The following is a 262,678-nucleotide window of genomic DNA, read 5'->3' on the forward strand; positions in this document are numbered from 1 at the left end:
TGTAACGATATCAGATATAATATACTATTTTAAATATCTAATAAAACTATATATGTTAAAAAGAAAATATTTATAACATTCATGCCAAATTTCATACCTGACTGTTATTTTATAACACACTAAAAAAAGAGTTTGGGGCATATTGTATATTCAGTAGTTGGTTCCTTAATAATGCCTTATGATTTAATTGTATGGTTATCACAAGCCAGTAATTTTATAAACTCAACATTATTAGGAATACAAAAAAATATTACCGAGAGGTAAACGATAAGAAGTAGTGAGTGTGTCATTATAGGCGTTTGATATAAAATATATTGTATTTATTGTATTATGAATATAAGGATCTTTTTTCGCGTAAATACTAAAAATAATAATGTTCAGAGGTGTGGATTTTTCCACTGATAGATCTGGATTTTAAAATTTTAATAGTACTATTATAGTATATACAGTATATGTAAATTTATAAATATACTGCGGCCCTATTAAAAAAAATTTCTTTAAAAAATACTTAAATTTAAAAATACGCTTAAAATTGCAGTTTTAAGTATAATTTAAATGTAAGTTTTTATACTTAAATTGCAATTTTAAATATATTTTAAGTGTATTTAAAATTTAAGTATAATTTAGATCTACAGTCGGACCTCTACTGTTGTTTTGGGGAAAATATATCGGTATGTCAAATTATCGTTACATAACCGTCATCAGTGAATCATTCTTGCCAGCATTATGTAAACTCCGGATAGCTAATATATTAAAATTTCATGTGATTTGGACGGAACCTTTATGTTAACTCCGGCCAAATTCATAGTGTTGACCCGAATTAATACCAGTGTAACCTAAAGTATCGGTACATCTTACTATGTATTAATTATAAAGGGGCAAAGAAAAGTATCGGTACATGTTACATCGTGAAACCATATATAATATCGGTATAACGAGATTTTTTTATTAATTGTGAAACGGGACATAGAAAATTTATCGGTACAGGCAATTATCGGTACATAGGATATCGGTACATAGAGGTCTGACTGTATTTTAAAGCATTTTAAATATATTTCTTTTTTGTAAGGATACGGTAAAAGAAAGGCTGTTGGTCAATTGCTCACAGTTTATGAGTAAATGAGAGAGGTGATTTGAGCGGACAATCCATTAGATCTAACATATTTAGACACTGCTGTTGAGACTTCAAATTGTTCGAAGGTAATTTTAATATTTTTTTTTTCTTTAAGGATCCTCTTTATGTGTGAAATTGTTGAAATAATACTTAGTAGTTTGTGTAGATCATTCCTTTTTGGACAATAGGCGGCATTACGTAATTCTGGCCCGGAAGAGTCTGTTTTTGCTCTTAGCTAACTATCCTATATTAAATGCAACAGAAATAACAATTACTCAGTTTGATTATTTAACTACTCTTAAATTTACTTAAAATCCTAAATAAATTTTACCAACAATTTATTGTTTGAAGTTTGTTAAATTATTTTTTCTTTTTTTTTCGATCGGTAGAGGCGCACTATATGCAAATCTTTGACAAGATTAAAAGACACATAATTGCGAGAAATAACTATGAACCCGTTCTATATACCGACCACCTATATCCATTGTATTAGATTTATTATCCAGAAACCGAAGGCCCGATATACGATTTTAATTGCCTGATACAATTATAAAATCACGTGATACCTGATGCTATTGTGCATGTCCTATGAGCACTAGATGTGTTTTTCACGTATGTTATTGATCACTCATCCAATTTCTATTGCATTTCTTGATCAAATGTTCAAGTTATTGGTTTTTTTGTTCTTATTCACGTATGAAATTACATAAAAATCTGCATTTAAATCATTCTTACCATCGAAGTTACGATGAAGTTTTTAATCAAAGTTCCTTATTTGCGCAAACGTAAAATAGGACGCAATAAAAATATATAAATTTGAATTATACCATAACTGTTACAAATCGGCGTGAAGCAGTTGTATATCGCATCTTTTAGCTTTCTTTTTTAGTTGAATTTTTAACATTTTTTTACTTTATTTATAGTCTTATAAAAGACAAGTAATCGTAAGATAAATTTATGATTTTATTTATTTATTGCATAATGATAATAATGATAATAATATAATAGATAACAAAATATTCAATAAAGACTAATTCCCTTTTCTTCTAGAAATTGAATTGCCTTATTGTTATCATTTAAAGCAGCCTTTCTTAACCATTTAATTCCCTCATTTTCGTTCTTTTGAATCTTCAATTTTCCTTTATAATAAATATCACCTAAATTAAATTGTGCGAAATTATTATTTCCTTCAGCAGCTTTAGTGATATACTTTATAAATGTATTTTTGTTATCCTTTTCAGCCAGAACATTTTTAAGAGTAAAAGCATAAAATAATTGAGCATCAGGATGTCCCTCATCAGCAGCTTCTTTAAGTAATTCTCTTCCCTCTTCACGTTCTTTTATACCATCAAGAAATCCGTCCCATAAATAACGACCTTTCCAATATTTTGCTGTAATATTCTCATTTGCTGCATGATATTCAAAACATTCCCACGCTTTTTGATGTTCATGCATTTTATAAGCTTGTATACCCTCATCTAATGGAATTATTTGAACTATTGGACTAATATCTTCATCTGGTAATACCAAATCATAGATTTCTTTTGATCCATCTAAATCCAAGGTTTTATCATCAAGTAAAGCTGGCATATTCTTATCAAACATATAACTAATGGAATTATATAGTCCGTCTAGCATATCAAATGCTTTCAAAAAAGAAATGCGTTCTTGTGGATTATTCTTCCAAACTAGATATAAAAAAAAAGTTAATAAAAGTATTTTATTATATATTATAAAGTCCCGGATGAAAATAATACTTACTGTTAATTATAATTTCTTTATAATTTTCTTGGAGTTTGGAAATTTCTGGAGTGGAATCTCCAAATTTAATTATTTCTCTACCACCTTTAATCACAAAGTCCTTAATTTCGTCTACCCTCAAACTACCATATGGAATTTTTTCAAAAGCAAGTTCCCAAAGCAGAATACCAAAACTAAAAATTTCACATTGTGTTGTATATTTTGCCATAAAGCTGATTAATTTCTCAGGAGCTAACCAACGCACGGCTTCATTATCTTCTTCCTTCAACGTAGTGGTGTTCCCAAAAGTATAACGCGCCAACTTAAAATTATAAATTTTAGGTTCTAGACTTTCTGTTATCAAGATATTTTCACATCTCAGGTCATGATGTAAAATTTCAGCATTTTGTAAAAATAAAAGCCCACGACAAATGTTAAGAGCAAATCGAACCTTATAATGCCATTGAATATCCTTTTTTTCGTATAGTTCTTTCAAAGTTCCATAATGGGCCCATTCAAAAACTCGGACATTATCATCGTCAATTTTTGAGACACCATAAAACCTAAGAATATGTTTGCATTCAGATAATTTTATTAAAATTTCAAGATGCCCTTGCACTTTTGTATCATCTTCGGTCGTTGAATTTGATTTACATGCTACTTCTTGTCCTCTATAAATTCTTTTCACTACATAATTAGGATGTTTTCCACGTTTGTCATCAGATTTTCCTCGTAAGGGGAGTTCTAGATATTTTGAATCAATCTTATTTGCGCCATGAAATGTTTTATCATCAATATGTTTCTTAATATACATTACTTCTTCATAAACTTTGTCAACTTTATTGTCCACTGATTTGAGGTATTTATCAAATTCGATAAAAATTTCCGCTAAAGCTTCTTCATCATCCCTTCTTCGTTCTTCATTATCAACTGTCACAGCAAAATGTAAATCATTCATTGTATTATCATACTTTTCCGTAAGTTTTATGAATTTTTCTTTAACAGAAATTGCTTTTACATATTTTCTAAAACCGTGATATTTTGAAATTTCCTTAGTATATTTTTCAATTTCTTCTAAAACATAAATAAATTTATAAAAAGCATTATAATATGATTCATTACGTAATTCCTTTTCATTTTTTTTTTTTCTAACTTTTAATAACTCCATAGGAACACGAGTTATTTCCACTCGTTCTGCTAGAGCATTGCAGACTTTTTTGTTATATTCTGCCGCTTCACAAATTTCTATTATTTTCGTAATTAAGCTTGAAGCCGTTTGAATTAATGGAATGTATGGACCTATTGCATCTCCTACGATACCGACAGCGTCTTTAACATTATTCATGATGGAAATACTTATAGAAAAATATATATATAATTGAAGAAATTATCTAAAAAGCAGGTATATAAAATAAAAGCCGGCTTTTATTTTTCAAAAAAAAAAAAAATTTTAAAAAAAAAGCGGTTCCACAAACTTTTTCGCCCTAATTTTAAGCGAATATACTTTTCCTTATAAGTCAATCTAGTCACAAAGAAGTTTATTATTTCATTAAAAAAGCGGTTCCACAGACTTTTTCGTCGTTGTGAACCCTGATTTGAGCGAATACACTTATCCTTAAAAGTCTCATGTTTTAATGAATTTTTATTGAATAAGGATATATTTGGTCAAGGGGCGTCCAATAAATTTATGATGATTAAGGATCGGGTACCGGGTACATTTGTAAGATGCAATTGGGAATGATCTTACCACGGTGCGCTGTTAACTATGTAAATCAAAACTATATCAAGTCGCCTAAGATTTTTAATATTTTAGAGTCTAAATTTGATAGACGAAATTTTAATAATAAATTACTACAAAAAAACAGCACATTTTTTTTTAGATGCACAGGTCGAACAATTTCTTCTTTCTCAAATATTTTCACATTTATTAGCTTCTTCAAACTATCTTTACAAAATTACGAAGCTATTTTTTACATTTACTGGCAAATTATTTTTCAATTGGAATTTTAAGTAGTTTTTCTTTTTTGAGGTCTGATTTTTTTTAAGTATTTTATTATTAACACACAAAATGGCCTCGTAACTTTGCTAATAAAGTCATGTTCTTAATCTAATATGCTTTTTTTCTCAAAGTACAGAATAGTTAAAGCCACACATCTAATTGGATGTGAAATATAATACAATGTGTACTTACAAATCATATAAACATCGTTTTCAATTAAAGGAACGAAACAGTCAAAACTCTATTTGTCGTCAGTTAAAAATTTCAAAAGAAAATTTGGCAAGTTAAAGGAAGTGCGAAAACAAAAAAATGAGTCACTTCGGAAAATTCAGCCTCAGCTATTTGGGCCTGATATCGCTTCAATTCTTATGCTTTGCTAAATTAAAAATATTTTTTATATTTAAATTAACATTATTAAATTTAATTATAATATTTGCATTGATAAATTCATTATTGTAACATTGAAATTTTTAACTCATTGTTATTATTAAAAAACCTTAATTAATAATTTTTATTAGAGAAAATTTATTCATCGCACGTGCGATGACATCGCTACCCCATTTTATTTATCACGTGATAAATCCAATTAAAATATAGCACGATTATTGTGTTACAATAAATATAAACAATTTTATAGCTTCGTCGATAGTTTTTTTTCTAACACTCTTTTTAAATAAAAAAAACAACCTGTTTTTTTGCTTAAAAACGCGTTAAAGTTGCTTCTTAACATTTAAAAATACTTTTATGTACTAGTAAAGTAGCTCAAAAACTTTAATTGTTCAATTATCATAAAGAAATTGGGTTACACGGCTCAAGCAGTGATTCGTGAAACATGGAAAATGATAACACTCCACAGGTTAGTCAATTGCGCACATTTTTTTTTTGTGAAATACTACTGAAATACTATTGAAAGTGCTTAAAAAAAATTAATTTGGGGTAAACGGCATATGGTATAGAGTTTTAATAGTGTTAATTTCTTAACAATTAACATCAATAGCATTATTTATTAGTTAGATAGCGTTAAATGTACATTATTTATTAGTTAGGTGACGTTAAATAGCGTTAGATATATATTAATTAACGTCACAAAGCATTATATTATTGCGCATTAATTTATTGGTATTAAATAGCATTACTTTAATGTGCTTAACAGCTAACTTATTTATTAATCTATTAAATAGCAAGAAATTGAAACTGAAGTTGAAATTCCCGTAGAAATTATTCTTGGTTCAGAATTAGAAAGTCTTGACTCTACAAATTATCCTTCATTAACACATCCTATAGAATTATCTGTTAATTCAAAATTTAGTTCGTGGGAAATTGCTGAACATTATCTAAAGGAATATGGAAGGCAAAAGGGATTTGTAGTTAATAAATACCGAGTTGAATATATTCAATTATCAAACTCAACTGTTCAAATTCCCAGAAGAAGAACATTTGCTTGTGAATATGCTGGAAAGTACAAACCTAACTATAAGTCTAAGCAAATTGATCAACAACGTAATAAAGGGTCAAAAAAAACTGATTGTAAATGGCGGGTTCACTTGAGTAAAACTATAAATAATAATTTCATTCATGTAACGTCTATCCATCTTGAACACAACCACAAAATACTTGCTGATAATACACAATTTGCTACAACATTCCGAAAATTTAATCAATCTATAATGAATGAAATTGAACATGCAGTTATACATGGACGTTGTGATGCATATACTATAAGAAATCTATTACAACCATTATTTCCTGACCAGCTTTTTCTTACACAAGATCTTTCAAATGCAATTCAAAAAATTAAACGTGAAAAAAAAATAGCTGGAACAGATGCTTCTCATTTGTTAAAATTTCTCCTTGAACGACAAAAAGAAGAACCTATGATGTTTGTTCAACCTTTAATAAATGCGGATAGTGATAGACTGTGTGGTATATTTTGGATGACGGAAAATCAAATTATTTTGTGGACGCGTTATTCAGATGTTATTTTACACGATAATACCTCTAGAACTAATAGATATAACTGTCCATTATCTCTATTTATACTTGTTGATAATGATGGTAAATCACGTTTAGGAGCACAAGCTTTTTTAAATGATGAAACTCAGGAAAGTTATGAGTGGATTTTACAACAAACGCTAAATGCAACAGGAATTGAACCAAAAGTTATAATCACTGATATGGATCCTGCAATGGATGTGGCATGTCAAACTACGTACAAAAATGCGTATCACATACATTGCATTTGGCATATGACCCAAAATTTACCTAAACGTCTCAAAAATAAACTTGGTGCTGCAGATTTTAAGATATTTTTTCATGATTTTTGGAAAACTCGCAATTCACTATGTGCAGAGGTTTTTGAACAACGATTTCAAGCTTTATTAAATAACTTTCCCAGTGGCAGTGATTATTTACATGACCCAATATATTCAACACGCCATTCATGGGCACGAGCATTTACAAACAGAATATTTACAGCTGGTATACAGTCAACACAGCGTGTGGAGTCAATAAATGCCATTATTCATAAAGTTGTTAATTCTAGCTCTACAATGGCAGAAGTAGCTGAGGCATTAGATTCTCGAATGCAAAAAGAAGAAATAAACAAGAATTTTATAGCATGGAAATACAAATCAACAATATATCATCAGCCATTTGTTGTGGAAAATTTTTTTAGTAACGTTAATAATATAGTTCAAAAATATTTTTCACCAAGAATTGTTGGGGAAATACATAAACAAATGTGCGAATCAATAATTTACAAATGTGAAAAACTAGATATTAAAGATGCATTTGAGTTTATTGAGGATCAACTGGTGAGTAAAAAATTAAAATTATAGTAGAATGATATAATAAATGTTTAACTAGTACTATTATGTATATATTTTTAGGATCAAAATGAAATTCCCGAAAATCAAGAAAGCCAAGGAACGTCAAATGATCAAGAAGAAACCAATAATATTGAAGATTATTACGATTTTCGCCAGACATACTTAAAATCATTGTTAAATTCAGTACCAAAAGAAATGATTAAAGAAGTATGGCGTATCATTCCATATATGGTGCCAAGTTCATATCAGCATATTATTATTCTTAACGATGGAACCCATTTATGTACATGCTTGTTATTGGTTTCATATGGAATTATTTGTCGTCATTATTTTAAATTAATGATTGAAAATCCAAACGCATTATTCCATATAATGCTAATGCCAACAAGATGGCTTCGGATGACGCTTGGAATCACATTGACTCTATTTTTAATGAAGCTTTTATCGGAACATCATCTAAAAATTTAAAGCCAATTCATGATGATAATATTGATCAAAGGATTTATCTTAATCCTAGGCATATTAATCACGTTCAAGAAGTAGAAATTCGTTATTATACACAAAAAAAAGTAGATTATGGTCGAATTATGGGACATTTTAAGAAAGCACTAAACTATTCATTTGATAATAACGATCAAAAAAATTTAGATGATATTATACTAGCTTACATTGCGGAAAAAGAAACTATTATGACTCAATTAGAAAGGGGAAATGTTCTTAAAGACAATAATACAAATAATCAATTAAAGTTGTCTGATGGTCGTACATATGATGTAGATGATATTGGAAATCCATTAAAACGTCAAGGAAAAGGGAGACCTGCTACTAAGCGATTAAAAGCTTGTAATGAACAAAAAAATAAGGCGAGTACGACACAAAAATCACAAAAAGAGAATGTACTATATGAAGAAAATATTGAAAATTCAAATGGGCGTAAATGTGGTTTGTGTCATAAAATGGGTCATTATGCTCCCAAGTGTCCCAATAAGAAAAACGTATAATATTTTAACAATTAAATAAAGTAATAATTTTTACTGTGTATAAATAATAATTTTTTAGTACATGTAAGCTAATTTATTAAGAGTTGAACAATATACAAATACAATTCTGAATTTCTAATATTTAAACTAACCTATAAAGGATATAATCCCACGAAAATCCTTATCATAAAACACTATTCATACCCTTCGTTGATTTATAAAATAGTGTGTTGAATTTCATTTTGTTTATTTCTGTATAAGCAAGGCTGTACGTCTAATCTTTACATTATGTTAATATCTAAATAAAAATTGGGCATTAGTTTGCGAGTTCAGAATTTCATTGCAAATGCACAACCACGACTAAAATATTCATACTTGTTTGTATAAATACCTCTTTCTATACTCCTCTTTCAAACACTTCGGATGCAATAAAAGGTGGCTTATCTATTATATGTGGTCGCACAGATCTGTTGTGCATTTATTCCAAAATAAATCTCAAAAATATCAAGTGTTTCCTGATGAAAAGTTTTGCCATTATCATATAAAAGAAAAGCAAAAACTAATTCTTTAAATTGAAGTATAAAAACGTATATACTTTTAATAAAAAAAAAGAATTTGTTTGATTGCTACTTGATTAAACTAATGAATTATATAAGAAAAATGATTAAAATCCAAGTTAATTTAAGTTATTAAAATTGATGAATAAAGAGAAATTTTACCTTCTTAAGCCACTGAAAAACACATCTAGATTCTTTAAAAGCAAAATCCATTAAAGATATTTGACAGAATTGCGTATCTTAGGAAATTCTTGCTATTTAATAGATTAATAAATAAGTTAGCTGTTGAGCACAATAAAGTAATACTATTTAACACCAATAAACTAATGCGCAATAATATAATGCTTTGTGACGTTAATTAATATACATCTAACGCTATTTAACGTCACCTAACTAATAAATAATGTACATTTAACGCTATCTAACATCACCTAACTAATAAATAATGCTATTGACGTTAATTGTTAAGAAATTAACGCTATTAAAACTCCAAATTAATTTTTTTAAGCACTTTCAATAGTATTTCAGTAGTATTTCACAAAAAAAAAATGTGCGCAATTGACTAACCTGTGGAGTGTTATCATTTTCCATGTTTCACGAATCACTGCTTGAGCCGTGTAACCCAATTTCTTTATGATAATTGAACAATTAAAGTTTTTGAACTACTTTACTAGTACATAAAAGTATTTTTAAATGTTAAGAAGCAACTTTAACGCGTTTTTAAGCAAAAAAACAGGTTGTTTTTTTTATTTAAAAAGAGTGTTAGAAAAAAAAACTATCGACGAAGCTATAAAATTGTTTATATTTATTGTAACACAATAATCGTGCTATATTTTAATTGGATTTATCACGTGATAAATAAAATGGGGGGTAGCGATGTCATCGCACGTGCGATGAATAAATTTTCTCTTTTTATTATATAACTTGATATAGTTTGATTTACAGCACGTCACCACCTCGTGTCTAAAGCGTGGTTCGATCACGTGACCAAATTAACCAGTACAATTTTGATTGGTTTATTTTTGTGGCTGAAGCAAGATTATTTTAACATAAATTTTGGAAATTTTTTTAATCGAATCAATGAAAAATTACATAAAATATAGAAATTTTATTTGATTATATATCCTGGTAAAAAAATTTTTATTGATTCATTTTTCTAATTTTCATGCCATCTGATTATTTAAAACAGGTTCTATACAATTTTTTAATTCTCTAATAAATGTACCAGTTTGTTCTATATTACCTGTCTCTTCTACTCTCCAATACATATCACGAACTCTTTCCATTAATTCACTTACAGCTAACCGTCTGTTCTCTGTTGCTTTTTCAGCTTCAGTCATCCTAGGCACCTCCAAATCAACCAACCCACGAGAAATATATATGTCAAATCCAGCTTCATCAAACATTCGCTGAAATTTCTCCCATACATCAGATGTTAAGAGTTTTGTAACGCCATACGCATGTTCATGGAATATATGATGGCAAGGTAATAAGTACCGATGAAAAAACAAGCAATAACAATGTAAAGAGGTAAGACCTGGTGCTGATTTTCCTTTTTCCATTCATGCACAAAACTCACTAATGAGCATTTGTTAAACAGGAAACGGAAATTTGTGAATTTCTTGAAGAATATCATCATCAACACCAACAGCTGAAATTCTTTTAACACGAAATTCATAAGCAACATGCTCTGAGTCAGAACATTTTTTCTTATCAAGTTCGACTATCTTATGACATGCACCTATTGGAATTTTGATTAGATGTAGTTATGAAAATCATAAACAAAAATATATACCAATTAAACCATGTTGCGGGGAGGTTAGACTCTTTAATTCACTGTGATACGACTCTAAGGCATTTGTTGAGGTCACCTGTAAAAGAAGAGGAAAATGTTGTCGTGCCCAGAGTGCCCACTGATGTATATTTTTTGTGTAATTTCTAGTGATGTAATTTTTGATGGTCGTAATTGAGCATTCATTGATAGCTTGTTGGACAAGATCTTCACAGCCGATCTTAGTTCTTTTGTGCATAGCATGAATCATCTTTTGTCGCATTTTTTTATCATAAATTTTATTCATCCAGGTTCGCATGATATGTACTGTGCAAAAAATAACATCACAATCTTGTTCACCATTTTTAAGACCCGGAAAAGCCATCCTGATGCTATTAGATTCTATGTTACTTTGGTCAGAGAGAAAATATCTTGGGCTCCAGTGGCGTGCAAATCGTCTAACAATTTTTAAACCTTCCGCGATGGTAACACTATCTTCCTTACTTACAAAGACAACATTCCAACACCCATAATAATCACGAATATATAAGGTGAATAAGCGGCAATCATACCTATTAGTTTTGTGTGTGGAGTCTATAAGAGTTAACCAGCCATGTTGCTCAAGATTTTTGAGCTGTTTGGGATGCATGAAAACAAAACCATAGGTAGATAGGTGGGAGATTTCATAATACTCGACCAAATATTCTTGATTTTTTAAGAAAAAAATAGAATCCTGGATATCTAACTTTAGATCAGAATTACCAACAAGATGTGCATCAAGAGCCCACGTACTTTATACTTGATATTTGTAACTTCCTTCCGTCTCAATTCTTTTACACTTTCTCCTAAATCCAACTTTTCAGTTGCGTATTCCTTCACTGCATTAACAATTTCTGGTGGTCGATAATTCTTTATGGCTTCTTGCATAACTAAATTCTGAACAGTCTGTGAGCGCTTAAGCTTTTCACTCTCCTCCAAAGTATGTGAATGATCAGGCGAGTCTTTAAATCGTTCTATTAGTACTTTCTGTTCAGAAGCATAACGGTAAACTTTGATTTTTGCGAAACACAAGTTAGCCGATCTGATTTTTGTTACACGACGTTTTTCCTGTGAAATTTCCTCCTTTCGAGTACTTGATTTCTTAGGTTTATTAAATCGACAAATAAAAACTTCCCACAAATTACCATTAACATTATTTTTATGGCTAAAATTAGTCCATATATTTGATACAAGAGGCCACCACTCTTTATCAAATTCTTCTATTGAAAGCTCAAGTGGTTGTTCAACATTAAAAAGAAGATTACGCTTTTGATTAGGGGTTGGAGCTTCAGATACGGGTATGTTTATTATATTAGAAGCAAACGGCGTCATTGATTATTTTTAGTGGGTTAATAATAAACGAAAGTGTTTTTAAAAAAAATTTTCAAAGAAAAAAAAAACTAAAGGAAAGAAGTCTATATTAAATTTATTTCGTTAATAAATATTCGCTAGCAAATGTAATATAGGTGAGATTTTTTTTCTTAGACTTTCTGTCATTTAATAGCAAAAAACATGGAAGTCTTTAGCAACTACATAGAGAGGACCCCGGATAATTATAATAAAGGTCATATGCAAAAAAAGTATATAATTTTGCGTTTTTAATGGAAAGGTCATATGAAAAAACGGGTATTTTAAGAAAATGTTACATGCCAAAATAGAGTACCACCAAATTAGGTCACAGTAAAAAAAGTATATAATTTTAGACAAAATTTTAAGGTCACATGTAATTTTTCTAATAAAAGCGTATATTTTAGGATTATCATATGCAGTGTTACATCAATTTTCAATATAATTATATAAATAACGAGAAAAATCCATCTTTTACTTTGTGATAAATTTACCGCAATGTAATAAATTTATCAAATTTACTTTATATTATCCATGATAAACTTACCAGGAATTCAATATGTTTTACCATTTATTACTTTTAAAATGTTAAGACACATACGCGTCTTAACTTTATCTTTTACGTTATTATATATCAATATCAACACAAAATGAATAGTAAAAATCTTGAACAACTTTTAAACATTAATAAATTTCTCTCTACAACTCCTCCTCCTAATATTCATTCTGTTCAAGATTATGTTTCAACTATTAATATATCCGGTATCTTTTCTATTACTTTTGACACTCCTCACGAAACTCTTCCTCCATTAACAAATATTGATAATACTGCTGAAAAAATCCTCCATTTGCAATATCCACATTTAACTTCTGCAGCTGTATTTTCTAATGGAGATTGTTTATTAAATTCTATATCTCTAATTTTTAATGCAAACCAAATGTTAGCATTACAATTTAGACTAGCTATGGTTGTAGAATTGATGAAATTTTCAAATTTTTATCTTAGTCAAAAAATTTTTGAACAAGATTATTATTTTTCCGATATAGCTTTAAATTCAGCCAAAAATTCAGATATGCCGACTACATATAATAAAGAAAGAGAATATATTAGTGAAATTGCTTATATATCTAAGCCACATCAGTTTTGTTCAATTATCGGATTATATGGCTTAGCATCAGTAATTCAAAGACCGATAATGTCAATATATCCTCCAACTGTTTCTCAACTAATTAGTTCATTGTATAATAAATTAATTGAACCACGAATTAAAGCTTATGATGAACCTATTATGATAATGTGGACACCATCAAGTGGAAAGTGGAATATTAATGATCCTTTACCACAAACAGATCATTTTGTTCCAATCTTCAAAAGAAATTCACCACCTTCACCTGATCAAAAATATTGATATTGAAATGCGTGATGTTCAATCTGATGAAAATGAAAATATACCTTTCAATATTCTTGAATCAGAAAAATGTATGAGTGATGGTTCTGATATAGTGGAATTTAACTCAAATGTTGATGATAATGATGGTGAATCATCATCATCATCGTATACTACTAATAATGAAAAAAATGTTAGGAAAAAGCAAACGCGAAATAGTCAAAAGCGAATAACGAAACTTGATCATATTAAAGTAAGTATCAGAATTCAAGATAATTAATCTATTCATAGTTAATTTATGATGCTAATAATTATTCAATTTTTTTTTATTAATTAGGATAAAAGATTACAAAATCATCCGAAAGTTAATAAGATTATTACTCGCAATGAAGTTCAATGTAAATGTGGAAAGATAATCAGATTGCATCGAGCTTATAATTCAAGAAATTTAGAAAAACATAGTAAAACTAGTAACTGTTTATTAACAGAAGGAATACGTCCACTCACAAGTTATTTTGTAAATTCTACAAAATCTCACCAAATTTCATGTATTGGATTGAGAGACGAGAAGCACTTAGAATATTTACAAAGAATTGGTGGAATTATACATTATGGTGGTGCACCACGTGTTGAAGTATTGGCAAAAGAATTATTTCCAATAAAATTTGACAAAAATTTTAGTTGGAAAAGGTTGACAAATAATGAAAAAATCAAATTAGAGAATGAGTTAGTTGCAAGGGCAAAATGGCGCAACGATTTTAATTCTAATTGTATTCGAAGTGTAAAATGTAAAATTACAACAACAAACAAAGGAAGAATTTGTAAAAAATGTATGAAGTTAAATAGTAACAAAATTTTAATGGTATTTATTAAAATTATAAATAATGAAAATTATTAAATTTAATTTTATATTAATTACATTACATATTATATTATTAGAATGCAATTGAACGGCCAATTCCAAAAATAGAGAATCGAAAATTTACACCAAAATTTATAATTAAAAAAAATCCGATCTTCAAATACTTAAATGACTCTAATCTGAATGAACTTTATTATTCAGTAGATTCAAAGCAAGACTCATTTTGGCCAATATTAGCAGAAAAAGGACGGCAAGGAGTATTCAAAAATAAAAAAGTTTTTGAAGGACTTTGTAAAGTTATGCTGGAAATAGCTAATCGTGAACAAAATAATAAAGGAAATCAAAATTTGCAATATACCGAAAACTTTGCAAATTTTACAACTATTTTGGCATCATTGGGAACAAGAGGATATGAACTGTTTAAGTAAAATTTAGCTGGACGTACACTTCGTAATATTAGGTAATTGTGCTTATTTTTGCAAATATAATACAATTTTATTCTGTATTATCATCTAACAATGTTTTATTATAAGATTACATCATGCACAATCAGACGATGCAATTATTAATACAGAACTTTGTTATGAGAATATGGTGCGATTTAAAAAATTTGCCGATTCATTAAATTACAATGGCCCAGTTGCTGCTATGACAGATAACACTAAATTAAAAGAACGTCTTAGTTATTCAGCAACTTTAGGCTGTGTTATTGGATCAACTTTATCAACTTCAGAAACAAAAGCATCAAATTATAAAGAAATCATTGCAATTATTGCCCTATAAAAAATATATATACAGTTAGTATACTGTATTTTCGTATTTTGTGAACAGTATATTTATAGTATTATTACCGTATAATTACAGTATTTTCACATACTGTATATATTCGGTATTCTGCACACCGTATCATATATACGGTTTGCATACAGTATATTTTTCCAGTTTCACCCGTATGTTTTATACTTGTAAACAGTAGAAAAACTGTATGTTTTATACTAATAAACAGTATATTGTTTTATATTTTATATTGCGAACAGTATACTTTTCCAGGATAAACTGTATATTTTATACTGATAAACAGTACTTTTTCCAGTTTAAACTGCATATTTTGTACTGATAAATAGTATATATTATTCAATTAAATCGTATATTTTATATTTGCAAACAGAATTTAAAATGCATTTATAATCAATAAAATTTTTATTAAATAATATTAAATATACAAATATATTTTTATAAATAATATAAATAAAAAACTAGTATAAAATAATATACTATTTGTAAAAAAAATAATATTAGCAAAATATAAACAAAAAAAAAGAAATTTAATTAGTAATATTATCATTATTTTAAATATAAAAAAGGAATAATAAAAGGTTAGTAAAAAAAAAAAAAATTTAATTAGTAATATTATCATTATTTTAAATATAAAAAAGAAATAATAAAAAGTTAGTAATATTATTAATATATTAGTTAGATATAAAAAAGTAATAAAACGATAGTAGTAATGTTAATAATATATTAAAAAAATTAAATAAAATACATAAAAGTAAAAAAAAATATAATTAATATATGTTAACATATAATATTAATATAAAAATAAAAACATAAAACGGTGTACATATAGTTGTTTAATTAATATTGTTAAAATTCACCATTACAATTCCAGAGAGATATTAGTGAAAGTAATTGTTAATTGATATACGTGCATATCACTTTTTGTATAATTAGTAGTTTGGTACAAATATATATATTATATATTATCAAAATAAGTTTTTTATTTAATTTTTATTATTATATGTTAAAATAATTTTGGTATTCATTTTTATTGTCTTTTTTTTTCTAAAAAAAAAGAAGAGAAAAGAATATTTTTAAAAAAATAAACAAAAAATAAACAATAACGTGTTATTAATGCATGTGATCAGCGATCAGCTGAATTTTAATTGGTTAAATGTAGAAATGCGAAAATTAAAAAGCAGAAGTATTTTTTTTAAAATTTAAATCATACAGATTGTTTTTAAAGTTTAATTAGTAATTTAAAAGTTCTTTTTTTTAATAAGAAAATTTGTAAAAATTTTTCTTAATACTGCTTAATTTTTAAATTAAAGCCTTAATACTAAATTAGCTAAATTAGAATTAAGAAAAATTTGTGAGAATTTTCTTTGATACTGCTTAATTTTTAAATTAAAGCTTTAATATTAAATTAGTTAAATTAGAATTAAGCAGTATTAAGAAAAATTCGCAAGAATTTTCCTTGATACTGCTTAATTTTTAAATTAAAGCCTTAATACTACTAAATTAGTTAAATTAGAATTAACATATGGACTGATTTATGGAATTAAGTTTTTATATTCAAAAAACTAACTTTATTAAGAAAATGCTAATACAATTTACATGAAAATGATAGATTCACACCGCTGATATAAATAAAATTGATTTGATTATATTATTTTTTGATTTTTTTAATAATATCATTAAAATTAAAAAATTTAAATATAATTGTCATGACAAAATATTGAATAACTTAACGTGTATGTGTGCTAGACGAATGAATTTTATATTCATTAGAAAGAGGTAATCAAGAGCTATCCATAAACCAAATATCACATGAATTGGATCACAAGTTGCTGAATAATTACGTTCAATATATTTATTTTTAACCTTTGACTTTGATCGTTAATATCTTCACATCTAGTAATTCGATTTGAATAATCTTTTTTCGTTCAGGTAGAGTAGATTCTGGGCTTTCATATGAATATAAATATATGTGTTTAGCATACATATACGCCGAGATATTAACGATTTTGTTAATTGAATAAAACTCTGACACAAAAATTTTTAAAATTATAATTCTTACCAAAAGATGATCTTTACAGGTATTATTGGGCTCTTTTTACTTTACTTAACAAGTTTTTATTTGCCATTTCTGTTTTAAATTGAATAAATTAATAAAATCAATTTTAAAAAGTAATTAACAAGTAGAATAAAATTAGTATAGTAAAAAACAAAAAAAAACATCTCAAAAACTCTAAATCATAACTCACATTTTTATTTTGTATATATTTTTACTAAAAAAAAGAAGGAAATAAGGTTAAAAATAAATGAAAAAAGATTTTTCTTATTAATAAAAATTATTAATATTTGTTTTCTTACTTACTGATTAAAAAAAACCTGCTATATATGCCTATAAACTTTTCTAAGTCACCTAACAACAAAAATCTGATTGAAAAGTGATTGAAAAGTGATTGAAAAAGAAAGTAGTTGCCATTGTTATTTTTGAATAAACGTTAAAAATTTTTTTTATTTTTTGATAGATTTAGATCATCTGATTATGTAACACATACAATTTAAGCTTGTGAAACATAATTCTTGTTAAAATGTGCAAATCTTTATGTTTGGCTAATTTCACGAATTGGCAGATATAAGCAGTATTAAGAAAAATTCGCAAGAATTTTCCTTGATACTGCTTAATTTTTAAATCAAAGCCTTAATACTAAATTAGTTAAATTAAAATTAAGCACAATAAGCAGTATTAAGAAAAATTCGCAAGAATTTTCCTTGATACTGCTTAATTTTTAAATTAAAGCCTTAATACTAAATTAGTTAAATTAGAATTAAGCAGTATTAAGAAAAATTCGCAAGAATTTTCCTTGATACTGCTTAATTTTTAAATTAAAGCCTTAATACTAAATTAGTTAAATTAGAATTAAGCAGTATTAAGAAAAATTCGCAAAGAATTTTCCTTGATACTGCTTAATTTTTAAATTAAAGCCTTAATACTAAATTAGTTAAATTAGAATTAAGCACAATAAGCAGTATTAAGAAAAATTCGCAAGAATTTTCCTTGATACTGCTTAATTTTTAAATTAAAGCCTTAATACTAAATTAGTTAAATTAGAATTAAGCAGTATTAAGAAAAATTCGCAAGAATTTTCCTTGATACTGCTTAATTTTTAAATTAAAACCTTAATACTAAATTAATTAAATTAGAATTAAGTAGTATTAAGAAAAATTCATGAGAATTTTCCTTAATACTGCTTAATTTTTAAATTATAATTTATAAAAATGATTCATAATTGAGTTTTGAATTTAGTATTATCAATCGGACTTTGAACTTAAAAATTAAACAGTATTAACAAAAATTCTTGTGAATTTTTTAATAATTGTGATTTTACATCAGTGAATTTTTGGGTAGTACATATTAGCAGATACTAGTATTGTTTGATGCTTTAAAGTGTAGAAAAACTTACTCTATCACACGTCAAATAAATAAAAAATTGGCTGATTTTAGCTATATTTGTCCGATTTGTGACTTTTTACAGCTGTATTACCAATTCTTAACCACATTTTTCAGTTTTTTCACTATACAAAAAAATTGTATATACATTATGAAATATATATTTTTATAAAAAATTATATTGTAATATTGAATTAAAATTTAAAAAATATTTTATTAAGCAATATTAAATAAAAAACTAATCTTAAATAATTAAATTTTAAACAAAATATATTAAGAATATAAATTTACTTGTAATTTAATGTAATACGCACAATTATAAAAAATTAATAACTCCACAAATATTAACTGTACCTTCATTAAAATAAATATTCAAGTAGATTCTAAGCTGCTGAACAATTTTTAATTAATAAAAGAAGTCGATTTACTTTGGCTAAAGTGCTTAAAATACGCTCTGAAGTAACAAAATGGAAAAAATAAAATTCGTAAATGAGTACCGTTGTGAAAATCGTGAATAACTCATCAAGTATTAACTGTACCTTCGTAAAAATTAATATCCAAGTAGATTTTGACCTGCTGAACAACATTCAATTAATAAAAGAAGTCGATTTACTTTGACTAAAGTGCTCAAAATACGCTCTGAAGTGACAAAACGGAAAAAAATAAAATTCGTAAATAAGTACTGTTGTGAAAATCGTGAATAACTCATCAAGTATTAACTGTACCTTCGTAAAATTAATATCCAAGTAGATTTTGACATGCTAAACAACTTTCAATTAATAAAAGAAGTCGATTTACTTTGACTAAAGTGCTCAAAATACGCTCTGAAGTGACAAAACGGAAAAAAATAAAATTCGTAAATGAGTACCATTGTGAAAATCGTGAATAACTCATCAAGTATTAACTGTACCTTCGTGAAAATTAATATTCAAGTAGATTTTGACATGCTAAACAACTTTCAATTAATAAAAGAAGTCGATTTACTTTGACTAAAGTGCTCAAAATACGCTCTGAAGTGACAAAACGAAAAAAAATAAAATTCGTAAATGAGTACCATTGTGAAAATCGTGAATAACTCATCAAGTATTAACTGTACCTTCGTGAAAATTAATATTCAAGTAGATTTTGACATGCTAAACAACTTTCAATTAATATAAGAAGTTGGTTTACTATGGATAAAGTGCTCAAAATACGCTCTGAAGTGACAAAATGAAAAAAATAAAAGTCGGGAATGAGTACTGTTGTGAAAATTGTAAATAACTCATCAAGTATTAACTGTACCTTCGTGAAAATTAATATTCAAGTAGATTTTAATCTGCCGAACAACTTACAATTAACATAAGAAGTTGATTTACTTTGGCTAAAAATCTCAAAATACGCTCTGAAGGTAAAAAAATTTGTAACTTAATACTACTGTATAATATAAAAAATGTAAATAATTCCAAAAATATTAACTGTACTTTTATGATCTTAACAGTTTTAAACTTACTAAACTACTTTTAATTAAAAGAATAAGATTTACTTCAGCCAAAATGCTCAAACCATACTTTGAAATATATGTAAAAAAAATATAATATTTGTTTATATTTTAAATTATGAGTTATTTAATTTAAATGTATTTATATTTAAGAAAAAAAATATTTTAATTCTATTTTATAAAGTATTTAAAAAGTATTTTAGTAAAGTTTTTAAGGCAAAAAAAATAATTATAACTGAAATAAAAAAAAAAATCTAAGTTAATAAATAAATATTAAACCGTAATACATAATCACATGTTATATATTAAAATCGAAAAATTCTATTACAAATAACCAAAAATCGGCAATTTCATGTTAAAAATCAGAAATATTATATTAAAATCAGAAATATTTATTAAAATCGGAAATATTATATTAAAATTACCAAAAAATCAGACAGCCATATTAAAAAGGGCAAAAATCTGATTTTTATTTATTTGACCTGTGTATATCTGTAGAAAATACGTTATAAACGTATGAATTTTAATATACTGTAGAATAATACGTATACCGTATCCTTTATTTACAATATTTTTGTGAACCGTATACAAAATACTGATATACAGTAGAAATGATATACGTTATAGACGTATGAATTTAATATACCGTATCACACAGTATGTTTACTGTATACTTTATTGTATTTTTTACTAAGCACATTTTGCGAACAGTATACATTATACTGATATGCCGTATGTAAAAATGCAAACTGTATCAAAAATACGTATATACAGTATAAAAACCGTATACATATTTTTTATAGGGTAATAATAATACTTACTAATGATTCTGCCAAACTGATAAATATTTTAAAAGTTTGGGGAGCAAGAAAATTTTTTTTTATATCTATAATATTTGGATAAATTTTTTGAATGTGTTCAATATGATTTTTCCACATATGAAGAAAAAAATAAGCTAACATCGCCATTCGTAATCTTTCATTATGTGAAATTGTACGACTTTGATATGCATCAATCAATTCACCTAAAAAAGTAAATTTCGATTAAAATTATAAACAATTATATATAAATAAATAATATATTTACCAATTATAAAAAGATAAATAAATAAACCATCTTTACTATGATCTTGTGATTTATTTTGATTATACACTTGTTTTAAGAATGATGAACAAAAAATCCGGTATGCAGCACCGTCATCTTGACGATCTGCATTTTCTACATCACGCTTGTATAATACACTATCAGGCATTTTACTAAGCATAAGTATTTGATCATATCTTGCAGTTACAGTTCCTAATGTAAGTAATCGAGCACCAGAGAATAATGCATTTCTACCACTTTTTTTCCCATGTTTGGAATCTTGAATGCGAATTATTGGGCCAATATTAGGAAAAACTGGACACATAAACTTAATATTATATAGCTTATCTTCGAAAATAATTTTTTCTGTAGTTAATGTATTAATTAGCATTGATTGCGAATTAAATTCATTTGCTGCTCCATCTGATCCAAAAGAAATAATATTAATTTTCAATTGTGCTGCGTATTCTAGAATTTTTTGATGATATGTAAGAATGTCTGCAGCTTTTTCTTTATTGTTATTTGGAATTAAACCAATAACTATTGGTGGGATTTTGGGTAAAGGAATTTAAAATAAAAAAATAGAAATCAATGTTTTATTTAACTTAAAATATAATTGAAAAAAATATTAATAATAAATACTTGGAGCAAATAAACTCGAACTTGTTTTGCTATAGCATTTTTGACCTTTATTTTATCAATAATTGCAATGATTTCTTTATAATTTGATGCTTTTGTTTCTGAAGTTGATAAAGTTGATCCAATAACACAGCCTAAAGTTGCTGAATAACTAAGACGTTCTTTTAATTTAGTGTTATCTGTCATAGCAGCAACTGGGCCATTGTAATTTAATGAATCGGCAAATCTTTTAAATCGCACTATATTCTCATAACAAAGTTCTGTATTAATAATTGCATCGTCTGATTGTGCATGATGTAATCTTATAATAAAACATTGTTAGATGATAATACAGAATAAAATTGTATTATATTTGCAAAAATAAGCACAATTACCTAATATTACGAAGTGTACGTCCAGCTAAATTTTACTTAAACAGTTCATATCCTCTTGTTCCCAATGATGCCAAAATAGTTGTAAAATTTGCAAAGTTTTCGGTATATTGCAAATTTTGATTTCCTTTATTATTTTGTTCACGATTAGCTATTTCCAGCATAACTTTACAAAGTCCTTCAAAAACTTTTTTATTTTTGAATACTCCTTGCCGTCCTTTTTCTGCTAATATTGGCCAAAATGAGTCTTGCTTTGAATCTACTGAATAATAAAGTTCATTCAGATTAGAGTCATTTAAGTATTTGAAGATCGGATTTTTTTTAATTATAAATTTTGGTGTAAATTTTCGATTCTCTATTTTTGGAATTGGCCGTTCAATTGCATTCTAATAATATAATATGTAATGTAATTAATATAAAATTAAATTTAATAATTTTCATTATTTATAATTTTAATAAATACCATTAAAATTTTGTTACTATTTAACTTCATACATTTTTTACAAATTCTTCCTTTGTTTGTTGTTGTAATTTTACATTTTACACTTCGAATACAATTAGAATTAAAATCGTTGCGCCATTTTGCCCTTGCAACTAACTCATTCTCTAATTTGATTTTTTCATTATTTGTCAACCTTTTCCAACTAAAATTTTTGTCAAATTTTATTGGAAATAATTCTTTTGCTAATACTTCAACACGTGGTGCACCACCATAATGTATAATTCCACCAATTCTTTGTAAATATTCTAAGTGCTTCTCGTCTCTCAATCCAATACATGAAATTTGGTGAGATTTTGTAGAATTTACAAAATAACTTGTGAGTGGACGTATTCCTTCTGTTAATAAACAGTTACTAGTTTTACTATGTTTTTCTAAATTTCTTGAATTATAAGCTCGATGCAATCTGATTATCTTTCCACATTTACATTGAACTTCATTGCGAGTAATAATCTTATTAACTTTCGGATGATTTTGTAATCTTTTATCCTAATTAATAAAAAAAAATTGAATAATTATTAGCATCATAAATTAACTATGAATAGATTAATTATCTTGAATTCTGATACTTACTTTAATATGATCAAGTTTCGTTATTCGCTTTTGACTATTTCGCGTTTGCTTTTTCCTAACATTTTTTTCATTATTAGTAGTATACGATGATGATGATGATGATTCACCATCATTATCATCAACATTTGAGTTAAATTCCACTATATCAGAACCATCACTCATACATTTTTCTGATTCAAGAATATTGAAAGGTATATTTTCATTTTCATCAGATTGAACATCACGCATTTCAATATCAATATTTTGATCAGGTGAAGGTGGTGAATTTCTTTTGAAGATTGGAACAAAATGATCTGTTTGTGGTAAAGGATCATTAATATTCCACTTTCCACTTGATGGTGTCCACATTATCATAATAGGTTCATCATAAGCTTTAATTCGTGGTTCAATTAATTTATTATACAATGAACTAATTAGTTGAGAAACAGTTGGAGGATATATTGACATTATCGGTCTTTGAATTACTGATGCTAAGCCATATAATCCGATAATTGAACAAAACTGATGTGGCTTAGATATATAAGCAATTTCACTAATATATTCTCTTTCTTTATTATATGTAGTCGGCATATCTGAATTTTTGGCTGAATTTAAAGCTATATCGGAAAAATAATAATCTTGTTCAAAAATTTTTTGACTAAGATAAAAATTTGAAAATTTCATCAATTCTACAACCATAGCTAGTCTAAATTGTAATGCTAACATTTGGTTTGCATTAAAAATTAGAGATATAGAATTTAATAAACAATCTCCATTAGAAAATACAGCTGCAGAAGTTAAATGTGGATATTGCAAATGGAGGATTTTTTCAGCAGTATTATCAATATTTGTTAATGGAGGAAGAGTTTCGTGAGGAGTGTCAAAAGTAATAGAAAAGATACCGGATATATTAATAGTTGAAACATAATCTTGAACAGAATGAATATTAGGAGGAGGAGTTGTAGAGAGAAATTTATTAATGTTTAAAAGTTGTTCAAGATTTTTACTATTCATTTTGTGTTGATATTGATATATAATAACGTAAAAGATAAAGTTAAGACGCGTATGTGTCTTAACATTTTAAAAGTAATAAATGGTAAAACATATTGAATTCCTGGTAAGTTTATCATGGATAATATAAAGTAAATTTGATAAATTTATTACATTGCGGTAAATTTATCACAAAGTAAAAGATGGATTTTTCTCGTTATTTATATAATTATATTGAAAATTGATGTAACACTGCATATGATAATCCTAAAATATACGCTTTTATTAGAAAAATTACATGTGACCTTAAAATTTTGTCTAAAATTATATACTTTTTTTACTGTGACCTAATTTGGTGGTACTCTATTTTGGCATGTAACATTTTCTTAAAATACCCGTTTTTTCATATGACCTTTCCATTAAAAACGCAAAATTATATACTTTTTTTGCATATGACCTTTATTATAATTATACGGGGTCCTGAATTAGTATTATTGTATATAAAATTTAAAATTATAAGACAAATTATTAAATTCAATATTCATATATTATTGAATAATTTATTGCTGGGTAAAAAAAAATATTGGCCAAGGATCGTACCCATAGACTTTAATTTTACTTTTCACCGCTTAAAAAGCTTAATCCGGATAAATTAACGCTGTTAATGCTATCGGCAATATTATCATATATTAAAAACCTGCATATTTCTTTCTAATCGATTGACTATGAATCTATGATTATAAATCTATAAACCAAGAAATGAGGTGAGGTAATCATACATAGTAGTTTGTAGTATTTTGTGGATAGTCGTGATTTCGTGGTTTTAGGTGATTTTAAAAAATTACAGTATTACTTGTTATACTTTTATTATTGTTATCTAAGTAGAGCTTTCCTTGAACGGATAGTATCCTATAATTAATTCGGATTATCCTAATAATAGGATAACGGATATCTCTATAAAGTTCACAAGTGGATAAAGGATTATCGGATTATCTTTGGATAATTTAATGAAATAATAATCACAAATTACAGTTTTCGTGTCATGCATCCCTAAAAATCTGGAAATAGTGTCTGATACTTTTTTTTGTTTCATTTTATTTCGTTTCTTATTTCGTTATATTAACTTTTCTTTTTTTTCTTTAGTTTCGTTCCCTAACCGACATTAAAATTTGGAAACATTAGCCCTGTTCATTTCTGTTCTGTTCTGTTCTGTTCCGATTTTTACCAAAGTTTTTAGCCAATCAAATTCATTTAAAAATCGGAACAACAACCGGAACAACGGATTAAAAAAATTGATGATCCGAGTGTTCCGAAATTTGAAAATGCAATACATGCTTTAATATGGTTGGCTAGAAATAAACGGAACAGATTGAACCCGATTTTTCTACTCAATTTATGCCTTTTTTTAATTGGCTAAAATTAATTACACTAAAATCGGAAAAGAACAGAACAGAACAGAAATGAACAGGGCTATTAGCTGGTAGGTTTCTTTGAATTCTTCTTTTGGTTTGTCTAATTTCATTGCGAGAGTATTCTACAAAATACGTAATCATACCAAAACTAACGCTTAAACCTCGAGTGTAAGTTTTCATTTAATACTTCAGGAGCTGTATAATACATATCTCTAAACTTCAATACTCCCAACTTCTCCACATATTCATATTGAAATTAATAATGTACGCTGTTCGTTGAAATTAATATATTCCCTGTATGAAAATCGCGATGGACCATCTGTTTTCGATAAATTTCTTTAAAACTTTGAATAATTAGTCCGAAGTGTAACGAAGGACTACGCGTACGTAATGTCCCGGCAAAAGTGTCATTCTTGATATATAAAAATAAAATAAGTATATGTCTATCAAGAATCATACTATAAACATGTCGAGACTCGAGAATGATATTTTTGCTTCGCACGTGACATTGTGCAACAAAAAAATAACGGATTCCGTTTCCTAGTTTAATTCGTGATTCGCGTAACAATCAGAGAAATTTTACGAAATTACTATTCAATTTAGGGGAAAAAATAAAAAAGTTATTTGCGATTATATCATTTTACAGTGATTCAATTTCGATGAACATTTTTTTGTCGTGTAGCTCTCTACGCCTTCTATAAAATAAAAAAAAGATCGTCGAAATTGGACCAATAGAATGTGAGATAATCGCAAAATCAATTTTTTCCGGAGCATGTCGGATTCGAAATTACGATCTTTTTTTTATTTTATAGAAGGCGTAGAGAGCTACACGACATAAAACTTTCGTCGAGATTGAATCACTGAATCACGAGATAATCGCAAAAAACGGTTTTATTTTCTCCCCCAAATTTGAATAGTAATTTTCTCCGATTGTTACGCGAATCACGAATTAAATAATGTATTTTATTTGGTTTTATATTCCATCTTCTTTCCGTAAAAGGCTCATATTTCCAGAATTATAATCTTCACAATTGAGTCTACAGGAAGCGTGGTATTAGTAGATACTATATAATTATGCTAAATTTACCAAATACTACAGTATGATGAGTATGATGATGAAAAAATTAATTATTATAGTACTTTGATTATTTATCAATTTGTAAAAAGGTTACTTAATTATAATTATGTACTAGTGTAACCAGATTCAATCTACTAGTGAATAATTAATAAATTATCGTTCTTTATTTAAAATTTGTATGGAGCGTATGATAGCGAAGGACGCGCATAGGACATATAACCAATTATGAACCAACAATTTATTTTAACCACTTTCAAAAGTATTTGATCATACTAAATAGTATGACACGATATTTGTTAGGGTATTCAAAAATTCGAGGAGTATACTCTACAAGAAATAGAGTTTTTGCAGTTCGTAGTTTTGCTAAATCACACTTTATATAACTCAGCTAGGTATATAGAATGTATGTAAAAGTGTAAAAGGAATGTTTAAAAGGTAACTAAATTTAACAAATTTTTATAAATAGTAATATCTTTTGAATTATATCAGTAATGATTTTAAAGCAACTTTTTATCCATATATATACTGAATAATATACTGTATGATTGAAGTTATACCGTAAATATATGATTATAAATCAGTCATGTACCGCATCTTTTATTAGCCCCTTTAAATTTCCAACATTTCGAACTTATTTTATGGAAGATTTAGAGTTCTATATGAAAGATTAAGAGAAGAAAAAAATCATGAGAATGAAATATATAAATTTATTTACTGTAATAACTATATATATATAATGATAATAAATGATAAGTTTAACATATTCTTATTCCTCTTTTTTCTAGAAATCGAATTGCATTATTGTTATCATTAAAAGCAGCCTTTCTTAACCATTTAATTCCTTCATCTTCGTTCTTTGGGATATTTAATTTTCCATTATAATATATATCACCTAAATTATATTGTGCAATATTATTATTTCCTTCAGCAGATTTAGTGATATACTTCATAAATGTATCTATGTTATTATTTTCAGGCAGAACCCTTACAAAAGTAAAAGCATAAAATAACTGAGCATCATGATGTCCTTCATCAGCAGCTTCTTTAAGTAATTCCTTACCCTCTTCACGACTTTTTATACCGTCATGAAATCCTTCCCACAAATAACGACCCTTCCAACATTTTGCTGTTGTATTACCATTTTCTGCATGATATTCAAAACATTTCCACGCCTTTTGATAATCTCTTGCCCTATGAGCTTTTATACCTTCATCTAATGGAATTATTGGAACTACTGGATCAATAAAATCATCTAGTGGTTCAAAATCATCTGGTAATACAAATTCGTCGTTTGCTTTTGATCCATCTAAATCTAATGTATTTTCATCAAGCAAAGCTGGTATACTCTCATCAAACATATAACTGATGGAATTATATAATTCTTCTAGCATGTCCAATGCTTTCAAAAAAGAAATACGTTCTTGTGGATTATTCTTCCAAACTAGATATATAAAGAAGATAATGAAAGTATCCTTTAATTTTACTTGTATAATATAGGATTGCTGATGAAAACTTATACTTACTGTCATTTATAATTTTTTTATAATCTTCTTGGATTTTTTTAGGAGTAGAATCTCCAAATTTAATTCTTTCTCTGCCACCTTTAATTACAAAATCTCTAATTTTGTCTACTTCCAAACTTCTATATGGAATTTTTTCAAAAGCAAGTTCCCAAAGTAGAACACCAAAACTAAAAATTTCACATTGTGTCGTATATTTTGATTTATAGTTGATTAATTTCTCAGGAGCTAGCCAACGCACAGCATCATTAGTCGTCTCCTTTATTGTAGTGGTGTTCCCAAAGGCATAACGGGACAACTTAAAATTATAAATTTTAGGTTCCAAACTTTCTGTCATCAAGATATTTTCACATCTAAGGTCATGATGCAAAATTTCAGCTTTTTGTAAAAATATAAGCCCACGACATATTTTAAGAGAAATTTGGACCTTATAATGCCATTGAATATCCTTTTTTTCGTATAACTCTTTCAAAGTTCCACGATGAGCCCATTCAAAAACCCGAACATTATCATCGTCAATCTTTGAGACACCATAAAATCTAAGAATATGATTACATTCAGATAATTTTATTAAAATTTCAAGATGCCCTTGCACTTTTGCGGTCGTTGAAATTGATTTACATGCTACTTCTTGTCCCCTATAAATTCTTTTCACTACATAATTAGGATGTTTTCCACGTTTGTCATCAAATTTTCCTCGTAAAGGGAGTTCTAGATATTTTGAATCAATCCTATTTGCGCCATGAAATGTTTTATCGTAAAGATGTTTCTTAATATACTTTATTTCATCATAAATATTATCAACTTTGTCACCCATCGCTCTAAGATATTTGTCAAATTCGGCAAGATCTTTCGATAAAGCTTCTTCATCATTCTTTCTTCGTTCTTCATTAGCAACTACCAAAGTAAAATTTAAATCTTTCATTGCATTATCATAACCATCTGTAAGTCTCGTAAATTTTTCCTCAACGAAAGTTGCTTTTGTATATTTTCTAAAGCAGTGAATTTTCGAAATATCCTTTGTATATTCTTTGATTTCTTTTAAAACATATATAAATTTATGACAAGCATCATAATATGATTCATTACGTAATTCCTTTTCATTTTTTTGTTTTCTGAGTTGTAATGACTTCAAAGAAGCACGAGTTATTTTCACTCGTTCTGCTAGAACATCACAAATATTTCTGTTGTATTCTGCTGCTTCACAACTTTCTATAATTTCCATAATTAAGATTGAAGCTGTTTGAATTAAAGGAATATATGGACCTTTATCATCATCTATGGTAGTTAATGAAAGAATTGTTTTTCTGTACTTCTCTGCTTCTTCGAATTGTTTTCTAATTTCATAATGTTGTTTTGTACTAACTTTTATAACTCTTTTAAAATCTGATTCACCATCCAAATATGAATAACACAATAAATTAATTAATTCTTCTATTTCATTAACATTTGGTCTAATATCCGGATTTAAATCCAAGCACTTTTCCATTAAATCAATGTAACGTTTTGGTGCTTTTGGTCCAATTATTTCTGGTTTAATTCCATCACGAGGGTTGTTTCCAGTTACTACATAATACATAATCATACCAAAACTATATATATCTGCCGCTTGAGTGTAGGATTTTCCACTTAATACTTCAGGAGCTGTATAACGTATATCTCCATAAATTTTCGTCTCATCAGTATTTCCAACTTCTCCACATGATCCCATATTTGAAATAATTATATTAAAATTATCTACACTGTTCGTTGAAATTAACATATTTCCCGTATGAAAATCACGATGGATCATCTGTTTTTGATGGATTTCCTTAAGGCTTTGGATGATGTAAAATAATATGCGTATTTTATTTGGCCAATTAAAATCTTTATAATTATGATTCACCCAATCATTTAAATTTTCACCTGCTATACTTTCAAGAACCATAATATAATCTTTTGTTTTAGGATCTTGAGATATCCCATATATATTAAGGATGAAATTAGAATTCATTATTAAATATGCTTTAGCCTGTTAAGACATAAAATAATCATTATTGTGTTAAAAATGGTAACAAAAATTCGCAAAGTTTTATACCTCATTTAGAAATTCATCATTAATATCTTTCGAGTTATATAATGACTTTAAAGAGACTTCTTTATCTGATTGTCTAGTTAATTTCTTTTTAACAATACTGTAACTTAATGGGCCATCCTTCCATTTTGCTGAATAAATTGTCGAAAAATCATCTTTGATAATATCATAAAATTGGTTATATGGTATCCATTCAAATATTATATTACTCAAATCATTAATTTTTAATTGCGCCTCTCGAATAAAACGATCAATTTTTTCATTATTACTCGTCCAATTTGTGAAATTATTTTCTAAATCATTTACTTGACATAATTCACACCATTTATATTGTGCATCTACGTAATTATTATTACATTTTACACATTTTTCACAATATTCATACTGAAGAACCATAATATAATCTTTTGTATTAGGATTTTGAGATATTCCATATATCTTAAAATTATCATCAATATAATCGATTGAATATGTTGAAACCTATTAAAAAAAAATAAAAAGTGTTATCATTAGAATAAAAAAAAATAAAAAGAAAATTTAAATTTGGCAACGTAGCGCTATGACGCTGTTATGAATTTATTATTAAGCGGTTAGGATCAGGATTAAAATCTATGAAATTTTTACGGAGAATCGTTACTTGTCGCCCATTTATATATCATACCAGAACTATAGCGCCATGGTGCCAAATTACAAAACTCAAAAGAAAAATTACTCTAAAAAATTACTCAAATTCATAAATTTCATACCTCATTTAGAAAATCACTAGCCAGGTTTTGTGAATTATATAAACATTTTAAAGCAACTTTTTTATCTGATTCTCTCGTCCAACCAACCATATATTCATAATATAATGGACCATCTTTCCATATTGCTAAACATATTGTAGTAAGACCACCTTTGCCTATTTCATTAAACTGATCGTATGGTATCCATTCAAACACTATAGTACATGGATTATTAATTTTTAATTGCATTTTTTGAATATAATTATCAATTTCTTCATTTCCACTGAGGTGGATTGTAAAGTTTTTTTTTAAATAATTTATATGACATGAATTACACCATTTATATTCTGTATTCGAATATAATTTACCACATTTTTTACAACATTTTCCAAAATATTCATTATGAAGAACCATAATATAATCTTTCGTATCAGGATTTTGAGATATTCCGTATATTTTAAGAATATTATCTAAATTATTAATAGAATATGTTTTGATCTATTAAATTTAAAAATTATCAAATTATTATTAAATCTATATAATTAAAATAATCATAAAAAGAAAAAGATTACGTACCTCGCTTAATAATTCGTTAATATTATTTTGTGAGTTATGTAAACATTTTAAGACGACCTTTTTCTCAGATACTCTCGTTAATTCTTTTTTAAAATAACTATAACTTAATGGACCATTCTTCCATATTGCTGAATTTACTGTAACGAAATCACTTTTTCCTATTTCTTTGATATTATCAAATTGATCATATGGAATCCATTCAAATAATATATCATTTGGGTCATTGACTTTTAATCGTATTTCTTGAAACAAATCAACAATTTTTTCGTTCTCGTTCGTAAAAGTTTCTAAATATTTTGTTTGACATGTTTTACACCATTCATACTCTGCATTTAGAATATTTGTATATTGGCCCACACATTTTTCACATTTTCTATTATAATTTCGGGAAGACATTATACTTTTGAAGTTCTATTTTATAAAAAAAAATAATTTATCTGAAGATCGGAAAAATTATGGCCCGTAAAAAATATCTTGATATACCCGTGATACAAATGTACAAATATTTATGCAATTTATGTTACGCGGCGAAAAAAAAAAATTTCGTAAACGATTTTTTATAATTATGAACGAAAACTCAGTTGAAGATGGTCAAGAATCCAAAAACAAAGTGTTGGATAATGGAAAAATCGTAGAGTCAGTAGCAACAGAGGTTTTTGAAACCGAATCAAAAATTTTATCACTTATAGGAGAAGTTACCAAAAAATATGATGAAATGGTAGAAATAGGTCAAACGGTTGAACATAATAAAGAAATCCATGAGTTGTTAAGCAAAGTGGAAAAAGCTAACATGGCTTTTAGTAATTTGAGAATTCATAATAAAAAGAATACAAAATATTTTTCAGAGGAAAATTATACTAATTTACATAGATTAGTCGAAATTATTGATAAAATACGTGAATTTATTGCAGAAATTTCAAAAGGTTATAAAGCTGAAATTTTTAGAAATTTAAATAATGAATTTGATACTACCGTTCAACTTCTAAAGTTGGATTTAGAAGTACCATTTTCAAATTATTTGCCACGTATTAAAGAAGTGAATTTTTTACCACTAGTAAGAGAAGTTACCAATATATACAACGAAATAATAGAAGTTTATCAAACAGCTCAATATAATAAAAAAACATGTTGGTCGATGATGAAAAGAGTAGAAATAGCTGATATAGCATTAAGAAATTTAAGGGATAATAGAAGAGAAAATTCAAAATATTTTTCACAAGAAAACTATATCAATTTACGTAGATTAATTATTGTAATTGATAAAATACGTAAATTTATCACAGAAATTTCTCAATTGAAAGGTTATCAGAATTATATCCAATCTAGAAAAAATATTGAGGAAACTTTTGAAGATTTAAATAAAGAATTTAATTCTGTCGTTCATCTTTTGAAATTTTTTTCTTTACCTACTGATGTACCATTTTGTGTTGGAATGGAAACTGCGTCTAAAGTTGAAGTATTATTTACAAGTTTTTTACCACTTATAGGAGAAGTGAGCAAATTGCATAATGAAATAGATGAAATTTATAAGACGGCTCAATATAATAGAAAAACATGTGAAGCAATGTTAGAAAGAGTAAAAATAGCCGATACAGCTGTAAATAATTTAAAAATTCGAAATTTAGAATTTTTTTCAAAAAAAAATTTTATTAATTTCCGTAACTTAGTTACAGTTATTGGGGAAATACGCCAATTTCTTGCAGAAATTTCTCAATTAAAAGGTTCATATAGAAAATATGTTCGTGCTAAAGATGTTCAAGAAAAATTTAGTAACTTAAATGATGAATTTGAAACTGCTATTCGACTTCTGCGATTTTTTTTAATTATTGGTTTTAATGCGCGTGCCGACGATAAGAAGATTAAAGCTGATATTGAAGGGGTAAATTTTAACATATCCAAATTCTTTCATTTCTTTTAAAAAGATTACTTACTATTGCTCAAAAAAAAAAATATTTATATATATAGGAATGGATTAGAAAGAAAATAAAAGATGAAGATATTCATTATTTTGAATATAGCGAATTTAATGACATTGAAGAAATTGGTAAAGGGGGGTTTGGTATCGTAAATAGTGCGGTAACTAATGATGGAATGCGAGTTGCACTTAAAAGCCTTATCGAAAAGAAAACTTCAAAAATCGAAGAGGATGATATTAAAAAGTTTGTAAATGAAGTAAGTAAATCAATTTCAGCATAGGAGGTTAACGTATTATATAAGTTAAAATTTAACATATTATGCTCATTTTATTCTTTATTCAGTTAAAACTTGTTCGTATGGTTCATTTTCATCCTAATATCAATCGTTTCCTTGGAATAGCAAAAGGTTTGCGATAAAGATTTAGTTGGATAATTAAATGATCTACATTTGAACTAATAATTAATTACGTTAATATTTAATGAATAGATGATATTGGGAATTATATTATGGTATTGGAATTTGCCAATGAAGGAAATTTAAGAGATTATTTGATGCGGAAGAAAAATTCATTAGAATGGAAGGATAAAGTTCATATGGCATTGGATATTACTTGTGGATTAAAATGTTTACACGCCCAAGATATAATCCATAGAGATTTGGTAATCCAATATTTATTTTTAAAATGCATTGTTTTAAGTGTTGTTTCTTTTAATAATATTAATAATTATCTTTATAGCACTCAAAAAACATATTAGTGAATAATGGTAGATTATTAATTGCAGACTTTGGATTATCTAAACAATTAATAGAAGTTACATCCAGCTCAGTGACTAATAGGACGGGAATGGTTGAATATATTGAACCACAATGTTATAGGAGCGTTAATTATATAAGAGATAAAAGATCCGATATTTATAGTTTAGGCGTTTTGTTTTGGGAAATTACAAGTGGTCGTCCTCCTTTTTTCAATCGGGATGACCCAAATTCCTTTGCATTATGTCATCACATTGGTATTGGCCATAGAGAAGATCCAATTGAAGGTACACCTTTAGAGTATCAACAACTTTATCAAAAATGTTGGGACGGTAATCCAGAGTTGAGACCTGACATTGATCAAGTTTATGAAGAAATTTTGAGTCAATTTAATGCTAACGATACTAACCATACCGATAAACAACATTTAGTAACACCTCATGATAATAATTATTCAAGTATACGATCAGGCCAGTCAGGGCTCTTTATAGATGACTTTATAGACGAAGTTTAAATAAATTGATTATATTAATTACTTATTCGAATAAAAATATTAAAATAAATATTTATTCATATATTATTAGTGAGAGTATCAACAATAATCAACTAATAAGATGGCGGGAAAAAAAATGATGTATTAATTACAATTGCACCAGCAGAAACATTTTAACGTGAAAAAAGATAATATAATATATATATAAAAAATCAATCATCATATAAATTGATTTAACTTATTAAATATGCAGAAATTCTTACGACAGAATAATTTTACTTCATTAGTAATAATATACGATTATTGATATATAAAAATTAAAAATTTTTCAAAAAAATTTTATTTATAAATAAATCAAATTTTTTTATTTATTATTTTTGTGCTTGAAGCCGACAATACACAATTATGATAACGTGTATTTTTTTCATTAAAATAGCTGTTGTCCCGGTTTTTCGTTTCATATTATATTGATATCTTAGAAAATATGAAACAAGAATGGACTGGCCAGATCTTGTTGTAAGGTTAACAATGATTTATTTTCTTTATATACTAAATGTTTGTAGCTATAAAAAATACATTACATATAATGAATCATTTATTTAATAGCTCGTAGAAATTTCGCGCTATCGTGTAATGTCTTTGCCAATTGCGCTAGCAGAAATGCTCGAAATTAATTATATAAAGGAGTAAAGGAGGAAATTTCCAAAAAAAAAAATAAACTTGCTATAAGGCTTTTAAAGTCTTAAATATTCACCTATATGATATGTTTGTTATTGAGTAAATAATTGTGTTACACTGTTATGATTGATTTATCTGATTTCAATATATGAATGAACCATTAGAATTTGATCCATTGTAAGAAAATATAAAAAAAATTGTAAAAGGAATGATAAAATAGTTTCTATAATTCAGGAAATTTTTTTATAAATTTAGTAATTTTATTATATAATATGTAATATAATTGTTCAATCAATTGCTTCATCACAAATATAAAAAAGTCAATTTTAAGAGAATTTTTAATAATAATAAATTTTATTCTTTTTTTTATTTTATAAACTGCTTATTTTTGCTTTTAGTTGGGCAATTCAGCTTCATTATCTTTTATTAGTATGCGTAACGCTTTATTAAAATTTGCGTCTTGTAAGTTGTAAACCGTTCAGGTAAATAAATTACATCACGTGACATGTACATGAAAACAACTACCCCAACGGCACCCAGAAAATTCTTCGAACTCGGCCGGCGTTATGCACTGACACGTGATCGAAGAATTTAGGATGTGATGAATAAAACGTGACAAATAGAATTTCATCTACTTGAAAAAATCTAAGTCCCTCAGATAAATATAAACAGTGAAATTCGGACAGGGTGTGACGATGTGAATAAAAACAGATCACGTGATCGAAGAATTTTTCTGGTGCTGTTGGGTTATATCATGAAAACGAACTTTACCTTCCAATTAGCTCGGGTTGGCTTCCGGCTCCTCCGGAAATCGATGGTAGGCTTAAGTTGGGTTGTATTACTTAGGTTTTATTACTTAGGAATCATGCTCATTTGAATATCCCCCGCCGGCTTCACATAAAATAAAATAAAATAAATAAAACGAACTTTACCTAGGGTGGTTTGCTAGCTACACGTGATTCGGAAACTGATTTCCAGTTACATTTAATTGCAAATCGATTATAAATCAATTTTTTTACCTTTTTACCTTTTCATCAATATCTCGTCAGACACGTCACTGTAAACCCCTTTCTTATCTTTCTTATTTCATTAATGTCAAACCATGAAAATAGAACTTGTAAAGGATGTCATGTTCGTCAAAGCTATGAAAATTTTCTAAATGATAAAGGTGTTGCTTTAAAAAAATGTTTGCACTGCTGAGATAAACTTAAAATTGCTCGTTTAAAAAAAAAGTACTGAACAATCTGACACAATAATTAATTATTCAGATATTACTGAAACTATATACAACCAATTTCTCTAAATGTTACTAATGAACATTATGATATGAAGGTGAAATGTGGAGTTAAATCTTGATCTTGATATTGAATTATCATCTTTTCTGCAATAACACTTATTTCGGAAGGTGATAGATACTCATGGGTTTATCGGAATAAAAGTAAAAAAAGACTCTCTTCATTGCAATTGTCAAATTGAGCTTGGAAAACGGCAAGTAAAGCATCCTATATTAGATAAACAAAGAGACACATCTACCTATTTAGAACAGTACGCTAGGGTGGTTATGAAAACGTAACACCAACAATTTTATAATTAAAAGCTTTTGTCCTATCGAGATCACGTTGGCGATGTAATCATCACGCCAAATATGTACTCAACGCCGATATAAGTCCTACGACAGGACCATTATGAACAAACCTTATCAAAAATCGACCGTCCTAAAAGTGTAAGAAGCAACCGTTTAGGTGTGGAATACACTATCATAATCGAACGTCTCGATACGAAGAACAAGAAAAAAATGGACATTTACCAATGGAGACAAGTCAGACAATCCGAAACCCTTCAATTTTTATAAAGTATACAAAAATTTTAAATTTGATATTGTTAGATCACAAGCTCAAATCTCAAGATGGAACCATATTTCTCGACTCCATTGAACGCGACCAAGAAATTCCCCCTGAACCCAATAGTTCACTGTCCAGTACCCGAAAATCGTTTGATTTTAATAAAAATTCAACACCTTCCCCTTAAAATCTTAGCCATCATCCTCCTTTATCACCTGAGCAGAAATTGGCAAAAAAACGTGAGAAAAACCGACGTAGACGACAATTGAAAATTGCTCGTCGGAAAGAAGAAGGACGCTTACGACAACAAACAACCGTGATCGTAAGAAAGACCCGGCATACATTCAAGAGAAAAAGACTAAATACCTTGAACGACGCGCCAAACGAGAAGCTAAAGAGCTGCTCGTGAACGACAAGAAGCCGGCACAGCACGTCGCTTTGCCAATGAGCAAAACAACAGGAAGCTATATTACAACGACAAAGCGCTACGTATTCAACAAATGAATACGATACACCTCAACGCACTCCGTCGGTTAAAGATGTCGATGAAGACCTAATGGCCGACCATACCAATGATCAGGACCTTTAACGTCGACATCAACTACTTCGTCATCAACACCACTATACCTTCAAATACTTTTTCCACAAGTATTTTAACAACACCCGTTACTAACATCAACGTTTTAGCGATGTTTATTCCAACATGCAATCCAGGTACGAATTTCTCCTCAACAAGAAAGACGCTAAATTTCTTTCACGCAACAACGTTTTTATCAAGCGCTCTCCACCAACGAGTGAGAGCACTAATAACCGCAAACACTCAGATCCAGAGGTAGAAGGTCGGTTTCATCGTTGATCTTCGCTTTTAAGAGGACGAGTGGTTACCAGCTCCCTTCTCCCCTCCATGAATAGACCACCTTTCATTAGGACAATACCATTGTCTTCTACCAATGGTAGACTGGTATGGCTGAGTCATTTGAAACGGTCAATGACTTGGTTCCTAGTTATTCCTGCGGCGAAGTCCACTTGGAACGTTGCCAGATGGTCCAAGAGGTCCTGTAAGATGCATCCTGGTACCCGTATGGGACATAAAGATGTCAGTGGGGGCATCTACCACCTATGGTGGTCTACCAGTTTGTATGAAGCCTTAGATACATTGCGGTCGATCTTAACCTAAGGCGTTGTAGACTGGAAGCCTAGACAACCAGTAGGTTAGGATGGTAGATATAAGGTGGTACCAGTAATATACTGGGCCACCCTATATCTCAACGAAGGGTGATCTCCTTTGAGGGGAACGCGTCTGTTAACTTTAGTTAGTTTTTCTTTACTATGTAATTTTTACCTCTAGTGGTTCTTCTACACAAAGTTAGTTCAGATCTCATCCTAATAAAATAAAATAAAAATTTTACTCCAGCGTGACCGGTGACATTTAAAGGATGTGAAAAAAATAATTTGGGGAGGTAAAATTGCAAAAAAATCCCTCAGATAAAGAAAACTCGGTGGGCGTGATGCCGGTGATGAATCATTTAGGTCACATGGGGTAGAAAATTTGTGGGAAGTGATGAAAACGTAAACTAGATGCAAGGTCTAATTGGTCGATAAGTATATCTGAAATGCTTAGACATACGCTACGCTTCGGACAATAAAAGCACGTTCATATATAAAAACAAATATTATCTACAATTCTATACTCAATATAAAACATTAGATAGGTAAAAAGAAATACATCGTAGTGAAAAATGGCTCATATAAATTATTCCTTGTCTCTAAACTCTAGTCCTCCAACCATTCTTCTCCACTTCTCTTTCTTTGCCATTTCGCCTTCTCTTCTCTTCTCCCTTCTTGATAAATTTTGTTTTCACTTTTCTTTTGTTTCCACTCCCAGAACTTCACGCATCATTTTCGCAAATTTCTCCGCAAAGCCCTTTCCGTCCGACTACCAAATGTTGGTTTTATATAATCATCTTTATCATATTATATGATTTAGGATTACTTATTCCGTTTTCCGTACTAATGATGTGCGATTAAATTAGATGGGTAATGTTAAAAAAAAGCTGATATGGCTTAAAATTAAGAACGAGAAAAAAAGAAGAAAAAAATATTTATACTTTGGATCATTATACAGTTGCTGCGGACTTAACAATGGTTTCCGTTCTCTGGTGTATAACAATTTCTTTGGCTCTGTTCTTAAAATAAAAAAAAAATTATCACTATTGCTAACCTTAAAAGACTTGTTAAGAAAGCATCATTATTTTATATATATGTATCTTATTATGCTCTCACGTGTACTTACTTTTTCAAGTTTGACAAACAATCTTTTCGTACCATTACTAATTAATTAAATTAGCACTATTCCCAAGTCTGTTACAGCATTAATCAAATTGCTCAAGTGTTTCTACTATTACTATAACTTCCCATGGTATTTCCATGTTGATAGGCCTTAGGATTCAACATTATGAGTCGAATTTATGATTACTGTCACTAATAATCCAGGAGATTAATCTCACCCCTTGCCACAACTCTTCAGTTCTTCTTTCAAACCGGACCTATTGCCCAATACTTTCGTACTATCTTTAACTTCCTTGTTAGACAATATACTTACATAATTACATTCATTACCTTACTGTAAATTTAAACATGGAAAAAAAAAGGAGAGGGAATTGAAGGTGGTCCCGACATTCAAAGATCAGTTAACTATCTTTTAACATCCTCAGGAACTCCTTGAGCCTTTATTGTGCAGCCTCTATCTTTAGATTCCACCTTAGACTCACCACGAACGAAAATTATTGATGTAACGCGTTTGGTGTTAACCTTCACACTCTTTAGTTTAAATACATTGTCCCACGACTTATCACATAATCGTTGCCAACTATGCAAGTCGTCGTAAGCTTATGGAGATTTACTTCCATAATGGTATTGCATCTGATAGCTTTACAAGTCATGCTTTTAAGTAAACAGTCGCTTAGTATCCGCATGAGTCGATAGTTATGATAATGAGGCTAATTATTAAAGTTCAGAGATAATTGCAAATTTGCAATACATTTTGATTTTTGGATAGTGATTCGGAGTGAGGATACCGATGCGGAATAGACTCTTTAATAACGTCTTACAATAATTTTCCTTCCAAGTTTATAGGCAGTTAACTAATCTAGTCAGTAAAATTTCATTCATTACGTAAGTAAATATGAAACAGAATCTGTGATGACACATTTATAATTCCATTATAATGGTGAAAATCTGATTGTATGCAAACTTTTATTGGCGAGAACATACTAGTTGGGCCGGATCAATTAAAAAGTTTTAATCAATTTTATTAGTCATGTGACTGTTAGACAACTTGTTATGGGTTTATATTTCAATTAATCAAAAATTTTGATTTTTTGATTTTTTTTCTCCGTCTTATGTTATTTTAAATAAATCTTTTATCCTTATTCCAATTTCATTAATGCTGTTTACAAAAAATAATTTTTCTTTAAATCATTTTTCAATTTTTGCCATTAAATTGCCATAATGTTGTGAAGCCTTATGTTTGAGAAGTATGAGAACCATAATAAATATGTCTGCAGTTGAATTATCGAATTTCCCATTCACACTTGGTTTTAACGATTCATACTTTACATATATTGTTCACCATTTTTTTCACTGAAGATATGACATTTTGCTTTGAAGTTTCTTAATAATTTAAATTCCGGAAAAATTAGTATGATGTAGTAAAAGTTTTTATCTTGCAAACTATATTGGGAATATCAAAGTTATTGCTCGAGATTATATACTCGAATTTTACTAATTAATTTTTAACATTTTGAACTTTAAGACGAAGCAGTTGAACAAAATAATAATAATAATAATAAAAATAATAATAATAAATAAAAAATTATGAATAAGTTTTTTATTTAAATATCTTTATAATAACAATAAATTTAATAACTAATATCAACCATACCCAACTTTTCTCATGAACAGCACATGACGCATTTAGACAGGAATTAGCTTTAATTTGTTTCAGCATACGTTTTAATATTCCTCTTCGGGGTTGCAATTCCTTATAGTTTGATATTGATCAAAAGACTTATTATTTGTGATTGTGAGTTCCATAATATTTTCATGACGAGAATATAAAGAATGGATAGGTTTGTAAAAGAACTTTTATGTTAACCAGAGCATTAGATTAGTATAACCTATTCAATAATTACTATTCCTGATGCTTCTAGTAATTTAATCGCATTGTTGTTATTTTGTAAAGCAGCCTTTCTTAACCATTTAATTCCCCTATTTTCGTCCTTTGGAATATTCAATTTTCCTTTATAATATATATCACCCAAATTATATTGTGCAATATCATTATTTCCTTCGGCAGCTTTAGTGAGATAATCTATAAATGTGTTTATGTTATCATCTTCACTCAGAACCTTATTAAAAGTAAAAGCATAGCATAATTGAGCGTCAGAATTTCCTTTATCGGCAGCTTCTTTAAGTAATTCTCTACCCTCTTCACGTTCTTTTATACCATCATGAAGTCCTTCCCATAAATAATGACCCTTCCAAAATTTTGCTACGATATTCTCATTTGCCGCGTGATATTCAAAATAATTCCATGCTTTTTGATGGTCACCTGCCCTATAAGCTAATATACCTTCGTCTAACGCTGATAATACTAAATCATCGTCGCTTGCTTTTGATCCATCTAAATCTGACGCATTTTTATCAATTAAAGCTGACACAAAAGTATGTCTGAGGGAATCATTTAATCCATCTAGCATGTCCAATGCTTCCAAAAAAGAGATACGTTCTTGTGGGTCTTGCTTCCAAGCTAACAAAAAAAAATTAATGATGTTTACTTACAATTATGCACTCCTTTAGTAATTATAAAAATTGAAGAAACGTGTATAATTACCGCCACTTATAATTCTTTTATAATCTTCTTGGAGTTTAGAAATTTCAGGAGTAGAATCTCCAAATTTAATTATTTCCCTACCACCTTTAATCACAAAGTCTCTAATTTCGTCTACTTTCAAACTTCTGTACGGAATTTTCTCAAAAGCAAGTTCCCAAAGTAGAATACCAAAACTAAACATTTCACATTGTGCCGTATATCTTGACTTGAAGCCGATTAATTTTTCAGGAGCTAACCAACGCACGGCTTCATTATCTTCTTCCTTCAACGTAGTGGTGTTCCCACTATAATAACGCGCCAACTTAAAATTATAAATTTTAGGTTCTAAACTTTCTGTCATCAAGATATTTTCACATCTAAGGTCATGATGTAAAATTTCAGCTTTTTGTAAAAATATAAGCCCACGACAAATGTTAAGAGCAATTTGAGCCTTATAATGCCATTGAATATCCTTTGTTTCGTATAGTTCTTTCAAAGTTCCACGATGTGCCCATTCAAAAACCCATATATTAATATCATCAATTTTTGATACACCATAAAATCTAAGTATATGTTTACACTCAGATATCTTCGTTAAAATTTCAAGTTGCCTTTGCACCTTTGTATCTTCTTCGGTCGTTGAATTTGATTTACATGCTACTTCCTGTCCATTAAGAATTCTTCTCATTACAACATTAGGATATTTTCCACGTGTGTCATTGGGCTTTCCTTGTACAGGAAGTATTAGATCTCTTGAATCAATCTTATTTGTTTGAAAAGTTTTAGTGTCAATATGTTTCTTAATTAATTCTTCATAAAATGTGCCGCCTACCGCTTCAAGAAATTTATCAAATTCGCCAAGATCCGATAAAGCTTCATCATCATCTCTTCTTCGCTCTTCATTATCAACTATCACATCAAAATGTAAATCTTTCATTGCATTATCATATTTTTCTGTAAGACTTATAAAATTTTCTTTAATATAAGTTGTTTTTACATATTTTTCAAGACCGCGAATTCGTGAAACATTCTCAGTAAATTTTTCTATTTCTTCTAAAACACAAATAAATTTATAAAAAGCATTATAATATAATTCATTACGTAATTCCTTTTCATTTTTTTTTTTTAACTTTAAATACCTCCATAGAAACACGAGTTATTTCCGCTCGTTCTGCTAGAGCAAAGCAGACTTTTTTGTTACATTCTGCCTTTTCATAATTTTTTATTATTTTCGTAATTAAACTTGAAGCCTCAAGAATTAAGGGAATATATGGAATTATAGCATCACTTACAGTAGTAGTTAATTGGATATCTTTAATTAATAAAAGATTTGCTTTTCTGTACTCTTCTGCTTCTTTGAATTGTTTTTTAATTTCATAATATTGTTCTTTATTAATTGCTACATCTCCTTTAAAATCTGATTTACTATCACAACATGAATTAAATAAATTAATCGATTCCTCTATTTCACTGACAATTGGCCTATTGTCCGGATTTGAATCCAAACACTTCCCCATTAAATCAATATAACATTTTGGTGCTTCTTTTTCATTCATTTCTGGTTTAATTTTATCACGAGGGTAATTTCCAGTTACTATAAAATACATAATCATACCAAAGCTATATATATCTGCTGCTTGGGTATAAGGAATTTCACTTGATACTTCAGGAGCTGTGTAATGCATAGTTCTATAAACTTTTGTATCAATATTCCCAACTTCTCCACATGATTCCATGTTTGAAATAAATACTTTAAATTCATCCACATTGTTCGTTGAAATTAACATATTTCCTGTATGAAAATCACGGTGAACCATCTGTCTCTGATGAATTTCTTTAAGAATTTGAATAATGCAAAATAATATGCGTATTTTATTCGACCAGTTAAAATTTTTATAATTTTTATACATCCAATCATTAAAATTTTCGCCTTCTACATTTTCAAGGACGATAAAATAATCTTTTGTATCAGAATCTTGAGATATTCCATATATATTAATAATAAAACTAAACTTCATTTTTAAATATGCTTTAACCTAACAGAAACAAACCATAATTAATATATTAAAAAAAATATACATAAGACTCAGAAATTTCATACCTCATTTAGGAATTCGGTATTAACTGGTATGTTATGATAATATTTCAAAGCAACTTTTTTATCGGATTTTCTTATCCATTCACGATCATAATAACATAATGGACCATCCTTCCATATTGCTGAATATATCATATCGAAATCACTTTTGCTTATTTCTCCTTTTTTATAAAGTTGATCATATGGTATCCATTCAAATACTATCTTACTTGGGTCATTGATTTTTAATTGAGTTTCTTGAATCAAATTATCAATTTTTTCATTTCCGCTGGTCCACTTTGTAAAATTTTCTTCAAAATATTTTATTTGACATAATCTACACCATTCATATTTCGCTTTTAAATCATTTATATTTGGATTACCGCATTTTTCACACTCTTTGTATGGAAAAACCATCATATAATCTCCTGTATCAGGTCTTTGAGATATTCCATATATTTTAAGAATATCATTTAAATATTTAGTTGAATATATTTTAACCTATTAAAACGTAAAAAAAAATCGTTATTAGAGTAAATTAAAAGAATATTTATGTCCATAAAGAATTTCGTACCTCATTTAGGAATTCACTAATATTATTTTTTGAATTATGATAAGATTTTATAGCAACTTTGTTATCTGATTCTCTTTTTAAATCCTTTCTAATGGGACTATAAATTAATGGTCCATCCTTCCATATTGCTGAATATACAGCCGCAACATCATCTTTGACTTTATTTTTGACTATTTGTTCTACGTTATAAAATTGATCGAATGGAATCCATTCAAATATTATATCGCTTAGATCGTCTATCTTTAGTTGCATTTCTTGAATAAAACCATTGATTACTTCATTCCCACTGGTCCAATTCATAAAATCTTCCTTAAAATGATTCATTTGACATAGTTTGCACCACTTGTGCTGTGCGTCTACATATTTTCCACATTTTACACATTTTTCACAATATTCATTTTGAAGAACCATAATATAATCTTTCGTATCGGGATTTTGAGATATTCCATATATCTTAAAATTATTATCAAAATAATCGATTGAATATGTAGTAACCTATTAAGCAAAAAAAAAAAAAAAAAAAAATATTTTTATTATAATAAGAAGAAATTATAATTTGGCATCATGAAGCCATAGTACTAGTAGATACTATGCCACAGGATTAAGACTCACACCCGTCCTTCCGTCCTTAGATATTATATTAGAGACTTAAAAGTTTTTCTTTATGTTTACACCACTCATAATATAAATGGTGACATGATGCCAAATTATAGAATTCAAAGAAAAGAGCATAAGTTTTATACCTCGTTTAGGAAATCACTAGTCAAATTTTGTGAATTATCTAAACATTTTAAAGCGACTTTTTTATCTAATTCTCTTGCCCAACCAACCATATATTCGTAATATAACGGACCATCTTTCCATTTTGCAAAATATACCGTAGTAAAACCGCTTTTGCTTATTTCATTAATTTCGACGAACTGATTGTATGGTATCCATTCAAACACTATAGTACGTGGATTATTAATTTTTAATTGCATTTCTTGAATGTAATTATCGATTTCTTTATTTTCACTGAGATGGGTTGTGAAGTTTTTGTTTAAATAATTTACATGGCATGAATTACACCATTTAAATTCTATATTTGTATATAATTGCCCACATTTTTTACAACATTTTTCAAAATATTCATTATGAAGAACCATAATATAATTTTTCGTATCAAGATTTTGAGATATTCCGTATATTTTAAGAATATTATTTAAATTATTAATAGAATATGTTTTGATCTATTAAATTTAAAAATTATTAAATTATAATTAAATCTATATAATTAAAAAAATTATCAAAAATAACTATAAAAAGAAAAAAGATTACGTACCTCGCTTAATAATTCGTTAATATTATTTTGTGAGTTATTATGTAAACATTTTAAGGCGACCTTTTTCTCAGATATTCTCGTTAATTCTTTTTTAAAATAACTATAACTTAATGGACCATTATTCCATATCGCTGAATATACTGTAGCAATATCGCCTTTACTTATTTCTTCGATGCCATCAAATTGATCATATGGAATCCATTCAAATACTATATCATTTGGATCATTGATTTTTGATTGAATTTCTTGAATTAAATCGTCAATTTTTTCGTTCCCGCTTGCAGAGTCTCCTAAATATTTTGTTTGACATGATTTGCACCATTCATATTCTGCATTTAGATCATTCGTATATTGTTCATCACATATTTTGCACTTTCTATCATAGTTTTTTGAGGACATTATGGTTTTGAAGTTTTCCAACTATAAAAAAAAAACTTCCAAAAGTCCAATTTGCAGATCGAGAGCATGATACGATTGATACGTCCAGGTGAGTCACAAGAATTTATGCAGTTTCAGCTGCAGTTTCACAAAAAAAAAAAATTTTTTTTTTTCTTAACGAAATGTTAGTCAAATAATGGCGAGACATTGTTAAGTTAACAGCAACAGGACTGAGAAATAAACAGAATCAGATCAAAATTCTATCACTTGTAAAAGTTGTAGAAGTAATCAAAAACGTCAAATGACTGAGCATAATAAAGATTTCCATGAGTTACCGTTAAGTAGATTAAAAAAAAAGTTGAGTATTTATAATACCAGTTTATGAAAATTGAATAATTAATTTGATAATATTGCTTAACTTACTGGATTTGAATTTAGAGAAACTATTTTCAAATTTTTGTAATGTAAAAAAAACGCACTAATATAATTAATGAAAGTTTTAGGGAATATTGGTGTGAAGAATGCGTACAACAACAACCATCCCCTAATAAAGGTATAGCTATGTTATATTATATTGAGAAATCGGAAAATTCATACGCGCAACTTGATCAGGAAGGATATTGCACTGACGAAGAAAGAAATGAAATTGGAAGTCGCCGGACTAGAGGATTTTTAATTTTCTCAAGTTTGATCATAATCAAGTCCGCTCAAACAGCTTAATATAAAAAAAAAAAAATTTTTGGTCTGTGATGTATGGCAAGCGGTAGTGATGGAGAGTAGAAATATCTGACGTGGTCTTTAAAAATTTGGGAGATAATAAAAAGAAAAATCAAAAATATTTTTCAAGTGAAGATTATATCAATTTACTTTGATTTAATTATTATTATTAATAAACACGTGAAAGAATTTTTCGATTAAAAGGTTCATATGTTCAGGTTAAAGGTGTTCAAAAAAAATTTAGTAACTTTAATTTTAATTATAAACTGCCATTCAATTCCTGCAAATTTTTTTTAATGGGCATGTCGATGATGAAAAGATTAAAGCTGATATCGAAGAGGTAAATTTCAACATCACCATCATTTCTTTTTAAAAATTACTTATTATTACTCAAAATTAGGAATGGTTTAAAAGATGAAGCCATTCATTATTTGAATATAACGAATTTAATGACATTGAAGAAATCGGTAAAGGAAATGTGATATTGTAAATAGGGCGGTAATCAATAATAGAATTCAATTTGCGTTTAAAAGACTTATCGATAAGAGAACTTTAAAGATCGAAGAGGATGATAAAAAAAAGATTGTAAATGAGGTAAGAAATTTATTTAAATAAATTTTAGCGTAAGGAGTGACATTATATTAAATTACAATTTTAATCTATTATAACCATTATTCTTTACTTAGTTAAATCTTGTTCGTATGGTTGTTTTCATCAAAATGTCAATAGTTTTCTTGAATCTCCATTTTTCATTCATCAATAATCTTTTAAATTACCTTCGTTGACATATTCTAATACTTTAGTATAATTCTTAATATCATCTATTCATTTAAATATAATTGATTTAATAAGGTATTAATTATAAAAAATTTCAACACAAATAAAAGGATAAGATTTGTAAACCAATAATTTATTTTTATAATACGCTGTTTAAAGTATTGTTTCTTTTTAATTGCAAACTTTGGATATATATCAGATATCTGAGTATATATTTACCATAATGTTATAATAAAATAAATCTGATATTTATAGTTTAGATGTTTTACTTTGGAAATTACAAGCGGACGTCACCAAAGTACCTTTGCATTATGTCATCACGTTGGTGATGGCCATAGAGAAAAACCTATTGAAGGGTATCAACAACTTTTATTAATAATGTTTCGTCCGAGCCAAGATCTGACATTAATCAAGTTTTATGATGAAATTATAAGTTTAATCAACGAACAAAGGTTTCTTATACAAGTGACTGTACAGACTAAAACAATTAAGTTTTAAATAAGTTGGTCATATTAATAATTTATATATATTTACTAAATTTTTTTAAATTTTTAAATATTCAAATATTACTATTAGCGAGAGTTTGATGTATCATAAATTGACTACATTAATTAGTAGAAAATTTTACGGTGGGTATAGTTTATTGATTTCAAAAGTAATATTGTGATTTTGATGTATAAAAGTTCATAAAGTTTTTATCTATAAATAAATTACACACATTTTTTTTATATTTATTATTTTCTTAATTGAATCCAATAATACCATAACGGCATAACCTGTATTTTCTTCAAAATATACTTTGTTTTGGATGATGAAGCAACATGAAACCGGTTTAATTGCTTGGAATGGAATTCTCTTTGTTGCATTTTGTTTCTTCAATCCATCTAATTAATTTTCTGTATATTTCTTATATTTATCAAACGTATTTTATATACTTTTTTAATCGGAACCGACGGTTAAGTATGAAGCTATTTATCATATACTGTTGCTATTTGGTAGAAAAAAAATCAAACCTTGATAAATATAGATAAGATTTTAAATTTGTAAAATACTAGAAAATTACTACAGTGACACCTCTCTAAGTGCACCCTCCTTGGGACCATAGTAAAAAAATAGTAGAATGTGCACTTAGAGAGGGTGTGCATTTATAGAGAGTAAAATATTAAGAGCTCTTATAAGTTGGGACCAGGCCCACCGTGCACTTAAAGAGAATTTATATAGTGCGTGCACTTATAGAGGGTGCACTTATAGAGGTGTCACTGTACTAGTTTATATTGTAAATAATTTCTTCGTAACTTTATAGTCAACTATTACCAAAACAATTGATTTGTTCGATTTGGTCATCTAATAAAATAACATTTAATTTTAGATAAAATTACTCACAGATCACACTAATGTTACTTTTTGGCGAACAAAATTTTTTTTATTCAGTTAACGTTAATCACGTTTTTTTCATTATAATACTGTTCGATCGTACCATTGTTAAAAATTTTTCTTAATAAAGATAAAGTAATTCTCATTCTCAATTACAACACAATAATAAATATACCATAATGTTAATTTTAGTTGTTACAATTGTTAAAAGCTATAATAAAGTTTAAATGTTAGTTTGTTAAAACTTTATTTTAAAGTTAAAATTTTGTATACAATACGTATCCGATAACAATACATTCCAAAATTGGTTTCATTATATATAATAAGAAATTTTTAAAATGAAAAGTCCATTTCAACATTGTTTTAATTATAATTCTGTTAAAATCCATTAGTAAAAAATTTTATAGTTGGGATTAATTTTAAAGCAAAACATTATTTTACTCATATTATTGCGGTTACAAGAAAAAATGGAATACTAAAAGTTACAATTTACAGTACTGCTTTTATTGATCAGTATAAATTTTATTTATATAAATTAAGAATTTATCAGATACATATATAAAATAAAAATAAACGACGTAATTCAATCTTCTTCAGCGTTTGAATTTGGTCTGCAAAAAAGATTTAATATCAGACATAATTCTAGTAGTAACTTACTGTGTTAAATCGATTTTTACTGAAATAACTGAATTAACTGAATCATATCCTTTTTCGTCAAAAGTTTTTAATCAGAGACTACAAAATAGTTTAAATTTTATTAATCTTTTTAATTAAAAACAAAAAAATAACCAAATAAGCAAATATATAAATAAATGTAAACAAACTCTGTAAAATCAATAATTTCTGCTGTTCCTACTGATGATGATGAAGAAATACTTATATTATCATCATCATATTTTGGAAGAGCGTTCATTTCAAGATTTGCTTTTCTGTATTCTTCTGCTTCTTTAAATTGCTTTTTAATTTCTTCACTTTCTTCTAATTTAAATGTGCAAATCAATTCTTCTATCTCAATAGCACTTGGTCTTTTATCTGGATCTGGATCCCAACACACCTTCATTAAGTCAATATAACATTTTGGTGCTATTTTCTCGTTAACTTCAGGTCTAATCCCATTACATATATTTAATGCTAGAACCGAATCGTGAGCATAATTGGCAAAAGGTTCTCTTCCTGACGCTATAACATACATAATCATACCAAAACTATATATATCTGCTGCTTGTTTATAAGGTTTACCTCTTAATACCTCAGGAGCTACATAAGGCATAAGTCCATAAATTTTAGTTTTGTCTATATTACTAACTTCTCCACATAATTCCATACTTGAAATATATACATTGAAATTCCGTACATTATTTGTTGAAATTAATAAATTTCCTGTATGAAGATCACGGTGAACCATCTGCTTTTGATGAATTTCTTTAAGGCCTTGAATAACATCGAGTAATGCTTTTAATTTAAGTGACCAACTGAATTCCTTATAATTATCATTAAGCCAACCATAAAGACTTCCACCTTCTGCATAGTAAAAAATCAATATATAATTTCCTGTATTTAGATCTTGAGATATTCCATATATATCGATAATAAATCTAGTATTTAATTTTAAATATGCTTTAACCTATAAAAACATAAAAACGTAAAAATATTAGATAAATTAAAAAATTAAAAAAGGTGTAAATTCTAAAATTCATCATGAAATTACATACCTCATTCAGAAACTCATTGGTGATGTTCTGAGAGTTATGCAAACATTTTAGGGCAACTTTTTTATTGGGATTTCTTATCCATTCCTTTTTATCGTAAAGGTAGTATAATGGACCATCCTTCCATATTGCCGAATATACTGTAGAAAAACCACCTTTTCCTATTTCTTTAATTTCATTAAATTGATTATATGGTATCCATTCAAATACTATACCATTTGGATTATCAATTTTTAATTGAGTTTCTTGAATTAAACCATCAATTTTTTCATTTCCACTGGTCCACTTTGTAAAATTTTCTTTTAAATAATTTATTTGACATCGTTTACACCATTCATATTTCGCATTTAAATCATCTATATATTGTCTATCACATTTTTCACAATGTTCACTTGGAAAAACCATAATGTAATCATTTGTATAAGGATTTTGAGATATTCCATATATTTTAAGGATGTTATTTAAATAATTAATTGAATATTTTTTAACCTATGAAAACGTAAAAACTAATATTAGATACAGCTAAAAAGTAATTATACTAGCTAATTCATAAAATATTTACCTCATCAACAAATTCGTTAGTAATAGTTTTTGAGTTATAATACGGTTTTAAAGCGACTTTTTTATCTGATACTCTTGTTAATTCTTTTTTAACATAACTGTAACTTAATGGACCATCTTTCCATATTGCTGAATAAATCGTGAAATAATCACTTCTTATTTCTTTAACATCATTAAATTGATTATATGGTATCCATTCGAATACTATATTACTTAAATTGTTAATTTTTAATTGCATCTCTTGAATAAAATTATCAATCTTTTCGTCTTTACTGGTCCAATTTGTGAAATTATTTCTTAAATCATTTATTTGACATAGATTACACCATTTATATAATGTATCTATATATTTTATACCACATTTTACACACTTTTCACAATATTCGTTTTGGAGAACCATAATATAATCGCTTGTATTAGGATTTTGAGATATCCCATATATTTTAAAATTATTATCATAATAATCAATTGAATATGGTTTAACCTATTAGTAAGTAAATAAAAAATTATTATGAAGCTAAGAAAAGGTACATAGAATAAATTATAGATAATTCATACCTCATTTAGAAATTCATTAGTCGAATCATGTAGATTCTCAAAACGTTTTAAAATAACTTTTTTATTTGGTTCTCTCGCCCAACCAGTCATATATTCATAATACAATGGACCATCCTTCCATATTGCTAAATAGATTGTAGCGAAACCACCTTTGCTTATCTCATTAATTTCGTCAAATTGATCGTATGGTATCCATTCAAACACAATAGTACATGGATTATTAATTTTTAATTGCATTTCTTGAATATAACTATCAATTTCTTCATTTTCACTGATACGGGTTGTAAAATTTTCTTTTAAATAATCCACATGACATGAATTACACCATTTATATTCTGTACTAGAATATAATTTACCACATTTTTTACAACATTTTTCAAAATATTCATCATGAAGAACCATAATATAATCTTTCGTATCAGGAGTTTGGGATATTCCGTATATTTTAAGGGCATTATTCAAATAATTGATTGAATATGTTCTAACCTATCGAAATTTAAAAACAACTATTATTAAATAAGATTAAAAAAAACTAATTAAATAATCGTAAAAAAAAAAAATTTACATGCCTCATTTAAAAATACGTTAATGATATTTTGAGAGTTGTTATGTAAACATTTTAAAATAACTTTTTTATTCGATACTTTCGTTAATTCTTTTTTAAAATAACTATAATGAGATGGGCCATCCTTCCATATTGCTGAATATACTGTAGTAAAATCATTTGTTCCTACTTCTTCAACATCATCAAACTGATTGTATGGAATCCATCCAAATAATATATCATTCGGATCATTGATTTTTGATTGAATTTCTTGAATTAATACATCAATTTTTTCGTTTCCACTTGTAAAGTTTTCTAAATATTTTACTTGACATATTTTGCACCATTCATACTCTGCGTTTAAATCATTTGTGTATTGTTCATCACATTCTTTGCACTTTCTGTCATAGTTTTTGGAGGACATTATGATTTGAAGTTTCTCAATTACGAATTCCGTTATATTTATTTATAAGAAAATAAATTGTAAAACTCACACTGCAGATCGGAAAAATTATGGCCCGAAAAAAAAAATATGGCGCGTCAGGTTTGTTACACGAATAATATTAGAAGTTCCACAAAATTTAAAATTAGAAATTTAAAATACATAACCGCCGATCTGCAGAATGCATGTGATAATTTTTGGGTCTCAGTCATGCAGTCCAGTGATTCGCTTAGTAGTCCGATTGTTGATCTAACACGAATTTTGTTTTTTTTGTTATTTGCTTTATAATAAGAGTTATTAAAAAAAAAAATTTAATTTAATGAGATAATGGTTGTAGTAGAATTTGTAATAAGCTAATGCAAAATGTATTCATAGATATAGTATACATCACTAGGAACCTCTTACTACAATAAATTAAGATGCAAGCATTCCATTAAAAATACTACTTACATGAGCTGCTTATAAAATTCTTCGTTTTATTGTATAAAAATATTTATTTAAGTTTACAACTAATTTTAATTTGTTAATTGTAAAGTTTTAATAAATATTTAAATATAAGAAAAAAAATAAAATGTAGATCAGTCACGTAAATTTTGTTCACAGTTAACTCAGTCCGATGGTATCGAAGTCCAATTCGGTCTGCATGACTGTTCTAAAAATTATTACCGGACTCAAAAGATCATCAGACCGGACACCGTAGGGTATAACTTGGGTTTTTATATATTATCAGTTATGCATTCTACAGATCGGCGATCGGCGGATATGATTTTTTTTTTCTTAACGTTACAGCTGTTTTCATAAGACCTGGGACAAAATAAATTTTTGAACCCGACCGCCGACCCACCGATCCGGTTCAGTTGTTATTTATTTTACAAATCAAACTATCAAATCAGGATCGCGTGCCCAGCTAAAAATACCGGATCGGCGGATCGGCGGATCGGGTTCAAAAATTCAGGTCTTATGAAAACAGCTGTAAATAAAAAAAAAAATAATAATTTACATTCGTAACTAATTACGATTATCGATGAAATAAATATGTCAATTCTTGCAGCAATTTCTCAATTATTAAAAGGTTCCTGTATAAGCATAACATTTTTTTTTTTTGCTTATTTACGTCAATACGTGACAATGATAAGGAAATAATTTCAACAATTTTTTCTAGGAATGGATCAAGTGAAATAGAAGACGAAAGACATTAATTATTTTGAATATAACGAATTTTAGCGAATTTAAAAAAAAATTGGAGAATTTAGTGTTGTCAATAAAGCAGAAACTAATGATAAAAATAAGTTCTCATCAAAAAGAAGGTAAGAATTGGAATTAAATTCTTTATAGTTTATTGTGTGTATGAAATAAAAAATTAATGTAATCCTTTCTTTCATTAAAATTTTCGAAGGATAGTTTTCACTATAATATTATTAGTTTTCTTGGAATATCAAAAAGGTTGCGTTAAGATTGTAAAAAAATAGAATAAATAAATTTCTATCTAGAATGCATAGATAAGGAATTTAGTAGCTTATTCGAAGAAAAGTTGAAAAAATTTAAGAAAGAAAAATTCATTAGAGAAAGAATAAGTTCAAATGAGATTGAATGTGAGTTAGTTATTTAAAAAACATAATCATAGACTTCATAAAATCAGCAAATTTATTTGATATATATTTTGATTAAATTCTCCGCTATCTTATAAATAAGGATGCTAAATTACATCCAAAAAGAACGTCAACGCCAGGACGCATACGAAAAATTTTGAGAGAACATCACCAACTAAATGATCAACTGAAAAAAAATAGTCAACCCGTTAAACATATCAACTACTATCCAAAATATTTCAAAAATAAACGTTATAGAAAGTCCTTACAAAACGCCACTTCAATTCAATAAACGTCAGTGCATTCGTCTCAAATGAATAAACGCAGTAATCATTCACATTCCATACAACATACATCAAATCAAGAAAATAATAAAAATATTTCTAATTCAACTTCTCCACCGGTTACCTAGAATAAACAAAGTCCTTCCCGTCTGGCTGGAACTCTTACATTAATATACCAGTAGGTGTTTTTAACAAAGATTTCTTACCCTTATATATGGTATCCACCCAGACATAGACAGTCGGTGGTGGCATTGATAGAAATGAATTATCGAGCTTTCCACGCAAAAAGTAACCCTGATAGCAAGATCAACAAGAAATGACGTAAAATCCACATGGAAATCCACATCAATATAGTGAAATTATGTGGAAATCTGAATAGTTCCCAATATTTTCCAAATCCAAATACCCTGTGACGAAACACATGGTATTTTCCACAAAATTTTACGTGGATCCACGTAGGATATATGGGAATGTATGGAATACCACATATTTCTGAACTAATCCATATGGAATTACGTGAACCGATCTACCTAAAAATTTCATCGAACAATTTTCACAAAAAAGTTAACTGTAATAGCTGAAATGATTATGGAATGAATGTAGTTGAGGAATTAGTCAAATGCAATAAAAATTTCTCAATTAGACAGTCTCATGTAGTGAAAGATAAAAAAGTTTATTGAAAATAAAATTTTGGTAGCTAAAATATCAATATAATACAAAAAACAACGACTAGTCGACTGCTATAATGAAAATACAAGTTTCGTAATTGTCGGGATAAAAAAAATTTACTTTTTTATTTATAGGTAACTTTTTTTCGGAATTTTCATTCATGTCATTATTACTCTTGGGTTCTTGAAATAAAACTACTGTAAAGAGTTTCTGCTAATATAATTATTAGTTAATATGTTTAGTTTATTTATGATAACTCATTTTTTCTCGTTGTCTTTTCAAACTTGAAACCCTAGCTAATAATATATAAATTTTAAGTAATTTATTATTCTAAGAATTTATACGAATAATTATTATTAAACTTGCTTGTTTTAGTTGTTTTAATCTTATTTAAAGTATATAGTCTGATTGTAGTAGATACTGCTAAATTGGTATGGCTAGTATTATTAGGATTAAATTGATCGAATCCACAGACTTGATTAATATAACATTTTGATAAAGCTGTTGATACTCTAAAGGTGTACCTTCATGTATTAAGCGCACGATCCAGAGAAGATAAAATCATCTGTACGTTTCGGTAGAGTTAGTGTTGAGGGCGTTGATGTAAATAGCGAAAGTTATTTGTACAATTTGGTAAGGCTGTCCAAATGTAACATTCGGTTAGGATACTTCTTAAATGATGTGCCACCTTTTGGCGTAGTAATTTTGCTTTTTTCTTGTTTCCGTGGAAAAAATTTCCTGATGTTTCAACTAAGAAATAGCTATTTTTAATTAATTCGTGGAAAGTGACTTCTATTTTTACTCCTTCACCTAATTGAGCAATATCTAACAGTTTAGGTGTTTTACTTAGTAATAGTTACGGATGTAATATTGTATGAAATATCCAGGTAGTTACTGATCAAAACAGACTTCGGTAACATGGGATATAGCCGATATACGAAGTGTTTAGGGGAGTTCATTTATACTGTTTTTTTTTTTTGCTTTCTTACATTGTTTTTATTTTTCAATTTTATTTGTATAAATAAAGTATAACGCTGTTTATGTTAAAAAGTGAAATAATTGAGAAGGATAAATCATGAAGAGTAATGAATAGAATGTAAATGATGATAAGAGTAGAATGAAAAGAAAATGGACTCAGCTGTACAAAAAACAAAAAATGGGCTGAAACATTCATGAATTAAAAAAAGTTTGCTGTTATGTAAAGAGTCATTAGTGTTTAAATATACGAAAATATTTTGCCTATTTATTTGTTCGCCAAGCATATTGTAAATAGTGATTGTATCCGGTAAGTATTCGGATAAAAAAATCCGTCACCGTTATATCCGGATATCTGTTTTAAATAACCGGATAGCATCCGGATAAATCCGTTAATTTCGCGGATTGCTAAAGGATTTTTTTAATGGATATCTGAAAATGATCCGTCAATATCATGTATCAATTGTATAAATTTTAAAGCCAAGTAATTTAATTAGTATTAATTGTTTAGTAAGAGTTAAATAAAATAAAAAAGAAATCAGTCACGGACTTAAACACGAGTTTGAGTATAAGTAAGAATTAAGTCACAAACTAATATAATCCAAAAAATTTAATTGGTAAACGGGTGTATCCGGGTCACGCGATACTCATCCGGATACCCGTCAACTAAAAAAAAAACCTATCCGGATATCTATTTTCCTTTAGCTTAACTGGATATGCTGAATCCGTTGTTCTGTTGGTGTAGTGATTTGGGTTATATTTACTTTTTATTGGAATGAACATAATGAAGTATTAAAAGTAGATTACGTTATAAATTTTTACAAGTTTCGAGCTATTTATAATAAAAAATGATTAACTAGTTATCATGTGATGTTTTATATCCATTCGATTAAATACTTTAAGATTTTAATTATTTTGCAACAATTTATATTCAAAATCTCAATAAACATTATTATTTCAATACAATAACCTCACAAAAATTACTAAGCGCTCAATACACCCAATGGCACCAAAAAAAAATTAACTCATCCACACAATCACTAGATCAACTTACTTAAACAAAGCTTTATTGCTAATTAATTACTTTCATTTTTCTCCTTTTCCCTCTCGCTCAATATAGATACATAAATAGAAGAGGGCAGCACAGCACTTCAATACGATATATCATCAAATTTTACTTGTGGGTTTAACTCACATCACCTGACGATTCATACTTAAATTGAATTCGTAAAAATGGGTTAAAAAAAAATAATATTTATAAAAAAATTTATTCATTACATTACTACAGGTAATAAAATTTGTATAATAAAATTTATTTATTATGGCAGTTACCTAATTGGAAACAATGTTTTGAGAAAAACACATAGTATAATTAAATTGGTTATAAAAAGTCCCAAAAAATGTTTATAAAAAATAAAACGCTGGTTTATTTTTTCTAATTAGCTAATATTTATCTATATAAAAAAATTTTATTGTTACCGACGAAAAGAAAATAACTTTTTAAAATTTTTTTTTTTTATTTATTTGTAAATAAGAAAAAGTAATTTTACCAGTTTTTTAGGTAACAACTTATTATACGATCATATAACTAGAAAATTCAAAGCGAAATGTTTACAACTATATTAGTATAATGGTTTTGTACGCCCATATACAGTATTAAACTATATTTGTAAAAATTTTCAATTTATACTCATTTGTCTACCAATTTTGTTGGAATAAAAATGCTGATAAAGTTGCTTCTTCATAATCTTAAAACTTTGCAAAAAATTAATTTTGTTTAATTTTCTACATTATAATTTTTTATATAGAAAAAGTGAACATTTTAATTAAAGGTTGTGTGTAATACGATGGAAAATTTTATGTTTATATAAAATAATACCTAATTGGGTTTTGATTCGTAAATTCATCCCTATAAAAAATTTTTATCCGAATATTTCCATTATTTCTCCGTGTCTTCCGTAAAAATTCCGTGAAAATGATACATTCACGGATATCCGTGTTAGCGAGATGAAAATTTCCATGATTTAAGGCTATAAATTCCATGAAAATGATACATTTACGGAAAAAACATGGAAAGATAAAACACGGATCAGATTTTTTACAGGGCATACAAAGACTTTTTATAAAGTTTTTTAGATAATTAAAATTTTTAAAGTTTAAGGATATTATTATTATATAGGCTCTTGGCTATCTAACCATATAAAATATATCCTACCCTATAATTTACGTATAAAATTTTACTTTGTACTGAAAACTAGCATTATGCTTATCATAGTAAATTATGACATCATGCATTCTACCTAGATCGGGTACATCGGAAAAACAATAGCCCGAAAAAAATTTATTTGTTTTGTAACATCCCACTTTTGGTTAAAACATTCCTTTTTAGTAATTCATTCATAATAAATTGAAATAAAAAAAAATTGTCTAAAAAAAACCCGTCTATAAAATAAAATTTTTTTCTAGTAAATAAATTTCTAAAATTATCAATGGAAACTGAATTTAGTAAATCAAATATCTCTGATAAAGATATTAATACAGTAAAAACCAAAAAATGCTCATATTGTAATAAACCTTTTATTGAAGAATTATGGTGTGAAGAATGTATTAATTCTTTTAAAAAATTAGAAAAATTAGTAAAAAATGGTGATAAAAAAGCAATGTTTGATTTAGCTAATAGTTATAAAAATGGAAAAGGAACAGAAAAGAATTTGGAAAAAACCTTTTACTGGTATCAAAAAGCAGCAGAAAATGGTTATATTTATGCAATACTTAATTTAGCCATGTGTTATAAAAATGGAAAAGGAACAGAAAAGAATTTAGAAAAAGCCTTTTATTGGTATCAAAATGCAGCAGAATATGGTGATGAAAGAGCAATGCTTAATTTAGCCATATGTTATAAAAATGGAGAAGGAGAAGAAAAGAATTTAGAAAAAGCCTTTTATTGGTATCAAATTGCAGCGGAAAAGGGTGATGAGGCAGCAATGTTTAATTTAGCTAATAGTTATAAAAATGGAGAAGGATCAGATAAAAATTTAGAAAAAGCCTTTTATTGGTATCAAAAATCAGTAGATAATGGTTATGCTTATGCAATATTTAATTTAGCCATATGTTATAGGAATGGAGAAGGAACAGAAAAGAATTTAGAAAAAGCCTTTAATTGGTATCAAAAAGCAGCAGAAAATGGTGATGAAAGAGCAATGTTTAATTTAGCTATCTGTTACAGAAATGGAGAAGGAGCAGAAAAAAATTTAGAAAAAGCTTTTTATTGGTATCAAATAGCAGCAGGAAATGGTGTTAAAGAAGCAATGTTTAACTTAGCCATATATTATAAAAATGGAAAAAGTACAGAAAAAAATTTAGAAAAAGCATTTTATTGGTATAAACAAGCTGCAGAAAATGGTATTAAAGAAGCAATGTTTAGTTTAGCCTTATGTTATAAAAATGGAGAAGGAACAGAAAATAATTTAGAAAAAGCATTTTATTGGTATCAAAAAGCAGCAGAAAATGATTATACTTATGCAATATTTAATTTAGCCATATGTTATAGGAATGGAGAAGGAACAGGAAAGAATTTAGAAAAAGCCTTTCATTTGTATCAAAAAGCAGCAGAAAATGGTAATGAAAAAGCAATGTTTAATTTAGCTACTTGTTACAGGCATGAAGAAGGAACAGAAAAAGATTTAAAAAAAGCCTTTTATTGGTATCAAAAAGCAGCAGAAAAAGATTATATTAAAGCAATATTTAATTTAGCTTTATGTTATAGAAATGGTGAAGGAACAGAAGAAAGTTTAGAAAAAGCTTTTTATTTATATCAAAAAGCAGCAGGAAATAATGATAAAGAAGCAATGTTTAATTTAGCTTTATATTATGATGATGGAAAAGAAACAGAAAAAAATTTAGAAAAAGACTTTTATTGGTATCAAAAAGCAGCAGAAAATGGTAATAAAATAGCAATGTTTAATTTAGCCAATAGTTATAAAAATGGAAAAGGAACAGAAAAGAATTTAGAAAAAGCCTTTTATTGGTATCAAAATGCAGCAGAAAATGGTTATATATTTGCAATATTTAATTTAGCCATTTGTTATAAAAATGGAGAAGGAACAGAAAAAAATTTAAAAAAAGCCTTTTATTGGTATCAAAAAGCAGCAGAACAAGGTAATATCAATGCAATGTTTAATTTAGCTATATGTTATGAAAATGGAGAAGGAACAGAAAAGAATTTTGAAGAAGCCTTTTATTGGTATCAAAAAGCAGCAGAAAAAGATAATATCAATGCAATGTTTAATTTAGCCATATGTTATGAAAATGGAGAAGGAACAGAAGAAAATTTAAAAAAAGCTTTTTATTGGTATTTAAAAGCAGCAGAAAATGGTAATAAAGAAGTAATGTTTGATTTAGCTATATGTTATAAAAATGGAGAAGGGACAGAAAAAAATTTAAATAAAGTCTTCTATTGGTATCAAAAAGCAGTAGAAAATGGTGATGAAAGAGCAATATTTGATTTAGCCATATGTTATAAAAATGGAGAAGGAACAGAAGAAAATTTAGAAAAAGCCTTCTATTGGTATCAAAAAGCAGCAGAAAATGGTGATGAAAGAGCAATGTTTGATTTAGCTATATGTTATAAAAATGGAGAAGGGACAGAAAAAAATTTAAATAAAGTCTTCTATTGGTATCAAAAAGCAGCAGAAAATGGTGATGAAAGAGCAATGTTTGATTTAGCTATATGTTATAAAAATGGAGAAGGGACAGAAAAAAATTTAAATAAAGTCTTCTATTGGTATCAAAAAGCAGCAGAAAATGGTGATGAAAGAGCAATGTTTGATTTAGCTATATGTTATAAAAATGGAGAAGGAACAGAAGAAAATTTAGAAAAAGCCTTTTATTGGTATCAAAAAGCAGCAGAAAGTGGTGATGAAAAAGCAATGTTTAATTTAGCTGCTTGTTACAGACATGAAGAAGGAACAGAAAAAAATTTAGACGAAGCCTTTTATTGGTATCAAAATGTAGCAGAGAGTAATAAAGTAGGTTTTAAAAATGAAGTTGAAATATGTAAGGAATGCAATCAACCATATATTGATTACAAATGGTGCCAACAATGTAATATTAAACGATTTCAGCAAGATTTTTCAAAATGGACTAGTAAAAATAACTTTATTGATAAATTTATTCAAGAAGCACAACTAAATGCTAGAAATAGTTATGAAATTTTGGAGTGGATACCTTATAATAAATTCTCAAATATTAATTATTATGATAAAGGAGGATTCAGTGAAATTTATAAAGCTATCTGGTCAAATGGACCTATTTATAGTTGGAATTTTGATAAACAACAATGGAATAGACAATTAGGTTATGAGGTCATTCTTAAAACACTTAATAATTCATCAAGTTTAAATAGCAAATTTCTTGATGAGGTATATATAGTACTTATATTTAATAGTATATTTTACTTTCTTTTGCAAAAATTTAATAATTTTTTATTTATTTATAGTGGAAATATCATTATAGTTGTCAGAAAAAATCATTTTCAAAATTTATTCGATTATTTGGAATTACTCAAGATCCAAATAATTTAAATTATATAATGGTAATGAGCTATGCAGAAAAAGGAAGTTTGAGAAAATACTTATCTGATATAATTAAATTTAAGTGGCAAGATAAGTTACAATTATTGAAAAAAATAATATTAGGGCTTAAAGTAATTCATGAATCAAATTTAATTCATTGTGATTTTAATGATACTAATATTTTAATATCAGATAATTATAAAGAGTTATTTATTAGTGATTTTGGATTATGTCAACCTATAAATGATTTACAAGATTCTGACAATAGAATTGGAGTTTTACCTTATATGGCACCTGAAATATTAAGAAAAAAGCACTATACTCCAGCAAGTGATATTTATAGTTTTTCAATAATAATGTGGGAATTTACATCAGGCATTCCTCCATTTAATTGTGTAGCACATGATCATCACCTTATTTTGAGTGTCTGTAAAGGGGAACGTCCTGAAATTATGAAAAATACTCCAAAATGTTATATAGATTTGATGAAAAAGTGCTGGGATTCAGATCCTTCCAAAAGACCAAATATAGTAATTATTGAAAATACTATTTCTGAATGGATTAGATGTATTAATGAATATTGTAAAATAAACAGGAATAGAAAATATATCTATAGAGTACCTAATATTAATAATCAATTAAAAAATGATATGAAAGAATTTGTAGAGGCAGACAAAGCTTTATTACCAGAACAAGCGAATATTTCTATTATGCAAGCTCATACACTAGCATATTTTACAAGTCGCAATCTTACTGAAATTTTAGATCCAAATACTGATTGTCTTGATTGTATTGTTGCTATATAAAGTAAATGAAATATAATTAGAAATGGTGTAACTATTAACCTGTATAAGTAATTTTAAATTGTGTGACATATAATTCATCTGCATCTGATCTATTCCATGTTTTTGTGGTTTGAAGTTAGATCATAATATATATAACCCTCCTGTACAAATAAACTGAATTGTGATATACAGGATTATATACACATTCCGGAATGATACAATCAATAAAATGTTTAAAAAATTTCTTTTTTGAGTTTTTTTTTAACTGAAAATTTTCTTTTCTGATTATTAATTTTTCCCCTTTATAATTGGTTTTTTTTTTGTTTTTTTTATCATTTTGGATTTTTTTTTAAACTGAATTTTTTTTAAGATTTTTTTTAACCCAGTTCCAGTTAATGAAATTTTAATAATATTTTTTTTTACTAATTGATGAAAAATTTAATTTATTTATTGTATTCGTAATTAATTACGATTATCGATGAAATACGTGCAGCAACTTCTCAATTAAAAGGTTCATATAGAGGTGTAATTAAATGTTCTAAATTACCATTCAATCTTTTTTAAATTATTTTACGTATAGTAAGTGACAAAGATAAGGAAATAGATTTCAAACAATTTTTTTTAGGAATGGGCCAAAATGAAATGGAAGATAAAGATATTAATTGAATATAGCGAATTTTAGTGAATTTAAAAAAATTAGAGAATTTTGGTGTTGAGAAACTAATGAAAAAAGTAAGTTGCAGTAAACGTTCTCATCGAAATTTTGTGGAGATAAGAATTAAATTAATTATAATGTATCGTGTCGTGGATGTGAAATTTACTGTAAAATCTTCGAATGTTATTTCTATAACATTATTAGTTTCTTGGAATATCAAAGTTTATTAAGATTTAAATGTTTAAATAAGTTTCTAATCATGGAGTAAGAAATTTAGGAGATTATTCGATAAAATAAAGTTGGAAAAGATTTAAGAAGGATAAATTTATTAAAATGGAAAGATAAATTTCAAATGGCAATCGGATATTACATGTGGGTTAAATTATTTATACTTAAAAAGCATATTTTTTTATCTTAATGATAATTATTTTAATTTTAATACGTCAATAGCACTTAAAAATATATTATTGTGAATTATTAACTGCAGCGGATAATAGAACCGAAACTATTGAGTATGATACTACGATGACTTATATAAATTATAAAAGAGGAAAAAGTCCAACATTTATATTTACTATGATAAATAACAAGTTGATATCCTTCTTTCATGGCATCTTATAAGTAGGTTGCACTTTCACATTGTTAATAGGAGTTTTAGAGAAACAATTAGAGTACACCTTTAAGGCTTTAAAGCAGTCAATGATCCAAAGAATTTTAGATCAATACGATTCGGTAATGTCTTGTATTGTCAAATGAATATTTTTTATTATTTATTAGTTTATACGACAGATACAAAACATACAAAACAGAAATATAAAATGTTACACATAAAGGAAGTTTTTATTTCATATGAGTTTAGATTTTAAAAAGCTATTCGACATTTTTCTTGATAATATACAGTATATAATAATATGCTTAAGTAAAAAAATATATGCAGTACTTAAGAAATTTCGTTACGTTCATTAATTGACTTATGTTATAATGGGTGTTTATGATACTGCTTCTTAATTTTTTTTTTATTTTTGATAACTGGATTTATGCAAATTAAAAAGTTTATCATTTGTAGTCGCGAATAAAATTTACTGTATATGATAAAATATCAGAAGTGTATTTAAGGACTCAGGGAAAAAACAAAAATTCAATTGAAAATATATATTATTTATAAAGTATACTGGGCATATTGGTTATAAAGATGGTCATCGGTCCTAAAAGACTACGGTCTCGCGGTCCTACACCTTAAAAAGACGGACCAGTCCGTCTTGATGTAGGACCACGGTCTTTCGGTCTTGTAACACGTACAATAAAACCGACGGTCTTTTTAAGGACTCAGTCTTTTTAAGACCGATCAGTCTTTTTTCTTTTTTCTGTAAATAAAAAATTTTCTATTACTTTACTAGGAACAGTCTTCCTTTATAAATGAACACAAATTGTATAAATTTATAGGAACCATTCCAGACGTATATTATAAGCAAATAACATGTATAAAGACGGATTTACTATACTTTATTAACGTTAATTTTCTTTTTTTCCTTGGAGACAGGGAGACAGTCTTTTCTAGAAGTTTCAATATGCATGTAATAACTTTTATATAAAGACCGATACAAAGACCAGGTCAGTCTCAGGACCGGTCCTACTGCGCCAAGAAAAAATGAAAGACCGCGGTCCAGTCCTACAAGTCCTGGGACTGACCGGTCCAGGACCGAGTAGGACCTGTAGGACCGATGACCATCTTTAATTGGTTACTATCATTAGTAAAATACGAAATTTATTATGAATTTTTTTTATGAGCCAAATTTAGATGAGATAATATCTGTTCCTGTAAAAAATGTTGATCCATGTTTTATATTTCCATGTTTTTTCTGCGAATGTATCATTTTCATGGAATTTATAGCCTTAAATCATGGAAATTTTCATCTCTGACGTGAATGTATCATTTTCACACGAAAATTATGGAGAAATAATTGAAATATTCAGATAAAAATTTTTATAGGACGTCATGATCTCTACATTTTTGATAAAGTCATTGATATTCTAAAGGCGTACCTTCAATTGGTCCTTCTCTTTGATCACTAATAATATGATAACATAGTGTAAAGATACTGTACCGCACTGCACAAGATACCCCGGGTATAATATAAAACTCCCGATTTAAAAATTATAAAATACCGGGTACTTTGTGAGACAACGGGTATTATAAATGGTAGGATATTATGAAGCGGGGGGGTATAATAGGGAATACAAATCATCATCCCAATTTAGTAACATATCATATTGGTACATGTGTGCGACACAAATTTATTATACAGTCAGCCCCCTCTACAATCACACCCCTCGGGACCATTCAATGATGTGATTATAATGAGGTGTGCCTATTGGTGAGGGTTTAATTATATAATCACATATATATAAATTTTTAAATAAATGTGATTATATAAAAAAAAATCATCAAAAAAAAATTTTGTAAAAAAGTTTATATGTAAAATATACTTAAAATCGGCTAATTATTAAAGATATTATGCTAATTTTTTACAAATTTTTTGAAAAATAAAAAACTAATTTATCCCACCCACCCATACGATCTTTAGTTCTTTATATAGTTTTTTACTTTACACGAACGCGTATACAAATGCGACGCAAAAACTTAAAAAAAAATCGCGTCTTATGCACCCCTTAAAATTGCAATTACACAACGAATTTAAATTTTGAACTTTATTATTATCTATTATTATATTAAACTATTAGTTTAAAAATGTATCAAGTATAGTTTGATTTTTAGAATTAAATGCTTTAAATCTCGTTACGCGCAAATACTTTTTAAAGATTTGTAAATCATTAAAATCAAAATCATCATCATTTTGTTGTTCAAAATATTTGATATACGTCTCTAATAAATCAACGGCTTTTTTTGCTGATATTAAAGGTACTATTACATCATCATCGTCATCATCATCATCATCATTATTATTATCATCTTTCTCATTTTCATCGCGTTGTATAAAATTAATAATTTGTTCATCGGTAAGAACTTCTTCAGTTGGAATCTCTTTATCAAGCATTTGAAAATATTCCAATAGACCATCAGAATCTTCTGGTAATTCACTAAGAAGACTTTCAAGTTCGTTTAAATCCAAATCAATATCGATATCATTATTGTTATTTACATCATCAATATCATTAAGATTATCAGATGGAAGAATACCCGTCTTAATCCAACAATTTTTAATAGTTGTTTGGGTAACATTATTCCAAGCATCGGCAATATAATCAATTGCCTCTTTAATATTCAACTTATTCCTATGTAAACAATAATATTAGTTAAATATTATTTATTAAAATTAATTAAACAATATTTATAACTTACTTCCTATAATCTATTCCAAAATCAAATTGTTGAATTAAATGTTTGCAAAACTCTTGTTTGTATTTAGATTTAAAACTATTAATAATTCCAGCATCCATAGGTTGAAGATGTGCTGTTGTATTTGGTGGAAGATAAGCCAATTCAATATTAGTAAGATTAGGTATATTTTTTTTTTGTTGTGTTTTATTTTTTTGCTTTTTTTTGTTAGATCCTTGCTCACTATTTTCTTCATTTGACATCTCATCATTACTAATATCATTATCATTTTTCTCAAACCTTTTTGGATTAAAATGAGAACCAGCATTATCAATAATCAATAATATTTTTTGATTTAATGTACGAAAATAATAATCAAGATGATTAAGCCATTCAACAAAAATATCTGAACGCATCCAAGCTTTGGAATTAGCTCGATATGTTACAGGAAGAGCTGATTTGTTAAAATTTTTAAAACATCGAGCATCAGCAAGTTTGAAAAGTGTTGATTCACACCAGTATACGCGTTGATCAACACCAGCTAGTTGTTCAACACATTTTACAATATTAATCAACACCCGTATACTGAAGTATACCAACGCATAATGTTAATATACGCGTCATTCAACTCTAATGTGTAGTTCAATGCACTGTATATTAAGTATTAACACAACTAAATAAATTATATTAATTTATTTATTTTTACTCACCTTAGGAACCGAACCGGTTACCTCAATTACACTATTAATATATCAATCTCACGATCTAACCATTGTACTATTATAAGTATTTATTAAAATTAATATTAAGCATTACGTATTTTATGTAATGATATATCACGTGTGTCACGTGATACTGGATTAATAATTACCACTGCGCCACTGTGGTATAGCAAAAATTTTTTTAGCAAAGCTTAATTTTTTTGTTTTCCTTCGTTTTTCCCATTACCTTTCATTATCCCCTTCCCATTCGTTTTCCCATAACCCTTTCATTCTCCCCTTCATCCTATAAAAAGTTTTATCCGTTATTTATGTAAAAACTCTGTAAATTCCATAATATAAGGTTATTAATTCCTGAGATATGAGCCTTATACGGAAAAAAGTTGGAAGGTATCAAACTTCTGGTAAGTTTCGCAACGAAACATTGCGAAACTACTTTTTCATTTTTTAACGAAACATTTTTTAGTAACGCTTCGAAATATTATTCTTATTTTTAATTTCTTTAATCGGAACGTTGGCTAACGTTCCGATTTATTATTTTTTTAAATTTTTAAATCGGAACGTTTTTAACGTTCCAAAATATTCTTTTTTTTTTAATTTTTAATCGGAACGTTGGCTAACGTTCCGATTTATTATTTTTTTTTAATTTTTAATCGGAACGTTGAAAAACGTTCGAAATATTGTTTTTTTTAAAAAATTTTTTAATCGGAACGTTGGCTAACGTTCCGATTAATTTTTTTATTTCATTTTTTAATCGGAACGTTGAAAAACGTTCCGAAATATTGTTTTTTTTTGATTTCTTTAATCGGAACGTTAGCTAACGTTCTGATTAATTTTTTTATTTCATTTTTTAATCGGAACGTTGGCTAACGTTCTGATTTACATTTTTTGTTCTTTTTTAACGAAACGTTTTTAACGTTTCGTTATTAACTTTTTTCATTCCTTTTAATCGAACGCTGAAAAACGCTCCCGATTTACATTTTTTTCTTTTTTAACGAAACGCTTTTAACGCTTCGTAATAACTTTTTTCTTTTTTAATCAGAACGTTGGCTAACGCTCCGATTTTTTTATTTTTTATTTTTTTTAATCTTTTAAGCGTTTTTAACGTTTCGTTAATAACTTTTTTTTTCTCATTTTTTTTAATCGGAACGTTACCTAACGTTCCGATTTACATTTTTTTTCTTTTTTTAACGAAACGTTTTTAACGTTTCGTTATTAACTTTTTCTTTTTTTTTTAATCGGAATGTTGGCTAACGTTCTGATTTTTTTATTTTTTTATTTATTTTTTTAACGAAACGTTTTTAACGTTTCGTAATATTTTTTTTTAATTTTTTTTTTAATCGGAACGTTTTTTAACGTTCCAAAATAATTTTTTTTTGATTTTTTTAATCGGAACGTTGGCTAACGTTCCGATTTTTTCATTTTTTAACGAAACGTTAAAAAACGTTTCAAAAATTTTTTTTTAAATTTTTTGTTTTTAACGAAACGTATCTAACGTTTCGTTTTTTTATTTTTATATCCGCTTCCTGGATGATTCAGGTAAAAATTATTTTTTTTAATTTTAATTTATTTTAACGAAACGTGACTAACGTTTTGTTTTTCTTCTTTTTAGGTCCGCGGATTTCTGGACGTTTTCTGAACAAGATTTTGAAGGTAAAACTTCAAAGTCTTTTCTTTATTTTTTGTTTTTAAAGAAACGATATTAACGTTTCTTTTTTCTTCTTTTTGTAGGTATCGAACTTTTGGATAGTACGATGGTGAGTTTCGCAACATTTGTTGCGAAGCTTTGATTTTTTAAAGAAACGATGCTAATGTTTCTTTTTTTTTTTCTTTTCTTTTGTAGATATCGGACTTTGGGTAGGCAAAATGTGAGTTTCGCAACGTTTCATTTCGTTGCGAAACTTTATTTTTAATTTTTTTTTAAGAAACGTTCTAACTGAACGTTTCTCTTTTTTTTTGTAGGTTCGATTTCCGTGAATTTTGAAATTTGTAAAATGGTAAGTTTCGTACGTTTCGTTACGAAACTGCCGTTTTTTTATTTTTTTCTTTAAGAAATGTTCTAACTGAACGTTTCTCTTTTTTGTTAGGTTTGATTTCTGGGAATTCGAAATTCGGAAAATGGTAAGTTTCGTAACGTTTTGTTATGAAACTTCCGTTGTTTTTTTTTATTTTTTTTAGGAAATATTTACTAATATTTCCTTTTTCTTTATTTAGGTTTCGGTTTGTCTTTGATTAAAAACTTAAAATGGTAAGTTTCGTAACGTTTCATTTCGTTACGAAACTTAATAATAATTTTTTTATTTAATTAGGAAACTCTTACTAACGTTTCCTTTGATCTTTTTTTAGGTTTCAGAAATTTAAGAAAATCAAAAAAAACGGTAAGTTTCATACGAAACTTTCTTTTTTTTTTTGATTTATTCTTTATGAAACGTTCTAACTGAACTTTTCTCTTTTTTTTGTAGGTTCGATTTCTGGAAATTTTGAAATTTGGAAAACGGTAAGTTTCGTACGTTTCGTTACGAAACTTCCGTTTTTTTTTTGTTTTTTTTTAATTAGGAAATGTTTACTGACATTTCCTTTTTTTCTTGTAGGTTCCAGGAGTTTTGAGTTGGCCGGGAACTTGAGGTAAGTTTTGTTCATTATGAAACTTTCCTCATTTTTATTTTTTTAGGAAGCGTTTATTAACGTTTTCCTTCTTTTATTTTATAGGATCCATTCGGTGTTTTACTTTGGAAAAATGGTAAGTTTCGCAATCTTTGCGAAACTTAAATTTATTGACTTTTTTAGGAAACGTTTGTTAACGATTCCTTTTTTTTGTAGGCTTCGGTCAGGTTATTGGAATATGGATCAGATCGCAGAAGGTGATTACTTTTGTTGTGGAATATTATTAATGGACTTAGAGAAATTCATCAAAAACGAATGGTTGTGTAAATTTCGTTAACGAAACTTTTGTGTTTTTTTTATTTGAAAACCCACCTTGTTATGGTTGTGTCACCAGGGGCGCTTTGTCAACGGAAATTTAGTACGTTGATCGCTTAAAAATCCGCGGCAATCCAATTATAACAAGAGGTTAATTTCTTTAAATAATGTATTTGTATTATTTGTATTGTACTGTATTTTATAAATAAATTTACAATATTTTACAATTAAATTTTATATGTTAATAATATACAATAATATGATATATGTTAATAAATTACTAATACTACAATTAAAGTTAACTATCGTACGATGACTAAAAAATACTGTTGCTATACGCGTTTTTAATATCAATATACGCATTTTTATACATTGTATACGCGGTTTTAAACTATTGTTGTTTTACTACGTGTAGCTTTACATTTAAATCGGTGTTGTTTTACGCATTTTTAAACGTTTTTAAGTAGCGTTGATTGACAAAGGGTTCGTTTTCCTACATTTTTTGGCGTTGAGCAACACATGGCGTTTTTCAACACTTTATACGCCTGTTTAAAACTTGCTGATGAGGATTAAATGATTTTCCAATCACAAGAGGACGAAATTTGTGATTTCCCGTAGCATTAGTGCAAAAAAGAATAGAAATCCGATTTTTATCCTATAAAAAAAATAAAAAAATATTAAGATCATTTAATTTATTTAATAAAACAAATTCTAAAATAAACTTACTATTTTATAACCTGATGTTGGACTGGTACCTAATGTTTGATTTGGTTCCATTCTAAAAAAAAGGCATGTTTCGTCTGCATTATAAATGTCTTCCTTATCATACTTAGCTAAAAGTGCACGTGAACGTGCACGTTCTTCTGGAAGACTTTCAATAGGCGCACTGTTAGCTTCTCCTGACAACTTAATTTTATGGATTCCATTTCGTTTTTTAAACCTATACACCCAACCATTAGCACACTTTAATTTATCATCCATATTAAACATCTTTGCAAATTCCAGCCCTTTTTGTTGTAATATCATATCACTTAATGGAAGTCCAGCAGCTATTGCTTGTGATGTCCAAATTTGCATAGCTTTATCAACTTCAGGAAATTGAACAGAACGTTGATGAAATGTATGTGAAAATTGTGAAGTAGAAAGAACTGAAAGCCATTTTTGCTTGTTTTTCCATATTTTATTAATAGTTGTTCTTTGAATATTTAATCCTATATATTTTTCATTAAAAAATGAAGCAACATCACTTTGTTTTATGTTAGGATTTGCTACCATAAATTCACAAATCTCTTTTTTTATTAGTCCGGAGCGAAGCGAAAGACTATATACTATTCGTTTCGGTTTCACAAATGTCCCGATGTCCGCCTGCTCACTGTTTGAGTCGATATCCATACATTCGTATTGGTTCTATCGGTTATTTCGGTTAACGTCACTCTTTGTTTATTCATGTGACAAAAATAAAAATAAAAATAGAACAAAGATTTGCTTGTTTGATTACGTTATACCGTTTATTTTTATACCGTTTATTTTTTAATTAATAATTAATCAAAATTAAAATAGAATAAAATCATAAAATCATAATTTTTTTTTTATTCAATTTTCTATTTATTTAATGTAACGAAAAAAAAAATAATATTGTTTAAACTGAACTTTATAATGACGAAACCACTTTGATTTTTTTTCGATATATCTTCTTTTTATCTGAAACAATAAAAAGTAAATAATTAAGCGCGCGTCTTGCAAATATATAATACATCCCGCGTCTTTCTAAAATAATAAAAATAAGAAAATACCCCAACTTGTCCTCTATCGAGCTATCCTGGAGGTAAGCCTTTTTCCTCCGCCTTCCTTTCCTGTAACCTGCTGCTATTTTTAATACGTTGAAGTCTGTCAAACGTAAATTGTCTGAAATAAATGTCGCTAAGAGAACGAATGCGTGACGCCACTACGAATGTCAATCCTGCAGCGAACTCTTTACTTCCAATATCTATTTTAGCCTTTGACAACGTCAGACCCTGACTTTTGTGCACGGTTATTGCCCACGCTAGGCAGAGAGGAACTTGTTGTCTGGAACATATCGTCCCAGACTTACCTTCCCAACTTCTTTTAATGGGTACTATTGGAACAACATGGTCTCCTTCTGTCGATGTTATGGTGGGTCCTTCATACGCGTCGAACTTGACGAAAACTGCTGCTGGAAGTGATGGTAGACCTTGATTTTTGAACAGTATGTCATGAACGGTTCCGATCAATCCGTTCACTAATCCTCCTTTGGTCCACAGGTTTGCTGTGAGCATTACTCGAGCTCCTTTTGCCAATAATAACTGAGGTTCAAGTCCCTTTGCCACATCCGAACTGGCTTTTTTGGCTTCGTTTCCGCCGGTATGAACTGCCATAATCTTGGCCACAGGTCGCTTCAAAGATCTGAGCTTCTCTATATTGATTTTGTCAACATCGTTCCACGTTGTTAATAAGAATACAGCATCTGAAAATCTTTCACATTCCTGCTGATTTAGATTCTCTTCGAACCGTGTACTGAGTATCTTCCAATCGTCAAGGCTGCTTTCCCCATCACGCATCCTTAGAAGTATGTCACGGAATTCTTTTTGTTCGTTTGAATTACCTGTTTGCCTTAGAATTACGTTGAGCTTGAATACTTCTCTTATATGTTTATATGCAGCTATACCTTTATTAGAATTTCCGTCTACACTTGTGTTCTTGAAGAACATAGGAACGTCAAGTACTGGCGGTAATTGACCAAAATCGCCAAGTAATATGATGGATCTTCCTCCGAAGGGCTCTTTGGAATTTTTGGGAAAAGCCTGTCTTAATCTCATGTCTATTACCGCGAGCATTCGACGTCCGACCATGCTTTTCTCGTCAATTATTAGATAAATTACTTTTTTTAACCTTTCTTGTAATTGTTTCAGTCGCCTGCTATCAAGTTCGAGGTTTTTTGGGTTGCGTATTGGTATGGAAAGCGTTGAGTGTATCATTGATCCATTTATATTAAAGGCTGCTATACCCGTAGGTGCGATAACCAGAACCGGAGAATCAGTATTGGTTCCTGCCATTTCGTGAAGTTTCTGCCATATCATCTTGATAAGATACGACTTTCCCGTACCAGCGGTTCCCATTATCATAATCCTTAACGCTTTGACCTTCTTCCCGTTGAGAATATTATTGTAATGTGATTCTATTTGTGTGAAGATTTTTTTTTGATTTTCGTTTAACTTCCAGTAATCTATTGAATCAATATCAACTTCTCTTCCGTCTAATATCCCAGAATTCAAGGCGTTCTTAATGAATTCGTCAACATTAGCAATATCGTTATTGGAGTAGTTTTGTTGTGCGTCAGTTATCCAATCGTGATTCTAATCCATATCACGAGAACCAAGGTCGGATGCGCAATGTATGATCACTTTGGGTCCCATCTTTGCGAGCCGCATCCAGTCGTATCTATATTGTTCCTCATCCTCATCTTTGTCCTCTTCGAACGGTAGTTCGTCTTCACTATCTTCATCATAAACCTCTTCTTCGTCAACGGGTTGTCTGAGCAAGTCCTGTGGTGCATCGTTTATCGTATCTATATGTTGATCGTATAAGGTAGACAAATTGATATTGCCGTTTTCTGTAAGTACTTGCGTTTTGCGATGTCGGACGTGGAGTAGAACTTTACTCTGCAATAAGCCTCCCATTGATCTCCGTTATGATAAGATGATGGACGAGGCCAGACGCGAACTATGTTTTCTTTCTTACACTTTTTCCATTGACCCCTGGAAAACCTATGCGTAAGGTATAATTCAAATAACGAATAATCTTCTAATTCTTCTGGTCGTTCCCAATATCTTTTTAAAGCTGATTGAGTTGTACGTCCAGTGTCTTCTACATTATCTCCACTACCTGTTCTTTGGATCCACCTTAATCCTTCCTCGTTAACATTTAAAGATACAAAGGAATGACTTGAATGATATAGTGCAGTTCCATTAAGGAGGTGACAGGTTTCCTGAGCTGATATGTCGCGTTCCGACACGCTGTTGAGTAGGAGTTTCTGAATTGGAGAAAGTGAAGAATCGTCAGGATTGCTGTTGTCAAGAATTTGCTTGAAGATCTCAGAGAATGCCAGTGAACTTGGTTCCGCTTTACTGGCATATTTTGATATATATTGGAGCGCTGCGTGAATGCTAAGAATAGGCTTTAAATCCACATTTGCTCTCCATCCCTGTAGCTGTATTCTGTTATGTGGATTAATGTAAGGATTGTTTCTTGCCATAAGTAATTCTGGCTGCCCGTTTTTATCATCACGTATTAATGTGCTTCTGATGTGTTCCTTAGGGTACCCAAATCTACATGTTTGCACTCCTTCACGATTTGTGCGTATGCAGTACGATGGGCTGCATCTCGTGTGATGCTGAAGTTTGTTGATTAATTCGATATAATCTTGTAAGCCATCATCGATTTCACTGCTATCTTTTTGGCATGGGTGCTTCTCAGGTACGGGTGCATGTATTGCTGGATTTATTGTGGTGATTATAGAATCAATGTAATCAATTACGTTCTTCATCTCTTCTTCGTTGTTTTTTAAATTCTTCCATTCAATAGTGGGTGCGTTGCATTTCTTTCCAATACCGTGCACGTGGACGCTCCCTCTGTGCTGCCATTCATACCGAAACCACCAGTCCTCGAGGTCTCATTTTTCCTTAAGCACATTATTAAAAAAACTTTCGAATCTTTTGGTAAAGAACCAAGCCGCGATATGAGGGTTATTAATGACTTTTGATTGAGCGTCTCCATCATCTGGCATGAGTCGATGAAGGTTAGGCCAGTGAAAGTCTGCTGTGCGGAATGTATAAAATATTAGACCTTTGTGTCCTATTTGCTTTATCATGTCTGTAAGTTCACCACGTTTTGCTATCCAAAATTGCCTTGTCCCTCTTAGCCCTTCCCCGTATCTCATTATTCTGTCTGCTAATTGTTGATCTCCATTGGATATCATCTCTAGAATGTCGGACACGTCAAGCTGTTTTTCGCTTAAATTCCGTCGGACATATACCTTTCCTTCTTGCAAATCTCTCCATCGCATCGTAGAATTTAATGCGAAGTACCTTCATCTCGAGTGACGTCCAAATCGTCCATCTTTGAACCAGAGTAAGTGTTTAAAATACTCTGCTGGCTTGATATCTAGTGGACGATTAGATCTGAGATCACCTTTTCCATATGGATATAGAGTCGGAAACGCCCTCGCAATATACCCTGGTGTTTGGAATTCGTTTATTGGACTTCCGTCAATCTCAGGCCACAATACTGGTTGCTCGTTGCTTTGTATGCGATCAAGTGTATCGTTAATAATGGCATTTTCTCTTTGCGTTGAAGGTAAGGCAGGCACAAACGAACGAGTTATTGCGTCGCTCTTGTCGTGTCCATTTTCATTTTTGTTTTCGTTTGAAATATCATCCATCTCATCAATTATTTGGTCAGATCTTATCTGATGTATCTGATTAATGATAGAACCGTTTTGAGGTAATGATTTAAGTATTTCATCGTCAATGATTATATCTTCGTAATAAGGGTTATTTGCTTTTAACCAATATAGCGCTTTTGCTATTTTTTCGTGGCGTACGGTGAAATCTCTAAATCCTGATGTGTCGTTTGCTGATTCTCGTCGCACTACTAGAATGTCTAATGATGAAGGATTTTGTGAAAGGCGCCTTGTGAACTCCCGAACGTCTTGCGGAAATTAATCACATTGTCTTTGTAGCCGTTTTGTCCACCTTGTAATCGATATACTGACATCACCATAAAAACCTGCGCAATGAGCATCTCTTCGATGTTGGTAAGTCCCTGAAGTTCATCAGGAACCTCGCCTGGGTCCATGTTATTATCCGCAGAAAATTTTTTTGGTGTCTTTTTGTCGTTGTGGTAATGACGACACTCGCCCATGATGAGAGTCATATCGGGAATCCGTTCGTTACATTCGGGGCAAGTATTATACTGTATGTTATCCATTTTGTTACAAAATTTCTGCAATACTTTGTGATCGTCCTCGCTAATATTAGTAGACGATGTTGACCTGACATGCATGTTTCTATTATCAGGCTCTCTTTGAATATGTTCATTATCATTTGGTTCGTTTATTTGCTGATCTTGCAGTTGATTCTTATTACGAGCTCTCAACACGCGTTTACGATTACTTTTATGTGCTAAGCGAATAACACGTTCATCGTCCCTCTCCATTTCTTTTTTATTATTTCTTCTTTTGCGAAGGCTTTCTAGACGTTCATTACGTTTATTTTCACTTTCTTTCGCTCACTTTTGACGTTTTCTTTCACTTTCTCGATTTAGTCGAGCTTGCCTTTGTTCCGGCGTCTCCTGTGCTTTAGCTTTTCGCTTTCGAATCATTTCGGGATTAACATTTTCGTATGTATTGTCAGACATTTCTCAAAATATTTGATCTTTATAATCAAAACTACCATTTCTTAAAAAAAAAATCCGATCTTTATATTTTTGTAGAATTTTACTTTATAAGCTCTGCAATCTGTCAAGAACAATCCATCCATGCGCCATTGAGAAAATGACTGTCAAGAACAATCCATCCGTGCGGCATTGAGAAAATGATCAATGTTATAGCTAAATCGAGAATAATTAGTTTAAATGATGTACACACTTTATTGTTATTCTTTATTGTTATTCTTTACATTGTTATTCTTTACATTGTTATTAGGTAATTTATTACATATAAAAAAACATTTACATTGAAGACATTTTGATCTTATATTTTTCGCTTTATTTGATAGTGATTTGAATTGAATTAATATTACAAACGTTAAATTTTAATTATTATGACTTTTTTTTCGAATACTTATAACCGTTAAATAAATTTTTGATTTTGTAAATTTCATGGCTTATCACCATATTACATTTGTACGAAATATGGTTATTCATGGCTTATAATATGAACCTCGTGGCTAATTTATTAACGTATTACATAAATAATAAATTTGACTAGCTATTGTGTTACGTTCGTTAACTACCTTTCTCCCGTGATTGCTTCAATCAAATTTATCTGTGTTTAGTTAAATTTACTCATGTTTAATTAAGTCGCTTTTCGCTCTGGACTCCCAACGGTTCCCGTTCCCTAGTATTAATACTAATTGCAGTACGAGTTTGTTGTGTTAGATTTATTTTTTGTGAACGAATAGGTGGCATGATAAAATAACAAAAATAACAGAATTTATTGAATAAAACGCGCAAACTGCATAACGCGTACCTTATCAGTTATTTTATAAATCACGTGATTTGTGTGCTTATGCAGGGGGGATTTTACATATATTTACTATAATATGGGTCCAACGTTTGGTGTGATTGTACTTATAACTAATAAAGTGATTATAAAAGGGGTATTTTATATATATATAAATTCGGACTAAAAAATGTGTGCCTTAAGAAGGGGAGTTCTTATATAGGAGGTGCCTATAAAGGGGGTCGACTGTATATCCAGTATTTAGTGTGTTAAAAACTTTAACAACTCTTGTAATGTGTCTTTATTAAAGTTATGCCGTAATATTTTTTGATTTTATTTATTACGAAAAATTCCAAGATAATTGTTTCTTTACTATTGTATTATTATTAAAAGCAATGCCCCCTGAATATCATCTCTAATAATAGTATATTATCGAGTGCATCTTTTAATTCATTAGGAAATTGGAAATTGTAATATTACATCATATTTGCAATTAAACGGTATATTTGATAAGCAAATTACTGGGAAAGTGTCCTTTATTAACAAATAGCACATTCATTGATTACCAATCTGGCAACTGGTGAAATTAGAAAGCTTTTATAGGATTTATTCACCAATTTATATTACATAACATGCTTGGGAAATCATGAGAGAAATAAAATGAGACCGTTTATTTTTCGCGTTTTGCAATTGTTTCATATCACATTTTAAAAAACTTTCAAGGTACTGATAAATTTTTCTTTTTTATGTATTTAATGATTATATTATTTTAAAAGGTATTTTTTTTATTTTTTAGAATATGGTTCGTGGAAATTTTCAAGTTCGTCGTGCTAGAGTTTCACAGAAAAAAAACGTCAATGGTCAGCAAGAGAAAAGTTAATGATAATCGCAAATTATGAGCAAGGTCATAGCAAGCGGTCAAAGCAGATAAATTCGAAATTGAACCAAAACAACTTTGTGAATGGTTAAGGAATAAAGATCAACTTATGAAAGTAGCTCCTTATGTTCAAAAACTTGTCCGAGGTGCACGCCCAAAATACCAACAGCTTGAAGTTGAGTTAATGGAATGGTTTAAAGACTCACGAAGACAGTTAAAAACTGTTTCATGTTACATGATTCAAGCAAAGGCGCGCTCCCTAGCCAAAAAACCAGTATATTTAAGGGTATATCCAGATATAAAAGAGGCGAAATTTTCACAAAAATGGGTTGATGGGTTTATGTCCCGTCATAATTTAGTTAACAGGAGAAAGACAACAATTGCTCAACGGCTTGATGATTATGTTAAGCAACAAAATCAATTTTTATCTTATGTTCTTTTTCGTAGAAGAGAACATAACTACCCATTATCTTTAATTGCAAATATGGATGAAACGCCTATGGCGTTTAATTTGACAAGTAACACAACAGTTGAACATCGTGGTACTAAATCCGTTTCTATTTTATCTACTGGGCATGAACGCTCAAATTTTACTGTTGTTTTAGCTTGTATGGCCAATGGTGAAAAATTACCACCAGTAATTATTTTCAAACTTGTAAATGTTCCGCGAGAAGATTTTCCTGATGGAGTAATTGTTCGTGCTAATCCCAATGGTTGGATGAATGAAGAAGAGATGTCTTGGTGGTTAGAAAATATCTGGACAAGACGCGCAAGACAAGGCACAAACCCAAGATCTCTTTTAGTGTTAGATTCTTTTTCTGCACATAAAACTGATGCTATCAAACGTCGATTTCGTAGAAAAAATACCGATTTGGCTGTTATTCCAGGTGGATTAACTTCTCGCTTACAACCACTTGATGTATCATTGAATAAACCTTTTAAAGCTAAGGTAATTTTATTCATCAAAATTTTTTCATTATTTTAAACATAAAATTGATATTATTTTTGAATAAATTAGATGCGACATCTTTACAATCACTGGATGAATGAAACCGTTAAAGATTATACTCCATCAGGAAAAATTAAGAGGCCATCTTACTCACTTGTGGCGAATTGGGTAAAAGCAAGTTGGGATGCAATTGATCCCAATATGATTATGCGTTCATTCAAATGTTGTGGTGTTTCAAATGCAATGGATGGGTCGGAAGATGGTTTGATATCCAATTTTAATAAAGTACAAAATGTAAATAATACAGGGAGAGGAATCGAAGAAGAAGATGAAAGTTATGAAGGAAGTAGTGATAGTGATTATGAAACAGATGATAATAGTGAATATAGTTCGGATGGTAGTAATAGCGAATGCTCAGATTGTGATTATTATGAAAGAAATGAAGAGCGTAATGTGCTTTAAGACTGGAATTAATAGTGTTAATATATCAGAATCATCAAAATCGCATTTGTAATAGTTTTTTTTGTTACAAAATATATAAATTTGTTGTATTCAAAGTTTTATTATAATAAATACTGTATGATACAAAAATTTTAAAAATTTTAAAATAATAAATACATATTAGATTATACTATAATAAACAAAGTTCATGGAGAAGTTTAAAAATAATAAAATGCTACTTTTACCGAAAGTTATATTATACCCGGGTCTTATATAAAATAACCATGAAAAAAATTAGATTATACTCGGGTCTAAACCTAGGAAATTTATTTTATATCTAATATTATACCCGGATCTTTTGCCGTGGGGGTATTCTCAAAAGAGGATATCTTGTGCAGTGCGGTACGGTACTTTGGCCCGCTCGTAATTTTAAATAATCCAAATTATAAGCTGTCATTACGTTATACAAGAAAAATCACTTTAAATAAAATAATAATTTACTGAATTACTATGGTACACCTATACATTTAAATAAAATAAAATAACTTTATATGTATTATATAATAAGTGTTTAAATGGTATTCCTAATATTTGCAATAACTCTAAAACTGATTTTCCTTTGATATATATTGCTTACTTTAACCTTAAAATTTATTTTTATTCTTCTCATTGCTTCATATTATTCCTTTCAATTTATACAATCTATAAAATAATTTAAAAATTATTAAAACTTCTTAATTAAAAACAAACAAACAAATAAATAAATGAATGAAACAAACTCCAAGGAATCGACAATTCCTCCAATTTCTCTTGAAATAAATTCCGAAAGTAGACGAGATGTATAAATAGCTTGTGTACAAATTGATTGATTATTTTTTAAAAGATAAAAAATTTTCCTTTCTGTATACTTCTGTTACTTTAAATCGCTCTTCAATATCATAGTGTCGTTGTTCCTTTTCCTTAAAATTTTGATCTAATGAATGGTAAAATAAATAAATTGATTCTTTTATTTCAAAAGTATTTGGTCTATTATCCGGATTTGGATCCCAACACTTCTTCATTAAGTCAATATAACATTTTGGTGTTATTTTATCATTAACTTCAGGTCTAATTCTATTACATATATCTAATGCTAGATGACTATCATGAGCACGATTACCAAAAGGTTGTTTTCCTGTCGCTACAAAATACATAATCATGCCAAAGCTATATATATCTGCTGACTGAGTATAAAGTTTACCTTTTAATACCTCAGGAGCTACATAAGGCATAACTCCATAAATTTTAGTTTCATCTATATTACAAACTTCTCCACATAATCCCATATCTGAAATATACACATTGAAATCCTGTACGTTATCTGTTGAAAATAATATATTTCCTGTATGAAAATCACGATGAACCATCTGTTTTTGATGAATTTTATCAAGACCCTCAATAATATTAGTTAATATTTTTAATCCATTAAACCAATCAAAATTTTCCAGATTTTTATTTATATAATTATTTAAACTTCCACCTTTTGCATAATCAAGGACCATAATATAATCCTTTGTATCTGGATTTTGAGATATTCCATATATATTGATAATAAATTCAGAATTTAATATTAAATGTGCTTTAACCTATAGAAACATAAAAATGTAAAATATTGTTAAATAAACAAAAAAGGTAAATTCTAAAATTTATCATGACATTTCATACCTCATTTAGAATTTCATTAGTAGTATTTTGAGAGTTATACAAAATTTTTAGAGCAACTTCTTTATTGGATTTTCTTATCCATTCCTTTTTATCATCAAAGTAATATATTGGACCATCTTTCCATATTGCTGAATGTACTGTAGAAAACCCACCTTTTCCTATTTCTTTAACATTACTAAAATGATTGTATGGTATCAAATTAAAATTAATATTCTTTGATCCATTGCTTGTTCGCATTTCCTGAATGAAACTATCAATTTTTTCATTTCTAAAATGGCTATACCATTCATACTGCATATGATGACATGGGTTATACCATTCATACCGCATATCTATATATGTTTTTTCACATTTTACACATTTTTCATGATATTTATCTTGAATAATCATAACATAAACTTTTGTACGAGGATTTTGGGATATTCCATATATAATATTATCATCATAATAATTGATCGAATATGTTTTAACCTATTAAAGTATGAAAAAAAAATCAGACAAAAAAAAAATATTAAATCAATAGAAAATTTCGTACCTCATTTAAAAAAAATTCATTAGTTGCATTCTGTAAACATTTCAAAGCAACTTTTTTATTTGGTTCTCTCGTCCATCCAGTCGTATATTCATAATGTAATGGGCCATCCTTCCATATTGCTGAATATACCACACAAATATTATCTTCGCCTATTTTATTAATATTATCAAACCGATCATATGGTATCCATTCAAATACTATAGTACATGAATTACTAACACTTAATTGCATTTCTTGAATGTAATTATCGACTTCTTTATTTCCACTGTTACCATTTATAAAATTTTTTCTTATAAGATTAATATGACATGAGTTACACCATTTATGTTCTATTTTTGTGCTACAACAAATTTTACAATATTTTTTAAAATATTCATTATGGAGAACCATAATATAATCTTTAGTATCTGGATTTTGAGAGATTCCATATATTTTAAGGATATTATTTGAACAATCAACTGAATATGTTTTAACCTATTATAAAGAATTTTATTGTCAAATTTTTTTTTTTAAAAAAAATTAAATTAAATTAAATAATATAATTTTCACCTCATTTATAATTTCATCGATGTTATATTGTAAATTAAACACACATTTTAAAGCAACTTTTTTACCAGACACTCTTGTTAATTTTCTTTTTAAATAACTGTAACTTAATGGACCGTCCTTCCATATTGCTGAATATACCTTAGAAGAATTACCTTTCACATCTTCTCTAATGTTATCAAACTGATTGTATGGTATCCATTCAAACACTATGTCACTCGGACCATCAATTTTTGATCGCATTTCTTGAATTAAACCATCAATATTTTCATTTCCACTGGTCCAATTTGCAAAATTTTCTTTTAAATATTTTGCTTGACATGGTTTACACCATTCAGACTCCGCATTTAAATCATCTCCATAATGTTCACCACACTTATCACATTGTCCCCAATGAATTTGAGATGTCGATGACATTATGCCTTGAAGTCTTTGAAGTCGTAAAGCGTTAAAACAATGGATATCAAACTTTATTAATAGTATAATCGTTAAAAGCTACAATTTTCAAAATATATGCTGGATATATACAACAATATACGGGTACTAAAAATTTTTTACTAGAATTTTGAAGAATAAATATTTTTTTTTTTTCAAAGAAAATGAACGAACGCCATGCTGCAGATCAAATGCGCCGGAAAAAACAATGACCCGGATACCGATGTTGATCCACAATTGTGCTACTTGATTATTGTGTTACATATATGCAGGTGACAAAATTTTTTATTCTTTTTATTTTTTTTTTTGATAATTATGGATGAAAATACGGCTAATGGTGGGCAATCTGATGAAGAAGAAATCGTATCAATAGAAATAGAAGGAGAATCAAAATTTTTGCCATTTTTTTTATCGCTTATAGAAAAATTGAGCAATATATATGATGAAATGATAGAAATATGTCAAACAGCGAAACATAATAAAGAGTCTTGTGAGTTAATATTAAATAGAGTAGGAAAAGCTGACATGTCTTTAAGTAATCTGAAAACTTACAGAAAAGGAAATTTAGAATATTTTTCAGAAGAAAATTATAATAACTTGCATAAATTAGTTACTATTATAGGTAAAATGCGTGAATTTCTTACAAATCATTATAAAAAAAATCCTGAAGATTTAAGTAATGAATTCGATTTTACGGTTCAACTTCTGGATTTGAATTTAGAAACCCCATTTTCAAATTTTTTACCATGTGATAAAAATTTGAAATTCTTGCCGCTTATAAGAGAAGTGACCAAAATATATGACGAGATATCAGAAATACATCAATCAGCTCAATATAATAAAAAAACATGTTTGTTAATGTTAAAAAAAGTAGAAATAGCTGTTACGGCTTTGAATAATTTAAGAATTCATAGTAAGGAAAATTTTAGATATCTTTCAAGAGAAAATTATATTAATTTATGTAGTTTAATTACGATTATTGGTAAAATATGTAAATTACTGACAGAAATTTCTCGGTTCGAAAGTTACCAGAAGTTTATTCAAATTGAAAAAAATATTGAAATTTTTAGAGGTTTAAATAATGATTTTAATTCTACTGTTCGACTTCTGGATTTTTCTTTAATCATTTCACCTACCGATTCACTAGTTTGTACCGGAACAGAATCCGCATCTAAAATAGAAGTACCATTTGCAAGTTTTTTATCACTTATAGAAGAAATGAACAAATTATATAATGATATAGTTGAAATACATGAGAATGCGCAATATAATAAAAATACATGCGAGACAATGTTAGAAAGAGTACGAATAGCTATCACAGCTATAGGAAATTTAAAAATTCGAAATTTAGAATTTTTTTCGAAAAAAAATTTTAATAATTTTCATAATTTAGTAGCTGTTATTAGTGAGATGCGCCATTTTCTTGCAGATATTTCTCAAGGTTCTAAAAAATATGTTCAGGCTAAAGATATTAATGAAAAATTTATTAATTTGATTGACGAATTTGAAACTGCCATTCGACTTCTGCAATTTCATTTAATTATTTATTTTGCTGCACGTGATAATGATGATGAGAATGAAAGGATTAGAGCTGATATCGAAGAGGTAAATACCAATCAATCCTTTCAACCGTTTTAAATTTTTTTTTTTACTCAATGTATATTTATCTAAAATTAGGAATGGATCAAAAAGAAAATAGAGGATGCAGATATTCTTTATTTTGAATATAGCGAATTTATTGGAATTGAAGAGATTGGCAAAGGAGGATTCGGTATTGTGAATAAGGCGGAAACTAGTGATAAAAAACTAGTTGCATTAAAAGGCCTTATCGAAAAGAAAAATTCAAAATTTGAAGAAAATATTATTAAAAGTTTTGTAGAAGAGGTAAGAACTATATTTATATTATACACTGGGCGTACAATAGAAAATATTAATGTTACCTTTTTTTAGTTAAAACTCCTTCGTACTATTAGTTATCACGATAATATCAATAGTTTTCTTGGGATAACAAAAGGTGTGTACTGTTTTTTAAATAATTTAAATAATTTTCAAATATATCTAATGGTTTAATAAATAGATTACGCTGAGAATTATATTATGGTATTGGAATACGCCAATAATGGAAATCTAAGAGATTATCTAAAAGGAAAATTTGATTCATTGCGATGGGAAAATAAGATTCAAATGGCGTTGGATATCACATGTGGGTTAAAATGTTTACACTCTAAGAATATAATCCATAGAGACTTGGTAAATTAGTAATTTATTTTTGTAATATTTTGCTTAAATGATAATTCTTAATAATATTAACAATTATCTTTATAGCATTCAAAGAATATATTAGTGAGTGATGGTAAATTGTTAATTGCCGACTTTGGATTATCTAAACAAATAACAGAAGCTACGTCTAATTCAAAAGCTAATAGCATTGGAATTATTGAATATGTTGAACCACAATGTTTAAAGAGTGTACGTAATGCACACTCCTTTTATAAAAAGGATCAAAGGTCTGATATCTATAGTTTAGGTGTTTTATTATGGGAAATTACAAGTGGACGTCCTCCTTTTCACAACACAGAAGAACGAGATTGGTTAGGTTATCACATTTATCATTCGGATCTTAGAGAAAATCCAATTGAAGATACGCCTTTAGAGTATAGTCGACTTTATCAAAAATGTTGGGATGGTGATCCAGAGAAAAGACCGGATATTGATCAAGTATATGACGATATATTTAGTCAATTTAATGAGGTAATAATATTATTAAAATTTTTTTTTTTAAGAAATTACTCATGATACATTATCGCACTTTAAATTAGGAATTTATCAAAAGGAGAATGAAAGAGGAAAAAATTCGTTATTTTGAATATAGTGAATTCAATAATATTAAAATAATTGGTGACGGTGTTGTGAATAAAGCAGAAGCATATGATAAAAATCAGGTTGCACTAAAATGTTTCATCCAAAAGAAAAGTCCGGCATTTAAAGAAAAATTTATTGAAAACCTTGTAAAGCAGGTGAGAATTATCTTTAAATCCATCATCATAGACATATAGCATGTTATATAACATTGGAGTCATATTTCGTTTTTAGTTGAAACTCCTTTACACGGTTAGCCGTCACGAGTACATCAATAGTTTTTTCGGAATATCGAACGGTTTGTGCAGTTCTGCTAATATCTTTAAATAGTTATATGATAAATTTTATTAATTTTAATTAAATTTTAATGAACAGATAATATTAGTTATTTCATGGTGTTTGAATACGCAAATGATGGAAATTTAAGAGATTATTTGAAAGAAAAACTTAATATATTACAATGGGAAAATAAGATTCGAATGGCGTTGGATATCACATGTGGATTAAAACATTTACACTCTATGAATATAATTCATAGAAACTTGGTAAATAAGTTATCTATTTTTATAAGATTTTTTTAAACGATAATAATCCTAATAACAATAATAATTATCTTTATAGCACTCAAAAAATATATTAGTAAACAATGGTAGATTATTAATTGCAGACACAGAAGCTATACCTAAATTTGGAATACCTAAAATAAAAGATGAAAAAAAACATAAACTAACGGATAATAGAATTGAAATTATTGGATATATTGACCCACAATGTCTTAAGGATATAAATTATAAAAGAGATAAAAAGTCCGATATCTATAGTTTAAGTGTTTTATTATGGGAAATTACAAGCGGACGTCCCCCCTTTTCTAACATCTCACAAAAAGAAGGTAGTTTACGTGATGACATTGGTCATAAGAATCTTAGAGAAAAACCAGTTGATGGTACACCTTTAGAGTATCAACAACTTTATGAAAAATGTTGGGATATTGATCCAGGGAAAAGACCCGATGTTGATCAAGTTTACAATGAAATTTTAAGTCAGTTTAATGAGGTAATATTATTTATTTCAAAAAAAAAATTAGATTCTATCCTTTTTAAAAATTATTCATTACGCATTGCTGCATTAAAAACTAGGAATTGATCGAAAGGAAAATGAAAAAAGAAGACGTTCGTTACTTTGAATATAGTGAGTTTAACAAAGTTGAAAAAATTGAAGGAGGACACGGTGTTGTGAATAAAGCGGAAACTAATAAAAAACAAGTTGCACTAAAATATCTCGTGGGAACTAAAATTTCAAAATTTGAAGAAAAGGCTATTGAAAACTTGGCAAAGCAGGTGATAACTATATTTAAATTTGTCGTATTATAAAGTGTACATATAGCGTATAATAAAAAGATTGATATGTTTCTTTTTTAGTTAAAATACTTTTGCACAGTTAGCTGTCACTATAACATCAATAATTTTCTTGGAATTTCAAAAGGTTTGTGTCAATATTTCTGAATAGTTATATTTATAAAATTCGTTCTAACTTATGTTGAGTAGATGATATTGCTTATGTCGTGGTACTGGAATACACCAATAATGGAAATTTAAGAGATTTTTTAAAAGAAAATTTTGGTTCATTACAATGGGAAAATAAGATTCGAATGGCGTTGGATATTACACGAGGATTAAAATATTTACATTCCAAGAACATAATCCATAAAAACTTGGTAAATAAGTTATTTATTTTTATAGTATTTCCTTAAATGATATCAAGTTTTAATAACGCCAAAATTATCTTTATAGCACTCAAATAATATATTAGTGGATGATGATAAATTATTAATTGCGGACTTTGGATTACTTAGACCAGCTACATCTAATTCAAAGGGTAATATAATTGGAAACATTGGGTATATTGACTCGCAATGTTGTAAGGATATATGTCATAAAAGTGATAAAAAGTCCGATATCTATAGTTTAGGTGTTTTATTATGGGAAATTACAAGCGGACATCCTCCCTTTTATAACATCTCACAAAAAGGAGATAGTTTATATGATGACATTGGTCATAAGAATCTTAGAGAAAAACCAATTGATGGTACACCTTTAGAATATCAACAACTTTATGAAAAATGCTGGGATGGTGATCCAGGGAAAAGACCTAATGCTAATCAAGTTTACAATGAAATTTTAAGTCAAGCTAATACCGAGGATACCCACGAAAAACATGAAGATTCCTTGGTGACTTCTAATAGTAATAATTTTAATGATTTAGAATATCAACAACTTTTTGAAAAATGTTGGGATGATGTTCCGGGAAAAAGACCCGATGATATTCACGAAAAACATGAAGATTCCTTAGTGATTTCTAATAGAAATAATTTTAATGATTTACATAAACAATCAGGCCAACCAGATCTATGCATAGAAAACAAGGAGACTAGCAACTCTCTATGCATAGAAAGCGATTTTATGTTATCTAAAAATCAAAATCAAATAATGTTTAATTAAGTTGGTTTTGCTAATAAATTTTTTTAAATGACATTATCAGGGATAAAATGAAAAGGAAAGACTCACCATAAATGCAGAAAAAGAAACCAATAAATTACACTATAAATATGATTCATTCTGGAAAACAAAAATTATTAGTACAGTATAATGACCCAATCCGAAATTTTAATTGATTTCGATAAAAAAAAATTTTGCTTTCTATGTATAAATAATGAACGATAAAGAGAATTTTCTATCTTTGTTTCATGTAAATATTGTTTTGGCAAAATTCAGATGACTATTTCATAAAAATACACTCTCAATATGATTACAAATTTATAATGTTTATTTTTTTTTGAATTTTCATTTTATATAGTATACGCGATTCTAATAAATAAATTCTTTTATTTCCAACTTAATAATATAAAACTCGGAAAATCTCATGAAAGAAGTTTGGTATTGACGAATACCTTATGAAATTATTTATTTATGGCAGAAAATTATTTATATTAACCATGAATATACAGTATTATATGGCAAATTTTTTAATTTCGGTAAATTAACAATTGTAAACTTAATCGATAAATGAAATGCCGAGGGTCATTTTGAAGATGGATGAAATCATGAAAATTTTTTTTTTTATTTTGTCCGAAATATGATTGGTTGTTGTGTATTAATCTGAGGGGGATTACGACTTAACTTTTATGAATGTTCTTTCAAGGCTTACGATGGCTTGAAATAAAACTTTTTTATTTTCCTTAATAATTCCAGACAAATTAAGGGGAGCTTTTAATAATATGACAATAGATATAATATCAAGTTGTAACGATTTAAATAGAGTACAAACATAGTTGGCATGTCCATGTCCATCGATAATAAGTTTCTTCAAAAGAAAATTATATCAATTTTAGTAAGTAACTTGATTGCTGTTATTAGCAATTAATGAAGTTTCTGAATCGAAAGGTTTCTAAAGATATTAAAGAAAAGTGTTGGTGATTTAAATGACGAATTTGAATCTATTATCTCTGCGATTGTTTTGAATTATTTACCGTATTTTAATTAATATCGAAACGAATAGGAAAAGCATTTCGTTGATAATTTATCAATTTGAATAATAATATGTCGACTTATTCGTGAACTAAAGGATGATGATAATGCTGATCTTAAAAAAAGTTATATAGGAAGGTGATACGGCGTTTGTGATACTTATTTTCTAGTATATATATCAATGATTTTTTTTTTCTTTCCATAATTATTAAAAAAATTTTCTTTTTAATTATGAATGAAAATAATAAAAATTTAGTTGATAATAATCAAGCACCAACATCCGATAATGCTGTAGATATCGTAGCAAAAGGTTTAATGAGTTCAGATTCGAATTTTTTACAATTAATAGAAGAAGTGACCAAAATATATAATGAAATAGTAGAAATATATCAAACAGCAGAACGAAATAAAAAAATATGTGAAGATATATTAAATAGGGTACAAGTAGCTGAAGCATCTGTAAGAAATTTAAAAGATCGTAAGGAATTTTTTACAGAAGAGAATTATATTAAATTATATAGATTAGTTAATATTATACGTAAAATGCGACAATTTCTTGTAGAAATTACTCAATTAAAAGGTCTTAAAAAATATATTCATAGTAAAGCTATTCAAGAAATTTTTAATAATTTAGTTAATGAATTTGAAGCTACCATACGAATTTTACAAGTTTCTATATCCTTAGAATCATCAACTAGCGCGGAAGAATTAACGCTCAGTACAGTTTGTGCTGGTAGAGAAGCTGCATCTAAAGTAGAAATACCATTCGCAGATTTTTTACAACTTATAGATGAAGTGACCAAATTATATAATGAAATAGTAGAAATATATCAAAAAGCTGAACATAATAAAAGAATATGTGAAGCAATGTTAAATAGAGTAAAGATAGCTGATACGGCTTTAAAAAATTTAAGAATTAGAAATTTGGATTTTTTTTCAAAAAAAAATTATGATAACTTTCGTAATTTGGTTATTATCATTAAAGAAATACGTCAATTTCTTATAGAAATTACTAAATCAAGTGGATTTGAAAAACTTACAGGGACTTCATCAATTAACGAAAATTTCAGTAATTTAATTGATAAATTTGAATCTGCTATTAAACCCTTGCAATTTTCCTTAATTATTTATTTTAATGCTGATGATTATAAAAAGGTTAAAACTGATGTCAAAGATTTAACTGCTGAGGTAAATTATTATTAGATAATTTATTATATTCTTTTTTTTATTAAAAAAATTACTCACGATAAATTACTATACTCAAAAACTAGGAATGGATTAAAAAGAAAATGAAAGAAGAAGATATCAAATATTTTGAGTATAGTGAATTTAACAAAATTAAAAAAATTGGCGAAGGAGGATTTGGTGTTGTGAATAGAGCGGAAACTAATGATAAAGTACAAGTTGCACTAAAAGGTCTTATCGAAAAGAAAAGTTCAAAAATTGAAGAAAATGTTATTGAAAACTTTGTAAAGGAGGTGAGAATTACTGTGTATTTTAGATTCCCCGTATTATATAGCGAGGCGTTTAATTAACGTGATCCTTTCCTTAGCTAAAGAATCTTCGTAAGGTTGCTCATCATGTTAATATCATTAGTTTTCTTGGAATATCAAAGGGTTTGCATTAAGATTTTTTAAGTAGTTTATTTAATTCATCCTTTATCAGCTAATATTAATCTTTTCATTACCGGTTTTAATTATATTAAATTTAAATGTATAGATGATATTGGTTATGTCATGGTATTGGAATACGCCAATGAAGGAAATTTAAGGGATTATTTTAAAAGAAAATTTGATTCATTGCAGTGGGAAAATAAGATTCGAATGGCGTTGGATATTACGTGTGGATTAAAATGTTTACACTCTGACGGCATAATCCATAGAGACTTGGTAAATCATTAATTTATTTATTATAATATTTTTATTATAATATTACGTTAATTAATATTGTAATTATCTTTAAAGCACTCAAAAAATATATTAGTAAATAATGGTAGACTATTAATTGCAGATTTTGGATTGTCTAAGCGATTAACGGAAGTTACATCTAGTTCAAAATCTAATAATATTGGAATTATTGAATATGTCGAACCACAATGTTTAAGGAGTGTAAATTATGTAAAAGATAAAAGGTCTGATGTATACAGTTTAGGTGTTTTATTATGGGAAATTACAAGTGGGCATCCTCCCTTTCATACGGTAGAACGAGATATGTTAGGTTATCATATTAGTCATGAGAATCTTAGAGAAGAACCAATTGATGGTACACCTTCAGAGTACAGACAACTTTATCAAAAATGTTGGGATGGCGATCCAGAGAAAAGACCTAATATTAATGATGTATACAATGAAATTTTACGACAATATGCCAATGATGCTAACGAACAACAAGAAGATCCATTAGCTGCATCTATTAGTGATAATCTTAATAGTTTATATAAACAATCAGGCCAATTAGGTCTATGCATAGAAACCTGCTCGATTGACTGTAATCGTCAATAACGTATAGTTATTTATTTGAATTTGTTACAATATTTTCAATATTAGTAAGAGGGTTGAACTGTTAGGATGAAACGTGATCGTGATGTGATAATGTATTATGAATACAAAAAAGAAAGTATATAATAAATATTATTTATGAGAAATAGCAATTGGGTAGAATATAAAGATATTTTAAATTATGTTCATTGTATTGGCTTTAAAGCTGGACCGAGAAATCAACATGTCTCTATCCCCCACTAGCAGGTATTAACTCTCACTCTGGAGGATCTGTAGACCTAGCTATCCGTCATAAATATATACGCCAAATATATTTGCAAATTTACTTTATTTTTTATACATTATTATTTAACGTGAATTTTTAAATCCTTTTAATTCTAACTATCGTAAAAGCACGAAATCAGGGATCTCATCGAAAGGATTTGAGATATTGGCAAAGAATAGCGAAATTTTTGTAATTAAAAAACAATTTATGCCAGAATGCGCAAAATTACACATAAATCAATAATCAATTGGCATATTATAGTGCCAAAAGTGTAAAATAATTAAATAACGTAAATTTTTTTTTGCATCAACCGATGTTTCAATGCATCGATTTATGCAAGTTTTGATCAAAATAATTTTTTTTTTCTTGAAATCCTTCCATTACTAATAAATGATGAATGACAAGTTGATAACACATGTTTACAGTAGTTTGGATAAGATGTAATCGTTTTATAATGATCGTTGATGCGTCAGCATTAGGTAATACTGGAGACGTATAGAGGTAGAATTAAAACAGAAAACAGAATTATTATAAGCCAATCAAAAATTTTATTACTTACAGGAAAAGAAAACAAAAGTTAATCATTGTAAAAATGTATAAATTATATTGGACACCAATAAAATAGAACGTGATATAACCAATTTTAAATAGGGTACGCTCGTAATTAACTTGAAGTTTTAATTTTTTTTTCTCGGAAATTTTCTTAACTTGATTGCTTAATGTTAAATTTCTTGACGAAACTCTTTCTATATAATGATGTTAAAAAAGTACTTCGATCTGCTATTCTTCTGCGATTATCTTTTATTTCAATTGATGTAGACGCGATTCTTCTTATATTCAAATTTCAAAAAAAAAAAAATACTTGAAAGCGGAATAGTTAAAGAAAAATAAAGATGATGACGTTAATTATTTGAATATAGAGAATTTGGCAACATTAAACGAAATTTGTAAAGAAGATCCCGTATTGCGTATAGAGCGACAAATCAAAAGATCACAAGATCACATCGGAAGAAAAAGTCCAAAAGTTGAAGAAAATGATAAAATTATTTTTAAATCCGATGATGTAATATAATGTAAAGAAAAAAATCTAATTTTTATTTTATTTTTTACTATTCCACCAAAACTTTGTATGATTCACGCTCATTAAAATATAATTCGTTGGAAATCATGTCATGCTTTCTGCGATCTTTATAAATATTTATTTCTGAAGTATTTCTGACCAAATTTTATTAAGAAAAATATATTGCAATTTATAATTTAATAAAAATATGAAAATTATATTTAGAACCAAAATAACCAAAATCAAAATTATTCAGCATATTTTTGATTGGTCAGTAAAAATTAAGTACAATCAAAATATCGCGTAATTTAGGTAATTTATCAATTATCCTTACAATCTGTTGATTTAATTATATTAATATCTGATATGAACAATCTTATTGGTTATGAAGAATATGTTAATGAAGGAAATTAAATAAATTGTGTACAATAGAGAAATTTCATTAGAACGAGAAGATTCAAATGATAATGAATATTATTTGTATATTGAAAAATAAACATTTACACTAAAAACGTAATCTAGAACTTCATCGAACTTTTTTATACCTACAAACAGCATTTGCAGAAAAAAATTCACGTATAAATTTACCAATAAGAGTTCGACAATTGCAACGAGATTATAACGTAGTAATCCATCGTGATGAGGAAATTTCATGACGTAATAACGTGTAATATTTAGATCACTTTATGCATTAAGAATGATCTTAATTGAAATTGGATTAGATTTCTCAATCGTAGGTAATATGCATTCCACATAAAAACGTGTTTTATATTTATTTTCCGTAAATGTAAAATGTAGTCGCATTATCGCATATTCATTCATTGGAAGCTTGCTTACCGATCACGTGACAAATTCATGATTTTTAAAGAAATATAGAGATAAAATGAGCAAAATTTTTTTATGAGATATATTAATCGAGCCGGCGTCGAACGAGCAATATTTTATAGACTTTACTGAATATTTTATAAATACATACTGCATGGGTAGCGTTTTAGTAACTCGAAAAGGATTAAATAGAGGAAAAAAGGTTATATATTCCAAAGAAGAAAGCGTTATTGATGAACGAAATAATCTTTTAAATTTCCGTCTTAATTTGGTACAAAAATCAATTTGCATGGCAATGAAATGAAGTTAATTAGTTTAAAGTTGATTCGCATGAAAATTTGAAAAATATATAAAAAAAAGGAATAGCTAGCAGATGATAAAGATGTAGTAGAGTACACAATATTTAAAAGAACCGCTCATAATAACAAAATCCCGAGTTTAATTACACTGAACCAACCAGACCTTTATTATTATATAATGCTAATAAAGAGGAGGAAAAAAAACTGTATAAGCGCACTGCGTACTTGATTTATTTTTTTCTTTGAAATTGATACCAGTATTACTAACAACATAGGAAATATAAAGTTTTTCAAGAAATTATTTAAAAACATTTATCCTTATAAAAAATCAATTATTATAAATATATGTGGTTGCTGTTAGATGAAAAAATTTCCATGTTGATCATCCACCACATTTTTAATTTGTATTTTCTCATTCGTATCATTAATCTGTATTCCTACAAACTTTCCATTTCTCACCAAATTATCCATAGTAGGTCCAATAAGTTTTCTAATAAAATCAACAGCAACTTCCCTTCCACCATCCATAATTATAGCTGCCAATAATGACGTCAAAACATTAGCTATTTCTTTTTCACTCAAAAATGATTTTCTAGCATAAACTAGATCTTGTAATTTCAACATCTTGGCAAATTTACAAAGTCTATAATTACTACATAAATAATTGTGAATTTGTTCAAGTAAATCCGGTGTTAATTGATCTTTAAATTTTTCATACGCCATTTGTGAAATTGTTGTACTTAAAATACAATCACCAAAAATTTCAAGTCTCACATAATCAAAACAATTTTGATGATCAGGGAGAACTGATCTGTGAGTGAGAGCTAACTCCAAATACTTTGGATTTTTAAAGACAGGTATTTGAACTATAGACGACCCAATATGATCATTTTGATCATTCGAAAAGGCTTGATAAAAAATATTATTAAAAAAGTTATAAATAAATAAATTAATAAATTAAAACAAAAAATATTATATTATTTTTCATTACCGTATGAATTTCGAAAACTTGATGAGGAACGTTCGCTACCTTTAACACGTTTTTTGGAATTTTGACCATCATTATCGAGCTCTTCTAATCGATGTTTAGCAGTATTCAACATAAATTTTTTGAAATCATCCCGATCGAACCAATTTATCATTAAATTATCTTGAGTTTGAACAGATTTCAATCTAGAATTTAAAGAAATTCTTTCGTTCATTACATTATTTTCATCATCACTTAATATAGGCGATTTTACTCGTGGTCTAACATTATCATCGTTATCTAAATCAATGGGAAATTCTGGAGTTCCGAATTGTGATCTTGCCTGTTTACCCTTCTTTTTGTTCTTTTTGTTCTTTATAAAAGAAGTTTTATCAGTATTGGCAATATTTGTTACGACGGCCAACTCTCCTTGCGTTATTGAAATTTTCTGATCTTCTTTGCATGTATTTAAACGATTTTCTTGAGATGATTGAACTTGAGCTTGAGATGATTGAACCACTGGTGATGAAGAATCCTGTTCAAAACAAAATTTATCAATTAAAGTGATCATAGACCTTCGCGCATCTTCAACAGCTTTATGAAAAGGTTCTATCGAATCCTGATTCGACTTTTGTTGCGATTTTATATCAGGAATAAAATTATCATCTGAATTTGAAGAATCTGTTATAGTGTTATCATGTATATCACAATCTTCTGGTAAAGTAGAAAATTCTGCAGCATCAATTTCAAAACATTCTTTTTCATTAAATTCTTTATTATCAACTTTATCGGAAATTTGAAAATTTTTTTCAGCAGGTTTTGTTGAAACTGAATCTAATTCTGTATCAGTATCCATTTCAATAAATTCATCAGATGAATAACCGGATTGAATAGGATTCTTCATAATAGCCGCTTTATAAGCTTTATATCTTTTACGATAACTTTCACTAACAATATCTGAAGGAATTTTTAATTTAAATATAGGAACTTTCTTTTGTGAAGGTTTTTTTGATCTTATAAATGTTTCTGGATTATCAAATTTTTCAGTTTCATTTTCTAAATTTTCTAATGATGGTTTCTTTCGAATTTTTTCATCTTTTTCATTTTTTGATAAATATTTATCATCAGATTTTGTCAATAAATCTCTTGTAGTAGTAGTTGTAGTTGTAGTAGTATTTGTTGTATTTGTTGTATTTGTTGTTGTTGTAGTTGTTGTTGTAGTAGTATTTTCTATAATATTATTATTATCTTTTTCAGATTCTTCTTCATTTATAGTAGCCTGAGGATTACTACAATCTTTATAACAACATAAACTATGAATAATACCCTTTTTATCAGTTACCATGTAATGACTGTGAAACACCATTTTTTGTTTTGAAAGGGTTTGAAAGTAAAGTTATATTTGTCACATGTAGGGATTATTGTGGTATTTATATGTTTTGAAATGATCGACATATGTTGTACTGCACCATAAGCCGCATATTGAAGGAAACAATGATGAGTTACGTAATATTTTGAAGGGATGAAAAAAATATTTCTATATATAGAGATATCATATGACGTGTGGCACTCCATTTAATAGTTAATCACGTGTGAAGTTCCAATTTTCTAACCAATACCAGTAATACACATAATTTTACACCCAATGAGCGATGAATGGACGGATTTCAAAAAATCAAAAAACAAACCATTTCAAAAAATATTAGCCAAAAGCACATAATTTTGAATGAATAAAAAATATTATTATCTTTAAATTACCGAAATTACCGGATAAAATAAGGTTAATAATAATAAGACTTGCATCATTACATACTTAATTTGATCGGAGTTAATTTATTTACGTGATTTACGCTCCGACCTCCGAGAATTTTATAGTTTTTGTAATACTTGATGACGTAGTAAAATATTTTTAAATCTAAACATTTGAAATTTTTTTTTTTTTTTTTTGACGATTAAAATTTTTTAACAAATAAATAAAATAAATTTCACCATAAAACTGTTATAATAAAGCAGAAAATTTTATCATTTATGGAAAAAAAAGGTTTACTAAAAAAAACGAGTACTTAAGTCGAGATGACTTAAAATGTAAATATTTCTTTTTTAGTTCAATACTTGGTAGGATACTTGGTAGGATAATTGAATCGGACGCCATATGATCAGTGAAATGCGTGATTTATTTGATATTAATTATAGAAAATATGCGAGAACGTAAATTTGTATTAATTTTTAGTTGCGTTAATTAATGATATTGATAAAAATATACGTGTAAAAACTAAAAACTAATTTATAAATGATTAACCTGATAAAACATGAGAATATTTGATAAATTTACATTTAAAAGAATTTTTTGTAAATTTTTTTTATTGACGATGTTTGAAATTAGCGAAACTTTCACCCCTTATTAAGATATATTGAAAAGATGGTGAATATTATGTAGTTATTTTAAATGTAACAAATTTGGAAACATAAAAGAAATAAATAAAGATTCATCGACAACATATGATAAATCGTGAATTTAGTGAGTAAAATTATTAAAATAATTTAAATAATTTGAAACAGAAGTTAGTGAAATGAAAATTACGATATAATAAATATAATAAGAATATAAGGTTCGATACCAAGTAATTACAAGCGGAAATACTTTTTTTTGTGACTTCCTGATGTGATGTGGTAGAACGAGATACTATGGATTACGTGACCAAGATACACTTAATAAATAATTTTAAAAGTGGCGATCCGAAATACGGAATATTAAATCTTTAATTCTAATAACGAACGAACGAACGAGGCTCATATTTTAATTATTTTAAACCCATTAGTTTGTCCTTTGACTTTTTTTGACTTAAATATTCGGACACTGCAAGTTTATTTAATAAAAAATCTTAAATCACGTGATGTATATATATATATTTTTTCCTTACATAAACTTACTAATCTTAAAAATTTTAACCATATAAAATAATACATAATTTCTTAATTTCATATTATATTCATATAACTTAAAACGAATCATTTACCATCTTCAATATTAATATTAAAATTATTGGTAACTTGTAAATTTGTTGTTTCAGCTTCAATTTCATATTTACGAGAATACCAACCTTCATTACAAATATAAATTATAGCGTTACCAATACCACCAAATGTTACAAGAGCACCTAAAATATAAGTCCAAGTTTCACGAATCTATAAAAAAAAAATCGTAAAAATAGTGTATCTGTACGACGACGACTCATAAAGACACATACCGTAGTCCATCTAGTAGCAATATTAATTTGTACAGGAAGCCATTGAAGAATAAATAATAATATATAACTAATAATTTTCCAAGCAGCTTTTTTTTCAATTTCAGAAATTCTTAATCTATTCATAATTTTAATTTCTTCATTTTTACTATCAAAATTATGATTATTATTAATTATATTATTTATAGAATTAGAATTTTGTAATTTAATTGTATATAAAGTCATAAAATAACAATAACATATAATTATCAAAATTGATGTTATTATTACGAATAATAATGTAAAAGATACTCTTTGCCCTGATCTTCCGTTACACCTATATTAGGAACAATTTAATTTTTTTAATCTAATAAATATTTAAATATTTTAACTAGAATAAGTGAATTATTACATACCAATATTTACGTGGACCATGATTATTAATATTAATTAATTGAAATATTATAGCTGCGGTAATTATTATTACCCAAATTTTATAATCATATTTTCCACGATAAAAATATTTTTCGTGACAAATACGTAAATATGTCGTTACTCTATTAATGAACATCAAAATTAACAGGATTAAATCAAATTAACAGAATTAAATCAAATTAACAGAATTAACATCGAATTAACATCGAATTATCATTGAACTTACGCTATAACACCGTATAATGATAAATTAATTAATAAAAATAGCCAATGAAGAATACAGATTATGTTACACATCGGTTGACCCCAAACTTCAGCGTAAATTGCTGTATGAATCTAAATCATTGTAAAAAAAAAAAAATCATTTGAGTAATCTTTTCGATACATCGATATAAATTTTTAATATACTTACAACATTTACAAAAAAATTTGTATCGATCAAGAAATCTAGATTAAAAAAAAACAAAATTAATAACTATAACTATTAACTAATCATTATAAAAGTCATTTTATTCTTACCACTACATGCGGTGTAAAATGGAAGCCTATGAATCATTTTCAATTTTTTATCGTTCAATCTCCATTGCTCATAAGTTCTATAAAATACATAAATACATCCACACCATCCCAATATAGACATTGTAATCGAAAAATATACTACAGTATAAAATTGATCTATATTGTCCGGATTATCTAATCGGACTTTTGATGGTTTACTTTGAGCCAAAACATTAAGGACATTAGAGAAAAATATCTGAAATACCGATATTATAATAAAGGACTTCATATTAATATTGAGGAGATTAAAAAGAACAAAAAATCAATTAAAAGGAATGACTAATAATATGGTAATTAAATATAACTCAGTAATTTGACTCAAATTTATTTATTTACGGTATCGGATAATTGAAATAAATCTTTGAATACCAGAAAAGAGGAACCGGTATTGTGATACAAATATTAAATATGTTTCATACATCATTGTATAAATGGAATCATTGTGATTATAATTAACTTGATTTGGAAATATAATTTGAAATCGATTACGATTCTTAAAAAAAAAATCCCATATTATAAGTGGTATTTTACTAAAATTGGTAATCTTAAAATTTTTTTTTAATTGTAAAAGTTTAATTTGGTTAGACATTTTTTTAAGCACGTAACAGGTAATTATGTGGATATTTAAACAATTTGATCATAAACAATCAGCAGAAAATCTAAAATCTACATTTGGTTATAAAGCGCAAACAAATAAAATGCTGGTGACGTCCAAAAAAGCTAAAATTCTGAAACCTTTCAATGAGGAAATGTAAATCAAAGTGTAACACAACCGAACATTGTTTTTTTTCACCCCTTAACTTTAATAGTAAGAATAATAATAAGTAATAACAATAAAATAAATAAAATAAAATCACATAAAAGGTATGAAAAAATGAGTTAAAAAGAAATCTAATTTTAAAATCACTTAAAAAAAATTCGAATTGAAAAATAACGCGTGAAAATCAAAAAAGAAGTATATATTTAAGGAAATTATTATTATTATTATTATTTTGGACTTTTCGGGATGTTAATACACAATCTCCGTAATTGATGCATTGATACAATTGGTATTTTTTTTTTCGTCCACACCACATATTTTTTCAATACACATATAACTTTTTTGTGTTAAAAAAACATTTCCATATGGAATCATGTATTACTATGACATGTATGATAAGGGATTTTTTCTAATTTAAAAAAATTAGCTTCCAAAAAGTTCTCCTTTTGCATATTGCGAAATTTTGATTTGAAAAGAATTTTTTTAAAGTTTTTGATTAGATAATAAAATTTATATCAGAATATGCAATATTTCAATTTTTCTTTCGTAATATTTGTAAAAACAATTTTACAAAAGGGTAGAGCACAAAATAACTTTTATGCAGGTTACACTCCATGTGATGATTAAATGTTATCTTTATTTGTTACAACATTTATTTGTTTGCACACAATCATTTTTCCCCTTGGTCTCGACTAAAAACAGGATAAAAAAAACGGGTTCTTTTTTTGGGTTCTTTTTTTTTTAGGGAAACGAACAAATTTTAAAGTCCGTTCAATTTAGCGACTTGTGGTTAGTCCTTTTTTTTTTTTGATCTGCTTGCATTTTAGTGTATCCAAACTTTAGACTCCATATTATTTTTAATGGATCCAATTAGTAAAGGTATACGAAAAAAAAATAGTTGGACCCTTTGTCTCTGGCAATGACTTAAATGGCAAACAATAATAAGTTTCTATAATAAGTTTTGCAATTACTGTATAAATATTTTTTTTATTTCCTATGATAAGATACAGATAAGATACAGTATTATTTGTTTTTTTTGGATGTAATCGAATTATCCAATAAAAATTTTCCTATAACCAATCAAAATTTAACCGTAAATCAAAAGTATACAGAAAATTCTTTGACTTGTTTGTAATTTTTTTTTTCACAATTTTTGTTTTTTTTTTCACAAAAAATGTCTAATTTTATTTTGTCACAATTTTGTTTTTTCACAAAAATGTCTAATTTTTTTTTTAAAAAAAATTCCTTGGAGATTGATATCTTGATCTCGTGAATATTAAATTGTATAATTGATTTAAAAATCAATATTTTTACTGATTGGTGCTTGAATTACAATTTACAAGGTACAAACAATAAAAACAATATTCTAGAATACTATCATGAGTGATCATAACATTATGAGTCCGTTCTTCTTGTTGAACAGATTTATAAAATTAAAGCGTCTATTAAATATAAATGATCTTAAATTGTTTTAGTTATAGCAAAAATACTATATAATATTATTTAACCAGAAATTTTAAAATTCATAGCATACTTATTAATTCTTTTTATACAAATTTTATTAAATTATAAAAAATTGTTTGGTATATAAATTAAACGTACGTTCGTACTCCGTAATTAATATTATAGAATCTTAAAAACTTATTATTCAAAGTTCTTTGTATAATTGTATATCATAAATATCAAAATCATATATATATATCATATATATACAGTATGATATTTCTACCATTTTACTGTTTCTTATGAAAAATTATTTATTAATATAAAACTTATTGACTAATTAAATTATTAAATTAATAATATATATATATATATATATATTTTTTTTTTGCTTAAAAAATAATAAAAAAATTTATTTACAATAATAAATAATTTTTTTTTCTTTTTTTATCCTTGATATCCTTGATTGCTACCTTCAATATTTATTATAGGTCCCGTAATTCCTGTATTTTCCGTATTGTTATTATTTTTGTTGTTGTTGTTGTTGTTGTTGTTTAATTCAAGTAATTTATAATTATCGTTATTTAAAGATGTTGATTTGTTATCTGTTTCTTGAGATCTCGTAGTATCATATTCAGTAGATTCTCTTGTAACCCAACCCTCATTTAATACATATTGAATTGCATTACCAATTCCACCAAATGACCTCCCTAAAAAAAAAAAGAAAAGAAAAAAATTTTTAAAAATTATATACCATATATATATATACGAATAACTCGCTTGCTTACCTATACTCGTCACAAGATAAACCCAAGTATTATCATTCTACAAATGAAACGACGATATGAGTATTTATAAATATATATATATATATATATATATTATTTTTTATGTCAAATTTTACTCACCGAAAAAAACCTAGCCGCAGCAGAAATTTGAACAGGTACCCATTGCATAATAAAAATAAGTACGTAACTCAAAATTTTTTTAGCAGCTCTTCTTTCAATTTCAGCACGTTGTTCCAAAACATCATTTCCAATACCATTTTCATTAGCACTATCTTTTGATAATGCTGATATAGAAGGGTTTTGTATATTTATGATTCTTATTAATATATTCATGTAACAAAAACATACTATTAATAATGATGATGTTATCATTACAAATAATATCATTGGTGAACGAACTTGTCCTGATTTTCCTGCACACCTAACAAATCGAATTTATTTTAATAAATTGACGACTAAAAATATTTACAAACTCAAATAATAATTAAACAATTTTTATTCTACTTTACCAATATTTACGTCCGCCATGATTTGGTATATTTATTAATTGAAGTATCATACTTATTATAAATACAATTAACCAAAGTTTACAGTCATATCTACCACAATCAAAATACTTTTCATGACAAATTCGAAGGTAAGTTGTTATCCTAAATGTAAAAAAAAAAGAAGAAGTAATCAAACATATATATATATATCTTGACATACTATCAATTAATTTCCCTATTGACATACGGTAATACTTACGCTATTACACAATAGAAACATAGGTTTACTGATATAAATGCCCAATTAAGTACACTCATTAATTGACATACAGGGTCATCCCATACCCGCCCTCTTATAGCCGTATGCATCTAAAAAAATTCAAATAATTTAAATAAATTTGTAATATAGATAATAATAATATATAATATATGAATACTTACAATATTTACGAGAAAGTTAGCATTTAATAATATATCTAATTTATTTTTTTTAAAAGAAATAAAATAAAATTTTTAGACAATATATGACATAATCTGCTTATTAATAAGTTCTTACCTATACATGCAGTATAATAAGGTAGTTTATGTATCATCACTAGACTTTTTTTATTCATTATCCACTGTTTATAAATTCTATAGAAAACATAAAAACACCCAATAAAGCCTAGTGCTAGCATTGTCAAGGAAAGATCGACTACACTACGAAAATTAACCTTGTTCGAAGGAGTATTTAAATATTCACGATCTGCTATAACGTCTCTGACATTAAATAGTAATGTTATTATCGGTATATAAGGATATTTTATAAAAAATTTATTATTTGAACGATTAATCATGTTTTTAAAAAATTAAAGGGTAGCGAAAATAAAGTTGACGGTATTAGAGTAAAAGGAATGTAATATATTATGCTTTTACGTAAAAAAAGACGAGAAAGAAAATATTGAACTTTGCGTAAATAATTTCTGTATTTATATCGTAAATAAAAAAAAATTATTTATAATTGGTTACAATTGAGTAAATGTATACAAACAAAGCAAAATAGAGTTCGTTGTTGTGTCACACACCGTATCACCACCACGCATATGTCACATTGAAATTAAAATGTATTTATTTAAAGAAACTGTTCACTCATTATTAAATATTAACCAAAAATATTAATGATCAATGAAATCTTTGTTCCATATATAATTTTAACCGTTAAAATTATCAATCTAGTATCTTGCTATCTACTCCAATTTGGGTAAAACAATAAAAATGTTTACCAAATATTTTATTTACGTTTTTATAAACCTTAATATTTAAAATGTTTGTTATTGAAACGTAAATTTTAATTGAATTTTTTCATACAGGGTTTGTCATTTTTAAGGTTGTAAATAATATTTTTTTGTTTTTGAGAAACCTCAAAATTTGTTTATGATCAAAAAATAAATTCTTTAAAGAATTCAACAACAGAACATTAATTGCATAAATGTAATAAATATATTGTGTAAAACAAGTTTATAAAATAATTGCCAAGTAATTTACCAAGTAATTTGCTTAAAATAATTTCCTATCCAATATTTTCGCTAAAATTATGATCCCATTATCGGAGTTTTCGGAATTTCCGGATTTTAATGAGATACACGACATATGATTATCATTTCAGCCTAAAAAACAACTTTTCTACTTTAAAAGTCATGTTTTAGTCAAGTTTTTACGCCTATTTACAGTATATTTTTTCCCTTGAATAATGATTTTTTATTTAAACGAATGTTAAATGCTTAATAAATTTGTAACACGTATTCCCAATCAAATATAGATTGAATATTTCTGTTGTGTTACAAATCATGAGAAAATGTACTGTAGTCTCTGTAGTATCGGGAATTTTTTTGGAGACTGCATAAATTGGATTAATGCTGTATCACAATATTAATAGTATTATTTATCGATTTTATATAACTATTTGTTCCCTGTTATTACCTAAAAAAGTCTTTTGTATCACGTTATGCAAAAAATACTTTATCATGTCAGTTAAAAAAAAGTTAACACTTTTTTTTTGAAGTTTATTTCTTAGAATACAAAATTGGAAAGAAATATATATTTATACAAATTTGAAATAATTTTATGTAAGGGGTTACCTCGTACATTATTTAACTAATAAAAACAATGAAATCATGTGTTTTATTTTAATTCTGCAATTGGGCCCATGTTTCCTATATAACATCGTAAATATGTGATGGCAATGAACGGCAATAATGGTTAAAATGTGATATATATACATATATATATATATATATATTATTTTTTTTTTATGGTTCCGAATATACTGTAATCACTGTAATTATTAATTAGTATATCATTCCTATATGGATAATAGTATGAATATTAATCCATCCATTCGTATGTTAAGGCGGAGAAACAAAAGTAGATCGAAAATCATCCTTGGAGATAATCATTTGGCTTATTTGAACAATTTCTTTGTCAAAAATAAGAAAAATATTATTAATTTTATATAAATATATTGTACATCAATTACGAATATATAATACAATTGATACACATATACGGTATTTATGGAATTTATGGTATTTATGGTATTTATGAGAAATTTTATAAATATACAAATATATTAAATATATTAATATATATTATTTCCTGTACTTATGATAATTTTTATATTTTTATTTTTTTATTTTCTTAAAAAAAAACTGAAAAAAAAATGAGACAAAATATGCAAGTAAGAGAGAGGAAATGATGATATAATTAAGATAAAACTTCATTGTACATACATACATATGTTGTACTGTATAACATATCATATATACACGTCGTATTAAAATTAATACGTACTTGTACATATCACGTACTTATATATATCACGTACTTATATTTTATTAGAATTTCATAAACCTTGTAATAAATTATTTTAATAAATAAATTCTCCGATAAAATTGTTTTTTTTTTTAAAATAAGGATTTCTCGCTTTTTTATTTTTTATTTTTTTAAGTAATATTTGAAATTTTATTCGTCAATTTTGTCAATGCATATTAATGCATACACACTGTTTTTTTTAATTTCTTTGTGATTAAAACAATAAAAAAAAAATTTGTTATATTAAATAATTTAAAATTATAATAACTAATTAAAATATTAAATATTAAATAAAATATTTAATAATTAATTAATTAAAATTAAATTAAATTTTATAAATTTAAAATTAAATTTAAAATTAAAATTAAATTAATTGTAAAAAAAAAACATCGTTTATGAATTCAAAAAAAAAATTATTTATTTTCATTTTTTTTTTATATATATTTTTTTAATTTTTAATTTTTTTCATTTTTTTAAATTTTTTTTTTAATTTACTATATCGGTCAAAGTACATCCATCCATAGCAAAAAAAAAATGACACCTATTTGTACGCTCCCATGAATAATCATTATTAGGGGTAAACATGTCAAGGAGTCAAGGAGTGTAAAAAAAAATCATTCTTGCATTATTACCTAATTATTACACAGGTTAATCCGTCAATTTTACTAATTAGTGCGACACTGCGACCACGTGTTTATTCATGCGCCTACACGGCTACACCCGTGATACTTTTGAAAAAAAAAAAAAAAATTCAAAAAATATTGCTCTCGGTCGGGGAATTGAACCCCGGTCTCCCGCGTGCTGGATATCCTGACAGGCGGGGATACTAACCACTATACTAACCGAGATCTGATCGTTAGATGATCAATAAATATTTGGCATTTGTATTAATTTTTTCTTTAATAAAAAAAAATAAAAAAAAAATTCTCGGAATTGTAAAGATGAAAAGAAATGATGAAACTTTTCATACTTTTCATACTTTTCATATTTTTCATATTTTTCATACTTTTCATAACTTTTTCATACTTTTTCATAAAAATAAAATAATAAAAATTTTTTTAAATTTTTTTTTTTTTTGTTGCATCTTTCTTTTGAACAAACAATCCTTCTCAAGCACGCACATGAAGCGCAATGCAATCTAAATAATTGTAGATGTTGATCAAATTCAAATATTTTTCAAAACTTTAATGATATTTAATTTCTTTACTATCCTTGGAAATTTGAACAGGTAAATCCTTTCCACATGTTGACACTTTCATAAGCGGAAAACTATCGGAGTTCTAATGTTTTACAAACATTTTTATAGTAATTCGTTTAAAAAAATTTTATTGAGCCACCAAAAAACTTTTTACTTTTTGTCTCATTGTCATTGTTTTGGTTTTACAAAAAGAAATTTTTTTTTTTTTTTTTTTTTTTTTTATACATTGCATTACATAGCGAAAATACTTCTCATTTTTTCTTTTGTTCTCTGACCAAATTTGATGCAACAAAAAAACAAACCTACTTTGAATTTTGATTGTCAAAGGCGTACCTCTTTTAACTTTTATTGGCTTACCCGGGTCACGCTCATAGTTCCCAATTCGTGGGGGATTACCGGATTACACACACTTGAAACATTCCGTCATTGTAAGTAAAAAAAAATATGCAGTTAATCTATTACCATTTTAAAATTGCAGATTATTACTTTTACCTCCTGACCTAAAAAAAAAAAAATTTTTTTTTTTCATATTATCATCCGTTTCTTCTTTCTTCTTTCTTTTCTTCTTTGGCCTACTTTGTAAAAAAATTGGTTTATTATTCACTTCTTTTGGATCTTTACCTTTAACTTTTAAATAGAAGTTTTTTTACTTTCAATAGTAGTGCCGACTAAAAAAAAAATTCGTCAAAAATATAATTATTATTTTTTTTTTGGCAAATTTTTTTTTTTTTCTTTCTATTATATTTTCATTTATAGCTGCAAGCGGCTAAAAAAGAATAGAGGTTTGTTTATTTTAAATATTCTCACGTAAACATAACGTATATATATAATAGACAAATTATTTTGTTATCATTATTTTCATTCTTTAAAACTCCCCATCCAAATTTTTTTTAAGTCAAAAGTTTAACGTAGTAACTCAATTTAAAACACTCTCCCTTTTTGGATCTACAAGTAAATTTTGTTTTAAAAGAAGGAAGAAAGAAGAAACAACAAATACAATGGAGACAGAAAGAGTGACATTTGTTAGAGAGATTGAAGGTTATTTAAATAATAAACGTTGTTTATATGAAGCTGAAGGTAGAAGAGAATATCTCCCTTTAGTAGATCAAGCTCTTATATTAATAAAAAATATGAAAAATGTTACAACGACTGAGACAACTATACAACAAACTCAACAAAGGTGAGTTTTAAGAGTAGTTTTGAAGTTTGGGTTTTTTGGATTAAGGCGTTTACCACGTTAAAAATATAAAGTTTTCAAGTTTCCTTATTTGTAAATATTGTAAAAATGAATGGTAACACGCAATTGGATATATAATTTATATAATTTATATAATTTGGAAGGGAATTAAGTGTTATTATTCATATTTTAATGTGAATTTTTTTAAATTTTAGTGCTTGCAATCGGCCTACATTTGATAGACCATCAGAAAAAATGTATCATTATGCTGAGGGTGAAGCGATTGACTGTGCCATATGTATTGAACAAGTAGAGAATAATCATGCTCAAGTTAGATTATCATGTGGACATATTTATCATTTGAACTGTTTAGGGTAATTAATATTTATCCTTTTAAAAGTTTATAATTTGTATATTAAATTATTAAATATTGGTTTTTTTATATCAAATATAGGTCACACTTTAATCATTCAGGTAAAATTTTTGTTTTTCACGTTAAAAAAAAAAATATATAATATATATATTTTGATTGTTACAATTTTCAAGGTTGTCTAACGTCACGAAAATTATTATTATAGGTGATTATAAATGTCCTTATTGTCGGATAGAAGTAGACAAATATGCAAAACAACCAAGAATTTGGGAGCACCCTGTAAATGGACCACCACAGACGCAGAATCAAATTGATGCGGCTGATATGCCACATCCTGGTGAATTGGATTTCGCAAATTTTCAACGTGGTACGTATTCGTTAATAATGACGTTACGATACATATAACGTGGTTTTAAAATAATAATAATTACTTACAGTATAACGTGGGTTTATATTATTATATTTATAGGTGTGTTACAGGTAGTGAATTCATTATTTGGTGGTAGATTAAACCTTGGACATCCCTTCCGCAATGATAATGGTACCGAAGAAGATTATTATGATAATGACGAGTAGGTTTGTTATTAATATGTTGTTAAAATTTAAACAATTTTATTTAACCGAAATTTGCTTTTTTTTTAGTGATTCACCATCCGAAAATGACGACCCAATATATGATCCGCGTTATGTTGGAAGTAATGACTCTGAAAGTTCCGATGATTCAGATGAATCCGATGATGACCACGAGTATGATCATGATTCTAACATTGGCTTCCGTTCACAACGTAATTCATATTATAGCAGCTCAAATGAAGCACTATCGTCATCGGCAAGACGAACAAATCCAAGACTCTCAATGGGTAATTATCGTGTTGATATAAAACGTTTCATTATAGAAACCTGATATTCCCAATTTTTGATATTCATAATAATTTTCGATATTTTTTTGATATTCACATATTCACATATTCACACATTCACATATTCACAATAATTTTTCTTTATATCCATTTCACAAGATTCTACAATAAGGACACGATCAATATCACGCAATCGGCCTCGTCCTGATTCAATGAGGTGTGTTTTTTTTTTCTTCTTCAAATATTTAAAATATTTATCAACTTTTAACTCGTTAAATAGTTGATATGATAATAAATAGTAATAATCTTGGTCTATAATTTCATTATATTCCATTATTATAGTAGTTCAGCATTTCGAAGGTTCGATAATGGAAATGAAATTCTTTCGTCATTTATCTCAAACTTTATAAACTTTATATGAACGAAATCCTAATTATTTTGAACATTCTCAATTTGTACTTAGTCGTCCTAGTCGTCCTTCAAGTTTCGTTCCAGATACTACGCCAAGATCTGAAGTTAACGAAATGTCTAGGTATCGAAATGATGATTATTATCCACAAAGACCTGATTTCATTAATATGCCAAGATTTCGTGGTCAAGATATCTATAGAAATGATATCTCAAATAATGAGCGTATAGTGTATCATGGGCAATTAAATAATTCACCAACTAATAATCAAAGCAACGAACAAACATATAATAATGCGAATAATGGTCATTTTTTTAATACGCTTCCGCAAACTATAATTAATGCATCACAACAGTCAACAATGTCATCAAATTATCATAACTCAAGTCTTTATAGAACCCCAACAGATTCTGAATTCGAATTTTCAAATGCCTTATACAGACACGCTTCGACATCATCCCGATTAAGAAATATGTACCAAGATGGTTCCACAACAGACGATTTGATGGACGGCGAATCTGATTCAAGCAATTCATCTTCAGAGGATTCAGATGATGATGACGAAGTGATGTTCACCGGTTCGTTCAATTGGGGTGAGAAAATCTGTGTGATTTTATTATTTTATAGATATTATAGTAATTAAAGAAATTTTTCTTTTTCTTTTTATTTATTTTTTCTTTATTGATAATTATAAAAGATGCAAGTAATGATATGGATACTTCTGATGATGATGATGATTCTGAAAGCGAAAATGAAAGCTACCGTAGAAATTTCTCACATCGTTCTTCCTTATCTTCTATTTCTCCCGTATCCTCGGATGATGAAGAAGAAAATGAGAATGATAACGAATCAATTGTTACCACATCAACGAACAATTCTAGGCCTGATCAACAATGGTATAAACCATGGTCTTGGTACAATAATGATACATCAACCTTGAACCAAACTACTACTAGAACCTCAAATATATCAGCATCTGATACTGATGCTACAATTAGCAGTGGCGATGATGATTTTGAGTAAATTTTTCGCAAGATGGTAAGTGATGGGAGGTCGTGTTGTAATTAATATGATGATATATACTATGAAAGATGCTTTTGATTTATAATCAAAAATATTCAAAATCCGCTATAAAGCATTTGATATTCGCTATAAATAATTTCTTTTTCTAGTTAGATTATATACCTAAAATAATGGACTATTAAAGAAGAAAGAAAGAAAAAGTGAATATATTATTTCTAAGTAAGACAACACATATATATATAGTTAAATAATTGGATATGAACAAAAAGGAGGATAATATTAATAATTACATTTGGTATGTTTATATAATATATAAAAATATAGAAATTTCTTTATAAAATTTCATTCCTTGGAGATTATTGAGTATTTTTTTGTAATCTTTTTTTTTTATATTATAATTATTATTTGATTTTATTCTTTCCTTATTACTCTCAGTTCTCTCCGTTTAATTAATACATCAATTATATATATATATATAGTATTTTAATATTTTATTATTGTAAAAAAAAGTACATATAATAATAACCAATTTTTTTTTTTAAATAAAAAAAAAATATATAAAATTGATTTGAATAATTGATAATTTGATAATTGATAATTTTGATTATTGAATTTGTAAATTTGTCCAATTCGTCCGTAATTCGTCGGTAATTCGTCGGTAATTCGTCCGTATAAAATTATTCAGGTACAGTACATACGACTGGTCGGCTGGTACACATTTGATCGAAGAATGATTTTGTATCATTAAATAACGTGACTTATATGTGCTGTTATTGCTAAGCCACAATAATCAAATTTAACACAAAATTCATTTTGTTATAAAACACATTAGTTATTGTTTACAATAACTCTTTTTTAAAAAATTTACTCTAATAAAGAGAAATGGGCGTATCAAAGTCAATTGTTAATGAAACGAATGTTCCACTTAATATAGCTTTGAAACAAATAACTCAACTGGTGAAACAATGTATAAAGATACTGGTGCTAATATCGATTTTGGCGAACATTAGTCAATAATTCTAATTGGAAAAATATTGTTAATAATCCTAGTATCTTCTCCTGGTTAGTATGTTGGATATAATCATAAATTAGCGATTCGAGGTGGATCTGAAGTTTTAATTGTTAATGGAAAAGAGGCTCTTCAATTAGATAACCTCAAAATTGTTGAAATTTAATTTTTTTTTTACACTAACAGCTAAAACATGAATTTCTATAAATTTAATTTTCTATTTTATTTATTTTTTTTTATATTTTAATAGTAATTGAACGAAATTTATAAGAAAAAAAAAACTGCAAGATCATATTGTAGAATACGGCAACATGATCTATTTAATTATGTATACTTGCTTTTAAAAAATATATATATATATATTTTTTTATTATTAAAGACAACGAAATCGTTATACGTGATTGATAATTCACACTTGATATAATATAGCAACCTAATCTAAAAAACATATATCTGTCCAAAATTTATGCTTAAAATTTTAAACACCGTTATAATACTAGTTTAAAACTTGCTAATCACCTTAGTAATCTTCAATTTAATTGTTTAATTGTTGCCATTATTTTTCATTTTCTTTGACCCTCTATATACTCCTCCAAAAAATTTCTCACTCTTTTCCTTTAAACTATCTTTACATTGATAATCTTTGGCTGAATCGTTATCTAAATCTTCTTTATATATATCGACTTGATCTTGAAATATCGCTATTCGTGTCGTCGAACGCTTTTTTAGCTGCTTCGTCAAATGATGTTTGTTTGTTTCAATCGTCTTACTCCTCATACCATTGATTACATTTACCACTTACTCAGTTGACGCGTAATCTTTTATTGGATTGCCGGTTCTGTTTCGTGTAATAATCTTTTCCTGAATTTAATTAACCGTATCAATAACCATTGCTTGCGTTTCCCGTATATATTCATTTATACAGTAACTTCAACTTCTCTTTTTTTCCCTTTACACCCCTTTTACCATGACCTTACATATGATTGACACATGAAACAACTGATACATGTATATTTTTTTCATACCCTTAACTAGTGATAAGTAACATTTACCCCTTTCAATAGTCACAGAAATGTAATTTCTCAGTTGATTCGTTCTTGCTTGAAGATAAATAGATATAATTGGTTCACTGTCGGAAACTAATGAATTATTAGTTAACAATCCTTGCAGAGGATACAAATATCGTTAAAACTTTAGCAAACCCATTTTCACGGATTTCTTTTATATCTAAATTTATCAAATGGTACTTAACTACCCATTTAAGAAATTTACCAACAACTAATGTATCAAACATTGTATCTTTTATAAACTTAACAATATCAGTCATCAGGATTTCCATCGATCCATCCTTCCATTATTCCATAATCCATATAGGTCTCATAATTCAATGGTTTTATTATAATACAAACAATTTTCATGATTTTGATTTACTTTTTTTTTTATCGGAATATTTTTCATGATCGTAGAATTTATTTTTTTTACCGAAAAAAAATATTAAATGAAACATGTATTAATAATGTATATATAACACGAAACATTAATAAATAAATAATCGTTTCTAGTTAATTTAATTTCATTAAATTCATTCAAAATTTTAAAAAAGTACGACCGTAATTTATAATCGAATTTTTTTTTAATTATTCCTTCATGCTTTATATTTATCTATTATTAATCTATTATTAAATCAATGTGTATTATCAAAAAATGATTTTAAAGATTCTAATCTATAACTAAAATTTGAGAGAAACTACTTGTGTGATTTTACATGGTTAATATAAATAATTCAAACAAAATCACGTTTGTTAATTTTTTTCCTAATTCTAAAAATATTACAATTTCTAGAAAAATACGATTATGATTTGGAATAATTCTTGATAAATAATCTGAATTAATATTTTTATTATTAATCTTATATCTCATATCAACAATTCCATGAATTAAAAATTATCATTCAACGTTCTTAAATTAACAAAAGATGAAAGTATTTTCGTGAAGACTAGTCCACGTGTACTGAGTGTATTAACGTACAGAATTTTATAGGATTACGAAAAAAATATTTTCATGTAAGGAATTGAAGGTATTTTGATCAATTGCAAAGGTATATTTACAATAATCCAAATCTTCATTCAGAACAAAACGAATTGGAACTTCTTTTAAATACAATTAAATAAAATATTAATATTAATAAAAAATAAAAATAAAAATAAATAAAATAAAATAAAATAAAATATGTCTTAAAATAAAATAATGACTCTGGAATCATTTTGACATTTTTGTTTTTTTGGATAGTCGTCTTAACCTTGACGAGGTATCTCTCTCGTATAAAGAGAGTTTGTTTTGCAGTTTTATTAGTAAACATATCAATATTTTATGGAAAAGCAAGCGCTGCGATTTGAATCATGGGTCAATTGAGTCATGGTTACTGAGTTACTGAGTTATCAAAAATCAGGAAAAAAAGGTGTCTCAGTTCATCATGTGCGCCTTATGAATCATGTTCACATGTTTATCAACTGTGTTTAGCTCATTCGCTGGATTCTTGTTGAATCATTTGTTGGAATTTGATAACAATTTGACTTGATATATGTATTAACTAGTATATTTGCTATACGTTAAACGGTTCGCTTCTTATAAAGAATCAGAACTATAATCTAATCTATAGGATAGTAAAAAAATAATCTACGAATTGAGAAACTTTTTTTTGTTTTAAAAAAAATATAATGCCTGAAACAGTTTGATTGCGTTTACATCGGTTTATAAAGTGAAAAAAATAAAAAATTACTCATTTACGATGACTCATACTTGATTATCACATGATCAAATTATTTCATTTTATTAGATATTTATTCAACATCAGTTAAAGAGCTTAAATTGATTTACTGATGGGTTTTCGCGTTTTTCACGTGTATTACATTATTCATTTCAAAGCCATGATAAATGAGTCATTCAAGTAAATCATGAGTCATATCTATTTTTTTGTTATACAAACTTTGCGTAATAATTTGATTTACTACCTATATCGTAAAGGTATATACAGTATATATACCCTCAAATTTTCTCAAACTTCTTTTTTTTTAAAAATACATTATACTTCTTTTTTTTTAAAAAAAAAATACACGTAATAATATGGGAGGTGGTCAGTAGAAAAGGGGGAAATCCAAATTTTGGTCAAAATTTTTTTTATCAGTTTACTTTGCCAATCATGGTCATGAGAACAACCAAAAATCTTAAAATTTTTGAATTTCTCCCTTTTCTACTGACTGCCTCCCATATGTGTACTTCTTTTTTTTAAAAAAACACGTACCTCTTTTCTTAAAAAATACACATACTTCTTTTTTAAAAAATATACATTATATTACTTTATGGAAAAATATATTCAATATAAATTTTCTTTAATTGCTTACTACTGGGCGAGACTTCCTGGCAGTCCGAAACTTTGGAGAGTTGACGTTATAAAAGTTGAAAAATAAATAAAATAATCTTCAAGAAATTTCTACCAAGGATTCGTGGCCAAAGAAGATTTACAGTAAACCATCATTATTTATTAAGGTAAGCTTGCGCTCCCTGCTTAGCATAGTTTTAATGATACTGGTTTACGGATAAAAAAAGCCGAAGGAGTAAGAATATAAGAGAAACTGGCTTTCCTTGAGGAAGGATAGCCTATGTACCTGGCTCTTATGGTTGGTTTCATGAATTATCAGTAGTTTATCAAAGGACTACACAGTGGGATTTAAAAATAAAAAAAAATACAACAAAAAATAAAAAAAAATGATAAAAAAAACAAAAAAAAAATGATGAAAATATGAAAAATCAAGACAAAAATACAAAAAATATGAAAAATAAAAAAAAGTAACAAAAATATGAAAATGAAAAATAAAAAATAAAAATAAAAAATAAAATAAAATAAAAAATAAAAATAAAAAAAAAGATAATCTTTATTGTGCAAGTTCTAGGTGGATCACTTGGTAGCATGATACCAACACTTTTCTGAGGCTTTTTTTTATGGAGTATGGTTCTACCTGGTATCAACCATACTAACGTTTTTTTTTATCTTTCTTAGATATTTTACGGACTTTATCCTTTATCCTATTGTTCAGAAAACACGGCTATTACTATTTTTTTTAGTACAACATTTATTTCCCTTTTTTTCTTTTAAATAAATCTATTTTATTAATTCGGGTAAAATAAAATTTATATTATATTTATAATTTTATCATCTTACAAATATTTTTAATCCGACTTTTGTTTATTAGTATTATTCTTATTAAGATTATAATATGCTTTAATTCATTATTATTAATTTGCATCTTGAGTATTAATGTATTAAATCAGTACATTTCTTTTCTTACAAAGTCTACAAACGCGCAACTATTTATTTAAACTTATTACCAATAATTTTCCTCTAGAATATATCACTAATTTTTGTATTTTATTGAAAATTCTTTTTTATAATGTAAGTAATTTTAATTATGTAAAAAAAAAAATACAGATAGTAAAATAAAAAAGTGATACAAGAAATAATTACAATTCTAACTTTTTTCTTTCTAACGTCGCGGTATTTATCAGATTTAATCAAAGAATTTATGAAGTTTCAATAAATGTATAACCAACGTAAAATTTTGATTCACTACATACAGTACCCATGAATCTATTCAAATAATTTATTATTTAATAATAAGCAGTAATCCTAAATAATAATAAAATTGGTTATTGCAAAAAAAAAGTATTAAATTTGATATATACGAAGAACCAAGAATTTTTATATTCATGTTTGCTACGTTTATACATTACTATCAGAATAATGAGTTTATATTGTACTGTAGCATTATTATACATGTGATTACAAATCACGTTAACGTGGAATTTTACCTTTGAAACATAATAATAATTTTTTAAAAATTAACGCTATAAATAAAAATCAGAAAGAGAATTTATTTATTTTATTTCTAAGAGTAACCAACGACAAATACAGTAATAGATGAAAAAAGAAAGAGAAATTATTTTTTGTCCGATATGATTTGTGATCAGTTATCAGGTGATTTGTCGATCAATTAAAATTAAAAAACGATTCGATAGTAAACTTTTCATTAAAAAATGAACCCTAGTCCCTTTTTATTTTATTCAAAATTCTAGACTGCTTTATTATGACGAAAAAAAGTGTCTTTTTCTCTCTTTTTTATTCGTTAGATACCCAAACATTTTTTAGGATAGCTTAGAACTTAAGAATGCTTCTATTATAAAGTGTAGAACTTACTACCTATACTTCCGCTTTTGCCACTTATGCTATAAAAATATTAACTGGAAATACATTAAATACTAGAGGTCATTCAATGAGACAACATTATGGTTACGATGATATTGATGATGATGAAAATGTCTATGATCATAAGAAAAAAGATGTTTCTACTTGGGATGAAAATGTAGAAACTGTTGAAGATGAAGAACCTCCTCCACCTTACGATAATTCTACTGAAACTAAATCTTCATTTACCAGTTACAATTTCTACACCACCCTCACAACAAGATTATCCAACTACTCAGATTGAAACTAAACCTTCATTTACAATTTCTACATCACCTTCGCAACAAGATTATCCAACTACTCAGACTGAAACTAAACCTTCACTTACAATTTCTACAATCACCTTCGCAATAAGATTATCCAACATAACTACTCAATCAACACCAACACATTCACCAACAAATTCAACTTCACGACGAAGACAATTCCGTGTTCATCGTGGCCGTACAGTATTCAATTGGGTCAATATTTGCTCCAATTCATGTAATTTTTTCCTTTCTGTTTCATTCAATCATTGTATATTAGTTCTTATTCAATTGTCATAATGCATCTTCTTTTTTCTTTTCTTTTCTAGGAGTCTTGATGCTCCCAATTCATAATCAAATCTCACTTGATGTTATATTAGCAAAATGTTGTCGATGGTGCTCGATCTGCCAATAGTGGGACTTCTTGTATTTGTACAAATCCCACTCATTAATTCTGTAAGCTTTTAGTTACTCCTCTTCTTGCACTTCATAAAAAAGGTTCATAAAAAGTTCATAAAAAGTTTATAAAAAAAATCTTAAAAAATGAGTCTTAAATATAAAAAAATAATCTACAGATAGTATGACTTAAACTTTGTTGTTTTAAAATACATAATGCATAATTATGCAACAATGCACGTATACTAAAAAACATATTATTTTTTTTTTACTTTATAAGAATAATTAAAGATAATATTTGTCATACTATATTTCAATTGATTAATAATGAGAAATTAGTGTTTCTTGTGCCAATATAATGTATATAAGCAGAGTAATGATATGTCAAATAATTTGTGTTATATATCAATTAATTTACTAAAAAAAATAATATACAAAATTAGTTTGTTAGTAGAAAATTGGAATCATTTTACATCAAATGTGAAATTTGATTACTAAGTAAATATAAACACATATTGTATACTTCTTATTTTGGCTAACTTTTTATATTAATGTCAGTCCATGTCAATACTTGCATAATTATGTATTGCTATTTGTAGATTATTTCTTATATTTAAGAATTATTTTTTTAATTACAACATGAAAAAGTACAGTAGTTTAAGTTTTACTTTTTTATTGAACTTTTTTTTTTTATATAAAAGCTTCTTTATTAACTAATCATTAATTAATTATGAGTTCATTCAAACATATTGATTTTATTGATACAAATAATCAAAATACCCAGGATATGATGGTAAATCTAGAATTTTCCATTTCATTTTAAACAACTGACATCATGATGGTAAATTGTCTCATTTTGGGTAATGACATTGACAAAAGATTCATAGTTGATATTGATTTTGAAATATGGGGGAAAGCTAATAATCAAAGAATTAGTTTTTTATGCAACATTTATATATATTAATATCCATGCTTATATAAAAATGGAAAAAAGATACAAAGAAATTGATAGAGCAAGAGCAATTTGTGAGAGGTTCATTAATGTACATCCAGAACCAAAGAATTGGCTGAAATAGGGGAGCAGAATAATTTGGGTGAATATCTCTTTTTTATCCTATAGTAATTTAAAGAATAATTTACTTAAATAAGTATCTATTGTTTTATGCATAGAGAAGTGTTGAAAGATTCTTAGTCAAGCCATTGAAGTACTAGGTGAAGATCATATGGATCAAAAAATATTCATAACATTTGCAAAATTTGAAACTAGGTTGAAAGAGGTGCGTAGTTGTAGTTGCATATAGTCGCAGAAAATTGGTATTCTTTTTTTTTTCTTTTGACTTTATTACAAATTTTTGATTTCAAATTCATTAATCTCTTTAATAAAACATAAAATAAACTCATAATTTTTAACACCACTATAAAGTATAAATGCGTTACATTAAATAAATTACTTTATTATTGGATGATTACAATCTCATATTTCTAATGTTAATAATTCTAATTTTCTATCTTTTTTTTTTTTTTTGACAAATCTTACTTATGAATGAACGAAGTCCTCTTATTTAGTTATCACTATTCACCAAAAAAGATTATCTTATTGATTGATTATATTTTAGAATTATATTATTTGCTTGATCTTTTACTAATTCGTTACAATATTGTCTTTCTTTGCATTTTTACCGAATTGAGTTCGATACATAATAGAGTAATTTACCGCACTCATTTCATAAATTACACATACAAACTAACTTATATTGATTTGTATCGGTATCGGTTCTGCAGACGGGGCATCGAATAGGAAGCAAAGATTGATTGTAAAGCGCAGGAAAATGAGCGGCCATAATGTCGCCACAGGGTAAAATGTGATTTAAACCTTTCATTTTAAAAGCCATTTTTTTGTTTTTCAGAGCTATACATTTATTTAGCACGATCGTATCATTCTTGACATCTAACTTTTGGATCAATACAATAGTCCCCGTAAAGCCTATGTAATTTCAAATTGTTTGACCACATATCGAAATATTAAACGTGTGATGTAGGTTATATTTTGTTGTATAATATACCGTCTCATCATAATAAATTTTACAGTAAACCAAATACACAATGTGAAATTCGATATACCGGATATAACGGATCATAAGTAAAATCGGAATTGAGGTTTGGAACGGATTATCATAACGTACAATTAATTTACCCTCGGTATAAATGGAACGGATGGTTCCATTATATCGAATTTCGCTGTGTACTAATGCGTATAATTAACAAAAAAATTTTATTACACCAAATTTATTAATTAAGTTAATACTGTATAAAAAGAGAAAAGTTATTCATAACCGGAGTGAATTATTCACCCGCTCTCGTTTGAGATAATTCATATAACTGACGCATTTGTGAAGGTGGAACTAAGCCCAGATAATAATATTATCAGATGGCCGAACTTGGTGGCTAAATATTTCTCCCAATCACGTGAAAATTCAAATTACGTTAAAACGCACCCTTTGAGATTTCTTTAGCGACATTTCTTTTAACTCTTTATTGTTCTTTATGGAATGGTTTTTCATCCTTTTACTGTATTTTTTTATCTCCCTTTTTTATTTTTATTCTTCTTGATTCCTTTCTATTTCGTTCTCTTTATCTCACTTTATTTTCGTTCTTTATTTTCTTAATTTTTTCATCATATATTTTCCTTTGGTATATATTTTTTCTTTTTTCTCGTTATTTTATTTGGTATTAATTTTAATTTCCTTTTTCCTTATTTTTCGGAGAAAATAATACTTGGTTAAAGGTACATTTTTCTTTTTTTATTCCTTATTTTGCGAGGGGTTTTGTTCCTTGATAACTTTAACTTTGTGGCTTCATCCAACTTTTTCATTAATTCTTTTGTCATTATCAGATTTCTCCTTTTTTTGTATTATTACGAATTCCGGTAAAAATAAATAATATAAATAATTGAAAAATGTTATAACTGTTTTAAAAATCATATATTTTGAAGTTTATTTATTAAAATAAGTGTATGTATCGAATACATTTCATTTATTTTTTTAATTATTTTTTATTAAAAAAAAAAGTGTTATTGCTGCAGAATTTTTTTTTTTTAAAAAAAACGAAAAAAAATTTGTCCAATCGGAGAAAAATTAAAGTGGGTAATATCAAATCTCGCCTTGGATTAACAATTTATATAAAATGATGCTATATAGTGAATTTTTGCTATACCGAAATTTATATTTTATATAACCGCTGATTTTGAATTCAAAACATTAATAATTAAAAATGATCAAAATGATCAGAAAATCAAAGAAGCGTTTAAGCAGCGGTTTTTTTTTTTATGAAAAATTTAACATGAAAAATGATACTCTTATTAATCAGCTAATTTGTTTTTTACGTTGTACACAGTAATAGGAAGACATTAGCATAATAAAATGATTTTTTTTTTTGAAGTAACACAAAAATAAAAAAGTTTTTAAAATTTTTTTTCGATATAATATAGTATTCAAAACTCGATACTATTGAATATTTTCGTATAATTTTAACGAATTTTCTTAAAACAAAGGGCTCATTTTCTAAGTTCGTTAACAGCCGATCGTATTTATTATTATTTTTTAAAACACCTATGCGTAATGAATTGTATAACGTCTAGCAATCACAGTACCTCCTGATACGGCAATATCTGCCGATAAGCCACATTAATAGTTAACCACTAGTATTTTATGAAAATTTTAATGTTTATTTTTATTTTTTTAATACGAATCCATATTTAAATAATAATTAAATAATAAATTAATAATGACCAATCCTCTTGTAAGTGTAATATTTACTTAAAAAAGAAAAGCTCGTTATTTTCTATTTCTCGATAGGTTTAAAAAATGCCCAATCCTCATGAGGTTCAAAAAGTTAACCTAATTATCTCCACATGGTATAACAATGCAATAATTATGATTTTATGCTTAATAATTAATATTTTTTTTATGTGACAACTTTGACAGCTCGTCTATGCAGAGAATCTTCTTTATTTATAATTGGCGCTTTTGTTTGTTAAACAATCAACATGTCATTTTTGACAGGGACATTCCTAAATTCTTAAATTCTTAATATGAATTTGATTGGTCATATTTATGTCGGCCGAGTTGGACCGAGTGTTGACATTTTTTGACAGTATAATTCTAAGGGGTAAATAGTTTTTTTTTGAGAATCAATAAAGTTTGATTGAAAGAATGACTAATGTCAATAAATTTCCGATTTTTTCCTACCTTTTCCTTTTTATGGTAACTAAAGATTAATAATTTTTAGTTTTCACTTAGAACTTAGAAGTTCCAGACTTAAAATCCTTGATATTAATTTAATTTTGGTAAAAATAGAATTCATTGTTATTTGTTTATATAAAATTTTACTGTGGCTATGGAATATACAATTTACCTCTTTTAATAAATAAAAAAAAAGAATACAAAAAAGTTACACATAAAACAGAAGCTTGATCAATAGAAGCGATATATATACATTATTTATTATTAATATTAATATTTGTGGTATATAAATCATTTTCTTTTTTTTATTTTATTTCATTTCATTTTATTTTTTTTTAATAAAAACACTATCTTATCAGTTATGTATAAGTTTATTATTTATTTATTTTTGTAACTAAAGGTTCAATTAGTATGTCATATGTTTGTCGTTTACCGTTATGTTTGTAATATAAAATATTTTTTATTTATTTTTTTTTTTTAAGAATACAAACAAAGGAAGGAATATGGTAATTCTTAGAATTTATTTCGTTATTTTTATCTTATTATAAATACGCATATAATTCTTCCTTATTTTTTCACCCTTTTTTCCAAATTTTTCAAACTACATTTTTTTGTAAAAAAATAAAAAAAAATTTAAAAATTAAAAAAAAAAACTAAAAAAATACATACATTATTACATTTTAAATATAAATCTAAGACTTTTTGTAAGGTTCTCATAATATTTCGTCGACGATTTTTATAGTCTTATTTAGACTTTAAGGCTTCCATGGTTTCTTTACGACAAAGGAGGTTAAGAAGGTACCAACGTATCAGGATGCGTTTGAACCAGATTCCAAATTGGAATAATGTCCAATTAGTCCAATTACGTAATCCAGTTTTGATTAGAGCTGTACCACAGAGCCAATTACCATTAGCAAAACAATTGTTTACCGGTTCTTCATTCCCATAAATTTTCGTTTTTTGGGAGATTAAAATATTAGTAACCTTGAATATTATTTTGACCTTTTTCATGACCTTTCATAATTTCTTCTTTAAAACCTTAAGTTTCTTTTAAGTTCCGGTTCCCTTTCTTATGTTTCCCCTTTCGTTATTATTTTTTATACTTCAATCTTAAGTTTATGAGGTTATGATTATATATGTATTTTTTTTTTTTTTTTTTTTTTTTTTGACTCAATAAATTATCAGTATTATTATTATTTAAAACTGCTTGTAATTTTTAAAAATGTATAATAAATCGCATTTCGAACTTTCAAATTTAATGACGCATTATGTCTAGTTTATTATATTCTTGTGCATTGTATAATTACAAATACTTTTTTGCGAAATAAAATTTCGATAAAACTTCTAACGCAATTCTTCTATAGCCAAAATATTTAAAAATCTTTCTATAGTTGACCATAAAAATTAATAGTATCTATTTGCAGTCGGAATTTAAATAATTCATTTAATTTTTTGTTTTCATATAAAAAATTTTTTCAAAGAATTCATCGGTCTAACAATTTTTCGTAATTTTTTAACGATTTTTCCCATATGATTTTTTTTTTTCATTTTTATTAACTACCTGTAAAATGTTGATCCGTATTATGGTTTTAGCAATCTACAAATAACACTTTAAAAGATATATGTAATTCCGTTGTTTTTTTTAAACAAAACTATTTTAGTCTTCATTTAAGTGTTTCATTTCTGGTTTATCAAATAAAAAATTTTCTAATAAGATGCCTTGTCAATTTGATTTTGATTAGGTTGTCTGGAAATTTTTTTCTCAAATTGCTGAAGATGTATGTATATCAAAAAAAAAAAAATCTGAAAATCCAAATAGCTAAAAATGACATTTAATCGCAAATCATCAAAGAAAATAATTGTCAATAATGATGGGATATAATAAAACATAACTTTGATTTACAGTATATGGCGATATGGATCATCTACTCATCCATCCGGATAAACGGATCCTAAAATCCGGATCGGATTGATCCAGATAGATCACGGATAACCTATCGCCATTTAAAAAAATTTTATTCTTGTAAACGTTCGCTTATTCTAGGAACGGACTGACCTTTCTTGGAACGAAGGTTGGCTTGAACTTGGAAGATAAATCGGAGTTTATTAAATTATAAATAACATATTTATTATAAAACGACTGTACATGCTGGAAAGATACTTTTCAGGAATAGGCTTACTTGCCCTATAAAAAAAATTCTGGAATAAACTCCGATAAATGATCATTTTTCTTTATATTCCGAAGAAACCAAAGAAACTCAGACACGTGATCATTTTTCTGAAAAATTTTTTATAGATTTCAACCCAATGTTTTTTTTAAAAATTACATTATAGAAATGTTAGTAGCAATTCTTCTATTGTTTATTTTAGGAATAGGTATTCTTGGAACGAGATTTTGACTTGGAAGATAAGGTAGTTCTTTTTTTTAAATTACTTGATTGAACCATTATTAACTTCTTTGAAATATAATAATTTATTATTCTTATGTAAAGAATCTAAGAATCTATTATTATATTCAATGCCCTAAAAATATAATGCTAGAGGAGAAAAGGCAACAAATTAATGGAAATAAGTCATTAACATTAACAAACTCATAATAATCCAATAATTTATAATTTATAAATAAATGGATTATGCAAGATTATAAAGTTTAAATTTAAGTAAATAGACCAGCTCTTTTCTAAAGGCCTGAGTCTTTAAATTTTTTATAATCACGTAACATTTATTTCAAATAGTAATATAGAAATGGTACTAATAGTAAATATATATCTTAAAATTAAATTTACAAAATATTTCAACAGATTTTATTGAAGTACTTTAACATAGTTCTTATTAGTAGGTAATAAATGCAATAATTTAATTAAATATTATTATACATCCTATAACTTATTGTAAATTAATTAAAAACTTCATATTTTTCAGATTTCTACATTGAAAGATTGACACTTTCCAAGATTATTATAATCTCTTTCAACTGCTTCTTTGTATAATTCAAATGCCCTAACTTTATTTCATTCAGTTTCTATACTATTTTGATAAAAACTTCCACAGCTGTCTATTGAATAATACCAAATGCTTCCTCACATAATTTGTATAATTCACTTGCTTTAATTTCATTTTTTTCAGTTCCTATTCCATACTGATAACAACATGCAAGTTTATTCATTGCAACAATATCATCTTTTTCAGCTGCTTCTTTATATAATTCAAATGCTTTAATTTTATTTTCTTCAGTTCCTATTCCATTCATATAACATGTTCCAAGATGATTTATTGAAGAAATATTTCCTTTTTCAGCTGCTTTTTTATATAATTCAAATGCTTTAATTCTATTTTCTTTAGTTCCTATTCCATCTTGATAACATATTCCAAGTTGATTTATTGAAGAAATACTTCCTTTTTCAGCTGCTTTTTCATATAATTCAAATGCTTTAATTTTATTTTCTTTAGTTCCTATTCCATACTGATAACAAAGTCCAAGCTGTTGTATTGAATCAATGTTTCCTTTTATAGCTGCTTCTTTATATAAATCAAATGCTTCGATTTCATTTTTATTAGTTCCTATTCCATAATGAAAAAAAATTGCTAAAAGAAAAATATTCTGCAGTACATCCATATTATCTAATAAATAATTGAATATTTCTTCTTCATCTTTGTTTTCTGATGCTATATAACTTTTGGCTAATTGAATATAGTAAGATTCTTCACACTTTCTTATTTGAATAAACTTATCATGAAGTAATAACAATTCATTAATAATATTAATAATAACTTTATTGTTATTTGGATCTTCATCAAGTTCCATTGCATTGTCTTCTATTATATTCAAATTAATTAATTTTAATTCAGAGAATACCTGTTCCATATCTGACCTATCATCTGGATTATCTTTCCAGCATTCTAGAAAAAATTATAAAATTAAAAAAAATCATAATTAATGGTTACATTAATGAATACATTAAAAAAATACAATAAATAAATAATCATACTTGTATAAATATTAATATAATCACTTGGTGTATCATAAATTGGAGTTTCTCTTTTTCCATTTAAAATTTCTGATATTAGCGCTATTCGTTGAAAATCATCATTATAAGATTCAAACGGTTTTCGTCCAGACGATATTTCCCATAAAAGTACGCCAACACTATACACGTCTGATTTCTTATAATTATAATTACTATTTGATTGGTTTTTAAAAAGTTGTGGATCAATATATGAGATTAATCCAACAAGTTTATTTTGGGTATTTGTTACTTCAACTAGCCTACGTGAAAGTCCGAAATCTATTAATTTGATCATATTCTGATGAACCAAAATATTATTCGAATGCTATTTTATAATAAATTATAACAAGTCCAATTAACATATTTTAATTAAAAATAAATTAATCAAAAAAATAAATAAAATAAAATAGAAATAAAACATAAACCTACTAGATCACGATGAACAATATTTTTTTTATGCATAGACGAAACTGCATCAGCAATTTGAATAGCAAATTTTAATTTAATATTCCAATCCAATTTATGGAAATTAACTTTCAAATAATTTCTCAATGTACCACTATCAGCGTATTCAAGAACAAGTAAAAAATTTGAATCTATATAATTTTCATTATCTAAATTACCTATATAAAATGAATAAATTAATTTATCAAATATAATTATAATTTATTCTTTAAAAAAATCATTTTTAATAAATAATACTTACTTTGTCTTTTAGTGATACCAAAAAATTGAATAATATTCATATGAAAATTAACTTTATGCAATAATTTTATCTGAAATGAAAAAAGAAAAATTTTTTATTATATTATTCACAATAAAATATTGCTAATAATTAATTGTATACTTTTCTACCTCATTAACAACTTCTTTCATAATACAATTATCAATTTCAAAAGATTTTAATGCGACAACGGTATCAGAACTCTCCCAAGCAGCACGATAAACATTACCAAATGCACCAAAACCAATACGTTGAACATTTTTAAATTCATTATAATTATGGTAATTAATATATTCTTCAGCAATTCCGTTCTCAATCCATTTAATCCATTTATTCGTATCTGTATTTGAAGTGCTTGTCATTTTTCTTTATTTATTCAAAAGGGATAATTTGAAACTTTTTTTTTTTTATTCATAATACTATACGCAGTGTAACTTTTCACAAAATTCAAATGATGATCTGGCGTAAATTTTTGCGGCACGATAGTTGTGATGGGCAAAATAGCATCTCACATAAAATTTTGTTTATATTAGCGTTAACTAAATAGTTAAATTTCTAAACCTTTATATTTTTTCAAATATTTTTGTGTTATGAAAATATTGGGGCGGACAGTCAACTTCAAAACCATGTTTTATTATATAAAGATTTTTTATCGGATAATAATTTATCTGCGCACGTCTTAGGGTTCTTTTCCAAGCTCTTTCTTTTCCCTGTAAAAAATCTGATCCGTGTTTTATCTTTCCATGTTTTTTCCGTGAATGTATCATTTTCACGGAATTTTTACGAAAGACATGGAGAAATAATGGAAATATTCGGATAAAAATTTTTTATATGGTTTTATTCATCGCTCCTCATTTTAAAATTCCATATTCCTTTTTGTGACATTGAATTTTTTTTTTCGTATAACGAAAATGCCAACATAAAAATGGGTGTTTCCGATTTAATTTCTTCTTTTTGTCGCATTCTCTCTTTAATTCATCTAAAAATAATTTTCTGGCGTCTTTTTATGTTTCTCAAAACGTATTATTTTAACCGGCGTTTGATTTATATACCCATGTTGGTAAATTAGATGTACAGCTTTACTATTTTGCATTTTTAGAAATAAATTATATAAAATTCATTAATACGACTTTATAAACAAAGTTACGAAGCTATTCGTTATATATCCACAGTGAAATTCGATATACTGGGACCTTGATATAACGGATTATGAGTAAAATCTTGATATATCGGAACGGGATTATTATAACGTACAATTAATTTACCTTCAATATATCGGAATTCTTGATATAACGGATTTTTGACAAATTTTACTAATGGAACGGATGGTTCCATTATATCGAATTTCACTGTGTATATGTCAGTATATATATAATACACGCCGATTAATAGTAAAATCAATATATAGATGAGATTTTAATTGTAAAATACTAGAAAATTACTAGTTAATGCTTCGTAACTTTGTAGGAATAGTTCATAAAGACTAATTATTACCAAAATAATTGGGAAGAGAGTTGTTGTTCAATTTTGGACATTCAAACAAATATGGACTATCTTCATGTATGAATATTAATTTTGATAAAAAAAAAAAATTTAACTAATCTAATGGTTAGATAACCTATACCCTATAAAATATTTTATCCGTTATTTCTGTAAAAACTCCGTAAAAATGAGCCTTTTTACGGATCCATTCACGGAAAATGTAAATAATTTGATAAATTCCGTATTAATTCCGGAAATATGATCCTTTTATGGAAAAAAGACGGAATATAAAAAGCGGATCAACTTTTTTTACAGGGATATAGTTTTGTTGGTACGGTACGCTTCACCGAAGTACATTTCGCCATATCCTTTTCCCCGAATCGTCCATTTCTTCGAAGAACATTTCGTCAAAAATGTTAGTGATTAACATATTTCCTTAATCATTAACAATTTCGATACAAAGAAAATAAAAAATGCTCGAAAAATTGATGAATATGTGATTTTTTTTTATCTTATTTTATGTATAAATAATAATTCGTTTTCTTAAAAAAAAAAAGTAAAAAAATTATATATCTTCTGCGAAATGTCCCTTCGGCGAAATGAACTTTGGCGAAAAGTCCGAATACATGAAATTTTCACGTTTGTTTCTTATATTGTATTATATATGCAATAAAAATTTTGCTTAAATTACAATAAAATGCCATATAATGAATTTCCCTTAATTAAACAAGAATTTGAAATTCACATCACGTTATTTTACGTTATTTTACGTACTGTAATATCGAAACAATTTATCATTCTTAGGGGTCTGGCTCATTTCACCGACAGTTTTGTCCTAATTCATTTATCCTAACCCTAATCCTAACACTAATTTCCTAATTTCCTTACCTAACCCTAAATCTAATCCTAAATTCCCTTGTCTACCTTTGAAAATTGGTGTATAGTTTTTTGAATTTCATTCTATTAAACACTTAGTACATGTGCTCAGCAGATTATTAAATTAATGATCGAATTTGGTCGATCTCAATGAAGTATAATTTATATAAAAAGGGATGAGGCGGATTGAGGCGCTGCTCCCGATCGAAATTTATTTGTCCCATTTACATCACGTGATAACTATGTGTTATTCGGCAAGATACATGTGCGCGCGACCATAACGGGACAAGTTTCGGGACTTTTCGGGAATTTCTTCATACCCTCACATAGCTCACTTTTTTCGGGCTTTTCTCCCGTCTACCTTGTAATTTAATAATTTCTACATTATAACTTCCCGTATAATTTCTCATGATTAAACTGAAAATCATTACTTTTAAAAATTCTTTATAAATATTAATAAGGGAAGAGAATAATGAAATTAAAAATGCATTTAAAAGCTTAAAATGGACACAAATTTAAATTGAAAGCTAAGATGATGGTCAGAAATGAAGTTAATTCCCCTCTCTAGGTCAATTGTAACATACTTGTCGGCATTTAAGCCTTTACTGATTTCCAAAAAGGAAATGTGTAACGTCAGCTATGGACTAACCCCTTACATTATGGCATATCAAATTAGGAAAGTCCGGTGGGCAGTCAAACAATATAAAATATGAGATTTAGCCTCATAACAAGTTCATATCAAAAAAAAAAAAAGAAAAGAAACTATTATTTTTTATAAAAGAAACAAAATTATCTAATGATGAAATTATTTTTAACTTTCGTTATTTTCTTTTCACTTATTCAAATATCAACAATTTTTGCAGCTGATTTTAGTTACAGCGGGACTACAGGACCAGCATTTTGGGGTAATTTCAACGAAACGTGTCTTAAGGGAAAAAATCAATCACCAATTGATATTCCTTACAATGAATTTATAAAATTTAGTAAACCTGATGATGTAGAATTTCATGATGCTCATGATGTTGTCATTGAAAATAAGGGTCATACTATTGAAATTTCAAAAAATTTGGACGCCAAATTGAAAATTAAAGATAATGAATATAATTTATTACAATTTCATTTTCATACCCCTTCTGAACATCGTGTTAATGGAAAATATTATGACGTTGAAGCTCATTTTGTTTTCACTGATACAAAAGACAACCTTTCTGTTATCGGAGTCTTTTATGATGTTTCCGATCGACGAAATAGATTTTTTGATCCAATTATTTACAATGTAAGCGAATATTTTCCTTACATTTCACGTGATTAGTTCAATTATTTAATATTTATTGTTATTTTCACATATAGATTCCTGATGAAAATGCTAAAAAAACGATCGATTTTATTAAACTTTCTTCAGTAATAGAAGATATTAATTGGATGAACTCGGTAAGAATTAATAATTTATTTTTATTACAAAAATTGAATTATCATTTACAATATCTCTTATGAAAAATTACGTTAGACTTATAACTATTTTGGAAGTCTTACCACGCCTCCATGCTCAGAAGGCGTCAACTGGTGGGTCGCTTATCCCGTTCAGCCAATCGGAAAAAATCAATATTTAAAACTTCGGGATGCTATGGGTTTTAATTCACGTTATACTCAAGTGAGAAACGGGGAATAGTGAATTATGATAACCTGTAATATTATGATAATATGATGATGATATTTTTATGTAATAGATCACAAATAATTATTTATAAAGTAATAAAGGGCCATTTGTAAATCACGTGATTTTAATAACTACAATTTGAGGAAATATTTCAATGATATTAATACAGTATAAGGATCGTCCGGAACAAAAGAAAAAAATTAAATATATCTACAAAATTTTCAATTCGATAGAAAACAAATTTTGCAAAAGTATATTTATTTGTCCGGTACGAATACAGAATATCGGACCATATTAAAAATAAAAAAATTCAAATCGTGGATTACGTATTCTTATGCATACTGTATTGCCCGATATTGCTTTGTATGAAACAATTTACTAATATAAATGTAATAATCATATGATTATGATCATCAGGAATTTTGCATCGATTTTCGATTTAGACCGGTTATTTTGACACCTAATTTTTCCAGAAATATTTTTAACCTATCATCATTATCAGATCTACAAACCTTTTTTTTTTGTTTTTTTACTCTATTCGGTAATACTTTCATTTTTTTCCATTTAGGCGACAAATTAGAAAATTCTTTTATAACCATATGGTGTTCATTTATCATGGTTGGATTATTTCTTTTCTTTATTAATTATATAAAACCGAAGCTCTTTATAATTTGTCTCCTATTCTTCATTATCTAAATTATCTAAACATCGGATTATATCTTAAATTTTTTACCCAAACGCTAAGTCAACAATGAATAATAAAATTTAAAATAAATTAAACTTTTTATCGTCTATTCCGAATTGATAAATCTTTAATTCTTTTTAATTTGAAAAGGTCGTTTGTTATTATAATTTACCGTTAAAAATTGGTTTTCTTTAACAAGAAAGTATGGGAATTTTTTGTACGACCTTGCGTTCAGCCCCCTGTAGTTTGACAATCTATTTTTTGTTTTTGTTAGAAACAAGTTTAAAAACTTGAATTTTGTATAAATTATAAATATAAAAAATATAAATTATAAACTTTAAAATATAAAAAAATAAAAAATTAATTTTTTTTTTTTCGTTACGAAAAAAAAAACATGTCTAAATTAGAACTTGTCGCTTCTGCAATTTCTTCTATGATTAATGTTCCTGTAAAAACTTATGATGAATGCTTAGCTAAAGGTTGGAAAAAAATTCCTCCTGAACAATTTTTAGACATTGGACGCATTCATGAAAGTTCTTTAAATAGATACGGGGATAACCTTTCTTCTAAATTCCCTAATAATAATAATGATGATGATGATTTATATTTCCCAATTATTGTAAACAATAATAATTCACCAAGCAGAATTATAGTACGTCGAATTAGTCAACCTTTTCAAATTTTTGTCAACCCTCTTTCTGGAGGAAGTCATACAATGCTCGTATATCCACATACTACTGTCCTTGAATTAAAATATGCTATTAAAAGGGAGCTCGGTTATGATATCAGACCGTTACGTCTTGTATTTGCTGATAAACAATTGGATGATAATAAAACTCTTTCATCTTACAATATTCGAAAAGGTAATACTGTACAAATTTTATTTCGTGCTTATGGAGGTTTTAATTTTTATGTTATCAAGAAAGATTTTTTAAGCCCTAAATATGATTATGATTTCTCAAATTTAATTGATGATGGAAAAATTCACACTCGTGGAAAAGAGTTATACAAAAGACCTTATGGATGGAATAGAATTGCACTTAACGTTGGTAAATATGGTTATGATGAGAAATGGTTGGGTAGTTCCGGTAAATCTGATGAATGGCCAGTTTCTTATCATGGTACTAGGAAAGATTTTGTTGATTCTATCGCTGATAAAGGTTATTTGCTTAAGAAAGGAAAAAGATTCAAATATGGAAAAGGAATTTATTCAACTCCTGATATTGATATAGCTGAAGAATATGCTACTGAATTTAAATCTACTTCTGGTGTTGTTTATAAGGTAGTTTTTCAAAATAGAGTTAACCCTAAAGGAATGGTAAAGATTGAAGATTGTGATTATTGGGTCGTACCTGATGAAAGGGATATTAGACCGTATGGATTGTGCATAAAAAAAGTTTAATTAGAGAAACTAATAAGTTATTATTTATCCTATTTAGTATTATTTTGAGAGTAATATTTAAAAAGGAATTTCTTTATCTGTAATGTAAATTAGATTCGTAATGTAAATTACGTTAGAAGAATATATAGTTATTATCGAACATTTTGTAACATCACCCTTATGTATTATTTATTAGATATTAATCTGGGGTATACATAGTATATATTATTCTGGGGTATACATAGTATTAGATATTAAATTTTGTAGGAATAAAATTAAATTTAAAATCATTTTCTTATAATTTCAAATATTCTTTATTTCTTTTAAATTACGCTATATAGGATTATAACGGTTAATCAATAAATATTCATGGGGATATTATTCAATAAAAAAATTTAGGTCCTTAATTATTTTTCATAAACTAGCACGTTTGTTACTTGTTTCTCTTTGCCGACAACCTGGAAACCTGACAACTCTACAAGTTATCGGCATCAATTATACCGAGCGTCCCGGCAGAAACTTTAAACCATATTTTATTTGAAACGTTATTACTATTATTAAGAAGCAACAATATCTTTTTATCTTGTTTTAAAAAATTAATATATTTATAGCCTCTTTTGTTTCAAAAAAATTAAAAATTTCTGAAATTACGCGGACCATCTCGATAAATTTAATTTATAAGAAGGAATATTGATACTTAATATGAAGAGACAGAAACTATACCATTTTTAGTTATCCTGTTGATACAGATTGTATATAAAAACAATCCCTGTATTTTAATAACTAGTATTGCGGCAAGCATTCGTTAACGACCTTTGCAGAATATTCGCCAAAATTTTAAACATAATTTGCTTAAAGCCTCTTATAGACTTTTCTGGTTCATACGCAAAAATGTACTATTTTCATAAAGAAAAGATAAGCTCTTTGTCCAGTATGAGGCGCAGCTTTATTCTATACATTGGTTCGGAATTTTTTTTGTTGCCTAAATTCAAAAATTCTTTTAGGAAAATGGCAATTGAGAATGGCGTTGCTGATGATTATATAAATTGTGAATTTAAAAAAATATTGAATATATAAAGTTATGGAGGATTTGGTAAACTACTTGGGAGAAAAATTTGAATAATGTCGTTGCATTAAATCGGGTTAAAAACAATGTTTATTATAAAAAAAATTGTTAATGAGGTAAATAAAGCTGTATTCTATTACGAATGGTACTTTTTTATTTTATAGATAAAATTGTATAAAGTTAATTTTCATAAAAATATTATCCAAATTTATGGTATCTAATATTTTGTATCGATCTTGATATACTAATTTGTTCATTTTGTTTATACAATAATATGAATTCAAAATATTCCCTCATTCTTGGGAAATTATTATTAATAATAAATGATAATTTCAATAAATTATATTGGTACAATTTTGCTATTCAAATTGTTTCTGATGTTTGCGCTTCGCGCCACATCATACCATTTATTTAGCACGCCCGTACAATAACATACAATTATGACCTAGTGTTGGTGTGTTTCTATATATGGGAGATATCATCCAAGACCATTTTAAATCATATACTTCTCATCAAAAATTCAATTATTTAACATTTATATTTTATTTTAATAAATACTACCGCTAATATAGTAATATTGTAAATTAATTTTTATGAATTAATTTTTAGACTACAAGGATTACACTATCTAAATTAATTAATCTGCAACAAAACATAAAAATGTAAGATATTGAATTAAATACAGATACTATCTATGGAAATTGAATCAAACAAAATATAACATAAATCAAAACGTATAGTAAAAGAGGACCGCTGTTATATTATATGTAGTAAGTATAGAGTTGTTAATAAAGTTGGGAAATATAAATCTTGAATTGTGTAAATTAATTGACCCATTTTCGTGAAAATCAAGGTAAAAAGAAGATAACTGAATTTTTTTTTTTAAGTCTTAATCTCTTAAAATTCAATAGTTCACAAGAAGAGAATCAAACGTTATTAATGATCAATAACGAATTCGGTCGTGAAAATGACCAACTTTACGAAAGCCTTGAACGATATCGGTCAGTCAAACTTTTGAGAAGCTTACAAACGGCCGTCCGAGAAGATCGTAAACTTGAGTCGGATTTATAACCTATTATTTGTTTTAATTATAATTAAAAAAAAAAAGGCTTTACAAGGACTTGTTAAAGGGAAAATTAATTGGTTTTTAGATGAATTAGTTTATGAAGTAGCTTAAAGAACTGGAAAAATTGTACCAATACCAGCTTAATGGAGATCTTTAGAATCAAAGAAAAAAAGTACTAAGAACTTATTTTTATATAATAAATTTAAATGGTTCTATAATACAAAAATAATTATGACTACAGAAGGCTGCAGCAAAAAAAGGTGAATTTCTTAGAAGTGATCTCATATTAACAATAAGTGATTTTAATCCCGAACAATCGATTTTACATGAAATAGATCGTAATCATGGACGAGAGAGCGTAAGATTGATTTGATGAATGGAGAAAATGGAGTAAAGAATATGAACCGAGAGATGATATAAATACGGGAATTTGATACATTGATGGAGGAAATACAATATGAAGAATTTAAGGAAATATTAGAAACAACTAATAACTGGAAAGCGCCAGGCAATTCGTATGATTTTATTAAACATAGTGGAAAAATTATGAAAGAAGTATTACTAGTTAAGTTGATGAACATGTGTTTAAAGAAAAGAGAATTAGCGAAGGACTGGTTGAATGATAGCTACTAGTATATATCCAATTCCAAAGAAAGAAGATTGGGTAGTGACATTACTTTAACCAGACCAATTACTGTACATTTAATAGAATGTACAAGGAAATTAATTTTATGATTATCACAAAAAGATTGACAAGGATAATGAAAAATCATAATATATAATTTATTTGCAGCTTTAGAAGGAGAGAGTTGTTTCGAGACGTTTAAAATAATTCAATCTTTATTAGAAGATGCTAGGTTGAAAAAGTAAAGAATGTTGGATGCTTTTAATGGATATATCTAAAGCATATGATGATTAAGGCGTAAGAATATCAGAAGAATTTATTGAGTTAGTTAAGTTAGTTTTTTATAATAGGAAAAATAAGGTGATTGTCAGTGTCATTATACTGAGTTGATGACGGATTGGATCAAGGGGAGGTATGGTCTCCAATTTTGTGGCGTATCTTCTTTGATCCTTTATTATACAAGTTAATGAAGATACAACGGCGTGAAATATGGAAGCATATGAAATAGTGAATATCAATACGGGTTGTATGATCAAAGTTTTGGAAAAAATTAATCATTTAGAATTCATGGATGACGCTAATTTAATTAGCAGGAGCAAAGAAGGGTTAATTGAACTTTATGGTATATGTAGTAGTTTTTATTTTAAGCTATGACGCTAAGTGATATCAAAGCTAATCCAAAAAAATACGAGTTGCTAGCAGTAGGGAAAAAGAGCGAAGCAAACGAAGAAGATCACATTCTAGATGACGTAACAATAAAGATTAATTGTAGTAGTATAAGAGAGTAAGCTTTTTAGGAGTTTGGCTTAATAATTCAGCTTCATTTAGATTTCATAATATAACTATAGAGGATTTAGTCAAGAAAATATTAAATATTATGCGTGGAAAAAGTTAACGACAAAGGAATATATATTTTTATGGAATACAGTTGTAATTCCAATAATTGAATACCAACTTCAGTGCACGGTGCTGTCTGGAACTTTAATAGATAGATTAGACAGCAAAATCAGAAATCTCATTAATAACATAAATGTAATTAATCACGCATACAAATAATAGCATTATTCACGATAAGGATTTTTTTGGTTGTAAAGTATTAAGGCACTTCAGAAAGGATTTTTATCGAAAACAATTTTATATTGCATATATTGCGTTAATATTAATGATAATTTGTTGGGAAGAATTATGAAAGTTAAGATAGCGTTAATGGCTGTATTTTTAATGATATTGGGCATGTGTAAATAAATAGAAAGCAAATTTGGCCACTTTTCTTTAGATCATAAGAAATCGCGCCGTGAATTTGTAGCGCTGCTCACCAACTCCCCGCCAACACCAAAGATATAGATTTGGCGCCACTTGCACTGTCAATGTACCATTGTCTCTTCATTCCTATAAGCCTAAGAGATGGGCTTATGTTACTTTTATGATCCCAGGAACTTCTGGATGCTGCGATGGAACAAATTATCGCTCTCCAAGGTCGCAATTTAAAGTGGGATCTCCCAGCCAATACTACTAAACTTTGTCACCGATGTGGCAAATTGGGATGTAACCCACAATCTTGCCCTCTTCGTGGTGGATGAGGACGTTCGCGTACTCGCGATCCTGTTGCCAAACCCTGTGATCGGATCAAACTTTTATTTTATGTGGTGATCGGATCAAACTTAATCAACCCACTAATAAATCCAATAGTTCTCGGTCTCGGTCACGTTCTAAATCCTGTGATCGATCCCGCTTCGAGGCTTCCCGCTCTGGACCTGCGAATCCTAATTCTGATCAGCGTAATCAGAAATCTTCAAGTCATAAGCAAACTCCACAATCTGGCTTGGTTAGTAGAATGATTTTGTCTACATTATCACGTGACGAAAAGTGGACACGATAGATTAAAAAAATTTTTCCAAATAGTATGCAAAGTTTAGATATTTTATCAATTAACATAATATATAGCATTATAAAAATTTCTTGCAAAATACAAGCTTAAATACCAGTAATAGCCTAAATCGGTGAATATAATGTATGTATTGATGAAGATAATAGAATGAAAACGTGGAAATTATAACAGCGGAATGGTTTCAGATTTTAGAAGAAAAGCTTATTAAAGATTTCGTTACGAAAGAAGTTTATTTATAGTAGTTATGAATTAGTTAAGGATGTATATGAAGCGTATGGAAATTTAAGGGTAGTTAAGAATTATTGGAATGAGCTTGAAAAAGAATTTCTTGATAAAGATTTAGACTCGTTATTAAATATAGATTGTCGGTTAAATATTATAGAAAAGATTTTAGAGGGTATAAGGGTTATCAAATGTTGGAAGAGAATTTTATTAAAGGATATAGTAATTTAGAAAAAGAAGAAATTTATATATACAGGTGCAAGTAAAAAAGGTGACGTTTGTGGTATAGGTTGGGTGATATTTAATAGTATAAATAATATTATAAGTGAGGAACATTTACGAATCATTGATAATTTTGAAGTTTTAGAATTAGAAATATTAGCAATAATAACAGCGTTAATGACGGTTAAAGAGGAGAGTAAAATTCAGATTTATACAGATAGTTTAGGTTTTATTAAAGTCTTATTTATTAAAAGATGGAATGAATTATTTACAAAAGGAAATTCTATGGTCAACTAGACGAATATTGAATGTTAATTATGTATCATTATGGAAGAACGTTCATAAGTTCATAGAGGATAATAAATTTGAGATTAGGATAAATAAAGTTAAGAGTCATTCAGGGTAAAGGAAATGAAATGGCAGATAAGTTAAGTAAGATGGCTGTAATGAAAAATATGGAAAATAATACTCAATTTATGAGCGAGATTGATATACTGTGTAGTATAACATGGGAATATAATATGCTTTGGCGAGATTTTATGATTAAACAATGTCCGAGAGGAGATATTAATCAAATAGAATACAAAGCTGAGTGGTTAGCATTAGACATTAATGGAACTTATCGTATGAATATTAATGAAGCGGAAATTGATTGGTTAAATTCTCTGCAAATTATTATGAAAGAATTTAAATCGGAGATATCTTCATATAATATTAAAAATTTTTTAGAAATAATGCCTACAATGATCCTTAATAAAAGAAATCCTGAAATTTACAAAGAGAGCAGATGTGTTAGATGTAAATTTACCCATGAAAACTGGACGCATATTTGGATTTGTAAAGAAAACGATACGACTATCGATCAGATTACAAATTTTGCGTTTGAACGTTTAAAGGAGAAATTAGACAACATGGATTTCAGGTTTGGATTTAATTATCACGCTAAACTTCATCAAATTTTGAATGAAAGATTTTTATGCCTTTAATTGCTTCATGAAAAATCCTGCCATTAAATATATATAATCAATCGTCGTTTATATTTAGGTATTTCTGATAAAAGATTTAGAGATATGATAAGGGAATTTATTTGTGATATTAAAGAATTTGCGAGACAATTTATCTGGCCAAGATGTCAAGAGGTAAACAATTGGGAAAAAAACAAAGGTATTGATCGAAATATGAAAAGAGGGGGTGAGACTAATCAAAGTCGGATTTCACATGATTTTATTATTGATAGAGTTAGATTAGTATTAGATAGATACTTTATTGAAATGATGTATTTTACGTCTATATTATGATAAATTATGGTGTAATAATTATTATAATACTAATAAAGTTTTAAGAAAATAAGATCCGGTATGACGATGATGTAATCCGTAAAAGAACGCGACTTGGATTGCCGTGTAATCTCTTATGTCTGAAGATTCACGATTACTTTAACTGAGGAGCGGTGTATAGTAGGTTTTCTAACGAAGAACCTTTAAAACGGAAGATAGATATATATATTAAATCACTCGAAACAATTATGAATAGTGAGCAAGAATCTAAGAGGCGTGACAAGGCAAAGTCACTCCATGACAATTATAAGAAGGAAAGTAAAAAACTTTTTTTACTGAAAATAAGTTGGGAATGGTGGCGTGGCGAAAATCTGCTAGATGGTTCGTCATTCAAAACTGTTAGTTGAGCCACAAACTAGTAATGGAGCACAAATGACCTGCTAGCTTGTTTGATGTTAAAAGACTGTTAGTCGATCCAGCACTAGACCTGTCAGGGCACAGATGACCTGCTAGCTTGTCTGATGTTCTGGCGGGATCGGAAATAAAGTGGTACCGGAGACGTGTCGATTGTGTTGATTGGAGTATAATACTAATTTTCAAATTCTTCATGCCAGGAACCTAAACCGGATAAAAGTAAAGCAAAAACTTGGGAAATGTAACGTTCTCATAAGCAAGTCCATATCCATCAACCAATCATTACAGAAGATTTGACCGGAACTATTGCTACTGGAACTGTCAAACCACTAGAAAAAAAGAATTTCATTCACGTGTATTTTCAAAGCATTTGTTTGTATATCTGCCCATATCGGTTTTATTATAAATTTATAATTATATATTAGGAAATTAGCAAAAATTTACTTTTAGCTCTACGCATTTTTTCAGGGCCGGAATTATGATAATGTCAGTCAGCTACTAAAATAAGTAATAAAATTCTGACCAACATTATCGAAAATTACCTAAAAAAGGGAAGACTTTCATACGCGTTTATTTCTTGTTACCTATTCAGTATTGCTTGGGTCCTGATGTTGTAATCAAAATGGAATATAAACTGAAAAAAATGAAAATAAAGCAATTGAATTATATAAGAAAGCATCTGACGAAGGAGACATTGATTCAACATATCATCTTGGATATTACTATCAACACGGAATAGGAACTGAAAAAATGAAATTAAAGCTTTTAAATTGTATGAGGAAGCAGCTGAAGGTGGTCATATTATTTCAATAAATAGATCTGCAAGTTGTTACGAAAATGGGATAGGAACGGAAAAAAATGAAATTAAGACACATGAATTATACAATGAATTAACTGTAATTGGTTATATTTCCATGAACAATAAAATTTGAACATTACAGTACTTATAAAAATTAATAATATGTAATGTTAAATATGATGATTCTTCTCAAAGAAAGTAAAAAATAAATCATCATGATAATTTTTTTATTATGTCACAGCTCATAGTTTGAAAGGAATTATTAAAATATATGCCAATAAAATTAGTAGTTATTAAGTTTCGATATTAACAAATTTTGCTAGTGATTTGATTATTCCGTTCGAACTTGTAATTATAAATTCTTGCATCATCACTATGAATTTCTAATACCTCAATAATTTTAATCATTAAAAATTTTAAATTTTTGCCCGGAATTTGTATGCAATATCCGGATAATGTTTCGGCATATTTTCCGGATATTTTACCACATTTTCTATCCTAGATACATTCGGACGAATTCTGTATTGTTTCCTCAATATTTTTCATGCTCAAATTGCATTACCGCTTAAACTTCGGACTTGTGAGACTTATAGGTACCATAACTTAATAATTTGTTGGGAAAGAATTTTATATTACAACGCGAAATCTTAACTTTTCTTACTATTGAAGCTATAAAAATGTGATTATTCGGTAAATTCCGTTTTTTATTAAAGATATCTTATTTGCGAGGCAATAAAACAAAATTTATTTTATTATTATATTTAAATTTGAAATAAAATATTGCTTTTGCTACATACAGTATTTATGTCAAATTATCAATAGTTTTTTTAACGTTATAATAGAAACTGATGCTAATACTAGTACCAGCAGTATTCCGACTGATATTTGGAAAAATATTTTAATTGATGTGACCATGAAATAAAATTATGAATTTGAAAAAAATATTTTAACTAGCGATGTCTTGACATACGTTTACTCCAAATTGAAATACGATAAAGTTTATCGTAAATATTTTGTTCAGTAAAAAATTTTTAGAGATTGACGTATTGCACGTTAAAGTTTTGAAAAGAATTTCATTATTAGAATCCTTATTGAAGAAATTATACTGGATTAAAATATTTAGAAATTATAAAATGTAATCAATTTACTTAGAGAATTAAATATGTTGAAAACCTCGCATCGGGTATTGGTAAAAACTTGTTATTATTGATCCAACTTACCTGAGTAGTTTTATTAAATAAGTTTTTTTTTTATTATAGCAAAAAAATACATACAATCTATAATTATTAAAATTGGGATATAACCCAACACATCACGGGATCGCCTCTTTACTTACTCTCCCTTGCAAAGTGATCTTTTCTACGTTGCTAAATCTTAGACCGCCGTATTTTTATCAAGTTCCGACACCTGAATAATAATAATCCCGTTTTTGATGTATCCCGGATTTCTTTTGTGGATTATTGTCGGGACGAAATTATAATTAATAATGAATGATCCCTATAATTTTTTTAGAATATAAATTTTATTGGTTTATAATTTCAAATAATACATACGTACATATACTGTATATAGAATATATAAAATAAATATAAAAAGAAAAAAGAAAAAAAAATCAACAAACTTTAAAATGAAAAATCTATCTAAATATATCTATCAATCTTAACGCTATTTAAAAATTGTATAGCCCTTGGTTGGTTTTTTAAAGCTGCCATCTTTAAATATTGTAAACCTTTCTCCTTATCCCTATTTAAACCAACCATACCAGCATAATACATTCTACCTAAATTAAATTGTGCTGTAGCATTACCATTTTCCGCTGCTAAAGTTAAATATTGTAAGAAAGCATCAGTATCTTGAATAATTTGATCATGATAAAGTGAAAAGGCGTAACGTAATTGTGAATCAGCAACTTCTTCATCAGCAGCTTCTTTAAAAAATTTCGTTCCTTGTTTAATATCTTTTTGAATATGATAACCTTCCGTTAAATAATGTGCTTTCCAATATTTCGCATAATGATTACCTAATTTTGCATGTGATTGAAAACATTCCCATGCCGGTTTACGCTCTCCTGATTTATGTAATTTTATACCTTCTTCTATCAATAATATTGGTTGAATCATTGGTAAAAAATCAATCTTATAATCCGTGACTTCTGGTATAGGATCATCATTATCTCCATCTATAATAATGTTATTGTTGTTATTATTATCTAAATTACTACTACTTGGTTTTTTGTCCAAATCTGTCATAACATTCTTTCTGGTTGGAGGTGTGAATTCTTTTAAAGGATATTTTTGCGTTAAATCGTATAATTGATTAAACAATTCATGGAGTCCCGGTCGAAGTGTTGGATCATCTTGCCACGCTATTTAAGTTCAAAAAATAAAAATTATTAATACTGCAGAAAATTGACAAGTTAAGAAAGACTTAATTTGCGTTAATAAAATTTCACCGGCTCGAATTATCTTTGCAAAATCTTTTTGGACTTCAGATGGATTCGGACCAAAATCAATACTTTCACGTTTACCAGCCTTAACATGATCAATAATGTTCGTATAACTCCAATCTCTATATGGAATTACATCAAAAGCTATCTCCCACAAAAGCATACCAAAACTAAACATAAAAAAAAAGTATTACGTAAGATTAACGTGGCCATTTTGATCGAATACACTTAATTTTTAGGAACGAACCTGAAAATATCACATTTTGATGAAAACTTCACTTTTGTTCCTTGCCTTAGTTTTTCAGGCGCTAACCAATGAACCACTGCCGTTATATTTTCAACAAAATATCTACTATATTTAGCGGGTCTTCCAAAATTAAAATTCGCTACCTTTGGTTCAAGTCTTTCATTAATCTAAGAAAAAAAAAATAGAATTTAATTTAAAAATATTCGTTAAAACAAAAAAAAAATCCACTTTGATTTTTACTTACCATAATATTTTGACATCTAATCTCTCTATGAAGAATTTGACAACCATGTAAAAATGATAACCCACGACAAATTCCTAAAGCAATATTTAATTTTACAGGCCAATCAAGAGTATACTTTTCATATAAAGATTGTAAATCCCCATATTCAGCCCAATCAAAAATTAATACTTGACCTTCATCTAAATCTGATAATCCTAAAAATCTTATAATATTATCTGAATTATTTAATAATTGTAACATCGCTAATTCATTATCAAACCTTGGTGATTGTTCACTATCATAATATTTACACGCCACAAATTTTGATTCATAAGACATTTTATGAATATTCCCCCCTCTATTATTATTATTATTTAAAGTATTATTACTATCATAATTTTTTGTATCGAGTTTTGTTATCTTTTTCGTTTGAAATTTGACTTTTTTTGAATCCGATATTTGTGATCTTTTGATAATTATTTCATCAAATATAGGATTAATCTTCTTATTCGATGTCGTAATCCCACCATCAACATTTTCTAAAAACTAGAGAAACGAGGAAGTTAAAATATTTCTTTCGTCAAATTATTTATTAAGAATAAACTATAAGGATAAATAAATTTATTAAAAATTTCATACCTTAGTCAACGCGGCACCATCATATTCAGCAGCTTCATCATCCCTTACGCCTTGATCTTTTTTAGAATAAGTAACTTTTAAACGTAAATTAATTACAAGATCATCAAATTCTCTAGTAATATTTCTAAAATGTTCTTTTAATTTTTCAACACTTTTAAATTTTCTTAAACCATGAAGTTGCGAAATATCAGTAATAAAATGACGTATCCTCTCCAATAAATCAATAAATTTATGATAACCATAATAAATATTTTGTTGTAAAAAATACCCAACATTTTCTTCTTTATGCCTTTTTAAAGATTTAATAGACATTTCAGTACTTTCAATTCTATCAATTAAACAATCACAAATTTTTTTGTTAAATTGAATAGTTTCATATAATTCTAAAATATTTTTAATTAAATCAAGAATATCTGAAATCAAAACATCAAAATGTTTTGATGATTCACCGATAACAGCAATATTTCCAATTAATTGATTTGATATTTTTAATTGATTTAATAATTCTTCATTAGACTCATTAGATTCTCCAATTTCATATAAACCCCCATGAATTATAATTTCTTCGTGTATATTTATCTGTCTTGATGGAAAAAGTCGCCTTTCTGCAAAAGGTTCCCTCGTAGGTGGAGCAAATCTCAAAACAAAATCCATATCCCCCTTCCTAGAACGTCGTTCCATTATTATTGATATAATACTTTAATTCTAAAGGTGACCTGAAAATAAGAAATAAAATATTAATCGAATTAATTTAAAAATGAAAAAAAAACAATAAGAAAAAATGAACGTTTTTGCGAATTTACGTATAAGTAGTCTATAGAAAATAATGTCGAAAGTAAAAAATAGTACTGTATAATGATAACAAAAGACAAAAAGAAAATAAGTGAACGTAAATGTGCAAATGTAGAAGACAAAACGTTTAAAAAAAAAATTTTTTTTCGAAACTTTACCTCGAATATATTTTAATATTTTATACAATAACTTATATATATATATACACCTATATAGATAAAAGCGTAAAAAGTAATTTCCATAAATATCTTTTTACAAGCCACAAAGTGTTACGACATCAAAAAAAAAAAAATATTTTATCATTTTTTTTTAAAAAAAAATAACTTTACCTAAGTGTCTTAATCTCCTGCCGATCCTAATTCTTATTCTCGGCTATATATAAAAAATTACTTTTTTATTAAGTAAATTTATTTATACTATTTATATTATTATAATATTAATTCTTAATAGACTTATCCCATTATTGGTTATGGTATTGATATGCATCGTATGATAATTCTTATTTTGGATCATCAGAACATGATAAATATGTAGCAGCAGCACTGGGTAACATCGCTGATTTGTTGATTTACTACATAAACATAATATGGATAATGTTATAATGTCGGAATTTATAACTTTATAACTCCGGAAATCAATGGAATAATTAACCGCAGCAAATTATAAGAAAATTATATAATAAATTCAGCCCATTAACAAACAAATTAGATCATCACAAAAAAAAAAATAAAATTATAAACTGAAAAAATTGAATAGAGATATTTAAGAAATTTTACTATCGTTAATCATATACCAAGCTTTAAAATAGATCCAGATTTGAAACGCATGAATTTACAAAAATTATGAAAAACACTTAATTCTCGACTTTAAATATTTTTCATAGGAGTTTGAGAAAAAATCTTCCAGAATTTTCGGAAACAATTAGAGGCGGTAAAATCTATAAAATCTATTACAATAATAATTAGGAATAAAAACATTTGTATAACACAAAGGGATTTATTTAGATATCAAAGACCAAAAATTTGTTTAGTTAAAAAGCCGCAAAATTACGCTATTATAAATCTAGAACAGACGATGACGTAAGTATAAATCTAAATAATTACTTAATGCTTACAGAGTAATTTGCTAATCATTCAATCATTTTTTAAAGTACGAAGATCAAGTTCTTTAATGCCCCCTCAGATATTACTATTTAATACCGTTACTTATTTTATACGACTTAAAATCGATAAATACATTAGTAATACATTTAAATCAACAATATGAATAATTTTGTGATTTGTGTTCATACTTCACAGTTTACACATTCGTAACCTTTAACTTTTAATATGAGGAAACTTTCAGATTGTAAGAATTTTTTTCCAAGGATATGCTTACAATATATTTTTCAATTAAATTCTTGAAAATGAAAAACCTGATGTAAGATAGTTTCTACTTTTTGTAATAACCGTATATTAAACCGTATTTTATATAATAAAAGATATGCATACAATTAGTTTAACATGCTTTTTTGTATTTGTTTAGATAACGATTTACAAAAAAAAAAATTAGTTAGATCTCACAATTCAGTCAAAGCCATAAACGGATGTGCTAAGCCACAAATATTTAGCCACAAGCTAAAAATTTCGCCGTATCATGTATTTCTTGTAGTATATATAAATAAAAGGTTAAATGGAAATATGATTTCTTATTGAAATAATATTTTATAATGAGAATTCAAATTATTGTTATTTTATTATCTTCATTGATATTTTCTTCGATTTTATTAACAGTTGCACACGAAGATAGATATGAAATCGATGTAAATACAAAGGTGTTACATAAGGGACATACAAATAAGGAAAAAACAAAACACGACGACGACGACAACGACGACCACGATCACGATCACGATCACGATCACGACGACGACAACGACCACGACGACTGCGACAATGATGACGATGATGATGGTCCAAAAGAATCGGATAAAAACAAAGATGATCATGATCATGATCATGATGAAGAGTCACAAAACCAGGATTCACCAGGACAATCACAGTAAATAATTAAGCAATTTTTTTTTCTTATGTAATTATTCAATTATTTAACCAATATTCATTTCAAATTTGATATTGATATTTTAGTGAACATAATTCTGGTGATGCAAATACGTAAGTACACACTTCTGATATTAGTTAATTATCGGTCATTCCCATTCCTTAACTGATTTTTAATTTTTCGTAGAAGTGAAACGCATTCATCTCCTAAAACTTCGAAATCTCCTATTGAATCTTCACCACCTACAGCACATGAACCTTCACCTCTGAAACATTCACCCAAATCTTCACCACCTTCAGATTCTTCATCTGATTCTTCACCTTCAGATTCTTCACCCAAATCTTCGCCCCCAGACGATTCTTCACCTTCAGGTCCTCCACCCAAATCTTCACCCCCAGACGATTCTTCACCTTCAGGTCCTCCGCCCAAATCTTCACCTCCAGACGATTCTCCACATTCTTCACCTTCAGATTCTTCACCCAAATCTTCGCCCCCAAACGGTTCATCACCTTCAGGTTCTCCACCTAAATCACCGCCTCCAGACGATTCTTCACCTTCAGGTTCTCCACCTAAATCTTCGCCTCCAGACGATTCTTCACCTTCAGAATCTCCACCCAAATCTCCACCTCCCTCTGATTCTTCACCTGATTCTTCACCTTCAGATTCTTCATCACCTAAGTCTTCACCTCCATCCGATTCATCACCAGATTCATCACCTTCAGATTCATCACCTAAATCTTCACCCAAATCTTCGCCTCCAAATGACTCTTCACCTTCAGGTTCTCCACCCAAATCTTCACCTCCAGATGATTCTTCGCCTTCAGATTCATCACCCAAATCTTCGCCTCCAAATGATTCTTCACCCTCAGGTCCACCCAAATCTTCACCTCCAAATGATTCTTCGCCTTCAGGTTCTCCACCCAAATCTTCACCTCCAGACGGTTCATCACCTTCAGATTCATCACCCAAATCTTCTCCTCCAGACGATTCATCACCTTCAGATTCTCCACCCAAATCTTCACCTCCAGATGATTCATCACCTAAATCTTCACCCAAAACTTCACCTTCAGACGATTCATCACCTTCAGATTCATCACCCAAATCTTCACCACCTTCAGATTCTTCACCTAAATCTTCACCACCAAATTCTTCACCTAAATCATCGCTTCCAGGTTCCTCAACTCCAGGTTCTTCACCCAAATCTCCACCTTCATTACCTGCTTCACCTCCAACTGGTTTACCACCCACAATAGATCCTATTCCTCCTAAAGGTGCACTACCATCAGAAGCACCTGGACATGAACTACCACCAGAACCTACTTTTACAGTTACTGTTGGAGTTCCTAAAACTCCAGTATCACCAAATTTTAGTTCACCAAGTCCAAGTCTGTTGGCAGGTAGTGATGCTAATAAGCCAATAATTTTAGAACCTAAATCTATGATCTTAGCCGGTATAATTTTCGGATTAGTTGGTGTATTCTTTACTTTACTTTAGATATTTATTATTATTTTTTTTTTTTAATCGATTTATAATTATAATGTAAACTATAAAAGAAGGAGAAAAAAAGGATTTTTATGTATAATAATAATAATAATAATAATTAGCATACTCTTAATTACTCCTTGTATATCTCCACTTTTATATAAAAATATAATAACTGATAATTAAAAATTTATAATACAATAGATATTTTTATTCGCCAACTTGGCCTCACGATTACGCGTAATTTAATTCTATTTTATTTACTAAGAAAGAAATATTTTATAAATTATTGTTAAAGAAAACCTGTTTCTTTTTCTTTTCTTTTTTTTTTTATCATATTAAACAGTAATTTAAACTATTTAAGTGAATGAGTGATCAAATTATTAACCGGATCATTATGAATTGACCGGATCATTTCCATTTTCATTATTTTTTACACGTTTTCGTCTACAAACACAACACGCTGACATTAAAAAAACGACGACAAAAATAATGGCCCATTTAAGTATTGTAAGAACAAATTTATCGTCGAGGATATTTCTCTTTCTTAAATGATTTGACGTTATATCACTAAGAATAATAAATATAATTTAATTTAGTTTAATTTAATTTGAATTTTGAATTCTGAATTTTATCAAATAATATAATAAACTCACATTGGAAATGCTGTCGTCGCTATTATATTGAGAAGGAATAAAGTAAATAATCGCATTTTATAAATCATAATATAATATACTGTATGATTTTAAAGGAATGTTGAATTTGGTGGATTATGTAAATTAAAATGAAATTTTTTTTTTTCTCGTAATTTTTTTGAAGAAAAATATAAAAAAAGAATAAAATTATTTTTTTTTATCTCAAGCATGATTATATGTGATATTTATTAAATTATGAATCTCGAAATATTAGATACAGATTTTTTTTTAACTTGTTAAATTGTTAAATTACAATAACCAATTAAAGTAAATAAAGAGTAGCGGATCAACAAAAGAAATTAATAATGAAACAAATAATAAATTTGAGCATCAATAAATATTTAATTCTTATTGGATAATTTCAAACTGTATATAACGATTACATGAAATTTTTTAAATCGTACATAAAATTTTTAACCTAATTTAGTAAAAGAATGGTATAAAATTCTTTGAACGATTTTTGATTGATCAACTTAAATTTAAAGAAGCTGGTTTTTTTGTTGTTTAATTCAAAATCGTACAATTATTCAAAAATTTCTTTTTGTGTATACTAATACAAAAATAAAATAAGAATAAAAATGTCAATTATCAATCTTTGTAAGATAACCCAAAGAGAGAAATTAAAATAGAATCTTTATTAACCGGAAATTTCTCTACCCTAAAAAATAATTGTAATTTGCAAACTAATAAATTAACAAATAATTTATAGTTTGAATTCTTTAAAATATTCTACTAAACATTTATACGGCTTAATGATTCAGCAGATTAAACTTCTCAGTGTATCATTCTAAACTTTAATGCTTTAATAGCAAATTTTAATTCGATTATATAGTATAACCAAGTATAAAGCGTTAGTCAGGTATAGTCAGAAAACTAACAAATAAAGAAAAACAAATATTTTAAAATTTTAATAAGTAACTAATGATACGTTAATAGGAGGATTGTTGACGGCCCGGCCGTACTGCGGTCCTGTTATAGGACTGATTTTTTTTTTTTTGTTACAGCTGATTTCATAATATACGGGACACTTAGCAAATTTTAAAGAACTCGGTAAAGCTTGATAGTTGATATAAAATAAAAATAAAAATTATACGCTAATTTTGGAGTACTATTCCGAGAATGGTGGTATAATTTTATCTTATTTTGAGTTTTACCAAATGTTTCCGAGTTCTTTAAAATTTGCGTGCATTATGAAATCAGCTGTAACCGCAGTCTTATAGGACCGAACGGTCCCAGTCCTAGGGTCCGGTGACCGATGAAGACCCGGACCAAGATGGGCCAGACCAGTATATCGTTTACTGTTCAACTTATCGATCATAGACCCATAATTACATAGGACAGTTAACATCCCCCGACATCGTAATATTCTCTTTTTTTAATAACTATCGTGTTAACACTATGATCCGATCGAAATTGTATTTAATTTGGCATTTCTGCATAATTCGTATCTTTTCAAGACAGTTTACCTCTACAAAAACATCTTTCCATAGAGATTACCGCTATTTCCTTTTTGTATAATTTTCACAATCGTGTCATTTCCTTTTGATAATCATTTTTTTTCTTTTTTTTTAAAAAAAAGAGATTTTTTTATAAACTATAGTTTTCATCTCAGTTAGTTTTTTTTCTTATTATAGTTCTTGTATTCTTTTACAATTCTTTATATCAATATTTTTTTTTTACAATTTATACATAAAAATTTGTCAAATTTTTAGTTGAACGTAGTATCGATTGCGATGTGTGAATATCTAATCAGATGACAGTATATGCAATTGAATAATACTCACATGATTAATCTAATAATACAATAAATAATTGAGCGATTGGCAGACTTTATGGGTTTATACTTAAAATATACTAAATTTATTTGTAGATCATGCGTTTTGTAACTTGTGAAACGTTTGTAAGTACATAAATACCATTTAATCGTTTGGTTTTTTTTATTACTTAAAGAATCTGAATTCTATAGAAAAATGGCAAGCAATTCCGGTATTAATGAAGATAAACAGATTCAGTGGCTTGAAAATGGCATCGTTGAAAATTATATTAATTACTATGATTACAATGAATTTAAGGATTTTCAATGTATAGGTTCTGGAGGATTTAGTAAAGTTTATCGAGCTACTTTGAAGAATTCAGATACTGTCATTGCATTAAAATGTATTAAAAATAATAATCTTTTTATAAAAGAAATTGTTAATGAGGTATGTTCACATATTGATATTTAATTTAAGAGACTTTATAGATCGCACGGAATGCAATCGGGAGAGGTAAATAGATAAACTGTACTGTACGAAAATATTTTGGCCAATCATAACTCATTGTATACTTTTCAGATTTTTTTTATTTATCGTACAATAAAATCTGATTGGTGAGTTTTCACTTCGTACAGTACAGTTTATATATATACCCATTGTACCAAATGGGCTCATCCATATATAATTGGCTCTAGATTGGCTTAAATTTGGATTATTTAATTTGAGCTAATTTCGAGCCAATGAGCCCGTTTGGTATAAATTTATACAAAAACTATTTACTGGGATACTCAATTGGGAGGATATTATTTATTGCAATATGTTACATCCTTTTATATTTTAACTTTATTTTTATGTTAGAAATTTAGATCTTTTTTTTCACCATTTATTATCATATAATAATCAAAAACCCAATAATTAAAGTACGTTTTTCTATTTAGATAAAATTATTGCAAAAAGTCAATCTTCATGTTAACATTATTAAATTTTTTGGTATTACTAAAAAAAAAAGTAGGTATTATTTTTTCAATGATTTTTTAAAGGAATAAATATATTAATAAAATTTTTATATATTATATTTTAGATAATGAAGATACAAATTATTTACTCATTCTTGAATATGCAGATAGTGGTACATTGGGAGAATTTTTAAAAAATAATTTCAGTAGATTAGATTGGAATATGAAGTTACAGTTTGCTATCCAAATTGCTGATGCAGTATCATGTTTACATGAAAATGATATTATTCATTGTGACCTAGTAAGTACTAGTATTTTATAATTTATCTATATCTTTACGCGTAGTAATATCCTAATTTACTTTATAAAAAAATAGCATTCAGACAATATATTGGTTCATCAAAATATGCTCAAATTAGCAGATTTCGGACATTCACATAGATTGGCTGAAGTGTCAACTCAAAAAGACATTGTTGGAGTATTACCTTATATTGACCCACAATTTTTTCAAACACAAACAAGTAATAATAAAAGTTATTGTTATAAGCCAAATAAAAAATCGGATATATACAGTATCGGCGTACTTTTGTGGGAGATATCATCTGGATATAAACCATTTAAATCTTATAATTCTTACCAAAGGAATAAATTATTATTGGAAATATTAGATGGAAAAAGAGAAACTCCAATTCCTAATACACCAATTGATTATATTAATATTTATACAAGTATTAATGTTTAATATATGTTTAATTTATATTTGTTATTTATTAATAATAATACTAATTCTTTTTTATTTTCAATGTATTTTTAGAATGCTGGGAAATCAATCCAAACAATAGACTGGATATACAGCAAGTATTATCTCTCCTAAAATTAATTAATATCGATTTAAATGAGATTATTATCAATGAAATAATATCACAATACGAACATTCTATTCAAAATAAAGTTGATAAAAAAGATATTGCACAATTAATAAAAATACATTTAATAATTAAAAATACAAATGAACATGAAATATTTAAATACCTATTAGATAATAATGATAAGCAGCAAAACATTCAAGTTTTAGCAATTTTTTATTGTTATGGAATAGGAACTGAAAAAAATGAAAACAAAGCATTTGAATTATATAAAGAAGCAGCTGAAAAGGGTCAAATTAATGCGATTAATTATCTTGGATATTACTATCAACATGGAATAGGAACGGAAAAAAATGAAAATATAGCATTTGAACTATTTAAAAAAGCAGCTGAAAAAGGTGTTATTAATGCAATTTATAACCTTGGATATTGTTTTCAATATGGAATAGGAACTAAAAAAAATGAAAACAAAGCATTTAAATCATATAAAGTAGCTGCTGAAAAAGAAGACATTGATGCAATAAATAATTTTGGAGAATGCTATTATTATGGAATAGGAACCGAAAAAGATAAAATTAAAGCATTTGAATTATATAAAAGAGCAGCTGAAAAAGGTCAAATAAAGGCAATCAGTAATCTTGGATATTGTTATCAAAATGGAATAGGAACTGAAAAAGATAAAATTAAAGCATTTGAATTATATAAAGAAGCAGCTGAAAGGGGGGATATTGATGCAATACATAATCTTGCAAACTGTTATGAAAATGGAATAGGAACTGAAAAAAACAAAATTAGAGCATTTGAATTATATAAAGAAGTAGTATCTAAAAAAGGAGATATTGATGCAATATATAATCTTGCAAACTGTTATGAAAATGGAATAGGAACTGAAAAAAACAAAATTAGAGCATTTGAATTATATAAAGAAGTAGCTAAAAAAGGTGATATTAATGCAATAAATAAACTTGGAAAATACTATTATTATGGAATAGGAACCGAAAAAAATAAAATTAAAGCATTTGAACTATATAAAGAAGCAGCTGAAAAAGAAAATATTGATGCAATATATAATATTGCCAACTGTTATGAAATGGAATAGGAACTGAAAAAGATGAAATTAAAGCATTTGATATGTATAAGAAAGCAGCTGGAGAAGGTCAAATAAAGGCAATCAATGATCTTGGAAAATGCTATTATTGTGGAATAGGAACTGAAAAAGATGAAATTAAAGCATTCAAACTGTATGAAAAGGCAGCTGAAAAAGGTCAAATAAGTGCAATTAACAATCTTGGATATTGTTATGAAAATGGAATAGGAACTGATAAAGATGAAATTAAAGCATTTGAATTATATAAAGAAGCAGCTGAAAAGGAAGACATTTATGCAATATACAATCTTGCAAACTGTTATGAAAATGGAATAGGAACTGAAAAAAATAAAATTAAGGCATTTGAATTATGTAAAGCAGCAGCTGAAAAAGGAGATATTGATGCAATAAATAAACTTGGAGAATGCTATTATTATGGAATAGGAACGGAAAAAGATAAAATTGAAGCATTTGAATTATACAAAAAAGCAGCTGAAAAAGGTCAAATAAAGGCAACCAGTAATCTTGGATATTGTTATCAAAATGGAATAGGAACTGAAAAAAATGAAATTAAAGCATTTGAATTATATAAAGAAGCAGCTGAAAGGGGGGATATTGATGCAATATGTAATCTTGCAAACTGTTATGAAAATAGAATAGGAACTGAAAAAAATAAAATTAGAGCATTTGAATTATATAAAGAAGTAGTATCTAAAGAAGGAGATATTGATGCAATATATAATCTTGCAAACTGTTATAAAAATGGAATAGGAACTGAAAAAGATGAAATTAAAGCATTTAAACTGTATGAAGAAGCAGCTGAAAAAGGCCAAATAAAGGCAATCAATAATCTTGGATATTGTTATCAAAATGGAATAGGAACTGAAAAAAATAAAATTAGAGCCTTTGAACTGTATAAAAAAGCAGCTAGAAAAGGTCAAATGAGTGCAATTAACAATCCTGGATATTGTTATGAAAATGGAATAGGAATTCAAAAAGATAAAATTATAGCATTTAAATTATATAATGAAGCAGCTAAAAAAGGAGATATTGATGCAATAAATAATCTTGGAGAATGCTATTCTTATGGAATAGGAACTGAAAATGATGAAATTAGAGCATTTAAATTATTCGAAAGAGCAGCTAAAAAAGGTCAAATAAAGGCGATTAACAATCTTGGAGAATGCTATTATTATGGAATGGGAATTGAAAAAGATGAGATTAAAGCATTTGAACTGTATGGGAAAGCTGTTGAAAAAGGTCAAATAAAAGCAATCAGTAATCTTGGATATTGTTATCAATATGGAATAGGAACTAAAAAAGATAAAATTAAAGCATTTAGATTATATAAAGAAGCAGCTGAAAAAGGAGATATTGATGCAATATATAATCTTGCAGACTGTTATGAAAATGGAATAGGAGCTGAAAAAGATGAAATTAAAGCATTTGGACTATATAAAGAAGCAGCTGAAAAAGGAGACAATGATGCAATAAATAATCTTGGATATTGCTATCAAAATGGAATAGGAACTAAAAAAAACATTGTTAAAGCATTTAAATTATATAATGAAGCGGCTGAGAAAGAAGATATAGATGTAATATATAATATTGCAGATTGTTATGAAAATGGAATAGGAACTCAAAAAGATAAAATCAAGGCATTTGAATTATATAAAGAAGCAGCTGAAAAAGAAGATATTGATGCAATAAATAATCTTGGAGAATGCTATTATTATGGAATAGGAACTGAAAATAATGAAATTAGAGCATTTGAATTGTATGAAAAAGCAGCTGAAAAAGGTCAAATAAGAGCAATCAATAATCTTGGGTATTGTTATCAAAATGGAATAGGAACTGAAAAAGATAAAATTAAAGCATTTGAATTATATAAAGAAGCAGCAGAAAAAGGAGATATTGCTGCAATAAATAATCTTGCAAACTGTTATGAAAATGGAATAGGAACTGAAAAGGATAAAATTAGAGCATTTAAATTATATAAAGAAGCAGCAGAAAAAGGAGATATTGCTGCAATAAATAATCTTGCAAACTGTTATGAAAATGGAATAGGAACTGAAAAGGATAAAATTAGAGCATTTAAATTATATAAAGAAGCAGCTGATAAAGGAGATATTAATGCAATATATAATATTGCAAACTGTTATGAAAATGGAGTAGGAACTGAAAAAAGTGAAATTAAAGCATTTGGATTATATAAAAAAGCAGAAATAGAAGGTGATATTATTTCAATAAATAAACTTGCAAGTTATTATAAAAATGGAATTGGAACTGAAAAAGATGAATATAAAGCATTTGAATTATATAAGAAAGCATCTGATAAAGGAGACATTGATTCAATATATCATCTTGGATATTACTATCAACACGGAATAGGAACTGAGAAGAATGAAATTAAGGCATTTAGGTTGTATGAGGAAGCAGCTGGAGAAGGTCATATTAATTCAATGCACAAGCTTATATATTGCTATTCTAATGGAATAGGAACTGAAAAAAATGAAATTAAAGCACAAGAATTATACAATGAATTAAATGTAATTGGTTACATATTCTATGAATAATAATAAAATTTGGATATTACAGTACCTATATAAGTTAGTAAGACGTAATGTTGAATATGATGATTCTTCTCAAACAAAATTAAAATAATAGAAAGAAAAAAGTGGAACTTAGATAGAAAATTATTCTATACAAGTGTTGTTTAAGGTTACTCAATTTTAAATGTATTAACATGCTTTTATAATTAATTTTATTCTTAAAGATCATGTGAAATTAGAAGTTACTAGGGTTCGATATAAACATAATAAAGTGCATTTTCCCAAATTTTTTAGTGATTTTAATACGAGCATTTATTATTCGATTTTAAATTATAATTTTAAATTCTGCAAATTTATAATATTATAAACTTCAATAATTTAAACATTAAAAACATTAGTCGTTATGGAAAAGAAATTTTTTATTTTGTTCAAAAATTTACATAATATTCGGATAATGTTCGGATAATGTCTTGTTTCAGTATATTTTCCGGATATTTTACTACATTATCGAAATTATATATGGTGGCTGTCACCTATAAACAACAATAGTCCGAAATTTTGAAATTTATTTATTTATATTGTGTAACTTATGTTTTAAAGTACTTTGTCAAAATATTAATTGCCGCGTGAGCGGCAAAATTTTTTTTTTGCCATATTACATGGAATTCTTGTAGATTTCCATGGAATTTTTGTAAAATCCATAAAAATTACATGAAAACTAGTCCGAAATTTTATATTTTTATTATTGCTACTTCATCAGGAAGTCACGGGAAAAATGTTCATCAAATGTACATCAATCACTTGATGTACATCATAAAGAAACGCTGAACATCGGACCCTGCAATGTACTACCGATGTCACAATATTTGATGTGCATCACCTAATTTTAATGTCCATTAACGATGTACATTATTTAAAGATAATAAACATCATATTAAATTTATAATATTATTGAATTTATTTTATTAAATACACTATAACAATCTATATACATTAAATTACACTATAACAACTAATCTACTGTATATACTAAAGTCTATTAAATTAACTCAATACTCTGGGACAAAGAAAAGTTTCGAAGTTATTCTTCGAAACTTACCAATCTTCATGTCCAGGAAATACAACCTACAATAAAAAGATAAAAGTATTAATAAAAAAAAATTAATTTAATTAAAAAGTTTCGAAGTGAAACTTCAAAACTTACCAATCTGTTAAGATTCGTATATACTTACGAATCTTGGCCTTCTTTTTCCATTCTTCAGAAACCCACCCGAGACCTAAAAAAAAGAAAAAGAACGGTTAGTAACCGTTCATAATAATAATAAAATAATAATAATAAAAACCAAGATTCGTATATACTTATGAATCTTGGTTCCTTCTTTCGGTTCTTTGGAAACCCACCCAAATCTATGAAAAAAAGAAAAGGAACGGTTAGTAACCGTTCATAATATTAAAAAAAAGAAAAAAAAAACTAAGATTCGGAATAATACTTACGAATCTTAGTTCTTTTACATTATTCAGAAGCCCACCCGAGATCTATATAAAAAGTAAAAGAACAGTTAGTAACCGTTCCATAACATTAAAAAAAAATCTAAGATTCATAAGATAGAATACTTACGAATCTTAATAAAGGTTCTCCTTTTTCCATTCTTTGGAAATCCATCTGAGACCTGGTACATTTACCTCTTCATAGTCATCGCTAACCCAAAGAGGAATCGGAGTACCCATTTTAAGCCAAAAGAATGGTACTTTACTTGAAAAAAAAAGAAAAAGAATGGTTAGAAACCGTCCATAATAACAAAAAAAAAAATAATAAAAATTTAAAGATTCGTACCGTCTTTACGAATTTTTGAGTTTTCTGTTCTTTGGAAGCCCACCTGAAACCTAAAAAATAAAAGAAAAGAACGGTTAGAAACCGTTCATAATAATAAAATAAAAATAAAAATAAACCAAAATTCGTACTACTGATTCTTGGTTTTTTCCGTTCTTCGGAAGATACTTGAGACACCCAAGTAAAGATGGTCATCGGTCCTAAAAGACCGCGGTCCTACGGTCCTACACCATAAAAAGACGGACCGGTCCGTCTTAGTGTAGGACCGTGGTCTTTCGGTCCTGTATCACATATAATAAGACCGTCGGTCTTTTTAAGAACCGCAGTCTTTTTAAGACCGATCAGTCTTTTTTCTTTTTTTTTTACAAATAAAAAAATTTTTTTCCTTAACTTTATTAGGAATAGCCTTGTTTTATAAATATTGAACACTAATCGGGATGTTTTTAAATATACAAATTTTTTTTTACAAATGATCATCACATGCGTCATGCACTTACTATTATTGTATTGGTGATAATAATCGTGATATCTCGCCATCCAGTGATTATAAAAATATGAAACTACCACCATTCGAATCGTCTCAATGAGGCGCGTCGAATGGTATCAAAATCATTATTTTATAATCAATAGAAAAAAATTTACATCGGCAAAACTATTTTATAACAAATTCAATAATTTCCAGCTATCTATCGATCCTGGAAATATGATTTAGCCACCATTCGACGCATCTCGTTGAGACGATTCGAATGGTAGTGGTTTCATCGTTTTATGATCACTGGATGACGAGATATTCCGCTTAAACGCTTTTTTTGGAGTTAGCGTTTTGACAGGCAACTCTACAAGTGGGGAGAAGTGATTGTCATTGTTTATTGGTTTAGAATTGGTCGGTCTTTATATTATTTTATAAAGACCTTCATCAGATTAATAGATTTATTCAATATAAAAATCATTTATTATATGAAGACCGATATGAGGACTGGTCGGTCCTCGGGACCGGTCCTACTGCGCCACAAAAAAATGCAAGACCGCGGTCTGGTCCTACAAGTCCCGGGACCGACCGGTCCAGGACCGAGTAGGACCGGTAGGACCGATGACCATCCTTACACTCAAGACCTAAAAAAAAGAAAAAGAATGGTTAGTAAACCGTTCATAATATTAAAAAAAATCTAAGGTTCGTAATATAATACTTACAAACCTTAGTTCTCCTTTTTCCGATCTTCGGAAGTCCACTCGATCCTATAAAAAAAAGAAAGAACGGTTAGTAAACCGTTCCATAAAATAAAAGAAAAAATAAATAAACCAAGATAAGAATCTTGGTTCTAACAAAATCACCTTCCTCCATCCCCCTTTCTACGCGTCAGTCCTACAAAATAAAATAATTAAAGAAACGTTAGTTCATTTCTCATATTTAAAATAAAAAAATTCCCTTTCCCCATTTTTTACTTTAAAGTCTGGTTTCATATTCAAGCTGGCGTCCTATTACGCGTCCTACAAAAAAAAATTATGAAAAGAAACGTTAGTTCGTTTCTTAAATTTAAAATAACAAAAAACTCTCCCCCTTTTTCCTGTTCTTACTACCTTAAAGTCCAGTTTCGTAGTATTCAAGCCGGTCGTCAGGCTGGATGTGAGTGGTGCTAGCACCACCCACCTCCGGGTCTACGACCCGTCGCAGTACCTATATGGCCCCTACGGGGCTCAGGAATCCCCCATAGATCCTCCACAATCTGGGACAACATATGGAACAAATATATATACCAAATAACTAGAAAACAATAGAAAAGAAAGGAATAACGGATATAATGAGAGGGTTGTCCCAGATGTGGCAGATGTGGCAGATGTTTCAGAAAAAATATGAGAGGACATCCCCCCAGAAAAAGTTTTATTTTTATCCCCCAGATCCACCACATCCGGAACGTCTGGAACAAGTCAGGATTCCGTCTATTCATCTGTTGGAAGCAGTGAGACAGCAAACCATGTAAGTTAGCAGGTAAGCCCCTAGAAGGTCTATAGAGCCAGTAAGACCAACCCCGTCCCATCCCCGTCAGAAAAAATAAGTAATTGAACAATGGGTATTGAGAATAGAGCATATCCAGATAAGTTTAGAAGACAGTACTAATCCGTCTTCCTCTTTTTTGCCTCTTTAAGGCATTTATCAATACACTGTTTACAAGCGTCATCAGAATCTAAGATTTTCTGTCCAAGTTTTTTGCATTGCCGATTGTAAGCCGTCTGCTGTCTCTTAGCAGCGGTTTCTTTCTTTTTCTCCTTAGTCTTCTTCTTGATCACCCAGTCTATTCCAGTAAAAGTATTCTTATGCATACCACAAATTGTGCAGTCACCATGCAGTCGGTAACGCCCATTTGTAGTCATATCTTGTATTTCACTAGCTGTCTCAGTTTCCTTCTTGCACTTTAGGCAGTAAAAACGTGTCATTTTAATATTTGAAGTCTAAAACCATTCCTTTAATTTGTCGTAATATGTCACACTTAGAAAATTACTATAAATACTACAATCTCTCTGGAGTATCAGCACGAATTCTAAAAGGTGAAGAGCACTACAACCTATACAAAAAGCCCCTAAAGGAAAAGTCAACAGAACGCCCAAAGGTAATTGTATGGAAACCAAATGCAACACATCAGGCAAATCTTGCAGAGATGCCAGTTGACCCAAAGGATTCCACTATTTCCTCGTAGTGGTAGAAGTCGCGGGTAAACGAGTCGACGCAGAACCCCTAAAGGATAAAACTGCAAATAGGATTCTCAATGGATTTGTTAAAATCTACAGAAGAAATCGCATTAAGCCACCAACACATCGAATGGAGACAGACTCCGGATCAGAATTCACCAATGATCAGGTACGTGATTTTTTCTTGAACAGCCTAGGGGTGATGATGAGGTTCGGAGAACCAGAAAGACACAAACAGCAATCATACGCTGAACGAGCTATCCAAGCAATCCAGGAACCTCTCCTAAAACGAATGGTAGCACAGTAGTTGAAAACCGGGGTGACATCCGTGGAATGGTCAGAAGATTTCCATAATATAGTGAGTAAAGTAAATGAACTCTGGCAGAGAAATCCCCCAGACATTCTGACAGGGTCACCCAAAGTGTCAAAAAAGACGGATCTCCTCTCTGAAGGAGCACGTGTCAGAGTCAAGTTAGATGAACCTATTTCTGTACTTGGTAACAAACTTCACGGAAAATTCCGTACAGGAGATATAAGATGGAACCCAAACATTCGTGTAATCAAAAAAATGATACTCTCACCCGAACAGCCTCCTATATATCTCCTTAATGGACCACATGGTCGATTAGGTGTATCCAGATGTGCATATACCCGAAAGGAATTGCAAGTAGTTCCTATTAATGAAAAGCCTCCACCTGACTCTGTGATAAGAGGACAACCTGAAAGATTTGTTCCTGAGCAGATACTTCGGCATCGCATTAGAAAAGGTCAAGACCAGTATTTGGTTAAGTGGGAGTGCTATCCAGACACTGAGGCTACTTGGGAACCTGCTGACCGGTTGAAGGAGGATGTCCCTGACTTAATTCGCAAATTTTGGGAATAAAAAAAATAGAAGAATTAAAGGGTCTTATTTTTTATCACCTCGATTAGCATCAGGAACTATCGGGATAAAAACATTCTTCCCGTCACAGGTAAAGGCTATATGTTCACGTGATTCATGGACATCATAATTATAACGTTTCAGACACGTTCGGCTTAACCCAACCTCCCTATGCTTGTATCCATCTAAAACTGCAAGATCCTCAGTGATAGCATAATCAGGGGTAAGTTTGATTGACACTCCCTTTACCATGCCGAATGTCCTACCTGTTCCTGAAGCACCAGATATGTTGTATGGGGTCTGGTACAAAATCCCGAATGTCAAAATCCTGAAAATCCCAAACCGGGCAGCATTATGCTTAATGTTGGCCAATATTTCGGGATTTCGTACCATTCGGGATTTTGACATTCGGGATTTTGTACGGATCCCGTTGTATGTAATACTCTTGTCGATATCCAACCCTAATTCCTCAGCAGCTTCTCTCTGAATAAAAGACGCATTAGCACAAGTGTCTGCTAAACACTGAATTGCTATTCCATTAACCTCCCCATCCAGTGCTAAAAGATCTTTAGTATTCTCTAAACGAGCTATGTCAATATCCATAGGATCGTCTACCCTGATATCCTCTTCTTGTTCCTCCTCAACTAGGTCCTCCGGAATCTCTGTGACTTTTCTAGCAGACAATAACTCCTCCTGAAGAATCTCACGGAGTAATTTCCTAAAGTCTGCAGACCTTAACAGGCTTAATAAGTCATTCTTAGTAACAGCTTTTGCAGGTATATACTTACTACCAGTAACTTTCACAGGAATCTTAACAGGGGTTGCTTTACCTTTCAATGGCACACTAGAAGAGCTAACTGCTGTCTTATTTGGGGACGACTTAAGAAGTTTTGAGATACTCGAACCTACTTTTTTTTTGACCCAACACGAACCATATAGACATCACCATCTTTTTCTCTCAATTCTACCTTTTCACCAAAACTCACAGTATCAATGTCCATAGCATCATCATTAAGATCGAGGTTTCTCATTGCTCGGGCCAAATCCAGATCATCACGTCTATCTTTAGCCTTCTGAAGTTATTTTGTAAGTATTTTAGACGTCCCATGTTTATATCCCATAATAAGATCAATAGCATTTTGATGATCATCCAAAGTCCACTCAGGAGCATCAGGATCATCACCAACATCAGGTTCTACATAACCATCATCCCAATCAGGATCCTGATGATCCTGAACAACACGTCTCTGTGGTTTTAGTCGAACAGGTTTAATCTGCTGTCTATAGACTGGTGGATTACGAACTGGCCGAGCCTGTAATTGTTTAAATTGCACCTGAAAATTCTTGGTAAGTTCCTCAGCTTGAGCCTTAAGTAACTCTTGTAATTGTTCTTGAGTAACCCCAGATGACTTTGATGTCAGTACGACAGGTTCCTGTTTTCCTAACGGAGGTTGAGTTACATCACTGTAATCTGCTTGAAGTCGTCGATTTCTATCTTGTAACCCCAAGCGCATTTCAGCCCTTCTCCGTTCTAAATTTCTCAGATGTTTAACCAAGTCATCAGGATTAAGATTACTAAACCTTTCTGCTTCAAAAATATTATCAGCCGAAAGACCTCTAAAGAACTGGTCGATAATAAGATCATCAGTTAGTTTTAGTAATTTTCCAGCCCTCTTTACAGTTCTATAAAATGCATCAACTGGCTCATTTTCCTGATAAAGACTGTTAAAACGGATACGTTTCTTTTCATCTAAAATAGTTGGAAATTGTGTTCTAAGCCAATAAAGCGCCTGGTTAGGTTTAATACCTGGAAAAACTATAGGATGATTATTAGCAGCAGCAACACCAGCATCTGCAGTAGCTGGAGCAACTCTATCTGTCGGACGAGCACCAGCTCTTCCCCAAGTTTTATCTCCACCTATTAAATCATGGGTAGGAATAAATGCTGCTCTAATAGTTACTAATGCATTAGCTGCATCTGTAGCATAAACATGTGCTTCAGACCCATTTACATAGGTACCTGCATTTGGTCCTCCTGCACCTTCTGGTATTACTAATGCTACAAAAGCAGCTAAATTAGCTCCACCTCTTGAAGTGATACCAGAAAGTTCCCAATTTTTTCCTGTAATTTCTCGATCAAACCATTCAGCCGCTTCACCAGCCATGCAGCTTCTAAGTATACCCATAGCTCTTTTCCAAGACTCTGGTGGCCCTCCAGCAGCGTATGGGTTAAGATTAATAGTATCAAGATAACCCATATAAAGCCTAACAAATGTATCAATATCATCAGTAGCTTTACCCTCAAAAATCGGCAATTCTATCGCAGTGGTAGCCATATCGTCTCTAGTGGATTGTTTAAAAGAGGTGGAGGAGGGTTCAATTGTCTAATTCAAAACCATTGTACCTGAATTCTAAGAGCAGCTATCTGTTGGAAAAGTCTATTCCTAAGTCTCCCTAATGTCTGAATCCCAAAACGCACCCTATTATTAGCATGTGCTAGCTGTGCATTAACCTGTCCAAGTTGCGCATTAACCAATACAAGTTGTCCTCCAGTCCGAGTAGCCCTCAGCCGCCAATGATTTAAAAGGATATTACCACGATTCACAGCATTTTGAGCTTCATTATGATTCCTTACTGCTTGAGTATAATCTGCTTGTAATACATTACGTTCATGTCGTGCCTGATTACGTTCACCTATAGCCCGTCGACGAAGCTCTACCATAGTATCATAATCTCTTTGCAGGTTATAGTTTTCTTCTATGAAATTATCATTGGCAGCACGTATAATAACTAATTGACGTTCTAAATTAGTAAACGTTTCATCAAATGCATTTATCTTACCTTGTGCAAAAACTAACAAATCTTTTGTAATACCAAGTTCTTCATGTTTTGCTTTACAGCGATACATTAATATATTAATAATATGTTTGATTTGATTATTTGCCTCCTGTATCTCTGAATCAACAGTTAAACGACCCCTGGTAGTTAATAAATTTGCATGAGCCTTTAGTATTCTAACTAATTCATCATCGACTTTTTCATTGACCAAGTGTGCAGGAGGCAGTCCAGTAGGTTCTGAAGGAGTATAAACTGAAATTGGTGTTGATGTCAACATAGTATTTAAACTAAGTTAGAATAAAATTCAAATGGATCTTTATGTATACAATTTGGACGAGTACACGACCGACTCAAGACAAGGCAATGAGTTTGCTCCATCATGGCCCTTTCGATTAGCCGTAGCAGGTAGCTCAGACTCAGGTAAGACAACTATGATCATTAATTTGTTAATGGGTGACAAGAAAGCAAAGGAGGATGGTAATCGGTATGTACTATGTGATGCAGTACTTTTAGTTGGCAGATATCTTGACGAGCCGAAGTGGGCAGTTGTACATGATTTTTTTGAAGAGGAGAAGATCCCATTCACTGCAATAACTCATAGTGAGATTCCAGAGATTGACTCTTTCGACCCTACTCAAGCTACTGTGGTAATCTTCGAGGATCTGATGGATGCACCTAAAAAAATCCAGGATCTCATCACTGGTTACTTTATACATAGACGACACAAAAATATTTCATGTATTTATGTAGCCCAAAGATTCTTTGCCATTCCTAAGGCTATTCGAGAAAATGTTAACTACATCTCACTACATGGAGGTCATGGGAGCCTTACAGATACTAAGAGAATCATCCGCCTATATACAGAAGAATCAGAATCATTAGCACCAGTAATTGATGATCTTACTCTGCAACGTGAATTTGTAGTGTTTGATCTTAGATGGTCCAAGAGTGATCTACTGTCCATTCGAGTAAGATGGGATACTAGTCTCAGTTCTATCACAGAGCAATTTCAGTTCGATCCTAGTTCAATCTCAGTTCAATCTCAGTTTGATCCAAGTTTGAACCCAGTTCGATCTCAGTCTGAACCCAGTTCAATCACAGTTCGATCCAAGTTTAGTCCCTATGGTCAGAAAGCTGTATTTGAAGCAAAAAAAGGTGGACACTTGATTGAATTTGCTCGGGTATTTCCATCCCCTAAAGAACGTCAACATTTACTTGTACCTGGTGTCTTAGCCAAGAATGCAGATACCTGGATTAAATATGTCTTTTGGGAAGCTTATGGACTCTCTGGTAAGACCATAGGAGCTGACTTTCAGGATTTCTTAGCAAAAGTACAGGGTAGGACTGCAAAGACTGAAACTCTGAAAACTGAGAATGTGAAGGAGTTATTCTCCCGATATGAAGCCCTGAAGTCTAGTCGCCCTCTGGATAATAAACAAATAATAGAAGGTATTGAAGTCCTTCTACAAATCTTTTCTAAGAGTCACATGGACCGTCGAGCATTACAAGTAGGGATTAATAGTATCTTGTAAGAATATCAAGTAATTCGTCTGCAGAAGCTCTAAGAATCATAGCACTTTTTTTACGGCCTTCAAAGTCAATCCTTAACATCCTAGCTTTTAACCCAATAGCTCCTAAGGCTCGAGAAGCAAAGTTCTTAGTCATCGGATTTCTTACATGACTTACATAGTTCTCATAGAATATAGTAAAGGGTTCATCAATACCATCCGGGTATGTATTCCGTAAGAACTGATATAAGGCAATTTCCCCACTGTCACATCCAATGGCTATAAGCTGTTCAAGAAGCCACTTCCTAATATCTTCATATGGCTCTCCATCCATAATTTTCATATCCAGTCTTTGTGTAAACAATTGTGTAAAGTCCACATTACTTCCCCGATGAATGATCTGAACTAACTTATCCCTAGCAAGTCCCAAGGCTTGTAGAGGGTCATTCTCATCACTAATCTTCTTTATAATCTGTCTGTATAATACACTGGATAATCCTCTATATGCTGTTTTTGGAGTGATTACTCTACAGTTTTGGCACTGGTTTATTACGATTGATGTTGACATGGCTATCTTTCTTTATGTAAAAAAGAATTATTCAAAATTAAGTAACTATTCGGAGCAGTCCTTGCACAACTTGTCCGTTAAGTCACTTGGGCTTACAGGCATGAGACATTCCCTACACAACTCAATATTAAGCTCTGCAAGTCTCGGGGTATGGTCCTCCAAAGTTCGTGGACGACCGGAAGGACCGATAGTTGTCATATCAGTCATATCCTGCTGTAAGATAAAATCATCATATTCATCTTGGTCAGCCTGAATAGCAGTCCTGATTTGTTGTATATCATTGAAAGTTAACCGCTGCCCATCAAGATTTTCCTCATTATAGCGTGTTTCATTGATGATTTCCTCTATAAGCGCCTCTTCTTCATAATGGACAAGGTAGTAATCCTCAACTACCTCATAGTCACTCTCAATCAGTCTATGATATGTTCTAGTACCACGTCGAACATAACGTCCTGTATCTGTATTTAAATATACAGGTTGCTCTTCAGGTGGAGGTGCAGTTTGTCTACAGACAAGCCTTCCATCAATATAATCATGGGATTCCATAACTATTCGATTAAAGGTATCTCCACCGATAATAATTGGACGTCCAGTTATAGGGTTAGCTATATAAGGGTAAGACATGTCTTTTTTCTGTACGTGTCTACATACCTAATAGTTTTCTTCAATTTACAATAACCAAGTGACACGGTCATCAGTCCTTATCAAAAAATACGAGAATACCTGATAACGAGATTACATGGTCATCAATCCTTATCGAAAAATACAAGAATACCTAATGACGAGGTTACATGGTCATCAATTCTTGTCGAAAAATACAAGAATATCTGATGATAATGTTACATGATCATCAGTCATTGTTGCGAAACACGAGGATACCTGATAATAAGATTACATGGTCATCAGTCCTTGTCGCGAAACATGAGGATACCTGATGAATAAGTTATTGGATTATTGGCCTAAAATGCATTCATGGAAAAACCGTGGAATTTTTTACAGTACAGTGTATAAAAAAAGTGCTAAACTTTGAGATCGGGACACGATGTCTCGATCTAATAATTTCGATGTCATGTGACTTCATGCGGTACGTAGATCATTTCCTTTTTGGGCGATACCCGTTCCACAAAAATCGATTTTGGTAAAAATGCGTTTGGAATCTTGTGTAACATAAATTTCCTTTTTAGGTAATTCGGGATTACGCGGTAATGCCGGCCGGATCTAAAAAATATGACTCTGCAGGGTAATTCCTACAAAAGTCAAGTACAAAATGCTTATTCCTGTTGAGTCCATTCATTCCACTCCCAGTCCCTAAGGATTGCCTCCCCATCTATGTTCACTTAATGCATGCTCTATGGTTTCCCTCTCTTGGGGGTCCACGACCATCCCATTCCTAAGCATTTTCTCCATAATATAAAGCTGATCCTCGGTGAGGCGGTCTATCCATCTTTTATAGAAGTCGTTTACATCTTCAAATGTTATCCAGTTAACATTCCCTTTTTCGAATGGCTTTCCAAGAGCTCGGACATACCCGATCGTAGTGGCATAATTTTTCCACCTCTTATATGCCTCTTGACGAACTTCCTGCCACCACACTCTATCTACCTTACTCGCTGCAATAAGGTCAGTATCCGGGATCTTTGCGACAATGCGTTTGACTATTTCTACTGGTAATCAGTCCAACATGATGTTATGTTACTCATACTATAGCTATCTTCAATTACTGTATGCCTATTACACATGGATAAAAAATATAAACTAAATTCGTACAGGATCGTAGGACCACAGGAGCCGCTTATGCAAGAAGTTCTGTTAAGGTTTTCTCAGCCTCGTTTTTAGTAATAGCTCGCTTTGGGGGACCGGTTGATGAGTCCTTAGTCGCATTATAATACAATTCGAAGAGGGCCTCAAGCTTATCTAGGAGAGCTTGTTTATTCTTGTATGATTCACGGATTTTTGCTATCTTAGCAGTATATGCCGCATTATCTGGGAAGAGTTTTCTGGCCACGAACTTCACATATGATACAGGAGACCTTGCCGTCTGGATTCTCTTGATATACTTCACATGATCCTGGACAAGGTAGCTGGTTTTGCTAAACCCAGATACTAATGCGACTACTATAGTGTCCTTCAATGCACGGATAATCTTGAGGACAGTTTCATCAGAGATAATGGTGAACTGATTGCGTGATGCCTCATAGATAACTTCCTCACTAGTACTGTCAGTGCTATTAACAATGCTTGCTAATTCAGTATATGTTGACATGATTCCTTATACTTTTTTGTACTTTGTAATAAATAGGAATCTTCAAATTGACTTTACATTCAAGCAAGAAAAAATATATATACCTACTGTAAACCCAACCGCATTCTTGGCAATCATGTCCAGATAACCTTGTTTGCATTTTTCACATGGCAGTATCCTGCGGTTTCAAACTTGAGAGCTTTCAATGCTTTGGATGCATTTTCTGGACAAGTGATAAGTGTAGGACTACTCGGCTGTTCCTCTAGAATAAATCCATCTGTATGGATGCGTCGTACTTTATCCTTATATGGTTCTAATAACTCTAAAGTCGTCTTCCGTCCATGTGCTAATAAGAATGGAGCGATCCTAGGATACTCACCCTTGAAGGGACTACCTGGATTTGTGAACTGGAATCGCCACTGGTCAGATCCTACTGGTATGATGGAGTCAAGTGTGTGGCCTTCCAGAAACTTGAATAGATCTGTTTGATCTGTGGTGAGTGTCTTGTAATTGCGTTTCCTCTGGCAGAGTGCTCCCCATAATGTATTAAGAACTCTCTTTGCAACACGACCAGCCACGCCACCCTGGTTCTTTATATTGAAGAGAAAGTGAACATACTCACCAAATATTACAGTCCCAGGAATTCTTGCTTCTCTGTCATATATCAAGGCATTTGGCTTTCCATCCTGGATTAACTGTATATCGAGACCAAGTTTCTTTGCTCGTTGTAAGTCAATGAATGTATAGACTCCCCTCTTATTCTGTCGGAAGAGAATGTCATTACCACTTACCTTGCCCCTTTGGGGCGCTCTCTGGGAGCTAGCACGAAATAATCCATACAAGGCATAACCTCTGTGGTCTACAAAGTCTTTGAGTATTTGAAACTTACCTTGTCGGATTGGAAAGTTTGCATTTGATTGCTGGATACTTGGATACAAACTTGTCACATCGTATTGCCTTCCATAGCCCTTCCATTCATTGTCTGCCCAGATAAGACCTCCCATCATTGCATCATTTATCCACTCTGCTTCGACTGGATCAAGAGGATCATTAGCTGGAACTCCTACACTAAACCGTTCGAAAAGCCAGAGAGCAGTTCTCTTATATGACCAGTTGTGGTAAGATAAGTCGATTCTTAGACCGAACTTCTTTGTAGCCTGTAGAAAGGAATCCCGCTCTTCATGGATCCTCTGGTATATTTCCTCAAGTGTTTCATATATTCCAGTTTTACGATTCTTCTCAATAGGGATGAAGGAGTAACTATCAGAGTTCTTACCTTTCTGAAACTGTCTAACTGTAAGAGACTTAACTGTTTTACCATTGTATATTGTTACTACATTATTAACCCCATCTTCACGATAAACAAAGAGAGACTTTTGTTTTCTATCTAATTTACTAGGGTGGAGTCTTCCGGGATTCAGTGCAAGAGAGTAGTGGCCTTCAGACAGGATGAGAGTTGCACGTCTGTCAGATTTGCTCTTGGAAATTCGAGTAGAATCCCCTACAATATTAAGTGCAAGGCTTCCTGCAAGTTGTTCAACCTTATCCATATATGAGACTGGAACTGGAGCATCACGATTGAGATCTAATGCCTTTTTGATATATTCGGGCTTCTTTATAGTCTCGGGTATTTTAGAGAATATACCATAGATATGCTTCAGGCATTCATACAGGCAATCATTTAGCTTCCCGTTGCAACCTCCTGCAACCGGTGGGGCATCTCTCATATAAATTATGAATCGTTCAAAATAATCAGGGTCTGCGTCATCCGGTAGTTGTGCTTCGTCGTAGTGGTCCAAGAGTGAGAAGAGGCTGGCTGGTTGGTTTCCTGATGTCCATCCACCGGGTTTCCAGTTTTCATAGGGGAGCAGGATCTGAAATTTATGTGTCGGATACCGGGATTGGAGTCGCTGTCCAAGTCTTGCTATTGCTCCTCTGGAAAATCTTGCGCCTGAATACTGTAATTCTTTGATATCCGGTCTTGTAGGTAAAGCACAGACAATCTCTGAATAAACCATTTGATGTATTTATGAATTGTGTTCAGTTGTAATATAGGTTTTTTATACAAAAAATATAAGATAACTAAGAGGTGCTTATCTTATTAAAAGGAGTCAATCTTGCTACATACACGATCAAGATCCTCTTCATCCCAGTCATCGACGATTCCATTGGCGGCTTCCCATTCACGTTCCATATTAGTCTTTGGACGTTCCTCGGGGATCTCTCGCGCTTTTCCTTTATCTGCCCTCATAGTTTCATAACCAGAGGTGGTAGGGATAATCTCGGCATCAGTATCCTCCTTATATGCTCTTATTAGATCTGCAAGCTCTTTACGACTGGGTGTTTTAGGTAAGTACCCATTATATTCTATCCAGTCCTTGAAGCGGTCTACTACTTCCCTAAGGTAGTACTGGTACTCGTCCTCAATACGTGTTGTGGGACATTCCTCTACTTTAAACACAAGTATTTCCCAGTCATAGTCGTCTGACGCGTCTTGGTACTTAGCCCATAAATCCTTACCTGTATTGTAGAGATCATTGAAGACCTGGTCCTTTGAATTCTTGACCCATGGATTACGATCCCATCGGTGTCTTTCATGCCAAGCCCAGTGTGCTTGAGTACCTTCCTTTGGTTTAGGGTCCCGGTCAACTTCTAGTTCTGTGTCAGGTTCTGGGATAGGTTGCTCTTCAGGAGCCGGTTCTGGGTCAGGCTTAGTGACAGATGCAGAAGATTCTGCAGGAGACTCAGGTTGTTGCTTAGGAACTTGGTCTGCAGTTGTAGGATCTGAGTCAGATAGCAAGTCATCTAAAACGTCATAGTCATTATCAGCTTTAAGTGCAGGTTCCTCATCAGATAGATAACAGTCTGAGAAGCTATCTATAGTTTCATCAGTATCTGACTCTATAGGAGCTGGAGATTCCTCAGGAATAGGATCCTCATTGATGACAGGTGCGGGTTTTACCTTCAAGCAATCAGGCTTAAGTGGTACTGGTGGTGGAGTCTTTTTGGAAACTGGTTGCTTTTCAGTAGGTTTTTCTTCAACAGGTTTCTCAACAACTAGCTCCACTTTCTCTTGATCTACTTGCGATTTACTAGCTGGATTATATATATTTGCCAAGAACTTCACCAAGGCATTTGGATCAGATGCGGGCTTCTCAGGAGTTTCTACATCTATTCCTTCTATGTCTATCTCGTCTGTTTCGTGGATCCATTTTTTAGTGAGAAACTTCTTGTAAAGGTCCTCCCTGGATATACTGTAAACTCGTGGTGTTGCCTTACCTACACGTATTTTTCTGCTATTTATACCCAACTCATTTGATAGGATTCTAGAAGCGTTTATCTTTGATAGGGGTGTAATGCAATGAGTTTCACAATATGAAGTATATACCCTATAAAATTCTTGAACAGGTAGGTCAGTTATATAAGTGTCCTTTATGAATTGAAATAGGGGTGGGAGAGTTGATATCATGTGATCCTGCTTAGATGTTGTCATAGGTGGTGGATTTCCATTGAAGTCCGGGTAAGCGTCTGCAATGGCTCTCAAGTAAGCATAGAATGCCTCACTGGCGCCTGGGTATTTCATAGCGTCACTGAGTTTCTTAAAGTAGTTGAGGTCTCCCTTGCGGGATGGTGACACATCCAAGAATACTGTGCGCCTATCGTCATTCTCCACTCTGAGAGCATTTTCATTGGTGAGTACAATGGTGGATATAAAGTTTTTGTAATGTGTTGGCATCTTGTATTTTTCATGGATTTCCATTATGTCGCCTGTTACCTTATCCTTCAACGATCGATACAGATTATTCCACTGGCTTTTTTCTGTAGGCATTTCCTCGAGGAGAAAAAGAACCTTACCCTGTAATTGCCCATTGAAACTTCCAAGAATCGTTTGAGGATCGCTGGTCTTATAAACAAGTTGAGTACCTAAGACACTACGTTGAATGAAATCTGTTATAATACTCTTACCCCAACCCTGTCCAGATTTCAGGTAGAGAATCGAATACATTTTCCTTCCAGCTGCCACACCGGCCAACCACTTTATGATATACTCAGTAAGATTCCAATCGCCTGAACACCAGATATCCTGAATGTGGGAGAAGATAAATTTAACTGCGAGGTGGGTTGTAGATTCAAAAGTGGATATCGGACGCAGGATATGGAGAAATCCTAGGAAGATATTGAGATAAAGTTGGCCACCTAGTTTAAAGATACGGGATTTTTGAGGGTCACAGGTAGCTACACATACAGTACTATATTCGATCATAAACCATTTGTTGATATTGAATTCAACCTTTTGTGAAGGACCCTGTTCGGATTGTGTGTAAAAGACTTTGGTAATTGGACGGATAAGTTTACTAATATTTTTATCAGGGATGTGCTCAAGGTTTTTAATTTCTGACCGCCACATGAAGACTCCATGCGGGTTGGAGCAGGGAATAAAGTAACTGCAAAGATAACCTTTAGCTTGATTAAGATCCCTCATATTCTTTGCAGCGTTAATGAGCCGTTTAAGCTCATCAATACTAAAAGCCTTCTTCTGTTCACCGAACTTGGGGATAACTTGAGCTTGAGTGCTAGTTTGGGCAGTCATTTTTTGTTCTATCAAATCGAGTACTAATTTATAGTTACCTAATCTTCAATTGCCGAATATTTTTTCCAAAGATCTGCACTCCTACCAGATTACCCTCCTGTAGTCCTGTGGTCCTGCGATTCTGCGGTCCTTCGGTTATATCTGGTTATCTTCTAGGGGTAAAAAAAAAACTATAAACCACGAACCTTTACGACTGCTCTAAATCTTCCCTTCCCCTTTTTCAAACTACATATATCTGAAATCCAAACCGCTCAAGAGCTCCTTTTACTATAGTTAGCTCTTTTCTAGTGTCCGTTAACTCTTTACAAGCCTTTTGATACGCCTTCCATTCAAGTTCACGGAGGATGCCCTCCTCCTCCAATGATTGGCCAAGAGCATCATTTGCTTTTTCCTTCTTTTCTACTGCCCTGTCGTATGCCTCTTCGGCTTTTTTATGCCGCTTCCAGAGTACTCGTTCAGCTTCGGCTTTCCAGATTGGGCTGACTTCTAAAAGATGTGGCCCGAAATTGCTACTTGGAATGTGTTCCAGAATATGGCCTACAAGTTCGGGGATTACTGATACTGCGTGTGAGGTATACATGTTATCTGTTTTTATAGGTTACTTATGGTATACCCATTGTTCAATTACTTATTTTTTCTGACGGGGATGAGACGGGGTTGGTCTTACTGGCTCTATAGACCTTCTAGGGGCTTACCTGCTAACTTACCTGGTTTGCTGTCTCACTGCTTCCAACAGATGAATAGACAGAATCCTGACTTGTTCCAGACGTTCCAGATGTGGCGGATCTGGGGGGTAAAAATAAAACTTTTTCTGGGGGGATGTCCTCTCATATTTTTTCTGAAACATCTGCCACATCTGCCACATCCGGGACAACCCTCTCATTATATCCGTTATTCCTTTCTTTTCTATTGTTTTCTAGTTATTTGGTATATATATTTGTTCCATATGTTGTCCCAGATTGTGGAGGATCTATGGGGGATTCCTGAGCCCCATAGGGGCCATATAGGTACTGCGACGGGTCGTAGACCTGGAGGTGGGTGGTGCTAGCACCACCCACATCCAGCCTGACGACAGCCGGCGTCCTCCTAGTACGCGTATTACAAAAATAAAATAGTGAAAAGAAACGTTAGTTCGTTTCTTAAATTTAAAATAATAATGAAAAGTTCCCTTTCCCCCATTATTTACCTTAAACAAGTCCAGTTTCATGTTAAAGCTGGTGTCTTACAAAAAAAACAATGTAAAAGAAACGTTAGATCGTTTCTTAACTTCAAAATATTAATAAAGTTCCCTTTCCCCCATTATTTACCTTAAACAAGTCCAGTTTCATGTTAAAGCCGGTGTCCTACAAAAAAAAATAATGAAAAAGAAACGTTAATTCGTTTCTTAAATTTAAAAAAAAAGGATAAAATTAAAAAAAAAAATTAAAAAAATAAGTAAGTTTCGAAATGAAACTTACATTACTTCCAAGAATAAGAGGCGTGAGAAAAGGGGGACGAAAGGGGAAGGGAAGGACGAAAGGGGAAGGGAGTGACAAAGGGAAAGGGAAGAACGAAAGGGAAGGACGATAGGGGAAGGCAGGATGATAGGAGAAAGGAAGGACAAAGAGAAAAGTTTAAAAAAAGATGATCCTTTTTTAAACTTTTAATATGCGTAATGCAATGCGTGATGTTTAATTAGTGCACTATTCGACCAATGTCTAATCGTAGATCATGGTCGAATTTTTTCCTATTTTGACTAGTGGCTAATATAATAAATTATTTTTATAAATTTATTCACCCATTTGATAAATATTGAATTATCATTATTTAATGCTGCACATCATGATAAAAATCTCATTGATGATGCTCATTAATGTTAAATATTACATGTTCATTTAAAATAATGAATATTATAATATACATGATCTACAAAAATGTATATATAATAAACATTTTTTCCGTGACTTCCTGATGTTATTAAAATTATCCAACTTTAACCCATAATATTAATTAAAATTCTTATTAAATTCTATAAAATAATCTGATAGAAATGTTCAGTACATGTTGCTATATCATTTTATCGGTTTAGTTTTTTCTTTTTACTATTCAATTTACAATTTATAAAAATTTGAAGTCACTTAATATTAGTGTGGTTTATAGGTGACAGCCACCATACTACAACACAAAATCTCAAATTATAAATTTGAACAAAATATTTTAACCAGCGGTATCTTGACATAGTACGTATTTTTAACGTTTGCTTCAAATTGATACATGAAATGATAAAGTTTATCATTAAAAAATATATATAAATATTTTGTTCAGCAAAATATTTTTTGAGATTGACGTACTACATTGAAGTTTTGAAAAGGAATTCAATATTGAGTGTCATAAAAAAAAACTTCGCCCGCTAATGCTTGTGCGGTGATGATCAACTGAAGAAATTATACCTGATCAAAATATTTAAAAACTATTAAACATAATTAATTTACTTAAAATTAAATACGTTGAGAACCTCACGTATTAGAATATTTCGGGCATTAGTAAAAATTGGTATTATTGATCCAATCATGATACCTGTAACTGTGCTTAAATAATTTTGTTGAATAAATTTTTTTATAGGTCTATTACAGCAAAATATACAACCTACAATTGTTAAATTTGAACATGACTACATACATTAATAGGACCACCTATTTACTTGTCTTCATATATCTTCTTCGCAAATTGATCTATTCTATGTTGCTAAATCAAATAGTCACGCACCTGATGCTAATAATAATCATGTTTGATGTATCCCAAATTTAGTCTTCATAACGAATCAATAGCTAATAACCATTAAATACTATCTTACAATAGTCATAATTGTGATTAAGTTTTTTTAGAACATAAATTTTATTATTTCATAATTTCAAATAATACATATATACCAGTGTTGGCCATTGGCCGTTTGGCCAGGCTTGGCTATTGCCTGTTTGACCATTTGGCCATGGCCAAATGGCCAAGTTTTAAATTTTGGCTGGCCAAAAAATGGCCAAAAATTTATATATATAAATATTAAAAAAAAGTAACTACTTAAAATTTGTAACATTTAAATTTAATTATTTAATTCATTTTTATTATAAATTTAGTTAATTTGAAGTATTTTCATTAACAAAAAATGGGGCATCTAAATTATCAATAAAAATGTTTCTTATATTCCATTTAGCTTCATTATCTAATGCAGGATGTGTTCTATTTAATAAAAATTCATCAATATCTATATCATCATCACAATGTAAATCAGTTACAGCACTCAACTCTGCTTCTTTTTCCTGTAATAATAATTGCCTCCATGTATTAATTAGATTATTCCAATTTAATGAAACCTGGAATTCATTATTTTCACCTTCTTCATCTGAATCATCATCTTGAGTGTTAGAATTTTCTTTTTGGATTTCTAAGTTAATAGGATTTTTTTCTTAATTCTCTAAATTTGTATTATCATTACTATTAATAATTATAGGAACTATTGGTTCAGCAATATTTTCTTTCATTTTTTGTTGTTGAATAGTTTTCACTTCATCAACCCTATGTTTATATGAAATTGCAGCACGTAATTTGCTCATTTTAAGTGTTTTTTCATACTATTTAAAAAATAAATTATTTATTATTACATTAAATTATAATTTTTTTATAGATTTAAAATAATATTATTTTACTTACATTTAATCTATTGCGCCTTTTGTATGTAGAAATCCCATATTTGACCAAAGCCTTTCTACTGATGCTGCATTAATACAAATTCCAAAAATTCGTTGTGCGACATATCCAAGTTCTTTTGCTAATGGAACAACAAATCTCCAATATTTTAAAATATCATCTTCAAATTGATTACTTGTTTGTTCATCAAAAGGATATATACCTCTTCTAAAATTTTCATATTCACGTAAAATTGATTTTGAAATTGTTTTCATCCAAGCTTCGTAATAATAAATTAGCCACTTACTAAGATATACATGATTTAAATTTGGGATATTATCTTTAAATTTTGACATCTTGTATTTAGGATGTAAGAGCCATGATAAAAGTAAAAGTGGTTGTTCCCAACTTTGCCATCTTGTTTGAAGTCGATCAAGTATTTTCTCACTAAGTTCTATATCATCATAATCTTTCCAAAATTTTATAAAATATCCAAATCCATGCAGTACTTCATGCAGTCGTGCTTTATCACATTGTAGAATATCCAAAATTATACAGTATGATTTAAGTATTTTTACAAGTTCTGAAAATGATTGCCACCAGGTTTTGTCAAGTAGAATAGAAGAAATATTATTAGGTAGATATAATATATTATCAGAACTTTGATGAGATGTTGATTCTCAGGAGATTCAAATTTTGAACCTAAAGTCTTTAGAAAAATAGAAATAAATTATTTTCAAATGTTATATAAAAATAAATAAAAATATATTATAATACCCGTAATGCCCCTTTTGATTTAATTAAAGTGCGAAAACATTCATAATGGCTATTCCATCTTGTATCATTTCCAATAGCGATTTGAACATATTTTCCATATGATTCTTTTTGTAAAGTTCGAAGCTGTCTAATAAAATATTTATGAAGTGATGATTTAAAGTAAAGCACAATTTTTATTGCCTTTATTGATACTTGCTTAAATTTTTCAGATTCTTTAAAGATTTCGCCTACAAAAAGATTCATCTGATGTGCGAAACATGGAAGAAACGTAATATGCACATATTTAAGTCGAAGCCTACATCTGTTAAAATATAAAATATAATTAATATTTACATAAAATATTAAATAAATATTTTAATAACTTAATTTTTAAAAAAATATACAAATATACCGTGCAGCAGCATAACTTGAAGCACTATCAGTTACAACAGAAATAAGATTAACTCCCATTTTATTAATTTCCTTAAACATTGTTTCAGTTTTTTCAATAACTTCTTTCCATCTTTCTAATTCACTGCTTACATCTACTGCTTTCCAAATTATTACTTTCCCTTCTGATGTAATAAAAACAGAGCCAAGAATATTCTGATTTAACACATTAGTCCAACCATCAAAGGCTAAAGTAACACTAACAGAATCATTCATTAATTTCTTAGTCATTTCATTTTCAAGAATTTTTGATTCATCATTTAATATACGTCCTCCTAAAGTTTTACGTTCTGGTAAAATTAATGCTGGATTTAAAAAATGAAAAAGTTCTTGAACTTCCTTATTTTCCACCCATCTTAAAGGAAAACCTGCAGAAACTGTTGCTTGAATCATTAATTTTTCAAATATAGTTTGTTCACCCTTTGTAAATGATCGAGTTGCAAGTGGTCTAGTAATGAAAGACTAATGAAAGAATCAAGTGTACCAACTGATGAATTATTGCTGCCTATATAAAAAAATATTAATAATAGTTTTAATATAAAATTATCAAGTATTATTATTAATAAATAAAATAAAAGATAAATACTTCTCAATGATATAGAAGTTATAGCACTATGAATTGAACCAGTTGATTCTCTACGCAATCTTTTTGAACTTACAATATTTTCGTCAAATTCATTAATTTCCATTCTTTTTGTTTCCGATGCAAATAATTCAAAAAATATTTCAGGATATTTATTTTTAAAATGTTGACATTTTTTCAAGTAATTTCTAACTCGTTCAGTTTTAAATGGAAATTTTTGAAGCAATGCATTCGGACGGCCATTAACATATCTACACGCAATACAAATACAATAATTTCGCCAATTATCAGCTTTTTCTGATAATATTTCCACAAAGGTTTTAAAATTAGCAGCCATTTTATTTATATTTTATTTGTTTTTAGTTAGTGAGTTAGTCAGTTTTGAACACAAAAATCAAATTATAAATACCGGAAAAAAAAGATGATAAAAAAAAAGATTGCTGATCTTGGTCAATCTGGCCGATTTGGCTGTTAGCCAATCGGCCAAATCGGCCAAAATTTGCTATTGGCCGCGGCCAATTTCCAATGAGGTTTTGGCCACCAATTTTGGCTGTTGCCCTTGGCCAATCAGGCAAATCGGCCAAATCAGGCAAGCTAGTCTTTGGCCGTGGCCAAATGCCAACACTGATATTATATACTATATATGTAGAGGTAGGCTCTGAATCTGGTCAATCCGGTCATCCTAGGATCAATCCGTCTAATAGGCGGATTCGGATTGATCAGATGAATCCGTCAAATAGACCGGATGGATGACCGGATATCCGATCAATCCTATACGGGATCGACAAAAAATTTTCCTTTTTAGGAAATTTTATGTTACACGACCGGAAACTAAATTTAGAAAAACTGGTTTTTGTGGAACGGGTATCGCCATAAATGGAAACGATCGACATACCCGTGCGTCACGTGACAACAATTAAATACCTAATCATAAATTCCGGCTGAAATTAAATGATCGGCGAAAAATATCCTTTTTAGGATTCTTGTAAAACCAAAAATTTCATTTTTGCTGGGAAACAAAATTTCCTTTTTTGGATTTGTGTAACGTTACTCATACCCTAAAAAGGATAATTCCATGCCGATTACTTAATTCCGGCCGGAATTATAATCAATCCAGTCAATCCGCGGATAATCCAATAATCCGATTTTTTTAATCCGGATTGATCCGTCACGTGATCATCCGGATGACGGATTGACCAGATTCATCTGGAGCGCACCTCTACCCGGTTAAATATGGCACACCGGACTGGACAGATGTTTAAACGTAAAAGCTAAATCATTTGACGTTTAAGGTTAACTGCAAAATTCAAATGATTTGCTGTACCAACAAACTGTTTGACTTTATAGTTAAATTCTTTGCCAATACTGTCAAACAGTTTGGCGATATGAAAATAATTTTCCATATTTGGTTAAAATTCAAATGGTGCAATTTAAGTAATAATTTTCTTTTTAAAAGTCTTGTGAAATCCTATTTCCTTTATAGGAAATTTGTTTATAGATTTGCAAATACTTTGGAATTAATGGCAAATGCTTTGGGAATTAATGACAAATGCTTTGGAATTAATGACAAATGGTTTATATTTAACGCCAAATGCTTTGTACTCCAAAGTCAAATGATATGGTGTTAACGTCAAATGATTTAGCTTTTACGTTAAACATCTGTCCAGCCTGGCGTGCCATAGTTATAATTGGTTATAATAAAGGATCTACAACAGTCAATTTCGGCAGTTGATCTTAAAATAATACATGTGTAAGATACTTATTGAATATTTGGTATAGATCAAAGTCGTTTTTACTAGAAAAATAAATTTTTAATAAAGTAAATATCAAATAATTATAGGATTATTGCAGATCCACTTCAAAATTAAAGACTATAGCGTTAAACTAGCCTGTAGGTCCAGGTGTTGCCTCAGGTTCGTCAACGTTGATGAAATTTTAAGGTTTGGTTTATAAAAAATAATTTTTATTATAAATAAATTATAAGAATATTTTTTTAACTTCAAATTTATATAAATAATTGTCTGAAGCGTAAGCGTAGGACACTTCCATTCTACTCCATACCATGCATGTTGGTGTCTGTCCGCACGCGTGTATGGCCAATAAAATCTAAGGATCAGGTGTAACCTTAGATTTGTTTACGTGCATCTTTATGCCCCTGATTCTAAAAATATCTTTATAAAGTCACATGACTACTGTTTATACGTTAAATTTAAAAATTTTTTTATCCCTGATTTAAATTTTCTTATTTCTTAAAAGTTTTTTATGGCATTCAAATAATAAATTAATTTTTTTTTTACTCATAATTTTTACATTTTGTATTTTTTTTAATTAAATATTAACTTTTTATTTTTTTTTTTGACAATCATGAGAATAAATTAAAAATTTGCAACACAGTACAAAGTATGAAAGTATGATAATAAAATGACATTTTTTAGTGATACTATTACTTTTTTTAGCATTTTTAGTGTTATATTTTTAGTGTTCAGTTTAAATTTATAAACATGTAATTTATGATGCTTCGGACGCACCAACGGTTACCGTTTCCTAGTATTATTAATTTACTATTATAATTTAAACTTTAAAATCTATTCTTTTTTCTATTATATAAATTTAATATTATGATAAATTTTAAAAAATTTAATTCTAATCATTATACTAAAATACTAACCCTAATAATCAACTTATTTTACTTACTCTCCCTAGACCTAACTAATACTAATCCTACCTTAATATAAATCTAATACTAATATTAACCTAATAATAACCCTAATCCTAACCCTAACCATAATTCTAACCCTAACCCTAACTCTAACCCTAACCCTAACCCTAACCCTAACCTTAACTTTAACTCTAAACTTAACTTTAAATTTAACCTTAATTCTAATTCTAACTATATCTCCTACTAATATAATTAGTGAAATTAATTTTTGTTAGTATAATTTATTATGCAAAATATCATCTGAACTGCTTCACAGTTCAGATAATATTTTGCATAATAAATTATAATAAAAGTAACCCAAATAATATTTTATATATGAATCATATCAAATATATAAGAGTTTTGCTAACTTGCCTCTTAGGTTAAATAACCTGGATTAAATCACCTTCTTAAAATTTATAATTTATATTAATCATTTTTTTTTTTAAAAAAAAAAAATTATTTGTATTATTATTCATTTTACTTTATATAATTTAAATATTATAGAGTATAATGACCAAGTTTTCTTACATTTTTGATAATGTCTTTTGTTTTTGATTGTGATCATAATTTACATTTTTTTGAAAATTTGGGTAAAATTATATAATTAAATAAATTTTACTTATCAAGAATATATTATTATATACTAATATTAGAATTTGTAGTTTTTTTCTAATTTATAATAAATAGTTAAATATATTATATTGATATATTTCTATTAATATGATTATTGTTGTCTTGGTATTTTTTGCATTTGATATATAAGAAGTTATATAATGGATATAGTAGTGAATAGTTACATTGTAATATATATATCTGTATTCAGATAAATATTTTTTGACTTAGAAGTCTTATAATCTTGAAAGTTTTTACTGGTTAAAGTGTTAGTTGGATTGTTATTAATCTAAAGTTTAGTGTAATGCATATCAATCTATGTATTTTTTTAATATATGATTTTTAATTGGTAATAGTTATTGATTAGCAAATTGAAAATGCAAGTTTAGATAATAGTATTGTTAAAAATTAAATATGAAATTTTTATTTATAAAGTATTGTTAAAATTTAAATATGGATTTTTATTTAGAATCTTATAATCTTGTAAGTTTTTTACTGATTAAAGTATTAGTTGGATTGTTATTGATTAAAAGTTTGGTGTAATGCATATTAATCTATGTGTTCTTCTAATATATAATTTTTAATTGGTAATACTATATACTACAGGTTATAGTACTTCACTATGTATAGTACCCTTCTTGAAAAATTTCATAGAATTGTATAGTATCTGGGAGTAGAAGTTTGCATTGACCACTATTTTACAACCTGGCCTGGCCTACACTTGGAAATTAATATAAAGTGCCTGTTCCAGCCCAGCCTGGACTTAATATATCAAAAACCTGGTTCAGATTGGATTCAGATTTTTATTATATCATTTTGTTGTAAAAACAAAAAAATTGGCTAACTTAATTTTGGCCAGTTTAATCTCGGTCAGAATTAAAATGATTTTGGCCAGAATTACAAAAATTTAGATTTTATGAAAATTCATATCCAGGTGAATTTTAAAGAAAATTTGCCAGCCCAAACCCAGATTCAGATCTGAACCGAATTAGGGTTTTCAGGGTTCTGGGACTCATTTGTAAATCTTTACCTAGAAGGGTATTTTACATTTATTTCGTGATTTAGTAATCAGATTTAAGCCATTTTTTCTTTATTTGATAACTCTCATTGAACTATTTAAAATAAAAAAAGATCACTTAAATTGAACTGGTAGATTATGAGATATTTGCAAAAAAATAGAATTTTTAAGTTTTGTTTAGTACCTGAAAGTGCAGGGTCAAACCCAATTTTTGCAAGAAGTACTATAGCTCACTATATATGGTAGTTGTTGATAAATGAATTAAAATATAAGGTTGGATAATAGCATTGTTAAAAAATTAAATATGAATATTATTTATAAAGTATTGTTAAAATTTAAATATTGGATTTTTAGTTAGAGTTTTATAATTTTGAAAGTTTTTTACTGGTTAGAATGTTAGTTAAATTGTTATTGATTAAAAGTTTGCCGTAATGCTAATCATATTCTTTTAATATATGATTTTTAATTAGTAATAATTGTTGATGAGTGAATTGAAAATGTAAGTTTGGAATTTGGATAACAGCATTGTTAAAAAATAAAATATGAAATTTTATTTATAAAGTATTGTTAAATTTAATTATTGCATTTTATTTAAAGTCTTATAATCTTGAATTTCTAATATATGATTTTAATTGATAATAGTAATAAATAAATTGTTGATAAATTGAAAATGTAAGTTTAAATAATAGTATCATTAAAAAATCATTTTATTTATAAAGTATTGTTAAAATTTAAATATTGTATTTTATTTATATAGCATTGTTAAAAAATCAAATGTATTTATTATAGAGTATTATTAGAAATTTAGATATTGAATTTTTATTTATATAGTATTGTTAATATTGTTATAGATTGTTATATGTAATATTAAATATTGTATTTGCATAAAGAATTATCGCAGTTTTCAGAATTCTGTGTACGTTGTGATGATTAAGTGATTATGATTGCAGGATGATTACAGGTCGATTACAGGACAACATTGTCCGATTTTTGTCCGGTAATTGTCCTGTAATCTAATAATTTTTTTATTAGATGATCTATAAGGGGTAGCATAATTTTGAAAAGTGCGATAAGTGATTTGCATAAGAATTTCCTTTTTGAAAATTTGTAAACGTCACATGATAGACTTTAATAAATCTTTAATTCCGGCCGGAATTAATGATCTGCATATAATTTTCCTTTTTGGGAAATTTGTGTAACTCAAAATTTCATTTTTCGTAAAGAACAAATTTCCTTTTTTTGGAAATTTGTGTAACGTCACGTGATATATTGGCTCATCGGTTGGCTGGCTTGATTGGCAGAATCAGCTGATCATGGGGATTTTAAGGGATGTGGCAGTTAGCGCATCACACACAAAATGTCACCCTTCTGCGGGGATCACATTATATGTCACGTGCCACATCACATGCCTTCAATTTATTAATGACGGAGAAAAGGCAAATATATATAGTGGTGATATATATATATATGTATATACATATTATATATAAGTTGCCTAATTTACATTATTATTTTAAAAATTTAAAAATATTATCAAATAAGATTCAACCTATTTGTTAGGAGTCACGAAAATTTTGACATTAATGACATGATAAATAATGCAAAAACTCACTCTAGAATTTCACATGTTTCTATGCAAATTCATGTGATATTGTGTGCCTATGTTGTTTTTACATTGAATCCACTTTTTATTTATCGGATACATAAAACGAACGAAAGCTTCAGAAAAAAATTAAGAATTAGGACGTCTTACTATAAATGTAAATTACCAAAACTAGAACTACTATAGTTGGAAGATCAGATAAATTATTAAGAAATCCCACATGCAAATCAAACCAACAAAATAAATTTATTATTTATCCATTCGATATCCGGCTGTATATATATAATTAAGTAAAATAATAACTTTCCTGTATTTACTTAATTAATTACGAGATTATATATGTTTAATATGTTTAATATAATCTAATCGTTTTATGATATAAATAGCCATAAATAACCGAATAGTTACACTATAACATTATTTCACAGTTTATTGGTTGATTTTACTTTAATTAATAAACCAGTAAATTGATGTTCATATGTAACTTATGCAGCACAAACTTTAAACAATCGTAATTTTTTGGTTATGCGATGAAATTTCATTTTTATCCGGTGACCCGGACAATAAATTTTTTTTTTTTTTAAAAAAAAAGAAGTTTTTCCCGGATGGTCGGGTCAAATTTTATTGATTTTTTTTACTTTTGATAAATAATTTTATATTTTGATTTTCCTAAGTTACGAATTTCGATTGAATAGTTAATACAAAACATCGAGAAAAATAAATTCTGGTCTTCACCGCACTGAACTTATTAAAAGATGAGATTAAAAGTTTATAATATATATTTTGAGTTATTGTATAAATATTAATTAAAAATCGTAAAAACTATTATGGAAATGAAAAAATTATAAATATCGATATAATAAACGTAATAATAAACGTTACGTGGAATTTCAAAAATTTATATTTTAAAATTCTATTATTAAAGTGATATAATATTATAAGAAAAATTTATTTGTAACTTACTGTATGTTTAAAATTAAGGTGAAATTATATCAAAAATAGAGCTTTAATTGAGATGTTTCTAATGATATAAAAATAAAAATATTCATAAGAAAAGTCACAAAAAGTTGTTCCCAATCTCTCAAATTTTGAAAAATAAAGATCGCCTAACTTAAAAATAGCACGATGATAAAAATTTCTATTATTATTTAAATATGTTATAAGCAAAAAAAGAAATAAATCATATCAAGTCTTAATCCCTTACAATTAATTATTCCAACATTATTGCGGAACCTTCGATAAACGGAACCTTCGATAAAACGTTGAACCTTCGATAAAACGTTGAACCTTCGATAAACCGTTGTACCTTCGATAAACCGTTGTACCTTCGATAAAACGTTGAACCTTCGATAAACCGTTGTACCTTCGATAAATCGTTGTACCTTCGATAAACCGTTGTACCTTCGATAAATCGTTGTACCTTCGATAAATCGTTGTACCTTCGATAAATCGTTGTACCTTCGATAAATCGTTGAACCTTCGATAAATCGTTGAACCTTCGATAAACCGTTCGATAAACTGGAACCTTCAATTACCAGAGTCTGGAACGGATTATTATAATACAATAATCGATATATCGGATTTCTTGATTATATCTGATTTTTCTAATGAAACGAACGAGTCCGACTGCCTGTGCATAATTAATATACAAATAACATTAAATCGTGATCTACTTACCCATCGAGTTCCGCGTTGTTTTATGGGACGTATTTTTTTATTTCAAAGCATGAAGTTGGTTTGAATAAGGAATTGCTCTTTATTAAATTTATTATGACTAAATTATTTACGCCTATTAACCAAATTTTCTATTGTATTTAATAAATGAAATGTATTTCATTTTTTTAAAAAAAAAAATTGTTATCGTTATTAGTTAAAAAAGAATTGTAAATTTTAACGGAGACATTCAAAAAAATTTTTCTTGCCCTAATTACCTCCCTGTAAAAATTACTCTTGACATGCATTGAGATTTAGTGATGGGTGATACAGTCAATAAGGTACTCTAACGAAAGTGAGCACCATATACTGTTCACACCATATACTGTTCACACCATATACTGTTTACACCGTATACTGTATAACTCACACCATATACTGTATAACAAAGATAACAGAAATTTATTTATGAAAGATAGAATTTTCTAAATTAAATAAAGATAAATAAAGGAATGCTTTTAATTAAAATGCAACGCAAAGTTTTCGCGTATGGTAACATAAAGAACGTAATAACGAAAATAAACGAACACAATAAGCACATGTAACGCTAAAATGGCATATAGAAAAAAAATTATGAAGAACCAATCTTATTATGAAAAGAACGGATAAACAACAATAAACAAATAAAAATACAAACATATTCTCCTTTATGCCTATCCTCCAAATTTGGTTTTTTATTTATCAACTTTGATCTTCGGTAACAATTGACGATTAACGATTAATGATTACACATTTTTACACCTGTACACAAAAATACTTGAATAATTTTAAAATGGGTTTCCAGATTTGTTAATAATAATTTTATTAACAATAAAGAATGTTATGAAAATGAATATTATATAAACGTTGTTTGTGTTTTTCATGTTTTTTTTTGTAAATAAATAAATTATTAATAATTTTTTTATGTAATTTATAAAGAATTTAAAAAGTCTTAACAAAAAAAGGTAAAATGATTATTCAGCCACATCAAAATATAACAAAATATAACGAATTCAAAAATGAAACAATTTGAATTTAATGAATAAAGAAGTGATAAAGAAATATTGAAATTTTTATTATTCATCTCCCAAAAGTCCAGACCTTGTCGAATTTGAAATATTGAATTATTTGAAAAAGTTAAAAGTTAATAAAGTAATGAAAGTAATGAAAGTTAATGAAAGTAATGAAAGTAATGGATCACAAAAACCAAATTGAACGCCATTTTACGTAACGCATACACAATTTTGGAAATTCTTTTTAAAATTTAATCAATTTATTGACAATTAACACACGATTCATGTCAATTTGATAAGGAAAGCGATTTAAAATTTAAAGTTCTGTTTTTCGTAACGTAATTTGAATGATTTTTATTATTATGTTAAATAATAAATGATTGGCGCGAAGTTCTTTTTGAGAGATCTACAAAAATTTTTTTTTTTTTAATATATCCTGAATTTATTAAAATATTCTGCACAAAAAATTTTATTTATTATTTTCTGCACAAAATTTTTATTTATAAAAAAAAAATGTGATTATTTATAATTTCCAAGTTATTACAATTCATTTTAAATTTATTTGTTTGAAAATTTTATTATCTTATATAAATTACATTTATAGAATTAATGAAACATTTAACAAAAGAGACAATTCCAATGTTTCGTTTTATTAAATGAACATACATTTTATTATTTTGATAAAATTGTTTTAAAATCCCTAATTTCCTTTTACAAAAAAATTTATATAAGTATAATATAAAAAAAAAAAAAAAAATTAAAAATTATAAAACTTTAAATAGAACAATATAATTCGAAGATTCTGATTGTCATACCGGTCTTTTTTTTTTGAAATTGTGTTTTAAAATTTTTTTATTTATTATAGTTAAAAGTAATTAATATTTAATATATTTTTGGGAATTTATACAATACTTTTTTGATCGTATATTATTGTAATTATACGATTTTTTTTTTTAATAACTGATAAAAAAAGATTATATTTGTATCTAATCATAAAATATAATAAATAAATAAATACTTTTTAAGTTGATATCAAATGGGTTACAATTTGATAAGCATCAAATCCGTTAATATCCGAAAAAAAAAATCTGTTAAGCTAATGAGCGTTCTGAGTAGTCAAAATAATCATTACCGAGAATCTAACTAATTTAAAATATTGTGATACATTATATACCTAGAGTTTGGGACTAGAACCAAATCTGGATAATGTTTGGGATACACTGGGGTCATTATTTTGTATCCCTCCTTATGATATCTTGGTTTTTTTAATATTATTAAAAATTATTTACTGATACATCGGATTTAACTCCGATAATATTTAATAAACCAATTACCATGATTATAACCCTCGCTTCTATAGTTTTCTATAATCTTATATTTAGTAAAGATTAAACAATAAAAAGAAAAGGTATTAGCCGAGAAAAATAGTGGAATTTCTTTTTAAACCTAAACTTAACCTTGTTTAAATGAACTAACCTTTATAAGTCAATATTTACGTCTTATCTTTTAATATTGTTTGAAAATAATATTGTGAACGAAAAAAAAATCTCGTTTTTCGGTAAGAACGTCCATTGTATGAAATTTTTCATTCACTATATCTTTTAGATTATTAATAAAATTTGTTTCCATCTATAATCTGCCCCACAATGGTATTTTTGGGCCAAAGTTACTCGGGCTAAAAAAAAAATTAATTATTATTTTCTTTTAAATTAAAGCACGTGGTATTTTAATTATTCCCCTTATTTTTCTTATTTTAGAATTCCACCTCATTTCCTTTTATATTTGTTTATCATTATTGTACCACTTTCAGTTTTCACGATCTTTCATCGTCATGAAATAAGTATTAACTGTATAAACTGTGAAACTGTTTAATTTTTTTTTTGCAAACACGTACAATCCAATCAATTTCGCGTATAAAGAAAGACAATGAATTAGTGAAACGATAAAATGGCATCAAACAAATGATTTTATTATGAACATTAATAAAATGAAATAAATTCGCCGCTCGAAATTTTTTCTTTTTTTTTCTTTTTTTTTAGATAAGGTTAATTGAAAAAATTTTATCCACTGTAAATTTTAGTTTAGCCTTATTTAATTCAATATCTCCTGACAGGTCAATCAAAAATTTGAACCTACATCAGTTCTCTTTATTTATTTATTTTGTTTTTAATATAAAACTTTAATTTTCATTCATTTATTATATACATATAAAAAAATTAAAATTACTTAAAGTAATTACTATAAAAATTTTATGTGAAACTATAAAAAAAAAAAAATTATTTATAAAAGGCGATTAAAAAAGGTTATAAAAAATAAAAACCCCCCAAAAAAAAAAAATATTTTTTCTCTCCCAATAAATAAATAATAAAAAATAATCAATCATGTGGATGTTTTTAGGGTTTTTAATAATTTTCATTTATATAATTCAAAAGAATTATAATAGAAAACACAATAATTTTCTCGGTAAAGAAGTTCCAAAAATTCCATTTCTTCCTGTAGCATGGTCCATATTAACTGGACCTCATGTTGAGGTTTTAGAAACTATACCTGATGAATATTATCAATCAGGAATTTATAAGGTATTTTTTTTAATTATTAAATGAATTTTTTTGAAAACCTTTTGATTTAAAACGACAAAAAAATACTATTCTTTTTTTTAATATATAGGCTCGTTTAGGGCCAAATGATTATTATACTATCGTAAGTGCCGATTTTGCAAGAAAATTATTAACTGAATCAGGTAAGCATTTTACGATAAAACGTGAGACGTAATTATGTAGAAAAAAGGTTACATAAATTTTTTAATAAATATTTTTTTTTTCCTTTTTTTTTTTAAAAAAAAAAAATAATAATAAATAAATAAATAAATAAACAGAGGATGTTGTTCCAAAATACAAATTTAGTAGCGAATTACCTGTTCTTAAATTTTATGGAACAGGAATTGTATTCTCAAACGGAGAGGTAAATTTTTATTGATTACGTCATCAATTACGTGAAACGTCTCCATGTGATGATTACTTACACAGCATCAATCAATCAGCAATGGCGTACCCATAGAAAATTATCTAATCCGGCATTTAATCGTGCATTATCCCCCAAAGTCATGGGGGATGTTGTATTGGAATCATTTAAATATTTACGAAAAGAAATTCATCAACCAGTGGATATTTATGAACTTTTGCAACGTATAACAACCGAAGTTTTAGGTCAGGTTGCTTTTGGTTATTCATTTGGGGTAAGAAAAAAAAAAACTTTTTATCAATCATCATTTTTTTCTATTTCATAAAATTTTTAATATTCTTTATATTTTTTTCTTTTTTCTTTTTCTTTTAGACTTTAAAGTCCAAGGAATTACCAGATATCGTCCGTAAATATAAAATTATTATGACAAATGTTGAGTCATATATATTATACATATTCCCATTCTTGAACAAATTACCAACTAGAAAAAATAAAATATTTAATTCCGCCGTAAAAGATTTTGATAAATTTGTATTTGAAATTATCGACCTTAAAAGAATCGAACTTGCCAAACGTAAAAAATTAAATGAAAAGAAAAAATGTAATAATGAAGAATTATTGATTAGTATGTTGGAAGCAAGTGAACAAGAAAATCTTAATATTGGAACCAAGGATTTGAGGGATAATATAATTAATTTTTTCAGTGCTGGCAACGATAGTAAGTATTATTTATGATTCTTATTTCTGTTTATAATAATATTTCTTACTCAATATTTATTTATTTTAGCTACTTCGATGTCAGTGAGTTCGTCAATTTATTATCTCGCAAAATATCCAGTAAGTATTGCCATTTAATTAAATCATCGCTTTCTTTTTTCTAAATTGACTTTTTTTAAAAAATATATATATATATAAATAGCATATGCAAAAGAGAGCAAGAGAGGAAGTAATTAGTATAATCGGCAACGAATTGAAAATACCGACGGCCGATCAGCTAAAGGTATAAAATCAACGAATGACTTTTTTTCTTTTTAATTAATTTATAAAAGCTTACGAGAAATCTTCTTAACTTGTAGGAAATGAAATACTTAAACGCTGTTATAAAAGAAAGTTTACGTAGATATCCTGCCCCAATGACCTATAGGCAACTGCTGAAGCCTACACAATTTGGCGAATATGTGCTTCCAGAAAACTCCATAATACGAGTATCGAATTTCGCAGTCCACCATGATCCTAAATATTGGGATAACGCTTATACATTTGATCCAGAAAGGTGGCTAACGAATGAAAAGAGAAGCAATCAATATTCTTATATTCCATTTAGCGTCGGACCAAGAAATTGGTAGGTTTTAAAATTAAATGTGTTTACTTCTTCCTTATGTAGTTGATATTTATAATACGTGCGTATATATTTTTTTTTATAGCGTCGGTCAAAACTTCTCTATAATGGAACAAAGAATTATAATTGCAATGTTTTGTAAGTATTCTAAAAAATCGATTTTATAAAATGAAATTATTATGTAATTATCATTAATAACATATATTGTTTAATTATTGTAGTGCTAAAATATGAATGGAGTTTACCAAAAAACTCGATACATAAAGATGAATTAGTCCTCAGTAACGCATTTCTATTTAGACCCAAGAACCTTGAAATTAATATTAAAGAAAGGATTTAATTGGAAGTTTTTTCTTTTTTATTAGATTAACCGCCATAATTATTATTTTCATTATTATTATATATATTAGATTTTTATCATTAGTTAGCTTATCTGATATTACAAACTTTTGTAACATACAGTATTGTATTTTTATTTTGCATTAAAATTTCATGGTTGAAATCATTTAAATTCATGTATAGTTGGGGGTTGTATATCTAATATCTGCGCAATGATACAACGTATGTTACAACGTTGTATTATCATATTATAATAATACAATAGCATTTTTTTTTTTAACGTATGATTAAAGAAAATTAACTTTGTGTATTAGTTGAAACATGCGTTACAACGTTGTATTATCGTATTTGTAATAATATATCTAAACAATCTGTAATAAATTTAATCATACGATCACAAGGGTTCAATCGTAACAATCGTAACAGTGTGACAATTTATGAAACGTAACAATATCTTAAAGTTTGTACACAAATATCAAAATTCCTCACGTCATAATTATGTATTTGCACGGCATCGATCATATGAGTAATGATTTTAAGTTATATTAACACATGAGCGAGTGACAGTCCAAACTTTAATGTGTTATTGCTTAAAATAACAAAATAAATAATTTTTATTTAAACCATACAAATTAAATAATAGTAACTTAACAAAGTTTCTTAGTTCGATACTTTTCCTGGTAATTATGAAAAAAGTTTCAAGTGCGTTCAATTGAATCGTTTGTTTAATAAAGTAAGAATATTATAAACAATCAAATACAACTTTTTTTAAAAAGAACAAATTGTAGTATGTAATTTTAACGCACAACTTTATTTTAGATCACGTGACATATTATCTTCAGCTGACACTTTTATAATTTCGGCCAAAATTGAGTTTGGCCCGCACTTTACTTTAGTTCGGAATAACATTAGTTGTTCAAAGAATATGATCGATTCTTAATATATTTTCACCAAGATTCCGTCATAATCATATAACGTTATTATTCCTCTATCACGCAAATTAATAATTTGAATCACTTTATTAGATTTTCCGTTTGTTTATAGCTATCAACTATCAGACCGATCCTAAATTCCCTGATGTTCAAACTTCAAAACCCCGATCAACAAAATCCTGAATTAAAAATTCCCGCAGATCAGACGTTCAACAATCATAATCCTAAAAATCAAAAACCCGAAACTAATATTTTAAGTTTTTATCACAACAATTTAATACTTCACAAAAAATTAAAATGATTATTATAATATTTTGCGATAATATATTGAGATAATGAGTATTGTGATAATGAATGTTGGGGATAATTATTGGGATAATGAGTATCGGGATAATGAGTATCGGGATAATGAGTATCGGAATAATGAGTATATTGGGATAATAAGTGTTGGAATGATAAGTGTTGGGATTTTGTGATTATGATTTATATAACGAGATTTTGATCTAATAAAATGTATAGTTTGTTCATGAATTTCTTTTCCGCATACTTAAATTCCCCCTTTATTCCATTCGGGGACCCCTTCACATTACCGACAATAGACAGGTCCATTTTACCAACACTCATTTTACCATCAACATTTACTATTATGAAAATTAAAATACATATTTAATATAAAAGAATTAACCAATAATATATATAAAAATAAAAAATTGATTAATGTATAACAAAAAATGTGAAATACTATGATATTTAGATATAAAAAAAATAACTTTGGAATTTAATATTTTAATTTTATCAATTTTATTTTTTTTAAAAAAAAAAATTTATTTCAGCTTCATAATATATTTGTACTTAAAATTGTTCTTAATAATTTTTCTTAATTTTGTTTATATAATTTGCTTTTTTTTTGTAATGCATTCTAGAATATTTTCAAAATGTTAATTGAATATAATAATTTACTGTATATTATTTCAATTAATAATAAATAATAAACTAATAAAAGTTTTATTTTAAAACAATAATAAATAAACAATAACAAATAAATAAATTATTATTTTCCACATTACTTTATTTTATTACAAATGATGATTGTCGGTAATGTGAACCAGACCCATTTTTTATTGAAAATTTTTTTTAAAAAAAAATCGCAAAAAAAAAATAGAAAATTTGCGTTGTTTTTTTTTTGTTATTTTGAAATTATTAAAAAAAAAATAAAATTGTTTCTACATTTTTTTTTTTTAATTAATTTTTTTTCTTTGGAGGCGTAAATTTATTAAAAAGAAATATTTCCAAAAATTTAAACAAAATTTAATTAATTTGGCGACGTTTAGAATTTTTGCTTAAAATTTTATCATATGCGGATCGACAATTATGTTTAAAACTTTTAAAATAATTATATTCAGCTTATTTTACTAAAAAAAAACAAACAATAAATTTTATAAAATAAAAAATAAAAAAAAAATCATTAAATTTTATTTTTTTTTGCGTATTTATTTTTAAGATTAATGATCCTTCGCTTTTTTTTTAAAAAAAAAACGCCAAAATTTTTCTAAATACTCAGGTTGTTTATCGCGTCTTCCAGCAGAAATAAAAAAAGAAGTTTCAGAAGACGAAAAAATTGGACAAAAAGCGAGTTAACAAAGATGGTAAAGATAAAGAAGACAGTGATGATACTCATGATAGTGATACAGATAAGGATCAGGCAATTTTTAAGAAAGGAGTTATAGTTAAAGGAGAGAATAAAAATAAAAGTCTAAGAAAAATAAAAGGAAGGTTTATACAAGTTCGTGCAAAGTATTTAGTTTGTTTAGATTTTATTTTTATATTTTTAGACTAGTCAGAAATTTAGAAGGACCCCGAGCAATATATATAGGTAACAAGAAAGGTCAAATTTTTATAATAGCTCTACGCAAGGTTTCTATTAAGATAAATAAGCAAATTCAACATGTAACTTCATGAATTACACAATCAAATCATATGACATAAAAATTTTTTAGTACAATAATAAAATACGTTGATAATTTCCAATTATTGTCATTTTATTTTTCATTTTATCAATTACTTTCGCGATATCCCTATCCGAGAAGAAACTCAGACACGTGATCATTTTTCCGAAAAATTTTTTTATAGGGTATACAATTGAACATTTCATCATTTTTTCAATAATGTCATGTCATCCCAACCGAAATATTCATCATATTTCTTTTCATTCCCTATTAGCTTAAGTATATTACCATCAATTAAAACTTTGATATAATAAACTATGTTAGATGACACATGTCATTCTTTTGATCTTTATTTTTATAGTTGACGATCTAGAATTTTCATAATTAAATATTGCCCAATTTATCCAGAAATAACTAATAAGCAATCGTCTTTAAAAATCTCGTCAAAATTAAGCAAAATAAAAAATATGACGTTAACCATATATATCGTTAACCTCTAACTGTGGTAGCATGTGGCTAAGCAAATAATATTGTTACCTATTTTATGGTCCTAATTTAGAATAGTTTTTACTTTATAATAACAAAATTTTAGTGTATTTTGATCTTTGATTTGGTTAATCTCTTCTTGCTGCGCCACAAAGAACTTTGAAATGATGTTTCACAGTATTCCTCGTATAGTGTAAGTTAAATTCATCCATGGGTGGTTGTAGGTGATGAACCGTCGTCTGTTGAAGGAAGGGATTTTCGCATACTAATTAATGAATTAATCAAACCCATATACTCCACAGATGTCTTTTAAAAAGCTTTTCATAATATAAATAATAGTAATTGTTTTATAATAAATAAAGGTGCAAACTTTACCGATGTATCTTACGTTTACTCCATAAATTAAATATATAAAAAAAAGTTCAAAGTTCTTTATATTTATATATTTAAAATTTAAGAATTTATTTTTCTATGAAAATTTAATTTAATTTAATTTTTTTTTTTTTTGTGAAATTGTGAAAAATATTAGATAATAGAACGATATCTTAAATCATTTCATATCTTTATCTTGTTTTTATATCAGCAAATTTGCCATCACATTTTTTACATTTTTTACAATGACGAACGATAGAAATAAATTGTGGTTCGTGATTTATGATATCCATATCAATTTTTCAACAAAATTTTCATTCTTAATTTTAATAAATAAATTCAAGATCTTTGAAACAAAGTTATATCGAGCTACGTCACGAGTTACAACCTTAGTACCCTAGCCATGGCGAAAAAAAGTGACTGACACGTGACTTTTGGCCCGCATTACGGCGTTATGCACTAACACGTGAAAATAACCGGTGAAGAATAAGGGGTGACGAATAAGTTTTTACCTACTCGAAAAAAACTAACGCGGTGGGTGTGACGGTTGTGATGAATAAAATGCAGTCACGTGTCAGTCACTTTTTTTTAGGGTTGTATTACAACCTAGCTAAAAAAAGAAATAGCATGAAATATTTTTTTGATCTAACACATTGAAAGTAAATTATCGTATTACACGAATTGATCAACAGTTACCGATCATGTTGTAACACATTATATACATAAATGTATAATAAATTAATTTCGTTCGAGTTTTTTTCTTTTTTCTTTTTTTTTTTAAATTAATTTCTAAAAATCATTAAAATCATACAGAGAAAATGGCAAGCGATTCCAGTAGTAAAAATATTGATACAAATAAGCATACTCAATGGATTGAAAATGGCATTGCTTATAATTATATTAATTACCATGATTATAATGAATTTGAGAATATTAAATTTATAAAAAGAGGAGGATTTAGTGATGTTTATCGAGCTACTTGGAAAAATTCAAATACTGCTGTTGCACTAAAATATATCGCAGATATTGGCATCAAAGATATTGTTAACGAGGTATGACTAAATAATATTTATTATAATACCTTCTTATAAATAGTAATTTTTTTTTTATTATTTAGATAAGTTTATTGGTCAAAGTCAATAATATTCACGTGAATATTATTCGATTTTTTGGTATCGCTAAAAGGCATAGTAAGTATTTTTTTTTTTAAAAAAAAGATCTTTAAAGAAATATATATCGTTAAATTAATTTATATATATATATTTTTTTAGATAACGATGATATGAATTCAAGTTATTTGTTAATTTTTGAATATGCAGATAGTGGTACATTGGGAAATTATTTAAAAGATAATTTCAATAAATTAGATTGGAATATGAAATTGAAGTTTGCTATTCAAATTGCTGATGCGGTCTCATGTATACATGATAAAGATATTATTCATCGTGATTTAGTAAGCAATATTTTTTTATTAATTTATTTTTAATGACGTTTATAAATTTAATTTGATCTAACACTTTATAAATAATAGCATTCAGATAATATATTGGTTCATCAAAATACGCTTAGATTAGCAGATTTTGGACTTTCACGTAGAGTGGCTGAAGTATCAACTCAAAAAGAAATTTTTGGAAAAATAGCTTACATTGATCCACAATATTGTCAACCGAAAACAAATAAAGATACTATTGGTTATGAATATAAACCAAATAAGAAATCAGATGTATATAGCGTTGGTGTACTCCTATGGGAAATATCATCTGGGAGAAACCCATTTGAATCTTATGATAATGGTTATCTAAGAATAAGTTTGATGTTTGAAATCTTAAATGGTAAAAGGGAAATTCCAATCCCTGGTACACCGAATGATTATATTAACATTTATACAAGTATGACTTTTATTATTTGTATATAACTATATATAATATACTTATACTATATATTAAATATTAACGTAATACTTACTATAAAATAATTTTTTTTTTTTTAGAATGCTGGCAAAATAATCAAGATGATAGACCAGAAATGAAACAAGTATTAGATGACCTAAAATCGATCAAGATTGAAAATAATAACGAAATTATTATTAATGAATTATTATTCCAATATGATAATTTTAGTAGAAAAGGAATTTATAAACGAGTAGATTTTATTAAATTTGTTAAAGAATATATAACATTAAACAATAAGAATGAATATGAAATATTCAATTATTTATTAAATAATAAGGATAATAATCCTCAAAATATTTTTCTTTTGGCAATTTTTTATCAATATGAAATTGGTACTGAAAAAAGTGAAATTAATGCATTTGAATTATATAAAGAGGCATCTGAAAGAGGTTACATTAATGCATTATATCAGTTTGGAGTATGTTATGATTATGGAATAGAAACTGAAAAAAATAAAAGTAAAGCATTTGAATTATATAAAAAAGCTTCTGAAAAAGGGCATATTAATTCGACATATAAGCTTGGAATATACTATTGTAACGGAATAGGGATTGAAAAAAATGAAATTAAAGCATTTGAATTATACAAGAAATCAGCTGAAGAAGGTCATTTTAATTCTATATATCAACTTGGATTTTGTTATCAACATGGAATAGGAACTGAAAAAAATAAAAACAAGGCAATTTTATTATATAAAAAAGCAGCTGAAAAAGGACATATTAAATCAACGTATCAACTTGGAAGATGTTATTATTATGGAATAGGAATTGAAAAAAATACATTTAAAGCATTTGAATTATATGAAAAAGCAGCTGAAAAAGAACATCTTGATTCAATACATCAACTTGGATTTTGTTATCGATTTGGAATAGGAACTGAAAAAAATGAAAATAAAGCATTTAAATTATATAGAAAAGCAGCTAATGAAGGTCACGTTAGTTCAATATATCAACTTGGAGAATGTTATCATTATGGAATAGGAGTTGAAAAAAATGAATTGGAAGCATTTAAATTATATAAAGAGGCAGCTAATAAAGGTGATAATGATTCAAGATATCATACTGGGTATTTTTACCAACATGGCATAGGAACTATAATAGATGAATTTCAAGCATTTCAATTATATAAAGAAGCGGCTGAAAAAGGACATATTAAATCAATGTATCAACTTGGAGAATGTTATTATTATGGAATAGGAATTGAAAAAAATAAATTTAAAGCATTTAAATTATGTAAAGAAGCAGCTGATAAAGGTGATAATGATTCAAGAAATTTTACTGGATATTGCTATCAATATGGTATAGGAACTATAATAGATGAATTTCAAGCATTTCAATTATATAATAAAGCGGCTATTGAAAGTCACATTAATTCAGTATATAATCTCGGATATTGCTACCAATATGGAATTGGAACTGAAAAAAATAAAATTAAAGCATTTGGATTGTATAAGGAAGCAGCTGAAAAAGGACATGATTTTGCAATGTATAATCTTGGAGAATGTTATCAATATGGAGTAGGAACTAAAAGAAATGAAACTAAAGCATTTGAATTATACAAAGCAGCATCTGATAAAGGTAATGTTGATTCAATATATCATATTGGATATTGTTATCAATTTGGAATAGGAATTGAAATAAATGAAGTTAAAGCATTTGAATCATATAAAAAAGCCGCTAGAGAACTACTTATTGATTCCGTATATCGGTTTGGATATTGTTATCAGCATGGAATTGGAACTGAAAAAAATGAAACTAAAGCATTTGATTTATATGGAATGGCAGCTAATTGGGAGCATATTTCTTCAATAAATAGTCTTGGAGAATGTTATCAATATGGAATAGGAACTGAAATTAATAAAACTAAAGCATTTGAATTATATAAGAAGGCAACTGATAAAGGTGATAGTCATTTTTCAACATATTCTTTTAGATATTGTTATCAATATGGAATTGAAACTGGAAAAAATAAAAATAAAGCAATTAAATTATATAAGAAAACAGCTGAAAAAGGTTATATTGCTTCATTAAATAATCTCGGAAAATGTTATCAATATGGAATTGGGACTGAAATGAATAAAGCCGAGGCATTTAAATTATTTGAAAATGCATCCCAAAAGGGGCACCTTGATTCAATATATCAACTTGGATTTTGTTATCAGCATGGAATTGGAACTGAGAAAAATAAAATTAGAGCATTTGAATTATATAAAAAAGCAGCTAATAAAGGTCATATTAATGCAATAAATAATCTTGGACATTGTTATGATTATGGAACAGGAACTAAAATAAATAAAATAAAAGCTTTTGAATCATATACAGAAGCTGCTGAAAAAGGTCAAATTAATGCAATGTATAATCTTGGATACTGTCACCAATATGGTGTAGGAACTGAAAAAAATGAAATTCAAGCATCAAAATTATATGAAAAGGCGGCTGAAAAAGGGCATATTAAATCAAAGTACCAGCTTGCACACTTTTATCAACAGGGAATTGGAGTTGAAAGAGATGAAGTTAAAGCATTTGAAATTTATAAAGAAACGGCTAAAAAGGGCAATGTTGATTCAATATATCAACTTGGAGAGTGCTATTTTTATGGCATAGGAACTGAAAAAGATGAAGTCGAAGCATTTACATTATATAGTAAAGCAGCTGTAAAAAACCATATTGATTCAATTCATGATCTTGGATATTGTTATCAGCATGGAATTGGGACTCTGAAAAATAAGACAAGAGCATTTGGATTATATATAGAAGCAGCTGAAGAAGGCCACGTTACTTCTATGAGTAATCTTGCAGAATGTTATCAATATGGAATTGGAACTGAAAAAAATGATATTAAAGCATTTGAATTATATAAAGAATTAGCTGAAAAGGGCCATCTTAATTCAATATATGATCTTGGATATTGTTATGAACATGGGATAGGAACTGAAAAGAATGAAATTAAAGCATTTGAATTATACAATGAATATGAAAATAAGCTTGATAATGACCTATAACAATTTTCTATTATTAATAAGATTCCGTTATTTCAGAATGCTTTCTAATTAATAATTCATTTATTTATCTAGCTAGTTTACTAAGAAATTATATATAAGAAATTTTTTTTCTTTTTTTTATATTTATAATATATAATAAAATTTTATTATTACAGTTTCCAATAAAAAATTTATTCGTTTAGCGTTCATCGCATTTTTTTTCCCTTGTTTAAACATATACAGTTCACGCTATAGTGAATCCCTCGGGCTGGAGATTAACTTCATTATAGTGAGGAAATTCACTATAGCGAATTTTATTTTATTTTATTTTATTTTAAAAATTAAGAAAATTACGGGAGTCATACAAACTTGGGGTTAGGCCCTTACAAAAGGAACAACTATACTACACCTATATTAGTAATAACCCAGCCATCTAAACAGTCTCCCTGCCTAATATTGTCTAAACAATACTAAGCATGGCCAGCATTGCAGGAAAAAGATAACAAACATGTTTTTTACAATTTTCAACATGTAACTTCTTATTTTCTTTCCTTTTTAACATTTGTATTTCAAACATCAAGAAAATTATCGAGGACGACATATCATAGTTTTAGATTAGCAATCAGATAGTAAATAGACAGAACAATTCAGTAAGTAGGTGTAGGTGCCTGATTCCGTCTTTGACGGGTTAGTAGATTAGAATAACCAATTAGTTCATAATAGTGTTATGTCTATTGTATTTTTTTAAACATAGTTGTAATTTACCTGTAAAAAAAAAAATAATAATAAATAATTGCTCGCATTATTTTGGTAGAATATGCACACAATGTTATAATAACATTGCGTCATTGTTATACCTAATAAATATCGGCCGGTTAAAATGATTAACCTGCTGTGGGGACCATCCCGTACCTTTACGTGCATGATTTACCAGATGGTATGTAAAAGGTAAATTTTATTAATTAGTAATATCCCAAGTTCACAAATAAAAATAAAAATTTACAGAAAGAAAGTAAAATTTGTTCTCTAAAATTAAATTCCAGCGCCATTATTATATATCAACATATAAAAACTAATTGAGCAAAATTTCCTTGTCTGGAATTAATTAAAAATTAAACGAACTACTAATTAAAATAAAAATTTCTAAAAATTCGATCCTGGGGCTGAAATTATTGATTTTGGGGCGCGGTATTATATTTAATTTAGGTAGCGTTTAAAATTTACTGCGTCCGGAATTACGTTAAACTACCAAAGAATTTATGTAGATCATATGAATAAATAAAGTGAAATTTCGGTCACGTGTCATCCAGCCAAAAACGAATTTTTTAAAATTAATAAAATACGACTTCCATAACAGGCGGCTACTCTAGGGTTATTTTAGTTTTAAGGTGGTTGGGCGTTCCATCTTATTGATTTTTTTTGCTGATACTTTGTAGTGTTAGTGCGATTTTATGTATTTGTTTCTCCCCGCGCATGTTATGTTAAAAATAAATAAAAATAAAAACGACTTCCATAATTCCCCAGTTTCAATTTAACTCGATTCATTGGCCTTTAACTAAAGATTGGATTCAGTTCAACCATACAACAGACATATGCAGTGACCATAAATCTTCTTTTCAGTCATTCAAAATCAAGAGTCTCGACCATGCATTGCCATGTGGCGACGTCCTTTTTAAACATTATCATGACCTTTACCCCAACTGGTATTCCTTGCCCGTTCAGCTCTCAACATTTAGACACTAATGACCATTTAGGATTGTGCCCGTCGCTTCGAACCTCTTTGCAATCAAATTTATCTCATTTAAAGAAAATTCTTCATGACTCGATGGCTTCTCATCTTCCTGATCCAAACTCAATCAAATTTATCATAGACAGCATTAATCGCTTACCATTATTTGCCACCATCAATAACAACACACATGATGTATATTTGTTGATTCATCAACTCGTCCCACAAGACCTTTATAATATAATATATTCATACACCCACAAGCATAGTATTATTAAGAAAATTATATTCGAATTTATGACTTCATTTTTCAACTATTTCTTAAAGATATTTGGATCCCGCATAACGACAAGCTTCACGCCTGGGAACGAGCCAGAAATATTCTGCGCAAAGATAAACGTAAACGCCCTCAACTACCGACACTTGATTCTTCTAAAAAACTTACCTCCGCCAGGATTAAGAGCCGTGTCCGCATTAATCACGCTTCTAGCGCTCCATCACTCGGTCTTCTTCTCGACAACACCCCTTTTATGTGATCCCGGATGGTATCGACGATGCATCACTCGGTTCTCCGATCCCTTTGTGGTTGGTTCTGATCACTTCGAACTATTTGCATTCGGGTGGATGGGCCTCTTTTCTTCATTATAATTCTTATATAGATTTTAAATTAGATAATTCTTTTCATGTATATAATTTCTTTTTTTCTTTACGTTCAGTTTTAGACAGTGCTGGCCATACCTAGTATTGTTTTGTCAATAACAGGCGAGGCGATTTCTTTTTGGGAGGAGGTTGGGTTTAAACGCGTACGGTGGTGTTTGTAGTGCCTTCGTTAAGGCCTCGTTCCATAAACTCGTTTAACCTTGCCTCTGTCTACATTTTAAAAATAAGAATAAAAATAAACGACTCCCACAAAACTACTGTATAAGTGAAAAAAAATTTTGTACAATTTGCAACCAAAAAACAATATTATTAACCGATTAATTAATCGGATAAGGCCTTTGACTATTGCCGTTTTCAAAATGACCGCGTAAGATGATGACAAAAAAAATAATAATTTTAAAAAAATACGAGAAAAAAATACATGTAATGTGTATGTAATAAAATACAAGATCATAGAAATTTTTTTTTTTTATGCTAAAAATCTTATTACGCTTTCAAAAGGTTGATAAAATATTACGTGATTTTTTTTTTAACCTTTAAGCACAAAAGAAAAAGGTTTTCTATGATCCTGTTACACACACTACATAGGTTTTTTCTTGTGTATTTTTTTTTTGTCACCGTCTAACGTGATCGACGTCAATTTTAACTTTTTTGAAAATGATAAAGTTAGTTCGACGATTCTAATTTCCAACCTCCAAATTAAATATCAGAAATTTTTATATTCTAGCAAAGTTGAAAGTTTACTGTTTCATCAAGATGTATCGTCACAAAATTTTTGATACTTTAAAATGCAACTTTATATATCATTTCACAAAATTGAAAATTATTTAACGTGCAATATCCTTGAAAATAACAAAATAGTCAATTAAAAGAACTAAAATTATGTCAACTTGTAATGTTGGAAATTGTTGCTAGAATAATTTCTGTTTAATAAAGCGCGAGAAATGGTTTACAATAGCTAACTCTTTATTTTGTTAATAACGATACATATAAATTTTTAACAATTTTAAGTTTGACGCATATTGAATAAATTTTTCGAAATTTATAACGAAATTTGAATGATTATGATCGACTTTTTTGATAAATTAACTAGAATTTTAATATAACATAATTACTCTCGATATTTCTGCAGTTGAAGAAGTTATTTTTTGTATGATGAAACATTCAAGATTTTAGTATGATATATATACTAATAAATGTGAGGGATTTTTATGTTGCAAGCAAGCAATATTACCGCGACATTCTGCGATACTTTCAATTGTTCGTTTAACGTTCAAATTTTTTGAAAGAATTGAACAAGAAAGGGTTGGAAAATTGGAAAATTATAAGTTTTCGTAAGTGATATTTACATTACTACGGTTCACTCTCACTATAACGAATTTTTGTATAGTGAATAACTTGCTATAATGAAGAAAAGCTCCAATACAGATTTTTTTATGATCAATAATTTTCGATATAGTAAACCTTTGTACTTTGTAATTCGAAAATAAATGTCAGAACAAATATAGTAAAATGGCTGAAGATTTTCACTATAGTGAATTTTAAGGAGTTGCATCATTAATAATTTTTATCACATGATACTTGTTATATGCAAAATTTTTACAATGTTAAAAATTCATATTTTAATAAGTTAGGTTTTTATGATTCCAAAAAAGAATGTCAGGTTTTTTGCCCTGTAAAAAAGTCTATCCATATTTTTTCCGTAAAAGGCTCATATTTCCGGAATTAATAACCTTATATCACGGAATTTATCGAATTATTTACATTTTCCGTGAATAGATCCGTGAAAAGCTCGTTTTTACAGAAATAACGGATAAAATTTTTTATAGGTTGCTATATCAATTTGTGCTACTATTTTTAGTCAACAAAAAATAAAGAAAATATATGTAAATCACGTGATTATAATATATTTTGATATAGTGAAAATTAATTCGCTATTTGCCATAGTGAATCCATCAAACATCTCAAATACTAAAAAAACATATTCAACCAGACCCTAACGATTACAATTTTTTCGTTCCTGTCTTTTCTGTTAGTTCAAAAGCACGCGAACGCATCATTAAGACAAATTCTACTATTCCTACAATCCTACCGAGAGCACATCAAGTGATCCTCCTCCTTCACCCAAATTTATAATTTTAGGAACACAATTCCCTCATGAAAAAATTTTATCACCTTTAACATGCACAGTTGACAACTATGACTCTTTACCGCAAAGTATTTTCATACCTGAGAATCTTCGCCCTTTTATACCAACTACACCCGTTTACACAGCACCATCAGAAGGTTCGAAATACTTAGCCCCAGGTTCTCCTGGTTGGTTTAAATATCTCTATGATCAAGAACGGAAAACAGAATACAGACGCCAATGAGATATCCAAGAACAAGAATCCAAGCGTAAAAAACTTGAAGCAGAGAAACAACACAAAGCTCGCGTTGCGTACTACAGTACAAGTGTAAATAAATTTGACCCTCACTCTCCTACTTCAGCAATGATTTACATCAACAAATGAAACGTCGATCGGTTTTTGCCGGAAAACACAAAAATGTTACGAAACCTGATATAACAGAAAAGGAACACGCCCACTTTGAAATCAATTACTTAGACTACGTCGCACAAACTCATTGGATACACTGTACTCCTCGTTCAGGCACGTCTGATAACACCAAAGAAATTGAAACACGTCAGCGTAAGCGAGACACTACCATCAACACTAACCTTACTTCATCCAGATTTCTCCACACGACCCAAAAGATGCATCCGACGACCGGTTCCCACTGACTCCCCAGCTGTTGGACCTTCTAATTCGAAATAATTTTGTTTACGATTATTACGTCTTTTACATAATGAGTCAACATACCCTATTACGAGTAGTTATAATACATCCTACATCATTACATTAAAACAATTTAGAATAGTGTGAACCACTCCTACCTTTGACATTATTGACAGGCGGCGACATTATGTCGAAAGAAAAATACGGAGCATTTTATGAAACTAAATCTTATTCCAATCAGCGGAAACGTATTTCGATACTAAACTATAATTCCTTATATGGGTGGTTAAATCTTATACCTGATGTTCCCAAAATTTTACTTTTCCCAGAAAGGTTTGTTTGATTAAATGATATCGCTATCGTTATCCCTCGTTTCCTGGATACTCACTGCGCGTTTGTTGTTCTCATTTAATTCTTACTTTTCCAGTTCTACACCTTTCTCTATTCCTTTGGTAGGGGCTGTGCCTTCGTTTAATTTATTTATGCGTTCGCTAAATGTTGCGTTCAACTTGTTGCAATTTTCTAGCTCTTCTATGCTCGGTATCCTTGAACCCGATTGGCTATCTGATGCTTCAAAAAATTGTTCATCTTCCGAAGAAGATGATGAAGCGACATTGTTTGACGCCTTTCGGAACTCCGTTTTCTCGTAAAATCCGTTTTGGCCAATTAAATCGTATCTGGAGACCTTCACCGAGTTTATCGTTCATTGCAAATTTGTATATGTTTAATCTTATTAACTATAAGTATAACGATTTTAGCCAAATGACCACCATATGTTTTAACGTAATTTTTGACTATTTCATGATTCTTTATATTCGTTTGAGTTTAATTTTTTCACCGCCTGCCAGCTATATCTTTTCTTAATATCTATTGCTTTCAATCTGGCATCAAACATCCTGAAGAAATATTCACGTCCTTTTTTTTGAGCGACAATGTTCGATCCACTTTGCTCGTATCTGGTTTCCCTTGTTTATATAGGCGGCGTTTGATAAATAATTTTTCTCTGTGTTCAGCTTCCTTTGTAAGTTTTCGTACATGTCTCATTTTTCCAATGTCGTAAATTTCATATCACGTGTAGTTTCGGATAAATGTTGATCCGAGTCACCGATTTTCGGTTTGTTTGTGTTGAAACATCTACACCAATTTTGTTCAAACTACTCATTTTCCAATTTATGATAATTAACAATGTGTAATATTCAGTGGCTGCAGTGATTACCATTTCCTTTTTGATTATACTACATTTTCCTTTCCTGAACGCATGCAAGACCATCTTAACAAAAAAATGTGTCAACCACCGAATAATACAGGTCCACAATCTATTCAACAAAATACTACATTAATAAATGACAACTTTAATAACCATTTGAGTGAAGAGGAGCAAAATTCTCTCAAATTAAAACATGGAAAAGTAAAAATACAAATGAATGATAATAGTGATAATAATTTTTCAGGATTACGTCATCTTGGATATTGTTATCAACATGGAATTGAAACTGAAAAAAATGAAATTAAAGCATTCGAGTTATATGAAGCAGCAGCTGAAAAAGGTGATGTTGATTCAATATATCAGCTTGGATATTGTTATCAACATGGAATAGGAACTGAAAAGAATGAAATTAAAGCTTTCGAACTATACAAAGCATCTGCTGATATGGGTCACGTTGTTTCAACATATAATTTTGGGAAATGTTACGAAAATGGAATAGGGATTGAAAAAAATGATAATGAAGCATTTAAATTATATGAGAAAGCAGCAGAAAAGGGTCACATTATTTCAATATATAATCTTGGAAAATGTTATTCTTGTGGAATAGGAATTGAGTACAATAAAATTAAGGCATTTGAATTATATAAAAAAGCAGCTGATAAAGATCATCTTGATTCAATATATCAGCTTGGATTTTGCTATCTTTTTGGTACAGGAACCGAAGAGAATGTAATTAAAGCATTTGAATTATATACTAAAGCAGCTGATAAAGATCATCTTGATTCAATAAATATACTTGGATTTTGTTATCATTATGGTATAGGAACAGAAGCGAGTGAGATTAAGGCATTCGAATTATATAAAAAGGCGTCCGATAAAGGTCATCTTGATTCAATGTATAAGCTCGGGAATTGCTATTTATTCGGTATAGGAACAGAAGCGAATGAGATTAAGGCATTGGAATTATATAAAAAGGCGTCCGATAAAGGTCATCTTGATTCAATGTATAAGCTCGGAAATTGCTATTTATTCGGTATAGGAACAGAAGCGAATGATATTAAGGCATTGGAATTATATCAGAAAGTTGCTGGCCGATAAAGGTCATTTTATGCCAAGGTTTTTTTAATCAACGTGGAACTCAAACTGAAAAAATGATAATAAAATATTAGAAAGAGCAGCAGCATAAAGCACAGGATTATGTCAATATTACTTCAAGATATAATTTTGAAATCATTACTATAAAAAACAAAAATTTATAAGGAGAAATATTATTTATTAATAATCTTGATAAACTGAAGTAATATAAAGATATACTAGTTAGAAAATGTCGTATTACTTGAATAATTCTTACCTAGTAACTTTCTTTTTTTTTTGAAAAAAAGAAGTTTAAACACGAACATCAGTTGAAATATATAAAATTCACAGAAAATCGTTAAAGTATATTAATTATATATATTGGCAAATATTTTGACTCTCAAAACCTCCAGTAATATTCAATAATTTAGAAAAATAAATAGTGAAAAGTTTGTGTAATTTCATAAACATTTTTAGTATTTCTTACGTCATTATGTAGTTTAAGTAATAAATTTATTTTCAAACCCACAATTTTCATACAATGTTGTATTGTACACTATACTGTATGCGTTTTCTATAACTTTCGTTGCTATAAATCGGATAATACTAACTAACTGACAATTAGCGGGGCAAAGTTATTGTTTTTAACTTAAACTCATTTCCTTGACTATCCATACATCAGGTACATTAAAGACTTTGTGGATGTGGAATTTTAGGTAAGGTTAAGAATTTACGTTACATGTTCGAGCTTTTTACATTAGAATAAGAGTATTGGGTTATTTGGCAAAGAATTTTTTTTATGTAAATTAAAACACGGTATTGTTAACCGCTTTGAACTCCAGCGGACTCATTTGCCAGATTAATAAGATTAATCGATTTCATGTTATTAAATTAAGGATACGATCATGATAGGAAGAAACTAACTACGATTAAGAGTAAATGGGAGAAAAATAATTGTTATCATTGTTTTGCGACCGGCAGTATAATTTTTTTCATACTTTTATATCTCTTTGAACACCTATACTTACTCATCTGTCGGCTAAATCCTTATATTTCATCTTAACAAAATGATAGAGATTTAATTTCATTGTACTTTAGCCGTTTAGCGTACTATTTACAATTTATAGAGACTACCTTCAAAATTCTTTTTCCGTAACAATTCCTGATGTTTTATTTTCATGCAAATATTCCACGATCTGGCAAAATATTCTGAAAATCCAATTTAAAAGATTTTATTTCGTATAACTAACTATACCCATTTTTTTCGGCAATGGAAAATTGATTTTCCGCTCAGTAAGATGATTTTATATCTATCCAAGATTTATTTTTCACAATTTTACTTTATAAATTTTAGATCCTTTTAATTTCCGTAATTTAAAGCTTTTAATTAAAATGAGCTACTAACCCAACTCTGTAAGAAACTACCTTGAGCATTGTCGATATCATCTTGTTAATACAATCAATTTGAAATTTTCAGTTTTTGAATATCGAGATATACTGCGGCTTTAATTTATGAATCATGTGCCAGCGACCCAAACCAAATGACCCAAATGACTGGTCACGTGCCTTTGGTCATAAATGATAATCGACCTAGTTATTTAAAAATTACATCATAATTCTGGCCAAAATTATTTTGCAATTTTGATGTTTTCGAGGATAAATTATATCACGAGATAATATATGTAATTCTGGCCAGCATCAATTTAGCAATCACTGAATTTAAATTGTCTACTTATTACCAGTATGTGCATTGAAAGTTTCCAATGACTTTTTATTGAATTGGCCTTCCAATGATTTTTATTCACATTATAATATATTATACTATATATAGACATGTTACCCTATAAAAAAATTGGATACGTTTTTTATAAAGTTTTTATACGATTTTTTTTCCTTAGAAATAATAGGATACGGAAAAATGCACCATTCCGTATCACTAAAAATATGGTTTGGATACGGAATTTGCACGGGATTTATATGGAATTTACATGATTTGATCATTGATTTTATCACGAAATTTATACGATTTGGTCACTGAATTTACTATTTGTATTACAGTTTACTATAATTGTATTTACATAAATCTAATTTTACTTTATTAAATTAAATAAAAAATAAAAAATAAACAAAGTACAAATACATTATGAAAATTCCCTCCTTATTAAAACCACCTATTGCAACCAAAATTATCTATAAGTTCAGGTTCATTTGGAGTCAAACAACCTAAAAGAACAAAAAAAAAGATTGGAAACAAAACCTCCCTCATATAATATCTGCAATCGTCCAAGTCACCAAAGGTCAGCATTCCTACAAAAAAAGAAGGAGAACTCTGTCTGACCTACATAAAAGAAAAGAATTATGAGGCGTCTAATGAAAAAGAAACCAAAACAACAAAATAAAATCCAAAACTGACCTACAAAAAAAGAAGACTCTGAAGCAACAAAACTGAAACAACCTACAAAAAGAAAAGAATCTAAACCCAACTTACAAAAAAACAAGAAAATTTGAACTGACCTAAAAAAAGAAAAAAATCCTGAATCATCCTACAAAAAGAAAAGGACTCCCAAAATGATCTACAAAATAGAAAAAAGAAACTGAATATTCTCACAAAAAAAAATCTGCTGGCCTATGAAATTAAATATAAATAAAAAAGAAAGGTGAATAAAGAATAAACCAAAAAAAATATTTTTTTAAAAAGAGGGTAACGAAGTTAGGAAAGTTAAAAAAAAATTTTTTTTTAAAGGGAGGACGTCAAAGTTAGAAAAATAAAAAATTTTTTATAAAGAGGAAATAGAAATAGAAAGAAGAAATTTTTTTTAAAAAAAAGGAGAGTGGGAATAAAAGAAAAAATTTTTTTTTCAAAGGAGAGTGACGAAAAAAAAATTTTTTAAAAGTGAGGTACGAAAAAAAAAATTATTTTTAAAAGGGGGTGACGAAGAAAAAAGAAAATTTAGAAAAAATAACAAAAATAAGACAAGAGAAAGAGAAAGGAAAGACAGAAAGGAAAGATCGGAAGATCAAACTCATCAAAAGTAAGGGTTTACATAAAAAACAAAAAACGTATCATAACAAAACAATAAACAATCATGTGATCTCGTGTCATGATACGGGATTTTTGTAAATTATCTTCTAAAAATATTAAGTTTAAAAATTCCGTATACATTCCGCATGATTAATTTTTTCCGTATACATTTCTTATACATTAGTTTTTTAAAAAAATGTTCAAAAATGAATTGCTTATTAAATATACGGAATTTGTATACGGAATCTATAGAAACGTACAAAAAATGTATACAAAACGTATCCTTTCCGTATACATATTTCTTATAGGGTTAGTATAGTTTTAAAAACTTCCAATGAAAATTCTATTGGAATTAGAATTTTCAAAAACTTCCAATCTTATAATGCTTATTACTGTAAAGTTGCTACGTAAAATTTTTTGATTGGTTCAATAAAAAAAATCAATCAGTAAGAAGCTATTTCATTCGTTCAGTCATTTCTAATGAAAATTCAGAAATACAACTGTATCCTTAAAAAAAAGTTTTATTTTATTTTTTTTTTTTTTGAAAAGCGACAATAATTATTCACAAAGCATATCTTTAAAGATAATGTTATGCTTTCAACACAATTAAATTAATAATTGCCAATATCTTAGAAATTGTCAAAATTTTTTTATAAATTAAGGAAAGATATGTATACAGATAGGAGCAGGAGCGTATTCTTGATCAGTGGTTCCGAATTACAAGAAATTCTCGTATAATATGAAATTTTGTATTTTTTTTTAAAAAAAAGGTAATAGTAAAAACTTGTATATCTAAAAAGCCATTTAGTAATGTAAAAAAAAAAGAAATCGATACCTGTCTATTATCAAAAAAAATAAAAATTTGACTATCACTTTTGTGTGTAAATGAAGGTTGAGTATTTCACAAAATCAACTAATAACGTAACTTCTGCTGCAGTTGCTGTTAAAGGAAAACAATAAGTCAAAGAATTATAAATGATATAATCATCACTTAGAAACGTATTCATCTATTTTACGACACCTGTTTTACCGACATAAAATTTAATGACTTCGCTTTGTCGACTTGCCATTTCACCGACGCACATTTTCCCATAATCATTTCAACGAATCACCATTTTGCCGATAGCCAATAGCCATGATCAACAATAGACAATATCGTTATTTATTTTTACTATATGTAATTAAAAAAAAAATATTTATATTTGGTATTTATCGATTCCCCGATCACTAAAAACACTAAAAACGAATAAGATTTCACTGAATAATTAATAATTATTTATCATGTGATGAAACTAGATTACTAATTTTTTTAAAAAAATTAGATATTGTTTACTGAATAATTTAATTTTATAATTGTAATTTAAGCCTATAATTTTTAAAAAACATTAAATTTTACTTGAATAATTTGAAATTAAGACGCAGTAAAGAGAGAGGTGCTCATTTTCAGTAGTAAAATGGCGTTTCAGTGAAATGAAGTTACATGTCGGTAAAATGGCTGTCTGTAAATCGTACCGTAACCCTTAAAAGGATTATCCGACACACTTATTAATTATTATAAGAACAAATAGGAATAACCGAATAAGTATTATTACAAAAAAAGAATATTCATTAACAATTCATAATTTACCATACTTAACGCTAATAATTAAAGAAATTAAAATTAAAAAAAAAAAATTATAATTTAATTCGTTAGGATAAATACATGATCTGCATGGGCGTATTGGTGAACGTCACAAAGTGGCGTAAATACCACCGTCAACTAAATATCACATTTAAATTAGGAAACGGAACCCGTTATATAGGAAGTCCGAAGCTATTTAAATGTTCATAAATATATATAGTCCTTCGTTACACTTCGGATTAATAAATATATTTAGATATTTATTTATACACAGTATATTATACTCCAAAAATAAATTCCCATTTATGGATTAGAAAGGAAAAAGAAGAAAAATTTAAAGCATTTGTGTTCTATTACAAACGAAAAAAAACAAGTTTTTTACAATATCTGTTATCGTGCTTTTTTTCACAAGAAAAATCACTTTTTTTTTTAATTAATAAAATTCAATTACAGGAATATTTACAGTAATTATGCCGTTTTAAAATCGTATCTAACTTGAGTTTTCTCCAATTAATTTTCCATATGGGTGGTAAAATTTATATTTATTGTTTGCTATCATTGTAATCATTTCACTCTTTTCCGATTAAACATAGAATATTCCGGTAATGATTTCCAAAACATTTCAAGTTGACATAAATCACAACTTTAATTTTAATTCTTTTAATCGACTATTTAGTATGTTAAATATGTTGACGATTAAAAAACGTCAATCTTCAATTTCTTTTTCACACCAATAATTTAGGTATAAAAATTTTTTATTTATTACATAAGAGCAAATAAAAAATTTTTATTTTTAATTTCGTAATGACTAATGATATTACTAAATGCATTACCGTAACACAGTCAAATTTAACATGATAATTAACATTGATAATTAACATGATGTAATTGTGTAATTGATTTTCTAATTTCCGATATTCGGAGTTATCAATTCCCTATATTGTTCGTATAAGCTGCTATAGATAACAAACTAATTGATAGTAATATAAATTCTTTTTCAAAAAATAAACCAATTATTTTCTTACACTTTAATATTTTCCAATAATACAGTACAATTTACCAATTTGTAAAAGTATATGTTAACCACTTTTTGATAAGATGGTGTTAAGATGGACTTGAGTAGTATATTAATTAAATATGTAAAAATAAGCAACTGTAGATGTTATTTTCTTAATAAATTTATCTAATTGGAGATATAGAATAAACAAAAACAAATTATTGCGCTACCGACTATATTACGTTGTCAGTCAATACTACAAAAAATAAAATAAAATAAAATAAAATAAAATAAAATTGGTATAGTCTAAAGTCTTTATGTTAAAAAATAATATATACAGCAGTATTATTTAAATATAATATAAATAAATATAATGAAATACTAATAATATTTTTTATTTTCTTTTTTTGTTACGCAAAATAATTTACGCAAATTTACATTAATTATTTACACATTATTCGGTCTTTTTCCTAAAGTAAAATATTTATTCATAAGGAAATTTTATTTTATTTATTTTTGTAATACAGGCAACTAATGTCTCTTGCAATAAATTCTTTTTAGATATAATCTTACTATATTTTAAATACCCTTAGGAATTGTGGGTATGCTTTTACGGAAATAAGATGTTTAGTTAAATTTCTTTTTGCTTTTTTTTTTATTACTTAGGGCAGTGACATTTATTACGTAATATTTTAGGGGTGGGAGGGTATTTAAAGGTCATATAACATATAAGTGTAACGTAAGATTTTTCATATTACATGGGGGTGGGGGAGTATGGGCTTATAGTAAATGGATATTACGTAATAAACGTCACTGCCCTTAGTGGATTCGGATAATGAATTCCTTCGGGTCTGGTACAAAATCACGAAATTCACATTACGAAACAATTAAATCCCGACGGTCGATATTTTAAAACCAAAAATCACAAAACACAAAATCTAAATTGCCACATAATTATGTCAATACCAATAGAACAAAAAGATTATATATTAATATTATTAATATTGTATTATTCAATTTTATATCTATATATTATATATATTATTGGTAGTACTTTCGATCCGTGTACAGATTGTTCCGAAAATCCGGGTAAAAATCCACGGGATTCGTCCGGATCGTCAAATTCCGAAACCATTAACAATTAATAACTTTTCTAGTAGTATTTAATGTTGCGTAGAGCTGAAATTTTATAACAATTTTTTTTTTAACCGGATTTTTATTAATTAAAAGTTTTTATCCGGATTATGGATTTCGAACTGATCGAAGCACATACCGCATTAGATTATTACAGCTAATTTCATAATATACGGGACATACCGAGAGACGACTCGGTACATTCGGTAAAACTCGGTAAGTTCATAATAAGGTAAAAATTATATTATTAGATTCGGAGCACTGGTTGGTGTAGTTTTTATTTTATTCTGAGTAATACCGAATCTTACTGAGTTTAGTAAAAATGGGTGCCCCATATATTATGAAATCAGCTGTAATTGATTTAAATCATTCAGTTCAGTAATATTATCTGTTTGACAGGACCTATAATGCAATTCTTATGCCGCTATCTAATAATTTTGCTACAGTATATGCTAATACATAGTAATATGAGATAACCGAACAAAATAAAAATATCTATTATGTAAACTTAAAAGAATAACTGAATAAACTGATAATTAATATTGTTTAACATATATAATTCATGAATAAATAATATCAGTTTCATTAGTGATAACGATCGCCACTACCAAAATTACCCTGTAAAAAGAAGTCGATCCGTGTTTTATATTCCATCTTTTTTTCCGTAAAAGGCGCATATTTCCAGAATTATTTCGTTAATGGATCCGTAAAAGGCTTATTTTTACGGAATTTTTACAGAAATAACGGATAAGATTTTTTATAGGGTTAGGGTGGAGTTCCAGTCAGAGTTAAAAATCTTGTGAAATTTTGCCTGAAATTTCTCCCTAGTGCTAATATGGTGATGACCACGTCGGCATTAGTACAATAAATTTTAAAATAATGAGTTTGTGATAAAATTAAATTATTAAATTATTTTTATTATTGTTATTTGTTTTCTATTTTTATTCACAGTTTTATTTCAAATTACAGAATTAGTATATAAACAATTATGCAATTTATCTTTTTACCATGCAAGATTTTGTTACGTAATTTCTTTGATTGATTATTATGCAGATCATAAAATGTATTACGAATAATTTAATAATCATCATGTAAAAATTCAAGCCAATAAAATTTAATTTATCAAACTATTTATTTGTATTCTTAAAATAATTTTCAGAATTATACATAAAAAGCAATATTCATGACATGGGTTATCAATTTTCAATTAAATTTCATTTAAAAGATAAATTTTTTGTTTTTAATAAAACAAAGCGATAACAAATTCCATTTCGTCGTATTTGCATTTTTGTATCTAGTTCTTTTGAATAGTTTGTTACGAGTAAAATTTTTTTTTTTAATTAATTAATTAAGATAAAAATATATATTAGTAAATACAGTAACATATGTATCGGACAAATCTTCTGAAGTGGTTTTGTTACAGATAGATGATCGTTTGACATTAGTTAAACAACACGACGATAATTAACGCGATAATTAACGTGATGACCTAATGTCAATTTTTTTATATATAGTCTCTTCATACGCATTTACTTTACGCTGTTATTATACACAATCAAGCAATAAATTATATAAATGACTAAAAAAAAGGCCCCGTTTGGAATCATTTTAAAATAATTGGTAATGTTGGCGACCCACATCCTCACGTACGATGCGAATATTGTCCTAAAGAATCTAAACGAGCTGTTCCTAAACGAATGCAAAATCATTTTGATAAAAAGGAGTGTCAAGGACTGCAACAATATATTAACCGTTTGAGTGAATCTTCAAAGTTATCAAATAAAGATGATAGCAATAATCTTTCAGGAATACATCATCTTGGATATTGTTATCAGCATGGAATTGAAACTGAAAAAAATGAAATTAAAGCATTTGAATTATATGAAGCAGCAGCTGGAAAGGGTCACCTTGATTCAATACATCAACTTGGATTTTGTTATCAACATGGAATAGGAACTAAAAAAGATGAAATCAAAGCATTTAAATTATATACAAAAGCAGCTGAAAAGGGTTATATTGTTTCAAAATATAACCTTGGAAAATGTTACGAAGATGGAATAGGAACTATAAAAAATGAAATTAAAGCATTTGAATCATATAACACAGCAGCTGAAGCGGGTCACATTGTTTCAATATATCATCTTGGGTTATGTTATGAAAATAAAATAGGAACAGAATATAATGCAAGTAAAGCATTTGAATCATATAACACAGCAGCTGAAAAGGGTCACATTGTTTCAATGTATCATCTTGGGTTATGTTATGAAAATAAAATAGGAACAGAATATAATGCAAATAAAGCATTTGAATCATATAACACAGCAGCTGAAAAGGGTCACATTGTTTCAATGTATCATCTTGGGTTATGTTATGAAAATAAAATAGGAACAGAATATAATGCAAATAAAGCATTTGAATCATATAAAGAAGCAGCTGAAAAGGGTCACATTGCTTCAATGTATCATCTTGGGTTATGTTATGAAAATAAAATAGGAACAGAATATAATGCAAATAAAGCATTTGAATCATATAAAGAAGCAGCTGAAAAGGGTCACATTGCTTCAATGTATCATCTTGGGTTATGTTATGAAAATAAAATAGGAACAGAATATAATGCAAATAAAGCATTTGAATCATATAAAGAAGCAGCTGAAGAGGGCCACATTGTTTCAATGTATCGTCTTGGGATATTTTATGAAAATAGAATAGGAACAGAATGTAATGGAGATACAACATTTGAATCATATGAAGCAGCAGCCGAAGTAGATCACATTGATTCAATGTATCATCTTGGATTTTGTTATCAACACGGAATAGGAACTAAAAAAGATGAGGTCAAAGCATTTCAATTATATAATGCAGCAGCCGAAGTAGGTCACATTGATTCAATGTACCATCTTGGGATATTTTATGAAAATGGAATAGGAACAGAATGTAATGTAGATAAAGCATTTGAATTATATAAAGCAGCAGCTGAAAAGGGTCACTTTGATTCAATGTGTTATCTTGGGATATATTATGTAAGTGGAGAATGTAATGCAAATGAAGCATTTAAATCATATAACACAGCAGCTGAAGTTGGTCACATTGATTCAAATTCTGAGATATATGAAGCATTTGAATCAAATAAAGAGGCAGATGAAGAAAAGGGTCATGATTGGTGGTCAAGGTCCATTAATTCTTTTCAATGAATAATTTCATAAACATTTTTAGTGTTTCTTGCGTCATTATATAGTTTACTAAGTAATAAATTTGTTTTCAAAAACAAAATTTTCATACAATATATTGTATTGTGCACTATATGAATTTGTTACTCCACTTGAAATTCATAGTATAAATCAATATTTTTATCTTATAGTTTTAAAATATCAATTTTAATTATATAATCTCATATATCCAGAGATTAACATTTTAAAAAGTTGTTATTACATGTACACTGTTTATTTTTATAATACACAACTAATGATTACGTTTTTAACATATAGATAAAACGGGTGCCGTTCAAAATCCTGAAAATCAAAATCCCGAAATCCAAAATCTCGACAGGTTCAAATCCCGACAGATACAGGTCAAAATCTTACAGAGCGACTTTCGGGCAGTAATGTGGGCCGATTTTTCGGGAATTTGAACCTGTCGGGATTTTGGATTTTGGGATTTGAGTTTTGGGATTTCGTACCATACCTAGAATCAGCCAAAGTTAAGATTTACAACTAGAATATGCGATTTGCTGGGGGACTTCGTCCCCCAAATATAACATTTATAATTAAAAAAATTCTTTGATATAAATAAATTGAATTGTTATTCAGGAAAATTAAATACTTAACTTACTTAATACTTAGGATATGGTGAAAAAATGGTGCTAATGGATTATCTAACGAAGAAGTTCAAAGTCCAAAAAGTTTTAAATCATATTCTGATAGTTAGACCACACCGCGGCGATCATTACTTAAGAGTTTTTTTATAACGCAATATTATTAGGTTTACGTGGAGAGCATTTTATTTGATGGCTGAAGATGTTAAAAAACGTGAAGCTTAAGATATAATGTACTTATATTTCAATCAAAGACAAATCAACAAGTGGAAATTGGAAATCATGGAAAAGTTGACAAACTTATTTTACCAAATAATCCGTATATAATTGAAATTTATGAGAAATAATTGTCTTATCGTCCTCGACTAGCTGAACCAAATTTTTTATCTTCAAGAATTTGGTGAACAAATTGTTTTTACTTTGTTAAATCATTTTAATAATTAATTTTAATTAATTTATAATATTAGCTTTATATACAGGATGCTAATATAAATTTTGAATCGGATGAAAAATTTTATGAATGAAATATGCAAAGAGCATAAAATACGAGCTTGACTTTTTCAAGCTAGAGCCGAACTGGGCTAAGTAAAAGCTCAGCCTTGAGCCGAGCTAAGCTGGCTCGAAAAAAGAATTTGACTAGATTTATTCTAATAAAAATATAAAAAAATTGATTATTAATAGAAACGACCTAGAATCAATTTTTAATAAAAAAAAAAAGACTTTAAATTTTTAGATATTGATTTTTTCAATCGTACAGAGGGCTTCACCATTGATATTTGATACTATTTAAGAAATTTCAGCAACGTTTTTACAAACATGGTAAACAGGATTTTTAATGTAGGCCAGAATTATAGTGTTACCGATAAAAAGAAAGAATGCTATGATTGATGTCATTATTTAATTATCGCTATTATAATTATGACATAATATTTCTTTCTTCTTTATTACTCCATAATAATGTATTCGCCATTTGATAAATGAACCGTTAGAATTTGATCCATTTGTAAGAAAATTTTAAAAATTGTACACTATATCATACCGTAGTAATACCTAATCAAACCGCCCATTACTAAAGGAAATAAAAAGACGTTAAATAACGTTCTTAAAAGAAGTTATTAAATGAAACCTTTAAAAATAAAGGAAAAGGAAATGAAATTATTTTAAAAGAAAACAAATATGATATTGGAATTAAGGTTGATTTAGAGTGATGCTTATTCATCACGAATCATTCGAGGTATAGTCGTAAGATGACTATATCTCCAATTTAAATCTGTAGATTTTAATATACGCTGAAAAAGACAATTTACACGAATCGCATGGATAAAAAGAAAATATAAAATCATTTTCAATTACATGACTTCGCAAATGATGTATAAAAAGTAGCAATTCTATTAGTATAAAATAAAATAAAAAATAAACAAGAAAATAAAATACATAGGCAAATATATTGGTTTATAATTAAGATTGCTAGCTGTAATTAATGATTTCAGAAATTTCGAATTAAGTGACCTTGGTTTCCTAAGATACAAATATGGCATATCGCACCTCAACAATTAAAAGATATATAGTATTTAAATTATTGACGGTAAATAATATTCTCACTTCCCGCTACATTTTCGTTTAATTTTACGTTGTTAAAGTAAATTAATATGTAATAATAAAAAATCTTAATATTCCTATGTATTTAAATACGGTATGATTGGCTTCTTTTGTATCTTATTTACAAGAGGGATCCAAGTTTGATAGTATATATTATAATATATAGGAAATTAAAGACGTCAGAATTGTTAAGAAGTATTATAGCAATAAATTCTGGCTGTTACCACGGTCACAATTCTGCGGTAAATATTGGAATAGTTTAGTTATAAGTTTAAGGTCACCGATATTAATGTGAAATGTGAATTAAATATTTTTACTTTCGTGTACATATCCCAAATTACGTACGATGACCGAATAATTTCAAAATGCAAGTAAAATTAGGTACATACGATTTATCAAAGTACGTCATAATCCTTACTGGCGCGTCTGATGGTAAAAATTGAATTTTTTTTTCTTCAAAATTAAATTTTACTTTCATTAAAATAATATAAAAATAATATGAACTATATTTTTATTTTACTTTAAGGCGGCATCATTTTAAATTTTTTGTTTATTTCTTAAAATTTTTTTTTTTGTATAAATAATCTTTATTAAATAACTTTTTCATCTAATAAATAAATTAATATTTCCATAATTAGATAGAAACCCTAATTATATTGAGCAATTACGTAAAGATGATCAAAAAAAATAACGTATTTTATATTCCCAGATCACCATTTGGCATTAATTTTTTACCAAAATTGGAAATTGCAAAATTTCATTATATATAAATAATTATTAATTCCATCAATATACCAGTGGTCACTCAGTATCCAATTATCCGTAAATAAAATAAATAATAGTGATTTTTTATATTTATATTTATTTTTCAAGAATTTTTCGAGGATTTCCAAACCCATAATTTGTAGTATTCTTATAAAAATAGATCCTTATAGACACGCTTTTTTGATTGGTCACAACTTACGGTGTTACGGTCGATCTCCCATTTTTTTTATATAAGGCAAGCTGTGAACGGTGGCGTGATTTCGTTCACATTTCATTTTATTCATAAAACATTTCAAAAAAAAAGTTATTGAATTAATTCAAAATAATGCCAGTAAAATTAGGTACAATTGATTTATCAAGACATGTCATAATCCTTACTGGCGCAACTGATGGTAAAAGTTTGAATTTTTTTTTTTTTTAAAGATAAAAATTTTTTTATTCTTCTATTTTAAATAATACTAAATATATATTTATTTTATTTTAAGGCATCGGTAAAGAAATGGCAAGGATTTTAGCTGGATTTAATCCAAAACGATTGATTTTACCAGCACGTAATAAAGAAAAAGGAAATAATTTATTAGAATATATTAAATCTTCAAATGGAAATACAAATAATGTTGAAATTTGGGAATTGGATTTAGCAGACTTACAAAGCGTAAAAAATTTTGCAAATAAGTTCATTAATGAAGTTGGAGAATTGCATATTTTAATTAATAATGCGGGTAATTAATAATATTAAAATAATCGATTAATTGTTTGAATGTTTCGTATATTTATATATTCGATATATATATTTGTAGGTATTTGGAATAATAAAGAAATCATTAAAACGAAGGATAATTTGGAGTCACAATTTCAAGTAATTTATCACTTTCTTTAATTTTTGCAATCGTTTAACATATGATATTTGAATTTTTTTTTTAACATATAATTTATTATAGGTTAACCATTTAGCACCATTTTTGCTTACTTTATTGTTATTGGATACAATAAAAAAATCAGCTTCAGTTGAATTACCTGGAAAAATTGCATTTACTAGTTCAAGATCTCAGGGATATGGAAAAATTGATTTTGATAATTTAAATCTTGAGAAAGGTGCTTACTTTGGTCCTTTTCATGGTTATGCAAATACTAAATTGATGGTAAGATTTTGTCTAAGTTACCTATTTAATTATAAATGCTTTAAAACTGACTAAATATTTTATTTATTTGGAAAAAAAAAATAAAGAACGTAATTATTGCTCAGGAATTAGGGCGTATTCTTCAAAACGAAAGTAAGTAGTAATAAAGGAAATAAACAATTTTTTATTTTTATAACGTGAAGAAAAAAAAAGATTAATTAACCCTTTGTTCCTTTAAATATGTAGATATTACAACATATTCACTTCATCCTGGTATAATTCTAACAAATATATCCAATGCAAAAGGTGTTTTCATGGAATTTGTCGTGAAAATAGCTACGAAAATAATTGGGATATCAACTGAACAAGGCGCCATCAATACTCTTTATCCCGTGCTTTCTCCTGAAAATAAAGAAACAGGAAAATATTATCATGAAGGTATTGAAAAGGAACCAAATGAAATTGCAAATGATCAAGAAGTCGTAAAAAAGCTATGGGATATTTCTGAAAAAATGTTAAAAGATCGTGAAATGATTTAAGTTCGATTTTTGGAAAAAAATTTATATGATAAATTCATTTTCTTATTTTTTTTTTTTTGTATCTACTGTACATTACGTATCGCGGTACGCAAAATAACTTTTTATCCGATAAATAAAAAATAATTTCTAACCGCTTACAAATCAGAAAGCGGATAAATTAATTACGTGATGCTATCAAAATTGGAAATTATTAAATGTCGATTCATTGCTATGTATATCAGCTGATGTACCCCACTAAACAAATTTATCGATAACTACGGGGAAAAATCAACCGGTGGGCAGAATTACATAATTCCTACTCAAGTTCTAAACTGGATTGTATCAAATTAACGTAATTCCTTCCCGGTTAAGATTAGTAATAATCGATAGAAAAAAACATAAAAAGACTTAAAATCCAAACTATCAAAATAAATTTTTTTTTAAAAAAAAAAATGCCAGTTAAATTAGATAATAATTGTGATTTATCAAGACATGTTATAATTCTTACTGGGGCTACTGATGGTAAATAAATTCACAAACATTTCCGTTTCAAAATAATTCAATCACTTACATTTTATATTATTTAAGGCTTCGGTAAAGATATGGCAAGAATTTTAGCTGGTTTTAATCCAAAAAAATTGATTTTACCAGCACGTAATAAAGAAAAAGGAAATAATTTATTAGAATATATTAAATCTTCTAACGGACATGCAAACAATGTTGAAATTTGGGAAATGGATTTAGCAGATCTACAAAGTGTAAAAAATTTTGCTAATAAATTCATCAACGAAATTGGAGAATTACATATATTATTTAATAATGCAGGTAATAAAAATAATTATATTGTGTTTTATTAGGTTTCGTATTTATTGTATATACCGTATTTATCTATTCGATGTATTTTCCTCCATAGGAATAATGATTAATAATCAAGTCATTAAAACGAAGGATAACTTGGAATTACAATTTCAGGTAATTAATTTCTTTTGTTTTTGGTTTTTTTTTTGCAATTTCGTTTGTTTGAATTCTCTTTTTAACATTTATATAATATTTTAGGTCAACCATTTAGCACCATTTTTACTTACTTTATTGTTATTGGATACAATAAAAAAATCGGTTTCTGCTGAATTACCCGGAAAAATTGCATTTACTAGTTCAGGAGCTCAAAGAAAAGGGATTATTGATTTCGATAATTTAAATCTTGAGAAAGGTGCTTACTTGAGACCTCTTCAAGGTTATTCAAATACTAAATTGATGGTAAGAATTTCGATCATAGTTTATTTATTTATATTTTATATTTTATTCAATGATAATGAAATTTATAATTGGTACCTTTTTTTTTTAAAAAAAAAAGAATGTTATTGTTGCCAAGGAACTAAGTCATATAGTTCAAAACGAAAGTAAGTATAATAAAAAAAAAATTTATCTTTTTACTAGTAAATGTAAAATTGACTCCTTTTTTTTAAATATGAAGATATTACGACGTATTCGCTTCATCCTGGTGTAATTCAATCTAACATAGGTCACATGAATAGCGGCATATCAAATTTTTTCTTGGGTTTATTTGTAAAAATGTATGAAATAACATCTGAACAAGGTGCCACCAATACTCTTTATCCCGTGCTTTCTCCTGATAATAAAGAAACTGGAAAATATTATCATGAAGGTATTGAAAGGGAACCAAATAAAATTGTAGATGATCAAGAAGTTACAAAAAAACTATGGGATATTTCCGAACAAATATTAAAAGATCATGAAATGATTTAAAGTTTCAGCTTTTTTTTAACAATTTCTCGCATTATACAGCAACATTTCTTGATAATCATATTGTATTATTTTTTTTAGTATTAGTTAAATAATTTCTGTTAGATGTACTGTACTTATATTATGAGAATAATCCTAAATAAATCATTTATCCAGTAATATTGCGAATTAAATGAATCTTATTTAATGAATAGTATTATTTCACGCACGTGTCGATAAATATCACGCTTGATTCAAGAAAAAAGACGTGAATTGCATACAACAGTATTTTATAAACATAACACCACTGACGACGTGATTCACAGTATAATTTTTGTTGCCTATAAAGAAATTTACGGAAAAATCTTTAAAATTGTATTAGTACCAATTTATACTGGTTGTTAAACCGACTATATTTACATTTTACATAACATAAAAATATCCACATAAAATATCCAAATGAATTATCCTAAATTATTCATAGGATAATTCGATGAAAAACTATTAATATTCAGATATCCTGTCAAAAATGGGTAATCCTTCCAGAATAATCCGAATTATTATGAAATTATTATGAAAATAATGGTGTAGTTAGCCGACGATCTACGCCTGAGCCGGGTCCGGATCACGTTGCGGCTAATTATTTTTCGGCTAACTACACCATTATATTATGAATATCCAAATTACGTTGAATTAATGAATAATATATGATATGTAATAGTTTTATGTATATATGAATTTATTTCTAATTTGGAATATGAACAATATTAAGATTATTAATAGGATTATCTATTTCACAAATTTATTTAACCGAATAATAAACCCGGATGATATGATAATCCGGATAAATCCTAGGATCTTATCCGTTCAAGGAAAAACTATACAAAATAATATATAACAGTGGAATCCGGGTAAAGAATTTTATTTAACCGCTTTAATCCAGTATTCGGACAATCAAAATATTTTTAATTGATCATCATATTTGAGTGATTTACGCATGTACATGGTCAACTTTACCATTAACCACATGGTACTATTTAAGAAATCGGTAAATAAATGGCAGTTTAACCGCGTTTTGAATGCTTTGTATATTCAATATAATTATCTTCGTAAGTGTTTATAAGTGTTTAAAATAGTAGACATTCATTAAAACGAAGGATAACTTGGAATCATAGTTTCAAATAATTTATCTAATTTTTTTTTTTTGTAAATTGTTTGTATGCCATTCGTCTTTTACATAAATAAACCTTAAATATTTCTGAAAAAAAAATATTAAAAGATCATGGAACGAATTACAGTAAATATTCGAATTTCATTATTCAGTGAAAATAATTCCCGATCGACACTAATCCCTATCAAAATTGGAAATATTGGAAATTATGTAACGACGCTATTACTTTTTACTTGTATGAAATACCATATCAAATATTGAAAATACTGAGAGAGTTGATTTTTTTTAATTGATTTTATGTAATATATATTTGCTCTTTGCATTTTTTAGCCCAAAATGGCAATCTTCTTTTAAACGAAGAAAAGAATAGGGGCGTCGACGTATCCACAACAAATTTATCAATTAACATTTTCCGTAAAACAACGTATTCCAAAAGACTCGTAATCGATAGAAAAAACATATAAAAAGAAATTAAAATCCTTTAAACTGTCAAGAATAATTTTTTTTTTAAAAAAAAAACAATGCCAGTCAAATTAAATAATAATTACGATTTATCAAAACACGTATAATTCTTACCGGAGCTACTGATGGTAAATAAATTCAACTTATGTATTTTCAATTCAAATAATTCAATCACTTACATTTTATATTATTTAAGGTATCGGTAAAATTGTAGCAAGAATTCTAGCTGGTTTTAATCCAAAAAAATTGATTTTACCGGCACGTAATAAAGAAAAAGGAAATAATTTATTAGAATATATTAAATCTTCTAACGGACATGCAAATAATGTCGAAATTTGGGAAATGGATTTAGCAGATTTACAAAGTGTAAAAAGCTTTGCTAATAAATTTATCAATGAAATTGGAGAATTGCATATATTATTTAATAATGCAGGTAATAAAAATAATGATATTTTATCCCATCGGTATTATGTATACACCGATGGATTTTTTTGTAAATTATTCCACCGGTATAAAAAAAGTATAAAAAAGTATAAAATCCATCGGTGTATACGCCATACACAATGAGATAAACCTGTTATTCCATGGGTATCTAATAAATACTCCATATACACCGATGCCTTGGGGCCCCCCGAAGGGAGGGGAGCATCGGTGAATATTTCAGTTATTCATTGATACCCATGGAATAACAAGTATGTATTTTATTACGTTTCGTATTTATTGTATATATTTATCTATCCCCTCCATAGGAATAATGATTAATAATCAAGTCATTAAAACGAAGGATAACTTGGAAATACAATTTCAGGTAATTTATTTCTTTTTTTTTGCAATTTCGTTTGTTTGAATTCTCTTTTTAACATTACATTATTTTAGGTCAACCATCTAGCACCATTGTTACTTACTTTATTGTTATTGGATACAATAAAAAAATCGGTTTCCGCTGAATTACCTGGAAAAATTGCATTTACAAGTTCGGGAACTCAAAGATATGGAAAAATTGATTTTGATAATTTAAATCTTGAGAAAGGTGCTTACTTTGGTCCTTTCAAGGTTATGCAAATACTAAATTGATGGTAAGAATTTCGATCATAGTATATTTATTTATATTTTACTTAATGATAAAGGCTCTAAGATTTATAATTGGTATCTTTTTTTTTCTTCAAAAAAAAAAAGAATATTATTGTTACCAAGGAACTAAGTCGTGTAGTTTAAAACAAAAATGAAAGTAAGTATTATAAAAAAAAAGATTTTTTTTTTACTAGCATTACTTTAACTCTTTTTATAAAATATGCAGATATTACGACGTTTTTGCTTCAACCTGGTATAATTCAAACAAATTTAGGCCATATGAATAGCGGCTTGTCAAATTTTCTCCAAAATTTATTTGTAAAAATGTATGAAATACCAGCTGAACAAGGTGCCATCAATGTTCTATATCCCGTGCTTTCTCCCGAAAATAAAGAAACTGGAAAATATTATCATGAAGGTCTTGAAAAGGAACCAAATGAAATTGTAGAAGTTATGAAGAGACTATGGAACGTTTCTGAACAAATATTAAAGATCATGAAATGATCTAAAAATTCAAAATCAGTTCTCTGTTTCACACGACAACATTTTATAAAATAAATTTAAAAGATTTTTTTTTTTAGTTTCAGTATATTATTTTATTAATATTAGTTTAAGTTCCTTATAGATACTAGTTTCTATACGTGTATAAATGATTTAATTAAATCCTTTATCGGCGAATTAATGAATATCTTATTATTCACGTGTTGATTATATAAAATTCATATCACGCTTGATTTAATGATTCTATTTTATCTTTCAATATTAATATATAAATTTTCTTTCTCCACGATGTAATTGCGATCAGCCTTATTGATTTATTTATTATTTACCGTTTAAAACACTCGCATCCCTTTTTTGTGTGCCAGGTTCGTGGCAAAAATGTGTGGCGCAGCTGCGCCCACGCCTCACGGCGTTATATGTAGATTTTGATTTGTGTCGCAAATACTAATAATTTTATTTAAAGATGAGCTTAATTTCAAAAAGCTTAAGATACACCATGTAACCTTCTCAGTGGCCCTTCGAAATTCTTTGAAATGATATCCCTTTTTTTTTTAAAATAAATAATAAATAATTCTACGAAACTACTTGAACGATACAAATACTTCGCGATTTTATGTAATTATGTAATCGGATACGAACAAAATTACGTTTATAAACTTTTCTTTCTTTTCCAAAATAAAATTAAACCAATGGATAATTAAACAAAGAATATAAAACCTTCTTGAAATCCTTTATTAAATGAATTTGGAATTGGTGAAATACGTCCACTTACTTAAACTCAAAATAAACTTAGACTCATAGTTTATTTATTAAATTCATATTTTATTCGTTCGTTAAAACTAACAAAATGAAATATATCTGATTAAATAAAATCTCAAAAATTTAATCATTATTTCATTGTGATTCTTTATCGGTAAACTTTTCATCATTTATTTATTTTAAATAGTATCCAATTCAAGATTTTTTTTGCTTCTAACTATTCTTCTTGATAGCATTAATTTTTGTTAATTTATATTTCTGGTTAGATTAGGCAAAATTTTGATTTCTATTAACAACTTTTTTTAAAATAAAAAAATGGATTTGTATTACTGTATAAAAGTGGTAGAAATGCTGTAATAAAAGCATCATTTTTTAACAAAAGTTAAAAGCGTTCAGATGTTACTTTCTTCTCCCGATTTCATCCCCATGAATAAACTTTAAGATGCCGCTTTCCTGTAGCAATTGTATCATTAAAATTCTTTAAAATACATATTAATGTATTATAGTACAAATTAAAAATACATTTTTCAATCATATCGCTTTTAAAAAATATGTTCCGCATTTCGAAATCAAAAACTATTCCAGAACTACCATATATTTTCTTGTTTTTTTTCCGAAAAAGCAAGTTATATGTGTTTTATTGAATGAACCTAACTTTCCATAAATGATCCTTTTTCTTAGGAACTTTCAGGGCGAAACCTTTTTTTTTTTTAGAGTTTGAATTCGTTATCCGTATGAATAATATCAATATTGTAAAGCTTCATGCTCTACAATATCTGTCCGGAATTTCGTAAAATAAATTTTAATCATGAGTCGGTATAATAAAACCAAGGATGTTGTTATACTTAAGTTTTGAATTAAAATTTTGTATTGATAGTCATTTCGTACAAAATTGCTTAGTGATATTTTAGAAATTTGAAATAGAAAAAGACACTTCGTTATAGAAAAAATTTTATACCATTATTAACCGACTCCACTAATTTAATTCCAATGTTCTGATTGGACGGTGAGATACTAGGGATGTCAAATAGGATTTTATTATTGAAAAAACGGAAGTGATGAGACAGGACGTGATTTGATGTGCTAAATAACATCCTAACCCTTAATCCTAATCTAATCATAGATCAGTTTGTTTCTTCCTCCGGGCCAACTAAAGTCTTGCTTTGTTTTTATCCCTCCAGGATCCACAATTATTTTTTTACAGCCTTCCTTCCTGCATTTCTATACTCCTCTTATTTTGAAATATTACTATATATATTTGTAATTCATAGTTTATTAAATTTATCGATAAAACAATTCGATTTTTATTTAAAGATATTACAACTTCTTCCTCCTCACCAGTCACCACCTGCATAAGATTAGGTTATATAATTTTTTGATCTATCATAGTTTTAAAACTTTTACGTGTATCATCAACATATAAATAATCGCTATAGACCTCGTCCCCATCTTTTTCTGATATCTTTGTCACGTTAATAACATAATAACAATTATAATTACATCCAATAGTAAATTTCGTGGTATCACTCTCGTCGAATTTTAATTATTATCTACTTCACAAGCATCCTCAAGTAAATAATATTTTCTGAGAAAAGTTACTCGCATTCTTTATACTAATATAAGGAAAGATTTATATAATTTCGCTTGTAAAAAAAAAATGATAATTAAAAAATAAAAAATAAAATCGATAATTTTGATGCATGTACTGTAGTTCACATTGATGGTAAATAAATTCAAGTATTCAACTTATACACTTTCTTTTCAATAAATAAATCATTTATTAAACAAATGGCAAGAATTTAACCCGACTACAAACACGTACTAATAAAGAAAAAGAAATAATTTATTAGAATTTGGGAAGCGATTTACAAAGTGGAAAAACTTTGATAATATATTCATCAATAGAAATTAGAGAATTACAAATAATAAAAACGGTGATTTAATATTATTAAGGTTCGTATTTTTTGTATATTTATATTATTATTCGATGTATTTTTCTCCGTAGGAATTATGATCAATAATCAAGTCATTAAAAACGACCAAGTTACATAGTAGTAGTTACGTAGTGATAAAATAGTTTACGACCAAAAAGGGTAACAGTTTGTGCGTATCAGTGTATCATGAGGTAAATCTAAAACGATGAGTATGAAGCGCCATACTAATCAAAAGTCTGGGTTACCATACTGATCAAAAAATCCCGGATTTATCTGGGTGAAAACGGATTAATCCCATATTTCATCCTGGATTTTCCTATATTTGAGTATTATTTCATCCCGGATCTTCCCATATTTTATCATCCACACATTTTATCCCGGATTAATTCCTTAAATTTCACCAAAAATTACATCACCAAACCCTGGATTATCCATATTTTATCCCAGATTTGATCTATATTTCATATATAATAATATATATTATATATATAATATTTATAATATATATATCGGTATTTATTTATTTATTTATTTTATGTGAAGTCGGCAAGACTGTCAAAGAGAACATATAACCCTCCAAAAGGAGGCCTTCGTCCTACATTAAATATATATATATCGGTATTATATACAGTATATATAATCCTGATCTTATATTTATCACTAAGTCATGTGATCAGATTTTTGTTTATATTTTAGAAACTTCTTAAAATAAAGAAAATTTTTGTTTACACGAGATGCTCCTGGAATAAAATATGGATCAGATCCAGGATAAATATTGGAAAATCTGGGATAAAATATAGGAAAATCCGGGATGAAATATGGATTTAAAAATCTATTTTCACCCCGGATAAATCTAGGGTTTGATCCAGGGTTTAGTTCCAGACTTTGGATCAGTATGGCGCTTCATAGAACATCATTATTAAGCACCACATTAATCTTCATTGTACAATTGATATAATAATTCAAAACAAATATGACAAATATGACGTCTACCTGAACAAAATCATTGCAAATTTCCTAAAAAAAAAAAAAAAATTATTGAGATCTAAATTAAACAATGCTATTAATGTTCTTTATCTTGTACTTTAGAAAAATACTATTACTAATAATTGAAATAAATTTTATGCCAATATTTATTAATAATATTCGATATCTGCGAACGAAACCATAAATTATCACGTATTTTTGTAAAAAATTAAATGTGCTAAGAATTTTATCCGGACACGGATCGTGACACTAGTCTGGGTCGAATCAAATAAAGTTAGTTATTCGTTGAATTAAATTTCCATAATGAGTTCACTGTCTATGGAGGAGGTACTTATAAAAGAAATCAAAATTTTCAAATAACAGACTATCAATAATAAACTTTTTTATTTTTTTTAAAAAAAAAAATAAATAAAAAACAATGCCAGTCAAATTAAATAACAATTACGATTTATCAAAAAACGTTATAATACTTACTGGCGCAACTGATGGTAAATAAATTTAACTTAATACAATTCCGCTTCAAATAATTCAATCACTTACATTTTATTCTATTTAAGGTATTGGTAAAGAAATGACAAGAATTTTAGCTGGATTTAATCCAAAACGATTGGTTTTACCAGTTCGTAATCAAGAAAAAGCAAACGATGTATTAGAATATATTAAATCTTCTAATAGACATGCAAAAAATGTTGAAGTTTGGGAAATGGATTTAGCAGATTTACAAAGTGTAAAAAACTTTGCTAATAAATTCATCAAAGAAGTTGGAGAATTACATATGTTATTAAATAATGCAGGTAAATTAAAAAATGATGATTTAGTTAATATTGTTGCATTTTTTTTCTGTATTTATTTATTCGACGTATCTTTCACCGTAGGAGTAATGTCTAGCAATCAAGTTATTAAAACAAAGGATAACCTTGAAATACAATTTCAGGTAAATTTATTATTATTATTTTTTTCTACAAATCGTTTGCATAGTATTCGCTTTATAACCTTATATATTATTATAGGTCAACCATTTAGCGCCATTTTTACTTACTTCATTGTTATTGGATACAATTAAAAAATCGGTTTCTGCTGAATTACCCGGAAAAATTGCATTTACTAGCTCATCTGTTCATTTCAATGGTGAGATTGACTTTGACAATTTAAATCTCGAAAAACATTCTAGCTACTGGAATCCTGTTAAAGGAACTTTGCTAACAATGCTAAATTTTCATAATGCATTGTGCAATCATTGTACAAGTCTTGTACAAGGTATTTTAAATCTGAAAATATATAGTACGATATTTCTAACAATACATTTTTAATATTAATTTATTCACAATCAATTGTAAAATATATAATTCTGATACATTTTCCAATGAATCTTATAATCTTTTACAATGTTTTCACAAGATTTTACTTATATATATATTGTACAAAATATTGTATAATGAATTTTCACAATTAATTATTTATAACATAATCTACAATAAATTTTGCAATTAGTAGAATTGCCATTAATCTATCTATAACTAAAAAAATACCGTAATGTTTAGATTAGCCTGTATAAATTAATTTTGAATTGCTGATCCGTATTCTTTATAGCTAAGACCCGCTTGATCAGCAAGTAATGTTGTATATCTAATAATCCGAATCGATCTTTTACTTTCGGTTCTGGTTCTTTCCTCTTTTCTTTTTTGAACCACCTTTTTTCCATTTTTTTTTTCCTCTTTCTTTTTCGGTTTGGTTTTTTTTTCCAACCCGAGAATTTTTTTGGTTTTTTTATTCTTTCCCTGTTTGGTTTGGTTTTTTTTTCCAAACTGAAAATTTTTTTTTTATAAATAATCCTATTGTTTGGTCTTTTAAGACCGATTTTTTTTATATTATTATTTTTTTTGGTCTTTTTTTAGACCATATTATTAATTTATTTTAAAATTTTTTTTTCAGTCTTTTTGGATCAGATTATTGTTCTTTTTTTTCAGAATTTTTTTCGGTACTTATTTTTTTTTCGGTTCTTTCCTTATCCTTTTTCTTTTCCCCCAAATTTTATTTTTTGCTTTTTTTTTCAATTTTCTTAATTGTTATTTTTTTTTCCCAAACCACATTCTTAAACCATTTAGATTTAGATCAGTGATCGGATTGACGCTGTGGCACCACGGTAATTGCCTTTTTTCCCGATTCTTATTATTATTAGTAATATTTTCCTAATTATTTTTTAGGCTCAATATAAATAGACTGAAATAATTTACTTATTTATTTTTTGTAAAAATAGATCGGTTTAGTAAATTCTATGGGAAAATGTTTTTTCATGACAATAGATTGTTATAATTGATTTTTGGGGGATTGTGAAATATTTTTTTGGGAGGATTGCTAACTGACGCCTGGGCGGTTTTTTATCAAATATGTCACATGATGTACAAATTTATTAGTCGGCTGATGGCTGATTTTTTAACTTGGCTATTTTGATCGGTTAAACTTAAATTTTATTGCGATGATATTTATAAAAAAAAAATTTTTTTGCATATTTATTCAAAATAATCTTATTTGATAAAATTTTATTTGCAAATATTAAAATTTAAGCCACACATTTACGATTTTAAAGAAAAAAATCACTGTATTTAAACAATAACAATAAATAAAAAGATAAATAAATTACAATGACCAAGGAGAAAGATGCTAATAAAAAAATGAAATAACAATGGAGTAATGGAAAGTAATAGAAGATGAAAGAGAAAAAAAGAGTAATGAGAAGCAAAAAGGAGAAATAGGATATGATGAGAGATGAAAAGTAGTGATAGGAAACGAAAAGAAGTGACGGGAGACGAAGAGGAGTGATGGGAGGTAAAAAGGAGTGATGGGAGACGAAGAGGAGTGATGGGAAGTAAAAAGGAGTGATGGGAGACGAAGAGGAGTAATGGGAAGTAAAAAGGAGTGATGGGAGACGTAAAGAATTGATGAGAAGATGAAGAGGAGTGATGGGAGACGTGTGTTATTATTACTCTCTTTATTACTCTCTTACTTGATGGGCAAGTATCATTCCCGCTGCAACGCGACAGGTTACATCTAGTATATACTATTAAAATTTAATATTGACAATAGTATATAATCTATAATGTGATGAACAATAATTTTTAATGTTAAGTTTCGGAGAAATCCCCCTATTTATATAAAATTATGTATCACGTGTATGTGATATAATCCGCAGTTCGATCAACTAAATTTTTTTTAACCTTTTTTTTAACCTTTTTTTTTAACATTTTTTTTTTAAACTTTTTTTTTGAACCTTTTTTTTCATTTTTCCCTTTTCTTTCATTCGCCCCTTCATTTCCCTTCATACCCTTCTTTTGTCTCTCCTTTATTCTTTCCTTTTCCTTCCCTTCTCTTTTCCCTTTACTTTTACATTTCCCATTTCTTTTTTTTCTTTTTTCCGACCTTTTGTTGAAAAATCTTACTAGCTATCTCTCCTTAGATGCGAACTTCGGTAAATTTGTCTTTTTTTTTAATTGTTTATTTTTTAACTAACGATTTCTAATAGTTGTTTTTCTTACTTTTTTTTAGACGATTTAGTTCTTCGGCTATTTTGACACGTGGGAATAAGGTGGAAATTTTTTTTTTTCTTAATTATCTATTTCAATGAAACGTTTTTAACATTTCAACTTTTTTCTTTTTTTTTTAGGCAGTTCTTTCGGTCTTTTTAGACGCAAATCTCGGTAAGTTATTCAATTTTTTTTTTTAATTGTTTTGTTTTAACGAACAGATTCTAACAATTCGTTTACTTTCTTTTATCTAGGCGATTCTTTTAATTTTCTTTGGATATAGGATTCTGGTATGATATTTTTTGTTTTTTTTTTTGTTTTTTCTTTAATTATTTTATTTAATGAACTTTATTAATAGTTCGTTTTTCTTCTTTTAGAGTTGCCAATTCTCTTTGGAAATAGAAATGAGTGTCCATCTCTTGTGGAAATAGAGGTAGGTTTTTTTTTATAGTTTGTTGTTTTTTTTTGTTTTCGTCTTTGGTACTAAATTTTCTTCTTTTTAGGACTTATCTATCGGATATGTGGGATTTTGGTGAGAAATCAGACAATATTTTTTAATGTTTCTTTATATTTTTTTAACGAACCGTTTTTTAATATTTTGGGGTTTCTTTTTTTTAGGTGACCGGATCTTAAAAGTATTGTATCAGAACTTTCTTTGAAATTATTCCTTTTAACGAAACATTTTACTAACGTTTTGATATTTCTCCTTTTTTTTAGGCAACAGATCTTTGAAAAATGTTAATTTCAGTAAGTATTGAAACTTTTCTTTGAACTTATTCCTTTAACAAAACATTTTATTAACCTTTCAATATTCTCTTTTTTTTAGGTTGAGCGTGTCTTGGACACGTGAAGTTTTTTATAGGTAAACGAAATACAACAAATTGCCCGAATCTTTGAAAAAAATGGTTAGACCAAATATATTTAATATATATGAATATTGAATTTTTTTTAGAAAAGAACAATTATTTATTTGATTTAAAAGATTTTTTTTAATTTATACTTTAATGAAACGTTTTACTAACGTTCTCTTTTTTTTAGACGGCCAGTACCTGGGCGCGTATTGTTTCGGTAAGGGATTCCAAAATATATTTTATTAATTTAATTCTTTTAGTGAAACGTTTTACTAACATTTCAATTTTCTCTTTTTTTTTATATGCAGTCAAGTCCTTGGACGCGCAGAATTTTGGTAGGGGATTCTTTCTTTAACGAAACGCGGAATTGGTAAGTTTTTTCTCTGCTTTAGTTTATTTATTCTAACGAAATTTATTTTAACATTCCAAATTTTATTCTTTTTTTTGATAGGCCTGAACGTATGGATTTTGAAAAATTTCTTTTTTTAGACAGATTTAGAACGTGGATTTTGGTAGGAAGACGAATATGTTTTTTAATCTTTTTATTTAACGTTAACAAAATGTTTCTAACATTTCGTTCTTTTCCTTTTTTTAGACGAGTGTGTTGGTTTTCAGATTTTGGCAAGTATTTTCTTTATCTTTAATTATATTAACGAACAGTTACTAATGTATAATTTCTTTAATAGCGTTTACATCAAAAAAAGATGAAGAATGGTGAAGAGAGGAGTATTTAAAGGAGGATAGAGGAAATGTATTTTACAATTAAAATTACAGATGTATTTTTACAATAAAATTTACAATATATTTTACAATAATTTGTTACAATTTATATTAAATATACATATTAATAAATTAATATTACAATTAATATTATATAACTATTGTACGATGTCCCTACAAGACCAATAACGAGTATCTTAACATGGTTTGTATATAATGTACTGTAATATTAATTTTACAATACATTTAAAAAATTTTAAGTTGTTAGCAAAGAAATTACGCAAATACTAAATTGATGGTAAGAATTTCATTTATTGGTATTTTATTCAATGATAAAGGCTTTAAATATTTATAATTTTCTTCTTTTTCTTTGTTTTATTAAAAAAAAAGAATGTAATCGTTGCCAAGGAACTAAGTCGTATTGTTCAAAACGAAAGTATGTATGATAAAAATATGAAGAAAAACTCATTTTTTACTAGCATGTACTATAACTTTTTTTATTATTATGTAGATATTAGAACGTATTCGCTTCATCCTGGTGTAATTAATACAAATATCAATCACATGAATAACAGATATACAACTTATTTTATAAATTTAGTAGTAATGATGTTTGAAATATCAGCTGAACAAGGTGCCATCAATACTCTTTATCCTGTACTTTCTCCCGAAAATAAAGAAACAGGAGAGTACTATAACGAAGGAATTAAACAGGAGCCAAGTAAAGTTGCAAATGATCAAGAAGTTGCAGATAAATTGTGGAAAGTTTCTGAACAATTATTAAGAGAACGTGGATTGATTTAAATATCAAGTTTTCTTTGTTTTCTTCTTGTATTACACAGTAACATTTTAAATAGATAAATATAAATATTGTATGTGTTTTTAAAGAATAGTATAAAAAATAAATTCTTTATTTGATAATATTAAAATTAATGAATATTTCATTATTCGCGTGTTATATATAATTTATATCAAATCATTAGTCGCGTGGAATGATCCTATATGTTCTATCGAATATTCTCAAAAAAAATTTTCGAGGTTTTTATTATGAAAATCTCGGACATGTGATAATTTTAAAGTAGAGCCTTAATTCGTTACGTTTGAATAATACTTGAATAAACAAATTATAATTTACATTTTCGAATAAATTAACTGAGTTTTATGTTCATGTTTAATAATAGACATCGATAAATAACTAAAAAAAATATGTTCAAGCTAATGGAAATTTTTTAACTTGGTTGATGAATTTGAAGCTGCCGATCAACTCTGCAATTTCATTTAATTATTTCTTTTGTTCAGGTGATAATGATGATGTAATATCGAATAGGTAAATACCAACTAACCCTTTCAACCATTTTAAATTTTTTTAAAAAATTTACTTATTGTACATTATCTATAATTAGGAATGGATCAAAAAGAAAATAAAAGATGTTGAATATAGCGAATTTAAAGACGTTAAAGAAATTGGTAAAAGAGGATTTGGTGTTGTAAATAGGGTGGCAACTAATGATGGAATGCAAGTTGCACTTAAAAGCATTATCGAGAAGAAAACTTCAAAACTTGAAGATGATGATATTAAAAAGTTTGTAAATGAGGTAAAAAATTTTATTTTTGTCAATTTACTGTATACAAAGTTAAAATTTAACATATTATGCTCATTTCATTCTTTATTCAGATAAAACTTGTTCGTATGGTTGGTTTTCATCAATGTCAATGGCTTTCTTGGAATATCAAAGGGTTATTAAAAATTTTATTAATAATTTAAACATTAACAACTTTTAAAATTACATTAATCTATTTAAATGAATAGATGATATCGGGAATTATATTATGGTATTGGAATATGCCAATGAAGGAAATTTAAGAGACTATTTGATAAATGAAAAAATGGAGAGATTTAAGGAAGAAAGATTCATTAGAATGGAAGGATAAGATTCTTATGGCATATGATGTTACTTGTGGATTAAATGTTTACAATCCAAAGACATAATCCATAGAAACTTGGTAAACCAATAATTTTTATAATACATTTAATATTTAACGTATCGTTTCGTTAAATAATGTTAATAATTATAACACACAAAAAACATATTAGTGAATAGTGAATAATGGTGGATTATTAACTAAACAACTAATGGAATTACATCTAGCTAGTACTGTAGTAGTTCAGTAGCTACTAGGATGAGAATGATTGAATATATTGAACCACAATGTAAACTATAAAAGAGACAAAAAATCTGATATTTATAGTTTAGGTGTTCTATTTTGGGAAATTATAAGTGGACATCCTCCTTTTTTCAAAAAGTATCTTTGCATTATGTCGTTGCATTTGTGGTGGTTATAGAGAAGAACCAATTGAAGGTACGCTTTTAGAGTATAGTCAACTTTATCAAAAATGCTGGGGTAGAGATACGACTATCTCTCGTGGAATCGAAATCGCAACCTGTGTATTTCATATGTCTCAACTTCGCGAAAATTACAACTTCCCATATATTGCTACTTGTTGGGTGGCAGCACATCAATTTTAGAACAACTTAACAGAATATTTAATGATAAATTTAAGGTTGTAGACCAAATTTTGTAACCTGTTGATTGCGAATTAAATGAAAATATAACGTAACGAGTCAAATGGTAAAAAAAAGTCAGAACGATATGATGGTGGTAATAATTATTAATAATAATGATGACGGTAGTGCTGATGGTGATGATGATGGCGATGGTGATGGTGATCGTGATCGTAGTAGTGGAGCTAAGGGCAAAACAGACATAAAATTCTCTTTATAACATTTTCCGAATGTGAAGAATATTTTCAAGAATTTGTAATCCGTGTTCATTTAATGCAAAAATTGATAAATATGCTGATTCTAGACGAAAGAGGTACAACATAGTAGTATACACGCTATAAACAATTGGAATATTCATATCCGTATCCGAGAATATATTATATCAGGTGGGTTGTTCACGAGTGGAGGAGGGGAGGACAAATGTCGAAACCATTGTGCTTGAATTCTGAGGACAGCATTTCTATGTAATAACTGAACCTATCTCGTCATCCGAATAAATTATCTAGTTTTAGGTTTCTACCGAATCATTTTTATTACATTTAATTAAAATAAATAAAATTATTGTTATTTTTATAATGGCTGTTAATAAAAACTATGATAAGATAAATGAATACTTATTAATATATTCATTGACCAATTACTTTGGATATTACTTTCTGGTCATTTGATCATTTAAAGGATCATCATTTGTCATTTGATTTTGATTGGTTGACATCTTATCACATGATTTAATTGAAATTATACCCTGAATACTAGTAAATTTTAGAATCGGAACATGATCGGCATCGGCCGATAATTTATCCGAATTTTATTTGTCGTTATCCCTAATTATAATTAATACTTATCTAATATTGTATTACACACATTCAAATAAATTCCCATGTATTGAATGTTGTGTACTTTTTCGTGGAATAATTTGTTTCCGAATAATTTATTCCGTACTTATAAAAAGAAATTGAAATCTACAATAATTATTTTAGTTTTTTTTAAATTAAAAAAAAAAAATGCCAGTCAAATTAGATAATAATTACGATTTGTCAGGATACGTTATAATTCTTACTGGTGCGACTGATGGTAAATAAATTCAACTCCACTTAAAATAATTCAATCACTTTGCTTACATTTTATATTATTTATTAGGTATCGGTAAAGATATGGCAAGAATTTTAGCTGGATTTAATCCAAAACGATTGATTTTACCAGTTCGTAATAAAGAAAAAGGAAATATTTTATTAGAATATATTAAATCTTCTAATGGACATGCAAAGAATGTTGAAATTTGGGAAATGGATTTAGCAGATTTACAAAGTGTAAAAAACTTTGCTAATAAATTCATCAAAGAAGTTGGAGAATTACATATGTTATTAAATAATGCAGGTAATCTTCGGAGTCCCTTGCAACGGACTTATTGCCCAATACTTTCATGCTGGAGGGAGTAGACTACCTTCACCTACCAATTTTTCTGGAAGTAAGTTTCGAAGCGAAACTTGGTTATTAATACTATTGCATTTTTTATCTGTATTTATCTATTCGACGTATCTTTCGCCGTAGGAGTAATGTCTAGCAATCAAGTTATTAAAACAAAGGATAACCTTGAAATACAATTTCAGGTAAATTTATTATTATTTTTTTATCTACAAATCGTTTGTATAGCATTCGCTTTATAACATTCATATATTATTATAGGTCAACCATTTAGCGCCATTTTTACTTACTTTATTGTTATTGGATACAATAAAAAAATCGGTTTCCGCTGAATTACCCGGAAAAATTGCATTTACTAGCTCATCTGGTCATTTCAATGGCGAGATTGACTTTGACAACTTAAATCTCGAAAAACGTTCTAGCTACTGGCATCCTATTAAAGGAAATTACGGAAATACTAAATTGATGGTAAGTATTTCATTTATTGGTATTTTATTCAATGATAAAGACTTAAATTTTTACGTTTTTCTTCTTTTCCTTTTTTTTTTAAAAAAAAGAATGTTATTGTTGCCAAGGAACTAAGTCGTATTGTTCAAAACGAAAGTATGTATGACAAAAATATGAAGAAAACTCATTTTTTACTAGCATGCATGTACTGTAACTTTTTTTTAATTATGTAGATATTAGAACGTATTCGCTTCATCCTGGTATAATTAGTACAAATTTAAACCACATGAATAACAGATATACAACTTATTTTATAAATTTATTGATAATGATGTTTGAAATATCAGCTGAACAAGGTGCCATTAATACTCTTTATCCTGTACTTTCTCCCGAAAATAAAGAAACAGGAGAATACTATAACGAAGGAATTAAACAGGAGCCAAATAAAATTGCTAATGATCAAGAAGTTGCAAATAAATTGTGGAAAGTTTCTGAACAATTATTAAGAGAACATGGGTTGATTTAAATACCAAGTTTGCTTTTTTCTTTGTAACAATTTTTTTGTACACACAGTAAATATAAGTTAACTTCAGTTATTATAAATAGTATATACCAGTATGTGTTTTTAAAGAATAATATAAAATAAATCCTTTATCCAATATTACTGTATTTACGACTTACAACATTTTACTACGGTAAACGGAATTAAATTATTTACGACATACTGTATTACTGTATGTACTCATTATACTGTAAATGATATAATTAGGGAATTTCGGTGGCACCTATACCGAGATGAGAGCTCTTGAAAAATAAAGAAACGCGAAAATAGTGTAATGAAAGACTCAAATAAAGTTGTATTAAATATTTGCGTAGATAATAGTTACACAAGCACATGCAAGTGACACTCGGGACATTCGGCAATACTCGGTAAAATTCAGAGTCAGACTAAGATAAAAATTATATCGTTAAATTCGGAGCACTGATCCGAGTATATGCCGAGTTACTTTCGGCAAGTGATTAAAGTGTCACCCGTATCTTATGAAAACAGCAGTAATGAAAATGTGAAATGATGTACAACCGAGTTTCTTTTATTATCCTTATTACGCGCTGCGGATATGAACAGTCAATTTATCTATTTAAAGCTCAAAATTCTCACTTGAAGTTCTAAACTGTCGACTCCAAAAAAAAAAAAAAAAAAATGCCAGTTAAATTAGAAATTCAAGATTTGTCGAAATATGTTATAATACTTACTGGTGCAACTGATGGTAAAATATTTTTTTTCAAAATTAAAATTTTTCTTAGTATGATAATAATTCTTTTTATTTAATTTTAAGGCATCGGTAAAGAAATGGCGAGGATTTTAGCCAAATCTAATCCCAAGCGATTGATTTTACCGGCTCGTAATATAGAAAAAGGAAATAAGTTATTAGAATATATTAAATCTTCTAATGGGAATGCAAACAATGTTGAAATTTGGGAAATGGATCTAGCAGATTTACAAAGTGTAAAAAACTTTGCTAATAAATTCATTAAAGAAGTTGGAGAATTACATATTTTAATTAATAATGCAGGTAAAAAAAAAAAATGAAAATAAAAATAGCGACTTATTAATCACGTTTCACGTTTATATATTTACTTATTTGAAATATTTTGTAGGAATAGTCGTTCAGAATCAAATAATTAAAACGAAGGATAACCTGGAATTACAATTTCAGGTAATTAATTTACTACCTTTTTTTTTCAAGTCGTTTATTTTTGATATTCGCTTATTAACTTTTATACATTATTCAGGTCAATCATTTAGCACAATTTTTACTTACTTTATTGTTATTGGATACAATAAAAAAATCGGTTTCTGCTGAATTACCTGGAAAAATTGCATTAACTAGTTCAGAAGCAAATCAGTTTGGAGAAATTGATTTTGATAATTTAAACCTTGAAAAAGGTAATTACTGGAATCCTATTAAATCCTATGGAAATACGAAATTGATGGTAATTATTTAAATCAAATTTCATTTTTAATAGTTTTAAATCTTATTAAAAAAATTTTATTATTTTTGATTTTTGATTTTTTTTTAAAAAAGAAAGTTATTGTTGCCAAGGAATTAGGCCGTTTAGTTCAAAACGATAGTAAGTATTATAAAAAAAAAAAATTTTTTTACAGCATGAAAGAAAAATGTTTTAACTCTTTTCTTTTAAACATGTAGATATTACAACATATTCGCTTCATCCTGGTATGATTAGTACAAATATAAACCACATGAATAACAGATATACAACTTATTTAGTAAATTTATTAGCAATGGTGTTTGGAATAACAGCTGAACAAGGTGCCATCAATACTCTCTATCCCGTATTTTCTCTCGAAAATAAAGAAACGGGAAAATATTATAATGAAGGTATTGAAAAGGAACCAAATAAAGTTGCTAATGATCAAGAAGTTGCAAAGAAACTATGGGATGTTTCTGAAAAAATATTAAAAGATCATGGAATGATCTAGAAATTTTATTTATTTTTTAATTTATCTTATTTTTATTTTTGTAATAATTACTCTGTATTATTTAAATAAAATAAATTAGCATTTCACTTATTGTCGTTGTAAGATTCTGAATTAAAATGCGAGGCAATAATTCGACTATAATTTTAGACTAAAATCTACCCTATAAAAAACTTTATCCGTTATTTCTGTAAAAACTCCGTAAAATGAGCCTTTCACGGATCCATTCACCGGAAATGTAAATAAATCGATAAATTCCGTGATATAAGGTTATTAATTCCGGAAATATGAGCCTTTTACGGAAAAAGATGGAATATAAAAAACGGATCGATTTTTTTACAAGGCTAGTCAGAATTTAATAAAGTCGTTATAGGTACGAATTTCTTTGAAAACTTTAAATAAATATATGCCGAACCTTCTTAGATCGTAGGTTATACTATTCATACCTTCATTAACTTGTAACTATCAATTTTTCGTGTGTAAAAATCCTAATACTGATATCTGGTACAGTATCATTTCACATCATTCTTCAATGTATATATAACTCTTTGTTGTTTTAAAATTTAATCATTCATACATTTTAAAATGCTGTAACTTATAGCATAATGGAATAAAAAAAATTTCTGTGATAATAAATCAAAGACTTTGACCATGATTAGGTTGTTCCAACTTTGATTGTTTGCTTAACGTCCAGATTTTCTATGTATAGTGTGATAGACTATTATTGTGTTGTAAATTTAGCAAGCATAAAATTGTAACTCATGTTCTTGCCGTGTAATAAAGATTTTAATATACAATACTTCACCTTTTATTGCGTCAATTATTATCTATATTATTTTAATAGAACGTATCAAAGTAAGAAACGAAGGAACTTTTAAGAGAACCATATATAACTAGGAATACTTTACTGTTTTAGATATTCAAATTGGATGTAAATGTCACAAGTGAAGTTGCTGTTACTCAATTTCATTGACATTAACGTGTTATGGAGTAGAAAAAAGTATGTATCTGTTTTGGGAGTAACGAAAATATTTCATTTTTGAAGATATAGATTAGGGATAAAATATTATGATTTAAAAAGATTATGTGTTAGCAACTTGCGTGTGAAAAAAACGTTCGAAACGTTTTTTGTACAATAATATATTTAAAAAAACGTTTTGCATCGATGATAACAGAATATTCTCTGAGTAAACATCTCATCAAGCATTACTGATTCGTCATCCGTTATTGGTAAATAAATGGATGATCCGGTTTCAAATCGGATAAATCCTCGGATTGGCGGTGTAATGCCGTAGTATACATAGTGAATTTATTAATTGTAAGGCGCAGCATTATATTTAGAATTAGTGTATAAATTTTTAGTAGTTTAAAATTGTATATCAATGGTCCGAAATGACGTTAAACTATATAATAGAGAACTATAAGTTATCAGGTGATTACGTCCGAGATGACGTTATTTTTATTTTTATTTTTAAAATCCACGTTCCGAGATGACGTTAAAGTCGTTAAACTAGTAGATCATTTTTAAAGAATTATATCAAGTGATTAAGGTTATCAGGTGATTCAAATTTGAAGATCATTTTAGAAGAAATCTATAATTAGGAAATTTACATTTTTGGAAGTGGATTTGAAGGTCAAAAACGAAGAAAAATTCAAAATTTCAAAAACATGATAAACGCTAAGTATTGAAGTGTGCGGTTCGTTTGGGCATAAAATTAAAATTTTTGGTTTTGCCACAAAACATAGTGATGAAAGGCGCAAGAAGTTTCTTTAAGAAAGTATTTTTAGATTTATATAAAAAGGGGTAAATATTGACTTTGTGGAAATTCAGGATACGAATTTGGGGATTTATTTAGATAAATCACCCCATTCGGGTGATCATCAAAGGTTATAACCTTACGATTTATGTCACAAATGCATAGGTTATAACCTTATATGGGCGGCCCATGGGCCATAATTTAATGTCACGTGACCCGATTTTTTAATTCTGGCCCAACATGCGCAATTTTGGCATGTTAATTTTGGAACACGTTACATGCGCTAATTACTGTACATGTTACCCAAATGTAACATGCGGTGATTCAGACGCATGTTATTCATCCGTAACATGCGATAAATTGGGCGCATGTTACCCATCTGTAACATGCAGTGATTCAGACACATGTTACGGATGGGTAATATGCGTTAATTCTGGCGCATGTTACTCATTTATAACATGCACTAATTTGGGCGCATGTTACGCTTCTGTAACATGCGTTAATTCTGGCGCATGTTACTCATCCATAATATGCATTAATTCTGGCGCATGTTACTCATCTGTAACATGCGTTAATTCTGGTGCATGTTACGCTTCTGTAACATGCATTAATTCTGACGCATGTTACTCAATCGTAATATGCGTTAATTCCTGTGCATTTTCGTTCTTAACGTCAATTAATTAGGTACATTACGCTTCGTAAGTACGTTAATTCTGGCGCTATTCTTTCATCCGTAACATGCGTTAATTCTGCATGCGCTGTACTCGTCAAGTTAGCATGTGTTAATTCTGGTGCATGTTACGCTTCTGTAACATGCGTTAATTCTGGCGCATGTTACTCATCCGTAATATGCGTTAATTCTGGCGCATGTTACTCATCCGTAATATGCGTTAATTCTGGCGCATGTTACTCATCCGTAACATGCGCTAATTTGGGTACATGTTACTGGCGCATGTTCCCTACAGTAACATGCAGTAACTCTAGTTCATATTCCTTACTGTAACATACAGTGATTTTAGTACATATTTTTATATCCAAAATACCAAATATTTAATACTGAGTATTACCAAAATCAATGCATATTATATTATAGAATATTGCATATTATGCATTAGAAATAGTATATATAACTTTATTAAAGATGGCCATTTTTTTAAAATCAAAAAAATAATAAAACAATAAAAATAACAAAAAAAATAAACAAAAAAAAAATAAATAAACAAAAAAAAAATAAACAACAAAAAAAAAAATAAACAACAAAAAAAAAAATAAACAAAAAAAAAAAATAAACAACAAAAAAAAAAATAAACAACAAAAAAAAAATAAACAAAATAAAATAAAAATAACAAAAAACAAATGATTTGCATAGTATATTTTAAAATTTATAAGTAATTAATTTTATGATCATGTAAATCACTTTACTGATGCAAATATAATAATCATTTGTTTTTTCTTATTTCTATATATTTAATTTTTTCCTTTTTATTTTTTATTTTTTTTTATTTTTTTTTTGTTAATTTTATTTTTTTTTGTTAATTTTTTTTTTGTTAATTTTATTTTTTTTTATAAATTTTATTTTTTTTTATAATTTTATTTGCTAGTTTTATTTATTTTTTTTTGTTTATTTTTTTTTTGTTTATTTTTTTTTTTTTGTTATTTTTTTTTTTGTTTATTTTTTTTTTTGTTATTTTTATTGTTTTATTATTTTTTTGATTTTAAAAAAATGACCATCTTTAATAAAGTTATATATATTTCTAATGCATAATATGCAATATTCTATAATATAATATGCATTGATTTTGGTAATACTCAGTATTAAATATTTGGTATTTTGGATATAAAAATATGTACTAAAATCACTGTATGTTACAGTAAGGAATATGAACTAGAGTTACTGCATGTTACTGTAGGGAACATGCGCCAGTAACATGTACCCAAATTAGCGCATGTTACAGATGAGTAATATGCGCCAGAATTAACGCATATTACGGATAAGTAACATGCGCCAGAATTAACGCATATTACGGATGAGTAACATGCGCCAGAATTAACGCATGTTACAGAAGCGTAACATGCACCAGAATTAATGCATGTTACGGATGAGTAACATGCGCCAGAATTAACGCATATTCCGGATGAGTAACATGCGCCAGAATTAACGCATGTTACAGAAGCGTAACATGCACTAGAATTAACGCATGTTATGGATGAGTAACATGCGCCAGAATTAACGCATATTATGGATGAGTAACATGCGTCAGAATTAATGCATGTTACAGAAGCGTAACATGCACCAGAATTAATGCATGTTACGGATGAGTAATATGCGCCAGAATTAACGCATATTACGGATGAGTAACATGCGCCAGAATTAACGCATGTTACAGAAGTGTAACATACATCAGAATTAATGCATGTTACGGATGAGTAACATGCGCCAGAATTAATGCATGTTACAGAAGCGTAACATGCGCCCAAATTAGCGCATGTTATGAATGAGTAACATGCGCCAGAATTAACGCATATTACCCATCCGTAACATGCGTCTGAATCACTGCATGTTACAGATGGGTAACATGCGCCCAATTTATCGCATGTTACGGATGAATAACATGTGTCTGAATTAGTGGTCCGATCTGTGGATATGAAATCCGGATATCTGTACAGATATGTGGATATCCGGATATAAATTTTAAGTAACGGATAGAAAATTACGGATATACAGATATCCATGGATATCTGTGCAGATATCTGTTATGCATGTTAATTTTGTATAACGGTTGATCAAAAAACGCGAATTCGCGTAATAAAATGTGATATTGACTAAAAAAGTGTTACTTTATAGATTTTTAGTCTAGCCTTTTTATGACAATGTCCAGTGAAAATTTAGCAGAGATTCCGCAGCCAGAAAATTTTGAAACCTTGACTCCTAGAACAAGTGGATCAAAAAGACCAAGGCAAAGGGTACGTGAACCATTAAACCAGCAAAATTTAGATCAAAATGAACCTATAGTTGAGTTAGAATCAGATACAGACATAAATGACCAGCAAAAAACTGGTAGAAATAATGTAAAACGAAAAAAAACTTCAATAAAAATAGACTTAAATAAAATAGCTGACCAACTAGTTTTAATTCCAAATGCCAAGCCACCAGGACAAAGTTGGATATGGGGTTACTTTGATCAATATGAACCAATTGAACAATATAAAAGGATTGTAAAATGTTTAGTTCAAGTTCAACGGAAAAATGGTGTAGAATCGTGTGGTCATTTTATGGGTTCTGATAATTCTACTGGCAATTTTATTGTTCATCTTGCTTCACATCGAATTACTGAGGAAAGTCATAAAAGAAGGATGGGCGAGATACAAAAAAATAATCAGTTATCACAAACCCGCATAGATGAAATTATTCGAAATAATCCAGATGTCAAAAACTGCCGGGACAGAAAATTTGTTGGAATTTTAATTAAAGACAATAGACCAATTAGTATATGTAATGATGAAGGTTTAATTGAATTTATTCGCGAATTTGATTCAAATTATCAAATTCCAAGTGATAAAATAATTCACCAACTATTAGCCGAAGCATACAATCAAATCAAAGTTGTTTTAGTAAAAAAATTTAATGAAGAAATTATTTCTTGCTCCATAACAACAGACTTATGGACTGCACGAAGTAGAAGCGGATACATTGGTGTTACATGTTCCTTTGTTAACAATAATTTTGATATTTGTGAAGCAATCTTAGCAGTTCAATACGTACCTTATCCTCATACTGGTGATAATATTTGTGAAGTACTACATGATATTATTTCAAATTGGAATCTTACTGGTAAGATCTTTACAATGACGACAGATAATGGTTCTAATATGGTAAAAGCTGGAAGATTAATGAATGAGCTTACAAGACTTCCTTGTACAGCGCACACATTGCAACTAGTTGTGGGGAAGGGATTATTGCCAGCTGAAGTTTTAATTGCACGAGCCAAAAGATTAATAAATTTTTTTACTTCACCCAAACAAACGGAAAAATTACTGGAAATTCAGAAAAGAACTAACCATATCAATAATAACGAAGTAATTAACAAAATTTTATTTTTTAAAAAAAAATTCTATTTTTCAAAGAAATATATTAACTAATTAATTTACTAATATTTTTATGCTACATTTTCATTACAGAATTTAGAAAAAAATGATGAATACCTTCGAATGATTGCTGATGTAGACACGCGATGGAACTCCAGTTACCTTGCATGGAAACGTTTAATAAAAATCAAAGATCTCATTGATATTCTGGCATCTACTATGTTAATTGATCCTGATCTCTCAACACGACGTGATGGGAAGCGACTGAAAAATATAAATCTAACAGAAAATGAATGGCAAGAAATAAGTAAATTAATCATAATCTTGGAAGATTTTGCTGGAGCAACTGAATATTTGGGCGGAAGTAAATACGCAACTATTAGTTTAATGTATAGCGTTTTAGCAATGATTAAACAAAAGATTTTACCAGATAATGATTCCAATGTGGAGGACATAGACTTAACCAATTCGGATACAGCCTTTGATGATGATGTTGGTTATGAAGATGCTCCAGAAGATGAATCTATTTCTGAACAACCTAAACGGAGAAAAATTAATATTAATACGCCACAAAATTGCACTGATCTTGAAAAACGTGTTAAAGCAGCACTTTACCGATCAATGAATCATTATTGGGAAGTTCCACAAGAGCAAGGGATGTTGGCTGCTTTACTGGATCCAAGATTCAAAGAACTTAGATTTGCCTCTAATTCATTGCGTATTAGAACCCAAGAACAATTGAAAAGTGCTTACCAAGAAATGAAAAATTTAACTAGTAATGAAGATCAAGAATCTGAATTACAGCCAGTGTCTTGTTAGCAAGGATGTTTCAAAATGATGCTATTAGCATTGACGAAGTAGCTAATTATTTAGCTCTCCCCAAGATTCATCATGATGATTGTCCTTTAACATGGTGGAGAATTAATAAGACTAGGTTTCCAGTGCTGTCAAAATTAGCAAGAAAATATTTGGCCATCCCTGCTACCTCTACTCCGAGTGAAAGGCTTTTTAGCGAAGCTGGTAATGTAATGACTATAAAAAGGACACAATTGGCGCCAAATATGTTAGAAAATTTGGTGTTTTGTAAGAAGAATTGGCGTCTAGCTGGAGGAGTTTTTCCATTAAAATATTAGTTGATAGTGAATAATTGAATAATGTAACAAGAAGCGAACAATCTAATTGTTTCGTTTCGTTTTTTGCTTTTTGGGCGTAATTGAGAAATAAACTAACCGGATTTAGCTAATTTTCTTGCATCATTATCAAAAGAAAAGTGGCTTAGAAAAAATTTTTTTTATTGTAATAAAATAAACTATGCAAGTTTAAAATAAATTTAATAAAATTTTATCCGTTTTCTTATATTATTATCCGGATAAATCTGCATCCGGATTATCTGTTAATTAAATTTATCTGCGCAGATTTACCCGGATTTAACCGGATTTTTTACGGGTAACAATCCGTATCTGTAATAGGGTCCGCGGATTATCTGTACGCGGATAAATGGATATCCGGATCTGACCACTAGTCTGAATCACCGCATGTTACATTTGGGTAACATGTACAGTAATTAGCGTATGTAATGTGTTCCAAAATTAACATGCCAAAATTGCGCATGTTGGGCCAGAATTAAAAATCGGGTCACGTGACATTAAATTATGGCCCATGGGCCGCCCATATAAGGTTATAACCTATGCATTTGTGACATAAATCGTAAGGTTATAACCTTTGATGATCACCCGAATGGGGTGAGATAAATATTTTAAGTTACATTTAATATTGTTAAACCAAGCATATACTAATGTATTTATTTATATTATTAATAAAGTATTATTTTGTTAAACCTAAGGTGGCAAACGTGATTATCAAGGGCTTAGGTCTTACAGCGGATTGACGGATCAACACCTTAAATGTTTTTCTTAAAAAAAATTATTTTTTAAAACTGTTCTAGTAAATGTTTAATTATTTTTACTGTTATTGTTTTTTTGTTTTTTTAAACAAAATTAACATTACTACAACTTATAGTTTTTACTTCTCATGATTCTTAAATCTATGATTTATTATTATTAAAGATGAAACACAGGATTAAGTTTTTTTTCTTAAAAAAAAAAAAAAGTCTTATCAATTTACGGTATGTAAATTACGGCATCACGGCATTACTGTATTTACGACTTACAACATTTTACTACGGTAAACGGAATTAAATTATTTACGACATACTGTATTACTGTATGTACTCATTATACTGTAAATGATAAATTAGGGAATTTCAGTGGCATCTATACCGAGATGAGGGCTCTTGAAAAATAAAGAAACGCGAAAATAGTGTAATGAAAGACTTAAATAAAGTTGGTTGTATTTGAATCTGAACAAATATTAAATTATTGCGTATTGTAGACAATAATTTCACAAGTAATATTTATGACAACCTTGACAACCATACAAAATCACATGCTAAGAGACACTCGGCAATACTCAGTAAAATTCAGAGAATGAGACTAAGGTCTTTAAATTCGGAGCACTGATCCGAGTATATGGTTTTTATTTCATTCTAACCTCTGCCGAGTTTTTTCGGAAAGTAATAAAAGTGTCTCCCGTAACTTATGAAAACAGCAGTAATGAAATGTGAAAATGATGTACAGTACAACCGAGTTTCTTTTATTATCCTAATTTATCCTTATTACGCGCTACTAGATGGTATGATATACATTCTGCGGATCGGCGGATATGAACAGACAATTTATCTATATAAAGCTCAAAATTCTCACTTGAAATTCTAAACTGTCGACTCCAAAAAAAAACATGCCAATTAAATTAGAAATTCAAGATTTATCGAAATATGTTATAATCCTTACTGGTGCAACTGATGGTAAAATATTTTTTTTCAAAATTAAAACTTTTCTTAGTATGATAATAATTCTTTTTATTTAATTTTAAGGCATCGGTAAAGAAATGGCGAGGATTTTAGCCAGATCTAATCCAAAGCGATTGATTTTACCAGCTCGTAATATAGAAAAAGGAAATAAGCTATTAGAATATATTAAATCTTCTAATGGGAATGCAAACAATGTTGAAATTTGGGAAATGGATCTAGCAGATTTACAAAGTGTAAAAAACTTTGCTAATAAATTCATTAAAGAAGTCGGAGAATTACATATTTTAATTAATAATGCAGGTAAAAAAAAAAAATGAAAATAAAAATAGTGACTTATTAATCACGTTTCACGTTTATATATTTACTTATTTGAAATATTTTGTAGGATTAATCGTTCAGAATCAAATAATTAAAACGAAGGATAACTTGGAAATACAATTTCAGGTAATTTACTACCTTTTTTTTCAAGTCGTTTATTTTGGTATTCGCTTATTAATTTTTATACATTATTCAGGTCAATCATTTAGCACAATTTTTACTTACTTTATTGTTATTGGATACAATAAAAAAATCAGTTTCTGCTGAATTACCTGGAAAAATTGCATTAACTAGTTCAGAACTTAATTATTTTGGTGAAATTGATTTTGACAATTTAAACCTTGAAAAGGGTAATTATTGGAATTTTCTTAAATCCTATGGAAATACGAAATTGATGGTAAATATTTAAATCAAATTTCATTTTTAATAGTAAAATCAAAAAAAATTTTTTTTTTATTTATATTATTTTTGATTTTTGATTTTTTTTTAAAAAAAAGAATATTATTGTTGCTAAGGAATTAGGCCGTTTAGTTCAAAACGATAGTAAGTATTATTAAAAAAAACTCATTTTTTTTACAGCATGAAAGAAAAATATTTTAACTCTTTTCTTTTAAATATGTAGATATTACAACATATTCGCTTCACCCTGGTTTAATTCAAACAAATGTAAGTCATTTAAATAGCACCTTCTCGAATATTTTAAATAGATTAATTATAAAAATAAGCGGAGAAATAACAGTTGAACAAGGTGCCATCAATACTCTCTATCCCGTATTTTCTCTCGAAAATAAAGAAACGGGAAAATATTATGATGAAGGTATTGAAACGGAACCAAATAAAATTGCTAATGATCAAGAAGTTGCAAAGAAACTATGGGATGTTTCTGAAAAAATATTAAAAGATCATGGAATGATCTAGAAATTTTATTTTATTTTTAATTTTATCTTACTATTTTTATTATTGTAATAATTACTCTGTATTATTTTATTTAAATAAAATAAATTAGCATTTCACTTATTGTCGTTGTATGATTCTGAATAAAATGCGAGGCAATAATTCGACTATAATTTTAGACTAAAATCTACCCTATAAAAAAACTTTATCCGTTATTTCTGTAAAAACTCCATAAAAATGAGCTTTTCACGGATCCATTCACCGGAAATGTAAATAGTAAATCGATAAATTCCGTGATATAAGGTTATTAATTCCGGAAATATGAGCCTTTTACGGAAAAAGATGGAATATAAAAAACGGATCGATTTTTTTACAAGGCTGGTCAGAATTTAATAAAGTCGTTATAGGTACGAATTTCTTTGAAAACTTTAAATAAATATATGCTTAACCTTCTTAGGTCGTAGGTCGTACTATGCATACCTTCATTAACTTGTAACTATCAATTTTTCGTGTATCGTTTCACATCATTCTTCAATGTATACATAACTCTTGGTTATTTTAAATTTTAATCATTCATACGTTTAAAATGCTATAACTTTATAGCATAATGGAATAAAAAAAAAATCTCTGTGATAATAAATCAAAGACTTTGACCATAATTAGGTTGTTCCAACTTTAATTGTTTGCTTAACGTCCAGATTTTCTATGTATAATGTAAAAATTCGTAAATCTTTAGAGTTTTGTTTTTAACATGCTTAAATAGACTATTATTGTGTTGTAAATTTAGCAAGCATAAAATTGTAACTCATGTTCTTGCCGTGTAATAAAGATTTTAATATACAATATTTCATCTATTATTGCGTCAATTTTTTCTTTTATTATCTATTTTATTTTTTAATAGGACGTATCAAAGTAAGAAACGAAGGAACTTTTAAGAGAACCATATATAACTAGGAATACTTTACTGTTTTAGATATTCAAATTGGGTGTAAATGTCACAAGAGAAGTTCCTGTTACTCAATTTCATTGACATTAACGTGTTATGGAGTAGAAAAAAGTATGTATCTGTTTTGGGAGTAACGAAAATATTTCATTTTTGAAGATATAGATTAGGGATAAAATATTATGACTTAAAACGATTATGTGTTAGCAACTTGCGTGTGAAAAAACGTTCGAATCGTTTTTTTAATTAAAATAACGTTTCGTAACGATTTTTGTACAATAATATATTTAAAAGAACGTTTTGCATCGATGATAACAGAATATTCCCGGGGTAAACAATAACAACATCTCATCAGGCATTACTGATTCGTCATCCGTCATCGGTAAATAAATGGATGATCCGGTTTCAAATCGGATAAATCCGTGGATTGGCGGATTGACGGATCAACGGATCGCAACACCAGCCGTCAATCTCATTTAAATGTTTTTCTTAAAAATAAATTATTTTTTAAAACTGTTCTGGTAAATGTTTAATTATTTTTACTGTTATTGCTTTGTTTTTTGTTTTTTAAACAAAATTAACATTACTACAACTTATAGCTTTCACTTCTCATGATTCTGATCTTAAATCCACTCTATGAAAAAAAATTCAACCAATAAATATCCGATAAATATCTTAAAATTATTCAATCAAAAAAATGTTCAGAATGGGGTCGATTTTCCGAATACTAATTTACACGATTTTGTACGATGTTAATAGTAGTAGATTTATTTAATTTTTGACTTATTGCTATCATGAAATCATATATTTAATGTATTTTTATTATACAGTATATAATAAATTGTTTTATATATTTTCATCATAAAATTGTGCTTATATTATCATTATTATATTATGTTCTTATTATGTTTAAGTAAAATTACATTTTAAATGTATACATTCTACATACGATTAATAATTTATTTACCTGCCGAAATAATAAAATCATTTCTTTTTTCCTGCAAAAAAAAAATTAAATTAGCTTTTCAATTTATTAATATGCTTAAATGATCTCATACCATTAGACTTTGCAGATGGTAATTGTTTGGTTGGTGGATTAATAGTCTTGTTATTCAAATCAGCTTGAGTGCTTAACATATTAAAGTAATATTAGATTAGTTTTTTAAAAACAAATTATTTGGTTTAAACTAGTACATACTTAGACCTAGAAGTACGAACGCGCAGTGTACGGTTAGAATTTTGAGATTTTTTGACAGATAGATCTGATGATCCAATAGCGTCTCTAATATTTAAAGTATTACTCTGGATTTGAGTAATTAATGGAAGACGAGAGGTAATATTAGTAGTCATCGTAGTATTTGTATTTTGTTCTGGAAGTTGTCCTTTATCAATATTCTGAATATGTAAAAATTTAATTATGTTAATACCTTTGTATTAAAATAAATTTTAATAATTCAGTCTACTCACGTTTGGTCTAAGATCATTTTTGTCCGTATTACTCCTTTTGTTATGACCATTCATCTTGCGTTTTATCACCTATTCAATAATAAACCATTAAATTAGTTTTATATTTTCCATATAATATAAATTCAGTAATAAAAAACTTGAATTAGAGTTTATGGTGTAATCCTTTTACATACGTTTATTGTTCATTATTCTTCGCATCATTTGTCTGATAGCCCAGTCACAAGCTGCTAGGAGGAAACTTCAGATTTTTGCGTATGAACTAAAATTAAATGATATTGACATACTTATTCTAAAATATTAGTAAGGAATCATATTGTTTACTCACTTTTTTTATAATTTCACTTTTTTCATTCTCAGGTATTTTTGATATTTTCTTTTCGTATTTAGCTGTGATCGAGTTGGACAAAATTATCAGACATTGTGTAGTAAAAAATCAAGCATGGCTGGACAAAATGTCACCCCGTGTCTGACATTTTACCTGTTTATGCTTGTCCCGTGCTTGATATTTATCTGTACGTGCTTGATGTTTTGTCTGTACATGATGCTTCTGTTCGTGCTTGGTAATTTTATCTGTCCGTGCTTGAGGTTTTATCTAACTGTACTTGATGTTTTTGTCCAACTGTATTTGATTTTTGTCAAAAATGTCAGCACAGGGATATTTTGTCAATCACATGTTTTTTAAGTTTAGCATAGTTTTTACACGAAGATTTTTTTTTTATTGGCTTTTTTTTTATAAAACAATTTTTGTAGAGAATTTTTATTTTTAGATAATATAGGCAAAGGCTTTTTTTGATAAAATTCTTTTGGAATTTTTTTTAATAAAAAGACTTTTTTTTGATAAAAAATTCTGTTAGAGAATTTTTTTATTGATATTTGATAGGGACATTTCTGGGTTTTTTTTTCGATGGATAATTTCGTTAAAAAATTTAAATTTCATTGGAGAATTTTTCTTTTAATAAGATTTTTTTGTTTGACATATACTTAATTTGTTGGAACAATTTTTTTAATAGAAGAGACTTTTTTTTTGATAGAGAATTCATTGAGAATTATTTTTTTTTGTAGAAAAATCTTTGGAGAATTTTTTTAATAGGAAAGATTTTTTTTGATGAAAATAATTTTCAGAAATTTTTTTAACAAATGAGATTTTTTTTTGATAGAAAATTTCGTTAAGAATTTTTTTTTAATAGGAGGGAGTTTTCCTTGATAAAGAATTTCTTTTGGGAATTTTTTTAATAGGTGAAAGTATTTTTTGACGAAGAATTTTATTGGAGAATTTTTTTTTAATAGGGGGATTATTTTTGATAGAGGATTTTATTAAAGAATTTTTCTTTAATAGGAAGATAAATAATTTCGCTGAGAATTTTTTTTTGATAGAAATTTCATCATAGAATTTTTGTAAAGAATTTTTTTTTTAATAGGAGGGAAGTTTTTTTTTTAATAGAAATTCTTTTGAGAATTTTTTTTAATAGGTAAGAATCTTTGAATTTTTTTTAATAGGGAAATGTGTTTTTTGATGGAAGATTTTCGTTAGAAATTTTTCTTAATCGGGGATATTTTTTTTGATTGAGAATTTCATTAGAGAATATTTTTTTGATGGAGAATTTTGTTTAGAAATCTTAATAGAAAATTTTATTGAAAATAGTTTTTTTTTAATAAGTGTATCCAGAATTTTGGCTTGAAATTTTTTTTTAATAAAGAATTTCATATAGAGATCATTTTTTTTTTATAAAAAATTGATTGAAAAATTTATTAAATTTTACAATTTTAATAATTTTTTTTTTTTTTTTTGTTTTATTTGTTTCGTTTTAACAATTTCAGGTTTCTTGGAATTTATTTTTATTTATCTTATAATTTTCTTTAGTTTGGTATTTTTTGATTCCATTTTTAACTTAATTTTAATATTTTTTAAAAATATTTTTTTAATTTCATAAACAAATTTCTTATTATATAATCATATAATATTCATATATAACATAAATTAAAAAGTTTTTAAAATAATGTTAGCTTTAAAAAAAGTATATAGCAGAAATTTGTTTGAAGTGTTTTTTCTTTTTATCATTAATAATATTAAACAATTGGCATAAAACATTTTTTGAAAGGTTTTTACTTCAAAATTCAAATCACCGGGGGTGATCATCACCGTTGGCCGGAATTATCAAATTTTACCGGCACTATATTTTTTTAATGCTGGTCGATTGTTATAATTTCAATCACCGGTGATCATCTGATAGAAAAATTCCTTTTGAAAATCTACTTTTTGAAAATCTACTATTTTTTAAAAATACTTTTAATATATATTGCTAAATGTCGCCTGGGAGATCATCGCCTGGGTTTTTTTTTTCAAATATGTCATATGATGTATCTAATTTTTGATCGGTTAATTATTGCAAAAGATATTTTTTTTGCAAACATACTGTATTTATTTATCGCAGTTTTCAGAATTCTGTGTACGTTGTGATGATTGAGTGATTATGATTGCAGGACGATTACAGGACGATTACAGGACAACATTGTCCGATTTTTGTCTGGTAATTGTCCTGTAATCTAATAATTTTTTTATTAGATAATCTATAGGGGTAGCACAATTTTGAAAAGTGCGATAAAATAATCTTATTTAATGAAATTTTATTTGCAAATATTAAAATTTAAGTCACGCATTTACGATTTTAAAGAAAAAAATCACCATATTTATTTTTATTGAAGTGTACAAATAAAAGAAACAATAACAATAAATAAAAAAGATAAGTAAATTACAATGATCAAGGAGAAAGATGCTAATAAAAAAATAAAATAACAATGGAGTAATGGAAAGTAATAGAAGATGAAAGGGAGTAAAAAAGAGTGATAGGAAACAAAAGGAGAAATAGGACATGATAAGAGATGAAAAGGAGTGATGAGAGACGAAAAGAAGTGATGGGAGACGAAGAGGAGTGATGGGAGATAAAAAGAAGTGATGGAGACGAAGAGGAGGAATAGGAGATGAAAAGGAGTGATGGGAGAGTGATGGGAGATAAAAAGAAGTGATGGGAAGAAGAGGAGGAGTGATGGGAGATGAAAAGGAGTGATGGGAGATGAAAAGAAGATGAAGAGGATATTAAAATTGTAAAATTGAATAAAAATTTTCCAATCAATTTTTTATAAAAAAAAGATCTCTAATGAAATACTTTATTAAAAAAAGAATATCAAGCCAAAATTCTCGATACACTTATTAAAAAAAACTATTTTCAATAAAATTTTCTATTAAGATTTCTAAACAAAATTCTCCATCAAAATTTTTCAACAAACAATTCTCTAATGAAATTCTCAATCAAAAAAAATATCCCCGATTAAAGAAAAATTTCTAACGAAAATCTTCCATCAAAAAACACATTTCCCTATTAAAAAAAATTCAAAAATTCTTACCACCTATTAAAAAGAATTCTCAAAAGAATTTCTATATCAAAAAAAAAACTCCTCTTCTATTAAAAAAAAAAATCTTTACCGAAATTCTCTATCAAAAAAAAAAATCTCCTCTGTTAAAAAAATTTACACTAACGAAATGAACTATCAAAAAAAAAAAAATCTTAAAATCTTACCTATTAAATAAAAATTCTTTAATGAAATTCTCTATCAAAAACAATCTCCCTATTAAAAAAAAATTCTCTAATAAAATTCTCCGTCAAAAAATACTTTCATCTATTAAAAAATTCTTAACGAAATTCTCTATCAAAAAAAAATCTCACTTGTTAAAAAAATTTTCTAACGAGATTATCTATCAAAAAAAAATCTTCCCTATTAAAAAAATTCTTCAAATAATTTTCTACAAAAAAAAAATTCTCAATGAATTCTCTATCAAAAAAAAAAGTCTCTCCTATTAAAAAAAAAATTGTTCCAACAAATTAAGTATATGTCAAAAAAAAAAAATCTTATTAAAAAAAATTCTCCAATGAAATTTCTATCAAATAAAAGTTTTTGACGAAATTATCCATCAAAAAAAAAACTTTGTAAAATTTAAAAAAAAAAATTTTTTTTTAAAACTACGCTAAAAAATGTGATCGACAAAATATCAACCCTGTGCTGACAAAGAAACTAATTCAAGCACGTACAGAAATATCAAGCACAGACAGTCAGGCACGGTGTAACATTTTGTCAACCAACTCGGCTTGCCAACCCATCATAGGGTACACCACAATTTCCCGACAGACGATTTCCCGACAGGACATTTTCCCGACAACTTTGACCAGCATTACAGCAAAATTCAAAATATACGGGACACTTGAGAAATTTGATTGTCGGGTTGTCGGGTAGCCGGGTTACTCGGCAGTAGGTTATTTAATAATAATAGTATATCAGATTATATAATCGTATTATATAAATAAATATAGTATAATAGTATATAACATGTAACAATTAATTACTTTACCTACTGCTGAGTAACCCGGCTACCCGACAACCCGACAATCAAATTCTCAAGTGTCCCGTATATTTTGAATTTTGCTGTAAATTAAACGTATTCAATAATTACTTACCCGGTAACTGTTGTATATGGGGTATATGGGCTTATCTATATTAAGTGTCTTAGGAATATCAATGTACCTTTACATTACTTGGCTTTTCAATTGGAACTGACTTTTTATTTTTGAATTATAAATTGAATATTCACAAACATATAATAAATTTTACTCAAGAATTGATAAATACGTTTCTTAGATGAATTATCACTGGTATCATCTGAGTCTACATCAAATCCATGGCTATTGGTGGCCTTGTTATGATTAGCAGTTTGAAGTCTTTCTAAAGTTTCTAATCTTTTGAGGATAGCAGGCATTACATTATTTGCTACTGAAGATGTATCGTCTTCATTATCTGAAGATTTGTTTACTACTTTCTGTTTCAATATCTACAACGGACTGGTTTGCATCCTCTTCATTTATATTTGTTTTTTGTTTATTTTTATTAATTTTTTTTTATTTTTATTATAAGCCATCTTGTTTTAAATATAAACTTGAGATTCAAATTTTACAATATTAGATAAAGATAAATATACTTTGTCAATTGCTGTGCTTCAAAATCAGTTAGTCAATAATCAATCATTTAATAATATATTTATAATATCTAATTGTTATATTGGTCAGTGAGATTATTATTGTTTGACAAATTTGGTTATAAGATTTTACACAAACAATATCCAATTTTCACTTTATTGAAATTGATAAATTATTTTATATCATAGACAAAGAGGTTGATAGTGATGAATAACAATTTACAACAACAAAAATATCAAATACTGCGTAATTATTGGATAAAATACATAATAATAATGTACATTTTTATACGACTTAATATTACAAATATTGTGCAATTATTGGATAAAATACACAATAATAACGTGCATTTTTATACAATTATTATACACACAATAATTCCTAGCTATTTATTATACAATATTGAGCTCACTTTGGACATAACCCGTACAAGGCCTTACAAAAACATGATATAATCCGAATGATTTTTTTTTATAGGGCTATGATTTATTATTGTGATGGTTTTATTAAAGGCGAAACGCAGGATTAAGTTTTTTTCTTAAAAAAAAAAAGAGTCTTATCAATTTACGGTAAGTAAATTACGGCATCATGGCATTACTGTATTTACGACTTACAACACTTTACTACGGTAAACGGAATTAAATTATTTACGACATACTGTATTAATGTATGTACTCATTATACTGTAAATGATATAATTAGGGAATTTCGGGTGCACCTATACCGAGATGTATAGGTGTCGTCGAAATTAATTACGGATTTTACCACGGTTACGGCACGTGCCGCATTGCCGACCGTAAAAACCGTAAAATTTTATTAAGGCATTAAGTTCGGCCAGAGTTAAATGATCTTCGCGATAATTTCCTTTTTGGAATATGGTGTAACCGTTGTGTAACTCGATTCTCCATTTTTGATGGGAAGCAAAATTTCCTTTTTTGGAAATTTGTGTAACGTCACGTGATATAACAACAAAAATTCGGCCGGCATTACCGGAATTACCGGCATTATAAACCTATTTACGGCATTACGGATAATTTACGGATTTCGCCGAATTAATTACGGTATAGCCGAAATGCCAAAATTGCCGTAATTCATGAATTTCGACGACAAGTATACCGAGATGAGAGCTCTGAAAAATAAAGAAACACGAAAATAGCGTAAATTCATACT

At 28.2% G+C, this 262,678-nt stretch overlaps 49 protein-coding genes across 50 annotated transcripts; 29 read left to right on the forward strand and 20 right to left on the reverse strand.

Annotated features, from left to right (window-relative positions):
- Positions 1–2,035: 2,035 nt before the first annotated feature.
- OCT59_001065 (uncharacterized protein) lies at positions 2,036–4,279 on the reverse strand. Its single transcript, XM_025319658.2, has 2 exons — positions 2,876–4,279; positions 2,036–2,802 (listed from the first exon to the last, which is right to left on the reverse strand). The coding sequence occupies exons 1-2, from the start codon at positions 4,197–4,199 to the stop codon at positions 2,135–2,137; spliced, it is 1,992 nt and encodes a 663-aa protein (XP_025173310.2). The 5' UTR covers positions 4,200–4,279; the 3' UTR covers positions 2,036–2,134.
- Positions 4,280–13,025: 8,746 nt separating this feature from the next.
- OCT59_001066 (uncharacterized protein) lies at positions 13,026–13,784 on the forward strand (the record flags this gene model as incomplete). The annotated part of the gene is made up of 1 exon (XM_066139288.1): positions 13,026–13,784. One exon carries the CDS (start codon positions 13,026–13,028, stop codon positions 13,782–13,784), a length of 759 nt encoding a protein of 252 aa, XP_065988705.1.
- Positions 13,785–13,857: 73 nt separating this feature from the next.
- OCT59_001067 (uncharacterized protein) lies at positions 13,858–14,661 on the forward strand (the record flags this gene model as incomplete). Its single annotated transcript, XM_025311279.2, has 2 exons — positions 13,858–14,016; positions 14,101–14,661. The coding sequence occupies 2 exons, from the start codon at positions 13,858–13,860 to the stop codon at positions 14,659–14,661; spliced, it is 720 nt and encodes a 239-aa protein (XP_025173312.2).
- Positions 14,662–22,859: 8,198 nt separating this feature from the next.
- Positions 22,860–24,497, reverse strand: OCT59_001068 (uncharacterized protein; the record flags this gene model as incomplete). Its single annotated transcript, XM_066139289.1, has 2 exons — positions 22,860–23,420; positions 23,505–24,497. The coding sequence occupies 2 exons, from the start codon at positions 24,495–24,497 to the stop codon at positions 22,860–22,862; spliced, it is 1,554 nt and encodes a 517-aa protein (XP_065988706.1).
- A 3,154-nt stretch (positions 24,498–27,651) lies between these two features.
- Positions 27,652–32,254, reverse strand: OCT59_001069 (uncharacterized protein; the record flags this gene model as incomplete). Its single annotated transcript, XM_066139290.1, has 7 exons — positions 27,652–28,404; positions 28,487–30,494; positions 30,561–30,644; positions 30,864–31,037; positions 31,304–31,497; positions 31,651–31,780; positions 31,859–32,254. 7 exons carry the CDS (start codon positions 32,252–32,254, stop codon positions 27,719–27,721), a joined length of 3,672 nt encoding a protein of 1,223 aa, XP_065988707.1. The 3' UTR covers positions 27,652–27,718.
- A 140-nt stretch (positions 32,255–32,394) lies between these two features.
- OCT59_001070 (uncharacterized protein) lies at positions 32,395–35,368 on the forward strand. Its single transcript, XM_025322008.2, has 5 exons — positions 32,395–33,737; positions 33,824–34,030; positions 34,117–34,180; positions 34,262–34,434; positions 34,512–35,368. The coding sequence occupies exons 1-5, from the start codon at positions 32,424–32,426 to the stop codon at positions 35,040–35,042; spliced, it is 2,289 nt and encodes a 762-aa protein (XP_025167362.2). The 5' UTR covers positions 32,395–32,423; the 3' UTR covers positions 35,043–35,368.
- A 2,705-nt stretch (positions 35,369–38,073) lies between these two features.
- On the reverse strand, positions 38,074–38,516 carry OCT59_001071 (uncharacterized protein; the record flags this gene model as incomplete). The annotated part of the gene is made up of 3 exons (XM_066139292.1): positions 38,074–38,167; positions 38,274–38,343; positions 38,426–38,516. The coding sequence occupies 3 exons, from the start codon at positions 38,514–38,516 to the stop codon at positions 38,074–38,076; spliced, it is 255 nt and encodes an 84-aa protein (XP_065988708.1).
- Positions 38,517–47,064: 8,548 nt separating this feature from the next.
- On the forward strand, positions 47,065–47,483 carry OCT59_001072 (uncharacterized protein; the record flags this gene model as incomplete). Its single annotated transcript, XM_066139293.1, has 2 exons — positions 47,065–47,120; positions 47,261–47,483. The coding sequence occupies 2 exons, from the start codon at positions 47,065–47,067 to the stop codon at positions 47,481–47,483; spliced, it is 279 nt and encodes a 92-aa protein (XP_065988709.1).
- A 293-nt stretch (positions 47,484–47,776) lies between these two features.
- On the forward strand, positions 47,777–48,755 carry OCT59_001073 (uncharacterized protein; the record flags this gene model as incomplete). The annotated part of the gene is made up of 5 exons (XM_066139294.1): positions 47,777–47,820; positions 47,881–47,947; positions 48,027–48,074; positions 48,167–48,184; positions 48,513–48,755. 5 exons carry the CDS (start codon positions 47,777–47,779, stop codon positions 48,753–48,755), a joined length of 420 nt encoding a protein of 139 aa, XP_065988710.1.
- Positions 48,756–50,359: 1,604 nt separating this feature from the next.
- On the reverse strand, positions 50,360–53,427 carry OCT59_001074 (uncharacterized protein; the record flags this gene model as incomplete). The annotated part of the gene is made up of 9 exons (XM_066139295.1): positions 50,360–50,366; positions 50,456–50,685; positions 50,881–51,255; positions 51,344–51,829; positions 51,903–52,030; positions 52,259–52,385; positions 52,460–52,584; positions 52,816–52,945; positions 53,029–53,427. 9 exons carry the CDS (start codon positions 53,425–53,427, stop codon positions 50,360–50,362), a joined length of 2,007 nt encoding a protein of 668 aa, XP_065988711.1.
- A 5,907-nt stretch (positions 53,428–59,334) lies between these two features.
- Positions 59,335–63,341, forward strand: OCT59_001075 (uncharacterized protein; the record flags this gene model as incomplete). The annotated part of the gene is made up of 3 exons (XM_066139296.1): positions 59,335–61,989; positions 62,460–62,666; positions 63,030–63,341. Exons 1-3 carry the CDS (start codon positions 59,452–59,454, stop codon positions 63,339–63,341), a joined length of 3,057 nt encoding a protein of 1,018 aa, XP_065988712.1. The 5' UTR covers positions 59,335–59,451.
- Positions 63,342–81,145: 17,804 nt separating this feature from the next.
- OCT59_001076 (uncharacterized protein) lies at positions 81,146–83,659 on the reverse strand (the record flags this gene model as incomplete). Its single annotated transcript, XM_066139297.1, has 7 exons — positions 81,146–81,159; positions 81,237–81,306; positions 81,375–81,512; positions 81,861–82,082; positions 82,162–82,632; positions 82,697–83,170; positions 83,246–83,659. 7 exons carry the CDS (start codon positions 83,657–83,659, stop codon positions 81,146–81,148), a joined length of 1,803 nt encoding a protein of 600 aa, XP_065988713.1.
- Positions 83,660–83,992: 333 nt separating this feature from the next.
- Positions 83,993–89,034, forward strand: OCT59_001077 (uncharacterized protein; the record flags this gene model as incomplete). Its single annotated transcript, XM_025334084.2, has 13 exons — positions 83,993–85,282; positions 85,355–85,561; positions 85,628–85,691; positions 85,755–85,927; positions 86,003–86,428; positions 86,497–86,694; positions 86,771–86,834; positions 86,912–87,081; positions 87,158–87,589; positions 87,673–87,873; positions 87,955–88,018; positions 88,081–88,250; positions 88,327–89,034. The coding sequence occupies 13 exons, from the start codon at positions 83,993–83,995 to the stop codon at positions 89,032–89,034; spliced, it is 4,167 nt and encodes a 1,388-aa protein (XP_025166774.2).
- Positions 89,035–90,291: 1,257 nt separating this feature from the next.
- Positions 90,292–92,561, forward strand: OCT59_001078 (uncharacterized protein; the record flags this gene model as incomplete). The annotated part of the gene is made up of 5 exons (XM_025309633.2): positions 90,292–91,248; positions 91,332–91,538; positions 91,613–91,676; positions 91,780–91,949; positions 92,025–92,561. 5 exons carry the CDS (start codon positions 90,292–90,294, stop codon positions 92,559–92,561), a joined length of 1,935 nt encoding a protein of 644 aa, XP_025166775.2.
- A 2,803-nt stretch (positions 92,562–95,364) lies between these two features.
- On the reverse strand, positions 95,365–97,373 carry OCT59_001079 (uncharacterized protein; the record flags this gene model as incomplete). The annotated part of the gene is made up of 2 exons (XM_025311945.2): positions 95,999–97,373; positions 95,365–95,915 (listed from the first exon to the last, which is right to left on the reverse strand). Exons 1-2 carry the CDS (start codon positions 97,338–97,340, stop codon positions 95,365–95,367), a joined length of 1,893 nt encoding a protein of 630 aa, XP_025166776.1. The 5' UTR covers positions 97,341–97,373.
- A 1,610-nt stretch (positions 97,374–98,983) lies between these two features.
- On the reverse strand, positions 98,984–100,273 carry OCT59_001080 (uncharacterized protein; the record flags this gene model as incomplete). The annotated part of the gene is made up of 6 exons (XM_025330892.2): positions 98,984–99,160; positions 99,223–99,535; positions 99,615–99,755; positions 99,860–99,969; positions 100,046–100,080; positions 100,153–100,273. 6 exons carry the CDS (start codon positions 100,271–100,273, stop codon positions 98,984–98,986), a joined length of 897 nt encoding a protein of 298 aa, XP_025166777.2.
- A 2,511-nt stretch (positions 100,274–102,784) lies between these two features.
- Positions 102,785–104,506, reverse strand: OCT59_001081 (uncharacterized protein; the record flags this gene model as incomplete). The annotated part of the gene is made up of 7 exons (XM_025322219.2): positions 102,785–103,104; positions 103,183–103,219; positions 103,303–103,603; positions 103,692–103,832; positions 103,930–104,039; positions 104,112–104,146; positions 104,227–104,506. 7 exons carry the CDS (start codon positions 104,504–104,506, stop codon positions 102,842–102,844), a joined length of 1,167 nt encoding a protein of 388 aa, XP_025166778.1. The 3' UTR covers positions 102,785–102,841.
- Positions 104,507–108,298: 3,792 nt separating this feature from the next.
- On the forward strand, positions 108,299–112,097 carry OCT59_001082 (uncharacterized protein). Its single transcript, XM_066139298.1, has 11 exons — positions 108,299–108,898; positions 109,111–109,269; positions 109,350–109,369; positions 109,474–109,635; positions 109,738–109,840; positions 109,911–110,128; positions 110,288–110,345; positions 110,471–110,488; positions 110,592–110,660; positions 110,979–111,115; positions 111,235–112,097. The coding sequence occupies exons 1-11, from the start codon at positions 108,717–108,719 to the stop codon at positions 111,558–111,560; spliced, it is 1,452 nt and encodes a 483-aa protein (XP_065988714.1). The 5' UTR covers positions 108,299–108,716; the 3' UTR covers positions 111,561–112,097.
- A 5,905-nt stretch (positions 112,098–118,002) lies between these two features.
- On the forward strand, positions 118,003–118,565 carry OCT59_001083 (uncharacterized protein; the record flags this gene model as incomplete). The annotated part of the gene is made up of 2 exons (XM_066139299.1): positions 118,003–118,329; positions 118,494–118,565. 2 exons carry the CDS (start codon positions 118,003–118,005, stop codon positions 118,563–118,565), a joined length of 399 nt encoding a protein of 132 aa, XP_065988715.1.
- Positions 118,566–125,805: 7,240 nt separating this feature from the next.
- On the reverse strand, positions 125,806–127,843 carry OCT59_001084 (uncharacterized protein; the record flags this gene model as incomplete). Its single annotated transcript, XM_025334087.2, has 5 exons — positions 125,806–126,650; positions 126,740–127,082; positions 127,187–127,380; positions 127,464–127,533; positions 127,613–127,843. The coding sequence occupies 5 exons, from the start codon at positions 127,841–127,843 to the stop codon at positions 125,806–125,808; spliced, it is 1,683 nt and encodes a 560-aa protein (XP_025166782.2).
- Positions 127,844–130,574: 2,731 nt separating this feature from the next.
- On the forward strand, positions 130,575–131,631 carry OCT59_001085 (uncharacterized protein). Its single transcript, XM_025322221.2, has 3 exons — positions 130,575–131,115; positions 131,190–131,270; positions 131,347–131,631. Exons 1-3 carry the CDS (start codon positions 130,636–130,638, stop codon positions 131,506–131,508), a joined length of 723 nt encoding a protein of 240 aa, XP_025166783.1. The 5' UTR covers positions 130,575–130,635; the 3' UTR covers positions 131,509–131,631.
- A 944-nt stretch (positions 131,632–132,575) lies between these two features.
- On the forward strand, positions 132,576–133,951 carry OCT59_001086 (uncharacterized protein; the record flags this gene model as incomplete). The annotated part of the gene is made up of 1 exon (XM_025332816.2): positions 132,576–133,951. One exon carries the CDS (start codon positions 132,576–132,578, stop codon positions 133,581–133,583), a length of 1,008 nt encoding a protein of 335 aa, XP_025166784.2. The 3' UTR covers positions 133,584–133,951.
- A 5,116-nt stretch (positions 133,952–139,067) lies between these two features.
- Positions 139,068–139,637, forward strand: OCT59_001087 (uncharacterized protein; the record flags this gene model as incomplete). The annotated part of the gene is made up of 1 exon (XM_066139300.1): positions 139,068–139,637. One exon carries the CDS (start codon positions 139,068–139,070, stop codon positions 139,635–139,637), a length of 570 nt encoding a protein of 189 aa, XP_065988716.1.
- A 3,014-nt stretch (positions 139,638–142,651) lies between these two features.
- On the reverse strand, positions 142,652–145,377 carry OCT59_001088 (uncharacterized protein; the record flags this gene model as incomplete). The annotated part of the gene is made up of 5 exons (XM_066139301.1): positions 142,652–143,506; positions 143,594–143,757; positions 143,835–144,001; positions 144,079–144,603; positions 144,697–145,377. 5 exons carry the CDS (start codon positions 145,375–145,377, stop codon positions 142,782–142,784), a joined length of 2,262 nt encoding a protein of 753 aa, XP_065988717.1. The 3' UTR covers positions 142,652–142,781.
- A 1,819-nt stretch (positions 145,378–147,196) lies between these two features.
- OCT59_001089 (uncharacterized protein) lies at positions 147,197–149,386 on the forward strand (the record flags this gene model as incomplete). The annotated part of the gene is made up of 3 exons (XM_025328423.2): positions 147,197–147,528; positions 147,615–147,641; positions 147,715–149,386. 3 exons carry the CDS (start codon positions 147,197–147,199, stop codon positions 149,021–149,023), a joined length of 1,668 nt encoding a protein of 555 aa, XP_025166786.2. The 3' UTR covers positions 149,024–149,386.
- On the reverse strand, positions 147,670–149,438 carry OCT59_001090 (uncharacterized protein; the record flags this gene model as incomplete). The annotated part of the gene is made up of 2 exons (XM_066139302.1): positions 147,670–149,017; positions 149,368–149,438. The coding sequence occupies 2 exons, from the start codon at positions 149,436–149,438 to the stop codon at positions 147,670–147,672; spliced, it is 1,419 nt and encodes a 472-aa protein (XP_065988718.1).
- A 2,238-nt stretch (positions 149,439–151,676) lies between these two features.
- OCT59_001091 (uncharacterized protein) lies at positions 151,677–156,945 on the forward strand (the record flags this gene model as incomplete). Of its 2 annotated transcripts, XM_066139304.1 has the most annotated exons (6): positions 151,677–151,907; positions 152,399–152,468; positions 152,542–152,717; positions 152,793–153,144; positions 153,231–154,223; positions 154,382–156,945. In XM_066139304.1, 6 exons carry the CDS (start codon positions 151,677–151,679, stop codon positions 156,943–156,945), a joined length of 4,386 nt encoding a protein of 1,461 aa, XP_065988720.1. The 2 variants fall into 2 exon arrangements, with proteins under 2 accessions (XP_065988720.1, XP_065988719.1); XM_066139303.1 differs by lacking the exons at positions 152,399–152,468; positions 152,542–152,717; positions 152,793–153,144; positions 153,231–154,223; positions 154,382–156,945 and having other exon boundaries at positions 151,677–151,931.
- Positions 156,946–168,539: 11,594 nt separating this feature from the next.
- On the reverse strand, positions 168,540–168,970 carry OCT59_001092 (uncharacterized protein; the record flags this gene model as incomplete). Its single annotated transcript, XM_066139305.1, has 2 exons — positions 168,540–168,841; positions 168,934–168,970. 2 exons carry the CDS (start codon positions 168,968–168,970, stop codon positions 168,540–168,542), a joined length of 339 nt encoding a protein of 112 aa, XP_065988721.1.
- A 53-nt stretch (positions 168,971–169,023) lies between these two features.
- OCT59_001093 (uncharacterized protein) lies at positions 169,024–169,494 on the reverse strand (the record flags this gene model as incomplete). Its single annotated transcript, XM_066139306.1, has 1 exon — positions 169,024–169,494. One exon carries the CDS (start codon positions 169,492–169,494, stop codon positions 169,024–169,026), a length of 471 nt encoding a protein of 156 aa, XP_065988722.1.
- Positions 169,495–169,607: 113 nt separating this feature from the next.
- OCT59_001094 (uncharacterized protein) lies at positions 169,608–171,491 on the reverse strand (the record flags this gene model as incomplete). The annotated part of the gene is made up of 1 exon (XM_066139307.1): positions 169,608–171,491. The coding sequence occupies one exon, from the start codon at positions 171,489–171,491 to the stop codon at positions 169,608–169,610; it is 1,884 nt and encodes a 627-aa protein (XP_065988723.1).
- A 2,793-nt stretch (positions 171,492–174,284) lies between these two features.
- OCT59_001095 (uncharacterized protein) lies at positions 174,285–174,644 on the reverse strand (the record flags this gene model as incomplete). The annotated part of the gene is made up of 1 exon (XM_066139308.1): positions 174,285–174,644. One exon carries the CDS (start codon positions 174,642–174,644, stop codon positions 174,285–174,287), a length of 360 nt encoding a protein of 119 aa, XP_065988724.1.
- A 2,530-nt stretch (positions 174,645–177,174) lies between these two features.
- OCT59_001096 (uncharacterized protein) lies at positions 177,175–177,651 on the reverse strand (the record flags this gene model as incomplete). Its single annotated transcript, XM_066139309.1, has 2 exons — positions 177,175–177,482; positions 177,534–177,651. The coding sequence occupies 2 exons, from the start codon at positions 177,649–177,651 to the stop codon at positions 177,175–177,177; spliced, it is 426 nt and encodes a 141-aa protein (XP_065988725.1).
- Positions 177,652–178,870: 1,219 nt separating this feature from the next.
- On the reverse strand, positions 178,871–179,850 carry OCT59_001097 (uncharacterized protein; the record flags this gene model as incomplete). Its single annotated transcript, XM_066139310.1, has 2 exons — positions 178,871–179,392; positions 179,590–179,850. 2 exons carry the CDS (start codon positions 179,848–179,850, stop codon positions 178,871–178,873), a joined length of 783 nt encoding a protein of 260 aa, XP_065988726.1.
- Positions 179,851–190,533: 10,683 nt separating this feature from the next.
- On the forward strand, positions 190,534–192,792 carry OCT59_001098 (uncharacterized protein; the record flags this gene model as incomplete). Its single annotated transcript, XM_025330909.2, has 10 exons — positions 190,534–190,731; positions 190,820–190,892; positions 191,028–191,113; positions 191,193–191,387; positions 191,486–191,831; positions 191,901–191,950; positions 192,033–192,113; positions 192,190–192,455; positions 192,538–192,590; positions 192,674–192,792. The coding sequence occupies 10 exons, from the start codon at positions 190,534–190,536 to the stop codon at positions 192,790–192,792; spliced, it is 1,467 nt and encodes a 488-aa protein (XP_025166398.1).
- A 4,553-nt stretch (positions 192,793–197,345) lies between these two features.
- On the forward strand, positions 197,346–201,480 carry OCT59_001099 (uncharacterized protein; the record flags this gene model as incomplete). The annotated part of the gene is made up of 5 exons (XM_025311986.2): positions 197,346–197,579; positions 197,645–197,717; positions 197,799–197,980; positions 198,059–198,416; positions 198,518–201,480. 5 exons carry the CDS (start codon positions 197,346–197,348, stop codon positions 201,478–201,480), a joined length of 3,810 nt encoding a protein of 1,269 aa, XP_025166397.2.
- Positions 201,481–207,040: 5,560 nt separating this feature from the next.
- OCT59_001100 (uncharacterized protein) lies at positions 207,041–207,520 on the reverse strand (the record flags this gene model as incomplete). Its single annotated transcript, XM_066139312.1, has 2 exons — positions 207,041–207,310; positions 207,464–207,520. 2 exons carry the CDS (start codon positions 207,518–207,520, stop codon positions 207,041–207,043), a joined length of 327 nt encoding a protein of 108 aa, XP_065988727.1.
- A 387-nt stretch (positions 207,521–207,907) lies between these two features.
- On the forward strand, positions 207,908–208,930 carry OCT59_001101 (uncharacterized protein; the record flags this gene model as incomplete). Its single annotated transcript, XM_066139313.1, has 1 exon — positions 207,908–208,930. One exon carries the CDS (start codon positions 207,908–207,910, stop codon positions 208,928–208,930), a length of 1,023 nt encoding a protein of 340 aa, XP_065988728.1.
- Positions 208,931–217,377: 8,447 nt separating this feature from the next.
- Positions 217,378–218,871, forward strand: OCT59_001102 (uncharacterized protein; the record flags this gene model as incomplete). The annotated part of the gene is made up of 1 exon (XM_066139314.1): positions 217,378–218,871. One exon carries the CDS (start codon positions 217,378–217,380, stop codon positions 218,869–218,871), a length of 1,494 nt encoding a protein of 497 aa, XP_065988729.1.
- A 3,166-nt stretch (positions 218,872–222,037) lies between these two features.
- On the forward strand, positions 222,038–223,515 carry OCT59_001103 (uncharacterized protein; the record flags this gene model as incomplete). The annotated part of the gene is made up of 6 exons (XM_025322392.2): positions 222,038–222,247; positions 222,341–222,577; positions 222,656–222,714; positions 222,797–222,997; positions 223,084–223,129; positions 223,223–223,515. Exons 1-6 carry the CDS (start codon positions 222,181–222,183, stop codon positions 223,513–223,515), a joined length of 903 nt encoding a protein of 300 aa, XP_025166395.1. The 5' UTR covers positions 222,038–222,180.
- A 409-nt stretch (positions 223,516–223,924) lies between these two features.
- Positions 223,925–225,430, forward strand: OCT59_001104 (uncharacterized protein). The gene is made up of 6 exons (XM_066139315.1): positions 223,925–224,016; positions 224,083–224,319; positions 224,408–224,466; positions 224,551–224,751; positions 224,849–224,894; positions 224,969–225,430. Exons 1-6 carry the CDS (start codon positions 223,947–223,949, stop codon positions 225,259–225,261), a joined length of 906 nt encoding a protein of 301 aa, XP_065988730.1. The 5' UTR covers positions 223,925–223,946; the 3' UTR covers positions 225,262–225,430.
- Positions 225,431–227,624: 2,194 nt separating this feature from the next.
- OCT59_001105 (uncharacterized protein) lies at positions 227,625–228,445 on the forward strand (the record flags this gene model as incomplete). The annotated part of the gene is made up of 4 exons (XM_066139316.1): positions 227,625–227,678; positions 227,747–227,923; positions 227,998–228,016; positions 228,168–228,445. The coding sequence occupies 4 exons, from the start codon at positions 227,625–227,627 to the stop codon at positions 228,443–228,445; spliced, it is 528 nt and encodes a 175-aa protein (XP_065988731.1).
- Positions 228,446–232,540: 4,095 nt separating this feature from the next.
- Positions 232,541–233,432, forward strand: OCT59_001106 (uncharacterized protein; the record flags this gene model as incomplete). The annotated part of the gene is made up of 4 exons (XM_025322390.2): positions 232,541–232,610; positions 232,680–232,916; positions 232,998–233,056; positions 233,133–233,432. The coding sequence occupies 4 exons, from the start codon at positions 232,541–232,543 to the stop codon at positions 233,430–233,432; spliced, it is 666 nt and encodes a 221-aa protein (XP_025166392.2).
- A 3,113-nt stretch (positions 233,433–236,545) lies between these two features.
- Positions 236,546–237,202, forward strand: OCT59_001107 (uncharacterized protein; the record flags this gene model as incomplete). The annotated part of the gene is made up of 6 exons (XM_066139317.1): positions 236,546–236,548; positions 236,682–236,711; positions 236,803–236,864; positions 236,946–237,006; positions 237,090–237,115; positions 237,181–237,202. 6 exons carry the CDS (start codon positions 236,546–236,548, stop codon positions 237,200–237,202), a joined length of 204 nt encoding a protein of 67 aa, XP_065988732.1.
- Positions 237,203–237,509: 307 nt separating this feature from the next.
- On the forward strand, positions 237,510–238,018 carry OCT59_001108 (uncharacterized protein; the record flags this gene model as incomplete). Its single annotated transcript, XM_066139318.1, has 3 exons — positions 237,510–237,512; positions 237,605–237,650; positions 237,726–238,018. 3 exons carry the CDS (start codon positions 237,510–237,512, stop codon positions 238,016–238,018), a joined length of 342 nt encoding a protein of 113 aa, XP_065988733.1.
- A 437-nt stretch (positions 238,019–238,455) lies between these two features.
- OCT59_001109 (uncharacterized protein) lies at positions 238,456–239,146 on the forward strand (the record flags this gene model as incomplete). The annotated part of the gene is made up of 4 exons (XM_066139320.1): positions 238,456–238,527; positions 238,618–238,809; positions 238,890–238,923; positions 239,025–239,146. 4 exons carry the CDS (start codon positions 238,456–238,458, stop codon positions 239,144–239,146), a joined length of 420 nt encoding a protein of 139 aa, XP_065988734.1.
- Positions 239,147–240,782: 1,636 nt separating this feature from the next.
- OCT59_001110 (uncharacterized protein) lies at positions 240,783–242,232 on the forward strand (the record flags this gene model as incomplete). The annotated part of the gene is made up of 6 exons (XM_025311985.2): positions 240,783–240,852; positions 240,919–241,155; positions 241,330–241,388; positions 241,465–241,671; positions 241,761–241,806; positions 241,884–242,232. The coding sequence occupies 6 exons, from the start codon at positions 240,783–240,785 to the stop codon at positions 242,174–242,176; spliced, it is 912 nt and encodes a 303-aa protein (XP_025166391.1). The 3' UTR covers positions 242,177–242,232.
- A 619-nt stretch (positions 242,233–242,851) lies between these two features.
- Positions 242,852–244,238, forward strand: OCT59_001111 (uncharacterized protein; the record flags this gene model as incomplete). Its single annotated transcript, XM_025311984.2, has 6 exons — positions 242,852–242,918; positions 242,988–243,224; positions 243,310–243,368; positions 243,445–243,645; positions 243,738–243,783; positions 243,861–244,238. The coding sequence occupies 6 exons, from the start codon at positions 242,852–242,854 to the stop codon at positions 244,151–244,153; spliced, it is 903 nt and encodes a 300-aa protein (XP_025166390.2). The 3' UTR covers positions 244,154–244,238.
- Positions 244,239–252,789: 8,551 nt separating this feature from the next.
- Positions 252,790–254,098, forward strand: OCT59_001112 (uncharacterized protein; the record flags this gene model as incomplete). The annotated part of the gene is made up of 6 exons (XM_025311745.1): positions 252,790–252,856; positions 252,926–253,162; positions 253,248–253,306; positions 253,377–253,577; positions 253,678–253,723; positions 253,803–254,098. 6 exons carry the CDS (start codon positions 252,790–252,792, stop codon positions 254,096–254,098), a joined length of 906 nt encoding a protein of 301 aa, XP_025168700.1.
- Positions 254,099–256,034: 1,936 nt separating this feature from the next.
- On the reverse strand, positions 256,035–256,538 carry OCT59_001113 (uncharacterized protein; the record flags this gene model as incomplete). The annotated part of the gene is made up of 3 exons (XM_066139321.1): positions 256,035–256,146; positions 256,216–256,412; positions 256,485–256,538. The coding sequence occupies 3 exons, from the start codon at positions 256,536–256,538 to the stop codon at positions 256,035–256,037; spliced, it is 363 nt and encodes a 120-aa protein (XP_065988735.1).
- Positions 256,539–262,678: the final 6,140 nt, after the last annotated feature.

This window comes from Rhizophagus irregularis, chromosome 1 (assembly GCF_026210795.1).
Source record: "Rhizophagus irregularis chromosome 1, complete sequence".
In the NCBI taxonomy this organism is placed as follows: Eukaryota; Fungi; Glomeromycota; class Glomeromycetes; order Glomerales; family Glomeraceae; genus Rhizophagus; species Rhizophagus irregularis.

Excerpts from the sequence above, each read along its gene's own strand:
- OCT59_001065 (XM_025319658.2), bottom strand. The coding sequence starts at position 4,199 with ATGAATAATGTTAAAGACGCTGTCGGTATCGTAGGAGATGCAATAGGT. Across the intron at positions 2,803-2,875 it reads TAAAGAAATTATAATTAACA|TTTGGAAGAATAATCCACAA; the intron begins GTAAGTATTATT and ends TTTTATATCTAG.
- OCT59_001070 (XM_025322008.2), top strand. The coding sequence starts at position 32,424 with ATGAACGAAAACTCAGTTGAAGATGGTCAAGAATCCAAAAACAAAGTG. Across the intron at positions 33,738-33,823 it reads TTAAAGCTGATATTGAAGGG|GAATGGATTAGAAAGAAAAT; the intron begins GTAAATTTTAAC and ends TTATATATATAG. Across the intron at positions 34,181-34,261 it reads TTTCCTTGGAATAGCAAAAG|ATGATATTGGGAATTATATT; the intron begins GTTTGCGATAAA and ends TTTAATGAATAG.
- OCT59_001082 (XM_066139298.1), top strand. The coding sequence starts at position 108,717 with ATGGAGACAGAAAGAGTGACATTTGTTAGAGAGATTGAAGGTTATTTA. Across the intron at positions 109,270-109,349 it reads TATCATTTGAACTGTTTAGG|GTCACACTTTAATCATTCAG; the intron begins GTAATTAATATT and ends TATCAAATATAG. Across the intron at positions 110,129-110,287 it reads AAATCCAAGACTCTCAATGG|ATTCTACAATAAGGACACGA; the intron begins GTAATTATCGTG and ends CCATTTCACAAG.
- OCT59_001085 (XM_025322221.2), top strand. The coding sequence starts at position 130,636 with ATGATGAAATTATTTTTAACTTTCGTTATTTTCTTTTCACTTATTCAA. Across the intron at positions 131,116-131,189 it reads TTGATCCAATTATTTACAAT|ATTCCTGATGAAAATGCTAA; the intron begins GTAAGCGAATAT and ends TTTCACATATAG. Across the intron at positions 131,271-131,346 it reads ATATTAATTGGATGAACTCG|ACTTATAACTATTTTGGAAG; the intron begins GTAAGAATTAAT and ends AAATTACGTTAG.
- OCT59_001104 (XM_066139315.1), top strand. The coding sequence starts at position 223,947 with ATGCCAGTTAAATTAGATAATAATTGTGATTTATCAAGACATGTTATA. Across the intron at positions 224,320-224,407 it reads TATATTATTTAATAATGCAG|GAATAATGATTAATAATCAA; the intron begins GTAATAAAAATA and ends TTTCCTCCATAG. Across the intron at positions 224,752-224,848 it reads ATTCAAATACTAAATTGATG|AATGTTATTGTTGCCAAGGA; the intron begins GTAAGAATTTCG and ends TAAAAAAAAAAG.